The sequence below is a fragment of the Mauremys mutica genome, chromosome 10, assembly GCF_020497125.1.
Source record: "Mauremys mutica isolate MM-2020 ecotype Southern chromosome 10, ASM2049712v1, whole genome shotgun sequence".
NCBI classification, from domain to species: Eukaryota; Metazoa; Chordata; order Testudines; family Geoemydidae; genus Mauremys; species Mauremys mutica.
Window position 1 is genome coordinate 34,292,676 of NC_059081.1, and position 243,793 is coordinate 34,536,468.

The following is a 243,793-nucleotide window of genomic DNA, read 5'->3' on the forward strand; positions in this document are numbered from 1 at the left end:
ACATTCTTGCCATCACAGTTCTTGGAAAAAATAGTCCCTGGTCTCTTTGCCCATGGGAAAACATGACTGACCTGTTTAAAAGAGGGCTGTTAGCATGGGTTCAACGATAAAAGATGACTGAGGCACCACAGATATATATAAGACCACAAGATGAATAAACAATCCCTTTATTCACAGGTGTCTTGGCAGTCTCAAACTCCTAGAATAATTTAACGTTACCTGAGAAACTTTTAAGCAATAATGATGCCAAATAATGAACATTTGCTTATGACATAATATAAAACTGCAAACATAAGCAGGCAACCAATATGATACACAGTATCCCTTGGGGAGGAATTCCTACCTTCACTTCAATGGAGTGTTCTCTAATGGAATAAGTGTTTTTCCACAATTGATAGTACATTAGATGAAATATGCTTAACAGTGAACTTCTGAACTGAATTCATTGCTCCTAGTAAAAAGACAGATGGCTTGAGCCTCCTTTGCCTTGCAGTCACCCACAACTATTCAAAATGGGTGTAAAATTCTACTAAGTCAGAAGGGAACATAGCTGGCATATGTGTGTAATTGTTACTCTACTTAAGGATATGTTAGCGGGCCACACTGGTGTAACCTATTGGTCAGTGTGCGTTATACATCCCCCTCTGTGCCCAATCCACAGAGGAAATGAGTCTGTTACAGCTCCCAGCTACAGACCCTGGAGCATTAGCTCTATCTGTAAACAATGATGCTTTCAGCTCTGAAATTCCCCATTCATTCCTGGTGTGTTGCCCAAGATGGACACCATCACCCCGCATGCCTGAAGAGGGTCAGGTTAGCACATATGAAATCCATGCTCCGGAAGGGACAAAAGAGATCTCCAGTATTCTGAAGGAGAACCCCCAAATCATTTACTTTCCAGCAACACTTCTCTTCCTACTACCTAGCCTACTGGATTAATTTACAGCAGTACCCTGGTGCCAAATTCCACTGTTAGAGATACATATACAACTTGTGCGTATATTTCTTACGGCAGACTTTAGCTGATAGCACATAAATCCAGTTTGTTAAAGGAAAAAGTTGTAGGCTTGCCTCCGTTTCCTCTGCTGAGTTGCATGTTGGGTTTCCCACTCTCCGGTCCCCCTAGGCATAATGCCCTTTTTAAAGGATTAAGAAAAACCCTTCTTGTTCATTTGCTCAGAACAGAGGTGTCAGAACAAAATTCTCCTCCTTCTCATCTTGATCTTAGTATACACTTTATCCTACCCCTTCATAACAATGATACCAACATTAAAAGAGAATTTTAAAAGGAGCAACAGCAGCAAGCAGGCTGAAGAATTGAATAATGGTATAAAGATTGTTAAAACACACAACATAAAGAACACTTTTTTTCAGGCAATATAACAATTATTTCAACAAGCTGCAAATGTTAAACTTCAGATCATAGGATTTTTTAAAAATAGTGGAGTCTAAAAATATGATGATTTGAAAAGTGCAGACAAAATTTTGCTGCTGCTTCCATCATAATTACTGCCTTGAAAGTAGATTATTGTTTCATCTTTGTTCCTTGACAAAGATTGTAAGGTTGACAGAAAATGTGTCATAATTTCAAGGTCTAGAATAATCTGTAATCTTTTTTCATCCTTTAAAATGATCTACATTTTGATTGGTCACTGATGACACCTCCTTGTCATACTGTAAGTTGCTGAGGCTGTGAAAGAGCACAAGAGTAGCCAGCCAATCAAATTATAGAACAATGAGAAGGTCAAAGTAACATTGCATATTGCTGTCCTTTCGAAAATACATTGCACAAGGCATTGAAGATGGAAATTTAACCCCTTGCCGGTGTTCTGTAATCCTGACTTTTATTACCCAAGTAAAATGGAGCAGGCTGTCCCGCTAAGCCAAAGCAAGCAAAGAAGGATAAAACTCTCAGGAAAAGGAAGTTATAATTAAGGGTATCACTTGCCCCCTCATTCTGCCTTTTGTGGCAAAAAAAGTTGCTAGTGAGGAGAACATGGAGGTGTCTTTTGTTATCCAAAGAAATGAACTACAGTTTTCATCCCACTAGGGGTTTCCACAGTAAATGGAGCTTTTCTTTCTTTCAGCCCTATTTTAGCAGTTCTCAGACTGGCAAGCTGTTAGAGCATCAAGTTATCTTCTACTGGAGCCACACCAAGGAAAAGAGAGAGCCCTTTCTTCTTTTCAGAGAAAAACAATTAATTTTAAAGAAAAGAAGGCGCATAAAAGAAAATACTATCACACACAACACAGTTTAAATATATAATATATACAGACACACACACACATTATATATATATATATATATATATATATATACACACATATACATATACACATACACAAACACACACACACACACACACACACAATGTATACTTTATGCACATATATTTTACAGGTACAGACAAAAAAATGCTATAGTTTTAAACTTAAATACCAAGACATCCAACATTTGTTTTATTTCTGAAGCCTGCACCTTATCTCTCTGTCAATATTGTATAAATGTTTTGCATGATGCAGGCTGTGCATCATAATTGTATTGTGCTGGGTGTGCTAACACTACGTGGGCTATAATAAGACTGAACAAGCGTTGCTTTAGGAGCCTGAGATTTACAAAGAAAGTAAAGAAGGAAGAATCCCTTGATTTTCTGGCATCCTATGCCACATAGCTGGACAAAACTGAGCTTTCATTCTGTGAATTTTCACAAGAACAGATATGCTTAGCAGCATTGTAACCCCATCCTCATATTACAAGAAAACTACTTGAGACATGAGATTTATAAACCTGCTAGAAATGTTTTAATTTTTTTTGAGCTGATGAGAATTATATACCATACTAGATAATTCCATTTGAAGACGCTCACCAGCTGAAAGAACTAGCCTATCAGTGAAAGAGACAGTCATAAAATGAGAAAAAGAAGGAAATGAGAGATGTGAAATGCCACCCCTGGAGAAATTTCTTTTGTCAGTGCTCTCTAAGCTTGGTCCTTTCAGTTTTTTCACTGACAGGATAGGCAGAAAAATCAGTTTTCAGCCATGAAAATATCAGGCAGAGAGCTCAAGAAGAACTGGCCAAAGTGTTTGAACATCTACAATATGACACCTATCTCATTAATGTTAACAGAACTTATGCACCAAGAGACAATGCATTCTCATATCTCCTGCAATCTGGACCAAAATGGGACTCTCCAAAGGACTTTTAGGTCCTAGGTATTCGAATCAACTTATCTCTCCACTTCCTTCATGATTCCAATGTCGAGAAAAAGAATTCTAATTACTCTAATTTTCAAAATTCTACTTTTCCTCGGTGAGGTTTGTTTTATTTTGGAATAAGTAAACAAAATATTACTACTGTTGTATTATCATACATCATGACATAGGGTGAACAAATCAATTTTATGCATGGCCTGTTTAAAAAAAATTATGACAAATTGAACGTGTACTGGGTTAATCAATGGCTTTAACTAAAGCACAGAACCATTTGTGGACAATAATTATTGGAGTGGTTAACTATTCTGGTGCACACACAACAACCTGGGGGGAATCTTTCCAAAGATTTAGCTACCTAGCTAGCAACTACAAAAAATACACTCCAATGTGCCAGATACATAGTTGGATGTGTGCCATCACTTCTCCAACTGCAGAAAGAGCCAGCTGCTAGGTGATTTGCTAATGAGGTATTGGGAAGAGGATTCATTAGAAATAAAGGCAACAGAATAATCACAGAAAGAAAGAATATACTTGTTCTTGCTGTCCTAATTTTATTCCTTATTTATACATTCTTCATTGATTTTATGTAGGCAGAACTTGGAGAACACAAGCTTGTTAAGTTTTGTTGCTGAGAATGTAATTGGAACTGAGTGTATAAACTCTGCACCAGCAAGGAAGGGGTTAAGGAGCTGCTAGTAGCCCCACCACACTAGGGTTGCCAACCCTCCAGGATTGTCCTGGGGTCTCCAGGAATTAAAGATTAATTTTTCATTGAAAAGATTATGTCATGTGATGAAACGTCCAGGAATACATCCAACCAAAATTGGCAATCCTACACCACACCGTACCATGCCAGGAAGAGAGAAGTTTAAAAGGTGGAAGCTCCACTCAGAAGTGGGCAGCCCTGGGAAGGGAGCAAGCCATTGAGGTTCCCAGCTCCCAGGAAGAGGCCTAGAAACTAGCAGAGCCTCTGCCTGCACAGATCTCCTGTGCTACAAAGAGGGAAGAGACCCAGCAAACTTCAGAATGGACTGTGGCCCACCCAGAGCACCTCTGAAGAAAGAGGCCAAATTTCCTGGCTAGAATTCCCAACAGGATTCCTTCACCACCACCTTTACCCTTTAGTTTAATCTCTTTTGCTGACCTGGAATTGTTTGTTTCTTTCACTGAAAAAGGGAAGAAAGAGTCAGAAGGTCTCAGCTAGAGGTCTGAGAGTCAGTCATTGCTAGACTGACATTGAACACTTCCACTGGAAGGACTAGACTTGTGCTAGTGCACTTTGCACGTAGCAGCCAAAAGGAGTTCTCTGATGGGGGCAGATCCTTGATGGTAATCACCAAGGCCCTGAGCCAAAGCCCACTGATGTCAATGGGAGTCCTTCCACCGACTTCAGTGGGCTTTGGATCAGGCGCTACAAGTGGTATTTAGAGATTCTCACAAATGTAGATACTGTATGATAAATGAGGGAAAAGTGACAGGAGATGCTTGTTGCATTAAGTACCCCTCAGTGCCTGTGATTTCATAAGCAAGCTGACTGTCCCTGATGCACTAGAATTCTTGGACAGATGTGGAAAATACAGGTTGTTCCTTAATTGTTTCTTGGTTTTCTTCTAAACTTTTCAGAACTGGCATCCACATTCCCTGCTGATAGGTGCAATATAGGCAGAGTAGAGATACAGCAATCTACCTGGTCTAGATCAATTCTAGAGCTAGGTGTCATGACAAGAAGACAACAAAACAAATTACCAAGCCAACCCAGGGCAATTTTAGCGACTTTGTGGGGTCTTCAAGAGAGGTGTCCTGACAAATTAAATTGATGTTACTCCATTTTAATTTACTTTTTATCAAACATAGATGAATTCTTTGTACCATAAAAAGTAGTATACATCAATAGCCAACGAGCTTATCATGCATAGAAGACAACGATCACACTGCCGAAAGCCAGGGAAGCTTCATGCATACTTGTGTCAGACTCTTCAATCTTCAAAGGAGGTCATTCATATAAATTCAGTAAAGACAGCAGTGTGTGAATCTTATAGTACCTGACATCACTCCACCTTCAAAAGCAACTCTAAAAGCTTAAACAGTAAAATTCAAACAAAAAGGCACTTCCACTGCTGCCAAACAGATAGATAGCCTATGCCTGAACTCAATTTACAAAACAGAGACATTGCTGTACATTAGCTTCTTTAATAGATTCAAGTTTATGTTCAGAATATACATCTACCTTCAGCAAACTGCACAATGAGAACCAAAGCAAAAAAGTGCTGACTGAGAAAGTGTCCAATAAGCAGAAGAGACAATATAAAAGGTTAATTAACCCATTCTGATAACAATTTTCTTTACCATCTTATTCTTCAAAAATTGCACAATGGGACCAGTTATAACACTCCTAATTCCACTATTCCAAAAGTTTAAAATTGTTTTGAACCTGTTCATGCACAATATATTGTAGAAATCTGTCAGAAGTTCTGATATAGTCACCCCAAGGTCTAATCCCATTATACTGGATGAAAAACTACAAGCATGAATACAAGACCAGCCCTACCCAAGAAAGATCAAGGAAAACATAAAGTACTGTAGGTGTCTGGCCTTAAGTGTTGCTAGAACAGTAACAAGCTGCAAACAATCTATGAATCTAGAAATGGCAGTAAATAGGATTGCTTTCAGTTTATGAGCTGGTAAGCCTGTTTCATAGAGTAGTTCATGGTGACTGACAGTTAAAACATTGGGTCATCCACGAGTGCTTGTGCTACATGCCAAGTGGCACAACGCCATGAAGACTGATGGCATGAAGAGAAAAATCTCACAACAAATGCTCATCTGACGTAGCCACCTAGAGGGAAGATGAACAAAGGTGGAGAAATAGATCAAAGTTGTAACCATGTCTAGAAAGAAACATCTGAGACTATGAAAATAAAAGTAAACATTGTCTTTTTAAAATGTTCCAATGATTGACTGAACTATTGACACTATAGCAATAATTGTGTGCTAAAACTAAACCCCTCTATCCTCAGAAAGATTTAAAAAGCAACCCTCCTTCAAACTTTCCTCTTGAATGGGTTTTTTTAATTTCTTTCTCTGATTCTAGTCTTCAGAATTGGCAGCAAGTTAATTTTGAGAGAGAGAGAAGCCTTTTCTTAAAGCCATATTTCTATGGCCCACATCTATTTCAGGCCCACGTAAGAGCATGTTCAGCCACTGACAATGCTCTGATGTTCTTCTCTACTTATGCTTCATTTTTTTGAACGTGTAGCCACTCATGCCAAGGAAGTTTCAGTGGATGGAATTACACAACAGCCTCTTTAAGGATGAAAAAGGGAGTCTTGGGACATATAGGAGAATATATTTTTCAATTGGCCATGAGCCAGAATTAAAGAGGCACAAAATGGTGGAACGACAAGAAAGTCTCCGTTAAATGAGGAGATGAAAACGCAAGTATTCAAACTAAAGTAGTCACCAAAATTCATGATAATGTCTCAGAGAGAAGCAGGTACTTTGAACTGTTACGAATGGGCAAAAACAGTGGGTTTAAGGATGGGCCAAAGAATTAAGGTATATTACAGTTAAATTCTATCAAGACTGAGCACAGTCTGTAGCAAGTCTGTGGAAGGTTAGCAAAAATAATGTATGGGATTGTGGTGATAATAGGAAAGGTCAATATAAGAACTAAATATTACAATTATCATTATAGCCTATTCCCCCGAGCACCTGTGGAAGGATGAAGCTGAGTTGAGGTTCTGTCTTTTTCCACTTAGCTCTAGGTAGTGTCTCTGCAATTTGGCAAACTGTTTTTAAAATGACTAAAGCAAATATTTATGTAAAGGGAGAACATTGTCTGCTTTCATTTTATTCTTTTCCCCAAAGTTTTGGGATTAGAGAAGACACCTAAATACTGAAATACTGATCTTTCAATCTACCGTGGCCAGCATATTCTTACAGACTGATATTTAACCCTGGGCTAAGGGCCAATATCAGGCTTATTAAATCCTGAAGTCCCACTTCAGTCCTCAAAATGGGGCTTAATGGGGGCATAGGCCTTGTGCTGGTCCTCTGCACAAGGGTGAATTTCACTGATAGAATCCAGGCATATTTAGCCTTTAATTCAGACTCTCACTGCTTTCATTTTACTAACTGCTACAAAACAGTAAGAAACTGCATCTAGCAAAAGGCAATGGGAGACGTGTGTGTGTGTGTGTGTGTATATAAGTCTCCAGCCTGAAAGCATAGAAATCTTAGAGAACAAGTTGAGCTAAATTATAGAGGGCTCGAAGGGCTGAGAGGTGAAATGGTATATTCCGCTAAATCCAAGATGACAAGAAAAGAATCATGAGCAGAGATGAGATGAAAAGAATCATTTTTCTGGCTGAAGTGCAGTGTGCCTTCCGTGATTTTTAAGGGACATTTTTGAGCATTGCCTATGTTCAAACATACATTTCCAAACAAAAAGAGCGCTTTCAGCATCTAAAGTACAAGTCCTCGCCACGCTAAATCTTCTGACTGATGTCCCAGGCAGAAAAGGGCAGCTGGTGCAGTTTCTCAACACTATCATAAGTCCCAGCTTCTCTCCCTGCCTTCTCTTCCATTCACCCGACCCCTTCCCTGGCTCTCTCTACACACAGACACAGCTTGACAACCCATCAGGTCTCCTGGCTGCGTCAAGTCCACTTCTGCTAATCCACTTGCACTGTGAAGCTGTTCTCTTTACTTTCCAGATCTACAAGTGCTTCAAAAAAGCAACTGGGACAAGTGATTCTGGGGTTTATGAGCCCCAACGTCTGCTGCCCATATCAGATCGGAGACATCCAATGGGAGCAAGATGGATAAAAAGGGTGTCTCAACTGTCATGGGGCCCAGAAATATGAACCCTTTTGAACAGTGTGAGCAGGCAGATGAAGACAGGAGAGTGATTTGGAGCAAGTGTTTTGACTTTGGATCATGTCAACAGCCCAGGTACTATTCTAGCAGTGAGAGAGGAAGAGAGTATTATGCTCTGCTTTTGACAGCTTCCCCTTCAGTATGCCTCTTAGACGTGGTACCCTAGGTAGCTGTCTATTTCTAAGCACCCTCTGTTTCCATCACTGCTTTAAAGGATTGAAAGCTTCCTTTTCACCTGGAAATGTAAATTTGGAGACTGTCTGGAGCATTGCCTAATAAGTATTTTTAATAAAAAAACCTAAATTTTAGGGGATACATTTATAGCACACTCCCCTTAATGCAACCCAAAATTTGCAAGCGCATCAGTTTTGCTCATATAAAACCTGCATTTCTGTACATACAACAGCTAATTATGCAAATGATGGCTTGCCCAGTCAACTGTTGTGTGCGCACAAACATGCATAATGGTTTAGCTAGCAAATTTTCATCTAAAGACAGAGCTGCCCCCACTTTTATTCATTTAGATTTATACCTAAAAGGTAAAATACACCAGTACTGGGCTCTAGGCACCTTGGACATTAAACAAAATCAGGAGGAAAAAAAAACCCCACATAACCCCTTAGATTCCTCAAAAGAAGAAAAGAAAAGAAAAGAACTCAGAGGTAAGAATCAAACCCAAACAGTACCTGAACAATTCCCTGCCATTCTGTGGATTTTGAGTTGCAAAGATGGGAGCTTAGTATTGACAAGATGGTATTTTGTGACTGGGTTACAGAAGACGCATTTCTACCTATTGCTTTTAGATGAAGTTTATAACTTTGTTATCACACATGCCAACTCTTGCACATTTATACCGAGAGATGCGATATCTATGTAAAATTAAGTCTCAGGGCTTGGCTACACTTACGGTTTGCAGCGCTGGTAGTTTGCAGCGCTGGTCATCCAGCTGTGTAGGAGCAGCGCTGGTGTGTGGCCACACTCACAGCTACCAGCGCTGGTGTGTGGCCACATTTGCAGCATTTCCAGCGCTGTTGGGAGTGATGCATTATGGGCAGCTATCCCAGCATTCAAGTGGCCGCAACGTGCTTTTCAAAAGAGGGGGGTGGAGTGGGGTCTAGTGTGACAGGGAGCGGGGGGAGAGAGAGAGTGGATTTTTGGAGCCAACACTGTGTGTTAGCTTCCTGACTTGAAAAATCAGAACATTTTTCCGACCCCTTAGTCTTAACTCTTAATTGCAAACAGCCTGCAGGCAACAGGACTCCCCACTGTTTCCCTGCCTGCCTCTATTTGATTGTTTACAGCCAGGTACAGATGATCACAGCAAACAGGAGCTTTGTTTGTTTTTTAGATAGCAGCAGCGGCAACGGAGGAGCTCCACAGAGCTCGTTCACAACAGGGAGGAGGATCTCATTTGATTGTTCACAGATTGATCACAGCAAACAGGAGCTGATAAACAGCTCCGGTAGAAACGGAGCTCCGGAGGTTCACAACAAAACAAAGAGAGGCTGCATAACAAAACAAAGGGAGTAATTTAGTTAAAAGCATTCTGGGATATCTCCTTATTCCCTGGAGGCCAATAAAAGCGCTGGTGTGTGTCCACACTTGATGAGCAGCGCTGGATCACCAGCGCTGCAATCGCTACACCCCAACCCAGCCAGGTGTACAGCCAGCGCTGCAGCCAGGGAGTTGCAGCGCTGGATGTGCCTTGCAGGTGTGGACGGTTACTAATTGCAGCGCTGGAAAGCCTCTACCAGCGCTGCAACTTGCAAGTGTAGCCAAGCCCTCACTCATGATCTCGGGATAGAACTCTCAAATGTCAGGATTTTTTTTTTTAAGCTGTGGCTAAAAAAACAGATCCTGATATTTGTGAGTTCTGTCCCAAGATCACGACTGAGGCTTAATTTTACTTAGAAATCACTGCCAGCACTGGGCGGCCAGACTCCGGCTGCCAGCCTGGGAAGTGGGAGAAGGGACCCCACTGCAGCCCCTCCAGTCTTGGAGAGGGTGAAGAACCCAAAGAGGAACAGAGGTAAGGCTGGGAGGACTGAACTATGGCCAGGGGGCTAACCTGAGAAGGAAGGCGGGTTGTACTGATGGTGGGTTCTGAGCAGATGGGGTGAGTGCTGGGAGGGTGAACTAACAGTGGTGGGAGTCGATGGGGTAGAGGGACTGATGGAGTAGTAAAGATGGGCACTGGGGGCTGAACTGACAGGGGTTGGGTGGGGACAGAACTGGTGGGGGACTGAAGGACAGGATTAATTGCTGGGAAGGAGATGGGCGGATGTGGGGGGTGAGAGCTCCTGCAGCAGGGGGCAAAATCATCTTATCCAGAACATGTGGGACAGTGGGCAACACTGTCACATGCCTGCACCCTGCTGATGGGCAGGGAAAGCTCAAAAATCAAGAGGCGGATCTAAAAACACAATATAATTTTTTTTTAATCTCATGAGTTTGGGTGGTCCGACTCATGATTTCTGATCTCTTGAAGTTGATAATATGGTGTTATTGACTTCTTCAGGCCTGAATAGTATGTGACCATATTTTATATTACGGGGCTCCAGCTGAAGCACCTATATTGACAACTGTGGCAGTATGGTATCGGGAGAAAGGCAGTAGCCTAGGTAACCAGGGCCCAAACCATAGGCAGATGACATGTGGCAGGTCCATCGCTGAGACAAGTGGCCCACAAAGGATTGAACTAGCTTCAGCAGTACCATCACACGAGTGGCCCCAAGCCTCTAGACTGCACTTCCTTCAGAAACCGAGGCCACATTTTTGGGATTGTTCACAGTCAGACTGACAGACCAATTAATGGGCTGGGGAGAGGGTATCTGTCACACACACAGCTCCTTATATTTGTACATGCACTTGCATACATACAGAGAAAGAGAGAGACAGAATACACACAGAGAGAGTTAATGATGTGAGATTCCTGTTAGTATACAGTCATTCTCTAACACTCTACTCACATTGAGAAGTGTCTTCTGATCCTAATTGTCACAGTGGCTGTTAGGGATGCTACCCAGATAGTAAAAGCAGGGATTTCTCCTGGGTCATATGGCATCAGCTGGAGAAACAGGTTTTTCAGGAGAGCCACAGCTTGAAAAGCTGATAGAGCTTTTCATGTACACCCTGAGCATCAACCGTTCAAACTTCAGTGGATCATGTGCTCCTGAGCCTCCTGGCATTTGGCCAAAAGCAGCAGGATTCTAAACCAGCAACAATGAGAGTAAAGTAAACTTTTCTCCAGTTTGGGCACCAATGTCAAAATCTGGGCAGTCCTCTAGGATAAGGCAGATAATTTCAGTGGCATATGTCTCAGCTAATTCTGATCTCTCAAACACCAGCTACAGTTATGGGGAAATATCTGTAGAAATCTAACCTCTCAAGGACACATGCATAGGGAAACAGATGGCTTGCAACAGACTGTTTAATCCCAAATCAAATAACAGAATCAGCACTTCAGGATGCCTGCTTATATAGACACTTTTTGTCAGACAGTGTGGCCTGTAGCTAGGCTTTTTATGCTATAGAACCCCCTGAAAAAAGGCGTGTGAGGTGTGCTAGTTAACAAAAAGGTAAGAGACTAATATTTTAAAAGGCAATTTACCAAAACATTATATACAAGTCTGCTATACTTAGGAGCAGATTAGGACTTGGCTTAAAAACATTATCTCGTTTGAAATTAAATATAGTAATGTATAAAAATTTTGCTTATCCATAGTGATGTATAGTTAAACAGCTGTTTCAAGCCTGCAGCTTAGCTCCCATGTACACACCCACCCTTTTTTGGTTTGTTTTTCATTTGTGAAATGGGTCATTTTCATAATCTTGTAAAACTGGAAGAAGGGTGGAGCTCCTAAGGGTACCAAGCTAGCAAAAAATACCATTCTTTAAAAATCTTTTAAAATCATCTCACGTTGCATTGGTACATGAGGAAGCTGGGAAAACACATGGCAGACCAGAAAATGGCTAAAAGTCTAAAAGACTCATACGATCTTGTTCATCATGACAAAAACTGCTTTCATAAATTTTCTGACTACTAAACAAAATTTAAAAGGAGTCAAAAATTTGTGATTCTACCATTACCATGTGCATAGTTAAAAACAACCAAACAGGCTGCTTGGCCTCTAGCTATTGTATGAGCCTGTCCCATTTTTAATATTTTAAATATTCATTTTATTTATTAGTTCTCACAAATGAAAGTAACACTGACCTGATTTTGAGGTCCTGAATGGCCACCAAGTAAGCCAATGGGGTCTGTGGGTGCTTAGCATCTCACAAAATCAGGCCACATGTTTAGGGGTCCAAATATAGATTTACTTCAGGCACCCAAGTTTCTAACTTCTAGCCCTATTTTTGATCATTTTAGCCATTGTCTGCAGCTTCTCGTACTTTTAATGCTATCATTATTAGAATCTGTCATGGTCTTAAATAAAAATCAGTCAGGTACCCATGAGGAAACTTAGGTAACCAGTACAAACCAAGAAATCCATGGTTTCAGCTTTGATTGCAAAGAATTGGAATTAGCCATTTTTCATTAACCAGTAGTAGTTATATCATAATGTATTGTTTGTTGGATACCAACACTGTGCTTGGTTGCACAAGGAACAAAGATGGCATGGTCCATGTCCCCCAGGAACTTATAATCAGTCAAACATCCTGAATCTGTTAAAGGCCGGGAGATTAATGAGAATTGAGTGTTTAGTGCTTCTCAGTAAACAGGGGCCTAAGGACAATCAGCACCTCTCAGAATCAAGAACTTAGTTCATGTCATGAGAATTCTGTGAAGGTAAGTACAGGAGAGCATCAGTAAACATCTTCTCACATATCCAGAATTTGACACAAATACCTTAAAAAATATCAAATGTACAAGTAATCCTATGGTTTGTCACAGCTCCTAAGCAAGCTGAATCATTTGTCTCTGGCTAAATCAAAACTAACCAATGCCCAAGTATGGGGCTGGTTGCAGGGGAGATATGAGCTATGGTTGCTTTTAGATGAAATGTAAAAACAAGGTCCTGCTGATCATTTGTGTCATTGTAGATCCCCCAGCTGGAAGAGGCGCGTTAACCTGAGTCCTGGACAAATTTTAGCTTGGGCAATTACATTCTGCATTCTTAAAATTGCTCCTCTATTATTTTCATTTCCTTTTTTTCCCCCATTTCCTTCCTAAAAACCGTTGAGTGATGTAACTTCTCTGATTCACTTCAGGTACAGTTGCATTTCAGTGATGAACGAGCTATACCTAATCACTTTACAGACTGTCTACAGTATTTAGTGTTCCTTGTAGACTACACATGCTATACAAAGTTATTATTTTAACAGACTGGGAGCTGATGCAAAAGCCACTGTACAGTGACAATTTTTAGGATCTCAGCAGAATTCATATCACTTCCTAAAATTTGCAAAACAAAAATCCATTAGGTGATTTTGCCAAGATAATTTGAAGTGGAACCTAGCAGTTCTTCACCAGCTCCAGTCAATAGTGCTTTATGGCTTAGCACCCTTGAAATATTTATTGACAAACAGAGACAACAGAGCAGCAGATGGGTTTTAACATAGCTAAGAAAAGAGAGATAATCTTTGACGGAATCAGTAAAATTAAATCCTGACAGAATCCTGAGTGAATCAGTGTGTCAGTTAAATATAAATGACACTGACAAACAATATATATCTGCTTGAAGAGCCTATGGTTTGTGCCCCGCGTCCCCTTCTGTACTATTGAAATCATGTCCTTATATCAAGTACTTTTCACATATCAGAGAAGTGGCAAATTTCACAAAGCTTGCACTAATGTTACTCATTTCCATTCCAAGTGAAATGCTCTTCAGTAAGTAAACAAGAGTATTCAATAATGCTGTTTCTGGAGACAATGGAAAAGCTCCCTGTTTCAAAATATATTGATAAATAAATCATTTTAAAAGCATAGGATAATACTGTTGAACACTGAAGGGCTGAATCATTCAAGGCTGAGAATAGTACTGATGTGATTTTAAGTACCATGGTTTTTATTTTTTCATTTGCTCATTGTGTTTGACAATACACAATAAGATGTTTGTATTATTACATTTTATAATTCTGTAGGTACTTGACTAGATCATTTGAGAATAATCACATTTCTGTTAAAGGACTAGGAGCATGCTGAACACAGCCAAGTAAGTTGGATTTGGAATGTTTTGCATATTTATTTTTTCAGAACTGTTTTGCACAGCTTTGCAGGTCCTGAAATTAATATTGGATTGGGTTGGAACAACTCTTTTCTCATGGTTACATTTTATTGTGTGCAGAGGCAAAGTAACGATTATTCAGCCATCAGTAGAGCACAAAGGCCGCAGTCAGAATCAAGACCCTATTATCCTAGGTACTGGATTAACATAGGCCATGGTCCTGCAAAGGCACATCCACATGCTTAACTTTACATGCTTTGAACAGAGATGTACAAATAACTGATTTTTCTGTGTTTCATTTTTGAGGATTTTTTTTACCTTTTTAAAAATTAAACTGAAGTACATTTCAAAATTGAAAGTCATTTTCAATTGAAAAAATGAAACATTTCATTTAAAAAATGTCTAAACTCAGTGTTTAGATTCTTTTTCTAATTTTTGTTTTTTTGACCAAAACATTGTGTCAAATTCAACGCGAATTCACAAACTGTTACAATTGACCCAAATCTGCATTTTTCAGTGGAAAAAAAGTTTTGTCTCACCAAGCTCTAGTTGTGAACAGTTTCACTGAAATCAAAAGGCCTACTCACATTCATAGAAAACTTAAGCACACGCATAGGCCTATGAAGGTTTGGGGCCATAAAGGAATATATGGCCCCTTCTTCTAATAGCTTACAAAAAATATAAAAGAGATGAAGGCTGGGGAAGTGTGATAAAACAAAATGGCAAAGTGATCAGGATAATAGGAAGACAGTATTCCTTTTAACAAAAATGTAACTATTATACCATACCAAGGTATCTCCCTACCATCCAGGATCTTTTCAGCCAGCAACCCCTTGCCTCTCATTATGAGTTCCACATCAGTAATAATTCCACTCAGTTTATACAAATTAGCAGGTGGCTTGATATCTGAGGAAGAGGCCTCTGATGGCAGAAGACATTATCAGAGAGGGTTGGTCTGAACATGGTTAGACAGTATATATATGATGTTTTTGGTGCCCAAGAGTTTTATCTTTGACCTTTTTACTTGTAGAATCCCCATGGAACTATACATCGTGGATGAAGAGGCAGTCTCTGGCAGAGCTTGGTCTTAGTTCATGAAGGGCCTTGTAGATTAAGACTAGGGATTTAAATTAAATCTAGAAACAAACAGGTAATAACCAGTGAAGTTCACAGAGCACTAGTATGAAGTGTTCTTCCCCAGATCTTTTTGTTCAGCAATCGTGCTGCTGCATGCTGCACCAGGCAAAATAAGTTGAAGTGATCTATCCTAAAGTGGACTAAATGCTTATATCTCAGTGGCAATATTCTCAGCTACAGATTCCTGGCTAATCAAAAATGGTAAAACACACAAGATGCACTTTGTATCCAGGGGTAGTGAGCAGTCAAGCAGGATCCTAAGGTTTCATACTACCTTGACAACAGATGGTCAGATGCCCTTAAATCAAAAGGGAAGGTTTTTTACCTTTTTCAGCTCTTCTCAATTTTTCATTTCTTCTTTCTTCCTGAATTAAAGTTGGGGCCAGTTGCTTATCATCTTTTCACTTATATCTTCCAGACAACCTAGGTTTTTGATGTGCTAACTTATTGATTATACCTGGTTATATGTTTAACAAACAAATCCTTCTCAGTGGGTCACACAGTCCAGCCATTAATCCAGACAATGGCCTGCAAGTCAGACTCAGAGGCAAGAGTAAAAAAAAAATCTGCTTTTTCCATCTCTGTTCAGTGTTCACCTCAGATTCAATTTAAACTGATCCTACTAGTCACAAGCCTCAGAAAATTCCCACGTTCAAATGGGGGCGAGGAGGGGTGAGAAGCTTTGACAAAGTTTTCAGATGGAAAGAATATTTCGTTTTATGAGTACAGAGCAGACTCAAATCAAAGCTGATTTTTAAGTAGATCCAAGATGTGTGTTGAATGTCTCCCATACTTCCAAACAGTGAAGCCATATTTATGGGGAAAATCTTAAAACTTAAACAATGCTCAACACAAGAATATATTTGCCAGACTAGCTAAGAGACATCATAGGACCAGGCAATACCCTGTGTCAGCTGTAGTCACTCTGCATGCCACATCATATTTCTATCATTTCACATCCCAACAGTTGCAGGGGTTGGGCATATTAGTTGTATCGCAAAATTTTCAAACCTGGGTGTCTGAAGTTAGGCTTGCTAAATCAGTATTTAGTCTCCTAAATGGCAGTGGTCTGATTTTCAAGGGAGCTAAAGGAACGCCAATGAAAGCTGCAGGTTCTAAATGTTGCTAGTCTAAAGCTGGTGGAGGCAGTCCCGATGTACTGCCTCTTGTGCCAGAAATGCCTTCCTAACACTTCTGTAAGGAGAGGGAGAGGGTGTGTTTGGGGAAGGAATCAAGTGAGTCTTTGCTGCACCCGGGTCTTCACTGCAAAAGGTCACTGAAGCACCATACATCAGTAGTATAAGTTACAACTGCTCTCTGCAGCATTAACTTGCACTGGGGATGGTGGCTGAGAATCAGGGAACCACAACCAGTTTCCTAATGCTCCAACACCCCCACGCCCCCCCACACTTCTTTCACTGTGTCCAAACTCTGAGACTCAAGCTGTATTATAGTAGTGCTCAGAGATCCCAAACAGAATGAGGGTGCAGTTATACAAACATAGCTGTAGACTGGGTCCCTGCACCAAATACTTTAAAGTCTAATATCTGATTGCCTCACTGTTTGTCACTCCCGCTTTCATACTCCTGCAGTGAAAGACTTCCCCAGACACTCAAATTGAACTACCATGTATAATTCCCAGCTTTAAGAGACTTCTGAAGTGAATGTTACACTCACACACTCTGGCCCCTGCTCTTGAGCAAACAAAATTCACTTTGGCAATGTCCCTTCTTCAGCAACCAGACAACATCCGGTATATTCAGTCACTTTGTATACATTTTAAATATTAGCATCTGTTCTACAGACAAGTTCTAAAGCAAAGACATGCTTTAAAGCCACTGGGCTAGATCCCTAGCTAGTGAAAATCGACCCAACTCCAGTCCAGCAGCTGACAAGCTGTCTCCCCACCACCACCTTTTTAAAAATCTCTTGTGCAGTCAAATTAACAGAAGCTGGTCATCCACACATTCATTTGATTATTTATGGCCCAGGCCTATGATCATAAACAAAATATCACTTACCAAAAAAAGACACCTTCCCAAATTTTGAAAAGCTCATTTCTCCACCATGGTGCCTAATATGGGGGCTCCATCACTAAAACAGATATGGAGCCCCCATTTGATCACAATTGCAATGCTTCAGGTTCTTTAATAAGAATCTAATGGTGCTGCTGCTGTTTCTTTTTCTATTTTCTTATATATATTTTGAAGTTTGGTGGGTAGACGCTGATGCCATTGTCCCCTATTTTGCTGTATCATCACTCCATATCATTGTTCAATCCCTGCATATTATTTTAAAGATTTCCCTTTCTCCAAAACACACATCACATACCGCAAAAGCTCTGTCAACCTTGTCCCAATTTTTCTCACCTAGATACCGATCAGTTGCTCCCCTCATTCTGCTCCCCGCCCCAAACAAGCTGAACAGAAAAAAAGACTGCAAATTAAATGTTACAATTTTCACCATTCAATAGCTAGTTTTTTGCCATTTCTCAGGGTCTATACTTCCAAAATTGTCCCAATGTGATGAGTGGCCACCACCTACAATACACCAGAGTGCTGAGAGCGTGAGCACTGATGCCAAACCATGTTTGTAGTGTCATAGCATGCAAAATTTACATTCTAATCCTTCACTTCCCACTGTGGTGACATTTGTGTTTTATTTTAAAAACTGGAAACAAGCAAAAATGATTTTTTTTACCTTTTCACAAAACTGGCAAAAAGCCAAAATTGTGCACATAAATCTGGTTATTAGTGTAACCCAAGCTAGAGGAATAAGAAATGTTGTGTAGCTCTCTTCAGCCCTTTAAATAGTGATGTATTTTGTTGGGCAGGCAAGATAAGAATACTTGGCATTCAGGCTACATACTTTGCTAAAATTGTTTACTTAATGCCTTTCTTCCCCCTTGGGTATAGTTATTGCCAAGGCACATAGATTTATATTCACTTCTTTTTCAAGTACAACTTTTAGAAAGGTACCCTAATACCATATGTCTAAGAGCAACCTCCAAGCCGCAGGCAGAATAAAACAAATCCAAAAAGTAAATGTACCTTTTCAGAAAATTGTTGAGTGGATTTAAGTTACAATAATAAACAATAAATAATAAAGTCTCTCTGAAAGCTAGAGGAGCACGCGTGTCATCTTCATTGATTTTATCACTTCATCATGCACAACAAATCTGTGTCAACATGAGTGGCAAGTCTCTGAGGTAAAAAATGTATAAGTCAAGGCCAAGAAAGCAGACCACATGCTTAGGAATTTGTCTATTGTAACCATAATGAGCTGGCCTGTTGTCTCTGAGGAGACAATTCACGATACATAATGTGCTAAGAGAGGAGTTTGATAAAAATACTCTTTCACTATCTTACATACTAATCTGTAAATCAATGAAGATTGAAGTCCTTAAAAGAGACAGAGGAGTGAAGAATACCTGTTGATATTACAGTACTGAGGAATATATTTTAAAAACTATGAGCCAGATCCATACTTTAAACCAGCAGTCCCACTGATATCATTAGAACAATTCGCCTCAAAGACTAATCACATATAGGCTGCAGGATCAGGCCCTAATTACATATAATGATTCTCTGCATTTACAGCATATAGCATTTTGTGCATTCTACAGATATTTGTTAATTATTCTTTACAGCACTTCAGTAACATTGCCGAGTATTGCAACCCATTTTACTGGGACAAACTTGAGGAACAGAAAGGAAAAAAGGAAAAGTGTTTTCCACAAGTTCACACAGTGACTCTGTGGCATATGTGGAACAGAACTCAGTCTGTGTCCAGTCCTACGCTTTAACCACTACACAAACTTATTCCATTAGAGTTCAAATGTGTAAGAAAGTACAGTTCTCTAAATACTGAAAATTTGGGTCACCACCAGAGCTACTGAAAATACATGCTAAAGAATTAGAGTTGGAAAGCTGTGAAGTGTCTCCATTCAGCTCAAAGGAGGCTAAATTCTGAAACCTACTATCTCTTGCTTTATACAATGGGGCTGCATCTACATGAAAGGACACTCCAAGGATACAAGGCTTCAAGAAAAAATGAATATAATTTACTCTTCTATCAAATGTTTGATTTTGTTTCATCGTAATGCACTGGAATGGAGAGGAGAAGATGGTTTAGTGGACCTAGAGTAAATTTGGGGTCAGGGCATGAGAAGATCTGGAGAAAGTGAATGTTTCTAGATCTCAAAGGGGAAAAATAATATAGATGAGATGGGTGAAACTAAGTAAAGGTTAGTGAAAAATATATAGTAATGAAACATAGTAGACTGAAACCCTTATTGGTCTCTTCATATATTTGAGTTTTCTTTTAAAAAGTCTTGCAAACAAAGCTGTGGAGTAGGGATGTGTTATACAGACCTTGGTGAAAATTCCCACATATTTCCAGGAGCCTTAGTCACTGCTTATTTCATCTTTTTTCCCCCTTGGTAAAATGTGACATGAAGCACCTGACCAAATTCTTCCCCCAGTTGCACTCACACAAACACATTTTAATAGTCACAGTTTTATTTCCACATATATTCTCTTTTACTGGCATTTGAGTGAAGCAATAGTGACATCAGCTGACTGGTTGATTACAGATTTATATCCCATAAACATGAGGGCATATGGTGTGACTCTGAGATGGCTATCAAATGTTCACACAGTCTAACACAGATCATGAAGTGAAGTGTAAAATAGGACACAAGTGACTTGGAGTCAGTCATTTAGCATCTGCTCCAGTTGTGTTACTTCAGGCTGGCCATTACGTGATAGCAGGGACATAGCAGAAACAGCAAGAAACCCTTACACACAAGATAGTTTGATTGTTTATGTCGATGAAAATGTGCTGCCATGCAAGGGATCTGTGTTTGAACAACAGAGGGACAGTCCCTCCCCTTAGGCTGGAACTTTGGTAGAATGAAGATGTATCTTTTGGTCTTTGTCAGCAAAGAAGGCCACAGTGCTCCTGCACATACCCACGAGTCTGTATCATTGCAGCCTCACAAGCAGGAGACCAACTATTCTCCCAGGGATAAAATCAGCATAGTATGGCTACAACAGTATATATGGAAGATGGAAGGTAAATCATAGCCAAGAAAGAAGAGGTAGATTAAACCCCTGAAATCTCATTCAGATTATCTGGATGCGCCAAGAGTATCTTTGGGCAAGTAGGAGCCCCTCAATCATGATCTAATTGGCCAAATGAGCACATGCAAGAGGAGTTATGTTTGAATATCTGGAGCCCTGACCCTGCAAACAGTAATCAATTAATACAAATGAGAAAATGCCATATATTCAATTTACTAGGACTCACGTCACCCATTTTTAAAAAAGTGAAAACGGTAAGTATCTGTACTGTTCTTGGCAGATACTGGGCAGTAATTATTAATATATGAACTATCTGGGAGTATGTTAGAACTTCTGTAGCTTAAAAAAACTAGATGGCATACAATGTGCTAAACAGAAGTGCTAGTTCTTGTGTCTTAATACGCTGCATGTTTATTCAGATTTGTCTTCGTAGTCTAAGCAGATGTCTCTCTCTCTCACACACACACACACACACACACACACACCCCTCTCTCTGTCTACCAGGAAAAGAGATGGGGACTATTTTGATTTAGTGCTTGTGTAGTTAATTTGCTTTTGCCACCTCCTTTTACCACTCAGGAAACAATTTTTCCACATCACAGGTAGCAAGACACTTGGATATCATTGTGAATTACTATTATAACATTGTATATTGAAATGTTGGGGCTGCTGGTGCACTTTTCATGGTATGTTGAACACCAACAATGTGACAACTTAACGAGCAGCTAGGCCCTTAGGTCAGTGTAGCCCCCTCTCTGATGAACTGGTAAGGGGTGCCCACCTTTGTCATGCCATGGCATGATTGCTGTCCTCTTTTTTTGTATTTTCTCTCTCCTGTTCTTTTCTGTCTCTGCCCTCCCTGTTATTTTGCTATTTTAATTTTCCATATTAATTAGTTTTCTATTTTTTGTCCCTTTGCACTCTGATTCTGTGGCACCCCCCTGCCTCTTCCTTACCAGCATAAATAAGGGTAAATGATAGAGTGTTTCAGCATTCATTGGTGCTGACATGAGATATCACGAGAGACATTTGGTCCTGAAGACTGCTACATAAGCCTGAGCCCTATGCATGTGTGCTACTCTTGTGGCCGTGGCCATCTCCATCGGGTGTAGAGCAGAGAGGCTGTGGCCTTCAACGAGCTATTACTGTCAGCCAGCAAAGGGCAGATCTGGGATCATGTTACTTTCCCTACCTCTACTGTTTCTCTCATCTGCCCAGCAACTTTCCCGGACTAGTTGGGGAGACACAGTAAGTGGTAAAACACACTCCAAATAAGACAAATGGACAGACCCATGATTCCTTGGATTCCTCAGACACAGCTCAATGATAATCACCACCTTAAATTCAATCTCCTGTAAACACTGGATTCCTTTATAGGCACAGGAGCCTCCCAACCCTCACCTGATCTTCAGGTTTCAGGAGAGGCCTTAGGACAATCATGAGAATAGCACATACTGGGGTCTGCCTGAGTGGCAGATCTAAACTGGGGCTGGCTGAATGTTAATAAAAAGTTATTCATGAATATTTTTGGCAAGTAAAAATGGCAAGTTTTCTGTTATTTGTCCCATCCTGTTCATTTGTTCTTGAGGATTTGAATGGCTGCTGGTTGCTCCTAAAAAGGCTTTTGAATCACCAAAGTTTCATGAACATTAGCATGCATGAAAATCCATACTGTGAGTGAGTTATTTGTTTTTCACTACTCATCGTTCATTATTTGTTATTCCCATTTAAAAAGTTTCCGTAATCCAGGTAGGAAGCAGACAAAGCATCATATGACTTAAGTGAACAATCACACATCATGAATAATAGCAAATAGGTGAAGTGAACAATTACTCAACAAGCCACGGGTTGAAATTTGTTTGCATATATCATTTCATTTTTCATCTATATCCCATCCACAAACACTCTGATTTACTACATTTTTATAATGTTTAGGATACTTTTATTGTATTGCTGTCCAGCCTCCAGTCACTTTGGTTAAGGGCTTTCATAATCTCTATAACTGAAACTTCATTACATCCAAATTCATGATGAGCAACATCCACTGTCATGAAACTCCATCCTTTCGGTTCAGCTGCTTTTTTCTCATTGATATTAATCCGTTTGTATATTATAAGTAATCTTCTATTGGTTTTAGAAAGTTGATAGATGGCCTAATGAATTGGGGAAATAATTTGTGGTTCCAGGCTTCCCCTTCCCCTCCAAAGTGTGTCTCTAAAGAAAGTGAGCACTTTTCATACATCATCATCAGGTTTAGGGTGGCAATGCTGGTCAGTAAGAAATGTAAAGGCCCATTTGGCAATTGCAGATGGATGATGCTCTGCTAATTTCCATAGACCTTTTAACTATAGCCTTGAAAACTGATTTTTATTTACTCACCTTACAAAACCAAATAAAAGCTGTTGTTGGCTATGCTGATGGGGCCCTAGAGTCCCATTAGCAAAGCCTAAACCTCTGAAAACTAATTTGACCTTTCCTCTGAGAAAAACATGTCATCCTAGAGGGTTCAGAAGTTGGCTGGTGTTAGTGGCTGAGAATTAAAAGATTAAATTATTAATGATGCCAGGTTTCTTTAAAAAAAAAAAAAAACGAATACCATTTTCTTCATTTTCAGACAGCTAGCTTCTAAGAATCAGAACCCAAGAAGAATTGGGATCAGAAGAGGTTCCTCTCAGAATTTAGACTAGAAATTAGAGGGAGAACATATGCTCCCTGAAACTCAAATCACTAGAATGAAAGCAAAGGAAAGGAAGTTTAGACTGTGTAGGCTTAGGTAACCATTTTCTTTGTCTATATGTTTGAAATGGCTGCCCCAATCAATGACCCAGATGTGAATCCTACATAGATTAATTCTTCATCATTATTGGCTATAGTAAAGGATGTCTCCCTCTTCATGGTTTTCCTTTTCTACTCATCACAGTGTGGGAGGAAGAATTTAAAAGTAATTCATTACAACAGAATTTCCTATATTGGGCTATTATTAATTATTTTATTTGTGAAACATCAACAGCATGTAGGTACAGTAGGTTCTTTGCAGACAGCAATAAAGGCAATTCAATTCCCTTTTCTCTGACCCTCTTGTCATTTAACTGGGCACAATTAAACTATTAAGGTTTTATGCAAATAAAAATACCAACATTTGTTTAATTTAGCTATCAAATTATTTTTTAGTTTGCCAGAGATTTCAACTTTGGCATTTTTTCTGCCTTAAAGAAAATAAAATATTTCAAAAATGGAAACACAATAAAAGATTGCATGTTATGTTAGTTGCTATCAAAGAGGTCCTTCTCTCTGTTGTTTTTGGCATTCTCCATTCCCTTTTGTTTGCTAAAGTAGCTTACTGATTATAATAAAGGGAGCCCCAGTGTCAGCTCGAGACCTCATGAAAACCAACATTCGCATAAACCATTTTTTCCCACATTTGTTAAGCTTCTTATAAAAAAGAACTCTCTCTCTCACACACACACACACACACTCTCTCTCTCTCTCTCTCTCTCTCTCTGTGTTCTTTTTAGGATCTCTTTCTAATTTTGTTGAGACTCCTCTGCTAAGGTACAGCACTATAGTTCAGTAACTATAGGAAAGTGAACCCAAAAGAGCCAGCTTGAGACTACCACAAACCATTTTCACTTCTTATGTTAACATTTCATCTCAAAGGACTCTTTTCTCTGTCAGTTGCAAGGCATCTCTTTGTCTCTATTGTGCTTACTGTGCTAAGGTGCCTCATTGACTGTAGTGAAGTGAACTCAAGCATGCCAACTTGAGGCTGGCACACATTTTTTTTTAATTTGGTTGAAGTTGACACCTTAAGGGACTCTTGCTGTTCTAAGCAGTAACTCTCTTTCCCCCTCCTCCCCATGCCTTCTCTTCTGAGATAGCTCTGGAGTATATTAGATATACAAACTTTGTATATACACATTATACATTTAATTTGACAGAATTCAACTGATCATAATCCATGGGTGATTCAAGGGTATTTCTTTACCATCCTCTACAGTACCCTGGATACTGTAGCAAAGTGAATCCCCCTCACCCCCCAAAAAAACAAGCAGCGAGATACCCTTCGTGCCTGGAAAATTTCTTAGCAAAAGCAAAGCATAAAGATTGCTGTTAAAGATGAACCTCACAAATGTATTTCTGAAAGCAAAAGGGCCAGTCCTTCCTCCTCCTTGAATTCCAGTTCCTCTTTTGCTGAGGGAAAAAATAGCATATAAGATGATGACATTTTATGGTAGTATCAAGAATCTGCCAGTGTTTCTCAGACAGGTGGTACTGAACTTTTGAGTCTTGTTTCTCTATTGTAGCCACTCAAAAGGACTCACACTTGGAAATAATTTTAGGATTAAATATGAACTATGCAAAAGCAAGTATCTAATATACTTACCAATCTTTTTATACTCAGTGGAGAGGTGGCAGGAAGACTACAAGGAACAGGATTCATGGTCACCAGTGTGGCAGTGATATCAAATATCGCTTCAGTATTTGAATGACAACAGTGAGAGCAAGGTATATGTTTGCTCCCTGGTACAAGATTTGGAGAATAATCATTTTCTTCAAGTGATGCCCTTAAAGTACTGTATCAGTGTCACAAAGAATACCATCCCTAGATTAGTCCTATTTGAAATGTTTAGCACTTGCCTCTTCCTGTGTACACCCAAAAATAAGAACAGGAGTACTTGTGGCACCTTAAAGACTAACAAATTTATTTTAGCATGAGCTTTCATGAGCTGCAGCTCACTTGTTCGGATGCATAGAATGGAACACACAGACAGGGGATATTTATACATACAGAGAACATGAAAAGGTGGAAGTATGCATACCAACAGGCAGAGTCTAATCAATTGAGATGAGCTATCGTTAGCAGGAGGAAAAAAAACTTTTTGAAGTGATAATTAAGATGGCCCATAGAAGGTGTGAGGAGAACTTAACATAGGGAAATAGATTCAATTGGTGTAATGACCCAACCATTCCCAGTCTTTGTTTAGGCCACAGTTAATAGTATCTAGTTTGCATATTAATTCAAGTTCAGCAGTTTCTCTTTGGAGTCTGTTTTGAAGTTTTTTTGTTGCAAAATTGCCACCTTCAAGTCTGTCACTGAGTGGTTAGAGAGGTTGAAGTGTTCTCCCACTGGTTTTTGAATGTTATGATTCCTGATGTCAGATTTGTGTCCATTTATTCTTTTGCGTAGAGACTGTCCGGTTTGGCCAATGTACATGGCAGAGGGGCATTGCTGGCACATGATGGCATATATCACGTTGGTAGATGTGCAGGTGTATGAGCCCCTGATGGCGTGTCTGATGTGATTAGGTCCTATGATGGTGTCACTTGAATGGATATGTGGACAGAGCTGGCATCGGGCTTTGTTGCAAGGATAGGTTCCTGGGTTAGTGTTTATGTTGTATGGTGTGCGGTTGCTGGTGAGTATTTGCTTCAGGTTGGGAGGCTGTCTATAAGCGAGGACTGGCCTGTCTCCCAAGATCTGTGAGAGTGAGGGATCATCTTTAAGGATAGGTTGTAAATCTTTGATGATGCGCTGGAGAGGTTTTAGTTGGGGGTTGTTAATTTCTTTTTTAGGCCTGTCCTGTAGTAGGTGGCTATCAATCTGTTTTTTCACTTCAGCAGGTGGATATTGTAGGTTTAAGAATGCTTGATAGAGATCTTGTAGGTGTTTATCTCTGTCTGAGGGATTGGAGCAAATACGGTTGTATCTTAGAGCTTGGCTGTAGACAATGGATCAGACAGAGATAAACACCTACAAGATCTCTATCAAGCATTCTTAAACCTACAATACCCACCTGCTGAAGTGAAAAAACAGATTGACAGAGCCAGAAGAGTACCCAGAAGCCACCTACTACAGGACAGGCCTAAAAAAGAAAATAACAGAACACCACTAGCCATCACCTACAGCCCCCAACTAAAACCTCTCCAGCGCATCATCAAAGATTTACAACCTATCCTTAAAGATGATCCCTCACTCTCACAGATCTTACTCACCAGCAACCGCACACCATACAACATAAACACTAACCCAGGAACCTATCCTTGCAACAAAGCCCGATGCCAGCTCTGTCCACATATCCATTCAAGTGACACCATCATAGGACCTAATCACATCAGACACGCCATCAGGGGCTCATACACCTGCACATCTACCAACGTGATATATGCCATCATGTGCCAGCAATGCCCCTCTGCCATGTACATTGGCCAAATCGGACAGTCTCTACGCAAAAGAATAAATGGACACAAATCTGACATCAGGAATCATAACATTCAAAAACCAGTGGGAGAACACTTCAACCTCTCTAACCACTCAGTGACAGACTTGAAGGTGGCAATTTTGCAACAAAAAAACTTCAAAACAGACTCCAAAGAGAAACTGCTGAACTTGAATTAATATGCAAACTAGATACTATTAACTGTGGCCTAAACAAAGACTGGGAATGGTTGGGTCATTACACCAATTGAATCTATTTCCCTATGTTAAGTTCTCCTCACACCTTCTATGGGCCATCTTAATTATCACTTCAAAAAGTTTTTTTTCCTCCTGCTAACGATAGCTCATCTCAATTGATTAGACTCTGCCTGTTGGTATGCATACTTCCACCTTTTCATGTTCTCTGTATGTATAAATATCCCCTGTCTGTGTGTTCCATTCTAAGCATCCGAACAAGTGAGCTGCAGCTCACGAAAGCTCATGCTAAAATAAATTTGTTAGTCTTTAAGGTGCCACAAGTACTCCTGTTCTTTTTGCGGATACAGACTAACACGGCTGCTACTCTGAAACCAAAAATAAGACATGCTTTTTGAATTAGAAAACACAAGTCCAACATTGTGTGATAGCAATAGGTGAATCCTACAGTTTTACTGCATGAGTCTATGCATTGCTCACAAGGCAATTACAGTGGAAGAGGGACTAGGCTTTTCACCTGCATAACAAAGGCTCAAAAGCATTTAACTTAATTTCATACAATTTTATAATTTTAGAAAACACTGAGTCATGCCATGTATTATCAGACTCAGTTTGTGAATTGTATAGTATTTAAGGTTAGATAAAATTGAGGCATGCAAAAAACCACTAGTCTCTTTTAAAAATCTTGCCCACCCCAGTTGAAGTCAATAGGAATGTTGCTATCGATTTAAATGGCGTTAGGATGCCAGCCTTGGTCTTTAGAACAGTGAGCAAGTCCTAGAAGCAGAGTGATGGAGCCTCAGAATCAGAAAGACAAAGATGGGGTGGGCATGTCTCTGGAATAAGGAAAAGCCTAAGTCGAAGAGCAACATTATGAAAGCCAACCTTGAGAAATCGGCCCAGCCAGTGGGTCTGTGAATATAAGGTATTTAATTGATCAGCTCATTTATGTGATATAAATGAATATATTTAGCAAATGAAAATTTTGTGGTGCATTCTAAGTAGTTTCTCATGTAATGAATGTGTCATTTGGTAACTTTCTTTGTTCCTAAAACACTATGAGCTTTCTAAAAAACTTTTAGCAAGCCTAGAACTTAGAACATGTTACAGCTTTTCCTTCCCCAGTTAAAAATAATTTACTATTTACCTGCAGGAAATTGAGTAAAGCTCTAAAAAATGTCCAAACTCTCAAACCCATCTTTGGCAAACAGTAAAATGACTACAACTGGCCAATTTCAATCAGATTTCTTTGGCAAATTTTCAGAGACACAAAGAAGCGGTACATGAAAATTCTGCCAGGCCTCATGAGCCTCTGTGAATATTCTGTAACCAGCAGCACTTCAGAACATCCCCAGTCAAAATTATACCAGCTATTGTTCCAGCACTTATTCTCTGTAACAAAGTGAAGAAACATGATTTTGTTTTCTATGTAAAACTCCCTCCCGCCCAAAAAACCCAGCCTCATACACCAGGAAGCATGGGTTCTGGAACAATTTTTATAGTGGGGGTGCTGAAGGCAGAAATCATGGGTATTTGGGTTGTTATTGCTACTTCAAGCCAGGGAGTGTGGCAGCACCCCTAGTTCCAACACCTATTCCAGGAAGGAGCGATATTAATGGTGAAGCAGGGTGGTCCCCTGCTCCTGCCCTGAAGGGCTTAAAACAGCCTAGGAGAGGGCTGTGGCTAGGGCAAGAAGCCTGGGCTGATTGGGGAAAGTAGGTTCAGCTGTGGCCATGCCCCAGTCAGGCCCAGCTGGCCCCTATAAGAGGTTGGGAGCCAGAAACCTAGTCAGTCTCCCTCTGCCTGTAGAGGGAGATGGGCCTGGCTGCAGGAAGCTAGAGACAGGGTACCTGAGTGGAGCAGAGCTGGGGAGCTCCAGCCTGGAAAGCCCCAGGCTGGGCCTAGCACAAGGCCAATAGGTACTGGGGATTGCAGAGGGCAGCCCACGGGTAGGCCAAGGCAGCAGGTCCAAACCCAACCTTGCCAGTGATGAGTAGGCTGATACTGCAGTCTGCCCCAGGGCATGGAGGCTAGACAATGACTGGCAGTAGCCATACACTGAGGTGAGGTGGATAGTGGGTGGGGGGTTCCCCCAGGGGGCAGCACCCCAGGTAAATGGGGCACTGGGGTCCTGAGAGGGACACGGGGGCCAGAGGATAGGTGGAGGGCGCTCCAGGCTGGAACGAGTTAATTCCTGGAACAGACCAGCAGGAGGTGCCGCGGAGGTGAGTCCACTCCTCTACAAATGGTTATTTCAAATAAGAGAAATTTGATCCCTCTTTGTGGGTATTTTGTAACAGTCATAGAGACCAGCCATGATGATGATGATGCTGTTATAGAAAATAAAGCTGTACAGATGGGACTTTCATTCCCCTCCAGTCAGACCATTTTACCAGATTTGTGTAGAGTTCATAATGTTTCAGGGAAGAACAGAAAGACTAACTCTGCTGTAGTTCATGGAAACTTTCTATGAGATAGGAAATGTATTCATGTTGAAAATATTGAGTCACTAAGCCTTCAGACTGCATTCCAAAAGTCTACCCGAAACATTTCAATCAGGAGTGCGAATATGTGACAGCCAAGCCATTTGGGCTAAAAAGCATTGTGCAGAATTATGCTGGCGAATCTAGTGCCCTCTAAATGACCTCATATTGTGGCCATAGTATTAAGTCATGGAGAAACCTGTAAGTAAGATGAATAATTTTTTTCCTTTTTTAAAAAAAAGAGAAAAAGGCAAAACTCTTGAGTTCCTAGTAAGAATGCTAAATTACCCCATCTCCCAATGGAATGGTTCACTTTCATTTCCAAGTAGCAGTAAGCCTATTGACCCCCATGGTGTTATCCTTTTCACTGCTCATGCAGTACTTTCTTTAATCTCTCGGATCAAAGATTGGTCAATAAAAATCATCTCTGCTTTTGTGGGGAGCAAACAAACTGCACTCAGTCCTATGATAATTGTAAATCTTCACTAAAATCCTTGAAAAACAAAACCCCATATGTTAACATTAACTTTGCAACTGGAAATGTTTGTGTTCCCTTTTGCTCTAGACTAAACAGTCAAAATGCTCTTGTTCTGAATCACAGCTATTGTTGTTTTATGCAGCTTCGATCTCTTCTCACTTTTAATTATGTAATTTTAGGCCTTGAAATATTACAGCTAAATTATGTTTACACACTTTTTGCCAATTGATTAGAATTATAGTAGTCCTAATTACAGAGACATCCCAGGGCTCATTGCAAAGAATAGAAGACTGGGCAGTATTTTAATAACAGTACCTATATGTGCCAAAAGGGTGCTACTCTGTTTTTGACTATAAGCACTAATGGGGCTTGAGCCAAAGCTAATGGAAGCTAATGGAAGCTGACTTCAACAGGCTTTGGAGCAGGTTTTGATTGCCAGTTCTAGAAAATAATCCTACTAGAAACATTTAACACTGTAGAAAACAGAAACAATAGGCTGTGAAGTCTTTCCTGGAAGAAGTCATCCAAAGCTGATATCTTCAGCCCTGCAAATCTGTGGATAATCATTTTATATCCATGGACCATGTTTGCAGATTGCGGATCGGATGCAGATACAAATTTTGTATCCTCACAAGGCTCTACTGCTATCTTCCTGACAATCAGGCTCATAACCTGGCAGCCATCTTTAATTTCTTTCTTGCCTGTACCTATACATTCAGGCTGTGTCCAAAAAATACCACTTATTGTTCCACAACTTTTCTAACATTCAACAGTTTACTGCTGTCTAGATGGCAAAAACTCCTTGCCAGGCACTATTTCTAGTCTTCATTACTCTACCTTCTTCTATATCTACATCACGCACACCACCCCTGTTGTTTGGTTTCAGTATACCAGCTGCATAGCTGGGCTGTGGGCTCTAGAGTAAGTCCCGGGACCTTTGATCAGTGCCTTGCTATAGGTCTCAAGACTCTAGCCATTGGAACTTTGATCAGCCCAGCTGTTGGAAATCTATGAGTGTTTTCTCTCTCCCTGCTGGTGAGGGGTAGAGATGAGCTGAGCTAAGCAGGGAAGACGTTATATAAAAAGTAATTTGCTAAACAAACTCCAGAGATATGAACAGAGGCAGCTAACGGGAGATATCTGGAGAGGTTGTGAAAGGATTTCATTCCATGTTCAGTATTATGTGTGATATCAAGCTGGCCTGTGATGAAACAATGGTAGCATGACCTACAATGAATGTGTCATGTTTTTAGGGTTGCCAACTTTCTAATCTCACAAAACCAAACACCCTGCCCCTTTCCTGCCCCTTTGCCAAGGCCCCACCCCTTCTCTGAGGCTCCCCACCCCCACTCCTGGCCAATGGGAGCTGTGGAGCCAGCGCTCAGGGCAGGAGACAGCATGTGGAGTCCTCTGGCCACCCCTGCACCTAGGAATCAGACATGCTGACCGTTTCTGGGAGATGCATGGAGCCTGGAGGGGTAGAGAGCGTGCCTTAGCCCTGCTGTGCTGTCAATCGGATTTTTAGTGTCCTAGTCTCCTGGTAACCCTACATGTTCTCTTTCTTGTCTGAAGACAGAAGGGATTTCATGTGCATGAAGTGCAAGTTGATGGCTGTGCTGGAGGAAAAGATTCTTGGATTGGAGGGGCAAAGTGAGATACTACTAAGAATCAGAGAAGCTGAGGAGTTCCTAAACAATCAGATTTGGGAAACATCAGAATCCCTGGTTCAAGGAAGAATGGAGCTAGCAACAAAGGAAACTGTGAGAGAGGGAGTCAGAGAAGAGGTCTGGCAGTTTGTAACCACCAGAGACTAGATGTCACAGCAGCATCCTACATGACTGGAGACAGATGAGGATAGGCAGACAGTGGCCAGCAGTGAGAGGAATTCTACACAACTAGAAGTTTCAAATGGATGCCAGGCCCTCAATGTGGAAAATATGAAAGATACCGCCGAAGCAAGTCCAAGAGAACAGAGATATATGGGATAAGTATGGATGGCAGCGCAGCCCAACCTTATAAGAAAATCAAGTTCACCCTCAAAGAATTCTCCAACTGTCCAAGGAAGACAGAAGATCCTTGTTGGAGATTCGATACGCAGAAAAATCAAAAGTATATTCTACAAGGGACAGGTGGACAAAAGGATAGCGTGCAGCCAAGACAGGAAATATCTCTCTAAGACTGAATACACTTAGGAAATCGGCAGGCAAGGATCCATTGGTGATGGTTCATATCAGCACTAATGACACTGCATTGTGGGGTATCTCACAGATAGTAGAGGGCTTCAGAGAACTCAGAAGCATGCTGAAGAATGTCCAAGCAATCTTCTCTCCCATGAGCAAAGGAAGACAGAAGGCAGAAGATTCTGGAATTGAATCACTGACTAGGTAAGTGGTGTAGGGCTTTGGTTTTGCAGAACTTTGGTCCACCTTCTATGAGGAGAAGGGGCTGTATAATTTTGGATGGTCTCCATCTCAAGAACGGGGACCAATCTCCTTGGGGACAGACTGGCTAGAGTAGTTAGGGGTGGGGGGTAAAGTAATAGCAGAGGGGCAGTGGAGTAAAAAGATGGAAGATATGAGCACTCAGCACAAAAATGAGATGCTGAGAACAAAATTAATCAAGAAACCAAAAGGCATGAAGAAAAGAATTCTTCAACTGCCTATATACTAATTCTAAGGGTACATCTACACTACCCGCCGGATCGGCCGGTAGTGATTGATCTATCGAGGATCAATTTATCGCGTCAAGTGTAGAGGTGATAAAATTGATCCCTGATCGCTCTGCCATCAACTCCGGAACTCCACCGTGGTTAGAGGCAGAAGCAGAGTGGACGGGGGAGTGGCAGCAGTCGACTTGCCACCGTCCTCATGGCCAGGTAAATCGACCTAAGATACGCCGACTTCAGCTACGCTATTCGTTTAGCTGAAGTTGTGTATCTTAGGTTGAGTCTCCCACAGTGTAGACCTAGCCTAAGAGCCTGGGTACAAACAAAAGGAATTAGAATTGTCCATTTCTGAGCATAAATTCAGTCTAACTGGTATTACTGAAACCTTATGGGATGATTTGCATGATTGGAATGTTAACATCAACGGTTATGAGCTATTTAGGAAGGACTGTGTGGGCAAAAAGGGAGAGAGAATGGCATTCTAAACTCATAACCCATAAGCATTCAAGATCATTTTCTTTTGAATCAATCATTGTCCTAACAGATAAAACACAAGATGGGGCACAAGTTGGCGTCTCCTACAGACCACCAAAATTGCATTAGGCAACACTAGCATGACCGCCTCCTTTACACACATCTAGAGTGTGTGTGTGTGGGGAGGGGGGAATGTTGTGATCATGGGGGACTTCAATTTGAGTGACATGTTGAAAGTCTCATGTTGCAAGAACTAAACTTCCTTGGAATTTCTAAACATTATAGCTGACAATTTTCTAATTCAAAAAGTGTTGCAGCCAACACAGGGGAATCCTTTATTAAACCTTGTCTTAACAGACAGAGCGGAACTGATCAGAGAACTAAAAAAGTTAATGGCAGCTTAGGTACAAGTGATCATGACTTGATCACATTTATAATGTGCAAGCAATATAAAGTCCAGCTCAGTGCTTTAATGGGACCAATTTCACGAATCTGAAAACAATGAGCCAAATCACCTGGGAGGAAAATTGTGACTGATAGAGAATAATTTAACACCTTACTAGATGCCCCAAAAGCCACAATCCCACAACTGAGGAAGAAGGCTGGGCTGGTTAAAAAACCAACCTAGTTTAGAGGGGAAGTGAAGTAAATAGATTATGTAACAAATGGAATAAAGTGGAAGTTGATAGTAATTAATATAAATCAGAGGTTAGGAATTGTAGAAAATCAATAAGGGAAGCCAAGGGACGCAAGGAGAAACCTATGACCAACCGAGTTAAGGAAAATAAGGAGTTTTTAAAAATATATTAGGAACAAAAAGAATTCTGACAATGATATTGGTTCATTACTAGATGGAAATGGTAGAATTATCAATAATAATGCAGAAAAAGCAAAAGAATTCAATAAATATTTCTGTTCTGTATTTGGGGGAAAACAGATGACAGTCTCATCATATGGTGATAAAACTCTATCCAGTCCACATGTATCTTAGAAGGATGTTAAACAGAAACTATTAAAGTTAGACTATTTTAAATCAGCAGTCCCAGATAACTTGTAACCAAGAGTTTTAAAAGAGCTGACTGTGGAAATTGCTGGACCATTAATGTTGATTTTCAATAAGTCTTGGAGCACAGGGGAAGTTCCAGAAAACTGGAAGAAAGCTAATGTGGCACCAATTTTTTTTTTAAAGGGTAAACAGGATAGCCACAATTATAAGCTTGCTAGGCTGACATCTATTCCAGGCAAGATAATGGAGCAGCTGATGCGAGATAAAGAACTAAAGGAGGGTAATGTAATTAATGCAAATCAACATAGGTTTATGGAAGATAGGTCTTGTCTAACTTGATATCTTTTCTGATGACATTACAAGTTTGGTTGATAAAGGTAATAGTGTTGACATAATATACTTAGACTTTTGTAACGTTTTGACTTGGTACCACATGATATAAAATGAACGTGGCACACAGTAATTGGATTATAAGCTTGCTAACTGATAGGTCTCAAAATTTAATTATAAATGGGGAATTCTGATCAAGCAGGTCTATTTCCAGAGCAGTCCGACAGGGACTTTATTAATGACCTGGAAGAAAACAGTAATCACTTAAAGTTTGCAGATGATACAAAAATTAGAGGAGTAGTAAATAATGAAGAGGATGGGTCACTGATTCAGAGTGATCTAGAGCACTTGGTACACTGGTTGCCAGCAAACAATGTGCGTTTTAATACAGCTAAATGTAAAGGTATACATCTACGAACAAAGGCTGTAGAACATACTTACAGAATGGGGGATTCTATCCTGGACAGCAGTGACTCAAAAAAGATTTGGGGGTTGTGGTGGATAATCAACTGAACATGAGCTCTCAGTGTGATGCTGTGGCCAAAATAGCTAATGTGATCCTGAGATACATAAACAGGAATCCTGAATAAGCGTCGACGTTACTTTCCCTTTGTATTCAGCACTGGTGGGACTGGTCCTGGAATGCCAGTTCTGGTGCCCACAATTCAAGAAGGTTGTTGATAAATTGGAGAGGGTTCACAGAAGAGCCAGGAGAATGATTAAAGGATTAGAAAGCAGGCTTACAGTGATTGAGCTCCTTGAGTCTATCTATTTAGCTTAACAATGAGAAGGTTATAGTCTAAGTACCTACATGGAGAAAAAATATTTAATAATGGGCTTTCAATCTAGAGACAGGTATAACACAATCCAGTGACTGGAAGTTCATGCTAGATACATTCAGATGGGAAATAAGGCATAAAATGTTAATGGCCAGAGTTCTAAACCATTTACCAAAGTTCATGGTGGATTGTCCATCACTGGCAATTTTTAAAAATTTTGGGGAAGTGCTATGGCCTGCAGTATGCAAGAGATCAGACTAGAGGATCACAATGGTCCCTTCTGGCCTCAGAATCAATTAATATTCATATAAAATGCAGTCATTAAGATTATATTCCTGTCCTGCTGATCTGACCATGTCACACAGGACCCTGTGAATCCCTTCACTGGCTCCCACTTTTCCATCATATCAGGTTTAAACATCTTGTCCTCAAGAAGTTTTGTCCTTCAAGGCTTTATGTAATTTGGCCCCGGCCTACTTCTCCAATCTTTTCTCTTACATCAACCCCAAGCCCACTTTGGCAACCCATATTCATCCTATGCTTCCACAACCATCTCCACACTTTCTTCCATGCTACCAACAATGCATGTAATGCCCTGACCGATGGCAAAGCCACTACCTTCTTCTCATTCAACCCCCTCCTTAAAAATATATTGCATCACCTGTAAGAAATTATTAAAAATAAGATTTATATATTTCTGATTAGTAGAAGGAACATTTAGTGTGCTGTAAACTAACCTTTGCTGAGAAAGGGCACAGTCCAACTTCTACTGGCTTCAGTAGGAGTTGGATCAGTCCCTAACTGTGTAATCTTACTGCTTTAACCCCTGTCCTTCCTCACCAGCCTCTTTCTACTGTTTTGCTACAGCCCCCTCCTCATCCCATGTGTTGCATCATGTCTGAAATTAGACTGGAAGCTCTTCAGGACATGGTTTCTTATTTGTACTGTAAGATGCCTCGCACACACTTTTGGGTGCTATAAAATAAGAATAAGATATGATGTCCACACACTGCTCATAAATACTGAAGTATAATTATTTTCTTACACATTTATACTGCAAGGTTAATAGGTATTTTGCTAGTGTACTAATTTTAAAAACAGGTCTTTGCTTCAAAAGCCAGGTCACTTGCATCAAGATGCAGAGGTTAAGGGGACCTCTCGTTTCCATGGGTCACAACTCCATATTAAGGATTAGGGCAGATGCAATCTGCAAATTAGTTTCAGCCCTCAAGTTCCAGGGAAGATGGAAATGTGGTACTCAGCTGAGCAAAGCCTGGGAAGACCTAGCATAGCCACTCTCAAACACAGTTCAAATATAGGGATCAATTCTTATATTCTCTGCACCAACAGATCTCCTATGAAGACTTAAAATGTGAGGTATGCAAGGAAGGTACGATCAAGCCCCTACATTTGAAGCATTAGCTGGATTCTAACCATCTTTTTTCCTGTTAAATATATTATTTTAGCATTGAGGAAATAAATGAAAAAAACCATAGGGCTTTTTGTTCTTATATTCCTAAAAAAAAAAATACAAGTGTCTTAGCCAAATACCTTGTCTAATCCATACTTTTCCTATAGCTGACTTTATTTCTACTGATAGCATCAGTGATGCTAGTGCAGAAACAGAGAAGCTAACAAAAGGCATCCATGCTGTCTACAACAGCACTAGAAATGGAGAAAAATATAAAAGATGAGAAAATCAGAAGAGGAAAACAAATTAATTGCAACCATCAACTCCAAACAAAGAAGAGTTAAAGAAATTTAAACTGTAGCTGATATTTTTTATGAATGGCCATATAGAAGTTTATTTACAACTATGGTATGACTGGAGCCCCAGAAAAATATTTTTGTATGCACAAGGACTTTACTATGACATTACAGCTATAAAACTTGCCATATGTATTGTGTATGTATAAATTCATGTTTTTATTAATTCTGAATTTATCAAATACACACGCTACAGTATATATTAATACTTCCAATATCTTTTTAAAATGTTGCAACATTTAAAATATTTTTTCCATAAATGATAGCAGCAACTCATTTAAAGTATCATGGTTTATTTTTTTAAATAAAGCACTCAGACAGTAAAAAAAATGGCATACTTCATATAGAAAATAGGTTGCTATTCCCTAAAATTGCCTCTAATGTTAGCTGAATATTAATAAAATCCATAAACCATTAGTACATTATGGCTGCTTTGTTCTGAATTACATAGACCTTTTATGTTTATTCCTCAGTGAAAATGCATAAAAAAAAATGAAATCCTCTCTAATTGTGCTCTCTGAAGATAGCTGGTAAAATCATTTCTAGCAGCTATAAATCAATTGTAGTATTAAAATGACCTGCCAGGTGCATCTTCTGGGTATCAGACTAATTAAGGGAATGTATTAATTGCAACTATTCATCAACACCACCAATGTTGTTAGGTAACCCTTACAATGAATCTTTTTACTATATTATCCTGCAATAAAACTGCAGTTTTACCAAATGTGGCGGGGGGGCATGAGGGAAGGAATTTTAAAAAGAAAAATACGGCTTACTTCTGGTCTTGGTTTTACTTCATTACTTGTAAGACAATTAAACACAAGACCAGATTATTATTTGTGCATATATATTTACACTGCATATACATATATCATCAACCTCTCTCTAGACAAGTATCAGAGGGGTAGCCGTGTTAGTCTGGATCTGTAAAAGCAGCAAAGAGTCCTGTGGCACCTTATAGACTAAAAGACGTATTGGAGCATGAGCTTTCGTGGGTGAATACCCACTTCATCGGATGCAAGACGAAGTGGGTATTCACCCACGAAAGCTCATGCTCCAATATGTCTTTTAGTCTATAAAGTGCCACAGGACTCTTTGCTGCTTTTACTCTCTCTAGGCAGAAATTCACAATTTCAACACCAAACTTTAGAGGCTGATACTATTCTTTTATTCCTTTTTATCACTGATCAACTGCTATAGTAGTTGGTTCTACTTTTGCATTTTTTTCCAGCTGAGAGTCAATTGTAATAGTAATGTTAATTAGTAAGAGGAAGGTTTCTAATAGATTTGAATCCTTCCCCATAAAACGAGCATGCACTGCCATCTGGTCCCTAAAAGTTGCCATTATACCCACAATGCCCCAAAGAGAGAAGCTAAAAAATAAGGATTGCACCACCTGGCAGGATGCTGAGCGGGGCCGGAGGCTGGGACCCCAGACCAGCGGCAGGCGTGTCCCCCGGCTCCCCCCTCACCACGCTCAGGTTTTGCGGCTCCCGGGAGTGTGAGCCGCCGGGGAGTGGGGCCCTGAGCCTGCTGCGGGAGGGGCGGCAGCAGCGGCCCATGCTCCTGGGAGCTGCAGAGCCCGAGGGTGGAAGCCGGGGGGCACATGGGGACTGCTGCCCACATACATCCGCTGCAAGAGCCCCCCCCACCAAGGGAGGCACCGGGCCGCAGCCCGGGCAGGCACACCCCCGGGTCTCCCCTCACCATGATCGGGTTCTGCGGCTCCCGGAAGTGTGAACCGCCGTCGCTCCCGCAGCTCCCCCCTCCCGCTGCCTCAGCACTCCATGTGGAGTTTTGCCTCCACGTGGAGCCAGCATCTGACCAGCATGGGCCTGGTAAGGGGAGTCCTGGGGGGGGCAGTCAGGGAGGAGGAGGGTTGGATGGGTCGGGAGTTCTGGGGGTCCTGTCAGGGGGTGGGGAGTGGTTGGCTGGGGCGTGGCAGTTCCCAGGGGTCTGTCTGGGGCAGGAGTGTGAATAAGGGTTGGGGCAGTCAGGGGGTAGAGTCCTAGGGGGGTAGTTGGGGGGAGTCTCAGGAGGGGGCAGTCAGGGGACAAGGAGTAGGGAGGCTTAGGTAGGGGGTGTGGTTCTGGGGTGCAGTTAGGGGCAGGGGTCCCAGGAGGGGGCAGTCAGGGTGGGAAGTGGGAGGAAGTGGATGGGGGTGGGGCTAGGGCAGGGCTCTCCTCTCTTTTTGATTGTTGAAATATGGTAACCCTAGGCAAGGGGGGAGCCAGGGGGCGCATGGGGGGCTGGTGCCCGCATACATCCACTACAACCTGCAGGAGCCCCAGGGGGCGCCGCCTGGGCAGGAGGGGCGGGGGGGTCACGGATGCTCCCCACTAGCAGCACTGCCACCTTTGCAGGGCTGCTGCCCCTCTGCACTGTGCCAGCTCCTCCATGGCTGGGGCCCACTGCTGCCACAAGCGGGATGCTCTGACTCTCCTGTGCCTCCGGAAGGTGGCTCCTCCCTGCCAAGCTGCTTCAGTGTCCCAAGCCTGGCAAAGCCAGTGAGTGGACTCAGGTGGGGGCTGGTGGGGTGGGGTGGGGTGGGGAGGGCTCGCGGGGGGCTGTGCACACTTCCAGGGGAGTTCAGGGTGTGAAGAGGGGGGAACCTTGTCTGGGGAGCAGCCCCTGGGCATAGCTGGCCCCTGGGTCTATAAAGGGTCATTGGGATTTGCCCCTCAATGAACCAATGAAAGGTTGCCGACTCCTGGCGTAGTATCTTCAGAATTTTTTTCCAGGATGTCTATATTACTCTATATGTTCTTATAAATAACAGTAATATCATTATCATCATAGTAGTTAAGACTAGGTGCTGGTTTTCTCCACGATGTGATTCTCTGACATAAAAAATAGTATTTCTTGTATACTCGTTCATAGGCCAAATTTTTTTTTAGTACAAAAGGGAAACACCAGAGCTGGGGGTCGGCTTATGAACGGGTATAGAGAGGGAGAGGTGGGACACAGCCCCTCTCCACAACAGAGGGAGCAAGGAGAGGCAGCACAGCCAGCAGAGCCAGAAGGGAAGAGGCGGGACCAGAGTCTCTCCGCTTCTGGCCACGCTGCTCTTCCCCCAGCCTCCAAAGCAGCTGCAGCTCTGGGGCTGGCAGGCTGCAGCCGTGCCGCTCAGCCCTGCCCCCCAGAGCAGGCTGTGGCTGCGCTGCCTGGCCTGCCGGAGCAATCTGCAGCCATGCCGCCCAGCCCAACCTGCTGGAACATGCTGCAGCCGTGCCGCCTGGTCTGGCCTGCCTGAACAGGCTGTGGCCGCGCTGCTCAGCCTGTCGGAGCAGCTCCAGCCAGGCCAGAGACATCCTCCCCTGGCCCTCCCCAGATAAGGTGGGAAGGGCTGGGATGGGGACAGTGTGGGGGTCCCGGGCTAGGGGTGGGGTCATGGGGGGTGGTCACAGGGGTTTCTCCCCTGACTCCCAGCTTCCCCTCCCCAAAAAAATTTCCCACCAGTTGCTGTCCCGGCCCGTCAGGGTAAGCAGCTGGCGCGCCGGGACACTTTGTTTACTTAGGTTTACCTCCATGCCTGCGGACGCTCCATGTAAACAATCCATCTCGGCGTGCCAGCGGCTTATCCTGATGGCCCAGAGCCAAAGTTTGCTGACCCCGAATGATAGGGTTGGCTTATGAACGGGTTATAAAAATTTTCCATTTTTACTTATCCATCTTGGGGGGTCGGCTTATAAATGAACCAGCTTGTGATTGAGTATATACGGTATTAATCCATTTTTGGTCTACTGCACTGCTGCAACTGTAAGCACGCTATACGTTAACAACTTTATACACTGCATGTTTGTAGTTGTAGTAAAATTCCCACTACATTCCTACATAAATTTCCTAAGAGTTTGTGTTGATTTGAAAAGTGGGATTTAATATGCATATAAGCTGGAGAAGAGGACTTGCCAGTGTGAGTTAAACATAGAAAATGATATAGAGCACATTAAAAATAAAAAGAGACAGCCACGTTCTCCTCTCACTTTGTCAGTTGCACAGTTGAAACCACACTGACTACAAGAAATATGAGGACACAATTTGGCCCATTGCATTCCTCACATTCTTTTCTCTGAATGTGTTTAAAACATTTATACCTAACAGGCTGGTTTTTGTTGACCCACATCTCTTAGTTATTTCTAAGGCAACTGTCACAGTTAAATTTAACTCTCTCTCATTGCCATCCCCAGAATAATCACCATCATTGTCTCCCAGCTATTCTCCACCCCAACTGAACTTCAAGAAGATTCATACAGCAGATCATTCTTGTCCCTAGAGCTTAGCGATCTGGATAAAAATCCAAAAGATTCTCACACTTTTCTTTCACTGAAACCCAAGCACAAGGTTACAGTTAAGGTGGCATGGCTGAAAGCCTGAGATATAGAAACAGTGGCCTGTGCCTTACATTAGTTACCATCCATCACACTCATGTTTTAAGTCACTCAGCATATGTCAGCACTGCAAGTGAAGGTGTGATTTCAGCTTGGGTAGGCATTCCATGCTAACTTTAATCTAGCTGGCACAAGTAACAACAGCAGTGAAGACATGGTGAGTCACGCTTTGTACTCGGACCAACCACCCAAGTACAAGCCTGCCAGGGACCCTGGGTACACATTCAGGCTGCTGGCCTATGCTGAAGCCTGTACCAACATGTCTTCACTGCTACTGTTACCTGTGCTAGCACAGGTATGACTACCCTGTGCTACAATCATACCTTCGCTTGCAGCCTGCAAATTCTATTTCCCCCTCTGTGGTTCCATTTTTTTTTAGTCCCTGTCTTCATTCTGTTCTTCAATGGATCCTTCACATCATGCTGTAGCTCATCTAATTGACTAGTAAAGTCCTCAGTTTTGTTTTTCAGCCATGAAATGCAGCAGATTAAGGCCGGAAAGGCTTTATAATTCTCTCCGGAGTAGGGTTCTCATTATAGTTAAGGAGGCATGGATGAAAGCCTAAGAGGACGAAACAATGGCTTGACCTTAAATTATTATTTGTGTTTTGGCAATGCCTAGGAGCCTCAGTTGTGTACCAGGGCCCCACGGCGCTAGGCACTGTACAAATACAAAACAAAAAGATGGTCCCCATCCCAAAGACCTTGCAATCTAAGTAAAAAAGTTTAAAGAATGAAGCATCATTTTCCAGTTTACTTTTAGCCATATTTGTATCAAACTAAGGCCGCAAGTGTAAGTGCTGCATGTTATGACTTGTCCATACACCGCCTGGCACTGAAGTAACTCCATCGGTTGTACTTCACACCTTTGATGCCAGTAACTATGCGAGTACTTACTTTTGATTTAACTTCGGACAGCTAAAAATTCACTTCGCAGCCTCTAATGGCCTCCTACTGCTCCTCTCTCAGTCCCAGAGTGTCCTATTCCCCAGGAAGAGCCAGTGTATTTTGCAGTGTGTTATAATCATACCCAGGCTCCGGTAAACTATGCCAGGAAGCAAGTTCCAGAAAAATGAACCCTTCACTGAAAATGCCCTGCTACCCTGGAAAGCTTTTAACTTGAGCCCCTGGTATCAAATAGAGAGAGCTAGTTACTTAAGCAGACAGTACCCGAGCCATTCAGTGTCCAGAGTCATGTATAGTACAGACAGTTTTTCAAGTTCCCCTCACACAGAGTTCCACAAATATCTCCATTCTGAATTGCTGCTCAAGTTGTGAACAGATACCTTCAGAATTGTCTAAATGTGTAGATTTAAGTAAAGAAATGGGCATGCAGTGAGACTACCCAATACATTTTCATTTATGACTTAAAATAAGAATAAACCCCAGAGTTTCCAGTCTTTCAAATGTCTTCTTTAATATGATGTAGATTTGTTAAGTTCAGCCACAGCAATTTAAAGCCAACTACTGTCTTGAGTTTGCATTAATATATTTGAAGGGATATTCAATTATTTGTGGTATTCAAGCAGTTAGAAAAAAAAGTTCAAGTAAATTACTGTTCTTCTCTTTCTCCTCTCTACCCATACTGCTTTGCGTTCTTACCTTTGTCCTCAATCCTTCCCTTAACCTTTTCACCTTCTTTTTTTCACTCTCACTCCATTCCCTTGATCCATCAAACACAGCCAAGCCATCTGATACTCTGCCTTAAAGTGATTTTGGACAGAAGAAAAATGCCCTAGAATCCTTAGTAATCCTTCTCAGATCCATGTACTGAGCCCTGGTTAGGCTCTTATACAGCCAATAAACAGTCTTTCGACCAACAAGCCTGGAAATTGAAAACCTGTTTCCTTAACATTGGAAGGATGACAAGTCCTGAAACAAAATTGCAGGCAAGAAAGAGTAAAACACAAGGATAAATTAATGCAGACTGCCCCCCATAACCCAGCAGATAATTCTAAAGGCAAGGAGCTCAATACTTAAGCAGAGACTATAACAGCAACTAAAAAGGCTATTTGTACAGTCAACAGCTGCAGGAGTATTCTCCTGTGGGCCCAGTAGGTGCCCATAAATACTCTGCAGAATGGAGTTAGGTTCCATTAAGGGGCAGTGGCTCTGATTGGAAGGGACTTGGAAATGTAAGAATGGGAACCCAAAGGATCCTCCATGCCATTTTTACCCTACAAGGGCAAGGTATCTGAAACTTGTTCTCTGAGAAAAGAGAATGGAGTGCAGTACTGAGGTGAGCATTAATGATACCCAGTGCTTAAGTGGAGAGATACATAAATGAAAGAAAGTCAGGATGAGAGAGATGAAGGAGAGGACAGGTATGCTACAGAGCTCAGTGTGAGAGCTGGAAAATGAAGGTGGGAATCCAAAGACACTGGAATGTTAAGAATTGGAATAAACTATTTTTACTGGGTGTGGCTCAAGTTGTTATCCTTTGGACAGATTCAGCAGAACCAGATATGACAGGAGTTCAGGCTCCTGATGAACTGGGCCAAAATACATTCAAATAAATACATGCACACCAACAGGATAAATCATCCAAACCAACAAGTAGTCTTCTTTAGTTGAGAATGTCTAGCTACTTAGCTAAAATGTTAACAAAGGGACAAGGCTTTTCTCCTCTAAGGCCTGGTCCACACTGGGGGGCAGTGTTGAGGTAAGATACGCAACTTCAGCTACGGGAATACCGTAGCTGAAGTCGAAGTATCTTTTCCCAACTTACCTCCCGTCCTCACCGCTCGGGATCGACGTCCGCGGCTCCCCCGTCGACTCCGCTACCGCCACTCGCTCCGGTGGAGTTCCGGAGTCGACAGGAGCGCGTTCGGGGATCGATATATCGCATCTAGATGAGACGCAATATATCGATCCCCGCAAAATCGATCGCTACCCGCCGATTCGGCGGGTAGTCTGGACGTACCCTAAGTCTCCTTTATCCACGCTGAAGCTCAGTTAGATAGGGCTGTGGAAGATGATCAGGCCTTTGAAGGAAATCTCATCCTACTGCACCTATACACACAGCATTTTGAGCTGCCTCTCTAACTCCGTACCCTCTTGAGGCCCAATCATGCATTCCTTGTGCTGGAATTCTAGATGTGCTAAGAACACATCATCAGGTCCCTAGGTGTTGTGATGTCCTTTTCTGTGTTGACGCTTTTTTTCCATAAACACTTTCAAAAATTATATGCCAGAAACACTGGCAGCCTATGTTTTTTGTTGTTGTTTTTTGTACATCATTGCCATTCAGTACTCATTAAATACAACAGAAGTGTGGTGCATGGTAGTCTTATACTGGTAGGCAGTACAGCTAGGCATCGGATATTTCTTTACCTGTACATTTGATTTTGCTGGTCGGGGTTTGTTCAAAGACAGATTAGTCAATGAACTGTAATAATTTATAATAGCAACAGTGATACAGAAATTTCCTTTGAAATCTCTTGTATGCTTCCTTCAAAACTGAAGCAATGCACCAGACTTAGAAGAGACAGCAACTGATAAGAGACTCTGATTATATAGATTTCATAGTACAAAGTTTACAGTACTTTCAACAGACTTTTGGCCCTGGTAGAAGTGTAACAAATGTATTCACTGAGGGAAGAGACAGTCCCTCTTACATTACCAGCATCACCAGTATATTTAAGGGGAAAAACAGTTTTCCTATTGATGAAGATAAAGCATGCAAACTGGCACATAAAAAGAGTTGAGCTACTGTTTGGATTTACAAACTTCTCTTATGGGCTGAGAGTATCAATGGAATACTGCAGACCCTTAGAACCAAATTCTACCACTGCAAACCTAGAGCACATCTCAGGAGTCAACAAAAGAACTCCAGATTAGTCATTATAATTAAAGTTTGCTTCACTGGACCCAGCCAGATCTATTGCTTTGCTGTTGGCGGGGTCACAAATGTAGGCAGAAGAAGCCCATTCCCTTGTCTGCCATTGGCTGCATCATCCTGATCTAGACCTTCTAAATTGGACATCTGCACAGCACATTTAGAAAAAGTTTACAATAAGAGACAAACGTATTTTAAACCAGTGCAGGAAAACAGAATCTATTTATTTCTGAATAATGAGTACTACCTCAGGTGCCAATGACCCAGAATGCACAGTGCTCCTGAAAGGGACCAGCCAGTTGCCATGGCAACTGAGGTAGGGCATCAAGCACATCAAAAGCTGATCTTAGCTGCAACCATCAAGCAAGATGGGGTAAGAACTACATTCTTCACAAATCCACTTCTCTGCCTTGGCCGAGGAGGCTCTGAGACAGCCCAGTTGCTGATGTTGCCTTTCCACAAGTCCAGGATGTCAGCTGGCAACACTCTCTTGAAAAGTCCAGTCCAACTTTCTGTAGCCTTCCCCCTTCCCACCACCTCCATGACATGTTGCAGAGCAGCATGCATGCAGAAACTGGAATATTCAGTACTCTGATTTCCAGTGCTGCCAACCTCAGTCTCATGGCATTTACTGCTTTTCTTAAAGCCCAGCTCCTGGAGCTGAGAATCTCAGATTTCATTTTTAAAAACAGAATGGAAACTTGCTGAAAAGAGGAAAACAAAGGAAAAGCCTGAAAAGGTAAACTGAGTGAACCCCAAGAGCTCAGAAACCAAGAATTCAAATAAGAAAAACCCAACATTCATTCTTAAAATACACACACACACCTACCTCATTTTGGGGGGGCCTGGCTCAATATTTCTTACTGCTTGGGTTGGCAATACTGTGTCTGGCAGCACGTACCCATTCAGGCCTAACTCCTGAGACTGCCTGGAAATAAGAAGCAATCTGTCTTAGGCCTTTCCACATCCACGCCTCCTCAGAAAAATCACTAGAAAATGATTTTTTTTCAAGAACGTTTACCCTACTTTGCTAACAGAGGTACTGTAGGTCAGTCTCGCCTGCATATTTCACAGCTTGCTGGATTCAACATACATTTGATCAACCTTGTCTATAATTTCCCTTGGTTTCCTTCTCAGGTGTTACTATGGTGAGATGATGCTCTCCAGTGCAGTTGCCCCTGGGAGCAGGAGGAGTTGACTGCATTTCCAAAATACCAGTGCTGCGCATGAAGTAAAAATCTATAGATACCCAGATCTCACCAGCATAGTTCTAGCTAGAGCCATGTAGGAAATGGTTATCCCATCCTTCAAGAATTTATGAAATTTTAACAAAAACCCTATCCTGATTTGGGATGAAAATTCAAATTCAATTTTTTGTGAACCAACAATTTAAAAAAATTCTGATTGACCCAATCTAAACATTTTGTCTGGATAATTTTGAAACATTTCATTTTGATTACAGCCTTTTTTTTTTAATACAAGGTAACTAAAAGTGAAAATTCTTTTTGAACTGAAAACCAAAACTTTTCATTTGAAAATGTTGAAAAGGTATGTTTTGATGATATCTAGACTTGAACTCAACATTATTTTAGATCAGGAGATTAATCAGAACCAACTCCTTCTAATGAACACTTTCAGTTTCAACAAATCAGACTTTTCCCATGAAAAAAATTGTCAGAAAATTCCCAAACAGCTTTAGTTCTAGCCTAATTTTCAGCCTGTCAAGGCACACACAAATTTAAATACACTTTTCTATGCTCACCTCTACATATTCCCCTACATTCACAGACTGATGAATATTTTGATTATATGTAGTTTGCCAATGTCATGCAGCAAGTCTATGGTAGAGTCAGGAATAAAACCCAGATCTCCTAACTCCCACTTCTGTGCTTTAGTCACCAGATCATCTTCCTTCCTCATCTCTTATCCTATTTTCTTACATTGATTCACCCCTTTCTAATGTTAGCTGTAACCTTAGGCGTAAGATCCTCCCCCACCCCCCTTTTTTTTCATTTCAGTGGGTTTTTCTGTCAAACCTATTTATGGATTCTAAAATAAGCCCTTTATTCCTTATTACAATTGTTCCAACACACCTCTCTCCCTTTTATTTTATAATCATCATCCTAGCAACTGTTTTAATCTTAATGTATATGGATTTGGGCTTTTAGTTATTTTTGTTGACTAATTTTCTATTTATCTGCAGAGTCTAGCTGCATTTTCCCTCATTTTCACACTTTCCTTTCTGGCTGTTCTGTAATATTTTTTCTGGATATATTTTATAGGAATTGTTTCAAATATGCACTGCACTGCAATTTAATAAAGCAGTTTTAACATATTAACTAATGTAAATTGACAAAACAGAGTATATATCATAAATGACATGCTGGACGTTTGTTAATCTTCAAAAATATGTTGCTAATAATGAACTGCTATTTAATATTCAGTTCCTATTTCAAGAAACCTAAATAAAATCTTTAGTTAAGGTTAGGACCTTATTTAGCAAAACAGTCACCAGTCTTCCGTGGCGCACACAGCTATGGCAAACAAGTGTTCAGGGTTTTTGTGACCTTGCCCAGCTCAGAAGCCAGGGTCTTAGTTTAAAATACCTCCCTTTTTCCTTTTCACACCTTAGATTTTTTTTCTTTTATAAATACAAACAAAAAGAAGACATTCTTTGTTTATTGATGCAGAAACCAATGAAATAGTGGAATCATTGTCAGTACATAAAATAGGGTGGACATCAACTTTTTTTCAGAAATCTCCAATGGAATTACTTGGGCAAGGTCTTTTGTCTCTGTCGGAAGTGCTATTGGTAAGCTGGCTTCAACCAAAATTAAAAATATAAATGCATGATTTCTATACATATAATGGAGAATGATATGCTAAATATTTATCAGATTAATGGTAGTGCTTCACTATTATACTAGAAAATATTTACTGCATTGCACTGTGCTATTCAGTTCTTGCTGATACAAAACAGAAAACCATTTGCAAAAGACATAGTACAAATCCATTCATGTATTTTTAAAGAAAAATGATATCATAATAATCATGTCAGACAACTAAGACTTTCTATGTTAATAAAACAAATGTAGGAGATCATTTTCAAGACTTCCAACTATGAAAGCTGAGAAAATGTGGTTATAAATGGCCTTTATCCTCTTATGAAGTTCTATTCCACTATTTGGGTTTGTACTTCTAAATTCTTACAATCAAATACATTTGTACCATAAATTACATAATTAATATTTTGCTAAAGGAAGTGTTAATAAAGAATTATATTGATTGAAACTGTTCATACATTCTCATTTTTACCAAGTATTTTTATTACTAAAATGAGATATCACATATTATAAGCTGATTTAAATTAATATTACTGAAACCATGATTTGAAGCTCCGCTAATATTAGAAACCTGCCAGTCTATTTCCTGTAACTATATCAATAAAGATAGAGCTGTATCTTTATGTAAATCTTATATAAATACACATATCCATATAGTGCTAAACAGATATTAATATTTCATCCTTATGCCCTTTTCACCTTATATATCTGAATAGACCTAGTGCTCAAGAACCTCACATTTTATGTGTTACTGGTGTCTCAATAATTATGATGGAACTAGGAAGGAAATGATACATTCCTTGGATGATTAAATCAGCCTAAACATTCTACTCTCATGATTCACAGTGGCATGAATGAAGGCACCATATTCTTAGCCTTATATCTGTCCTGCTAATTTTCCTTAGCTTCATTATTATTATTTTTTTTGCCTAGTATCTTTGACCCCTCTTTTTCTTCCCCTCATCATCTGTCTCTCTCTTTTTTCTTCTAATTAGGCCACTTCTTTTTTTCTGTCCTCCTTGCTCCAGGTATACTTGCTACTTTCTGTCCCTGCTCTCACCTCTTTTCCACATTATCTCTTTCTAAGCACAACAACAATGCTTTTTTTTTTTTAAACTTCTGATTTGTGATAGTCTTTCTTTCCTATGTCCCAGCCCAGGCTTCCTACCCCATGCCTAAGCTTTTCCTTTCTCCCGTTATCAGGTATGGTCTCTCTTCTGTTTCTAGCCCTTAAAGTTCACAGAGCTTGTGGGAAATTAAAACCACAAATTATTACTGAATTATTGCTAGTAATTCTGATATAGTTTACTACTTTGTTCTCAAATAATTGCAAAAATTGCCTTAATTACATTAAATGCAAAAAAAAAATCAAGAAAAATTCCTTGTGGAAACACACTTGTAGAAACCTTTTTGCCAGCAGTTTCGGAAACCAAACATAAAAACGAACAGCACATATTATGGTTGCTTCTTATATGATAATAGTATTAATAAAGCTAAATAGAAAGGGCCAGGTTCTCCTGGTGCAAATCAATGTAAGTTCATTGATATAAATGGAGCTACACTGATTTAAACCAGCTGAGGATCTGATGTTCTTTCATACATTTGTAATGAACCCTCTACGTCAATATGACTTGACACATGCCACCTTAATTTGCAAATCTTTCAATACAAAGAAACATTTCATTTTACTCTGTTGCTTGCAGTGCTATGGGGAGGGAGAGAGGTGGGGAGAGTGCTGGTACGCTGACCAACACATGCAGAGAAACCATTGGTTTTAGAAGTTTCCTACAAAAAAAAACCCAGAAATATATCTAGTTTGCGGCTTCCCCTCTCTAGCTCTGTTACAAAGTTAAACAACTTTAAGGCTATTAACATGACTGACATTTATTGTTATCGCCCTGATCTTTCATAAGCAAAGGCTTGTGCACAACTTTCCTTGCACAAATAGTCCCAGTTTTTCAATGGTGCCACTTACATAAGTAAAATCGTGCACTTGTGTAAGTCTTTGCAGGATTGAAGCCTATTGTCTTTTTTTGGGTTGGGGGGGGGAGTGGAAGCATCCTTCTTAATGATGAAGACCTTTTCTACTTCTTCTGCTGTATTCTTTCTATCCATCTATCCACCCAGGCTCTTATGACAGCACCTATTCTCATAATATCCAAGTGCCATCTGCATCATCTTTTGTCACTATTGTCTTAATTTCACTACAATTTTTTTAAAGATTTTTAGGAAACACTAAATATGTGAATATTATTGAATCCACTGATCATTATAATGTAACCTTTAGTTTTCCTCTCTGTTTCGCACTGGGCTAAATCCTGCCTTTTGTCCCCAGGCAAAGTGCTTACTGAAGTCAAAAGGAGTTTTGTTAGAGTAGCAGCTGCAAGGTTTGGCTTCTCTCTTTAAAGCCACAGCACAGACATCTAGGGACAGAATTTGCACATCTGGATTCTGATGCCCAGATTAGGTTCCTGAATCCATAATTGTGCATTTAAATACAAGTGTCCTGATTTTCAGAAATACTAAGCATGCACAAATCCTACTGACCTCACTGGGAGCTCCAAGTCCTTAGTGATCAGGCAACTTTTATTGAGGTGCCTATATAAGAGCCTGAAAGCCTATGTTTAGGCACCCAGGTTTGGAGATTTTGGCCTGATTCAATATATTTCAACTATCTACAGAAATGGGAAATAACCATAGCCAACTTGATTTCAACACACAGAAACATTAACTTTGCTTAAGTTATAATGAATTTAGGACCAAACTCTGCCACTCTTCATCACATTCAGCACCATCTTATTTGACATGCAGTTCCATTGACTTCAAAGGAACTAATCATAGAATAAGATACTGCTCAAGGTGAGGCAATATGACAGAATCCAGCCCTTATTAAATAAGAAGCATGTGTCATTATTACAGGGCTAAGGCAAAAAAACAATATCTTCCTAGCACACGAGGCATTGGAAACTCTGTATCAAGGACAAAGAGACAGACAAAGGCTGACACTACTATTGAAATAAATTACACTGGACCAAATTCTGCATTGACTTTTATTCCATGCAACTCTGTAAATTAGGGCAGAATTTGAATGATTATATATTCATAGTATATTTAATAGACTACTGGCTCCAACTTTGTAGGAACTATGAGCATAAGCTGGGAATAAAAAATTGTATTCCATTCTCTCTATATATATTTTATAAAATCACTTTAAGATAAATATTGCTGTGATAAGAGAAAAAAAAGCATTAGCACTAGCATTTTAGTAGAAGTATTTTGTCCTACAAAGTACTGTAGGAATTACATTGTGCCAGTGATATTTAATTGTAACATAAAAATTAAACACCATTTACTTGATATAAAATTGGGATAGTATGTAAATTAAGTAAGTTTCAATTCATGTCTTCTTACTCACATCTGTTGGCAGTTTAAATAGTTTTAGTGTCATTAATTGTTATAAAAGTGCAAGATTTGCTGTATGCTTGCCACTAAGGACCAAAGGCACAAAAGTCTAATTGAACTAAGTAATTAGTAATTTGTCATTTCCTATTGTCAGCAATTACTTTCCATTAGAAATCCTCACTGAAAATTCTAATTTGAAGTGAGGTTTGCATTTTATTGCTGTCCATCCAAATTAGTTTAAAATTGACAGCTACATTTTCATTTAAAATTTTAAGATGTTAAATATGCTTGAAGAGGCTGAAGCATATTCTGCCTCACGTGTGCTTGTGATTATGCATCCACACTCAAGAGTGAAAAAATGAAATCCAAAACACTTCTCTTCTTTATTCCATTTACAAGGTAGCTACAAGAATCACATGGTGGGTCAAATCCTACTCATCTTGCTCTTGTGCAGTTTCACTAAATGGGACTACTCAAATGAGTTAGATGAGCCGGTTTTTTACCCACCAAATTACATTATGAATCAGTGGTTTTCTTATTTTGCATTTTATCCAGGAAAATGGCAGTAGCGATTGCCAGTACAGAATGAGAAGGGAACCTTGCATTTTCATACTTTCATACTTTGTCCTATAGGTTTTCCCATGTGGCTTAGCTGCAAGAGTGATTTTTCATTTGTTATTTTTCAGACTCCATTAAGGCAATCAGTACTGCCCATTTCCAAATGTTCTGAGTGCAGCATGAGACAACACTTACGGCAGCGTAAGAGTGCTTCAGAATGCTTGAAATGCACAGAGCTGATTAGCTGGTGAGGAGGTAATGATTTACAATTAAGATGTGCCAAATGGATATGCATCATCCTTTAAGAGCTCACAACATGGAACAACTATCCAAGTGCCAGCTTGCTATTTGGCCAGATGATTCTCTTGCCCAGACTGGTGCCATCCTGAAATTGGGATATAATGATTGTATGCCCAAAGTTATACATTCCAACTTTTCTCAACTTTAACTTATCTCAACTTTTGTTTCCTAGAAAACAACTGGAAGCACTTGTAAAGTATGACTGATATGTATGCTACCTAAAAAAAAGCTTCTAACAAAATGCATATTTGTTTGTTTTTTTAAAATCAAAGAGACTAGCAGCAACAAATACTATCAGGCTGGAAGTTTGTTGTCTAACTTTTCAAAACACCAGTATTTAATGGTAAAGCTGACATCGTGACCAGGATGTTCATGCTAAATTCAAATAGAAGATACCACTTACCAGAAGATTTATAATACAAATGCTTTCGTTAACAAAGACAGCTATCAAAGGTACAAGATCTGTGATGATCCTTTACTGTCATAAAACACTGTGGGAAAACAACTCTGATATAAGAGTTGGCCAAGTATATATGGAGAGATTTATTAACCCACAGAATTAGTAATGTATTAGGGATAGAAGAAAATGGAATTGAACAATTATGTGTCTAATAATTCAATAATGATTAAGGTAGCGTTGATCACATCTATACATTAATTCAGTAATATTGTATACATAGGAACATTTTTCTTGTTCCTAATTTACACAAAACCATAATTAACTTTTAAAGCTAGGAATGGTGATAAATGTATCTTGATTTTAAATATTTTACATTCATATATATTGAAAGCACACATTTTCCACTGAAAGTCTCTCTAAAAAAAAACAAGCTAACATCACAGATCACTAACACTTAATATTAAGTGGACATTAATGCTAATTTACAATGAATTCTTATGAAGTAACATACCGTATTATATCCACATGAATACCAAAACAGATCATGCTTATTTGACAAAGAAAAGTGAAGAATCTTATTGACTTATCACTAATTAACAACAGATGTCTACAATTCTTTCTAAAATTCACCATACCAGGGATCTTTCAAAAAGACAATATCATATGCATCAGTTTTTTAATCCTGAATTATGTTTAATTATAATATTTAGTCAGTGCAAGAAATGACTTGTTTCACTTTTCAGTCTCAAAAAAGAAGAGGGAAACTGAAAACATAAGGGGGAAAGGGTCAACTGGACTTATACTGCAAGTCAACTGGACTAGAGGCAATTTTTCCATGGTGCAATCAGTTTTACTTCTTACTATATTAATAGGAGACTGATTATAATTAGATGCTTGATATGTATTAAAAAATCTGAACTTCAAATGTGTAGATTGCTTCTGCACTATGTGTGTCCTAATTCTATGGGGGTTTCATAGCGAGGTCTGGAGATCTCTCTCAGAATAATAAATATGCAAAATATATTTGAAAGCCCTTATTCTGCCATTTCTGCAATTGTGTTTAATTGCCAAATGAACAGAATTAAATTAAAAGTTCAATAAATACTGATCAATAGTCCTGTAAATACCAAGTCTATAAAATGATCTTCTCTTTAAATATAGTTATAGTACAGGAACCGTGCAGAGTATCTGCATTTGAATTTAATGAATTGTTTTAAAATCTAGTTAGATTTCTTTGTAATGAAAACATGTTAGAAATCCAGGAACACAGACAGAAAAGATTATAAACTAGTCTTTATTCCTACACTGTTGCTGTCCTCTGGTTTAGCATTAGCTCACAATCAGCTGAATAAAGAAGTCATCTTCTGTCTAACATGTAAATAAATTATCAGGCTTCAGTTACTTTACCACTAGCTGTTTGTCATTCAGGAAAATAATGGTTAATCAATGACTAATCAATGAAGATGTGTAACGTATTAGTTTGCAGTCCTTCATCATCCTATTTTCTTCAATTGCCTGCGGGTTTGTGTTCAGTACTTACAGAATCGATTACAATTGAGAGTGATCATTCAGCTCATGTTGAGAGCTGTCAGCTGTGCTTTCTGCTATGAGTTTTACCCTCCTGTTTAATATGAGATGCTAATATTTAGCTGCATCTGATAAGCAAGGTACCACAGTGGATATTTGTATGAGAAGTGCTTAAGTGACTAATTGTAACACTACATGTTACTTGATGAAACTAAACTTTTCCTGACTTCACAATAATCATAACCATTACTGGCTTGCTGTAGAAAATTAAAGGAAAATAGCTGTCTGCTTGAGTCTGATCATGCCTGCAGGGAAGGTCTAAGAAAGGCAACTGACAATGGTGCCTTTGTGCAAAACTGCAGGGGAAAAACAGATAATTCTTCAATTTTCATATAAACTGACATTCTTTACCATATGTGACATTCATGTGTGTGTTCAATTTCCTACCAGAGCCACTAGAAAACTTAGACCTGAAGACTTTTGACACAAGGCCGCATTTATGAGTAACAAAGGGTTGTTTTTTTTATATATAACAAAAGTAATGTTTCACTGCTTGACATGTCTGTTTTCTTTGAAGCAGATATAAGCTTGTCACCAACATAAAGCTAAGAGAAGATTGGCTGTTATCCCTCCTGGACTGACTCCCTTCCTCTACCCCCACACATTGCTATCAGTGTCTAGGGTTATTCACTTTAATTATTGTTTTTATCGTTCTCTTACCAAATACTTGTTACAGATAGTCATAGTGTGTGACTGTGGAAACTAATAATCATTAATATATTTCATTAAATATTTAGAGCTCAGCAGTATTGATGAAAAGGTGTGTGTAGGGTTTCATTTTAATGGTTTTAGTTCCAACAGCACCCTCTTGTGGCTAAAATGTTGCAGCTAGTCTTGTCTGAACTGAACTACATTTGTATGCAATACTAAGCATATTACCACTGTCTTTATGGCCAATATAAAGACCCCTCCCCCCCCCCAAAAAAGGAGGGGGGAGAATATCTATCATCAAAAAGTGACCTTAATGTCCTTTGTTAGCTTAAAGTGTTTTAATATCATTTCATGATCAAGTGTAATGTGGATATTTAAAAATGATCTAAGAAATAGTTTTAAATAGGCCCAATGGGGCATTCACTCTGCAAAAGTCTCATTTCTCAACTGCTTTGTGCAATTTATTGATTCATCTTAGAATTTTATGGATATTTTAGGATATAGCTCAATTTTTTTTTAATTGCTGCTGTAGTGAGGGGGAAATACTGTACTAATTGTGCGAGCTTCCAGAAAACAGACAGACGTTCTGGTACCAGGGAATACAAGGCAAAGACTAAAAGATACACTATTATATGTGTTATTGAAAATGATCACATGCCGCTATTCTTACATTGTGCATTTGATCTGAAATAGAAATGAACAGCACAATACTTGCTATAATTTAAAGCACCAAATCAGCTATTTTAAATATCAATAACATTATCATCTTGTTTGTATGAAGAGTTTTAGTTCCAGTAGCATGTCATATTTTTGCACCTTCTTTATTGGAAATAAAATTGATATTTTGAAAAGGACCAGATTCTCAAAACTTTTTCTTTTTAACAGAGAGAGAAAGAAAGAGAGAGAGATGAGCCACCAGGTATTTAAGTTCTATTTTATAATGAAAATATAGAATATCTTTGGACCATATATGCTAGAAGAAATTACACAGCAGCTTTAGGACTAGCATACACAGAATTACTGCACAAAGAAAACATAAGGATGAACAACAATTAGTTACAGGACTAAAAACAGATTAATAAAAAATAAAGTCTACAGATTTATGAGCTGGAGTAGATTGTTCACATTCAGATATGAGAAATTTGAACACAGAAACCCATCAAAACAGTTACCAATATAGTTAAATCGTGTTTCATATAAGTCCATGATTATAATAGCTTTAGAACTTTTCCAATGTGTACCCTGAGTCCTGTTCAAATTTCTTCCCACTGATTTTGGAGTTAACTTTTTTTTTCCTTAAATTCTCATAATAAGGAGAAAACTTTAGAAAAATGGCCCAATCCACCTCCACAAAAGTTATGCAAGGGGGATAATTGTCCAACAGAAAGATAAAGCAAATTACTGCTCTGAAAGGACGAAATAATGACATCCACACACTGACAACCAGACGTTTACTTTTTAATGCAAACTTCCATTTTTCTTCACTTACACTGTTCAACCCAAATACACCTAGAACAAGAAATATGTAAAATGCCCCCATCCATTCCTAGCTATCATGTGAAGTTTGCTTTACTACAAGGTATCTGCACTTCATGATGCTAGCCAAGTTGAAGTTGAAAATAGTTGCCCATCTAGATCAAGTTGATGATCACAGTTCCTACATCTTGTCTTTACAGTTTCTATTTTTTGTCTGTGAAGCACCTACTGCACTCGTGGTGCTATACATATAAAAAAAATAAATATTAATAAGTGGTTGGTGGTCAAGGTCTTCTATTTCATATTTTATAAGTCAAAGTATATTCCTGAAATATCCTTTTCTAAAACATCTCTCTTTGGGTGAAGTTACTAACTCCAGATACTTTAAAATAACCTTCATTGTAAGATGTCTGATCAATCCTAGATGAACATAAAAATGACTTAACTAATATTACTAAGATAATTGAGAAAAGAAAAGTCCTGTGAACTATGATAAATGTTTTCTGATACAGGTAATTTAAAAAAAAAAAAGCTATAATCATCAAAAACAATGACAAATGAAAGACTCAGAAAAGGTTACATCTTCACAAAGTAACATTTTTAAAATCGGGACACCAATCAAATTGATGTAAGTATCAGTGATGCAACACTTTCTGACACTAAAGTCTTTACCACTGTCTAAAATATATAGAATAGCCTATTGTGATTGCTTAATGTCAGCTTTTGTTTATAAGCTCTTTCATAAAACAGAATTGGGGAAAATGATTTAAAGCAGTTCAATTTGTCTATTTACCTTAATCTTTAACTATTCCCATATGTCTCAGCTACATGATGTATGACTCTTCATAAACCAATTTTTCAAAGATATACAAGGCAGAAAAAAAAAGTCAGGTTCCTAACCTTTTATGCACTGAACTTTCATAGACAGCTGGCAAAAACAAAACTCTTTTAGGTTTCAGGAAAAACTGAAAAGGTTATTTTGCTCTCTCTTGCTTTTAGCAAATATTTGAATCTGTTAAACAGTAGACGTCTGAAATATTTCCCTATGTCAAGCATCTCAAAAGAAAATTGGAATGTAACTGAAAAGTTGATGATCACCATTGTAATAAAGACAATAAGACCCCTATCTAGAAAGTGGATTGTACAGTTGTGAAGTCTTGTTTGGAAAGTGGATTATAACTCAGTACAGCTGCTGCTGTGAAAGTTGCACTAGGTGCATTCTCACTTTATAATGGTATGTAGAACATAGAATGCATGGTCCTAACTATGGGCATTGTTTTTCTAACTATTTAATAAAGGGACTTGCTTTAATATATAGGCAGCAACCCTAAGATGCAATACAGCCTGTATTGCCATTTTTTAAAAATGTATTGTATTAAGACCTTTATTTGAGTATTCAAAAATGAAGCAAACACTGTGCTGCGCAATGAAAAAATGACTCACTCATCACATTGGAACTCTTTGTGGTCTGTAAAAAGGTGAGTGTCTACAGTCAATGGAAAGCTTCCATTATGTTCAAGTGTAAATTGTGGTGCAGGGTTCCATTTGTGCTTCTGTTTGCACTGCAGCTTGCAGAACAGGAATACTCAGAACTATATTCCCCTCCCTAGAAACAAAAAAAATTCTAAATTTAAAAGAAATGTTATATGTATATTATATAGATATATACACACTCAGAGAGAATATAATTTTGTAGTTGTGTTTCCTAGTTCAGGAAAGATATGGCAATAATAGCCAGGTAAATCAGTGGAAAGTATTAAATACAATTGATTTCAAAAGGTGTGTGTATATATATATTTAGAATATGAAAACCAAATCTTGATGTCAAAAGAGTAAACCAAATCCTGAACTTGACATCAACGGAGTTTTACCTGAGCAGTGAGGGACATAAGAACGTGCACTTTTTTTTTTAAAACACATCGTATTTTACGATAGCCTCACTTCCATAAAGCCTGTTTATAGTCCTAGACAGAATTATTGCATAACTTTGTTACATAATTACTAAACATCCCATTTGACAGGGTGACCAACACATTTTAAAAGGACTAGAACTTTCAGAAAGAGATACAATTTAGTATGGAATATATTAAGTTGTGATTCCTAGAATTAAAATGGCTGTTTTTAAAACTTCAAGTAAGCTTGAGAAACTGACTGTGGATCATGCATACAATGTAAGGTCAATGCCATATTGAATTTCTAGACCATTTTCAGACTACCTTCTGGCAATGGAAGCATTTTGACCACTGACACTCCCTATGGGTATTTCTGACTATCCTGGTACAATGCACCATTCCCCATTATTGAATCTACAACTAACTGCTCTAGGTTATTCATTGATTGGGTGTTTAAGTGTATTCTTTGGGAGCAAATGGAGAACGAATTCTGTAAACAATCACAGAAAAAAATCAGCAGAATTCCTTGCTCAGAGATGTATTTCAGCTGCAGCACTTAATTATTTGTATTCTTTGATTATGCTGTGTCACTTTAAATAAAGATGCACTGGAATTTTGCTTTTCCTTTCACAACCAATACAAAGATAAAATGTGCAGCTCAACATTTTATTTCAAGGAAAAATTAAGCCATCACTAGCCACTATGACTGCATAGGGACATAAGGTTTAAGCACATGTGCCATCTTTTATGCTAACATCTTTATCTAGATCAATTACAGTATGCGCTATCACTGTTAAATAACCAATATAGATGCAGACTGCAGCTCTATAACATTCCTAATGGAGGTTAGACCAGACATTAAGGGCTACATTTTCATAAGCTCAAGCAATAATTGTGTGTATGTGTTTGTGTGTCTGTCGACATCTTCAATCATACAGAATTTTCATTCTATATACAAATGTTCCTTTTTCCATTGTAACCAATGAAAAAAACCACAAAAACTTCAGAGAGAACGGGGGGGCAGCGCTGACTGCATTCATGCGGTTCATCTGCTGGTATGTATTTACAGCTACTCCCTCGCTCGCAGCACTTCGTACACTAGCAGGAGCAAGCTATAAACCAAACACAACATTAAAACATTTCAGACTCCTTTTGCCATTTTCATCTCCTATTTATAAAAAAGGTTTTATTTTTGTATATCCTGAAAATAAAATGTGTAAGCAATATGGTACCAGCGTGTGAAAAAATGTATTGGCATATACTTCAATCTATTGCTGTAGCTTAATAGAAAACTTGTCATTTAAGTTTGTTTCATTTAGAGAGAATTAAATCATTCTAATGAACTTTACAATACATCTAGAAAATATATTAATTACTGACTTTATTATTTTATGTAGCACCCAATTTATATTGAAGTAGCACGTAGGACCATCCACATTGGGCCCCATTATGCTAAGCATCCCTGTCCCAGAGAGCTTACAGTCTAAAACAGCTGAGCAGTGCAGAAAAATATGCTGCAAATATCTTTTGAAGCTAATCCAGGGTTGTTCAGGGGATCAAGCCTTGTGGTTCTGTTATGAAAAGAGACAGCACCATAGAGCTACACAAGGAGAACCCACACACCCTTCCCCAAGTACCTAAATGGAGTCAATGGGAGAGGGAGTAGCTGGTGAGTCTATGCATTACATAGATCCACAGTTCAAAACCCAGTGAAATCACAGTGGAACAGGACACAGCTGACACTGGAATTCAGGGATGGTAGTAGGAACTGCAGTGTGGATGCAGAGTCTCTGCTGATTGGGAGAGGGGGTTTCCACCACTTTTTGCTTTGTGAAGGTAATAATTAAATACAAATTACTGTTCCCAATTCTGCAATTAAGAGCTTAACCATACATTTACTTCGGGTGCCCAAATACATATTTGAAGAGTTTACATACTTCTTAAGGTGGCCATCCTACAGCAAAAAAACTTTAGGACCAGACTTCAAAGAGAAACTGCTGAGCTCCAGTTCATCTGCAAATTTAACACCATCAGCTCAGGACTAAACAAAGACTGTGAATGGCTTGCCAATTACAGAACCAGTTTCTCCTCCCTTGGTTTTCACACTTCAACTGCTAGAACAGGGCCTCATCCTCCCTGATTGAGCTAACCTCGTTATCTCTAGCTTGCTTCTTGCTTGCTTATTTATACCTGCCCCAGGAAATTTCCACCACTTGCATCCGAAGAAGTGGGTATTCACCCACGAAAGCTCATGCTGCAAAACGTCTGTTAGTCTATAAGGTGCCACAGGATTCTTTGCTGCTTTTACAGAACCAGACTAACACGGCTACCCCTCTGATACATACTTCTGACTGTCTCCAGGTACAGAACTAGCTACCTAGGGTGCACAGAGCACTTAGAATGCACATATAACCCTGCCACATATAATCCCATAGGTGCCTAACTTCAGCCCAGTCCTACGTGCCTTTGGAAATTGGAGCCTAAAATATCATTTGTTTTGCAGGAGAGCCTAATGGGCCAATAGTTATCAAAGCGTTATTAGTGTGCTTTACTGCTTACTATGAAAACAAACAGTGATAAGTGCAAAATACTTCACTTAGGAAAGAAAAAAAATCAAATGCACAACTATAAAATGGGAAATAACTGGCTAAGTGGTTGCATCTGAAGAAGTGGGTATTCACCCACGAAAGCTCATGCTGCAAAACGTCTGTTAGTCTATAAGGTGCCACAGGATTCTTTGCTGCTTCTGGCTAAGTGGTAGTATTGATGAAAAAGATCTGGGGTTTGTAGCTGATCACGAATGAAGTACAAGTCAACAATGTGATAAATTTGTGAAAAAGGCTAACATCATTCTGGGAGGTATTAACAGGAGGTAATTGCCCCACTCTACTCAACACTGATGAGGTCGCAGCTGGAGTACCATGTCCAGTACTGGACACAACACTTTAGGAAAGATGTGGACAAACTGGAGAATCCAGAGGAGAGCAACATTAATGATGAAAGGTTGAGGAGAGACCTGGTAGTCTTCAAATATGTTAAGGGCTGTTACAAAAAGGATGGGATCAATTGTTCTCCATGTCCATTGAAGATAGGACAAGAAGTCCCTACAGCAAGAGAGATTTAGGACAGGTATTAGGAAAAACTTAACAACAATAAAGGGAATTTAATCTCTTGAATAGGCCTCTAAAGGAGGTTGTGGAAACTCCATTTTAAGAATAGGTTGGATAGCTAGCATCCTGTCGTGGATGGTCTATTCCAGGGGTCGGCAACCTTTCAGAAGTGGTGTGCCGAGTCTTCATTTATTCACTCTAATTTAAGGTTTCGAGTGCCAGTAATACATTTTAACGTTTTAGAAGGTCTCTATCAGTCTATAATATATAACAAAACTACTGTTGTATGTAAAGTAAATAAGGATTTTAAAATGTGTAAGAAACTTCATTTAAAATTAAATTAAAATGCAGAGCCCCCCGGACCAGTGGCCAGGACCCGGGCAGTGTGAGTGCCACTGAAAATTGGCATGCATGCCATAGGTTGCCTACCCCTGGTCTACTTTGTCCTCAAGTAGCACAGGGGGCTGGACTTGATCACTTCAAGCTTCCTTCCAGACATACATTTCTATGAGTCTGTGAAACTTAATGGCAAAGAATTAAAAACATTTTCACGTTTTACTATATCTTAGCACTGAGTTAATTATAAAGTTACTGTAAAATTGACAAAAGCAGTCTTTAAAAAAATAAAAAAAAATCAGACAGGAATGTTCTATGGTAAGTTTCAGCCAGGAATATATTTGACTCTCACACTATTTTCTTTTCCTTTGTCTACAAAACTGCATTAGTCTTGGATTTTCCCCCTTGAAGCACTACAGAAACATGAAAAACAGATTCAAAACTAAACTTTCTGCTGGGGTGGTTGCTTTTTAAGTGCCATATAACTGTCCTTTATGTTGTATTAATGTGGGGAAACCGTGACATTCAAATGACTAACTAGGTAAAACTCCACCATAAGAAATTTCCTTTCCTGAGGGAGATTTTGGGACTCCATTATATCACATTCACACTATTCCACCTTAAGTTTTTTCAGTACTAGTATTATAAACCCCTAGTTTTAGAAGTTTACGACCTGGCCATGAGAGAGTCTTTACTCCCAAATGAAATGTGCTGGAAAAGAATCAGCTCTGCAGCAATATTCATTTTATACCATTTATTGTGTTTGGATAATTTTAAGTGCCATTGCATCAAGAGGATTATATTAAAAGAAGGCTGAACCTGCCAAGGAGACAAAGTTGAAATCTGGATGACAGAGTACTAATCATTAAGGCTGCTGCACTGGTAAGAATTTACAAGTTAGGAAATGACAAAGCTAATTGTGTGTGTGCAACCTTAATCATACACTGATGTGTATGCATTGCAATACAAATATATGACTGCGTTCTATTTCTCAAAGAACACAATATAGTTAGTCAATATAGTCCTACCAAATTTCCAGTCCATTTTCATCAATTTCATGGTCATAGGATTTTAAAAATTGTAAATTTCATGATCTCAGCTATTTAAATCTGAAATGTCATGGTGTCGTAACTGTACAGGTCCTGACCCAAAAAGGAGTTGGGGGGTTGCAAGACTAATGTAGACGATAGTACTGCTACCCTTACTTCTGTGCTGCTGCTGGCAGCTGCGTTGCCTTCAGAGCTGGGCACCCGCCCAACAGCCGCCGCTCTCTGGCCGCCCAGTTTTGAAGGCAGCGCAGAAGTAAGGGTAGCAATACCGTGACCCCCACTAAAATAAGCTTGCAACCCCCCTGCAACTCCCTCTTGGGTCAGAACCCCCAGTTTGAGAAACGCTGGTCTCCCTGTGAAATCGGTATAGTATAGGGTAAGGCACACAAAAGACCAGATTTCACAGGGGGAGACCAGACTTCACAGTCCATGAATTTGGTCAGGCCCTAAATATAATAAACATTTTTTCCTGCAACTTTAGATACACATGTAACATTTTGTACTGTCTATGCCAGACAAAAAAAGTCCATTAAAGCTATTATTTACATATACTACAGAGGATTAAGTATAAGAACACTGAATATGTAGTATCTAAATTTGCAACTAATTTAGTTTCGCTGTTAGCTGCCTCAGTCCCTTTGTTGCACCTAGGGAAAGCTGCACCGCTGGTTGAAAAGAATTGTGACATGGCTGCTCACTAAGGCCACAATCTGCTCCATACAAGCAGACATACCTGCATAGAGCATCACTGCTTCTATTAGAGCCAAGCAACCAACTCCTCCGTCTGCAGCAACCTCCAGAACACCTTGGGGGTGGGCTACATGGAAAAGGAATAGAGCCTGCAAATATATGACCTTTTCCAAGTAAGGTCATCAGGGCTCTAGGGGGATGATTTTTGTTTCACCCACCATGGCTTATTCAATCTCCATCTTCTCCCTCCTCCCTGTGCAACCTCTGGGTTACACAGCCATGCTTCTGGAGAGCTGTGTATGGAGATCTAGTCAGGGACACAATTTGTCAAAAAGATCTAAAGACTTCTGACATTTTGATGAATACATATTTGCAAATAATCTGGCAAACCTCCAAAAAGGGGGGAGGGGAGTATTATGGTCTGTTAAGAAGAATAATGTGTTAGAAACAATTACAAATTTGTACACACCTACTAGACTTCACATACACTCCATCCAAGTGGGAGAAGAATACTTAAAAAAAAAAAAAACAAACGACAAGACCATACACTGCATCAAAAACAGCTTTAAAACTCTCTAAGTCAAGAGAGTGGAGCAGCTCCAAAACAGATCCCATGATTAATGTGAATAGGAGTTGAAAGAAGAGAATGTCAAGAATGTTGCTAAAATCATTTTACGGTTTGCATAGAAATAACCTCAGCTAGAAAATGGAGAGCATAAAGCAGGTACTCTAAGCCACAGAATATCTTTGCTCTTCACACCAAGGGGCAAATGTCATCCTCTCTAAAATAAATTGGGGTTTGGTGCCTCTGACTTCGACGAGAGCAGGATTTGGCCATAGGCAATAGGAATTGTATGTGTGGACTGAAGACAAGCAGTGTAACTGAGGAAGTACTTTCAGCGCAGAGATAAGGAGAATAGCAATAATGACCTCTTGTAGAGATGGAGCCAATGATTATTTCTCATATTTAAAGGGCAATGATTATATAGTTTAGGGTCTCTGAGAGGGGCAGTATTTTTAAGAAGGATGGTGGGATTTTACTCCTTTTCCCTTTCTCATCAAGAAAAGGCCCTATGGTCTGAGAATCCTGATTCCTAATTACATCCCTAGCTCCTAATTATATCAGTTCATTAAACCTTACATTGACTCTTCTAGTCAGCAAGGCTCTGCTCCTTACCTAGAAAGGGAACCATTTAAATAAAGCTGTATTATTGCTCCTACTAATACAGTTTAGATAATTTTTTGGTACTAGATATGAAGACTGCTGAAACCTACCCTGAAGGGAATGTAGGAATAGACTGATTCTCTGACTAGCCAACTTCTCTCTTTTGTTTCTAGGGTCTTTTCTTTCAACTACTATGGGGGGAAGAATAAAAAAAAAGCCAACACTCTTTTATGCTATAACTGAAGGACCAAAATAAATATTGTGTTAGGTGAGGTGAGGAATATTTTCCCACTGAGAGAATTATTTCCTACTTAGTAGATGACTATTTAAAAAGGAAGAAATTAAATGTCATGAGGGGAGTTAACTGTAATTTTGAAATAAAAATTCAGTGTTTCACCTAAGATTGCTCTGTTCTGACAGAAACCTAGAAAGCGCTTAGGAAAGAAAATAACCCAGAGAACCAAAAGAAGGAAAACATTTAGGTTAAGATTAAACCAGAAAGATGCAATGGAAATATCAAGCACACCATTTGTTGGCTACCAGCACCTAACATCCTAAAACCCTTTGCTTTTAAACTTTACAGACTGCAAGCAGCTTGAAATTCTCTCCTAAAATAGAGGCAATATGTGCATATGCCTAACAGGTGCAATTGCTACATTGTGCAAGAGACAACAATTTTAAAGGTGTACTGTGGCTCCTAAGGACGCTATTTCCTCTTTGTACAGAACATAAACGATGGGAGTGTGAATTTTTTTTATGTTCCATCTTAGAAATTAACTGTTTATTTAGAACCTTTGGTATTTGGGGGAAATTAGTTATTGCTCCACCAAGTTAAGGAAGGGTAAACAAGAGTAGGGCAAGAAAAGGGAGCTGTAGTTGGGTGTTGCACAGCTGCAAAGAGGGACAATGCAAATTTAATTATCTGATTTGCATGTTAAAAAAGGATCTGCATAGAATCATACACTTCTACTTATGGTCAATGCATACTACCCCAAGACAAGGCAAAGGGCATGGAGCAAAACTTACTATCCTATGGCTAGGGTATTCAGGGTGGAGGAAGGGCAAGGATTCTATTGGTGTTCAGTTATGTGGATGGGTGCTAGGGTGAGTGATTGCTAGGATTTCTGGAGCACTGGGAGGGGAGGGATTGGGGCTGTCTGCCAGGATTACTGAGGAAGGCTAGGGCTAGTATGGAACCTCCCACCTTCTGTCCCTGTTGCTGCTGTCTCCATCCAGCTGCTCCTTTCCTACAGAAAAGAAGAGAAGAAAGAGGAGAGAGAGAGAGAGGGAGAGACCACCTGGCTGCCATCTGCAAAAGGGACACCACAGCATCCCCTGGGTACCCAGGGAGAGCAACTATAGGCCTTGCCCACAGGCCGGCTGGACGCATGAAGGTTCAGTAGAGGTACAGGAATGAGTAACCGAGCTGCCTGATGTGTAGGGATGTATGACTCCCGGTAGCCTTGTTTGCAGTGAATTATGTAAGCAGCAGGAAATTTGAGGCCCCATTGACCATTGCCTCTGCAGGGAAGACAAATACAGTGGGTCCTGGCCAGCAAACCAGAAGCTTCCTCATTCCCTTCTCCATGTAGAAACTCCTCCATGGTAGCTCTTCGGCATGTGAGATTCAGAGAGGGTTGGGGGTGAAGGGGGGGCATTCTTGGAAATGGCATTGTATTTTAGAAATGCATGGGACTTTTGGAGGTGATTTAGTGCTGATCCTGTCAACATTAGCTCACTCATTTATTTCCAAACTTGGATTCTTCCCTTGTCCCCAGTCACACCACACCACCACCACCAGTGTTCTGGGGTCCCTTCATTCAGGAAGCTCTGTCAGCATGGCTAAGTCAGAATAGAAAGGCATGGATCCTTTCTGTATGAAAGTAGACTGTGCCTCTATGACCCCAGGGGAGATCGGTAAGTCTTCGGGCTTGAACCTCTAGCTAGTTGTTAATGCCATAGAGATGATTTAGTTGGGTTTGGTCCTGCTTTGAGCAGGGGGTTGGACTAGATGACCTCCTGAGGTCCCTTCCAACCCTGAGATTCTATGATTCTATGAAGGGGGGGGGAAATTACAATGAAAGGAGAATTTTGGGAAAATGGTGGAAGTCCAAACTCCTGGAATTCTCTGCTGACAGCTGGCCCTTGGTCTTTAGAGTGTACAGTTCCTCAAGAGAAATAATTGAGCTGAAAATAGCCCCATGATTTGTGTGGTGTGTATAGAGGGCACAAGAGTGATAGCAAGGGGTTAGAGCAGGGGCTAAGAATCACCCACATGAGGTTTTTCCAACATGCAGGGTCTCTCTAACTTTGCAGTTCCTGCTTTGTCACAACCTTGACTTAACTTAAACACAGAGCACTTTCCATTTCATTTATTAAAGCAGACATTAGCTATACATGGATTTTTCAGTATACATCTGATTATTGCAGGTATATATATCACAAAAGATGAGCAGCAGAAATTAAGGTAATTGAAAGGCTGCTGTTTGGTGCAAATAGTGGCTCCAGTCTAAGTCCAGGCTGTCTTTTCATAAAGCAATAGAGAAATACACAAATTAAAGTCCAGATGCTGAAGCCACTACCCACATGAGAACAGGAGTACTTGCGGCACCTTTTTGCAGATACAGACTAACACGGCTGCTACTCTGATACCCACATGAGGAGTCTTGTTAGAATGAACAGAATGGAATCTTGTAAGGAGTGCATGAGATTGCAAGCTAAGGACTATCTCCAGTATGTTTTTTCCCAAGCACACTGCATTTAATGTAACGAGGATCCGATTCTTTGCCCTGGTTTTAGCCCCTCTGGGTCAGCTTTGTGGCATAAGAGACAAGAATCTCATTATTGCTGCCTGCTTAAAAGTTTCCCTTAATTCCCTGGTGAGAGGAATTTCTCCAGTGGCATAAACCTACAGGAGTGAGTTCCTATCCCAACCATCTCCCCACCACAGCATGAGGGGTGTATTGGAGGGATGCAGAATATGCTCTACTCTGAATTCACAGATGGTGCATGGTTATTTAAAGTTACGTTGGGCTGGGGGCCCCTAGAGGAAACCCTAGCGGCTTTACCTCACAGCAGGGCTGCGGTCAGGGCAGTTTGATAATCAAGGTGCTGTACCCCGCTCCCTTACCAACCCCATGTAAAGTGGATCTCAGTGCAGAAGAGCAGCTGCCCCTTCATGTTTCTTTCTTATAAAAATTGAACTACTTTTCTTTACACAAAAAACAGTGGGCGGCGGGGAGATCAGGGAGAACAGCCAACATTTCCACACCGCCTTGCTGGCTCCTCTAAACAGCTTAGCCCTATACCCTTTTCTATTCTTTTTCCTAAATATTAGCAGAAGGCAATGAGGGGGTTTGTTTGAATTGCATCTCCCCAGTGTAGGTTTTAATGTGTTTGTTACATTCACTGTTCAGTCTGCAGCCAGTGAAATAAAGCTCTGAGAATTTAAGATTAATACAGGCGGAAATTACCTTGCATAGTCATGCCTCATTTTATTAGTATCCTGCAGTTGTGTTTCATTTAGGAAGTGGTGAAAGTATGATTTGAAAACCAAGAAGGCAACTGGTAGTATTGGTCTCTATTCAGTAATTAAAGCTGCATTTCCAAAGATTATGTTACTGTGTAGTGCAGCAAGTGACATGACAAAACTGTATTGATGTGTGTGAGAAACTGATACCACTATGTTTCTCTTCCATTATTGTATTTGTACAGCATGTTAGCTCAGAAGTTATATTTCTGTGAGTTTTTAAAACTGAAACATTCGATAATCGCTAGATCTGGATTTGTACCTAGATACAAACAGTTGGGTTCCATATAGTGTATCTTTTGATCTTCAAAGATTTCAATGGCTTTATTGATTAGACTGTACAGTACAAACTTTCAGAGTACATTTTTCTGTTGTGTAGCTTATTTTTATTTAGTGTAGTAAGATATGGGTTTACACAGAGCATGATACACGTTTCAGATTAAGGTGAAGTTAGTTTTAATTATAAGGCTATGGTGCACATGAATTCATTAGCAAAAAGGCAAAACAAGCTAGACCAACCAGGTTAGAAAAGTCCAAAAACATTTATTGAAGTTCTTTATATGAACCCTGCTCCCAGTGGAATTCGCCAATGTACAGCATTGACTTTCTCAGCATTCTGCTCATGGCAACTATATAGTTACACTCCCATGCAGCGGTTACAACACCTTCCCATTAGTTCTACAGGTGGTTTCATTTTCTTTAGCTGAAAATTAAACTGACTTTGATCTTTTCAGCTTCCTGGCTAACCTATAAATGCAAAGCTGAATTGGGTGAAGCAAAACTATTACCACACCCCTGAAAAAGGCCCTTTCAAAATGTGGGCACACCAGACAGTGATTACTGGCGAACAGGAAAATGTTGCTGCTGAGTAAAAGCAGACAAATGAGAGTCCTTTGTTGGTGCTTTGTGATTGTTGGCCAATGTTCATGCAACCTAGAAGACGGTGTAGGATTTGACTGAGTAGCAGCAGTTTCTAGAAAACCATGACCAAAGCTAGGATATTAAGCTTGCCCCCCCTTTCATATAGCTGTGGCCTCTTGATACTCATGCCTGTTAAAACCAACGGCAACACAATAATCTTGTATCAGATCAAAGTTAGAGAGCAGTTACCGGTAGCATGACAGCAAAACAGTGTACTTTGTAAATGTGATAAAAATAAAAGCATGCAGCAAATAAATGTCAAAGAAGAAATCGCAGAGTTAGTTATCAAATTGGGATCAACTGGGCAAAGGAAAAAAAGCCTGTTTATTTCCCCAGCCCTCAGGAGGAATTGAAGAAGGCGGTAGAAGGCCTGCATTAAAATGTGTAGTGGGGAAGCCAGACATAATTGCCCAGCCAAATCAGAAAGGAATCAAAATAGGTGGATGACTACGTATCTCAGATGAGAGCATTTGGCACATGTATGTGTGGCAGTAGACTTCGCAAATGGTTTTTTTTGTTTGTTTTTTTTAAAATCAGGACAGATTGAAAGTTTCCAATCAGAACAGTTTTACAATTGAAAATTGGATTTTTGAATGCATGAAAAGTTTTATGAAGAGTGTGTCTTCTGTGGAAAATGTCAATTTTGTTGAAAGACCAACCATCTGAAAACCAAAGTGTTCAGTTCAGAAATGCTTGCACAGTGCCTCATGTGAGTTGAAGTTTGGCACCCTTGTGCCCGCTTTCTTCTCTAAGGGCAGGATTCCCAGGGGACTACATTGCCCATGTCTCAGTAACAGGGAAGACAGTGGTGCATCATCAGAAATGTAGTCTGACCAGAAAGCCCAGCTGACAGCAGAGAAAGGGACCATGAGGCACCTGAACTCCTCCTTCCTGGCACTTTCAAATCAAAGTTCCCCAGGTTTGGGGCTAAAAGCTTCTAGTTTTCAACCAAAAATTTTGATTTTCAATTTTCACCAGAGAGCTGAAACTTTCCCCACACACACCACAAAAATTCCAAATCACCTGAAATTAAAAATGAAAATAAATAGTAGACATAGTGACCAAAACATAATACTGAGAGTCATGCCTCACATACCAGTGGCTAAGGCAAGAAGCCTGTAACAGTAGTCCCGAAAGGATAGTGTTGTATGTGAATTTATACTATGTAGGTATAATGTAAAAAATAGTTATACAAGTCATTAATCAGATCCCACCTCTGTTTTGACTGTAAAATACAAACTGTTTCTCATTCTCTAGTCATTTCCTGAATGAATCACATTCAGAATGCTGACCCAGAATGCTAACTGTCATGATTGCATGAAATGCTCAGCCAAAGTACAAGAACCAAAACACATGTCTGAGCCCAATCCAGTATGACATTAAAAATTGACAGATGCATTTTCCACATTATGCAGTCATCCTCATAGCAAAAGGGATGGTGGGGTGGGAGAAAGCTGTCCGAAACTTTCACATACATTTTCAAAAAAAATGTTTGCAATAAAGCCTACATTTTTTGAATTTTGAGAAACAAGAGATCAGAAACATGGTAGTCAAAAAACCAAAACCCCAAACACCTAACACCAAATCATGTATATTAAATACTTTCCTCACCTTAAGTCATAAACACATGGTGATAAATCCTTCAGTTTAGCTGAGAACCTATCTTCCTTGAAAAGCAGAAAGACTGAACAACTTAGTAATTCACTGTGAAGCATTAAGTCTTGGTCATTCTCTGCATGGATGTGCTTTTTAATTACTATCTTTATTTGGCCACAATTTTAAGCTTGGTTATATACCAAGATTTGAAACTTTTCTTTTTTAACCTTTCCAAGGCAAGTAAAAGCCCAAAGCAGGGAAAAGGAGAAACAATTGTACCAAAAATCTAGCAGGGTTAATGCTGAGCCCTCCTTAAAGTCTGTTTCTGACAAACTGTTACTTATTCTTCTCACGTCAAGCCACTGCAAAATAATGTATAAGAAGGTAAACATGAAATGTAAAAAATGGTTTGCTGGCCTAGTAAAGGACCTAGCAAACACTGAAATAGATGCCAAGAAGAACTTGCCTTTAATTTTATCTGTTGGATTGACTAGAAGCAGTATGTGAATGTCCCTCTCACCACTAGAGAGCATTTCTCCTGTTCAAAGGATGAGAGAAACTATCAGGAATATGTAGGTATGGAAGCTGGAACCTCTCCTGTCTAATTTGGAGAAACAAAGGACATCGATTTCTATAAATCTTTAGTGACATGCAAATTAAATTTTAAAAAAAGAGTGTTTGTAGGAGGGACAGAGTCCTAGAAGTCCTAGGAATGAGAGAGAAGAAATGTAGGGGAAGGGGGTGGGAAAAACGGGGCTAAAAGGGTGGGTGGGGAGGCCATACTGTAACAATCTCCTTAGAATTACAGAGTCCCTTTCATTGTAAAAGAGCCGAGAATCAAACTGAAGTTCTTGCTCTAGACTGTAAGCTATTTGGGGCAGGGTCCATCCATCTTTTTGTTGTGTTTGTATATTGCCTAGCAGAATGTGGTACTGGTCCCTGACTGGGGCTTCTAGGCACTACCATGATACATACATACATACATACATGATATTGAAATGCAGCATCTTCCAGGGCAGAACACAAAAGTAGTATCTTAGTAGTGAACAGCTACACCACATATAGTGTTTTAATATAGGGAGTGAATAATGTCTTTTACAGCTGAAGCTGCAGACATTTTTTTGCTAAAAGAATGTAATTGCTAGAGTTGGAATTTGGCCAGGTCATTGGTGTTAACATTCCCATTCTTGCAAAAAAGTGCCATGAAGTCTTTAATGACCACAAGTGGTCAGGACCTTGAATTTACATCTCATCTAAAAGACCTCAAGAGAGTGTTGCACTATTATGCACAGAATAAGAAAGCCTTGAGGTGTCAAAGGGGTAATTCTTCTAGTTAATTTAATGTCAAGAAGCTAATACGAGATGATCTATGAACCAGCCAGAGATACAAAAAGTAGCCCTCAAATTGAATTTACAAGTCCCAGGCAGTGGTCATTCTGGCTTTGGGACACTCAAAAATTAGTAAATAAAACCAAATTAAAATAATTTTACCTCTGGGCTACAGTAGTTTTACACATCATTCATGGATGATCACTTCCTTCATTCAAATTAAGACATACCAGTTCCAGGAACCCAAGTAATTTTTCCATCCCAGATATCTGGGGTCGAGGTTGGGGAGAAACTGTGTCGAACACATGAGTGGTGCAGCATTATGAGAAGGGAAGAGGAAGAGAGGAGATCATACTGATGGTGATTGATTTTCATATATTCAGAGACACTCTGAGGAGGGAGGGTGCCACACAGGAGGAGGAGAAGCTGAGATTTTCAGTTGCTTTACTCAATCACAAGAATGTTTAACTGAGCATGACACATCATTGCAGTGCCCAGTCACCTACAAACAATAAAAAGATCCCAGCCCGCTGGCCAAGGTGCACAGAACTCAGAAGAAAAATCACCTAAAAAAAACCCTGAACATCAGATTTCAGCAGTGAAACCAGGATTGATCCCAGGACTGTATTTTGCCATTGTATTGCATTTCCTATTCTAGGAGGAATTTATTTAATGGTAGGAGTTCTAGTACACCAGCTCAGGCATCACTCGTTCCATAAGGACCTTCCCCAGCAGCAAGTAGCTTGCATTTCCATGAATTATAGAGCCCTCAATGAGCTGCCTAACAAACAGTCAGGTGTTCAGAAGCACTTTTAAGGACACCTGTAACTAGGGTACACACACAGCTTTGTAGTAGGATTAGGTTGTAATGTGATCCACTTTATGCCCCATGGTGGAAGAGTAAAGAATCTTTGGGACCCATTACCCACTACTCATGCAAGAGAAGTTGCAATGTCTTCTGCTGCCTCATTAGAGCACTGCAAATAGTAGCACCACATCCAAAACTTTCTGCTTCTTGCACAATGTTACAGCAGGTACCTGAATGGCTTTAAGGGCAAACTGGAAGACCAGGGAAGAGACTGATCATATGAATACTGCCAATCAGAATCCCAAGTAGGGGAAAATCCAACAGCAAGGAAACAGCAGCGGCAAGGAGAGTGATTGGTTTAAGAGAACACCTCATAGGGCAGGGAAGGATGAGTGGGTTGCAGCCTGGTGGGACCTCTGTTGAAGTGCAGTGTCTCTGGATTATTAGGTGAGTTGAGAGAGAGAGACACACACAGACACTCAACATGTCAAGTTAGAGGTGGAGGAACGGAGTGGGAGGACCAAGCCAAAAAAGCCACATGGACTCTCCACCATGTATGTGTGTACACAGTGTGTGTGAATTTAAACATGAAGAATGCATTTACAGGCATTGTTAACATTAGAGCCGCATCAGGAGAAGCAGTTCTATTTCACACATTCTTCCTGTGGCCTATAGATTTTAGCTATGCTAGCCAAAAGAGTAGTCTTGAAGCCATTTTAAAGTCAGGCAAGATGCTCCTCTGCAATTGCCATCTCTCTTCCCCTTGAGATTCTAGCCGGGGTATAAAATCAGATGTTAGTGATGGAATAGATGTATTAGGTAGGTTACCCAGTCCAGCATCCTGTTGACTCAGGACTGTTCCCTAAAGTACATACTCTAGTGTTTACTAGTTTGGTTTTAAATGCTCCAGATAGAGCTTTGTAAGTGGGCGCAGACTCACCTGGTGGCGCCGCCTTCTGGTCTCTTCTGGGAATTAGTTCTCCAGCCTTGGAAGCGCCCTCTGCAGGCCTGTATCTCACTGCTGCTTGGGCCCCTGTGTCCCTCCCTGGACGCATGCCCCTTTATCTGGGGTGCTGCCCCCTGGCAGTACACCCCTCAGTCTCAGGGTCTCCCCTCTCCAGGGAACCCCCACCCCCTATCCCCACCTCACCTCAGTCATAGGCTACTGCCTGTCACCAACTTGCCCCCGCGCCTTGGGGCAGACTGCAGTGTTAGCCACTCATCATAGGCAAGGTTGGGTCTGGATCTGCTGCCTCTCTCTGCAACCCAGTGCCTCTATGGGGCCTTGGACAAGGCCCTGTAGCCTGGGGAGTTGCCAGACTGGAGCTCCCCAGCCCCTCTGGCCTTTCCCCAGCCCTGTCTCACTCTAGGCACCCTGAGCTTCCCAGCAGCCAGGCCCCTCTCTCTCTCTCTCTGAAGGCAGAAAGAGACTGACTGCTCCCTGGTCCACTGCCTCTTATAAGGGCCAGCTGCAGCCTGGTCCAGGCATGACCCAGCTGTGGCTACTTCCCCAATCAGCCCAGGTTTTAAGCCCTTCCAAGCAGGAGGTGGTGAGCACACTGCTACAGGCTTTCACCACTTCTCTTGGCACAACTAATCCACAGTAGAATAGTTGCCACTGCCAGCAAGTGTTTCTGACAGTCAGCCTAAATTTTCCATTTCTTAATTTCAATCGTTTGGTCTAGAGAATTCTTTCCTGGCTGGTGGATCTTGCCCACACGGTAAGTGAACACCATATTTGAGATCGGGAAGGAATTTTCCCTCAGCTCACATTGGCAGAGACCCTGGGGAAGTTTCATCTTCCTCTGGCTCACGGGTCACTTGCAGGTTTAAACTAGTGTAAATGGTGTATTCTCTGTAACTTGAAGTCTTTCATTCATCATTTGAGGACTTCAAGAACTCAGCAAGAGGTTAGGGGTCTATTACAGGAGTGGGTGGGTGAGGTCAGACTAGATGATCACGATGGTCCCTTCTGACCTTAAAGCCTGAGTCCCACCCTAAAGAATTCCTCTTACTCATTGGTGTTCAATCTCTTCCACTCTTTGTAGACTCTTGCTATATGTTCTCTTAGTTGACACATAGTCAAGCTCTACATGTTTACAATAGATCTTTAAAATTTGCCATTACAAGTCAGTTCCTTCAGCCTTCCATATGACAGTTGTTGCTTTTTCCTGAGTTCCTTCCAGAATGTATCTGGACTGGATGGCAGCAAATACTAATTTATCCTTTTGGCCAGAGGAGTTAACCCTTAAGCACCTTAAAATCTTTTTCTACTAGTGAGAGAAATTGAGGATGGAGTTAAATATTTGTGTGCAATTCTGTTTATTTACAAAGAATGTGGATAAAGTCCCATTTCCCCCACACACAGGGGGAGGCAAACATTGACAATTTTTTGCTCACAACTCCAAGCCTCTTTTCAGGCAGCACTCTACCTCACAGATCTCTCTTCAGATCACAGTACAAGTTCTTCTCTGTTTCTCAGGCTTCCTTGATGCCTTTTCTGTGTACTGCTTCCCTCTCACATAGTGGTAACCAGGTAAGTTCCCCTTGCCCCATCTGCCATCCAATCCCTCAGAAATCTGTAAGGTTCATACACTATTTTGGCATGCAGTTTAGTCAGTGGGTGGTAATTTCTTATTGTTTTAGTGATACCTAAAACAAAGGCTAAATGAGGAAACAATTACATTGCCCTGATTGGAAGGTGGCAATCACACCCAACAAGGTGGTGTCATTGAGAAATCCTATTATGCTGGGGAATGGACAATGCCCAGATGGACAACACTCACTGTGCTGCTCTTCTATTACAGTATGGCTATCTGTCATACCAGATAACATCATGGCATCTCAGATGTTCCCTTAGAACTCATTAGCCTGCTAAACCCAGGGTTGTGAGTTCAATCCTGGAGGGGGGCATTTAGGGATTTGGGGGATTTAGTTGGTCCTGCTTTGAGCAGGGGGTTGGACTAGATGACCTCCTGAGGTCCCTTCCAACCCTAATCTATGATTATTGCTAACTGTATAGTCAAATCTGGAGGTGCAAGATCATCAAACAGATGTCACAAAGGATGTGCAGGCTCCCACTGAATCCTTGGCATGATGCCTGGCCCTTTTTATAATCAGTTTTCATGTCTCTCGAAGTGTTTACAACCTTCTTTAAATAGTTGCTCTCCATTCAGGTCTGTTCTTAACAGCGTCTTCGAAGTTAATATTCATATGGCATGAGTTGAGATTCTGCATCAGGGCGTCTGAAGTATTTACATTTACCATCTTTCCTGTGCTTTGAGTTTCAGCTCATTATAGAGAACTTTTTTCAGGAGTCTGTCATCACCCATTCTGATAACATGAGCTGTCCATCTAAGCGGAGTTTTGATAATCATTGCCGCAATGCTGGTGGTTTTTTGCTCAAGGACCCAATGGAGAAAGTGTGAAACATTAAGACCTACAGAATAAAGCATGTGTAATCTTTTAAATTGCTTGATACATCTGTGATAAACAATCCATGTTTCACACCCATAAAAATGGATGCTTACTGCTGCGTTGTAGATCAGCAGTTTTGCTGACAGTTGGATGGTATGCTGCGGAGAAGCCTGTGGCACAGTATTCTGAAAGTCTGGCTTTCCTTTTATATTCTATTTGATATTTCTTGATCCAGAGAACCATCACTTGAGGTGGTACTGCCATGTAAAATGTTGGTAAAATGATTGATGTTCTTCAGGTTTGTACTTCCAATGGTCATGTTTGACTCAGTGATACTGGTTAATGGGGGAAGTGGTTGAAAGGAGAATTCATTTTTCCCCCACCCCACATCAGACCAATGGTGAACCCAAACTCTTCAGTTGCTTCTGACAAGGAGAAGCTGTAAGTCACTTTCCACTGTGACTAAATAGAGCACAATCTGCAAAAAGCTTCACATAGGAGTTCCACAATGTCGGTCTTTGCAGTAAGCCTTCAGAGACTGAAGAGTTTTCCCACCAGTCCTGTGCCTTATGCAGATGCCCAACTGAAGGTTGTCAGTTGCATAATTCAGAATGGCTGCAAAGAAACTAAAGAGGACCAGTACCAGCACACAGCCTTGTTTCACCCCATTAGACCTGGGGAATTGTTTAGAGAGGCCACCATCTGAGGTTACTTGGCCATGTCTTCATGGAATTGACAGATGTTAAAATGTTGGTGGGACAGCCAAACTTCTCTAGAAGTTTCCAGGAGACCATTTATGCTCAGTGTCAAACAGTCCTCCCTCTGATTCTCTACAGTCACATGGGAAAGAAAGACTGATTTCTTCCCTCTTCCTTGGCATCAGCTACATAGCTGTAAGTTCCTTCCTCATAACTCTGCCCCACGTCTGGAAGCAGCCTGAGCATATTGGGCCTCCTCAGGAGCTGCCAGCGCAGAAGGCATGTCATGGGTAGATGAAGGAAAGTACAGGCTAGGGAAGGGAAAAGACATGGCCAGGGTGTTTCTATACCGTGTTGCAATACACACTAGCTCACAGCAGCTGTTACAGCAGTGATGAAAGTTAGATGAGTCTTCAGGCATATTCACTGTGATGGCAATACAATGCCTCCATTCTCAGGCTAACTCCCTCAATCCCTATGCCAAGGGGAAGGGAAGAAGTGGGACCAGAGAATCTAGCCCAGGTTTTACACTGTGCTCAGAGCATGCTAGCCCAGAACTTTGTGAATTTAGTCATGGCTGTGTGAATGCCCATACAGCATAAACAGGAGGTGGGGGAAATTTTCAAACATACCTGCCTTTCAATGAGATTTAAGCACTTAGGTAGCTATGTCTTTTGAAAATGGGATTTCAGCTCCTGTGTCACTTTAGCACTTTTCAAAAGGTATATAAAGTTTAGGTCACTGCTAGGTCTCCTTAATTAAAGGAGTGTCAAGTAAACAGCAATATAGCAACTGCATCCCTGCTGGAAACAGATGAAAATAAATGAACTTGAAATTGTGCTGAGTTTCATTAGATATTGAAACCTGCATGTTAAGACAATGAATTATGAACCCTTGAACTCTAGCTCCAGCTTTTCTACTAATAGAGTCCAGTATGTTACATTTGTATGACATGGTCTTCTGTAATTTGCCGACTCAAATCAAGTCCCGTAGCACCAGCATAATCTAGCCTGACCTAATGTTACCTGGAAACAGGGCCACCCGGGGGGGAGCGGGGGGGGGAGAAGGGCGGCAAGTGGGGCAATTTGCCCCAGGCCCCTGCGAGTCGTCTTCTGCAGCGAGGGGCCCTTCAGTGCTGCCAAAGACACAGAGCAACTACAGGCCCCCGGCCGCTGAAATGCCGAAGACCTGGACCGTCACCAGGTGAGTACAAGTGCTGCAGCTCCCCCGCTTTGCCCCAGGTCCCCTGAATCTTCTGGGTGGCCCTGCCTGGAAATGGGACGCCTGACCTAATCTAGCCTGACTTGGAAATGTGAAGGGGACTCAAACACCAGTGATTTCTCTAGCATGAAAACAACAAGGAGCTTCATTTGAGAACAATCACTGCATTAGTTTTGGAAAAGAAAAATCTCAAATAATATTAGCGCTTGTGCTAGGAGTCCCTTCCACTTATACATTGGCTGAGATTATACATTTCTATTTTTAGAACAGTAAAACTTTTACAGAGTACTACAGCTCTTTAAGAGTCAAATGCTGTGTATAGTTACTGTGAAATGGAATATTTGGATTCAAAATGATAAATGTAACTAATTTAATACTGTGTTCTAGCTGTGTTCTCTTCTGGGTTCATATTTCACTCACACACACACCCGATGGCACTGGCTAGAACCAAATGTAACGAGGCTACACATGTGCAAGTATCCTGACAACTATGCTACTATCAATCCATCTCAGTCCCAGCCTATGGTATCCTTGCTACCTAGCCCTACCCTGCTCAAAACAGAAGCTATCAGTTGTACTGGATTCTGTGGTGGTTCTCAAAAGGTAGAGAGATCTTTACAATACAACAGACAAGACAGACCACAGGATTCAGTTCACTGCCTTGATGTCAAAATTTGAAAAAGTCCTCCTGAAGTGAAAGTGGAGCATATGAAATCCACCATACCACCTAGCTCTCCTCATACTACAACATTAGTCACTTTCCTTATTATCCAGTCAAAATATGCTATATTGAAACAAATTAGATTCTTAGCACATATTTCATACACTGGATCAAGTCTTGCAAGGGTTTTCTTTTATTATTTATAAGATCATGTGCTGTCTTCCTACTGAAAATGAGATGGTCTGCATGAGGAAAAGATGTACAAGAAATGCAGAGAAATGAAAATCAGATATTCCCTAATGATATTTAAAAATAGAAATTTTGCTGCTGTTACATACAGCATGTTCCATCTTTTGAGATTTAATAGCTCTCTTGTGGTTTAATGGAGAATTACTTTCAGTAATTGATTATTAAAATTTAAAATTGCTAACCATCTTCATTATTAGAAGAGTGAAGATGTTATCCTTGTAATTAAAAGAGCTTGAGATTTGCTTTCATCCTGTTGACAGAATGGGTAGACAGGCTCAGCACTCCAGCTTGATGGTTTCAGGCTTCTTCTTCGACAAAAAAATAGCCAGCAAGTTATTTGATGATGAAAATACAGAACATCCAAAGATAAAATAAAAGCCCTACACGCTAATTAAAGTTTTCAGGCCCAACTACTGTATGCAGCATTTATTGGCTTTTCAATGTACTTCACAGGTTAAAACCCACACACATAATTCTTATTCCAAAATATACCCTGAATTGCATCAAAAACTGGTTCCACTGGATGTAGTGACATTCACCCTTCAGAACTCAAAAAGTTCGGATTTGCCAAATGCTGCAGAAGCAGTTGAGGGGCTGAGAAGGATCGGATGACCACATTTCTCTCTCTTTAAGCAAGTGGATTGTTGGTGTAAAGGGTGCAGATTGACAGACCTGGTGCCCTTTAGTCATCCCCTCTATGGTACAAAAACGAGGAAAGGCCTTTGAAGATTCCCTGCCAATAGAATTCTCAGCTGTGATCTGAACCACCAAGTAGTGGAGAAGTTTAGGATGTAAACTCCATATTCCCCAAAATGACAAGTGGTAAATTCAGTTAGCCTTCAACATTACTGCAACTGAGATATTTGTAGAGGTGAAAGAATAGTTTACGCTGTATGCCCATTCAATGGGCTTTTTGCTGAGACTACCCACAAGATTTGAAATCTCTAGGACAGCCAAATAGAGCACTAATTAAAACCATGGGTTAGGTTACAAAACAGTTGACTAAAATGGCGAGCAGGCTAAATTCTTCTAAGCTTGATCCTAAAATGTTGTGCAAGTCTGAAAGGCACAATATGACCCTAAAACATGAAATTGTATATGCAACCAATGTCACCACTTTCCATGCATAATTATTCAAAATGCTATTGAAAAATGTGAAAAATTTTATATATGTTTTACACATCCACAACTGCTCAGCTTATTAGTAGGTCCATAAAGAAATCAGAATAGAGAGTGTGAGGGAAAGTCAACCAGGAAGCTTCCCACTTATGTAAGACAAACTTTACTCATCTGTCAAGACCCGAGTCTGAAGTAGTGTGTTCCTTCTGCTACAATTGATAATATGAAGCCAAAGTCTGTTTTAGTCAACATGGGCCAAAAAGCCTATTGATTTCAACATGAACAGACCCTAAAAGTGATCACATTTTGGTGTCATGTACAGCACTGCAGTCTTGCATGATCTGCCAGTTCTTGTTAGTACTTTTTCCTCTCCAATATAGGAAACAATATCTTTTTGTGGCTGGAAGAGAGCATCACAGCTGTCATTCAGGAGAATCAGGAAAGAAGTTACCTGAGCTTTAGATATCTGTGAAGTTATCAACTCTACCAAGAGGACCAGATTGAATGAAAGCTGCAGTGAGGTGGCTGATCACCTATGATATGGCCAACTGTGCTGGCACCACATCAGTTTCCAAAAGAGCTGGCCATGTGACTAACGGCTCAAAAGAGCACAGCAATTCTGTTCATGTCAGGTTAAAACCATACACATACACACACAATATTTGAAACAAAATATCCCTCATGTCACTACACTTGCTCATTAAAATTAGAAAGGTTTTTTTAAAAAGTTTTATTTTCCCCACTTTGTTTCCTTTGACTTTCTGCATTTTTTTTTCCAACTTGAAGGACCAAAAAAGGTTCTCGTCAGTGTCATTTTTTGCTCAGTCAGTTTCTAATAAGTTTCACTTTGATCTCAAGCACTACCTTAATGCTGCAAAAGTATGTGAATCTCTTGTAGAAAAAACCCTATGCCTCGTGTATTATTTTGAAAACATCTATTGGGATTTAGGCTTCCAGGAAGTTAATATAATGTTGCCATTTGACCCCAGGGTTCCCATTTAAGACTTAGCACAAGGACATTGATTACAAAGGACAACTGATAAAATCATAAGATATCATCTTGTCCTTTTCCAAGTAATATCTTGAAACAAAAGAAATTTAGCAGATTAATATTTAAGCCATGGGCCCTATACCCATCTTATTATCTGGGCTTATATTTCAAAATTATTCTTAAATAAAAGACTACTCCCTACTTTAAAAAAAAACCACACACCACTACTATCTATTCCATTGAAGTTGCGTCAATCTGCTTTTTCTGGGATTGCTTCAATTTTAAACAGACAAAAATGTGAAATCTTATTGACTGACTATTTTTAAATGGACCTCTTCTCACTAAAACAAGTCACTTTTAAAGACTAGACTGTTAAGGATTAAGTAGTATGATTAGTATGTGATTTTGCTAGAATAAGTGTTCTGTCATTCAGGAATAGTGATGAGTTGCCATCAGCTCACTGAACAGTTTCAGCTAGAAAATGCTTATCCTTCCATCAATGCACATGCCTTCTGCAAAATGAGACAAAACTTCTGTGATTTTTCAGTGATTGATCTGCCAATCGAGACAATGGGCTCAACTAACTCTCCAGTGTTCTCTTTGATCACAGCCCTAACATTAACATTGGTGAACCATTTTGTCTTCAGTACAGGAACTTCAGTTCAGACACCATTATTTCAAATTCTTCTGGAGGCACATGTTCTTCAGGTTCTTAATTCTAACCAGGAAGAGCACTACTTACAGTGCTCACCATTAAAAACCCAGAATTTGTCAACAGTTACCTCCTACATACATCTGAAGCACAATGTAGCTAGAATAGGAAATGATCGTGCAGTATCTTTAAGTGTTGACACTTAAAGAACAGTGTTTGATATTAATGTGACTATGAACCCTCCAAGAATAAAGCATGCATTCCCCAACACTTAGCAAAGTGTATTTGTAACCATTCTTGCCAATATGTATCCTCAAGTTTTCCTCTAGCACAAGCTGATTCTTTTCACTTTCCTCTAGAGTCTGGTAATGCTGTTTGCTGTATTTTATGTGTCAGCATAGATAGAAGCCATCTCAGTGCAGTGGAAATGGCAGATTGTGAATAATCAACAGCAGGCATCAAGGCACTGACATGTCATTCACTGGTAACACCATGGGATGGAATGCCAATACTACTTTTAAAATATTCCATTGAGGGAATTCCCAGATTCTTAACAGTGTGCACTTTAATACATTATGTATAAGGTAGCATCCAGTTTCTCCATATAACTAGTGCTAAAAAGCAAAGGTGGTCATGGAGGAGGCAGGGGTGGGGGGCGAAACAGCATGTGCATTAAACCTTAAAATACGTAGGACATTGGTTTCCAGTCCCCACTATTAAAAAACTTGTTTTTATTACTGTAAAGGATCTATATAGATGAGCTACATAGAAAAAAGAAATCCTACTGCTGAATTCACTATAGTTTTATAAAAACAGACTGATTATCTTAACATTAGCAGGATATTACAAAGCAAGGCCACAATTCTGCAATGTGAGCCACATATGGCTCCGTGCCTGTGCGGAGCTGCATTAACTTAAGTGGTTGCCTGCATAGCTTGCAACGCATAAGAATAGTGCGTCACATTCTGCACTATCGAATGTGCCTTGGTGCAGTCAAAAATTGCCAGGAACTGGAGACAAATAGCAGTACAGAGTCAGTCACGTACATTGAGGTTTGGGGGTTTTTTTAATTTAATTTTATAACTCTAGGTACAGTAAGTCTTCCCCCTCTCCCCCCAATTCATGATCATAGAAGACCAAAAATGCACCATGAGTCAATCCTGTGGTTATGCTCCCACAAATAGACCTACTGAAGCCAAATGAGTATCTTTCTACCTTAAAGGAAAACTGCACCGAATTTTGCCTTCTCCAGGGGTCTGTGCAAAATATGTAATCATGAATAAACTTTGACCTGCCTAATAGTTTAATAGCTAACCTATAAAAACAGATTTTTAACTCAAACTGGTGTTTGTGCCCAGCAAGGTAAGGTAGGTTTGTTTTAGAAAAGGCTACACAGTATTTTAAACATGGGTTCTCTTTACATCTATGCCTCTCAAATGTTTTTCCATTTTCAAAATTATTTAAACTTCACACACATTTGGCCTTCATTTGCTTTTTGTTGAATGTTATTTCCATCAGAAGTACAGAATCATGAAACAGAGGTTGCAGAAGATATTTATGCTAAAGGAAGAAATCCCACAGAATTTTATTTTGGGCCTGTGTCACTCATTGCAGCCTCTATTATGGCCTTTGTAGGTATGTTTATACCTGTGCATACTGAAAGACAATTGTAAAGCTTTGACATCAGTTAGACTGTTCATACTCGTACGAATAGTCTGATTGGCCCCACAACCTGTATATATTTCCAGGAAATTGAGGGGTGGGCCCTATGGAGCTTCCTCATATGAGTAAAGGATGTAGGATCAGGCCCCTATTTAGTACCATTAAAACCTCAAGCCCTCTGATTTTGAAGCCATGTAAGTCATCTGCACCCTACATATGGTACATAAAGGGAGTATATTTTCAACACATCTTTTTCTAAAGCAGATTTGCCAAGCCCTGCTGCCCAATAAATTCAAGTTTCCTGAATTCAGCAGCATAGTTTGTTTCAATTATTAAAATTTATTATTGTATTTTATGTGGCTACATTTAGAAGAAGGCTTGATGTTTTGGCTGAATTACAGACCCACTGTCACCTCTTCAGGTGATGCACTGTATATTAGTTGGATGTTGGCTCTGTGCCTGGCTGCAAAGTGGGAGACTCAAACCTTCAAAGCTAGCTTTGAGTCTGCCCACCTGAGGGCTTCTTATAGCAACAAAATGCCTTAAAACTAATCTGGGGCAAAGAAATCTATTGGGAAGTGACAAAGCAGACCTGGACCAGTGAGGCAGGCAGTGTATATTCTCTGGTCTGACTGAGCTGTACACAGCACAAGTCCAGGAAGGCAAGAGCAGGGGATAGTCACATTTGCATTTTGCCCAATACTGCACCCAGCTGGTGATAGACCAGAACTTGGAGCAGGACAGAGTAGCCTTCAGACTCAGACTGCTGTCTTCTACAAGATTACCAGTGGCCCACAGGAGCCCTTGTAGCTGCTGGGGATGAGACAAGTGCAAAGGTGGCCCTGCCACCTGTACTGAAATGGGCAGATTCATAATTTAAGGCCAGAAGGGCTCATTGGGATCATCTTGACTGGCCTTCTGTATGATACATGCCTTACAACTTCTTCAAAATAATTCCTAGAGCACATCTTTTAAGGATAAAATCAAGACTGGATGTTATCAGTGATGGAGACTCCCCCACAACCCTTGGCAAATTGTTTCAGCAGTTAATTACTCACTGCTTAAAAGAAAAGAAAAAGAAGAACACCTTGATTCCAATCTGAATTTGTCTAGCTTCATCTTCCAGCCATTGGATCATGTTACACCTTTCTCTGCTAGACTGAAGATCCCCATTATTAAATATTTGTTCCCCATGTAGATACTTACAGGCTATGTCAGCCCTGAACCATTTCTTTGTTGATCTAAATAGACAGAGTTCAGCTCCTTGTCTATCAACCCAGCAGTCATGTACAGGATGAGGGGATAGAAGCCCTAAACACAAGGGGAATTCTTTAGGGGCAACTGAGTTTGTTTTCAGTCTGGTGGGTCAGCACAATGCACATTTAGCTGTCCACCTCTGTAATTAGGAAGTTCCTGCTCCAAACAGGGGCTTCTGCTTGGCTTCTGACTTAACATCTACATGTTCTCTCTACCCAATTGGCTGGTGAAAATACCATTGGTGCCCACAGATGAGGTAGACAGACCTAAAATGTCTGTCATTTGCACCCATGATTGTTACAAATGCTTGCACCTGTAGTTGATTGCAGGGGCAAAATTAGAGGCTTTTTTGGAAGTCTAGCCATTAGAATCCTAACATATTACCACCACAAAGAGCCCAATTCTCCACTATCTTGCCCATTGTGTAGTTTTTATCTGTGAATGCAAAATAAGTGTAAAATTTTACTGTTCCAATTTGGGGACATTTTACACTGTAGAAGTCTTCATATGGTGCAATGTAGAGGAGAATCAGACCCACAATTTCCAATTGATCATCAGAAAAAAGTGTGTTGAGTTTAGCCAACATGTTTCTGCAACAAGTGCATAGGGGAAGATGTACAGGTCCTTAAACACACACTATATAGTATGAAGGATCTAGTATTCTGTAGATTTATGTATCACCAGAAAAGCGTTTGAGTATTTACAATGGAAGAATGGCTACATTTAAAGTTTAATACATGAAAAGCAACATCCCAAAACAAGGGTTGTTTTTTTTACTATGCAGGAGCTCCATAGTTGTTCCCGGAAATCTAAGGGTATCCCATTTCCCTTACACTCAGTCTTCTTACAAAAGACCCTCAACCAAGCAATCATCCTTTTCATAGATATTGTTTTCTGTGGCACTAGCATGAGACTAGTAATATGGACATTTACTTTTAACTATTAAACATTACCATGTTGATTTGGTCTTGCACACAATGGGAGTTTTTCCCCCCAACATTTACCTGAATTAATTTCAGGAACTGGAAATCCAATGTTTAATTTTCCAAGCATTACCACCCATTGATGTCTGGGTGGTTTAGAATGGCTGAAGTAATGAAGGAGAGATTATGTCAAGCTATTAATAGTTTTTAGATTCCATAGCAATACAGGGGAAAGTGATAGTTTTAACTCCCCCCAAAAAGTAAAATGGTTCACTTTCTTCCAAATCCTTTTCTTCTTTTTCTAATGGGGGTAGGGGCATCTGTGGGCACAACACAGCTTCCTGCAATCCTCCCTTGAAGTTTTGTTCTAAAGAAGCCTGAGCTATTCTTCTTCCAAAAAGATAGTCCCTTGTTTTAAGAGCACATTGCAACTGGCCAATAGATAAAATGTCAAAAATCAGCTAGAGAGTGAATGTTTTACAAGCTAGAATCAATATTTATTATATAGATTTAGATGCACTTATGGACTATGAAGTGTCCTGAGCAAGTAAAATTTTTGCCTACAAGTATAACAAAGACTTCATTAAATGCTTTCCCCAAAAAGGTCTGTTTTGCTATAATAGAATATTAAGTGATTTGAATTTTGTCTAATTATCTTTACCTAGAAAATTTACTATTAGGCTTTTCCTTCTGTTCTTGTAACCATGATAATGGTCATCTTTTAATATAGCTATCAGTTTAAAAATATCTTCATTAGCATAAAATCACCAGTCAGTTTTGATGTTGTTCAAAGGGCTGAGACACATTGACTGATAACCATCTCAGCTAGTCCATTTCCATGCTATGGTAAACTGAGTGATTAGCCACTAATGTGTTTAATAGAGAGGATTTGCTCAATTCCTCTGAGTTTCCCCCTGGTTTTAAATCCATACCTACATGGCTTACCTGAGGAAACTGATTGCATAGCACTATGTGAGGTAGAGTCTTACATATTCCAGTTCCATTGCAGTGGATAGGGATTTATATGGAGGTTTTGCTTTTCTGAAGCATGAATGAAGTACAGATGCTAGATAGGTCATTTCCTCATCAGCATCAACGCTAATACAGCCTACAGACTGCTGTGAATCAGATGTGGGCAGATTTACTGGCAGACATCCAATGTAGACATGGGAACTCCCCTGGTATTTGCTCAGTGAGGTCCAAAATCTCCTGAAGAAAAACCTGTAAAAAAACTCCACATTAGACATTCACAATTTTGGCTGCATGCTCCCTTTGGGGGTGGGGAGAAGGGGAAAGGGATTTGAAGCAGGCCCCACAGAGCAGGGTAGGGCTTCTCCACAAGTTGCTAGGCCAGCCTCTCTGCAGTATTCCCCTCCCAACCACCAGCAAGACTACGCTCTTCTCCCTCAAGCTCTTTTCCACACCCACATCTGTACAAAGTCCCCTGCTCTGATAGGAGAAGCAGACTCAGCATCATTTACCCCACACAGATCTCCCAAGTCTTCATGAGTACTGCAGCCTTTTGTTCCCCTACATTCAGTCTTCCAACCCACAGGCTTCCCTCTGTGCAGAGTAGCCATGCAAAGGCAATTTTAGATTTTGGAAAAGGACAGCATACCACAGAGCCATTGATGCCTAATCAACTGACAGTTATCCATGTTGTTTAGGAGTGTGAAACAGCCGCTGTTTGTGCCACTGAGTTTTGTAAAGGGACTAAAAAACAGCACTGACGCAAAGTCGATTTTAAATCTTTTTTTATAAAAAGCCTAACAAAACATTAAGAACAGAAGGGCAATAATAGAAAAGTAGGCTATGTAGATCCAGACAGAAAAGTCTGGGAACATACAGAGCCAAGTGATGATCTTAGTAACACTTAAGTCAATGGCATTATCCCAGATTTACACAAGTACAAGTCAGAGCAATGTTTGTCTCAGTATCATTTATATATGTTCTTCTCTTAAAGTCTCACGTACAGTCACAACACGTGTGTACAGTTCCTTAAACAATTGCTTTAGCGGTCTCTGAAGGGTCATACCATGAAAATCAGGACATACAATGGGGAAGATGTCTGCATCAGCTAAGCATTACAAAGGGCCATATCCTATCCTACCCTATTGGTACAGCCAGTACATTCCCACTGCTTTCAATGTGGTTGAGAGAGTGGAAGTCAGTGCTGAATCTGACTCATGGAGTTTAGGTATCCAAGGTCTGATTTATGGCAGACCTATTAAAGCAACAGATTTTCTACACACTGCTTCTTCTAGCAACATTTTTTGCTTCTTTGTTGCATTAGCCTTGTCACTATCACTTCAGGTGTCCTTCATTGCTCATAGGGTCAAGAAATACATATTTTAACTGATTCATCACCCTTAAAACGCTGCACACCTCAGTACATCCACCTCCACCCTAACAGCTGGTCACATGGCAACCCTCAGCCTGGAACCAGAGAGAACTTCATTCAGAAATCAATATTGAAAATAATCCATTTTCTAGCCCTTAAATAATTCACATAGTATTATGGCAGTGCCCCAAATATGCAAGGTTCTGTACAAGTAGAGCCAGACCCTCGGACCCAAGAAGCTTACAATTTACAGATGAGAGACAAACCACACCTAAACAACCAATGTAATATTCAGGGTGGAGTTTCTATGCCTATTCCTAAACATATACCTGCCAATACTTCGTTATGTCTATATGTGACAATATCCACATGGAATTTACAGTAAATTCCATCTCTAATGGGTGCACATGTACAGCACTTAAAAGGTCTGAAAGCTTGAGATCTTCTTGTTAAGTTCACAGCTTAGCATTTGGAAGCGTTATAGGAAATCTTTCCTCCTCCCTACTCTTGACCCTTTGAAAAAAATTTACACACTTAGTATCATATGTAGAGTGATAGATGGAAGTGCTTGTCCCCCCTGTTTGCCTGCCATTCCTAAAACCAATGACATTATTAACCTCTGTTTTCCAGCATCTAATAAAACTGTTTTGCTTGTGACATCCCAGAATAAATGCATCCTGGAATATTCTGTTTGGAGTTAAGGTATGCAAGAAGGGAAAATAATGATATGAATGATAAATGGAATAAAGATTTTAGGGAAATTTTATTGTATTTAATTAATCTACCATTTTTACTAAGTTGCTTTCAAGTGAAATGGCTTTTTACCAACTCCTTTTGAAAAGGTTAGAAGGGTATTCCCTGAGCTACAATCATTAGCATATAGATGTCTCTAAGTGTTAATTTCTGTTTTCATTGAATGACTGTAATTTAAAATGAGGCCCTTGCAAATCAGTTAACTTTGGCCATTTGAAAAAAGATAAGAAAAATGGACTCAAGCATGAACCCCAGCAAAACCTGCTTCTTAAGGATAAATATGTCACTATTTAAGAGTCTTCATTGCTACATGCTGCATGTGATAGATTTCAGGAATATTATGGAGAAGGGTGGGTACTAGGATTAGAGTCCTATTGCTAGGTGATGAAATCCATTAATAGGGTTAACAATAACAAAAAAGAGGGGTTATTTTTTCAGTTCATTTTTTAAAAGAAAGTTGAAAACCAGCTTAGAAATTAGAGCTATGGCAATTAGTTTTATACCTACAGCAAAACCCATTGAAATTTTTCCTTTTCAGTTTCATGTAATAAAAGGGAGAATAATATAGAGCCTGATCCAGCTCCTAGTGAAATTAATGGCACAGCAGCCATTGACTTCAGAGGGATCAGGACAAGGCATATTTTTAGGTTTTAGTTTTAAACTATTTAATATATGTGTGGTGTGAAATGCCGTAGGCCCTTTCAAACACTTGTGCAACAAAGCATGAACCACATCATGCTCCTTAACAGCAGAAAGATTCTATTCAGCCTGTGTCCCCATTGGACATACACATGCATATATAAATAGTAAATATTTATACAAACTGTATATATTTATTAGATGCAACATGCATACCCTGCCTATAGTTAAGGTCACCTGACACTTCCTATTTTAAAAAACGACAGAGTCCTGCATCCGATGAAGTGGGTATTCACCCATGAAAGCTTATGCTCCAATATGTCTGTTAGTCTATAAGGTGCCACAGGACTCTGTCGCTTTTTACAGATTCAGACTAACACGGCTACCCCTCTGATACTTCCTATTTTAAGTTGCTTATATCTTTGACAAAGTTCAACCATTTGGGCTAATGCTTTCCATGCTGAATTATTTGGAAAATGATTTGGCTGTTGCAGAGAGTAAGATTAGGGAAAAGATATGTTGTTTTGCCCATGATAAATAGTCTTACCACTGTTTTAGAAGTTTAGTGTCTACGTGCTTTCGAGTGGAAACTTGAAATTTAGCAGATGTGCACCTGAATCTAACACGATAGCTGCTTATTCAGATCAGACTAGTACAGCAAGTTGATACTGCTATGCATGGTTGCTATTAACAGCTGGATTTGATCCAGCAATTTAGAGGTTAACGCGCTGTAGACATTACAAGCCTCCAGAGCCATCCAGACTCTGTGTCTGCTGAAGAAAACAGAGGTACATGAATTTCTCTCATCAGTGAGGATACATACTTGTATTGTAGGCAAAACCTTACTTATGAGCTGATTTGCATTAATGGACTATTTGTATGAGTAAGAACTGGTTACCTCTAAAAGGGGTATAGGATCAGCCCCTTTGATCCTCATGCAAGTAGCAAGTTTATCCAGTTCCACGCTGATTGAACAACTTTATATCTGCAACACTTCAATAATTGCATGAAAGTGGCAGATTTACCCATTAAGGTGCTTTTATTTGCTGATGACCAAGCACTAGTTGCTCTCTCAATTGATGACATTCAATTTAGAATGGATCACTTCAGTCATGCAGTTAATCATTTTGGTTTCACAGTCAGCCTAAATAAAACTGAAGTACTGTACCAACCTGTACCAGGAATTGCACAGGTCTACCCAATTATGATCAACAGTGCTCTTCTCAAGTCCATACAGAAGTTTTTCCACCTATGAAGTGGCATTCTAGGACTGCCTACAACCGATGAGGAGATTACCCATCCCATAGCCAAGGCCAGCTGTGCATTTGGAATACTGTCACACTGCCTAGGGAACAGGGCAGTCAAAATAAGCACTAAGCTAAATGTATATTGGGCAATGCTCCTATATGACTGAGACATGGACAACATGCCACCACCACATTAGGAAACGATCAGCACCTTATGCAGTCTTGGGTTTGTTTGCAGGGACAAGATTCCCTATATTGAAGTCCTTAATCCTTGGCAGAAGTCTGGCATTCAAAGCCTGCTTACAAAAGCTCAGATGCTTTGTCTGGACATCTCATCCATATGGCCAACTTGAAAATATGCAAGGCCATATTTTATGGCTAGCTAAAGCAAGGCACCTGTTCTCACGGTGGCCAGTACAAACAAAAAAGTCAAATTTGAAAGCATGTCAGGTTGACTCCAGGAAGTGGGACACAGCCTACAAACAGAGCAAGATGGTGGCAGATCTGTCATGTTGCCATTAACTGCTTTGAATCAAGACAATCTTTTATGTGAAAACAAACTGCACAAAGTAAGTATACAACAGCCTGGAATAGCCATGGACAATCTTATCTGTCCTATATGTAATTGTTTGAGATTCTCATTAGGTGAACATATATATGCAAGATCAGACCATAGTGTTTTGCTGAATCCTAGTATGTTGACATCAGCTTGAGACTACAGCATCATCATGTAGTAAGCTTACAAAATAGTGCATATCTACAGATCATTCCCCACCCCCATCCATCCTAGTTTAAAATTAAAAACTTTGAGGAAAGAGTTTAGTGTGCACTTCTTATTCCAACCTCAAATCAGACTTCACCAATCCAAATAAAAAATTAAAAGCAGAGGGAAGCAATAAGTTTTGTAGAAATTTGTATTTAAAAATGTCAGATGAAATTTCTGGAGAAAATTGCAACAACAAAATTTGTGTTTTTTTTTTTAAAACACACACATACACACACACAGAGCCTGGCACTCCCCTTCCCTCCAACAAACAGCACATGCAGACTTCTTGTGCTCTGCTCCCAATGTGTATATTCTTTAGAAACGCAGATAATCAAAAAAGAGTCACAAGGGACATAAAGTAATAACATTAACTAATGCCACACAGTAATGTTTATTTAACAAATCTGTGTTGCACGCCTGACATTTCCCCTGGTATCAATTTATTTTGTTTTGCTTTTCTCTGATAGCAGCACAAATGCATTTAAAATGTAAACTTATTTTACACATACCAAAGTGTATACACAAACATATACATCTTTTTAATGTCTTGTGGGAATACACACTAGAGATGTGCAGAAAGCCCAGTGGCCAAAGTAAACAATCTAGATTATGGAAAATGTTCATTTTTAGCTGTTCTAATAGCTACTACAACTGCATCTATCATTGCACAGTATATCACTGCATTGTGTTAGAAATAAGTGTTGCAAAGTGACAAAATGATGCTGTACATCAGAGTCCAATCGGAAATGAAATTTGCAAAGGGAAGAGGAGGGGATGGGAGAAGTCTACCCAGTCCATTCACACTGGCAGTTTGGAGAGTTTACACTTGGCAATTTTTAGAAGTAATTAAAAGTATCCAGCGATTCTCTGAACAAAAACAGGACACTCTTCTCCTGCCAAACCTTTTATTGCATAACTTCCATTGTCATCATTATAACCCTTAGTTTTCAGTCCCCTCTTCTCATCTGCCTTAGTTTTCAGCATCAATTCATTTCTTCATTTAGAAAGCCAGCCCAGCCAACTGGCCTCCATTTAAATAAAAGAATAAATCATTTTTTCTCTCTTATTTTGCTCTCTTTGGTGTCCACTGACAAAGACATCCTACTCTCTTGGCCTTCCCCAGTTCACTAAATCATTAATAAATTATAAAATCTGTGCTTTCATATCTAAGAAGTATATGGTTTAGAGTCTTATGGACAATGACCAGAGTAATCATCCCCTCTCATTCAGCTGCTAACTGCCCTAAGGTATCTCCCATAAGTCCTTTGCTCACAGTATGAAGAGGCACAACCTCACCCCCACATTAACAGGAAAGATTATCCTTTCCAGCTCAGCAATACCCCTGGCACTAACGGCAGTTTCACTTACTGTCACCAAACTAGCTGCTGCCAACCTAATGCAATGTCCGACTACCTATATCACCCTCATTTATAATTTAGATCTGTTTGTTTCCATGGAAGGGGAGGGAAAACACACACACACACACACACACACAGCTTTTCCACTTCTAACAGGGATTAGGAACCTTCTGGTGTACGAAATTCTGGTCAGAGGTTCTGTAGTAGCTAAAAATGCACATTTACTGTAACCTAGATGGTTTACTTTGGTCATTGGCCTTTTGGAACATCTCCAGTGTGTATTTCCACAAGATATTAAAAATAATATCTATGTTTATTATATTGAGTATACACCTTGGGAGGTGTAAAGTAAGAGAAAGGTGTCAAACATACAGACCTGGGCTTTGAATCTAGTGAGGACACCTCCCTGATGAATTGCATGCAGTTCCATATGAACCCTGTGATGCTGCAGGATTGAAGATTACTATTTGCATGATTGTTGCTACCACTGTTATACAATTGCAACACATTTTATGCAAAGTGTATCATGTAAGGTCTCAATGGAAAAATTACAATCTGTCCAGTATAAAGTATCCTGTTACTATGCATGTATCATCTTTGTAGCTGAAGTTTTGAATATTGTGTTTCTTGGCAAGTACATAACCAAACACTTGTTTGAGAGAACACCCCAGATAGATTTACCTCAGGAATAGACAGCTGTGTGTTGATAGCCCATTGAGACCACTCATCCCACCCAGTAGGCTTTTCCTGTGGATGCCTCAGAAAGCCAGGAGTCACTGGCAACTCCTGTGATTCAGAAACATACTACTGTTGCTGCCATAGAAGGATTCAGAATGGGCTGCTACCATATGACATGTTGTACTTTGCCCAGCTGACTACTAAAGAGGGGGAAAACTGTTCCCCCATGGTTTTTGTCCTTGAGAACATACTGTACATCATTCAAAGATGATATATGCTACCATATACAATGGATCATTTAAAATCTCATTTCAATTTGGGTCAACGAAGTTAACAGTTATGCATGTTTAGTGTATCTGGTATCAGATACACATGTTAAAAATGTTGTGCACACTAATTCCATAACTTTAAACTAAAATTTCAAGGAAGACTTTCAGCAAGTATAGAAAATTCATCATTTTACATAGTGCAAGAGTTGTCTAGTAACAAGTTTCTGCTAGCACATGGTCAAATGCCACAATCTCTGCTCCTATTATGTAGTATGTTCATATTCTAGGTCATTTTGCACTTGCCAATTTAAAAAGATTACACTGTGATCTGATGCCCTCACCCAATCCCATGGCATTGCCTCAGTAGGATTCTCTTCCCTCCAATAAGCCATTAGTAGGGCTCTGTGTCTTTCACAGAGGTTTCAGAAGTCATGGATTCTGTGACTTTCTGTGACTTCTGCAGGGGCCAGTGTGGCTGATCCCAGGGCCAGCTGCTCAGGTAGCCCCTGAGACAGCCACACCAGCCGCTGCTCTGTCAGTCCCAGGACAGATGGAGCAGCTGCAGTCCATGGCCCCTGGCAGCTGGTGACACTGCCCCGCACCGACAGCAGAGCCAGTCCCCCTCCCCAAGATTTAATCGCAGATGTTTATAGTATAAGTTATGGACAGGTCACAGGCTGTGAATTTTTGTTTTTTGCCCATGACCTGTCCATGACTTCTACTAAAAATTCCCCATGACTAAATCGTAACCTTAGCTGTTAGCTACTAAAGATGAACCCATGCATTGAAATGATGCCTCATCTTAGAAATGATAAAAAACCACAAACTTTCCAAGTCAACTACTACATACCTCCACCAGTGTAGCATGATTTATTTGGTTCATCATGCTGTAGTCGTCAATTCTGCTCTTTTTGCTTCCCCCACAACAGAGCCCTCTGATGTAAAATTGCTGGAGTTGCTGCTTCCAGGGATGAAAAGAACTTTCCAGTCTTACATATGCTTATTTCTATTGCCAGCTATCTAGGTTGTTATACCACCATTGTGATGAGAGTATCTGAGGTCTTTATCATTTCCCTCCTCCCCCCATCCAAAACCTCTCACCCAGACCTCTCAATTGCTGGAATGAGATTGGATTTACTGAGCCAATTACAAACATACTTGTTTACTTTTCCCTCCATAGTAGTGTTAGCACTAGACTAAAATCCATTATTAAAGTCACTCCATTCCCCTCTCTGCTACAGACATTATGCTAGTTTGCCCATGCAAAGACCATCAGCCCATATTCCTAGATCAGCCGAGGTGGCATCTTACTGCTAGGGATATACTCTAAGGACTGACTGCACTGATTCCACAGTACATTCAGCTGTTCATCTGTGACAAAATACTTATTAGGCTGTTCACTGCCTTCTCCTGGGTTGCCTGTTGGATCAGTTCAAATGCGTGATGTCACCCTCTAGTAGATAAAGCCTCTAGAACATACCAAAACCAGATTTTGCCCTTTGAGGGAGTAATACGTTCCCTGGTTTCTATTAACTGTAGATGCACCCCCTGGCTACATATACATTTTTTGGCTTGGATACATAAATCTTTTTTAAAATTCATTTAACCCACTTCAATTTGTTATTCTTTGTTTTATAACTCTTATGTAGGCCGTTAGGACAGTAGAGTAGAGGGCATTACAGGATGCAAGCTTAAAGGAAAAGTCTAAATATACAGAAAAATATAAATGCCTTAGGACTAGATCTAGTCTGGAATTGTTCAACACAACATGGCTTTGATAAATCAGCATTTTCCAGAGAAACCAAGAGTTTCCACAGGAATGCATCAGTTTCAACAAAACCTTCTAAAGGGCAGGAAGGAGTTTGAGCAAAGCAGGGAGGGGAGCAGGGAGAGATGACATGGAAACATGTTTATTCACATAACATCCCATATAAAATAAAAAGAGTGTCAAATATTAAGATTACAGTACACACACAGAAGGTAAAGAGTCAGACCCTAAGCAACCCTTACACATGGATCACCAAGGCATCACCACCAAGTTAAATTTTGACACCTTTCAGTTTTAGGATAAGTCAGTTAATAAAAAGTATAGTCAATCTGCAGCACACAAAACAGACCCCGCCCATCACACCCCTCATCCCCTGCTACTCTGTCCTTGTCAGATTTCAAAACAAGGAGTTTGGCCTAACCCAGTAAGAGACGGGCCAAGCAGGAACCAGGCTGTATGTGGGCACTGTATCTCACACCCAAAACAAATTGGGGCTTGAAGAAAACTAGTCTCAAACAGCTGCTGCTTAAAAATAAAAAAAACAAAACAGGGGCAATGGAGGGGAAAAAATGAAACTTCTTATCTAAGGCCAAACAGAATGCCACACATACCACAGAGCTGCTTCTTTCTCATGGCTAGCAAAGGAACAGCTACCTGACCCTTCCAAGACAACCACCTCCCCAGCTGCACACAACTCCTGTCCACCGGAGGGGAGGTAACTAGTGAAAGGAGCACAGAATTCCCCAGGGAAGAAGAGTCTCTGCAGATCCTCAGCATGCTGCTGAGGGACCACTGCCTGAAAATCAGAAAGGACCATATTCTGCCCCCCGTCCTCCAACCATGAGCAATCCATCCAGCTTCCATCCCCACCAACCATGAGCAATGGGACTGCTTGATCAACCCAGCCTGGTTAAACAGCAGAAAACAAATTTATGAGAGCCTCAAAGTAGCTCTTCCAAGAGCCAGGGACTAGAAAACACTTGGTCAGACTAAATAATTTGCAGGAGTCCCCAGGCATTGAAAATGCCATTGTAGAACAGTGGTAGAATCTTTTATAGAAAACCCCATTGTAGAACTCTTCTGCCAGATGTAGTCAGCAACAATAAGGGCCAAGTTCAATATCTAGGAGTTCCTCCTAAAAGGACTGGCTTGAACCCCCAGTAATCTGGGAAAACTCATCACCCCCGGGGTGTCCCTAAGGATGTGTCTACACTGTAATTAGATACCCACAGCTGGCCTGTACCAGATGACTCGGGCTCACAGGGCTTGGGCTAAGGAGCTGTTTAATTGCAGTGTAGACATTAGGGCTTGGACTGAAGCTTGGGGTCTAGTACCCTGCAAGGTGGGAGGGTTCCAGAGCTCGGGCTGCAACCTGAGCCCACATGTCTACACTGCAGATAAATAGCCCCCTTAGCCCAAGTCAACTGGCACAGGCCAGCTGTGGGTGTCTAATTACAATGTAGACATACCCTGAGAGGCAATACCTCTCCACCCACAAGCACGGAGTCTGCATGTAATAAAAGAAAAAAAATCTTATTGGAAAGGGAACCCAGAATTAATTTGGGAAAACACCACTACATGTACCATATTCAAAAGCATGAAACCATAAGCCAAAAACCACCCCACAGTATTTTGGGCAACATCCTTTGCCCAAGTTTCCCCATTTTGGGGTGGGAAAGTCCAAACAGTGTCTCTCTAACACACCAATCCCATCTCCCTCCATTGCACCCACTCTCAATTGGTTGTCCTTAGTGAGCAAAGTCCCAGAGTTGCATTCACGTAAGTCCACCTCCAACCCTAAAAAGAAAGAAGATAAAAGGGGGGGGTTAAACAATGCTGCTTTCTCTGCCTCTGCTGTCCTCTTGCTGCCACTTCTGCAGTGCTGCATTCAGAGGTTCCCACACTTAGCCCAGCTCTTACTAATTCCACCTTTTAGTGATTTCACTGTGTAGTGGGGGGAAGCTCTGTGTTGCTGCCTCTTAGTTATCTTGCACTGCAATACTGCCCCATACAAGGTCCAAGCCTTAGCCCCTAGACCTCCTCATCAGTGATTTCAGCTCTAGTAATCACTGAACAAAAGCAAGGATGCTCAACTGAGTAAAAACAAAAATGATTGAAAGTACTGATGTGCAGAGGGTCAAATTGTGTCTAGTACTCTTCAGAGTCCACACCATCAGTTAGGCATATCTGGGCCCAGCCCCTCTCAGCTTCAATGGGATTTGGCATTCCTACTGCCTTCTTAACAAGGGAGAGTCAATTTAGGGTGACACTTTTAATCAGGCCAGCTAAGTATAGCTCTGCTTCCCTCAACTCATACAATAAAGATAACAGTTCATTACCTGTGTATTCAATATTAAAGTGAATTGTAACCCCAAAACCAGCAACAAAAAAAAAGTAGTGGTCGATGGGCCTCTCGTCCAGGAGCCCCCAGGGAGATCCAGACACACTAACTAGTGCAACAATATTGAGGCAAGGTTGTTTGCAATCCAAATCCAGCCCCAAAAAGTCAGTCAAGGAAGAAGCCAATGCCATTTCTGCAGCAGGCCCTGCACCCTCTCCTCATCCCACTCCCAGTTCTTTAACATCTATTGTTCAGATATTCCCCACCCCTCAAAAACCCAACATTAATCCCAGAGATTCCTGGGATGAGGCACACTCACCCTTGGAGCACCCTCTTCCATCTGTGTGTAACATTGCTGGTATCCTCTGCGCCAGCACCGCCTCACCAGGTCTTCCACAGCTCAGCCCTCTGCCCAAGACATATAAAATTCAAACCCCTTCCAGGGTAACTAAAAAGTCCAAATGAAAATCCAGGCAAATCCAAATAATTTTTCTGCTTCAGTCTCTGCAATCTCTTTAACAGTCTCTGCTTCCACTTAGAAACCCTATCTCAAGGATTCCTCCCACAGGAACCTATGCTACTGCCTGTAGGTTTCTCTCCATAGGAGAGTCCTGACTCCTCTGCAGAATCTCCCTGTATCTTGCCCCCTTTCCCCAGGGCTTGCCACAGGGTTCAATTCTGCCCATGTGATCTTCTTCCTCAGTCTGCCTACCCCCCAGATCCTTCCCAGAGAGGAAAAAATCTCTGCCCTCTCTCTCATGGATCTCCCTCAGCTGAGCTCAGCTCTGTTTGTGTAGTCTTCTGCAGCTGAGATCAGTCACTAACTCTACTTCATCCAGATGGGATTACTAATTGCCCCAGCCTGGCTAGATCAGGAGCTAGTCTGAGGGGTTACTGCTAGGTCATGGGCCAGACTGAGCCCAGTTTGCCTTAAAGGGCCAGCCAGCCTGTAACAGTGCCCCATTGCAATTGCTGGGGCAACAGTAGGGGACTACTGCACAAGAAGCCAATTGATTTGGGAAGAGAATGCCTGTTTGTATACTCACAAACAGAGGCAAAGTGCCCGCACATCACCCTCAGACGTGATAAAAGTGGAGATGTCATCTGCATAGGTCAACAGACTGGGAAAGCATCCAGCACCCGTGGCACAGAGAGGCTGGTCACTTGGCTCCAGGCTCAGGGCATAGAACACCCCAGGCAGAGGGCATTCCTGATAAATGCCTTTGCATACTGGGAAGTAGTGGCTAAGACCCCCATTAATCTTTAAAACACTAAAAATGGTCTGATACAATAAAAAAAATATGATGTAAACACTGGCCAAATCCCAAGTGCTTTTACATTTTTAAAAAGATAGCTTTTGACAGAGTTCACCATGGCTTTTGCCTGGTCCACTGAAATAAACTCCACATGCAGATTAAGAAGTTTGCTTATAGTAAAAATACCACAAATTAAAAACAAGTTATCAAAAATACAGCAGTTTAGGGATACAATATGTTTGATCAAGGCATGGAGCCATCACCCAGAGCCATGTTATCTTGTTCCACAAGGCTCCACCCGCAGCCAGAGCTGACAGCTCAGAGGCCTCCAGATGTTTGGCCTTTTTAATAACAGCCCCTGGCAGATCTGTTTCACTAGTCTGCTTCTCACCCCCATCTCCAGCAACTGTCTCCACTTGCTCTATGAGGAGGTGCTCCTCAGACTCTAGGACTCATTTCTGTTTGAGCACAGGTGATGGGGTCACAGTAGAGGGCTCCTCTATGGGGACTGTCCCCTGAACAGCAGCAGACCATCTAGGGAGAGGAGCGGGAGCAGATCCAAGTTGTGCAGACAGAAGCTTTGTCTTCTGCTGGCCCTATGATGTCCCTTCCCCCTTACTCCAGCCAGCGGTACATGGACATGATCCCCTCAGGTGACCAGGTTCACCACACAAGAAACATTTCATACTCTCAGTGGTGGCAAACACTGTATAATCTGTCCCATCTCCAGGGCTGCTTAGGGTCATTTAAAACCACATAAACCTGGTGTTGGGAATAACATGTCATACCTTATGTCTGGACTCTTACATGCTAGCAGGATCATCCAAACAGGAGAAACTACTTTCCCATAGCAGGAGAGATCAGACACAAGGGTCTCATTGCAAAGGAAAGGAGGGACTGGGAAAAACTGTTTTAATTACAGGGGTAAACAAAGGGAAAACGGGACAAAAGACTACTGACCCAGAGCCATGCCAGGACCAAACAATTCACAAACTGCTTCTGGGTCAAGAAGATCACTATAGATTTGCTTGAGAGGCAGATTTTATGTTGGCACAGCCAATAACCTCACCTAAACTCAGCAATAGGTCCTCCACAGAACAGGATATGCAGGCACACATCAAACCCCAGGGTAAGAGTGCTAAACCCATCTGAAAAGGACCTCTGAATGAGTCCCCTGTGTCCCGCATAGGTAAAAAGCAGGGGGAAGGGAAACACCACCACCCCCAAAAGAAACAAACCAGTAACAAAGGAAACCCAAACTAACAGAAAGACAGCTTATGCGCACAGCACATACCAAACACAGCCTCACTCTGAGAAACTGCCACAATCCCCAGAATAGCCAATAGCCCAGTGGTTAGGGCACTCACCTGGGATAAGAGAAACCAAGTTCAAGTCCTTGATCCAAAGCAGGTAGAACAGGGACTCAAACCTGGGTTTCCTACATCTGAGGTGACTATCCTGAGGTAATCACAGAGGCAGGAGTGCAACTTGACAGCTACAACTGTGACTGAGGAGCCCTTTTTAGGATCCATTTTGCTCACCCTGCACAGGGAGGGGGCTAGAAAAGGTACCCTAAATGTAGTCTGCTTTGCCTCCCCCGAACTGGATAACCACATCCACAACCACATGACTTACTGCAGTCAAAACTGAACAATGAAATTTGGAACCTGGATCATTCAAACCCTGATGGACCACCTGAAAAGCAACCAGCACATGAAGTCATGGGAAACCCAAGCCCTCGATGACCAAAATGGGAAAGGACCTTGTGGCTAGGATCCCAGTATTTCCAAATCCAATGTAGACAACAGGAAAAGGAGAAACAGAAAAGAAGGAAAGAACACACTGCAGCCCGACTCAACAATCCAGATCCTCCCTTTCCATTGAGAAATGACTATCTCAATTGTGACAAGAACTGTGGATCCTGGATCAGTCTCATTAGACACCTGCAGATCCACCAGTGATAACTGGCTATCATTTTATGGAAGACAATCATCCTCAAACTCCGAGGGATTGCCTACAACTTAGGAAATCAGGATAACTACCGTTGAATCACTTATTTTATATATGAAAAATACTTCCATTATTTTTCCACTGCTCATAAATCACATTCACAATATATTATGAGGGAAATGAAAATCTGTTTGAAGCCCCTAATTGAAAATAAAGAAGTATTTTGCACAAACAGCTTCTCCTTAACCAGATGGTTCCATTGGTATTCACTAATAAAAAGCCTGGTTAAGGAGCTTATGTTCAGTTACTTTGAAAGATGCCAGGAACAGTACAATTATGCCAGCAATTAATCTCATTCGGATGAGTCTCTCTGTCAATTTCCTCCTGGTATTCAACAGCTATTACAGCATATTTGGTTTCATGCTGATTTGATGTCCACCTCACAGAACAGAAGATCTTTCATCAGCAAAACTGTATTTTTTAGCTTGATGGGACAAGTTTTTAATGCAAATTTAGCAACATTTGGGGATATTATCATTATTTTAGCATAAAATCCTATAGTATTTGTGCTACAGTTTTACTTCAGTTCTTGATCGATAAATATCACAGCACTAGTAGAGTATATACTGTATTGTTCATCAGAATTTTTTTGGCCCTTAATTTCTTAAACTATAACTATGTTTGCTACTGAATTTTGTTGACATGTTAGTCTGTACAAAGGCACTTTTCCATTGGCATGTTATTGACCCATTTTATCAGCAAGGGATCATCATGTGAATTTCACCAGTACCTGCTGGACGCTGCTTGCTCTTTGGCATAATACAACCTTTCAGATATATCCACTCAACCAAATACATTTTATACAAAAATAATTTAAATTCAACTTGAACCCAAGTTGCCACATAATATCAAACTCATGTATTAGCCCCATAGATTTTCATGTTATATTTTTCATAGCATGGAAGAAATGTGTGTATGCGGGTTAGAGGTTTTTCAGATTTACAAACCCCCAACATTTTAATGCTGAAAAAACACCCAATCACCATCATGCATGAGTTAAAAGAAAACTGCTGCATAAGATTTTTTTTTTTAATTTGGGGGTACAAAATGTGGATACTCATCATATGAATGGCAGCCAGTTGTAAAAGCTTTCCTACTTCATAACAAAAGTGATATCCCTCATCCACAAAAGGATATTTCATTGCCAGGCCTCTGTTCACTACTCAGATCCAATAAGGAATCTGAAATCTTCCAGTTGCCTTCAAAACAGTGACAGTTTCTGGTTTGGTTGGAAGAACCAATCCTTAATATTTTGTTGTAGTTCTTGTTTTAACCTCACATAGTGGTAACTGGTGCCGGTGGTGGAGGACCTTATCACCTCCAGGGGAAGCTCTAGCCTGAGGTCATTAAGGGTGGTGGTAGCCTTGTTCTTTACCTAGACTTTTCACCACTTCAGAATACAGCTGCAATAATCTCCCTTTTCACCTATTGCAGGCCAGACAGCTACACAATGCTAGAATGCAGACTTGCGCATCATGACAATGCATTAGTGACCTCAAAGCTCAATTACCATAGCAGACAATTTTTAAAATGCTCCAGCTGATAAATCTCAGCAGCCCTCTAAGCCACCCAGGTCGCAGGGCACAGACCACCTCTGTATTATGCTGTCTTCACCGGCTTGCTGTTGAATTCCACATCAAATTCAAGGTTTTGGTGTTCGCCTTCAGGGCACAGACCCCAACTTACTTGAGAGATCAGGTCACTGATTCAGAGTGATCTGGATCACTTGGTAAACAAGATGCAAGCAAACAATTTGTGTTTTAATGTGGCTAATTGTAAATGTATACATCTAGGAACAAAGAATGTAGGTCATACGGACAGGACACGGGATGCTATCACATGATTGGGCGTTGGGGTGGATAATCACTACCCCTGAATGTGACCTCCCAATGTGACACAGTCACCAAAAGAGCTAATGTAATCCTTGGCTGCATAAGCAGGTGTAATCTAAGTAAACAGGTTATTTTGCCCCTACATTTGGCACTGGTGTGACCGCTGCTGAAATACTGTGTCCAGTTGTGGTGCCCACAGTTCAAGAAAAATGTTGACAAATTGAAGAGCCTTCAGAGAAGAGCCATAAGAATGATTAAAGAATTAGAAAACATGCCTTATAGTGATAAATAGATTGAGCTTCTTGAATTTATCTTAACAAAGAGAAGGTTAATGGATGACTTGATTACAGGCTATAGGTACCTACATGGGGAACAAATATTCAATAATAGGCTCTTCAGTCTAGTAGAGAAAGGTATAACATGGAAGTTAAACACAAGTTCAAACTGGAAATAAATGGTAAAATTTTAACAGTAACCACCGAAACAATTTATCAAGGGTCATGGCAACATTGACAATTTTTAAATCAAGATGGGGTGTTTTTCTAAAAGATACGCTGTAGGAATTATTTTGGGGAAGTTCTGTGGTCTGTGCTATACAAGAGGTCAGCCTAGATGATCACAATGGTCTTTTCTGGCCTTGGAATCTATAAATCTCATCCTATAAGAGCATAGTCTCCCATGGCTAGAGCAGTTGAATTGTCAGCCTCAAGAGTGAAGCTGGAGACAGAGCTTACTCAGCAACTAACCCACAGACCTGGAACTCTCTTCCAAAAGAGATTGGAATGACTACAAACCTCAGTGCCTTCAGAAAGAAAAGTTTGACCCATTTATCCTTCAATACCCCAGAAGTCACATTTTTCAAACAAAGGGTCTATAAAAATTAGTCCCTAACAAAGAAAGTCTTGTGGTTAAGTTACAGAACTGAGATTTGGCTTCTGTTCCTGCTTCTTTTGCAAACACAGTATAGCATTAGGCAGGACCCTTAAATCTCTCTGCATCTGTTGCAGAACTCAACTGCAAAGTGGGAATACTACTACCTTGCTACTTCACTGGGAGGGGGTTGTGAAGTCCATGTATGCCTGTACAGTGCTCAAGTGATAGCGACAGGAGTACTTGGAGACACAAAATGGTGGAGAGGAAGAAGAGACACCTTGTGTTCACTACAATAATTTAGTCGCATACTCTGTAGTCAGATACCAAAGTGGTGCTCATGTTACAAGACAGATACATTCTCTTCTTTCTCCTACAGGTGACATGCTTAGTGGTATTCCTTGATTCTGGAATTTCCTCTCTATTGTTCCAACAGAGCTGGCGTTTGCTAAGTTTAAGGACATGCTGCATGTCCTATTGCAGAGACCTTTGCCCAAGGACACAATAAAGGGGACTGTACGTTTTGTTTCTTTGGGGAGGGGAGGATTTCATTGAGCCTACTTGTCACTGAGTTCAAAATGCTATGTATGAATACTTGCACTTGCAGTGTGTGACAGGAGTGGCATTATGAAAAATAATCAGAACATTTTTAAAAATCAATGTTCCATATAGAGATTACATGTGAAAAGAAAGCTATAACAGGAAAGAAGAGTGCTTCCTAAAATAGTACAAGGGCAGAATAAGAGCTTTTTAAAAGAACTTTCATTACTTTACACTGAACATATTTGCAGTTTCCAAATTTATGGGTGTAGCTGTTAACATGTGTATTTGCTTTTATAATAGCATTCTGGCTTATTGAGGTCACCTGGAATTATTGTTCTTTTACATTAAATTACCTTTTGTACAAGTTCATGCTGATTAGGGTTCCACCTGCTCAGTTCCTTACACCATCTTGATAGGTGGCAGGTTCATCATCAGGAAGGGGCAGTTAACTTACCTTTACATTTTAAATATCTGATGAAACTTTGAAGAGTATGAGGACTTCATTCAAGAGGCCACAACTCTAGAACAACTGGCTTATTTATTAAAGTGTCTCTTCATAGAATGTAAAATATTAAAAATACCTGTTGGAACCATTAGTCTGGAAGGGCTGGAGAGCCACAAGTTCAGTGTAAAAAACTTGAGTTAGAGAAGGCCACAAAACAAATCAATCGCATTGCCATGCTGCCTCATTGCAACTAACTGTTATCACACATTGGTGCAACATCACAAAGCAATGTTAGAATGCTCCACTGATTAGTTTGTCTTTCTCATACTCCATTTTTCTCCCAAGCTTCTTGGCTACTGAATTGAAGGTGGCATTTCTTTCTCTCATTTCTTCATGACCTCTCTTTATTTGTTCTGCATTCCTCCACACAGTCTGAACAGGAGAGCGATCTTGTGAGGGCTGTTTCTTTCCAGCACTATTGTACCAGCCAGAGCATCAGAATCTCTGATCAGAGATTCCAAAATAAATCCTTGCAAGGACCCTTCCAGCAACATGAGGCTCTTGAGTTATAAGTTCAGGATTGCTGAAGAATAAGTCTGTCCAGTGTGCCACCAATTAGTGTACAATTGTTTCCTATACGACTTTCTTCACAACCTTGAATACCTCCATCACTTCCCTTGGAAATTTGTTCCCTAATTCATTTGACCTATTGCTCAGACTTCTTTTGGTTTCTTAATATTCTCAGTTATTCTTCCCCTTGTTAATGTTCATGCCTTTCCTCTATTTATTTGTCGACTTGTAATACCCACTCCCATAGTCTATGTTTGGCCAAGTTGCAGTAGTTTATTAACCTTTGCTTGAAGGTCAGGCCTTCCAAGTTCTTTATCATTTTTGTAGCTTTTCTTTGGATCAATTCCAATGTGTTGATTTCTTCCCTGAACTGGGGGCAAGCAAACTGTCTAGCATACTCCAAATGTAGGCAAACCACTTCTCTGTGAAGAGGTCAATTAGCCCCTGCTCCAAGATGCTATTTCTCTGCCTGAACAACGTAGTATTGCACTGGCTTTTTTGCCACCCACATCACATTGTAAGTTAATATGCAGTTTATCATTATACCAATTTTTTCACCATTACTGCTTTGAAAGCATCTCTTTCCCAACATCACAATAAGTACATGTGCTTTAACCCTTCATTGCCACATTTCCCCAGAAGCAGATTCGTCATATTAATGAAACATGTGGGTGTAGCACTCACATTACTTTCAGTTGCACTTTTATTGTTATAGAACGTTTATATCACTCTGCAAATTTACAGAAAATAGACAAGGCACATTCCCTGTCCCTGAAGAGCGTAAAATATATCCAGCAATCAAATGCTCCTCCATGATAGGTCATTCACCAGTAGTAGTAGTTCAAAGTAGTTCAAAGTTTAAAATGAAAGGTGAGATGAAATTGTGCAAAGAGAAAAGAATAAAGGAAAAGAAGTTGTGCAGGGAGAGAAAAGACTAAAAAACCCAGAAAGAATACCATCAGCTAGTTCTTTCTGATCTTTAGAACTAATACGATGGCAACAGTAGGTTCATTCTTCTGACTCTGAATTCACACAAGATGTTTAGCCTTAGTTCAAAATGAAAGAAGCAGTAGGAGTGGAACAGATGTTTCTGATGGCCAAATTAGTAATTTTATTCATTATATTATTTATTTAATAGAACTAACAATAACAATCAATAATCCTTTTGTAGTAAATGGCACTATCCTAAGCAAAGAGCAAGCTATTGGCTTATTACAAGTATTTTCTTCTACAGCTTTGCTTCTTTCTTTGAGTCATTTTGTGAGGAACCCCTTTTTAGCACCTCAGCACCACTGAATATGCTGTGAATTGGTGTGGCAATTTATTTATAGCTACCTATAGATTCATAGAATCATAGGACTGAAAGGGACCTCGAGAGGTCATCTAGTCCAGTCCCCTGCACTCGTGGCAGGACTAAGTATTATCTAGACCATCCCTGACTGGTGTTTGTCTAACCTGCTCTTAAAAATCTCCAATGATGGAGATTCCACAACCTCCCTGGGCAATTTATTCCAGTGTTTAACCACTCTGACAGTTAGAAAGTTTTTCCTAATGTCCAATCTAAACCACGCTTGCTTCAATTTAATCCCATTGCTTCTTGTCCTAGCCTCAGAGGTTAAGAAAAACAATTTTTCTCCCTCCTCCTTGAAACAACCTTTACATACTTGAAAACTGTTATCATGTCCCCTCAGTTTGCTCTTTTCCAAACTAAACAAACCCAATTTTTTCAATCTTTCCTCAGAAGTCATGTTTTTCAGACCTTTAATCATTTTTGTTGCTCTTCTCTGGACTCTCTCCAATTTGTCCACATCCTTCCTGAAATGTGGTGTCCACAAGGGGACACAATACTTCAGTTGAGGCCTAATCAGCATGGAGTAGAGCAGATGAATTACTTCTTGTGTCTTGCTTACAAGACTCCTGCTAACACATCCCAGAACGATGTTTGCTTTTTTTTGCAACAGCGGCTTTTTTTGCAACAGCGCTACACTATTGACTCATATTTAGCTTGTGGTCCACTATGACCCCCAGAGCCCTTTCCATAGTACTCCTTCCTAGGCAACCATTTCCCATTTTGTATGTGTGCAACTGATTGTTCCTTCCTAAATGGAGCACTTTGCATTTGTCCTTATTGAATTTCATCCCATTTACTTCAGATTATTTCTCCAGTTTGTCCAGATCATTTTGAATTTTAATCCTATCCTCCAAAGCAGTTGCAACCCCTCCTATCTTGATATCATCTGCAAACTTTATAAATGTACTCTCTATGCCATTATCTAAATCAGTGATGAAGATATAGAACAGAACCAGACCCAGAACTGATGCCTGTGGGACCCCACTCATTATGCCCTTCCAGCATGACTGTGAACCACTAATAACTACTCTCTGGGAATGGGTGAAACAACAGTTTATTCCTGTTGTGTTTGTTAGCTTCTAATATAGTTTTCATTGATGTGGATTCCTTATGTTTTTTTTATTTACTGACCACCAGCGGCATAAAAGGTCCTGTACAAAACAGAGAACAATATCATTTCAAGTGTAAGCATCCTATTACCAGCTGTTTATTGTAGGTAAGATCACTCCCATTTTTGCAACAAATAGCATTAACTGCCAATAGTGTTATCAATTTACAGAGCACAGAAAGAGGAAATAAGGCAATACATTATTTTTTAATTTCTCTTCATATGCTTCTCTTAATTTATCTCAAAGAAAAGACAGGCATGGGTCAGTTAGTGTAAACCTAGAACATTTTCATAGAGAGAGAGAGCGAGAGTATATGAGCTATTATTCCCATTGCAACTACAATGAAAGCATCATTTTATTTCACCAGTGGTTTTCAACCTGTCGTCTGCAAACCCCTGGGGGATCCACAGACTATGTTTAAGATTTCCAAAGAGGTCCATACCTCCATTCAAAATTTTGTAGGAGTCCACAAATGAAAAAAGTTTGAAAACCACTGGGTTACACCTTTGCTGATAATGCATTGAAGATTTCCAATTTTGAAGTCTTAGGTCTCAATCCAGCATAGATTTGCATATCTGCTTAATTTTATGTGCTGTGAGTAACACCAGTGAAGTCAATAAGCCTATTCAAGGTACATAAAGTTAAGCTCCTGCATAAGTCTTTGTAGGACTGGGGCCTTAGGTTTTCTTTCCTACTACAGAAGCATAAACTGGGCCTTTTTGGGTACATATGTGAAGGAGTACTGCACTGGGGTAATAATATCAACAGTGTGGAAAATGAGTCCAATGACACATCCTCAAAATTATTGCTCCAGGGGCCTTCTTCAGGTGTAACTAAAAGCAGAATCTGGCCCTGGCACATCACGTGAAAGACAAGAAGTGTTTGAGTATAAGGTGTTTAAATAAAATCATTTTAAGATGTTTTACTATAATATTCTAACAACTACTGTTTTCAAAAGTGGGGAAAGGGTCAGTAGTTTGAAATAAGTATTGGAAAACAAAATCACCTTAACCTATATCCATGATGAAAAAAGTACAATTTGTATGGAATTAAAACATTAAGCAAACATCCTATTTGCAATATTTAAAATGCTGCTAAGTTAGGATAAGGTAAACAGTAGGAAAAAATGAATATTTTAATTATCCTCAGATAGTCTACATGTTCTCAAATCACACCCTAAAAATCAAACTTCAGAAGAATATAGAAGCCAACACACATGTGAAAATGGATATTACAAGTGAAATGACCTCAAATATATTTATATATTGGAAAAACATGTTAAGTCAAAGGACATAAAAGCTGCAGCTTCAAACACTATTCACAAGTTAGGAGTGAGAAAAGTGAAAATAAAAATTAAGCTTTTACTTTGTGTAGCTCACTATTTATCCAAGGGCACCTTCAATGTGTAATTTACCCATCCTGACAGGTGAAGCCAGAATATCAACATTTAGGCTATGTCTACACTACAGCTTATGTCGGCATAACTTGTCACTCAAGGGTGTGAATAAGCACATATCTCTGAGCGACATAAATTACACCAACACAAGCACCAGTGTAGACAGCCCTATACCACCACTCATTGGTTTTATTATGCTGACAGGAGAGCGCTTCATCAGATGCAGCACAGTGCTGTGTGTGTAGACAAGCCCTTATTGTAGGGACAAGGTGGGTGAGACAATATTTTTCATTGGACCAACTTCTGTTGGTGAAACAAACAAGCTTTCGAGTTGCACAGAGCTCTTCAGGTCTGGGAAAGGTACTCAGGGTGGAACAGATTGTTTAGCATAAGAAATTAACACATTCCAAGGGATTATTTAAGGTGAAGTGGCTCATTAACACCTCAGCAGTCACAGGACAAAAGTGGGGGTTTAGTGGGTTACAGATTATTGTAATAAGCCATAAATCGTGTCTTTATTAAGACCATGATTTTTAGTGTCTAGCAAAATTATGAATTTAAACTCTATTGAAGATAAGAGCAGCAAAGAGTCTTGTGGCACCTTATAGACTAACAGACGTTTTGGAGCATGAGCTTTTGTGGATGCATCCAACGAAGTGGGTATTCACCCACGAAAGCTCATGCTCCAAAACGTCTGTTAGTCTATAAAGTGCCACAAGACTCTTTGCTGCTCTTACAGATCCAGACTAACATGGCTACCCCTCTGATCATTCTGTGAAAAGTGTTTGCCCAGGGGCGATATGGTGTTTGTGTCTTTTATCATTTTTCTGTGTGAGTTCATTCATGAGCATAGTGATGGTCTCATTTTACACACATAGTTGTTATTGGGGGCATTTAGTGCACTAGATAAGGTATACCATGTGTGATAGGCATGTGTTGGCCCCATAGATCTTGAAAGGTGTGCTATGGGAGGAATAGATCATTGTAGCAGTGGAGATATGGCTGCAGATTTTGCATCTGTTGTTATAGCAAGGTCTGGTGCAGCTTTGAGTTGATAGGCCCTAGTCTGTGGGGAGCTTGAAACCATTAATGACATAATTATTTTAAAGGGGAAAAAAAAGCAAAAATTTTCTGTCAGCAAATAACTTTACTACCATCTCATGTGATAGGTTCACTGCCGCCTCTGAATTTAATCCTCTCTCATGTCCTTCTCTGCTTTTAAAAAAAATCTTTCAGGCCTTTTTTTAATTAATTATACAAATCATTAGTATTAAAAAGGTAATGTAATGGTTTCAAGAACAAGCTTCACAGACTATCTGCATATTTAATCATCTCTACTAATAAATTTTTAATCATTCATTGAGTTCAGGTTCTTGTCTTGAAGCTTAACTTGATAACAAACCTAGCAACTGGTAGAACTAATTGGTACAGAACAAGTGAATAATTTATAAGAGGAAAAAGCACTGGGTGTTCTGAAGGTGCGCAGAGACCGCCAGTCACAGATATTTCCGGGAGGCAATAGGCAAACAGCAGCAGATGGGAGGAATTCCATGATACACTGCTGACATCCAGAGGCCAACTTTCAATATTGTTCACATTTCTTTCGGTTGGACTATAAAGCCAACTATAAAGTCAGATTCATTACATTTTAAATATTCATACATTTCATTAAAGTTAACATTAATTGGGCTACCATACACATTGATTATGCATAGACCATCAAGTGTTTAACCTCCGAAAGCTTGCAAGCTTCAAATAACACAGTGTGTCCCATCTAGGATGACTTCAGTGAAATCTTCAGCTATGGCCTGAATTAGGAAAAATTGCATTCCAATGCTAAAGGATAACAATTTAAAATATCAGAGAAATAATAAAAAAATTAATTGCGTTAACTGAATGGGAGAATTGGTGCAAGTTATGTCTTGCTACCATATGTTTGCAAAGAAAATAACTAATAAAAAGGTAGTAAAATCTCATTGACTGATAGACTATTTAAAGTATAGTGTGGAAGCTTCCAATTACATATTTATAAAAATGTTTAACATTCAAAATATAAATTAGAGTCAGCTGCTCTTCTTTTAGGGAAAATGATCATTTCAAATTGTACATTATATTAAAAACAAGATGATTGATCTCTTGAACCAGGAAAGGTAAAGTCAGTCATAATAAAAAAAAAGAAATCTACAAAATAGATTTTTCTTCCCTCAGAGAAAACAGAATACTACAAATCCCACAAATAGAATGCCTATGCCACTGGCAACTTTTGACAGAAGACTGAATTCTTCCCGAAAGAACCAAATTTTAGCCAGTGATATATCTAATGCTGTAGTATTTATTAGGTTAGCCATGACTCAAAGCACTTCAGATCATACTTAACTTTAAGCATGTGCTTTAAGTCAATTTGACTTGAGCACATAAAATGCTTTGTTGAATTGAAGACTTGCCTGTTACATACAAAAAATTTACAATCTTAATAAAACCTTGGAGTTTTTTACTTTACATTAAGAGAGTTAGGAAATGGCAGATATGTCACGTAAACTGAATTCTGCTCTTTGAACATATGTATTGGATAGTCTTTAATTATATAATCAATTTTCTTTCCCCACAGATCCCCCTCCCTCAGGGCACAGGATAAAATATGCTCAAAGAATGAGGTAGCTGTTTAATACTTCTTTTTATTCTCATAATTCAGTGTGTGTCACTATGCCTTATTTACTGTTCACCATCCAAATTCTGCACTGAATACTGAATTCTCTTTTCAGGAGGTTTTCTGTAACAGTCAATGCTGTAGTATCAAAGTGTCTCTCAAACTTTAATGAGTTCATTTACCTGTGAGATAGGAATGTTTATCATCCCCATTTTACAGAGTGCCAACTGAGGCACAGAGACTACAGCCAAAATTTGCAGTGTGCGCACTAATTATGGTTCCTCAACAATTGGGCACCCAACTTGAGACATCTTGGAACAATTTTTCAAAGTATTTAATATTTTTAATGTCCAGTAGTTTTGCCATTGACTTCAAAGTGTCCCAAATTTCACCCTTTATACATTCCATGCACTGTGCAGACACTAACTAATCCTTACAACATGAGGTAGGTGAGAAAGTATCACCCCTATTTTGCAGATGAGGAAGCTGATAGAGAGTCCCAAAGTCACATAGAAATTAGATGGTGGAGTCAGCATTGAAACTCATGGATTGCCTTCTCAACTTGGGCACCAAGAAAATGAGAAATATATAATTAGGGGCCACCTGGCAAATTTTTGGTTTAAGTGACAGCATCACATTGAAAGTTTTGGTAGAAGCAAGAATAGAAGTAAATTTATCCTAGGTGAGATTCATCTGTCTTATTCACTAGGTGGCTTCCAACTTTTACTGCAAATGAGGCACAGTCCACCTCATGTAACCTTAATGAGTGGCTAACAGAAAGCTTGATAAACAAGTCTGTACAATTTTGCCTGTTTAAAACTTTTTTTTAGAATGCCAATAGTTTTTACATATTAACCTCTCATTCAAGTTGCTTTTTCAGGTACTTCTACCACTATAATTTGATCAAAACCATTTTTTTAAAGTGTTGTCGTTTAAATACCAACTTCGATTTTTACGACTTATAATGTTTGGGTTTGATCAATGCTCTCAAAACACTACACAAATAAAAGAAAACGTGTATATTTGAAAATAAGATTTTATATTCTCAGACAAATTTCAGCATAATTTTCTGCTTTAGACTATTTTGTCACAAGGGTTGTTAAAGTAAAAAAAGACAACATTTTTGTCTTGAATACTTCCCAGGTGAAAAGCATCAAAAATGTTCAGACAGTATGCCAGCTGACTGTGCAATCTTTTTCCATTAATTTAGCATTTGTGAAAAGTTCTGGATTGGAGAGCCATGGAGTCCTCTGTCCATAAGACAAATAAAGCAAAGTTGGTAGTTCAAACTACTGAATTTACATTTCTCATCCCTGACCTAGAGCAACCCAAGGTGAAAGGATTCGGTCTCCACTTTCATTCAGTGGTTAACTTCTCCACGGAGAAAGCTGATGACTTGAGTGCCAAAATGGCAATTATGGTATTTTTTAAAATGACGCTTTCCTGCTATGAAATGAACCAAAGTAAACAACTTGTTTTAGGTGTCAGATGACAACCTGTGGTCATTTGCCTCAGACAGTGATGTGGAAGATGTTTCTCTCTTTCTCACATTTGCAATCCCTGGAGCTGTGCAATGCCCGCAAGTAAACCTATATACATGGTTAAATTGGGGTTCAACATATTTCATTAAATAATGCAATAGCAACTTGGGAGCATTTTTAATTAAAATTATTCTTAGAATATAATTTGAGTTTATTTTCAGGTTTAAAAGTTGAATGTATTTGGGATGCAAAAACCTTAAAATTCCGTATTAATTTGAATGAGCAACACAAGTTGCATCTTCAATGCACGTTCTGGAATGTTGCTCCTCTAAGGCCTGGTCTCTAGTAGAAAATTATGCCACCTTAACTACATGACTCAGGGATGTAAAAATCAATTCCCCTGAGCGCTGTAGTTAGCTGAACTAACCCCCACTGTAGACAACATTAGGTTGATGGAAGAGTTCTTCCTTTGATGGGACTACTTGCCTCAATGGGGAACCTCTCCTGTTGGTGTTATGTCTGGTAGTGTCTACACTGAAGTGCTACAGTGGTGCAGCTGTGGTACTATACTGTTGTATTTCAAGTGTAGACAAGCCCTCGGGCTCTACTGTCATTTTGAAAAACATTTTTACATTCAAGAGGGAAGGGGCTCTGGTGTGTGGCACACATTGGGTAGGGTTTTTTTTTTTTTGTTTTTTTTAGTTTTTATGGAAGTACTAGAAGCCATGTAGCTATTTAAAGCACTTTTGGAAATGGGCTGGTAGCTAATATTGCAAATTTGAACTAGTTGCTTTCCAATTGGTCAATAGTGCAATCTTATCAGCAGACTGTTAATATTGTAGGCAATCGTTTGGAGGAGGGTTTTGGGGTTTTTTTTGAACCACACACACAGACAACCATAATCCAGTTTAACTCTTATCTTAGGAGGAGATAGCATTCCACATACCCTTACTTCAAAAATATAACACTAAAATCAGGGCCCTCTTACATGCCTATGGATAAATAAAAGATTGTGCATGTACACATGCACATTATGTGCACTGCAAAATACATATATGCATGCTCATATGCACAACAGCTCCAAATCTGTACAATAAAATGTGGCTCAAGTCACTACTTAAAAGAGAAAACCTATAAAGGATACTATCACAGCAGCAATAGTACAATTCATAACACAACTGATCCAGAATTAGTCAAGATATTAGAAGTAATTTTAATGGGTTAATTCAGAATATTTTCACTTTTGAATGCAATAAGCCACAAAATAGCATTTAAAAATATAGTGCAAAATAATTTTGATTTACAAATTAAGTACGATCCAGCTTCTAGAGTTTTTCCACCCAAAGTTGATGTTATACTCCACACACACAATTTCTATTCAACAGTGTAGAGTACTTCTGAATACAATTAACTCATTTATTAGTCATCTATTACTAACAAGGAGGCACCCTCCAATTTTATTTTGGTAAATAAAGTTGCATAATATTAAAAATATCTGTTTGCATTTGAAAAAGATTCCAGTGCTGCAACATTACATAATTTCACATGAAATATTTTTTTCTGAAGTTCATTTGACTGTAAAGTTATTTTGCAGTGACAATTACAATGCAAAGTACTTTCTGTACAGAGCATATAAACTTTTCTTTGCATCTGAAAATCACAACCATTTCAAAATATTGACTTTTCCCCCTAGGAAATTGCCTTGGAAAAGTGTTCTAGGATCTCCTTTTTTCTATTTGGTGAACCAACTTGGTTTTGGTTAAAGAGCAATTCGGGCACAATAGTGTTTTAACTTGCAAGGTAATACTCCTTTATTGAGCTGGTAGAACTCCACAAGCTGGATGAGATCAGTAAATCTGGTGTGACCATCATCCAGTGTACAGAATAGCTTTCCATCATCTTCCAGCTGTAAAAGGGAAAAAACACAAAAAATAACAAAACACTATTGAGCTACAGTGTTTGTCAGACATTCAAAATATGTACATTGTTGATCTTTAATGAAATCAGGCCTTGTGACATCTTTGTGTAGATTCATTGTCCTGAGTTATTTATAGTCTGTGGGGAAGGGGAGAAGCTTAGTGTTCATTCATAGCAAATTCAGAAGTGACCAGTAGAAAAGTAGTACATTCTCTAACTTCTTGTCAATTTTAGGCAAATGCATAAGGTAAAAGGAAGCAAGACTGAATATGTATTAGAACATTAGGCCATGAAAATTGCTAACATCAGCCTATTATGCCTTTGCTTTTATTCAGAAAGAACATCTGATGATATCACATGCAAAGATTTAATTGGAACCATAAAAACCTTGAACCTTCATAAAACAAGAAATCTGAATTTAGGCATTCTCTCTCTCCAAACAAAGAGGTGTCATATTAGAACTACTTTTTATCCTATGCTCGTTATACTAGGTACACAGAAAATTGAGTATATTTTGTGTAGCAGTAGGTGGCTGTATATTCATAGTTACTTTCGTGCATTGACATAGCCTTTTGCTGCAGAAGGTGCTTCCAAGCAGCAGCCTTCTACTGTTGATTACCATGATGGTGGCAGTACAGTAATATGTTCATTGCTACCGGAGGGAGCAACAGGGGAGCAGGAGGAGAGGAAAAAGAGAGAAAGACTCCTGCTGCTCCAGACAGCCATGTTTATACTAGCATGCTAACCACAGGAAAAGAGGAGGAGGAGGAGGAGGAGAATACCCACTGTAAGGTTATCTTGGCTAACTTTAAAATACACACACACACACACACAAAGATTTACAGGGAATATTTCCAATTTTAAACTATTACAAATGAATAGCCCCATAATTTGCATCACCTAATTAATTCTTAAACTAATTCTTTGGCTAACAGAATATCCTCAATCAGCAGAAAAGGGAATCTGAAGCCCTGGTACTAAAACATTTGATACTTAACAGTAATATTGATCAATTAATGAAAGATGGCAATTTTTCAACAGTGGATAGTAGTGTACAAAAGAAGACCCTAAAATGGTGATCACATTGCAGCATCAGTTACTGCAGCATAGAGGAAAGATGGATAAAATTAGTTCTCTTACCTGTAATTAAGGTTTCTCAGTGTAAGCAGCAGTTGCACTGGCCACAACTACTGGGTTATCCTACCCATTCTAAGTCTGGAGGCAGCTTCTAAGTTCCTTTTTTTCAGATTTCACCAGTCCAGGACAAACACTACTAGGTAAGGAAGTGTTAACATATGTCACACTATGGGTCTGATAATGCCTATTTTCCAGCAAGAAATATGAAGATACACTGTCATCCATGGGACTGCATGCATACAACTATCATGCCAACATGATAGACATTGCAGAGCTGAGGCATTTGTTAATCAGGAATTAAAATTTAACAGTATTTTTTGTTATTCCCAAACTGATGTTTGCCTTGAACTGAATTGCATGAATATTTCCTCAAGGGAAACACAGCTTTTCAGCAGATTAATGAAGAAAACAGTGTCCAAGAATCTGACATGTTCAGCATGTTTGCAAGGTTGTTATTCCGAATGATCAAGTTTTTATTAGAAGATGATTGTCCAAGAACTAGTGTAATTGTATCCCTTTCCTCTCTCAACTTGAACAGCTGAATAGCCATTAGCTTTCTAGACATTAGAAGAGCAGAATATATGGAGATTAATTGATAGTGGCGGCCCAGAGTCATAAAGCATAAATTGGGAATGGAACATACAGCAGTGAAGGATTTAGTTTTTTTTAAAGGAACATTCAAACATTTTCATAGATGGTGCATCTCAAAGAGAAACTGTCTCCTACCATTTCCCCTTTCAGCTTTCCAATCACACATCCATTTGTGATCGTGCAACATTCCTGCATGAATTGCTAAATAAATTGCTAATATTGGAGAAGCTGGAGAAATGCTGCTCTAAATACAGGAACTCGTTTGATGTGTTCTCTCAGATCTGGCAGGCTGGAGGCTTTGTGCAAAAGCAGACATTATTAACAGATCAGTTTAAGTTTCACTCATCTAAAACTTGGCAAAAGCCTCCAATCCTTTGGGGATCTGAAGAACCTGAAGCAGAATTCCTGACTTTAGTGATCTGTGGGAACTGGGCTGATTGTTTCATTTGTGTAAAAAATGACCGTGTTGTTTTTTTCCCTGATCCCTGGAAAAAGCTGAGGTGAGGAATTAGACAAGGGCAATTTGTCCCTCCAAACCAGGATTACTAGGCCATACATTTGCCCATGCATGTCATCCTTCTTTCTAAGCAATTAATTAATGGAGATGCTGGAGCCATCAGAATTTGATGAGGAAAATAATTGTTTAAAAAAAAATAGATGACAACTTCTTTCCAAATCTGTTTTACAAAAGTGAAGCATGCCATCCTTGAGACAGGTGTAGGATTAAAATAATCATGTTTTAGGGAAATGTCTTTAAAAAAATCAAAGTCTCAGGCCCCTGCTCCATCCACTGAGATGAATATCTTCCTACACAGAGAGCACTCTTGGTGCAGGTATAAGAAGGAGGAATCAATATTTGGAATGGATGAGAATTTTAGAACATTGCCCTTTTGGACCTATTATTTTCATGAGGCTCGGTTTCTTGTGCGCTCTCTTTCTGGCTTGAATTGTTCTGATTTACACTATTTTTTCTAGTGACTGTGGAATAGGATAAACGGCTTTGCCTTTTTAACTTTTCGTTTTGAGAGAATCTTGTTTGGATTGAAGAGATGTAGACAAAGGTTCCTCGGTTTCCAAAATGGTATGAATAAATGTGGAGAGATCTTCCAGATCATCCCATGGAAAAGTTGGCCTGACTCTTGACTGTGAGTGCTACCAAGCAGATATTTCCTCTTCCTCCACCAGGGATCCTATTGCAGAGCAACCTGAAGGGGTGTATGAGAACTGACTGGTTTTTGAGAAGGGAAGAGGAGGCATGTCTGGGTCAGAGGGAAGGGGAACTTTCTAAAGAGGAACTGAAGTTTCCTGCACAGGAGAAGTTAAAGAACTAGGGGCCTATTTCCTGGTAGGGGAAAGAGAAGGTGGTCTCTGAAGTTGGTAAGTCAAAGGGGTGCCATCCTGATGGGACTGAATCATTCAGTTTTTGCATGGAATCTAAGAAGCTGTTTCAACTATAGTCCATCTGATCTAAGGACAGATAGAAACAACTAGATAACGGAGGTACATCATTGGTGGCCCTGACTATAGGGAACACAAGGTGGGTCCAAAGAGGAAAGACACTGGTGCCAAGAGTCATCTCCTTAAACTATTTAGGCGAGAGATACCACCACCCCAGCTGTCTAGGCAGTGCAAAACTGTGGACGTTTTTCTCCTGGCACTGACTTTGCTTAATGGTTCACAATGCTTAAGGGGTTACAGGCTGGTTTTCAAGTACTAGATCAGATTTACTGAATCCCCTGAAGTGTTTCAGCTCCATTGTGCAGCAAAGAGGGGGGTTTCTAGGATGCTGGCTACAGAAGCAGGTGGTGAAGCACTGGAATGGGTTACCTAGGGAGGTGGTGGAATCTCCTTCTTTAGAGGTTTTTAAGGTCAGGCTTGACAAAGCCCTGGCTTGGATGATTTAGTTGGGTTTGGTCCTGCTTTGAGCAGGGGGTTGGACTAGATGACCTCCTGAGGTCCCCTTCCAACCCTGAGATTCTATGATTCTAAGCACGGAAATACCAAATGATGGCCCTCTGATATCTCTCACTGGAGCCACTGAGCTCCAGTGAGTCAAGGGAAAGAGCATTTGGGGAAGTGCCCAGTCCTGCAGAATAGAAGAATCCCCTGAAAAAACCAACAGGGGAAGCTAATTATCAAGAGGCCTGGAGATTGTGGATAGAAGACAGTCTGGGAGGGACGTTCTTGTGGAAAGAGAAATAGTAGCTGTGGCTCCTAGGTAAAGGCAAAGCACTGGGGCTAAAGCAGGCAGTGAAAATATATTTCAACAAAGCAGGATGGAAAGAAAGTGGAAGAACTTTAATACTGCCTCCAGAGTCAGTGCAATGGATGGGATTACCCCACTGTCATGTTAAGAGCATCACATGCTATGTAATTGCTTTCACTGAGAAAGTAATGGAAATATGGCTGTACTTCAGTAAACCCACAAGGGATTTCAAGATTAACCCCAGGTAATTGATCTGTAAAAACGTTATATAAATTTTAACCAAAAACTGAATGTACTCTGAGGAAGAGTGAGAATACCTATCCACCCTACTGGCCCTTGTACATAGATACACCAAGGCAACATGAGACAGGAAATGGAGCCTGTGAGGCTGTATGGAATCTGGGGAACACTTTAGGATATTAAAAATACCAATATTGTAAAATTGCAATGGGTTATGCCAGATGTGCCATGTAAGGAATCTGCAAAAATGTTATAATTTGCCACATATGATAATCTCTTTAATGTATTTGTACCACCTTTGTATTGTAACTTATATCTATGGTATGTCTGTAGTTCCAAACTTGTGCTGTGCATCTGGGTGACATCCCCAGACAAGTTGGCATTAGCACTGCCTACCCTGCTTGACAATCCATTCAGGGACATCAGCTGTACAACTGACCCATTGAGAGAAGGCAAGAGATACACCTTATGACTCAGCAAGGCAGGCAGGGGCCTGGTTATGGACAGAACTCTAAGGCTTCCAGGCCACATGGTAGGCAGCTTGTGTGTGAAACAAAGGAGATCAAGCTGCATGGCAAAAGATAAAAGGAAACAGCACCTTCTGCTTTTTGTCTTCATTCCTGCTTCTTACGTCTGGAAGAATTATGCAACAAACAAAGCTCTGAACAAAGGACTCAATAACCCATCATTTCATGTGTTACAGAGGGACTTTCAAGCCAGCAAACTCACCAATACTGCTAGGAACCTGATGGACTGAAGTCTTTGTATGTATGTGACTGCTTTACCATCTCTCTTTTTGTTCTCTTTTTTTTTCTTTATAATAGACCTTTAGTTTTAGACACTAAAAGATTGGCTGGCAGCATGGTATTTTGGGTAAGATCCAAACCTATACTGACCTGGTACCATGGCTGACCCTTTGGGATCAGGAGAACATTTTATATATTTGGGTAGAGTTTTTTAAATAACTACTCATTGTACTGGACCTAGGTGCTGACTGGGAGCTTCTTGATAACCAGTGTGGGGGATCAGAAGGGTCACAGGGCATTGAATCAAAAAGACTGGGCCTGAGACATGAAAGAAGCTGCTCTGAACAGAGGGAGTGCCTGTGCATGTGGCTAAGATTTCTAACCTAGGCGGGTCCATCTAACCGAAATTTAAGAAAAAAAGGTGTGGGGTCAGGAAGCTGAGAGACATTCGAAAATAAAACATTTTCATCTCATAAGAGGTGTTGTCTATTTAGTTTGAAAAATAGACTTGCCCTCATCATAGGACAGCTCACACAAAACCCAAACAATATTGCCAAATCTTATAACAAATCAAACAGCAAGATCCATAAAATCTTTAATTCTATCTCTGCAGGGTTGTTGTAACTGTGTTGGTCTCAGGATATTAGAGACACAAGGTGGGTGAGATAGTAGCTTTTGTTGGACCAAACTTCTGCTGGTGAGAGAGACAAGCTTTTCTAGTGTCTAATACTGTAGTATCAATATCTACCATCTTCCATATACCAGAAAAAATATCTTCAAAAGTATGGCACACTATTACGCCTTTTCAATTATATACAAATTAAGGAGTGTTACTTACTGGTACAATTTGAAAGTGCTTTATTTTTAGTCCATGGCTCATTGACAATACAAACATTTTGGGATTACTTTGGCTATCCCGTACCAAGAAAACCCTAGGGAGAGAGATTAGAAATTTTCAAAGTAAGCTCATGTTGAATTGTCAGAAATTTTTTGTAGCTTTCCAATGAACATTGTAATGAATTGCAAACACAGTATTAATGAACATCAAAAATAATTCAACCAATGTTGTACCCAAGTTTAATTTCAAGAGTTCTGCTTTAAATTTTTATATATGTTTTGAGAAAGTACCAGAATTGGAAATACAAGCTTTAAAATAGTCTATTTCATCAAACACTGTGTCTCATGTGAAAAAAAATATACATCTACACAATGATAGATACAAAGTATTTAAAGTTAACAGCTGCTGTATGTCAATGTCAAGGTGTAGCTCTTTATCCCAGACATAAAAACCATGTTTAAGAGTTTGCACTTTTAGCAAAGTTTTGACCAAGATCTTGACAGCTACCAAAACCACAAATTATACAGGGATAGAATGCTAAGAATTGGCAGCCTGTGGTTTTTCACATTGGAATTGTAAAAACTTATTTATTTTCATCAGAAGAAGCCACAGGCACCAATCACCAGTAGATTGACATATGGAATTTTTACCTTAGAAAATACTTCAGAGTGAAGGAGAACATTTCGGTCTCCATATTCAATAGTCCACTTGGTACATTGCTACTTGTTTCTTTAAATCTTCAAATAGTATCTTCAAAGGAGGCTAAGGGAATTAAGCACCTTACTCCCATTAAAATCAATGGAATTTGGGCATCTAATTCCCTTAAGGGCTTTTGAAAAATCCTTTTGAAAGTGTATGTGAGCCTTTTTGAAAGTCTATGTGAGTGTTGCTCATATGGCATAAGAGCAAATGCTAACTTTGCAAGCTGTTGGTTCAATGGAAAGTTTATAGGAGATACAGTACAAGACTTTATGCTGGACAGATTGTTACAACTGGCAAATATATGCATACAACAAACATTAACATCTGTAGAGCAGGAAAATTCCCCATTCAGGATCAAACTCTGAAGCTTACAAGTTACTGGTTGTTTTATTGCAGAGCTCAAGTAAAATATTATTCTTAACTATCAACAGACCTAGTCTTAGCTGAGCTGTTCTAAGACTTGAAAAGCTATTCCAGACCAGTTTTTCTGACAGCCATTGTCCTGGGCAACATTGCAGCTGGAGGGATTTTGGAGCAGTACTGGCACTAGGAACTGCTATGCAGAAAGGATGGAATAGCACCTGGCATAGCCGTGTCCTCTGCTGCTTCAATTAATCTTTAGGTTCGGGGCTGGAATACGTGCAGAGGAGAATAGCTTAAAGATATAGAATAAAGCAGCTGCTACAGTTAGAGTGGAGACAATCTGGACTGGATGAATAATACAGAACTGAGAGAGGCGTAACCACTCCAAAATAAAAATAAAAATAAAAAAAGGAGGGAAATGAAGAAAGAATCCATTGAAGGAGAAATCCACATGGGCAGAGAAAATGAGTGGCTGCCTCTTATAGTCACCAATAGAATGAGAACTAGTCTTCTATCCTCCGCATGCACATGCTGGTGGGGTGTAAGGGTAGTGAGCAACTCCCCTCCCCGCCCCCCCCACACTTCTCTATCAGACAATTACATGCAAAGGACAGGGTGTTAGGGGAAGGAAAGTTGTGTGGGAAAAAGAGGATAAGAATCTTATAGGGTCCTCCATTGCCTCATATAGGCCCCCAAACTGCTAGACGTTAATGTAAATCCCCAAAGTTTTGAGGTTCTCCCATCACCAATGTATAGGTATTGTTATAATAACCATTAAGGAGGATTTATCTAGGGTTAGCAATTCTGAAGTCCCTGATCATTTTATATTAAAATAAACTAAAATTCACCAGGATGACCTCAGAACCCTGATGCTCAGCTCATTTGAAGACATGTCCGGGGGAGAAAAAATACATATATTGGCAACTATGCATACCGTATATTATACCAGTAAAAGTAGCTAATTGGATTTAAGTGAGTTATAGAGTGATGAATATACTTAGACTTTTCTAAAAAGCTCTGGCACACCATCTAGTGGCCTAAAAATCATCTCTTTGCCCTTTCCAGGTCTGTGCAAAAAAGTTTTCAGGCTACGGTTAGATCCTATGAATAAATCATATGGTATTTTATAATTCAAACATTAAGGACGGGCAAACTGGTCTGGAAAACATACAAACAATTTCATTATTTGAGCATGGCACTTTACAGACATTCAAAATAAGGCCCCCATCCTAAGCAGCTTACTGTCCAAATTAAACATTATGGGTAATTACATCAGACCACAAGAGAAGAGGCTGGAAAGGAGGATCAGGACTCAGCCAACACATTCATATTCATAATTTCATTTTAGGGCACATCATAAGGCCCACTCATTTCAGCAGCCTTGTCTCTGTTATTGGGCCTCATCCTTTGTTTTGTTAGTTATTGGGTTATTTCCTTTTAGATGATGAAGTCCCTCAACCCTAAGCTATCCTTGTGCCTATTTTAGGAGCTTTTAAAGCTCACATAATGAACGAACAAACAAAAGTATCCAGGGATATAGTTTTTGACACACATCTAAAACCCATCATCCTCCCCCATTAAGACCACCCTATATCTAAAATCATCAACCCCCCACCCCGACCTACACACACAAACATGTACCTTGGGTGCCAAAGTCCAAATAACCCTAATTTGTAAGAAGTTCCCCGCTTGACCAGATGCATACTGAACTGGGCTCTTTGATGATGATGATGACGATGACATTATCCTTTCCATGCATCAGAAGCCTAGTAGTTTTAAATCCTGGCTGTCAACAATTTATTGACTAAAAAGCCTTCAAATAGCCACTAAGAATCAAATATAACCATAATCCCGCTGCAGCTTCTGCCATGCTTTAAAGCAAATATCAATGCTTAAAATTTAGTAGATCCAAAATGAAAACATCCCAGAGTATTTTCTCTCTCTCTCTCTCTCTCTATATATATATATATACACACACACACACACACACACACACACACAGAGTTGTGTATCAGTCATAAATGTATTTTATTTATTTGTTGCATTTCCTAAGCTCCACAGAGAAACTAACAAACATGTAAACTTGGATTAAAAGTAAAATAGCCCCAAATGCTTTCAAAATTATTATTGTACTACTTCACCTAAATTTGGCATGTAGTAAAACTTGGGAAGAAAAACGGCCTAGACACATGCAATGTGCACAGACAAACTTTCCAGAAAATAGACAAGTTTGTAAAATTACTGGAGATTAGATCTGTGACTCATTAGTATTCCCTTCATCCCCTGAGAAAGCAGTTGTACCATGATGAGTCTCAAAAAAATGCTTTAAAATTGTTGCTATCTGTAATTAGGTTCAGCACTCTCTTCACGTGATGGCACCATTATCAGCTTGCTGCAGTTCCTTTACATAATAGCCCTTGTTAAACTATTAAATTTCCTCTTTTATAAGCCAGTATGAACACTATTTATCAGGACACACATTAGAACAGCAGCCTATAATCTGTTTGCATCTACATAGTGGGTTTCATTGCCTGGAACACTTATCTTTGTGACACCCACCAAGGCTCTGCGCAAGGAATGCAGAATTTTGCCTGATACATGCCTATACAGAAAGAACATCTTATTACTCTCATGCAAAGCCTCTACATTAAAGGTGGTAGTTCATTTTTTCAGACAACTAAGCAAGTGAAACATTTGTCACATACTGTATTATCGGTTACCACTAATGTCTAGTCTACAGTTTGGGCAGATATATCTGTGTTCAATACAAGCTGCCAGTCCATGATTACAGGCACTACCAGTTTCAAATAATTCTAGACAGTCTATTCAACAAGATCCCTCCCACCAAACTGCAATGCACATCTCTCTATAGACACCAGGGTATTATCACACACTAACATTGTATGGAGGTAACTTTGGGTCACTTTCTAGGCTCAAATGCTCTTTGCTTCCCAATTCAGTTTCTTTTATTTTTTTCATTTAAAAAGCAGGTTTTGCAGCTTTAAACCTGCATACCTCAGAAACATTACTTGCTGGGTACATTACTAGAAATCTTACTTCCCTTTATTAGGCCAGTTGCTAATATAATTGCAGTGAACAGAATTCAAGGAGGATGGAGCTCTTGGTTTTGCAGTGGAGATTCAGAGCTCCGCAATGGAAAATGTTTTCAGCACTGTGAGCCACTTTTTGTGCAGCCCTTTCTGACAGATATAGGAAACTCTTAAATCAGTGATCTAAAGGGGTTCCCAACAGCATTGCTATGAGCTCCAGAAAGATTTGAAGTGGTGGCCCAATCTAATAGGTTAGATGGATGATAAGAGTTCATATCTGGAAGGCCAGCAGGGAGGCCAAAATAAGAGGGGAACTTATACAGATGAGTTATAGGGCTATATTACAGCAAGGCAGGAGAAGAGATTTGGAAGCAATCAAATAAATATGAAATATACATTATCTTTGTACTTTTTTTCAGAGAAAGAATATTTAAAGTATATCATTAGAAGACTAAATGACTCATCCTGAAGTTCAACATTTACTCTCTCTCAATTACTTTCAAATCCGAGGTTGAGTTTCTAGCGCTGGCAGTTGGAAGAATCCATTTAATTTGTAAACTGAGCAGAGATGGTATGAAAGCCAAGCAATGTTTCTGAGTCATCACTAGTAAGAGATGCTGGAATCCAATTTTAGACCCTGATCTTACAGTTGACAGTGTAGATGACAGATTGTTGTGCCAATCCAGAGCCCATTGCTTTCAACATGGCTCTGTGCAAATGCAGCAGTCCATCCACTCAACTGCAGGATCAGAGCTTCAGAGCACTATTTTATTGTTCAAGAAAGATCCCTAATACAATCCAACTCATTCTCCCATAGCTCTAATAATATGAATGTTTTTATTTTATTTCCATTAAGAAGATATCACAACACAAACCCTTCACTAAGCAAATAATGTTTCTATGTAGTTATTTTTCTGACCATAACTACAACCTAAAAAAGTTAAGAAAAGAAATCAGCTTACCCATCTACAAGTCCTTGCTGTAAAATAAGTCGTTGAGCTTCATCCCTAGAGATTTTATGGTGAAACCACAGTTGTGTTCTATGTATAGCTGGAAAAATTATAAAGATCGTTATAAACATTATTGCATCTCTTCTGGGGGCTGTAAATTAATTCACACATACCTACACTGGATGTGGCACTTTGAGAAGTGGTAGGACTTCCATGTGTGTTGAGTCGTAAACACCCTTTTCTCTGAGTGGGAGAGAAAAAAAATTCATGTGTCGAAGCTTTTTGTGTGAAAATAAAATTAGAAAAAATATTTTGAAAAAGTAAAGGTGTTTATACCCGCCATGCTAACCCTTCTTCAACTGCAACTGAAAGGGCTTCTGTTGGATTTTCAATAACTCTGCTTCTATGTCCTGAGAAGTCCATTGCTACCAAGGAATTTTCTGAAATGCTTCTCTGGGGGTGGGGGAAAAAAAAGAGGGGAATTCAGATTTGGAAAAAAAAACCACCTTATTTTGAAAGAACATTACATTTTGCCAGTTGTGTTTCAAATTTTTGCAAGGTTTTCTCCTCTCAACCAAGATTTGTTTCACTTTGGACAACATTTGTAGTTCTAATTCTCTTCAAGGGAGACTATCCAGCTGAACTTTAAGGTTTGGCCAGTTGGCAAGATAAATGTGGGAGGAAGGAGAAGGTAATGGCTACTTAGTATCGTAAGACTTATAATGTGTCTTGTTTTTGCATCACTGCAGCCAATAGTACCTGGTCTGAAGATGCTTAAGCTACTGAAGACTGGTTCTCACCAGCTGTAGCTAAGGTTGTGGATTTAAACTCTCTCAGCTTACTATTTATGGTTAGTTAAGATAGTTGTCATGATACTGGACACAAAAAACGTTTGCTCTGCTTACATCAAATGATAGCCTCCATCTACCAAAAAAGCCACAGGTATGAACTGGAGTATGTGGTCTCACCAATGCTATAAAACTAGATCTTTACAAAATAACTGTACTCACACATGCTGAGAAGTAATTTCAACTTCCCTGAAACTCAAATACTGTTACCCAAAAAACCACACCCATTGAACCATTTCCAAAGGACTAAAGATTTCCAAGACGATTCTGTAATATTCCATCACTGATCTGTGACTCTGATACATTAAGAGAGAGGGGAAGGCCATCAAGCATGCAATTTCCTTTTCAATGGCCACACTGAATAGAGTTATTAAAGAAAACTGCAAATCATGAAAAAACAACGCAACCTTTTTGATAGCTAAATCATACATTGATGTGACTACTACAGTATAGTTGTGAAAATACAGCTTTTCCAAGGTCCCATCTAAATTTAAGAGTGGGTATATGATGGGCGTACCTACTATTACAGCTTTTGAAAACTGCTAAACATGCACTGCTTGATATAATTTGGTATTCACAATGCAGACCTCTTTCAAACATAACAGTGCTCCTCAACTCAATGAGCTCAGTTCCATGTGAATGGGCAGGCTGAGATGGGGTGGGGGAGGAAGCGCACATTACTACACAAGTAGGAAAGCCTATTAAACTCCACACTTCAGCATGGACTCATCTGCGTCCAATGCTGTGGACATAGTATGGCCAGCCTGAAGTTAACCATGTTTAGGTAACAATTTTTATGCTAGTGCTCAAAGAGCCTTATTTTTCTGAGACATCAGGCTGTTCTGGAATAGAGGATACCAACAACAATCTTATTTTGTCTTGTGTGGCTTTGGCACTTTCCTTTCTGTTCAAAAGCCCTTTACAACACCCCTAAAACCAGGGCGGGGGGGGGGAATTGAGATCCCCTTCAGACCCTTGGAGAAAGATTCTTATTCTCTACTTTGTTTCTCCCCCATCTCTTTCCCCTCCCCCCTGCACTGTACCAGGGTGGCCCGGCTTCCCCAGGGGGCAATTTAAAGGGTCTGGGGCTCCCAGCAGGGGCTGGAGCCCAGGCCTTTTAAATTGCCACCGGAGCCCCACTGCTGGAGCCCTGGGGTAGAGCTGCAGGACTCTGGGGGCTATTTAAAAAGTCCGGGGCTCCCGTTGCTTCTACCACCCCAGCCCTTTAAATAGCTTCTGGAGCCCCACCGCTTCCCTAGGGCTCCTGCAGCTATTTAAAGGGCTGGGGCGGTAGAAGCAGGGGAGCCCCGGGCCCTTTAAATGGCCCCCAGAGCCCCGGGGTAGCGGGGGAGGCTCCAGCTGCCTCTGCCACCCCAGTCCTTTAAATAGCCATGGGAGCCCCATTGCTTCCCCCAGGGCTCCCTCGGCTAATTAGAGGGCCGGGGCAGTGGAAGCAGGGGAGCCCTAGGCTGCTGCTGCTACCCTGGTGGGGGAGGGAGGAGGAGGGGGCACTCACCATACAGGGTGGGCTGCACCCCCAGCCCGCAGCCAGCCCGTCTGCAGCCAGCCCCGCACCCCCTGCCCGCAGCCAGCCCGTCTGCAGCCAGCCCCGCACTCCCTGCCCGCAGCCAGCCCATCTGCAGCCAGCCCCTGATGCACCCCCTGCCCTTCCCGCACCAGCCCCGCACCCCCTGTCCTGTCTCCAGCCAACCCCTGCTGTACCCCCCCTGCCTGAAGCCAGCCAGTCCCGCACTCCTGTCTCCAGCCCTGCCAACCCCTGCTGCACCCCCCTGCGGCCCTGCCTGAAGCCAGCCAGCCCACCCCACACACCCCTGTCTCCAGCCAGCCCTGCGCCCCTTGCCCTGCCTGCAGCCAGATCCTGCCTCCAGCCTGCCCCATGTCCACTGGTGTCCTGCAGTTCCCAGGGCAGTAACCCTGCACACCTGCTTCAATGAGGGGGGCAGGGAGCAGCTGGGACCCACACATGTGCACACCCTAGGGTGACCAGACAGCAAGTGTGAAAAATCGGGACGGGGGGGGTAATAGGATCCTATATAAGAAAAAGACCCCCCCCAAAAAAAAATTATCGGGATTTTCCCTATAAATGGAGACATCTGGTCACCTTAGCACCACCCAGGGAGTGGCAGGGACCCACACATCTGAAACAGAGCTCATTTCTAGTTCAGGCCCATCTTTTTAAAAAAGAACTTTAGGTAGGGTTAACATACATCCGTATTTTCCCCGGACATGTCAGGCTAAATTTTAAAAATTCCTCCTGGGAAAATACGGATGTATGGTAACTCTATTGGTACAAAAAACACATACTGTGGCACATCCCTTAAATCAGAACTTTTTATAGGGAACCGGTTGCTAAGAAATGAAAGGCTTTTTTTTTTTTAAGTCATCCCTGCCGGGGCCCCACCGAAAATGTTCGAATTGGGCCCCGCACTTCCTAAAGCTGGCCCTGCCCCCCCATGCCATTTAAATTCAACCAAAATTGCTAAATACTTGGGGTATGTGTGACTGTACACTAGGCTTCACAGTCTAAACTTCCAGTAGAAGTTTTTGTGGGACTGCTAAGAGGAATTGAGTAATGTTAGTTTGTACGCCTTCCCTGATTGTAAGATCTACTTCAGTGCTTTCTGTTAAACTCCCGGCTGTTATGAAAGAGCATAAAAACAGTAAATGCAAGTTCTTGTATAAAATATTCGGAGGGTCAGGTTTGCAAGGGGAAAGTAATTTAATGTTTCATGTAACTGAGTAAACATGGATTCATGGACAAGGAAGACGCAAAGTTAGCACAAGCACTTGTATCTTAGGCACTTAGTACCAAGCTCAATTTATAAACCTAAGTACAGTAGCTCCACAGCAACCATTGGTGGGCACTGGGATATAAATAAATAGAAAAACCCCTATCCTTCTCTAATCTGAAGCAATGTGTAGAGCACAAAAGACATGCCTGTGCAGTTAAAGCTTCCTAACCAAAAATATGTAGCCTTAAAATAGTCCTATTTGGTTACAACCCTAGAAAGATTACTTTAGAACTCAGAGCAGAAGAGATTTCAATAATAGGTATTAGGAAAGCCTACTCCTATCAAAAACATTTAATTACAATTACTTCATCAGAGATCACACCTGAATAACTTCAAATCCTGGGGCCACATCCTGAGCAGAAGATCGGGCCAATGAATTACAATCTGCTTAAACGTTTACAAAAGGTGCAAACAAGGACCGGATAAAAGGCGATATTTGGATAAAAGGGGAGTTTAGAGAATGGGATCTGCATTGCTGTAACTGCTGTGAATTATGATTCAGGGATGTGAGAAATTAACTGCTTTCTGTGAGAATATTCTGCATATTCAATCTCCATTTAATCATATATATTAGTCCTTTTTCAAGAGTGCTGCTGGACTGATTGGTTTCTCTATACAAAAGTGGTGAATTGCTTAATATTCCTTAGCTCAAGCATGGTGCAAATACAGGGCTAAATTCTCTCCTGCACCAAGAGCACTTGGCACAGAAAGAGACACAGTGGAAGTGCATGGAATCAGTAAGCGCTTCCTGACTGGCTCAACCTCCAGCTCCAATGCCAATAAGGGCAGCTGACCATTGTTCCGAAAGGTTTTGGTAAGTGCTCACACGCTTAAAGTTAAGCACACGCATAAACATTTCTAGGATCACAGACACAGATTACATTGCTTCTGCCATAGGTTCCATTTTAAGTAGTTTACTTGCTCATTAAGTTATTACAGTACATACCATAGGTGATATAGAAAGAGAACTGCAGCCACCTCTACCTTGATATGGTTGCATGTAATTCTGATACAGCTGCATTCCATACTAAAACCAAAAAAATAATATACCTTATCACTATAAGTTTGTTACGGGGATTTTAGTAGTACCACCTTGAAGTATTAAATAAAAATTATACAGGAGCTCCTGAATACTATACAATGAATTTCATTTAGAAAGATTTGGACTTTTATTAGCTTAATTACATTAATTTAAAAATAGAACCGCCTGCACAGACAATAGGAATATATTTGTCATTATGGTTTTCTGACACTATATTTAAAGAGAATTCTCTAAGTACAAAACTGTAATGTGTAAATTTTGCTCCCTCAAAAACACAAAAAGTTGGCCAGAATGAGTAAATGGCTACAGTTTTCATTTTCTTAAGAAATAACTTACATGTATGTTCAATTCTAGCCATTTATAGGCACCATATGACCCATTCTGCCTACTTTGCCACTAAAAGCAGCCTCTTCTACCACTCAAATAAGTTCTTGCATGATAATCAGGGACAGCACCAGTAGCAGCAGTGCCAGCTTTTTCTATTGTACTGGAAATTCAGTGTCTATCTTCTTTATTGGGAGAAGTCAAAAAGAGCCCACAGTGTACAAAATTAAGGATTTTTATTACACTGAAACCTACAAGTAACCCTTGCTTCTCAATTTCAGAATGTAAAAGCATTTAACATAGTGAATTACTAGCAAGAAATTAACTTCACAGAAGATTTTACCTTAAGTAATCTAATTGCTGTCATCCAGCAAGTCCTACTCTGCTCATCATCTGCACAAAGCTGCTTCAGGTCTTTGGCTCCTCCTGCTTTGTTAGGCTAGAAGGCCACAGCACATTGTTTAGCATTAATGCATATCTTGCAGATAATACCTGTTGAAATAAAAGCCACTAATTCTCCTATTTTATAATAGACAGCTGAATCTTTTTTTAAAATCTTATCGAAACTTAAGTTTACCTAAGAACTGTGGCTTGCTTTAGCATATATTTATCAAAATATTAAGCCTGTACCTTAAAGCAGAATCCATAGTTTGCTGGTGTTCCAGACATCTTTTTGCCTGCCAAAGACATATACATATCACTACTGCTGAATTCACAGAAAAACTGCAGATGCCTTGGTTCCTGAAAGGAAAAGCAATATAAAACAATTAGCCCTTTTTACTTTATTATAAACCAATGAAGGAAATAATAACTAACTATATGAAAAACAGAAAAATATAAATATTTATACAGTAAATTATTTAAATGCATGATAAATCTCTCTCCTGGAAATACACTACAATCCATATTTCAAAAAAATAGATATACCTATGCTAAAAATACATCCCTATCAACCACTCAGGGTTGCATGTGCCTAGGCCCTTACCATCAATCAAGTTATGTGCTTTCCATCTATGAGTCTTATATACATCTGATCCAATCAGATTTGCATGCACCCAACCCTATTAATCAGGTTAGTTTGCACCTAGCCTCCATCAATAAGGTTTGTGCACAATGCATAAATTTTCATATATAATGTGAACAATGGCCAAAAAATGGCCCTCAATCAAAAATTTAAAATTGTTGCATAGTATCGCCTCAAGTCCTAACTTCCTAACAATCTTTGTGTTGATAGATAGTAGTTTTTGAGATATCACTCAACAGTGAAAAGCAAACCTTGCAAGAAAAAAAACAAACATTCAGGTGGAGCCTAAATCCTAACTATTAAAAATGCATGAGGAGAAACCAAAACCACACTACATAGAAAATTAAAAGGGTATAAAAACTAACCTGGTGTGAAATGTCACACCAACTTGACACGTACTTTTAGAGAAATAGGAATTTTTACTCCATTTTAAAAACACAAACTTGACTGCATAATGTGATGATTATCTTGTCATCCAGGATTTCCTTGTGAAGAGGCTGGGTGGAGGAATTGTTTGTTTTGAAGGGAGCTGCTTGTTCCTTTTGTGGGGGGGGAGGGAAGGAGGGATGGACTGTATAGCCGTCTTAAATTGCATTCTGCGCATGTGCCCCAAGACACAATAATAGCATTCCACTTGTAAATAAAAATACCACACACATTGCTTGAGGAAGTTTACAAAAATTAAACTTGCAATTTACCTTTAAAAGGAAATTAACAGTAAGTTAGGAAAAGTATAATAAAAAGAGTAAGTTACACAGAACATCTTCAGGGAGAGAAACACTGAGCGCTTCCCCTTTTAGCCAGACAGCCTCTTTAAATACTAATAACTACACTCATCTGAAGCTCTTATCTTGTTCCAAATGGCAGCCTTTCTGATACTGTGACAGGAGAAGTTGAACTGACTGAAGATATCCAGAAAAAGGCCACTGAACATTCTACCTGCTGAAGCAGAGGAAAATGCCCAAAACTAGACAAAGCCAAAAAGCAAACTTTCAGTTTTCTGTGAGAAAAATATGTAGCACCAATTAACTGATTTCTGGAAAAACATACATGAGCTATAAGCCATAATGCTTAATGATTCATTACATCTTAAAATGTAACTTTTGAAGTCACTTTGCAGTTTATTTTTAATTCCCTTGTTTAAAACACATCATCAGAAGCAAGAAAACATATTTTAGCAATTACTGTCCAGTCCCATTCTAAATATTAATTCCTTTCCCCAAGTTGAAACCAGTCAAGTTTCTTTTGTTTGCTTCTTTGTGTCCTCAGTTAAATGAGGACAGCTGTGGAAATACTTTGACAGCTAACACAAATCTGTGTTGTTCAGACTAACAAAATCTTTATTCTAAGTGGGTTACATAAAAGTTCTCATCTCCAAAGCACCCTGTTTAACAGAGGTGTCAATAGTTATGCTTCCATTATAGACAAAAAAAATGAACAAGTAAAGCGGGGAGGAGGTATGGATACAGAGGGTCATGATAAAAATTGAGGTGCTCTAAAAATTTTCTCCTTTCATTTGCTTAAAAATAAATAAATGCTCTGAAAGACAGGTCCAAATGGTACATTCAGGAACAACAGTTAACATTTGCTTATGTTCTCACCCTTCAGAATTCTTAACCAGTAGATCTGAAATGCAGAATTTATTTTTAAAGAGCTCTGGTGTTGCCTGACTGAAAAATGAATTTAAATTAATATATTTGGAATGAACCAGACTTGTTAGGCCAGAGTACTTAGGTTTATACAAGAAATTCTAATTTATTCTGAAGCCTTGTTCTTACATATCTTTACTCCCACCAATCACGTTTTATCCTTAGAATGAACATTTGAACAGGAAATTGGGGAGCAAGGTTTTTTCCTTTAATTACCATGGATTGAAATAAAAATAGGTTAAAACTACTGCAAATGAAAATACACGCTTGCCCTATGCTTATTGTTCTCCGTCATATTTTAGTCTTACCTTTGATGCCCCTTTAGTGGAAAAATATAGGCCAGATCTTCTCAAAAGAAAGTATAATTTTTTCCATGATGATTTCTTCCCTTGCTCCTTTGCATGCAAATAACCATGAATTTCAGGATATGTGCTGGAACTTAGGAACATCTGAAACAAAATATTGCATATGTATTTCCCACCTGAAGCCAGCTTTCTCTTCTATTGACATACTATTCAACAGTTTTGCCAACATTATAGTAAAATTTTAAATGTTTAAATGGTGAAAATACACACTTCAAAAATGGAAAATTATACACGTGCCTCAAAACAGTGGGACGATCTTCTTACAACAGCATAAAAGACACTGAACAACTTTCTGGTAACTAAAGGAGGAGGTTAATCCTTCAAAGATCCATCAGAAATTTAGAGAAGGCAATAAATAACACTATATAAAATATAAAACCTAAGTTCTTGCATCCTGAAAGAAAGAACAGCCTTCTACAAAACTTAAAGAGTTCAGATAGATATTCATGGCAGTAGTTTGTAAGTTTAAATTAAAAATAATGCTCTAGAGTATTTTGTTTATTTTTGTTCTGTTTTTAGAACTGGTGGGTTAATGCCATATCTCCCAATTCTAACTCCTGCCAGCTAAAAAACCACTGGAAAGGAAACAAGTTTATAAGAGGTAGGCACATGCCATCATTTGGGGGTGAGGGAGCATATCACCACTTATATACACAATCCCTCTCTCTCTCTACCACACAAAAATCCAAACATGCACACTTTGAGCAATGACTGAAAATTAAAGTACACATAAAGTGACCCTTAAAGTTAAATTTCAAACCCTCAGGAGAAAAGCCTTCCTCCTAGAGAAAAAAAAATTAGCTGTATTATTTTGCAAATACGTTAGACAGAAATATTCCAAGTCCTTGACAAGGTAAAAATTTGTTATTCCCTAGGATAGTTCGCAGATATCTACACAGTATGTTACCACAACGTTCTGTGCCAATGTGACACTATAGTTATACAAACATTGAAGCCACAGAGAAGCAAACACCATTTATTATGAGGGAATTGGCCTTTAATAGACAGATAAATGTACATATATTCCATAAAGAGCATTCCTTGTTAGTTCAATGCATTGCCTTTGCTGTTTGTATTGAATTTTCTAAAGGAATATATCATGCCTTTTGAAAATTTGACAGAATGCCCAAGAAATTGTATCAGATACTGGAACACTTCCTAATTCAACCCAAGAAACAGATTCAGCTCCAGGCCAGGGGTTCTCAGTCCATTTCCCCTCATATAAATCTCTCATCTTGGAGTCCTTTGGGGTTACTACTGTGACCCCCAGCTTCTCCTCCCACCCCAAATTTCCCCACCAGTTGCTATCCTGGCCCATCAGGGTAAGCCACTGGCAGGCCGGGACACTTTGTTTACTTAGGTTTACCTCCATGCCTGCAGACAGTCGAGGTAGACAAACTGTCTCGGCCCACCAGCGGCTTATCCTGATGGCCCAGGAGCCAAAGTTTGCTGACCCCGAATTATAGGGTCGGCTTCTGAATGGGTCATAAAAAATTTCCATTTTTACTTATCCATCTTGGGTGGGTCAGCTTATAAACAAACCGGCTTATGATCGAGTATATATGGTATGTTCTCCTACTAACATAGTAATTTGTCTGATACACAATAACCATGATCCTGCAAAGTCTTAAGCAGACGTAACTTTATGCACTCTGCAGCAAATTGTGCATCAGAAACTCATGTTCTGAAGCAATATTACATTTATTCTGTCATGCAATACCCTTCATTCCCACATCTTTACACCCTCACAAACACACACAACAATAAATATTGAAATAAAATTATTGTTTTCTATGATGGTTATTTCAGGATGTGGTTTTTTTGTGGCAATCTCCACACCATGGGCCTGGACTATGCACAATGTTTTCTAGGCAGTCAGGTCAGAACCACCTTCCCCTCCTGTGTGGAAAGGAAGGGAGGGCTGGGGCAGCATTTAAAGGGTTCCTCCGGGCTTCCCGCCATGGTGGGGAGCCCAGAGGAGCCCTTTAAATCCCACCTGCAGCTTTGGCAGCCGGGCTGGGGCTGGCATTTAAAGGGCCCGGAGCTCCACGGTGGCTGGAGCATCGGGCCCTTTAGTTCGCCACAGGGGCTACCAGCCACATCTGCAGCTGGGAGCCCCCTGAGTGATTTAAAGGCCCTGGGACCTTTAAATCTTGAGGCCACGCCTCTTCCGCTTGAGGCCACGCCCCCCGGACTCCAGCCCTAAAGCATAAAGCGTAAAGCTGAAATCGCACATGTTAAATGCGCATAAGTTGCGACAGACCTGTATGTGCACATTTAGCATATAAGTTGTGGGGATATTTTGGAAATGTCTTTGAAAATTACTAATTGAAAAAAAACATTTTGGGCTTAGGCAGAGCTGGTAGCACAGTAAACAGGTGACGTTGCCTAATGTTCAGTTGCTTCAAACTTTGCCAAACTTTACCTATCCATGCTGAAATTTTCCATGCTGGGCATCTGCCTCAGGGGGAATATTTTTGGAACATTTCTGCAAAAGTAGTTCATCAATTTCGCCGTACAAGGTTATGGAAAAATATATTGGTTTGCCCATCTTAAAACCATTTCACCATGTTTGTTGCAAAGTTATAATGCCTTCATTCTTTGGAGCAAGGAAGTGAAATTTGGCAGGAAGTCACCGTTGCTGTTGCCATGGAAAACCAGCCCAGATTTGGCCAGGTTATAACAGAGTTGGGTGGAAAGAAGTTTTCCCATTCTGCATTGAGGCAAAACCAAACCCTGTCAAAAACATTTATGAAAAACCAGAAAGACACCCCAAAAAGCTAACATTCTGGTGAACAGTGACATGGGATGTGAAAGTTGCTGCTCTGGCTGATTCAGACTTGAACCTGGGTCTCCTACATTCCAGGTGAGTGTCCTATCCACTTGGCTTTTAGCTAATCATCTCTCTCCCCATCCCCTGAGAAACTTTTCCACAAAAAGTTTAGGTTCTGACAAAGCAGAATTTTCTGAAAACAAATGTTTTGTCAAATAACTCCCAGCTACCTCCGTTTATAAACCTTCGAGAGGGGCCGGGGGGAAACAGCTCACACATGCTCAGTAGAGACTTGACAAGTGAACTTTCCAGATTCCATCTGAACTGGGCATGCTCCAGCCCCAAGTTGCAGAGGGGTAAGCAGGATTGTCCCTGTAATTGCCACTCCTGGATGCTGCAGCACCAAGCATCAGAACTGAGACCAGGGAGACTGACACTCAATGCTCCCCCTGCTGGTGCCCAGGCAGTATGGAAGCCTGTCTGGAGTGCAGAGAGGACAGAAGGCAGTGGGGAGGGCAGTGAAGAAAGTAGATTGGGACAAGGAAGTGAGGTGGGTTGAGAAGAGACTGGGAGTGGAAGGTCTGTGGAAGTTTGGGCCTGGATGTGCAAGGAGACTGGATGTAGGAGCCAGGGCGGGGGAGACTAAGATCAAATGAGGAGCAAGAGGTAGTGGGGACAGACTGGGGCAAAGAGCCTAGGAGGGAGACTGGGAATGAAAGCCAAGATGGGGGATAAAGGAGACTAAGACTCTGTTGAGGAACCCAGAGCAGGAGATGGGGACTGGAGTGAGGAGCACAGAGGAGTGAGAAATAGGAATGAGACAAGGAGCTGGGGTGATAAGGGGGGGAAAAAGAGGACAGGGCAAAAGGAGTCAGGTTTGAGGGGAGAGTCCTCAAGATTCCTGAGTCTCAACATTTCTCTATTGTCAGCAAATAGCTGTGAAACCCTCTGGCAAAGTGTATGTTTCATCCTGCTCTAGTGGCTAGCCCACAAAGGATGACTGCTTACTGTTGGAATCAGTAACTTCATTAGCTCTACTAGCGAAGGCCTGTGAAGTGGATCTAAAGGCTCAAACCCTGCTGATGTCCCATGTGGCTATTCCCATAGGATTAATTTTCTGTTTTTCAGTTTGTTTTTTAGAACCTCAGAAATTACACACACAAAACTACATTAAAGAGAACATTAAGGTTGAAAAGTCAAGTACTCAAAAGTTAAGACATGCCAGAATTGAGTGCTTTGCAGCCTTCATGCTCTTTTAACATCATTTTTGTGTATATACTTCACACAAAAACTATTTTAATTGTCTAGAAAGGAAACGTGCCCTGTTCTTTAACATATATTCTACATTTAGATAAAAATACTTTGTTTCATTGCTTGTAAAAATGACTTGTACATATGCTGTCTACACGTGTTTTCTAATGTATTTGCATTCTGCTGAAAAGGCAATAAGAAAGAAGCAGCTAAATTAGTCAATAGAAGATTTGCACTCTGAACTCAAAGTACACCTACTTGAACCTGAATATCAATTGCATCTATTGAAGAATTGGACTTGGGGAGAATAGAGCTACCCTTAAAGAAAAAGTTGAAAAGCATAATCATCAGGATAATTTTACAGACTAAGAATTGTGAAATTGTTACTCTCAAAGTACAAAAATAATTAATATTCTTCAGAGTGAAAAAAATTAATCCTGGTCCCAAAAAAAACACTGCAGCCAAAAGTTTTGAATAGTACAAGAACAGAGAAGTGTTATTCATATAAGTAAAAGATGAACTCTTAGCCCCTATCAAAGTCAATAGCAAAACTACCATTTACTTCAATGGGATTAGGATTTCACCCATTATCCAAATTAGCTCAAATGGGGCCTAATCCTATTCACATGATTAACTCAACGGGAGTATTTGTAAGAACTAACAACATGAGATTTTATCCATATATTGTTACTGAAAAGGTTGGGGGGGTGTTACCATAGTAAACTATGGTGCAAGCTACTGAATAGGTTTTACAAGTGAAAAAAAATCTGATTTTAAATTACATTTGAAGTCATCAGCTTCACATTTAATTACCAGAAATAGGTGAACTATAAATGAATCCATTCATACTATGAGATCTATAATTTCTCAAAGAAACAGATAAAAATGAAATATCAGAATATTCTATTAATATTAACGTGAAGGCCTCAGGTTTAAAATCCATTTGCTCCATTAATTTTTTATGTTTAAAATTGATCACATTCATGAAAACCCAGAACGTGAGCTATGCTCACTGATTCCACACTCAATGCCCAAGAAACGTATGCACAAATACTGTGCCTCCCTAAAGTAGACTATGACACATCCATGTACCATCTATGCATCACACTCCCTTCACCGCCTTCTTTAGGCTTAACTCTTGTTGGCGGCAGGGATTAAACCTCTCACTCTTTGAGAAGCACTACCAGAAACAATTTTTACAAATCAATGCACATCTGATAGCTAAGCACCAGAATATGCCTCCAAGGGAGGCTCTGGAACTCCAGTCACTGGAGGTTTTTAAGAACAGACTGGAAAAACACCTGTCAGAGATAGTCTAGTATACTTGGTCCTGCCTTTGTGCAGGGGGTGGGATTAGATGACCTCTTGAGGTCCCCTTCACCCCTACATTTCTATGACTAATAGAGAATAACTAAGGAAAACAAATCAGTACATTTTTAGGTATTTTAGCTCTGAGTTAAAAGGAAGGAGCCAAAATTCTTGCCTTCTCTTACTCTTGCCTTATAAACAAAAGGCAAGAAAAATGTTTATCACATAGCTGGAGAATATTTTACTTGCACATAGCTCAACCCACAGAAAACTATAAGAGAATTTCAAAACTGGGTTGTTAAAACTAACATCTCTCTTGATACTTGACCAAGCATGTCACAGATAATAATGCAAGCCCATTAACTTGTCTTAATGAAAGTTTCCAAGGAAAGAGTGGCATAGTGTAAATGATCTACTGAATGGCTTTTGCTGAAATGTGCATGATGGCTTTGTAATTCACAAAGGTGTTCTGTACTTAATGTCTAGCAAGTCCTATTGAACCAAACATAAATAATCAGACAATACAATGTAAAAAAAAATAGTAACATGAAATACAGGTTTATCCAGTTTTGACTGATTTACAAATTAACCTGTAATCTCATATTTGGAATAAAACTGACCCCTATGCAGAAGGCCAGCATACAAACTATTCACTGTCTAAACACTATTTTTGAGGACTTAAGTGACTTAATGGTACATAGGCCTTAAACTTACTCTGCACACAGGTATTTAGTAGATATCATTTAGTTTACAAAAATAAGTCAAATATTTCTTTCAAACTATCAGATCACTTTTGAGATAAAGAGATGCTAAATTCTATTAGCACAGAGGCAAACATTTTGAAACATAGGTGCCTAAAGTTAGACTCTGAAATCCATATTTAGGCAGCAAAAGAAAAATGGCCTGATTTTTAAAGGTTGTAACATTTATAATTTGTTAACAAACTCCTTGTTTTCTTTTGCATATACCACTTTCAAACAGTTCAGGACTGTTGAATTCCCATCCTTTTAGACAGGCTACACTACTTTAATCTTTCAACCATTTCTTGTAAGTTAGTCCACCCAACTGATCCTAACCATTTTTTGCTGCATTTTGTTCTTTTCTGAACTCCCTTCAACTGGTCAATATCTTTATGGCAATGAATTCCCCAAAACTGAATCATTCCAGGTGCAGTTATATCAGTGGGGGAATATTATCTTTATGTTTCACGACAAGCCATCTCTCTAGTCCAATAGGTCACTACAATTCTGTCAGTGACAAAATACTATGTACACACAAACTAGACACCTGAAATTGAGATATTCTGCTGTGAATTGGTTTATCTTAATGCAAATACTGCATACCTGTAATATCTGCGTGTGGCCTATCACTCCACTGGTCTCGCTTGACAACGACACCATATGCTCTGGAAAATAATTCTGTTACAATAGAACGTATTATTAAAACTTCTGTAAATGTGAATACAAAAACCTTCCGTTTTCTCTTAGACATATAAACAGATCCACCACCCAACTGCACAGAGCAAAAAGACAGTGAGATTTCCCCACTCTCAAATCATTTAGGAAAGGGGGGGCATTAAAATAGCCTAAAAATTGTGGTATCTTGTAGATTCACCTGCTGAGTTTGTGAGAGCAAACTTCAAAGTTTTTTTTATTTGTTTGTTTTTAAGATTTCAATGCAGGGACAAGGGTCTGCTAAGTCAAGTCAGACTGCAGGAAGGCCCATACTTAGGGTATGTCTATACTACAAAAACCTGTGCCAGTGGGTCTCAGAGCCTGGGTCAACTGACTCGGCTCACACTAGGGGGCTAAAGCAGCAGTATAGATGTTCCTATTTGTGCGGGTTTCAAACCCTGGACTCCAGCCCAAGTCCCATGAGCCGAGTCTGTTGACTCAGGCTCATACTCGCTGCCAGGTTGTGGTTTGTTATTTTTGTTTTTTGTTTATTTTTGTTTGTTTTTTTTCCAGCGTAGATGTAACCTCAGATTATCAAGTAATCATTCTCCCTGTCCTTCATGCTGCATAGGCCGGCCCTAGGCATCAATATATTACTATCTAGGAAGAGGGAAAATGCATTTTAAAAGGGACATTTTGTTGAATTTGATATGGTATCCCAGTAGAAGGAGGAAATAAAGTGGGATACACTGTCAAAAAAATTTACTTAAATCATATTGAAACAAAATGTTGGGTAATATATTTTATGCTATCTTTTACTAATGCAGAAAAAATCCTCTCTGATTTACTGTGAATGCTATCTTTATTCTGTATGATATTAATATGGATCAAATGGTGGAAACTTTCAAAAATAAAATAAAAGCTATTATAGGCCAGAGCTGGTGTAAGTCAGCATAGCTCCGCCGACTGAACTGTAGCTATGCAGGTTTACATCAGTTGAGGATTTGGCCCCAGATATAAAATTATAGTCTTTTATAATAGCTGGACAATTCCCAAATTAAACCCTTCAAAGCATGTAAAGTAGCTGGTCACCAGAGACTTTCATTCCAAATGATCGCGTGTATTATTTTTAGGATTAATTAAGAGTTAAGTGTTTTTGATACAGTGTTCTAAATTCCACCTCCTCTTGGGATCATACCTTTCTTGTTGGGCCCTGATTGGTTAGCTAGTTGGGCCCTGATTGGTTAGTCTATATTGCCCACCAAGGCTGGTTGACTATGGTCATGCAATATAAAGTAATTTCCATGGACCACTATAATATCTGACCCCCCCCAATTAATTAATTTAGCAACATCTCTGAGATGTAGTTATCCCCATTCAGAAATAAGGAACTGAGGGAGAGAGTGATTAAGTGATTTGCTCAAGATAATACATGCAGAGCAAGGAACAGAACCCAAACTCTTGGGTCCCTAAAGGTATGTCTGCACCACAGCTGGAAGGTGTAAATTCCAGCTTGAGGAGACATACCCACATTATCTCTGATCAAGCTAGTGTGGTAAACTAGAGTGTAGTCACAGTGGGGAACAGGGTGATGAGGCGTAGCGGGGGAGCTGCCATAAGTACGACCTTGTTGGAGACCATAGATTTGTACTCTGGCAGCTAGCCCTTCCTAGAGCTCACGCTGTGGTGACTACACTGCTATTTTTAGCACACTAGTGCAATTGGAGCTAATGCAGGCATGTCTCCTCAAGTTGGAATTTACACCTTCCAGCTCTGGCATAGACATACCTATAGTGATTTAAGATCATTCTTCCTTTCCTTTTAACAGGTCACAGGTAGATTTCATTTTACGGCTCACTCTAAGTCCTCCTGCATTTCTGGCATTCCCCCGCATCACTATGCCACATGGCTTCAGATGTCAGGGCAGCAGTAGCAGCTGCCCAAACAGTGCTTTTAAGAAGACAGACTTACCACTGGGTGTTTAAAAAACTCATATTTGGCATAGTTTTTTCTAAAATACAGTCTATTTTCTTCTTCGATTCCCCAGTTTGACTGAACTTCAATTACCAATTCGTGGTCTTCTATAATTCTTTCTGTAAAACAAAGAAAAATACTTAGCCTTGCACACAAGCCCACCATCGTGGTAAACCCATGAGAATTTAGGCTCAGACACAAATGAAGAGTTATGTTCAACCCAACATGAACACCTTCAATTCATCAAGTCTGTTTCACATTTTGTCACCAAAGTCAGTATTCTATACAGTGCTCTTTTATACGCCAACTCTGCTCATGAAACATGAATGTCTGCAGTAGGTGAGGAAGCAAATTTCCTCCTCATCTTCCTCAAACACCAATAAGGTTTTAAAATCTCTCACATAAATGCAAAATGAGGTATTGCCTCTTCCAAAGCTAACTTATTACATACTTTAACGTTTTTACAAAGCTTGGAATAGAGAGATGGTGATTTTGGCAGCTAGACTTCTTAGTTGTATAACTTCCTTCTTTGAGAAATTAGAAACTTGGAGCCAAAATTAATTAAGGGGAATGGTTAATTACAAAAACACCCAACATTCATTCATAAAGCGTTTTTTCACATTGGAAGAGTTCATCCTGAATTACTCAAGAGCTGGCAAAGATATTAGAAGTGATCCCATTTGTATAGAGGTGAGCTCATTAGCTAGGTTGGATGCCAGACATTTAGATCTGCAAAGCCATGTGGGGAATTTGAACCTTTTGAAAACCAGTTCTGATTGCTAATTAACTTTACAGTAATTGGGGATTTAGAAAAATCTAAACAAAATGGCAAAGGACTTATGTAAATGGATAATAAATAACCAATCAATCCGCCTATGTCTGCTCCAGAGTTTTCTAAAGATTTTCAGAATACTGTTGCATCTCCTCTGCAAGCTGTTTTTATCTTTTTTGACAGTTTCCTGCAATGTAAAAAAATACTAAACTACATTTGTATGAAATGAAATATGGTTTTGAATTTAAGGCCCCAATCCTTCAAAGAGTTATGCATGTGCTTAACTACAAACTCTCTAGGAGCACTATCATTGATTTCAATGAGACTACTTAGAGTGTGTAAAGGTAAGCCCATGCATAACCCTTTGCAGGATTGTGACTAAATTTATTTCTGTACATTGGATATCACATTTAAAAAAACCAAACAACTCATGTAACATTCATGCTACAAAGAAAAAGTGCACAGGAAAAAGTTTGGTGGACAAATTTCATTTTGCTGACAGCATGAACCAATGAGGAAACAAGTTATTTTAAATGTAAGTGGGGAATATTTTTTCTGGGACTTTACTGAATTGTACTTAAAGGGTCACTGTCAATTTCAAATCTAATTAGTTCCAACAAATCAACAATTTAAAATAGTTTCAACTACTGTTCATGGGTCCCCCTGCCAATTATACAATTTTACACAACAATCTTATTTTTATTTCTCCCCCCCCCCACCTCCAAGTATTGCCAAAATGCAAGAGCACAAAAAAAATCATAATCAAGCTCTAAAAATACATGAGAGAGACACACACACACAGAAACGGGGTTCTATGTATTTTCCTTCTAGTTTTTCAGCCTTTAAAGGTACAGCCAGTTCATGTTCTCATGCTTTATTCCATAATCACGAGGGCTTTAAGCTTAATTTTAAATTACTGAAACTCTTACATAGTCACTTTAGTCCAGGAGCTGGGGCTTTAAGAAACACCACATATCTCAAGACTTGTGATAAAATTGTGAGCTCACAACACTACTTTCCAGGACTGTGTGAACAGAATGATTGTAATGCAGCAAAACACAAAATGTCCATTAAATTCTTGAAATACATTGGGGACAAATGTTTGTTTCAGAAGGTGGAGGAAGTAACTGGGGAAAACTGCCATTTTAGACATTATTCTGACTAATAGCATTGTGAATCTGAAGTTGAAGGTAATCTGGGTGAAAGTGATCATGAAATGATGATTATGTGACCCTAAGAAAAAGGAGCAAGAGCAGCAAAATAAGGACAATGGCCTTCAAAAAAGCAGACTTTACCAAACTCAAAGAAGTGGTTGGTAATGGTCCATGGGAATAAAATCGAAAGGAAAAAGGAGTTCAGGAGAGTTCTCAATTTCTCAGAGAGATAATGTTAAAGGTACAACAGCAAACTGTTGATAGGACGAATACTAAAAGTAGAGCTCTGCACGGATACAAAATTTGTACCTGAGGATGTGAATATCCATGGATATAAGGCTGCAGGGCTCTACCAGGAACCACAGCAGCCTGTTAGGCCACCACTCGCCAGAGCCCAGTCCAGGCAGCTCCTCCAGTGCAGCTGTACTGCCCCCAGCTCTGTCCACCAGGGTTGGCACCAAGCTTAGCGACAGCTGTCCCTCCTCATGCTAGTGTATGCAGGCAGCTCGCATGCTGCTGGACAGAAGTAGCAATCTTAAAGAGCAAAAACAGTACACTTCTATCCCTTTAAAAAAAAATTATTTTTTTTTTTTGCTGCAACACAAAGGCCAAGATTTTAAAAGGGGTTAAGTGATTTTGAGGGCCCAAATAGAAAATGTGGAGCATCTGTCCTCTGCAAATCAGACCCTAATTAAGGTATCTCAAGTTGGGCACACAAAATCTTTTAAAAATTACTTTGGAATATCCTGTCCCAGAAAGAATTAAAAGAGTAGGAGTACAATTGCAGCCTCTTTCCATCAATGGTCTTCACTTCTTGTGGCAACACCCACCTTCACTAAACAAAAAAATACTATCCACAGCCCAAATACTGTCACGTCTGCAAACCTAGATTAATTACTGTGCCAAGAAGTCTCCAAATCTCCACTGAGTGAGATATTATATTCACACAGCTAAATTCTACAAGTAGGAAAAAAAAAGGTGGACTCATTGTAGGCCACATATACTGATAGTGCTCATGCAATGATTAGACCAATTGTTCATCTTAAACAGTTATCTTTTTAGTTAATAATACCAAAATTGGTTAACTCCTTGATTGACTAATTTTATTTATATTATAATCCCAATGTATTTTTCATATTGTTTAGCACTTGAAGGAAGTATGAGAAATTAGTTAACCATATAGTTGTTTATGCTCTTAAATAAATGTTATAAATAAATCCACCAAACTGGCTTCCTCTGATGAAATGGTGAGAAGGTAAAAACTACCTTAATTAAAGGGACTTTAATTAAACATTTGACATTAGTCCTGAAAACCCGCTATTATTATTACATCATGCCTAATCCAAAGGAAAAATGCAGCAGCCCACCATAATCTACTAAATACCATAGGATTTGGGAAATAAATGACCTTCACTGACTTTTTTTTTTTTTTAAACAACAACTCTGGAAGCTAACACCAGGGTGTCCACATATCTATTCAATGGACACCATCCTAGGACCTAACCACATCCAGGGCCGCCCAGAGGGGGGGGGGAAAGAGGGGCAATTTGCCCCGGGCCCCACAGGGGCCCCCACGAGAGTTTTTCGGGGCCCCTGGAGCTGGGTCCTTCACTCGCTCCGGGGGGCCCGGAAAACTCTTGCAGGGCCGGGCCCAGGAGCTTCTTCCGCTCCCGGTCTTCACTGGCGGGGGGTCCTTCTGCCCAGGACCCCCTTCCCCGCCACTGAATTACCGTCAAAGCGGGACCTGCCACCGGAGTGCAGCCGGTTCTTTGGTGGTAATTCGGCGGCGGGGGGGTCCTTCCGTTCTGGGACCCACCGCCGAAGTACCCCGAAGACCCGCGGTGGGGGCCCCCCGCCGCCGAATTACTGCCGAAGACCGGGCTGCACTTTGGCGACGGGTCCCACTTCGGCAGTAATTCGGCGGCGGGGGGGTCCCTGCCATGGGTCTTCGGGGCACTTCAGCAGCGGGGGGCCCTTCCGTTCCGGGACCCGCCGCCGAAGACCCCAGGCCCCCGGAAATCTCTGGGCGGCCCTGACCACATCAGCCACACCATCAGGGGCTCGTTCACCTGCACATCTACCAATGCGATATATGCCATCATGTGTCAGCAATGCCCCTCTGCCATGTACATTGGCCAAACCGGACAGTCTCTACACCAAAAAATAAATGGACACAAATCTGACATCAGGAATTATAACATTCAAAAACCAGTAGGAGAACACTTCAGTCTCCCTGGTCACTCAATAACAGACCTCAAAGTGGCAATTCTTCAAGAAAAAAAAACTAAGAACAGACTAACGTGAAACTGCAGAACTTGAATTAATTTGCAAACTGGACACATCACATTAGGCCTGAATAAAGACTGGGAGTGGTTGGGTCATTACAAAACCTAAACCTAATTTCCCCCATACTAAATTTCCCCCTACTGTTACTCACACCTTCTTGTCAACTCTTTGAAATGGGCCACTCTCATTACCACTACAAAAGTTATTTTTCCTCCCTTGGTATCCTGCTGTTAACTGAATTGTCTCGTTAGACTGACCTCACACTTGGTAAGGCAACTCCCATCTTTTCATGTGTTTATACCTGCTCCTGTATTTTCCACTACATGCATCTGATGAAGTGGGTTCTAGCTTGTGCCAGTGCTCACTGTTCTACAGCTCTGACAGATGCGGCTATTTCCTACAATGTTCTGGACAAACCTTACTGAATTAAGTTAACAGTATTAAAAATGCAAATAGTTATGTATTATTGTGGGACTGTATGTAACATCTCTAGGGAGGCAAATGTCTCCTGGGAAATGTTATGAGCTTCAAAGGCCTATTTTAAAACAACAGGCCAGATAAGTAGTATATTTTGGAGGAAAACAAAATTAAGTAGATTTCCTAGGAAAATACCCTGGGGAGGGAATGCAAATTCCCCACCTCCGGACCAAACCTTTGAAAGATTCGCCTTGTGGAGAAACCCATTGTCTATCTGATCACCTAGTTCCTGGTCTCTAAGAAAAAAAGACCTAAATCGTATAAAAGGAGCAAAACAAAACAAAAAATCACAGATTCATGGGTGTGCTAGTTCTGGGCCAAGGCAGTTATGAACTTGTAACCACTGGAAAACCCCTTGGTGGTGTCTGCAGGACTGTTTGCCTGCCAGAGCCCTTGTTGAGTCAGGGTAATCTCTGGTAAGATAATTTGCATACGTATTCTTTTTAATGGTTTCTCCATAATTCTTTTACTTTAAGAATAAATGTGATTATTTTAGAAAGAACTATGTCGTCACTTAACTGTGGGCAATTACATTGTTTATAGCCTCTGAAGAAGAAAGGCAAACAGGCCTGCTGAGGCAGTCTGCTTTGCTGGAGAATTCACAGTGGGCAGAATGGAAATCCCCGGATAGGAGAGAGGGAGCGAGAGATGTACGACTCTCCTCAAGACAGGTGAATGCAGGGGAGCTGGAAGCCTCAGAACAGACCACAGAGGGATTGTAGAGTTGCATTAGCCCAGAACCATGAAAACTGCAGTTCTACTACTATTTTTAGCATGTTAGCTTGATGTCTATTGGAACTGAGAATCACACTCCCCTCTCCAACTGTAGACATAGCCTAAGGGCTTGTCTCCAGAGCTCCTCAGTTTGGACTATGGAAGGGTGAATTGTAGCACATACTAGTGCACTCCACTGTATGGACACAGCTGTTGCAAACTACAAGGTACCTAGTTTGCATTAACATGGCCCTCTTTAAACAAGACTATTTAACTGCAAACTAAGTAGTTGTTAGTTTATGCCCTCAGCATCCACTTAGGGGAATTACTGTGAGGCAATCCAATGTGCACTGCAATTTGTACACCCTATAGTCTGAATTATGGGACTGTGTAAATACAGCCTAAGAGTCAAGTGCTACCCTTTATTCTGCTCAAATAAATCTAGTACAGTACCTGTATATGAGGAACAATAGTGACATCCAGTGGATATTAAAAAAAAATTCCTACACACCTGTGATAAGCGTAATTGTTAAAGAAGGAATTGTAGGTTAAACATTTGAGAAAAGCATAACGATTCTCTAAAATGTACTATGGAGAACCAAATATATTTTAGTATTTGCTGTCCATGACAAAAGTAAAAAAACACTGTTTAAAAATTGTTTAAAAATATATGAGGTCTACCGGATTCTGAAATAATTTCTGGTAAACACATCCCCTTTCAGGGTACATACCCATCTGAATGTGCAAGTAGCTACTCAAATATATGTACACAGATGAGAGCATATTCCAATGACTTTGTGATAATTAATGTCATGTTTATATAAATAACAGCTGACTCGTGGCTTTATTTGCAAATAAAAAGCACCATGTTCAGTTTACTGTGATTCATGGGTTCAAAAAAATCACAAGTATTTGGATAGCTGTTGGATATTAGCGAAAATGTTTGTATCCATGACAGATTCAGGAATTTTAAAATTAATTATTATTCATACAAAAAATGTTTTACTGGAAATGAGTTTTTCGCTATTTCCTGTTTCAAGTGCTTCAGTCATTCAACCAGGCAGTTGAAAAAAAAAATGTGGTGTGTGTCTTAGTGGATAAATCACACAACAGTACAATACATAGCAACCAGTCAACCAAACTGTTCACAAACCACAGTCTGAAAGTTATTCATCTAGTACAGTACTTACAAATAGTGAATTTGTTTGCTTACAAGAAAGAAGATCAGTTTGTGAATATATCACACGCTGAAAAGGGGTCTACATTTGTGTCATAATAAATAAACAACAACAACAAACATTAAAGGTGGTTTAACTATTAAGTATTACAGGAGGAGGCGGCATCCTGAAAGAGAACTAATCTCCATACCTACTGGTACCTCATTAGTCTCTAACATCAGCCTGAAGAAGGCAGACTGACTAAAAAAGGGAAAAATAGTCTCTTACTAAAATTACACCGGAAGGAGAACCAGACATCTCAGAGGATTGGTTAGGGAATGCAGTGCCTTAGTGCTGGTTCACATTCAGCAGAGCTCAGCAGTGAGCTCAGTAGTTACTACTGGAAGAGTTTGTATGCTTAAGTGAAACAACTTGATGGTCTCAATCTCGTTCTCTAGAAGGAATGGACATGTGTCAACATAGTACTTCATAGATGTTGAAAAATTTCTCTTGTTCGAATATCTTAAGAAAAGTGACAACTAAAAGATTGATATTTCAGCAACTAACTAATATCATTAGGATTGAAGTGGTCCAATTACATGACAAAATATGCATTGTATCAATAACTGTGACAGACTGGGCCAGGAACCATTCCAGAATCACTTCTTTAGGGTTATAATTCAGTTTTGTTTTCCTTAATGCTTTTGACTAACTTTCTTCTCTATGTTAAAATCCAGTCTTATTGATAAAGAGAGAAAATACTTCTGTTATTTATACAATAGCTTTAGGCAATAGTATCCCTAGCTTTCTCCCAATAGCACATTTAGTCAATGTACAGTCCTGACCCAGTTTTAACTCTGACCTTATTCTCTGAGCTGGAAGTATCTTACAACTGATGCACTCAGGGTAAAAAGTTAGAAATATCTTTGAAATGTTACAAAGGAGAAATAACTTTTTTTCAAAAATATTTGTGGCTGTCTTTATACACCATAAAAGAGCAGTAAAGGGCAAAAACAATTTTAGCTTTGTGGCTCATCTTTAAAATACTGCTGTTAAACATAGTACAGTATGTTCTGGCTCGGTCTGTGTGTGGAGCATATGCACAGGCAGCCTATACAGGGTGTGGATCCTCCCAGAAGGGAAGGACCCCTGACAGCACAATGAGAGAGTATGCTTCCTGACGGGAAAGAAAAAGGGCTTGAAGTCAGTAGCACCAGAAGCCGGAAGGGAGCTGCTTTTGTTCGCTCTTCCAATACTAAACACACATTTTATTGTTACTGAGTTTGTGACTGTGTCATCATTCCAGGGATTCTGCCTGCTTATGCTAACCCACAAGGGGACCAAAACGTCGGGTAACAATACACTCTAAGCTGCACAGTTGGGTATCATTTTACATAAACACATTGTTCGCGGATGACACTAAGCTGGGGGGAGAGGTAGATACGCTGGAGGGTAGGGATAGGGTCTAGAGTGACCTAGACAAATTGGAGGATTGCGCCAAAACGAAACTGATGAGATTCAACAAGTGCACAGTCCTGCCTTAGGACGGAAGAATCCCATGCACTGCTACAGGCTGAGGACTGACTGGCTCAGCAGCAGTTCTACAGAAAAGGACCTGGGGATTACAGTAGATGAGAAACAGGATATGAATCAGCAGTGTGCCCTTGTTGCCAAGAAGGCTAACGACATATTGGGCTGCATTAGTAGGAGCGTTGCCAGCAGATCGAGGGAAGTGATTATTCCCCTCTATTCGGCACTGGTGAGGCCACATCTGGAATATTGTGTCCAGTTTTGGTCCCCCCACTACAGAAAGGATGTGGACAAATTGGAGAGAGTCCAACAGAGGGCAATGAAAATGATCAAGGGGCTGGGGCACATGACTTACGAGGAGAGGCTGAGGGAACTGGGCTTGTTTAGTCTGTAGAAGAGAAGAGTGAGGGGGGATTTGATAGCAGCCTTCAGCTACCTGAAGGGGGATTCCAAAGAGGATGGAGCTCAGCTGTTCTCACTGGTGGCAGATGACAGGAAAAAGACCAATGGTCTCAAGTTGCAGTGGGGGAGGTCTAGGTTGGATATTAGGAAACACTATTTTACTAGGAGGGTGGTGAAGCACTGGAATGGGTTACCAGTGGGAGGTAGTGGAATCTCCATCCTTAGAGGTTTTTAAGGCCCGGCTTGACAAAGCCCTGGCTGGGATGATTTAGTTGGTGTTGGTCCTGCTTTGAGCCGGGGGTTGGACTACATGACCTCCTGAGGGCTCTTCCAACCCTAATCTTCTGTGATTGGGCCAGACTCTCTGGTGCAACAAGGAACAATCAGCACAAAACACAGAGATGGCAAAGGTGGCCCCAGTCCTGGAGCTGCTAGGTATCAGTATAGTTCCCTCCATGTGGTAGAACAGTCTGCAGACGGTTTTAAATTTACCTCACATCACAAGAATCTTCTAGAAGCTGTAGATGCAAAAACATTCCAGCAATTCCTCCTGCCCCCCGTTCTCTAACCATACTCCTACACTGGAAGTTGTTATGGTGTTTCCATGCCACATAGGGAGAAGAAAATTTCATTATGCTGGGCAAATACTCTAGCATTATTGACTATTCTTTTAGTTACAAATTGAATCCAGGTGATTTCATATCTGCTGATGGGGGGGGGCGCATAACTGAGTTGTTTTATGACTTGATTTATAGATTTCTCCACTATAGCTCTCCAAAAAATATATTTAAAAAAATCACAAGATCTAATATGGGAAGATATTGTCCTTTTTATACTGAAAATGGTATTTAGACTATCTGAGTAAAGTAACATTTAAGATGATGTCTTCTGGGAGAAGACATCTACACTAATTCTTTGGCAAATCTTTGCTGTGTTACATATTTTTAACATGTCTGATACTTGATACGTCTTACTTTACTTTTTTATTGCAGAGTTTTGAAACTATGTATACACTGACAACAGGAAGTGAGACCACTACAACAACACAACATTACAGTAGTTATCTGAAACACAGAAAAGTTGGTGTTCATCACATTACACATAAATAAGGCAGAAACATTTACACTTTATATGACAACACATAATACCAACAAGGCAAATATAGTTGTTGAAGCAGAAGTATGAATATCTTGATTTTTGTGGGCTTAAAATCTTTAGCTTACTTGTTTTTATGTAGGCTTTTTTTGTATTTAATATATAAATTGGGGGGAAGTTTAAAAAAAATGTAGGTCAATTTCTCTGGAGTTTAAATCAAAACCTCACAAAGCTAATTGACTGTATTGCAGTAGGATGTTGACAAGTCTACTTCAATAGAAAGATGTAATTTAGAGGGATAGACACCTACTGTCCACATAAAAGTATGAAATACGACAGCTCTTCTGTCCTTTGTATGAGAGATATTCATCGACTGCGCCCTCTCAAAAATTTCAGCTGGTTGTGTTGGAGTGGCACAGCTACTATTTGCACCGGAATACGGGCCCAGCTCTTTTGCTAGAGGGAAACAGGAGCAAGTCAAGAAAGTAAAAGGAGGAAAACTGTCCAAAAAAAGCAGGAAAGAACTAAAAGCATTTAAGTGTTAAGAATCTATGTCCTCAAGACCCCAGCTTCAGATTCAGATTCAGATCAAGGTAATTTGGGATCAGTGAAAGAGCATCCCTTATGTCTCTGCATCAGAAAAAAAAATGGGAAAAACAGAAGAATGAGTTTGAATAGCTTCCTAGAATTTTCCTACATAAAAAAAACAAAAAACAAAAACCACAAAAAACCACAAGCAGCTATGATACCTTTTTTATGCCGTGAACAAGGCAATCTTACCTAGACCTATGCGAGGAAGGTGTTCAAACAGTGTCCAGCTGTGGTCATCTATGTAATGATTCTTCAGTATTAATAGCTGGCATACATCTCTGGCTGTTACATCACTTGGCACTTCCAAAGCTCTGCTAGTGTCATCCTCACTGTATACTTTAATTACCTGCAAAAACAATGAGTATAAACTGGAAAAGCTAAAGTGCCCATACATTTAAAATTGCACGGGATTGGTTAAATCAGCCCAGACAATTTACTCATCTCCAAAGCTTATGACTGAGACAAGAACCTAAAAGCGTAACATAACATTCAACAAAAGCAGAAAGCTTCCATGTTCCCTTCTAGTAACTGGATCTCCACATTAATATGAGACAAGGTTGGTGCTGCAGATGATGAATGGTACAGTTCAAGGATCCTGAGAATGAGCTATACAGAAAGGTTAGTGAAACCAGGTCTGAATTTGTTGGAAGAAATTAGACAAAAGAGAGGTGAGCTAATTTGAGTGTATGTAATTCTGTAGGGAATAGAAAGGATAGATGCCACAAGACTGTTTGAATTTTGATAAGCAAGAATCAGGGCATTAAAAAAGGATTGAGACACATGGGAATGGAAGTGGAATTAAAAACATGCACCTGAACAAAAATGATACATGTGAAAGATTGCCAGGGTCTATGAGCAACTAGAGAGTAGTTCAAAATATTGTAGGAGGGAACACAGCACAAGTGGACACATTGATTTGCTCATCTTCTATCCTTACAACTTCCAAGTTTCTTCCTATTGTATTACATTCTTTATATAAAATTTGTAATTTTCTGGTGATCTTCAGCAACGAGGAGTTGACTTGAAAATTTCAGTAAAGATCCACACTTCTGAAAAATAGGGAAATGTGTATTATTTAAATACCATATAGCTTTTTGGAAGAAGTGAAGGTTTGAGTTTAAATTGCTCATGCTTGCACCCAGCCAAAAGATGAATTCCAAATGCATACAGAAGTCAATTCAGATGCAATTTGTTTTGTTTCCATTTCTTTGAAGGACCAAACTACAGCCAATCAGATGGAATTGATGAAACTTGCTATTGGTTTATTTTCTGAAGTGCTGTGCACCTACTGCTCCAATTAAAATCAACATGGAAGAGTTTCTGGTATTCAGGAAACATTTTTGAATTTCTTGATTTGCATGCAATTATAACAGAACCTTGAAACTGAATTAATACAGCACCATATTTTGAATTTGCCCTTTATTTTTATTTTTCCATTTTTAAAGAGATAACAAAAATAAGCAATGAAAAATATAGAAGACACTGGCAAAAGCCTGGGCTGTCATTTACTTCATTGTGGTATTAGAACTCAACGTTATCATTAAATTAACATAAGTGTTTTGAGTTTAATTATAAAAATGATAGACTGGTCAACATATCATGTAGGTGCAGGAGTAATATGCATACTAAAAAAAGGTCTTTTAGATCTTCTGAAGTCCAGTAAAATGGCACAATCTGAAACTGTGCACTTTATTATTAGCTTGAGTTTTATTTGTTCTGGGCAGAGTATTTTAATCCTAAAGCTATTTTAAAATCATTGAAAGGTAGAGAACAAATAAATTGTAGATTATTTCATTAATATCTCCCACCAGTACAGAGCTTTTTCCCTAGTGTATATATTTTCTAGTAGCTTGAGACAACTCTGAAGTAGACAAATTGCTGTCTTACTAAGTGTCTCACTTCCCTTGGAAGTCCATGACACAGAGACCTCAGCATTATAAAGTTGTTCTTGATATTCAACTTAAAATTCTTTTATTACACTAGGAGAAAGTGCATCTAGAGACCCTTTTATCATGCTAGTGTGCATAACTCATCTGGCCCTCTGAGGTTGACACATCATGTTATCGTGTCTTTGTCCTCCCTTATGTTGTAATTTAAATGAGCTACATGTATTTGGCTCCTTTTAAAGCTTTCCTTCATGAGGCAATCCTGCATCCCTTAAACATTTGCTTCACTCTTCCCTGAATCTCATCTCACTTAACCAGTGAAAGGCTTATTGGTGAGCACCTGATCCATGCATCAGCAGCAGTGCACTGAAGGCCAACTCCACCCTGGAACTCCATTCCTCCACTTAAGTATTAGCTAGACAGCCAGCAGGAAATCCCACCTCTAACTCATGCAGTCAGTGTCTCAAGAAGAGACAACATTGCTGCAGCAGTGGCAACATGTGCCCAGGCTAAGAGATAGCAAATCCAAATGGAGCCTTCCAGGGGATAGAGGCCAGGAGAGCAGCCTGAATGCAAGGTCACTTTAGGGTGACCAAGTGTCCTGATGTTATAGGGACAGTCCTGATATATAGGACTGTGTCTTATATAGGCGCCTATTACCCCCCACCCCCATCCCAATTTTTCACACTTGCTATCTGGTCACCTTAGGTCACTGTATGGCAGATTAAATGGCAATTCTTACAATACAATGGGAAAGAGGTGCCTTAACATAAGGGAATGATGCCTGAGGGGTAGTTGAGATTGTTAGCGATGGAGTTAGTTCCTTAAAATGTCTTGGATTTGTGTCAGATTCTCATTAACTGTTTTTTTCCCCCAATATCATCCCAGCTTCTGTCCCTGTTGGGACTAGATCTATGCACTGGAATGATTCCAGTCTCTGCAAAGGTCATAGGAGATTGGAACAATTTAGCAAAGAAGCACCTACCAGTCCTAGAAAAAAAAATTACTATGCTCAACTGTTCAAGATACACCGGTATTATTCATCATATACATTAATATAGCACCCAGAAGCTCCAGCTAAGTTTGGTGTCCCATTGCAGTGGGCTCTATCCTAAAGCGCTTACTGTCTAAGCAGATAAGACAAACTGTGGAAGAGAAACAGAGCAAAGTGACTTTCCCACAGTAACACAACATTTTGGTTGCAGAGCTAGATGTGACTCCCATTCCAGAAACTTGTCTCCTGCCAGTATGTACCTTGCATATAGAGATTCCTTTAGATATACATCAAGTCAGGAGTCATGTAATGTCACTTTATAGCAAGAATATGCACGCAGTGTATGCTGAGGCCTTTGTTAGCCATTTTAAAAGAAAAATGTGGGTAAGAGTTGCAGTGCAGATCACTAATCTCTGTATTACTGCTGAACATATAGAAATTGGCTTTTTAAAATACTGAAGACTGCAACACACATCCTGATAATGAACTGACTGAGGCCATATGGCTTGGGGACAGGGAAGCCTTGGAGGTCGCCTTGGACCATAACATTACAGCTGAAGCAAAACCATAAAAAGGTTTTTAAAGTATTTTAAGTCTCCTCACTTTCTTAGTACAGGTGAATACATCCTGCCTAAGTCTAAGACATCCAATTACCCTCTACTCTCAGCTATATGTGATACCTTGTAAAAGCATAGCTACACTGTGCCATTTAGTTCTGTTCCTTGCAAAAGATCCAAATTTTGCTGGGAGACAACTGACTGCTTGTAGCATAAGAATCTTTCTGAACTTTTGTTACAGTTTGATGAAGTAAGTGTGACAGGGTAAGTCTCATCAAGTTAGAGTGACCTTTTGTTTTCTTTTTAATTAAGAAAAAATGTACCATATGCATTGTCTGGGTACATGCATTTGAGAGAAGTCCAAGGCAAATTTCTTAAGAATTTATTTGTTTCAAAGGTCTCCAAGAATAGAGCCACCTGAAAGCTGAAGTACAGAGACGCTGGCTTTCCTTAAAATGTAGAGCTATACATTTCTTTCTTGCCAAAAGCAGGGAGAAGAGAAATGCTCTCTAGAAGTAAAATGAGGATAAAGTCATGGCCAAGAATGTGACCACACTGACCTCCCCTGATCTACAGCCTATGAGGTACCTGCCTAAGTGAATGTCTGTCTCTATTTTTGCTATACCTTTCCTGAACCTAGCCAGCCATCTTCATTCTCTATCCATTTCCTGTCTCCTGACACTACCAAGACAGTGACCGGAAACAGGAAGATAAGGAAGACAAAGGCTGCTTCTTTTACTTATTTTAAGCACCTGGCAGGTATAAAGCTATAAGTCAGTACAGTAGGACATTTTAAAAGTGGGCCCCAGACCCTGGTACTTGTACATCTACATGCAATAGAAGGTTCACAGCATGGCTGCGGCTAGCCCAGGTCAGTTGACTCAGGCTTGAGGGCCTCAGGCTGTGTGGCTAATAATCGCAGTGTAAACATTTGGGCTGGAGCCCAGGCCCTGAAACTCCGTGAGGGTAGAGCTCTCATAGCCCAGGCTCCAGCCTGAGCCCAAACATCTACATTGTACATTTTAGCCACGCAGCTCAAGCCCTGCAAGTCTGAAATTGACCTAGGCTCTGAGACTTGGTGCCACAGGTTTTTCATTTCAGCGTAGACAGACATAGGGTCTTAAAATGGAAGAGTTTCTACTTCAGCTCAGATAAGTGTTTGTGCATAAAGGGAAGGCACCACCTCTAGTGCAACAGGCATTATTAAGTGATTATATTGCTTGAAGGGTGGGATGGGGGATTGATCAATTTAGTTATCATTTATTTATTATCACTACATTTTGAACATTGAAATAGACTTGTGAAAGCATTTGTGCCAAAAGATAAACCCAGAAGTGTCACAGTATAAATTTTATTTGGATTATATTCAGGGCCACCAAGAGCGGGTTTGGGCCCTGGTGAAGAAAAAATTTTGGGCCCCCCAGCAAGGGCAGACTGGCTAAACAGGGCCGACGAAGCTGGGGAAGCTGGGCCCCCTTATGGACCTGCCGGGCCCTGGTAATTTGTACTGGCTCCCCCCCGCCACCGTCGGCCCTGATTATATTTGTTTCCTTAGTCATCTTATTCAGATTGTCAAATGACAGTTGACTTCTATTTAAGGTAGAAATGAATACTGTGTGAATTATTTTGAAATATCATTAACACAGGAGAGCAGTAACTGCTTGAAATGAAGAGGGAGCAGCAGAGGGGAAGGAAGCATAAAAGGTAACCAGAGCAGGGGATTTTTTTGTCCCCTGCTTCTCCCAATCTATCATGCTGAGAAGTCTCCTACCAGACCAAGGGCTGCAATTGTGAATTTGTTGAAGGAGTCTTGCAAATCCTACAGAATCAGGTTTGAAAACTAATTCCTCTTGGTATTCTCTTCAGACTGCATTATTTGTATTACAATACAGTAGGAGGGCCTCAGTATGCAGAGGCTATACAAACATACAGAAAGACATACTCTCAGTCCTAAAAAGTTTAAAATCTAATTCATTTAATGTGTGGTCCAGAAAATGCAATAAGATGTATAAACTACCATACAAGTAAAGAGCGAACTAGAGCTAACAGACAAAACTACTGAGCTTGAGTGCCAAAACCTAGGCACTTAAATCAAAATGACCTGATTTTCAGAAGACACTGAGCATCTCTGAACACCCATTGACAACCATAGATGAGCAACACCTCTGAAAACCAGTTCACATTTATATAGATTTAGGTGCTTAACTTTAGGTCATCACTACCACAATTATTTTTTTGCCCTATGAATAGAACTTTGCACATTTTGTACTTATTTTACAGTTTCAGTCATGTATTAAATAGATAATTATTGTATGTCAGAACCAGGTATTATGCATGATCATCAATAACCCACTATCTTAGGGTATGTCTACACTACAAGACTATTTCGAATCTACTTAATTCGAATTTGTGGAATTGACCTTATGAAGTCGAATTTGTGTATCCACACTAAATACACTAATTCGACTGTCTGAGTCCACAGTAACGGGGCCAGCGTCGACTTTGGAAGCGGTGCACTGTGGGAAGCTATCCCACAGTTCCCGCAGTCCCCGCTGCCCAGTGGAATGCTGGGTAGAGCCCCCAATGCCTGCTGGGGGAAAAAATGTGTCGAGGGTGGTTTTGGGTAACTGTCATCATTGAACCGTCACTCCCGCCCTCTCTCCTTGAAAGCGCCGGCGGGAAATCTGTTCGCGCCCTTCTCTGGTCGGTTACAGCTCGGACGCCACAGCACTGCGAGCATGGAGCCCGCTGCGATCATCGCTGCACTTATGGCCGTTGTCAACTCCTCGCACCTTATCGTCCACCTCTTCCACAGTCAGCTGCTGAGAAATTGGGCGAGGAGGCTCCGGCAGCGCGGTGAGGACAGGAAGTCACAGAGTGGCGCAGACCTCTCACAAAGCAGGGTACGCCGCGCAGTGGAGATCATGGTGGCAATGGGTCAAGTTCATGGTGTGGAACGGCAATTCTGGGCCTGGGAAACCAGCACGGACTGGTGGGACCGCATAGTGCTGCAGGTCTGGGATGAATCACAGTGGCTGCGAAACTTCAGGATGCGTAAGGGCACTTTCCTTGAACTCTGTGACTTGCTGTCCCCTGCCCTTAAGCGCCAGGACACCCGGATGCGAGCAGCCCTGACTGTGCAGAAGCGAGTGGCCATAGCCCTCTGGAAACTTGCAATGCCAGACAGCTGCCGGTCAGTAGCGAACCACTTTGGCGTGGGCAAATCTACCGTAGGGCTTGCTGTGATTCAAGTAGCCCACGCAATCGTTGAGCAACTGTTCTCAAAGGTAGTGACCCTGGGAAACGTCCGGGTCGTCATAGATGGCTTCGGCGCGATGGGATTCCCAAACTGCGGTGGGGCTATAGATGGCACTCACATCCCTATCCTGGGACCGGCCCACCAGGCCAGCGAGTACATTAACCGAAAGGGCTACTTTTCTATGGTGCTGCAAGCACTGGTGGACCATAGGGGACGTTTTACCAACATCTACGTTGGGTGGCCGGGCAAGGTTCATGACGCGCGTGTGTTCAGGAACTCTGGTCTGTTTAAACGCCTCCAGGCAGGTAGTTTCTTCCCGGACCACAAAATAACGGTTGGGGATGTGCAGATGCCTACAGTGATCCTCGGGGACCCAGCCTACCCGCTAATGCCCTGGCTCATGAAGCCCTATACAGGCGCCTTGGACAGTGAGAAGGAACTCTTCAACTACTGGCTGAGCAAGTGCAGAATGGTGGTGGAGTGTGCTTTCGGACGTCTCAAGGGGAGATGGCGGAGCTTACTGACTCGCTCGGACATCAGCGAAAAGAATATCCCCGTTGTTATTGCTGCTTGCTGTGTGCTCCACAATCTCTGTGAGAGCAAGGGGGAGACCTTTATGGCTGGATGGGAGGTTGAGGCCAATCGCCTGGCTGCTGATTACGCTCAGCCAGACAGCCGTGCCGATAGAAGATCCCAGCGGGAAGCGCTGTGCATCCGGGAGGCTTTGAAAGATAGGTTACCCTGCTCTCCGAGGAACCTATGACTCTCCAGTTGATTTACAGAGAAGCTGAACCTGAGCCTGTTTCAGTGACTGTTGACTTCGATCTGCGGTTACATACCCCGTTCTCCAGGTTCCCCCCTTCCAACACACGTTTTAAAATAACTTTAATGGAACACTGATTATTAATAAAGTTTTCTTTAATTATGAATTCCTGTTCAAGGGTTGAAACATGGACGCAGACTGTGGTGGCTACGGTGTGCACTGATGTCCAGACCGCTTCTACACTAGAGGAATGACAGGCTCCTGCTCCTACAGCGGTCTCTGGGGGGAGGACGGTTGCAGGTGGGTGTGCAGGAAGGGGTGGGTTTGCAGGAAGGGGTGAGGGGTGCCGTCTTTGGGACGGAGTTTGGATGCAGGCTCTGGGCTGGAGGTTGGGGCGTAGGAAGGGGTGAGGGGTGTGTGGGAAGGGTGAGTATGTGTCCGTGGATGAGGGCTCTTGCTGGGGCTCAGGGCATCGGAGAGGCTCGTGGCTAGGGTGGAAGGGCATGGTAAGGGCAGCCTGCCTTGCCATTTGTGGATGTCAGGCGCTAGGACCCTGGGGCAGCATACACCTCACAGACTGACCCGGGGCAGCATTCACCTCCCAGAATGACCCTAGTGCCTAGTGACTGCAGTCTGTGTGTGTCCTGCTGTTGATCCTGCCCCCAAGTCTGTACCCTGGTAATGGAGGCTGTCCTATGCAATTAAAAAACCCCTCCCCCCCCTTCACACAAAGTCTTCTGACAAGGAAAACGTGATGGAAACAGTGAATAACAACAAACTACTTTTAATACTCAACTACACAGTGGGGGGATGAAACTTGGATTTGGGACTGGGTGATCCAGGAAGGGAAACACTTCTCATACTTTAGGGAATGAGAGCTGTTTGGTACATGAGCGCTCTGCTGGGGTGGAGTGACAGTTTTCACGGCCCCTAGCGCCCCTCCTTCTTGTGATTTTGGGTGAGGGGGGGACAGGACTTTGTGGCGGGGGAAGGCGGTTGCAGATACAGTTCAGGGGGGCTCTCTGCTCCTGCGTGCGGTCCTGCAGAACATCTACAAGGCGCCGGAGCGTGTCCGTTTGCTCCCTCATTAGCCCAAGCAGCGTTTGAGTCGCCTGCTGGTCTTCCTGCCGCCACCTGTCCGCCCGTTCGCTGTGTGAGCGCTAGTGCTGACATAGGGTCTCCCTCCACTGTCTCTGCTCGGCCGCCTCGGCTCTGGAGCAAGCCATCAGTTCAGAGAACATGTCGTCCCTAGTCTTTTTCTTTCGCCGCCTAATCTGCACCAGCCTCTGTGAGGGGGATGCCGGGGCAGTTCGTGAAAGAGCCGCAGCTATGTGATGGGAAAAAGGAAGTGATTTCCTTGAAAAGATACATGTTTGCGAACACTGAACACAGTCTAGTCAGTTTCTGTGAACAAGACCATACAGGGCACCTAGTCTCACGAGCTCTCAGGACAAGTTCGAGATTTCGGAATACGCTTTCATTGGCTGCGGTCTTGCACAGGAGATCGGACAAGCGGGGCGGTACAGCTGAATCCGTGTAGCAGCCAGGCCTGGTAAGCACTACACTATAGGCTACTTAACAGTTAATGGATAGCTGTGCCCTCCCGCTGAAGGCAATCTGTAAAGCATAAAGTCTGACCCTGTTCCAGCCCCTCGCAGCTGTGCCCGGGAAAGATCACTGTATGCTTTTCCTCTGCGGCCTCCAACACGTGGGTGTTAAACGAAGGTCATTGCTATGCAAAGTAAAAGTCAAGCATTCACAATAGTAACAGTACACTAATTGCCCTAATTAGATGCAGCAGTCGCCGAACGAGATTACCCTGAGGCGGGTCACTCGGAGAGAGAGAGAGAGGATGCTGCTCGAATCCCTGCACAGACCAGGACCGTACGCTGCAATGCTGGTGGAGGCAATGATTCCGCTGTACATTAGGATGGCCTGGCGCGGAAGAGTGTGCTTCCACGGAGCACCAAATAAGGCACCTCTCCCCAGGAACCTCCTGCGGAGACTTTTCGAGCTGCTCTCCGAGAGCTTCGTGGAAGTGTCCCAGGAGGATTTCTGTTCCATCCCTATATGTGTGGACCTTCTCTTTATATAGTTTTTTATGGAAAAGTTTTTATATAGTTTTTACATATTTTTTATTCCTGTTTTTTAAAAAAATAAATGTTTCCATGTTTATAGCACTTACCGACTGATCCTTCCCCTGATTCTGAGTCCGGGTTAACGGCCGGGGAGGGTTGGTAGGGGATCTCTGTGAGGGTGATGAAGAGATCCTGGCTGTCGGGGAAAGCGGTATTGTAAGCGCTGTCGCCTGCGTCGTCCTCCACAAACCCTTCCTCATCTTCCCCATCGGCGAACATCGCCGAGGAACTGCCCCTCGACGCTATCCCATACTCAGAGTCCACGGTCACTGGTGGGGCAGTGGTGGCAGACCCACCTAGAATGGCATGCAGTGCCTCGTAGAAGTGGCATGTCTGGGGCTGTGCTCCGGAGCGTCCGTTTGCCGCTCTGACTTTTTGGTAGCCTTGTCTCTGGTCCTTGATTTTCACGCGGCACTGCGTTGTATCCCAGCTGTATCCTCTGAGTGCCATGGCTTTGGAGACCTTCTCGTAGGCCTTTGCATTCCGTTTGTTGGAGCGCAGCTCCGAAAGCGCAGACTCATCGCCCCACACAGCGATCAGATCCAGGACTTCACGGTCTGTCCATGCTGGGGACCTCTTTCTATTCTGGGATTGCATGAACTCCTCTGCTGGAGAGCTCTGCATCGTTGCAGGTGCTGCTGAGCTCGCCCCGATGTCCAACCAGGACATCAGATTCAAAGTGCCCAGACAGGAAAAGGAATTCAAATTTTCCCGGGTCGTTTCCTGTGTGGCTGGTCAGAGAATCCAAGCTTGGACTGCTGTCCAGAGCGTCAACAGAGTGGTGCACTGTGGGATAGCTCCCGGAGCTAGTAAGTTCGATTTGCATCCACACCTAGCCTAATTTGAGCTAGCCATGTCGAATTTAGCGCTACTCCCCTCGTCGGGGTGGAGTACCGAATTCGAACTAAAGAGCCCTCTAGGTCGAATTAAACGGCTTCCTGGTGTGGACGGTTGAGCGGTTAATTCGAATTAACGCTGCTAAATTCGATTTAAAGTCCTAGTGTAGACCAGGCCTTAGAGTTAACTAACAGGCTGTTTGCCTGGAGCATGTGATCTCTAGCTCCCAACTGTCTCCTCTTCTAGTCTGAAAGCTTTGCTTATTAAGGCTGGCAGAGTAGGGCAATGTGAGTTGTAGCATACTGCACTACAATGGAGGCATTCTGAAACATTTTACAACTCCCAACAATATTCCCATCACTATCACAGAGAATTCCACTAGAAATGGGAAAATTTTGCAACACAGTTAAGAACACGTGGATATTTTTAAAAAGCTAGTGTTAGCCTATCAGTCAAGAGGCAGGATTCTATCTGCCCATCATGTAGCGTCTCCATCACCAGGTAGGTTTCCTGGGTGTGGTGGAATGCCAATCTAGAGAGTTTAAGGACCTTACCAAGATTTTTTTTTTAATTTTTCATTCTCTAGCATTTACCCACAAAGAGCAGGTATATAGAGAGAAAAGACTATCACAACTCTCAGAAACCACCTTATGCAGTCATGTAAAAAAGAAGGAAAATGTGAGCATAAACAGATTTCTCTCTCCCTATTCTAAGCTAATTAGGTGGCATTAATTATTTGTATTACCATAGCACCAATATGGCCTCCTTTACCCTAGTATCTGAGTACATCACGAGCACATGTGAATTTGTGCTCATCACACTCGTGCTAGGGAATTATTATTGCCATGTTGCAGATGGGGGAAACTGAGGCATCAAGACACTGAGTGACTTGCGCAAAGTCATACAGCAAGTCTGTGCCAGAGCAGGGACTGTCTCCTGAGTCCCAGGCTATGGGAGGCAGGGGAAGATGGAGGGGTGGGGGGGCTTGCACTGCACTCACAGTTCTCCTCCTAAACTAGGAATATACACCCACATACAGGTACACTTACAAAAAATAAAAAAGTCACCTATGAAAATTAGAGAAAGAAAGGAGTTCCAAAATCAAGCTAACACCACATACTTCTCATTTTTGTTTGCTGTGGTCAGTGAAGTTAAGGGCAGGTGGTCATCAGTCATACATTTGAATTCCTTGTTCTTGTTTGTGTCAAGTGTCACCAATATTTAAATGGTGCTTTGTATTTAACTGTCCAACATATTCTTTCCTTGTCAGAGAGCAATAGAATTCGGTGTTCTTACATAAAGTAAATCCATTACTGACACATTCGGGGCTGGATTAAAGAATTTGGGAGACCTATGCACTAGGGGAATTAGGGGACTCCCACCTTTCCTGCCCCAAGGAGGTAGGAGGCTCAGGGAGGGGGCTGTTGGAGAGCAAGACTGCCCTGCACTCATCCTGCAGCAGCTCCTGCTATTCAATAAGAGGAGCAGATTATGTTCTTTCTGGGCAGCAATTTTTTACAGGAAATCTAGGCTGAACTATAACATACAGGCTTCAAGGTAAAAATGCCAATATTAATATCAGTTTATCCTCCTGGAGCTCATTAGAGAAAGAACATAGATGGGGGAACAAAGCTGAGAAGTCTTTAAATTTCAGCTTTAAATTTAAAGGTTGTTATAGCATTATTCTCTGATAGTAGCCTACATTGTCCAGGCAATTTTTTCCCTTGACCTGGCACAAATATATGCCACATCTCCCATTGATTATTATTTGTACTGTGGTCAAGCCTAAAGGACCCTTTGTTTTTTTCTAAAGTATCTAGCTCAAACAGGAAGATTGAAATATCTCTGGGGCAACGTCTATTTAACTTGAAACAAGACGAGTGAACGTAACAAAAAAATGGGAGGTAGGGAATAAAGATACTGTCTTATGGTTACAGAAGGAATTCCATGCCTAAAGGACAACAAGTGTGACAATGTCTGTGGCAGTAGACAAATAGGATATTCAAGGTTGGGGGATGGGGATATGAAATAAGTGACAAACGTGGATACATATCAAATGGCTGAGTTGTGGAAGGCCTTGAAAGCAAGGATAAGAAGTTTGAATGTTATGTAGTGAAGAAAGAGGAAAGTGCAGATGAACAGACAAAAAAGATAATTTAGTACAGAATGGAGGAGTGGGGCAAGGTTGGTGTCAGGAAAGCCAGATAGGAGGTGGTTAACATTGTCAACACTTGAGATGAAGGCTGGAATAAGAGTTTTACTAACATGGAAACAAAAAGATTGGATTTCAGGGATTTTACAGAGGAAGCAGGAAGTTTTGGACACAGCATGGCTGTGCATAGCAAGAGAAAAGAAGAACTCAAAAAAGACATCCAAGTTACAGGCTTAAATGACAAAAGGATATGAGAGTTGTTAAAGCTGACAAAATGGGGTGGGGTGGGAAGAGCCAGTCTAGAAGAATAGAATAGGTAAGGAGTTCAGTTTTGACCATAATATGTTTAAGTCTGTACTATGTAGACTCTTCTGGCATAGCTATGCAGGCATAGGCCTGTAGTGCAGATGCAGCTTACACCCATCAGAAGTGGTTTTTCTGTGGTGTAGGACCACCACCAACTTAAATAAAGTTGCTATGTTAATGGAAGCCCTAAGCACTATCAACATAGCTCTGTCTACACTGGAATTATGTTGTTATAATTACATCAGTCAGACATAGCTGATCTCACAGGAAACGGGAGGATGACTCACTAGGGTTGGCAACTTCATAATAATTTTTAAAAAATGGACACTCCAGCAGGAGTGCCAGAACCTCTTCTACCCCACCCACATCTCCCCCAAGGACCCAACCATGCTCCCCTCTTCCCCAGAGTCCTCCTCCCACCCTCTTCCCCCCCTCTCCTATCACTGTCTGCTTTTCCCCTCCCACTCCCCAGCCCGGGTCAAAAGGGACTCGCCGCCTGAGCTAGGGCTGGGAGCTGCTGCCACTAGACACAGGTAGGAGGTGGCCCCAGCTGAGTAGGGCTGATGCAGGCGATGACCTGGCACCTCTCTGCCTTCTCCACCCACAGTAACCAGACATTGGTTGTCCGGTCAGCAGATCTGTCAGTAGGTAGGAGGGACAAACATGAAAGCCAAAGAAAGGCAAGATTTCAAGGACAGTATGATCAATAATGTCAAGAACAGCACAAAGGTCAAAGAAGGCAAGGATAGAGTAGAGTAGAGGCCCTGAGATCTTTAGAGACTTGGCGAGAGCAGTTTCAGTGAAGAGGAGAAGGCGGATGCCAGATCAGAGGGAATTCAGAATGGAGTTGGAAGGCAACGGTTGTAGAAAGCACAGAATGTGCTTAGAGGTGAAAGAAATAAGTGAAATGGGTTGATATTTGGACAGGCACGTGCGGGAGACCAGAGCATGCTTGTGTAAAGAGAGCGAGACAAAGAAGGTCTGGAGGCTTATAAGTAGGAAAAAGCAAGAGAGATACATTAGTGTCAATACTGAAGAAGGAGAATAATTGGGGATGGAAAGAGGGAAGACCAGTCTAAATCTGATGAATGATTCAGTACATTGTGTTGAATTCTTCCAGGCAAGTTAGTGTGTGTAGATTTTATAAAAAGCTCAAATACCTCAATAAGTAACTGGATATTTATAATCTCAAAGCTGCACATAAAGTTTTAGTTATGGGTATGGGAAATACTTCAGTTTTAGCATAAAAAGCCTAAGCAATTCCTTTTGTGCTGTATGTATGCTACATTTATTCCTTTATATACGGCTATGCAGAATCATGTCTACTAAGTAAGAGATTTACTCCTAGCAGAAATAACTATTGAGCAAAGCCTCTTGATACACTTCAAGGCTAGATAACAGAGTCTGAAGGTTAAGTTCTGACTTACTGGAAGCCTAATTTTTTCATAGGAGACTCAAGTAGTATGGCTAGGAAATGGCCAAGTACTTTCCCCAATTGATGAGAAATCTGTTTTCTTCCAAGGGATGTCTGCCAAAAGGAAAGGATTATGAGCAGAGAAGAGCACTAAACATTGCCAATTTCCTTGGTTACTATATGAAGAATGTTAGATGTTCAAAGTAGTCAAGAAGAAACTGAAAAACATATCAAAAGAACTGAAGAGGGAGAGGGGGTGGAGTGCAACATTAATTGTGCCACTAAAGCTTGTCAAATCACCCCAGTGAAGAAGTAATGAAAGAATGCATTACACCACTGAGATTTAAAGACTTGGAAAAAACCCACATATTTATGACTTCTCTCTCACACACACACACACACACTTCAGATGAGCTGTGCTACATTTTGCCATACAATTCACATTAGATCATTGTGAATTCTGTAACTAAAAATGATCTGAAAAAGCCACAGCAAGTTTAGAGCCCAGAATGTCATTGAGTGACTAGCATACAGCAACTGAATCTAATACACAGTATTTTGTCACATGGTAAAAATATTTAGAACGCACATGTTAGAAAAAGCAAAAGGCCGGAACGGGATTTTTACAAAGACTGTGGAAAAACCAAAATGCTGGTCTTTCTTGCTAGGTTTTATTTTAAGATTATTCCTTTGAAATGGCTAACAATTAAAAAAAATACCTTATTGCATATTTGTAAACAAATACGGCTATTTGCTGAAATAATTTTTAAATAATCTGTATGTGCATGTTAAAGTAGTTAACTATTTCTCTCCCCTGCTCAAAAGGGTAGCCATTTCAATACATAGAGAAGGCAAGGCCACAAACTTGTCTCCCTCCATTCAATGTGAATCATCTCTGGTCTCTGTCATCTCCTTTAGGGTTGTCTCTCAATCAACTTAAAATTTAAACATCACCAAAATAAACCTTTATCTTCCTTCCCAAACAGCTCTTCACTCCTCCTGTTCTCTGTCACTCAGGCTCATAACCTGAAGGTCAACTTTGACTATTTTGATCCTCTCCCCACCCTTCACATCAAAGCCATCTGAAAATCCGATGCTTGTCCTAGTGGTCATGTCTAGGATCTGTCCATTACAGCTTAAAATCCCATTTAGGCCTTCATGATCTCCTCTTATGATTATTTCTACCACCTTCTCTCTGGTCCAACTGATATACCATGCTCCTCTCCCATTTCCAGTCAACACACACACACACACACACACACACCAAAAACCCATAGCCATTAAGATAATCTGCCTCAAGCATTGTTCTGACCATATCATCACTATCTTTGAACTCTTCCATTCCCCGGGGCTGTCTCCTCCCCCTATCAAATTGAAGTTTCTTGTCTATGTCTTCAAGCCCTTCCATACTTCTGCTCATTCCCTTTTCAAGCCTTTTCTTCAGGGTATGCTCAGATTAGCCTAAACTTATCACTCGCTGGACACTTGAATATGCAATGGAAAATGGAAAAAGTTCATTTACATTTCAGAAACATGTATACAGTTAAATATCTGCAGACCTAGAGAAATTAATAAGCCTAAAAATCACACTAATTTAAAATTCAGTCACAGGTGTCTTTCAGCTAAGATCAGCCTTTCAGCTGCATCTTCTCTTCAAACAGCTATGTCAGGCAAAACAGCCAGGATTTACAGGGGAGACAAGCGTAGCAGTGTGTTCACAACAATCTAAATGCCCAATATTAAAATAAATGCACTTGGAATACATGTCCAAACTCCCAGTTTTTTTAACCACATTTCTCCCCATGCCTTATTATTTGTATGATAGCAGCAGACAGAGGTCACAACTGAGACTGGGGCCCCATTGTGCTAAATGCTATACATACATACATACAGTAGAAGACAGGTCCTGCCCTGAAAAGCTGGCAGTCTAACTTAGTCAGACACCCAAAGAATGGAAGGGGAAACTGAGGCACAGAGCGGTGAAGTGATTTACCAAAGGTTACACATAAAGTTAGTGGTCGAACCAAGAACAGAACCCAGGTCTCCTGATGGCCAAAGCAGTGCCTTACCTATTAGGCTATGCCACCTGACCTCATTTTCATCTTAGTCCCCCTCTGGGTAGAGGAACACAAGCAAACAGTTTCATTTCCCCCAGTTTTATTACAGAGCAGCCCAGGACAACAGACATGGCTGCTCCCCACCATTAGCTGCCTTCCATAGCATTAGGCTAATAAGATCATAAACATTCAAATTGCAGATGTTCAGCTATGTAGGTGGTTTGTGCATTATACCCCTTTCCCCCCACCCTATGTCTGTCTTATGTATTTAGATAAGCTCTTTGAGGCAGGGACAGTCTACTACTCTGTTTGTACAGGGCCTAGCACAATAGGTCCCATTCTTGGTTGGCCCTTAAATGACTCCATAATAAACTATATTAATAGTGGTTTTCATCCTTCATTTAAGGTATGTCTACACTACAGCTGGGAGCATAATTACCAGCTCAGGAAGACAATCACGCACTAGCTCTGCTTGAGCCAGTGCTCAATAAATCAATCAGTCACAATATAGCCAGCGATAGCACAGGCAAGCAGCTCAGGCTAGCCACTTGATACATTTCCCAGACACCCCCCTCAGGGTATATCCTCAGGCAGCTAGCCTGAGCTACCACCTGCACTACCACTGGTTTGCTATCACTTATCTGTCTTTCTGAGCTGGGATGTATGCTCCCAGTTGCAGTGTAGATGTACCCTTAAAGTGCTTGCACTTTTCTGCATGCAGCACAGTGGTCAGTAATAATCACCTGGGCCAAAAATAAAAAACACCAACAATATTTATCCTCATCTCTATTTCAGCCGCAATTCTCATATGGTGTCAAAATTCCTAGTAGCATTAGCTGTATTATCCCATAGAAAGTGCTAGGAAGGTACTTTATCAACCATCCAATAGTGCTATTGAATAGTTTTTATTCTGATTCTTCTCCACGCAAGCCAGCTCCCAATAGACACCTATGGGAAGTTATGGAAAGACTTAGCAGTTATGGAAAAGTTATGGGAAAACTTCACACTCACATAAAACCCCCTCTACATGTGGAGTAGGTTTAGCAGTACTTCAATAACCAGAGCAGTAAGCTGAGCACTTCAATAATCAGACATTACAGTAGCTCTGTAACCAGCATGGATGTGTTATTTGGGCTGCTGTAATACTTCATACTTTTAACAACAAAGAACTAGAAGACAATATTAGATTAGGACAAAAACACACTAATCTCCATTTCATCCTGGTTGGAATTACCTCGTTTCCTGCCTCCAGTCTTAGTGGTCACAGTTTGTGAGCTATTCTTGCTGTAGATTTCTGGGTTGAACTCCCCAGGCCCAGCAGAAGGCAGATCTGAATATAGTTAGTGCCCACAACAAACTCATTCCTTCTGGCAAGATACCAGAGCCTGGATTTTGTGAGCTTCAAGAAGCAGAACAAGACTTCCCTGTTCAGTCAGGCCTTTAGACAAAGTAGTTTCATACTGAAATAAAAAAAGGTGCTCAGATGTTTATGCATCTTTAATTAACTCCATTTTTCCAATCGTCCTTATGGATAGGAAGACAAAATATTCCAAGAAGAAACTACTGCCTCCAGATGTATCCATGTACAGACACCATTGGTATGTCAATTTGAGTGCTTTTATGTAAAGTTCCCAAATTAATGCACTAGCCTTTCACCTCTGGGGACCAGAATGCAAATGGAAAAATGGCTTTCAGCCTAACAGATATATGTTCTCATTACTAACTCTGAATAAGAGTTAGCTTAAGTAGCAATTTTTGCTGAGAAAAGGCCCAAGTATAATGGCGGTTGCAGGCCAGAAGTTAGATACACTACGTGTGTGTGGGGAAACTTTCAAATTGGTTCTTTACACCCATCTTGACTTTAACTAATCTAATCAGACCCTCAGTTCTTAAAACACTACAATTTGTCATTTATAAGTTATCTTACGTAATATTTTTAAAACAATGGGCATGACACAGTTACGGTCATGCTATATATGCACTTGGATTTTATACACAGAATGACTTATGAAACCTTATGAAAGTAGATCCTAGTTAGCATGAAATGTCACAGAATGCTTTTATCATGCCTTAGTCCTCATTCCATGTACATGATAGTGTCTATGTTTACCTACTACCTCAACCAATCCTGTGGATGCATCAGCATTTATTTTTAATGACTAACTAGTTCTCAGACAAATATAAATAAATGCTTTTAATGCAGGTTGATACTTTTAGTCAGATTCATTAAAAAAAGTTTATAGAAGAGTAAAAAGTTACCAAGACTAGAGAGAGAGAGAAAACAATATTAATTCTGACTATTAGAATGATCTTGGGGCCAAAATGTACAGATCTGATTTGAACAATGCTTAGAGATATGCATATTTTCATGCATATTCAATAAATCACCTTTCCGGCTGACTTTTAGGGTTTCCCTTTTGGAGAAAAAGTCAGACCCTTTTAGAATAACATCTGTAGCAAGCAGTCTCCATGTATGGTCTGTAGAAAAGGAATTGCATGAATCATGGAAGTACATTCTAGAGGTAATAAAGCTTGTACTGCATTTTATTCTTATGAGATGTAGTTGAGTGGCAATGGTATGAATAGCATTTGTCTATATTAGGGTACAACAGATATATATTTGGAGTATGTATTCCTTTCAGCTTTTCAAAAAGAAAATGAAGGTGACTAGTGCATCCATCAGAATAGCCAAAGATCAGCTAAGTAATGCAACTAATTTTTCTTCTCATGAAAAAAATGCCATTGCAATATTTTTTATAATTGGAAAACCTTCACTTTTGCACTACTATATTGGATACATATTAGGTCAAATTCTTATGGAATAGATGACCATCAATTGAGAATACTTTGTGAACTAATGCTCAGTTTTCATTTGAAAAGAAGTAGAGCTACTATTTCTAAAATTGTCTGACAATATATTCCTAATAACCATTGAATACCAACATAACATTTCATACTACTTTTTTTCCATTTTTAACATTGTATATAAACCTATTACTCAAAAAATAGGACAAAAATTGTATATTTGTGACATTTTAAAAGCACATTTTTGGAAAAAAGAAAACAGTGAGGAGACTGCTTTTAAAATGTGCATTCATTCTTCTAAGGAAAAATCTACTATTTCAAATAGTATGTAACATAAGAAAAGCCTAAAGACGATGTATATACAGTACATGAGAAAATATTTGTACCTGAGAAAGCAGAATGGGTTTGAAAAGTATAAACAAAGACTAGCTTCCTCATACAGCTGTTATTTATGACAATGTCAGAACATTTTTTTTCAGCTATATTGGCCTACCTAATAGTCATAACCAGATAGTTAAGGGTTAATGTCTCTTTTACCTGTAAAGGGTTAAGAAGATCAGTAAACCTGGCTGACACCTGACCAGAGGACCAATAAGGGGACAAGATACTTTCAAATCTTGGTGGAGGGAAGTCTTTGTTTTGTGTTCTTTGTTTGGGGGTTGTTCATTCTCCGGACGGAGAGGGACCAGATGTCAATCCAGGCTCTCCAAATCTTTCTGAATCAGTCTCATGTTTTAAATCTGTAAGTACCCAGCCAGGAAGGCGTGTTAGTCTTAGGTTTGTTTTCTCAACCTGTAAATGTTTCTTTTGCTGGAAGGATTTTTACCTCTGTTTTCTGTGACTTTGAACCTGAGGCTAGAGGGTTTTTTTTTTCTGGCTATATTAATTTAAGTGCCCTGTAATACATTTTCCATCCTGATTTTACAGAGATAATTTTTACCTTTTCTTTTTCTTTAATTAAAAGCTTTCTTTTTAAGAACCTGATTGATTTTTCTTTGTTTTAAGAGCCAGGAAATTGGGTCTGGACTCACCAGGGATTGGGGGGGGGGGGAAAAAGGAGGAGGGATAGTGAATTCCTCTTTGTTTTTTTGATCCAAGGAGTTGAGATCAGTGTAGCTTCTCAGGGTAACCAAGGGAGGGGAAAGGTAGGGGAATGGTTTATTTCCCCTTGTGTTAAGACCCAAGGGGTTTGTGTCTTGGGTTCCCCAGGGAAGGTTTGGGGGGAATGGAAAGTGTACCAAAACACTATATTTTTGGTTGGTGGCAGCGCTATCAGATCTAAGCTAGGAATTAAGCTTAGAAGGGTACATGCAGGTCCCCACATTTGTACTCTAAAGTTCAGAGTGGGGAGGAAACCTTGACATAATGATTTCAAATTATGATTTGTAAGCAAGGTCTGAATGAGCTCTCCCCTGACAGCTAGTGATGAGCCAAGGGTGGGTGGAAAGGCTTCAGGACCAGACTGTATTTACATGAACACACCTTCTCTGCCTAGATATCTAGCAGCCAGAGTTGTGCTGTCCAACTGATCAATTTTAGCTGGTGTTGGGCTACAAATCACTTTAGTATTGAATTTGGGGGTCATGAAATGTTATACTTATTGTATGAGTAAAGGGCAGCGGAACTGTACGTAGCCTGCCTAAATGAGGGTGTCTCCCTCAGTGATTAATTTGTGCTAGGGCTTGCCAGGGCTGAGTCCCGGCACCCCTAGGCTTGGCAGTTCATAGCAGGGGCAGCTCTAGCAATTTCGCCACCCCAAGCACGGCGGCACGCCGCGGGAGGCGCTCTGCCGGTCGCCGGTCCCGCGGCTCCGGTGGACCTCCTGCAGGCGTGCCCTGCGGATGCTCCACCGAAGCCGCGGGACCAGCAGACCCTCCGCAGGCACGCCTGCGGGAGATCCACCAGAGCCACCTGCCGCCCTCCCGGCGACCGGCAGAGCGCCCCCCACGGCATGCCGCCCCAAGCACGTGCTTGGCATGCTGGGGCCTGGAGCCGCCCCTGGTTCATAGCCCTGGGACCTCTGGGCTTGTCACATCAGTTATGAAAGTAACAAACTTGCTTTAGCCCCAGCACTCCTCTTATTACAAATTAAGCACTGGTCACCCTCAACTGAACTGCACTCCCTACGCATGAAGTTTGGATGGCATATACTAGTGAAGAGGGAGGGAGGGTTGGGCACAGGTGTTTTGCTTGGTGGTGTGGGCTCTGCCTAAAAGTCACAAGCACTATTTGACCTGCCCCTCTCTCCTGTTTAGAGATAAAGCTGATTAGGCTCCATAGAGAGCCTTTTGGTTTGTTAAGTGACCACTAGAGCTGAAATCAGAGATAATCAGGTCTAAGTGCTTAGACCTGCTGCAGGACAGTGTTTCTGGAGACAGCCCAGCCTGCACTAGCAGCGAGGTTCCCCCACTGAGAGCTGGGTGGAACCTTGAGAGACCAACTCGCAGAGGTCACAATGTCAGGTGGCAGCAGAAGGGCCATTGGGGACAGAGCAGTGGAGTGAAGAGTGGCACAATGAACAACAGCGGCCGCAGCATTTATTTGTTGGACTATGTTTTAGTGACTTCACTCCAGAATGCTAAATTTGTGACAGGGAAATGTACATAAATATGTGTTTCCTAATAGGCCAAGATTTTTAAAATGCATTATTTGTCAAGGTATCTCACATCATCGCTATCTCAAGAGGTCATTATCTTCGGGAGATTCTGTACTAAACTTTTTTATTATTATAATTAATTTTTATGTAAGAATGGCCATAATGAGTCAAACCAATGGGTCCATCTACCCCAGTATCCTGTCTTCCAACAGTGGCCAATGCCAGTTGCTTTAGAGGGAATGAACAGAACAGGGAATCATGGAGTGATCCATCCCATCGTCCACTCCCAGCTTCTGGCGAACAGAGGTTAGGGACACTCAGAGCATGGTGTTGAATCCCTGCCCATGCTAGCTAACAGCCATTGATGGACCTATCCTCCAGGAACTTATCCAGTTCTTTTTTGAACCTTGTTATAATTTTGGCCTTCACAACATTCCTATCAAAAAGTTCCACAGTGCATTGTGTGAAGAAATACTTCATTTTGTTAGTTTTAAACTTCCTGCCTATTAAATTTCATTGGGTGACCCCTGGTTCTTGTGCTAAATGATGGGGTAAACAACATTTCCCTATTCATTTTCTCCACATCCAGTCAAAATTTTATAAGCCTCTATCATATCCACTCTTAGTCATCTCTTTTCCAAGCTGAAAAGTCCCAGTCTTTAATTTGTCCTCATATGGAATCTGTTCCACATCCCTAATAATTTTTGTTGCCCTTCTCTGTACCTTTTCCAATTCCAATATATCTTTGGAATACAGTATTCAAGATGTGGGCATATCATCGATTTATAAAGTAAAAGTGGAGGAACTTGGTTTGCCAGACTGATCAGCCAAGCCAATACTGACAACCTACATGAAATGCCTATGGACTGCCTCAACATGCAGAAAGCCTTATAAGCCGGTCACTATCAAAGCCAATTTTAGAAGTACTTAATAAGGCTGTTAATAATGTTGGAGACAACTCAGTTTATGTGAACCAACATGGCTGTTGCATGATACTTTCTATTTAAGCAAGAGATACCACACACTAAAAACTGGAGGCCAATGTTAAGTGCATTGTCATTTGTTGATCCTGAAGTTGTACACTGGTTTCGAACAAGACCAGCAAATGCTCACTATCTTTCTGCAAGAAAGAAAACTGACTGGTTAGAAGCATGCAGTGCAACAGTGAAAGACTCAGTAATTGAAAAAGTAAAGAACTCTCTCACCAAATTCAGAAAATTTGCATACATGGCTGATGAATGCACCGCTGCGAATGGGTGTCAAGTATTAAGTTCTTGCATATGTTATTTTGATAGCTGTGGTAGGCCAGCAGATGCATTCTAGATGTTCAGGTTATAGAAGAGACATCAGCTGCATCCGTGATATCTTAGAGTTAAATGCTTGTAAATTGAACCCCAAAGAGATGGCTGCTTGTGCATTTGATGGAGCTGCAAGCTTCTCTGTAAGACATAGTGGAGTGCAAGCTTTGCTCAGAGAAAAGTGTAATTCTAAACTCTCCTATACACACTGCAGAGGCCATCCACTCCAGTTAGCTCTAGTATGAGCTGCAGAATCTTCAAAAGACATTAACAAAGCCATAAATGTAATGGCTGTGTTATATTCTTTTTTCAGCAAGAGTCCAGAAGGACTAAATATCTTGGAAACAAACAGAAGATACACTGGGACTGAATTTCAAATTAATCCAACCTGGGAAAACCTGCTGGCTTTCTCATGAGTGATTCTTGGCTGTTGTCTTAAAATTACTGCAACCATTATTACTGGCTTTGGAAAGTATCTACTGAGATGGGACAGATCTAAGTAGTGAGGCTGCTGGACTACTTTTGTTACTAAGTTCAGAGAAGACGGTCGCCATTCTCTCTCTGGTAAATCTACTGTTGAAACCACCTGGGTCATTAAACGAGGTCATCCCAGCATCTGCTACAACAATAATAGATCTTTGTCCAGCAATAGAAGCTACCCTTGGATCAGAGATATCCACTGAAAACATACTGGAAGAAACAAACAAAGACTTCAGTCCAGAAGTTGACTAATGAAGGTGCTTATATTGACTCTTTATGGGATGTCAAGCCAGCTGAAAAAGTACACAGACTTGATTCTTACAAATCTACAATAGTGATTTCTGGACTCTACTCAACTTCTACATAGCTTTTACAGATGTCTGTCTTATAAAACACCTACAGTTGAGTGGAGTGAGGCTGCTATGTGACCAGGACAGAAAAGAGAATTTTGAACACAGAGTGGCATATCATACAACAAACAAATGAAGATTTAACTTCAACTTCTTCTTCATCATCACTACTAGTGGTTTGACCCAATCTTTGTGTTATGTTTCCTGGGATTAAAGAAGTAGGAATTCATCTCTTACTACTCCCAGTCACAACAGCTACAGTTGAGCATTCTTTTCCCTCATTGAATAGAATTGTGTGTTCTGAAAGAAGTTGCCTTCTGCATGATCATATCATGAAGGACTGGAAGTAATGGACATACAAGATGACACCAAAGACTTGTGCAAAATTACAGGAAGCCAAGAAGGATGTAGATGTAGTGCTTCATAGTAGGCTTGAGTAGCATTTTTACTATGGCACTATACAGCCCATCTTCACCCTCACAATCTCAACCCTCATCGACCCTCTTCCCCCTCCCCATCCCCCATATATTCAAACACTCCCCCGAATTTCAATTCCTGGGGAAAAACACTGAGGAAAATGGTGCTACAGAATTGGCTAAGTCATCCTTCGGGGGGTGGGTGGGGGAGCGGGGAGAAAAGAGATCCGTACAGAAGGTATGCCACATACACAGACACAAAGAGCACAACCTGTATCAGGAAGTTTAGATTTAGCATTGAATTAGCCCTAATCAAGGACATGTACCTTTGAGTATTCCAGTGTAAAAGTTGTTTGGATCAGATATCCATTGACTATCGGACTCTGGGTGCACATAGTACATTTTGCAGTTTCTCACTGAGCTTATAAAATGTGGAAGGCTGAACTAAGCATGCATGCATAGCTAACTTAGCCGCATGTTGAAAGACTTAGTGAAGTTGTGCGGAGCTTGGGTAAGGGCTGACTGGCACACTTGTCCCATTCACTGTCTATCTGTAAAGTACGTAAGGAACACTTAAACACTTTCCAAGGTTCATGGAAGAATGGGGTCTTTCAGGCATACCTTATAAAGTTTCAGAGGATTGGGCACTGGTGGTATCTAACTACACAGCAAAATATAAACTCCCAAATGTGGAATTAAATTTTTCCTTCCTTAGTGCACACCCAAAATTCTGACAAAAACTTTAAGGCTGCCAGTAAAGTATTCAAAAACCAGGGAACTCCAAAGTTACAGGTACATCTTTACCTATGTCAGTGTGTACAGCACAAGTGTAATGGGTAATATTGTGTATTACTCTGTCTATACTACACAAAGTCCATTAAAACAAATGCCCAATAAACAAAAATAGAGCAATAATGAAAGGTTGTGGCACATGTAGAACACCCAAGTTTACAACTGAATTATCTTGGAAGCTAACTGCCTCATTTCCTAAAATACATGAAAGGATCGTTGAAAATAAAATGCATAATACGAGAGTATTGATTAACTTAACATTCAAATGTTTTAGAAGCCAGAGAAGAAAATTTTCTTCTCTAGCAAGTCAGTTAAGATATATTGGACTATTAGGACAAACAAAATGCCAGGAGACAAGGACACAGACATTTACAACATGCTATTTGCATATCTAAGATGGCGGGGGGATATTATACCCTAGATATAGTATGCAATCATCTAATTAGGACAGTATCATAATGCATATTGCATAAGATAGAAAAATTAAGTTATATGTAAAACCTTAATTGTGGCATTTCCTAAATTTTGAATGCTGAACTGGGTAATCTTACCATTCTCCTAATGTACTTTTTTTGATAGAAAATTTGAGCCAAAACTGTTTTCTGAGTAAGAAGAGCTACAAAAGCTGTATGATCAAATAGTGTACACACCATGGGCCAAACAGGTCATAACAACCATGCACTATGTCTTATTTCTGTAAAGACGGCCTTGAAACCCTCTTAGGACTACAATGATGTTTCACTGAAATTCCATCTTTCATAGCTGTGACAGTGTCTCAAGAGGAACTGAGTAACAAAAGACCCTATTTACCAGAATTTCATTTATTTCAGGGAAATAAAACTATAGCACATGGCAATGAAACCTACCTTTGCAAATCTATTTAAAATCCTGTGGGTTTATTAAAAACCGATAGAGATTCCTGAATTTAATATAAATTAATACCACTGTATTAGAAAAGAAGAACATCTCCCTCACTCAACTTGTTGTTTTTAAGTGTCTATACAGCCAGATGATGTTGACTGGCTAGTTTCTAACTCTGGTTATTATTCGCAAGCTGTAATATCAAAATTGTATGATTTTGTATCAAGTACATTTTTAAAAGTTAAATCCTTATACTAAGAACTGGAACAAAAAAGTTTAAAATAGTTTCTAACTTTTTTTTTTAAACTAAACATTAATGCTTACATTCAACTTTTAAACTGAAACTTGCCAAAAGAGTCAGTAAGAGAGTATAAGAACATAGACGCTGATCCAAACTTCAGTGGGATTTGGATCGAGCCCTTAAAAATCCTATAAAAAGTTATTATTTTAACATTAATAAATGGAATTATATTTAGCTTTTTTGGCCCAACTAAGATATTCTATACATACAATTTTCTCTGTAAGGTATAGTACTATAACAAAAATTATAAGAGAGAAAAAGGTATGTGTGACAAGTAGTCTAATAAGCATTAAATCAACTAGATGAAATAAAGACATTTCACTATTTTCTTAAAATATTATTGGATTTTAAAAAAATCATATCTGCTTATATATGGCTACATTATATGTATTTAAAGCATTGTTTGTTTAAACTGTGCAACCACTTATTCCCCCCACACACACACACACTACAGTGAATGTTACACACTTATTTAAAATGCCCTACCCTTTTTTGAAGAACTATTGGAGTAATCGCTGGCAAAGTTACCCTTCTTGCATACAAGCTCATGTCTGCTCTTCACAGAATTAGACTAACAGCCTCCATTCAGGTCATATATGAAATAAAGTCAGTCCCTGGCAATTTTCCTTGAAGCCTCAGTTCTCAGAACCCAATACCTTAGAGTCAGTGCAAAGAAACAAGTAAGAATGCAATAAATGTCACCCTGCTTATGTGAATCCAACCCTACCCAAAGCCAATTAAGGATGACTCTGGGACAGGACTAACTAGCAACCAACCAATCACAGGGCTTGCAAACTCCTCCTTTGTCCTTGGAAATATGTTCTGATACTTTTGTTTAATGATATTTAAAGAAGCAGATTAACAAGTATTTAAATCACACAGGAGCTTCCTCCGCCTCGACCCCCCCCTCAAAAAACTAGAGCAATTGTATGCCTTCTTTGCTGGTTGGAGAGAAAAAAAATTATGCCTTTTTTGTTTAAGTATTTAATTTATAGACAGAATATCATACTTTTAAATTTTAAAAAGTAGGCATATTTAGATTACATTTAAAATATGCTGTTCTTAAAATGACTTAAATTAAAGCAGATTATGCAGTAGATATGATTAGATCTATGAGATTAAAATATGTTTTAAACACAATCCTCTTTTGATCAAGTATGAAGCATCTAAAATGTCGCTCACACTACATTAACAAGGTAAACAATCTACAACAGTTCATGTCAAAAGTTCAAAACATTTCAAATAATGATGTGTAAGATATACAGCTATTGCGGTCTTTAAAAAAAAACACTGAGTAAATTATTTAGTGCATGTCTGAGTACTGTACATATCCTTGAAATGTTCAGAGCTGACTTGGCAAATACTATAATAATCCATGCCAAAACCACCTTATCCTTGTGATGGGGGGGAGGGTGGGAAGAGGGAGAATAATTGGAAGATGATGGCAGCCATTTATGCTCAGAATGTGTTGAGGAAGGAAAAACTGATTACAAGCCACATTAGTCAGTGATTTTAAAGAATTAAATGCTGATGCGTTAAAGAGAAACAATACCATCATCTATAATTAACAAAAATATAATCATAGCTAACATGCCACTGGTACTGATAGGACATAATTAGAGCTCATAAATTCAGTGTGCCCATTCATGATTTTAAAGTTAGATATGTGCTTGATGACCTTGGTAAGCCTTGTTGGCTTCAGGGCCTCCCGCACATTCTTAAGTACTCTGCAGAATGAGGTCCTGAATCAGAGCCTTAATGCTCTTTGGCACAGAGCAACATGCAGATTAAATATTATATATATAACAATTTCACCTGTAGTATGTTGATGCTGTTACCCACAGCTGTTAAAGAATGACAAAATATTGTCAGATAATAAGAAGTACAGGCAAACATTTTCCTGCAGTTTCAAAATCTATTGGCCTTGATTATGACAGGCGGGGCGGGGCAGGGATGAATAGCTGCTGTAAACTGATGCAAAGTCATAAAAGGATCTAGATTGGAGGCTGGAATTTGATCCTTGTCTAGTTAACTTTAATCATATAGTTTTAATAAGTCATAAAACCAATTAAAATGTGGCAAAAATCTTTTTGTTAGCTCAGTAAAAGATGCTCAGTTTTCACTTTGGTTCATTTCACAGTCAGGCTACGAAAAACCAAAATCATGGTAACTATGTAATCTCCCAAATATTAGACATGGTACTAATTTACTTTATACTATGCTTATCTCGAGGTTTGGGTAAAGAATTCATTATACCTATGTGTTGGAAATTTCTAGGATATAGTTACTTTTGAAGGTCAAATTTTAATCTCCTTTCTATAGCATCTGGAAAGAGCATCTCGTCCTACCACCATTCTCAGATTGGCTACTATAAATGTCAAAATGTTTGATTATATATTTTTTCACCATTTATCCCATAATGTGAGTTTAACAAGTTTGCAGTCAAACTTGAGACACAAACATTGGTGTTAGGCCCTAATTCTGCAAACATTTTACTCTCAGGAATACAGTTACACATGCACAAGTTGGCAGCATTGGGGCTTTAAGATCCCATGATGATTTTTTTTTAAAAATTTCTACAAAAAAAGTGAGATTTAAAAAAACACCCCAATAATAGTAATCCCAATATATTGCATCAACCACTTTATTGCAAAGGGAATAAAAATAACCAAAATCAGTTTAATCTTACCCTCAGATTTTGAAGTTCCTTGTTGGCTGCCAAGAATTTCAATGCTTTTCTTTGAATGAATAATATTTTCCTATTTGTCTACAAGGTGAAGCAGAGGATTATTTTCCCCAGAGAGACTGTGTGTGTTTGTTCTGCTCCAGTTTTTTAATTATATCCATATCAAATCAGCACTGTTTTGAAAATACAACTTTTAAATTGGCATACAGATAAAGCCAGAAGAGACCATTAAACTGCCTGTATATCATGGGCCATTAGTTTTCACCTATATTAAATCCAAAATATTTTAGTGACACCAAAGCATTTTGGTCCTTGGGAGACTAAACTGTGTGACACAGGCAGAAAACAGCAGAGACTAAGGTGCCACTAATGCCTGAGGTTCCTGCAGTGGCAGAGAATTGATTAGGTAACATATGTCCAGATGATCCCAGCAGCCAAACCATGCTCCATTTTGGAGGGGAGAGTGAGAAACCCCCATGGTTCCAGCCAATCTGACCTGGGGGGAAATTCCTTCCTGATACCAAATACGGCAGTTAGTATGACCCTGAATATGTGAGCTATCTCAAGGGAAATTAGTTTAGGCTATTTTCAATTACAAGCTGTGTGCATGAAAAATAAATAAAAGAAAAAAAATTCTCAGGCAAAAAAAATATTTCAATAAGATGGTGGAATAGGCCTGACAGTGGTTTTCCTGGAAAGGAAAAGGAAACTAGCATTTGTCTAGGCCTTGTTTGGCAGTCTCCCTGTGTCTCTGGCAGCATGCAAGTGCCAATTTCCACCTCCCCCATGCCATTAACTATTTACCTTTAGCTATTTCATCTAGAAAGAAGATTCTCTTGACCACTGCACAGCATTGGCCCACTCCTTCTGGTACCCCATCTCCAGCTGTGGCCAATCTCTGATGTTTCAGAGGAAGGCAAAAAAAATCCAGACTACAGCTGGACAAATGTGCATTCAGAAAAAATAAAATCCTTCCTGACTCTTACAAGTGACCATCTGAAGCCCTGAAGCATGAGATTTGATTATAGTCATTGTCTTATAGTGCAGAGCTGCAAGTGTTAGGAACATACTGAAAGCAATTCAGGTAATCCCATTCTTACTGTGCCTCCTAAAGGAAAGGGATGAACAGGTGAACTTTCAACTGCCAGCTCTGCAAAGTTAAGTTGATGAATGAGATAAGCAGACCTCAGCTTCAGAAAGAGATTTTTCAGGCTAATATCTTTAGTACATGTATTCAACTCCTTTGCCTTCTGTAGGTTGAAGTTATTACTGATCTAGCTCTAGAGCAGCAGCTTAGTAAACATCCATGTTGATGATGCACAAGAAATAGAATCCAGCCCACTCTGTGCTTGTACCACTTTGAACTGTTTTCATCACTAAAACAGCAGATATTACGCTGAATACATACAGGGAGCAGATCAGCTGAGTAAAAAGGTGGCAGTTTTTCCATAGTACTTTTGAGAGTAACTACACTTAAATGTATGTTACATTGGATAATAAATTCTAGAGAAGCAAGTACATTTGTTGCCACATTTTTTTCTTCAAATAAGAGTACTTAACTGAAGGGGGGGCATATCTAAAACCTGTCCAAAGCTCATGAAAATCAGTAGCTACAATCAAGTGTTTTTTCAATAGCACATGAAGTAGGGATACACTTCTAGTGATGGAAGGCTGGTCTTATGAAGGCTCTGGCCCAGGAATAATGAGAGCTAAGTTCTGTTGCTGCCTCCTCTACAAATACAGCATGTGAACTTGGACAAGTCACAATCTTTGTGCCTCAGTTTCTACATTTTTAGAATAATGATAATACCATTGAGAAGCTAAATTCATTAGTGTTTGTAAAGAGCTTTGAGACCCTTACATGGAAGATGCTACAGAACTATTATTTTAACCTAATACATTAGTATTAGATGACCATAAAAGACCAACATATAGTCAGAGAAGTCTGTTAGTCATACCATCTGCATTTCTTTACCAGAGCCACTAAATGGGTCAGACAGTCATCATCCTTCTGGGTTTCTGTCTCTTTACCAGAAGAATAAGAGTTATACTATCAAGGTTACTGAGGAAACATGTTATATGGTAGAGTTGCGTTTTTCTGAAAAAGTATTCTCTTTATAAGTGAAACTGAAGCACACAAGACAAAAAAATTCAGACTTTAAAGTCATTTGGCTTCCTCGCATAAAATGGAATGAGGTCCTATTTCCAAACTGAACATGAAATGTGATTTCAGATATGCCTGAAGTAGGGCTGGAGTAAATATTTATTAATTCCCACATAGAGACAGCTGCATTAAACTGTTACCCTATAAAACAACATTCACAGTATATATATACACACAAATATTTAAACTTGAATTCTAGATACCTAGGAAGTTTACAATTAAGGTTGAATAATCATTGTTAACTATGTACCTCTATTCCTCCACATTGATCTTCCACCTACTTAACTTGCACTTCTTAAAACTAGCATGGTACAGTATAGAATTCCAACAGCACACTCTTCAGTTGTAGGAGGATACCACCACATCGACCTCTCCAGCCTATATTGTGTACAAGCCATGTATAACATCACCCATTTCAGGGCAAGTTTAAGAGCACAGCATGATAGCCTTGAGATTCTGAGTCCTGTGCTGAAAACTGAACCCAGATTAGTCAATTGGTGGTGCTCAGTTGACAGCCAGCTGCTGGTGCAGCAACCAGGATCAAGAGGAGGCAAAGAAACAAGTATACCGTGTACATTTTGAAACCCCTCTACTTCTTCCCTCAGGTGGGACGTGAGCAGGATTCATCACCAAATTTGGTCAGCTGGTTGTATCATTAACTTCCCCAGCTTGTGCCAGATACCCACAGGAATTGAGACATAGCCACTGATCCATGCCCCCTGCCCCATCCCCTGGCATCATGTTATCATGACAGACCCAGTAAATAGCTAATGGAGTAGGGGAGATAGAAATTGGCACTTGCATGCTGCCAGAGACACAGAGACTGACAAATAAGGCCTAGACACATGCTGGTTCACTTTTCTATTCCAAGAACAGTTGCTCTCAGATGACCTTACAAGCTCTGTAGGCTGTGCTAAGGGACAAACTTCTGTCTAGTTTCAATATTTATTTCCTCAATAGGAGTAAGTAGTAACATGCATGGAACTTGACAGAAGGAGCACAGGCTGCAAGAGAGAAGAGTTTGGAGGAGATACCAAAACAGCCTCTCTACATGCATGTGGATGGAATGCTACATGCAGATGCAGCACCACTGTGAATAGTTCTCTTAATAAAGAGTCAGTTTAGTTTTAGAAACATGGAGTCCTGTCACATAATTACCTAGCAGAGGGTACATGAAACAGAGTGTAGATATGAATATCATCCTGAGTAGAATCATATTCAAGGCCTCAGAAGCTAAGCAAGATTAACTTTCACCAGCAATAATTACCAGGAGCCACACATTTTAGGCCTCACTTAGTCATATGTTCCACTAGCATGCAGTTCACCGTGGTTTAAAAAACCACTGACATGGAACTCACACAGCTTATAACCTCTGGCAAAGCTCAGGGTTTAAATAAGTATGTAAGGTTAACACTACACAAAATCCAGGACTCCTGGCTATATTCATTTTGTTTTCAGACATGCAGATATGAAGGAACAGCTACTTCCCTGCTCCATCCTGCAGGCAGGGCAGGGCACGTGCCCCCTTCTTCTCAGCCCTCAGAGCACCAGCAATAGATTTCACTCCCAGCCTCGCTCAAAAGGCCTTCCCCCGCCCAAGACAGAAATAGTGAGAAGTGGTTCTGGGACTTGGGTAAAATGCTGCCAGTTTCTTTAGGTGTAGGTTAGAGGTAGGCAGGAACTGGTTTTCCTATCCTGCAAAGATTTTTAAGATTTCAGAAATTTTTCCCATTACACATTAGGATGAATCTGAGACCTTTCAAAAAATATTGCAAAAAGAGACAGACCAACCCACCCCACAATAGCCTGGTGTTAGTGCACTCACCTTGGAGGCGAGAGAGACAGCTTCAAATCTCTGCTCTGCCCAATTTGGAACAAGGATTTGAACCCCGGTCTCACACATCCCAGGTGAGCACCATAACCACCAGGCTATTGTTGGTCACAAGAGGTTCTTGTGGTTGTTTTTTTTTCTCTCTCTCTCCCCCCCGCAGAACATCCGTCATGGACCTGAGAAAAATTTCCTGATTAAAGTTGTGTTAAAACCAAATCATTCCCACAAAAAGTTTAGTTTTCCATCAAAAAAGGTTTAATTGAAAAATTCCCAATCAGTTCTAGTGTTGGGGCTGGAGGAGCTCTGTAAGCAGACACAAGGGACCCGAGATGGGCTTGTTGACTATATACATGTTAGATGGCTATAAAAGAGTCTATTACTGTTTGTTTTCTTTCCTCCTTTCCCCACACCTCCTCGTTTCTATCTTTATCAGAAGCCTAGCCCGAGTGACTCATTTCCTCTCCCCAGTAAGGCCCTGTCATATCCCCCATCCCACAATCTACTGTATTTACAGATATACCACCAACTCCTCACTGGGGGCTCAAGAAGCTGAATAGCTTTTACTTGTTAAGCTGTTCAGGACTCAGGCCTCTCTCTAATTCATAGCACCCCAGAAGATGAAGACAAAAGTAACCAACTGAGTTGAGTTAGTCTGTCTCAGCTGATAAATCTATCATATTCTGAGTATTTTTCTTCTCTTATATGGCATAATTACCATGCCAATTTTAGTCTTCAAACTAATATCCATTGTTGCCATAGAGTCTCCATGCATTACTTCAGCTTTTGTCACCTTGTCCTTTAATATGCTCAATGTATTACAGGACTTCAAAGGTCACCATTCACATATACAAATCCTCCACCTGTTAGCCCCCTGCTTCATGTGTTAAAAATATGGCAGTCAATTAATCGCAGTTAACTCATGCAATTAACACAAAAATTAATCGCAATTAATCGAACCTATAACAATAGAATACTAATTGAAATATACTAAATATTTTGGATGTTTTTCTACATTTCTATATTTATTTCAATTACAACACAGAATACAAAGTGCACAGTGCTCACTTTATATTATTTATTACAAATATAGGCACTATAAAAATGAAGAAAAATACTATTCCTTTTATTTAATTCACATCATGCAAGCACTGAAGTGCAATCTCTATTGTGAAAGCACAACTTACAAACAAATATTTGTTACATAACTGCACTGAAAAACAAAACAGTGTAAAACTTTAGAGCCTACAAGTCCACTCAGTCCTACTTCTTGGTCAGCCAATCACTCAGACAAACAAGGTTGGTTACAATTTGCAGGAGATAATGCTGCCTGCTTCTTATTTACAATGTCATCTGAAAGTGAGAACAGGCGTTCACATGGCACTGTTGTAGATGGCATAGCAAGGTATTTACATGCCAGATGTGCTAAAGATTCATATGTCCCTTCATGCTTCAGCCACCATTCCAGAGGACATGCTTCCATGCTGGTGATGGGTTCTGCTTGATAACGATCCAAAGCAGTGTGGACTGACATGTTCATTTTCATCATCTGAGTCAGATACCACCAGCAGAAGGCTGATTTTCTTTTTTGGTGGTTTGGGTTCTGTATTTTCCGCATCAGAGTGTTGCTCTTTTAAGACTTCTGAAAGCATGCTCCACACCTCATCCCTCTCAGATTTTGGATGGCACTTCAGATTCCTAAATCTTGGGTCGAGTGCTATAGCTACTTCTAGAAATCTCACATCGTTACCTTCATTGCATTTTGTCAAATCTTCCATGAAAGTGTTCTTAAAACAAATATGTGCTGGGTCATCATCCGAGACTGCTATAGCGTGAACTATATGCAGAATGTGAGTGAAACATAGCATGAGACATACGATTCTCCCACAAAGGAGTAGAGTCACAAATTTAATTAATGCATTATTTTTTAACAATCAACATCAGCATGGAAGCATGTCCTCTGGAATGGTGGCTGAAGCATGAAGGGGCATACAAATGTTTAGCATATCTGTCATGGAAATACCTTGCAATGCCAGCTACAAAAGTGTCATGTGAATGCCTGTTCTCACTTTCAGATGACATTGTAAACGAGAAGTAGGCAGCATTATCTCCTGCAAATTGTAACCAACCTTGTTTGTCTGAGTGATTGGCTGACCAAGAAGTAGGACTGAGTAGACTTGTAGCCTCTAAAGTTTTACACTGTTTTATTTTTGAATGCAGGGTTTTTTTGTACATAATTCTACATTTGTAAGTGCAACTTTCATGGTTAAGAGATCGCACTACAGTACTTGTATGAGGTGAGTTGAAAAATACATTTTTTACAGTGCAAATATTTCTAATAAAAAATAAATATAAAGTGAGCACTGTATACTTTGTATTCTGTGTTGTAATTTAAATAATATATTCTAAAATGTGGTAAACATCCAAAAATATTTAAAATAAATAGTATTCTATTGTTTAACATCGCAAGTTTTTTTTAAAATCGCTTGACAGCCCTAGATAAAATGAGTAAAAAGTGAGTTACAGAACTCCTGCCAGATCTTACTTCAAGTCCCTATTAACATTTAATTTTCAATGCTGTGTGCCTATTTTATCCCTATGCCTGTCTATTCTAAAGAGTAATTTCAAGGATGCAGTCTATTTTCTATTTGTTAAAAAAAATACAGTGGTACAATGTTCTAATTCATTCTAATGGAACCTAGTAGCCACAAAAAATCCCCAAAGTACCACAAATTATTCAACCCATTAATTTAAATTTAAAAAAAAAAGTGGTAGATGGCACACTGGTTAGTTATCACACTACTTATCTTCAGATCCCCACCCAAATGTACCATGTTCCAAAGACGGCTGAATATCATCAGCTTTGTATGGTTTATCTCCAGTTAATAAGGCAAACACAAAACTAGAGTTGGTCAGAACATTGACTAAATGACAACTCACCAAAAAAATTTTCAGAGGCATATCAGTTTCACTGGGAAAGATGGTCAGAGTCTGCGTGACTTAGAGCAGAGTTTTTCATCCCAGATCACTCTGAGTCTGGCAGAGCAGGAACTTGAGACTGGATCTCCAACATTCCATGCCAATACTCTAAGCACCAGGGTACAAAGTGAGAATCAGTTCTCATCAGAAGGGACCAGAGAGCACCCGGGACCCAAAAAGACCTTCCTGAACTAAAAAGCTAAGGTTTTGATCCAAAAAGAAACATTTCAATACAAATGTATTTCTGCAAAATGTTCAAAAGGTTTTGTTGACATTCCAGCATGGGACAAGAACAAATTTGATACCTTGAAAGTTGCTGTGAAATCAATCTCCATATAACTCTACACAAAAACACAATTTACAACTACATTTAATTTAATATTAAAATAGGTTTTTGAAACAATGTTTCAATGGGGACAAACAGTTGTCAGAGGAGACCGAAGAGACATTCAGATAGTAAGTACAAAAAAGAAGCACTTTCATGCTAGAAAGTCTAACCAGATGACCATACCTGTAATGCACTAACAGGGCCTCAGGAAGTTTGGATTTTACCTACAGTTTTGCTACAGATTATGTGTATGAGCAGGGGCGGCTCTAGGAATTGTGCCGCCCCAAGCAGGGCGGCGCGCTGCGGGGGGCGCTCTGGTGGTCGCCGGTCCCGCGGCTCCAGTGGACCTCCTGCAGACGTGCCTGCAGAGGGTCTGCTGGTCCCGTGGCTCTGGTGGACCTCCCGCAGGCACGCCTGCGGATGCTCCACCGAAGCCGCGGAAGGAGGAGGTCTGCAGGAGGTCCACCAGAGCCGCGGGACCAGCGGACCATCCGCAGGCATGCCTGCAGGAGGTCCACCGGAGCCGCCTGCCGCCCTCCCGCGGCACGCCGCCCCAAGCGTGCGCTTGACGCGCTGGGGTCTGGAGCCGGCCCTGTGTATGAGCTAAGGACAGGGGCACAATGGGGGGGACAGCCCCTCCCCATTGGCCACAGAGCAGGAAGCATGGGGGGAAGTATTAGTCCTGGCCAGTCCCAGCAGGTCTCTCTTACCAGGATGCCCCAGACCCGGGTCCCCGCTTCCGTGAACCCTGGGCTGCCATAGGCAGCAAGTGGCTAGGGCTAGAGGGGGCTCAGCTCCCCAAAATCCATTTTCTGAGCCACCCTCACATATGCCCAGTTTGGCAAGCAAAGCCCCATGCCTAGCAGTGTCAGGACAAGGCCCTACTTGTGTGCTGGATTCTCAGCAGGTGGAGCTAGATTCCTCAGTCCTGGCAGGGAGTGCTGGCTCCTGAGCAGTGCTTCCCAGCAAGGTTCACTGGGACAGGGAAAGAGATCGGAGAGTCCTTGGGCAACCCCTGAGGTTATGAGGCGGGAAAGAGATGCTGAGGTAATGACCACAGTCGGGGAGGAGAGAGTGGGAGGTAACCTGGAAAATTCTGGTTGTGCCCCTGGCTGGGAACTGAGACAAAGATTCAGTGACTTGCTCAAACTGTAAAATAGGGAGAATACTTCCCTATGTCAGAGGCTAAATTAAATATCTATGAGATGTTCAGATTTTATGGTGATGAACATGGAAAAACCTATAAATAAAAATAAAATCAATCCCGGAATGTTCTGTGGCCTTATTAGATTATTCATCTGCACAGCTGCTGTGGGGATATTAGTCCCCACCTTGCATGTCAACTGTTCCCAAGTTTAGATACACAGTGGAGACAGCTGAAGATTGCTTTCTTCTAGGTCGTTGTCTACAAAAATTGTGAGAGAAGTCACATTAGATAGCATAATGCAGGATTCTCCCCCTCCTCCACCCATTCCCCCACCCCTCCTGTTCTGGTCAGTTATTTGTAGATTGTTAAACTCCTCATAACAAGCAATTCCTGGAAATCTGTGTACTTTTCAATGCTTTGCTACTCATGTAATAATTGATACACTCACGTTAAATCAAAGAACATTAACTCCAAAGCTCTGCCAACTCAGTCATAACAAAACCATTGTATTTCATGTTTTCTTTTCCCCTTAATATATCAATAACTATTAGTAATGAAGAAAAGAGCTGGAAGTTTTTAAGAATGTTTTCTCAACATTTGAAAGCATTTCTATGTCATTATCAAGTGCTTGCAGCTGCTCACAAACTCAAGGTCTTAATGCAATCAGTAATAGGAGTTCTCATAACAGAACTAATATAAAAAGCCTATTTATAGCCTAAGTGCAGGCACTAGCTGAAAATTTCAGTTTTGGTCACAAGAAAATTTATACTATCTTGTTTTGCTGCACATCATGAATATTGTAGCAAGTTCTGAAGTGTATATGCATATAAACCAGTATTTAGCACATATACTTGCCACACAGTGTACATGTATGTACCTGAAATAGGAATGTTACAGTGTATCTGCGTACTGGTTTAAAATACACACACACACACAGCAACTTCTCAAAGTTAAGCAATATCATGTAATCTCTATCTGGAGCTGATTGAGTCAGTAATTTCATATATTAACAAAGCTGTCATTAAAATGGCTGGGCCAAACTGGCAGCTTATTAGCAACAGAATGCCTTCCCATGACAAGCATCAGAGTTAGGGACTGAGAAGAGGAGGGAGTTTCCTTTGTGGTTGGCCATCTCATTTCTCCCATCTTGTCAATACTTCCTCCCCCCACAATTATCTTTTTTGGGTGAAAGGAGGTTGCCTCTTTTAGATCTCCTTCGCGAAGAGGCTCTCATTTTAGAGCTGTATGACAGGATGAGTCCCTTTGCAAAAGCACGGTCTTTAAGAACTCCCTTCTCCCCATGCAAGCCTGCATGGGAAGAATACACTCCTCAGTATCTTGTGATAAGAGCTTTAGACATAACTAAGGTCTGGTCTACACTGGAATTTAAATTAGCAGAGATACATCCACACCTGAGAGATGAGACCTATACCAACTTAACCTCCCCGTGTAGACAGTGCTAGGTCAATGGAAGAAATCTTCCATCAATCTTGCCACTGCCTCTTGGAGAGGTGGATTAACTACAGGAAGGGTTATCAAACTGGGAGTTGAGACCCCTCAGGGGTTCGTGAGGTTATTACAGTGGGGGTCACGAGCTGTCAGTCTCCACACCAAACCCTGCTTTTCCTCCAGCGTTTATAATGGTATTAAATATATTAAAAAGTGTTTTAAATGTATGGGGGGGTTCGCACTCAGAGGCTTGCTGTGTGAAAAGGGTCATCAGTACAAAAGTCTGAAAACCACTGAACTACAGCAATGGGAGAACCCCTCCCACCACTGTAGTGTCTACACCACTGTAGCTCTTCATTGTAGACACTCACAAAGAGAAACAACTAGACACACTGAATATGCTCAGTGATCCAATGTAATCTCTTAAAGCCCAATCATCTATGATAATTGGGCTAGAGATTCTACCAGCTCCTTATGGCAGAACCCTGCTTTGTGGCTTTTTCTGGAGCAAGAGTGCTCTCCTGAGGATAGTGGTTTCTCCAAACTAGATTTGACATCCTTTAGGAAATAAAGGAGCACTCTTGCTTCTTGACACATACAATAAGAAAAAGTTCCCCCAAATCTAGGTGCTTGAAGAAATTTTCCCCAGCTGTAATTGACCTAATTTCCTCTCTGCAGCAAGGACACACATAGGGGGAGCCTATCTTGCCTAAGGAAGGTCAGATAATTAACCCCTTCACTCCCTAATAAGTCTACACTACAAAATTATGTTGACCTAACTTATGTTGGCATACAGCCATCGCAGTTAAGTCAATTGTGTGCAGGCACACTTGGCTTCTTGTGTCAGCAGTGCACGTCCTCACCAGGGGTTCTTGTATCGATTGTATTGTCAGCCTGGAGCATTGTGGGATGGCTCTTGAATGCTAGTAACAGGTGACATAAGCAACGGAGCATCTACACTGATGTTGCATTTACCTAACTACATCAACTGTGACCCTACAGCACTCGAGGAGGTGGTGTTACTAAAGTGGCGTATTGAGGCATTTGTGTCAGCAGGAACTAAATTTAAGTGAAGACACTTCCACAGCTAGGTTGACACAAGACAGCTTATGTCAACCTAATCGTGTAGTATAGACCAGGCTTAAGACTGAAATGTCATAGTAGAAAGTTGAAGTCCTGGTGCTCTGAAACCCAATATGCTGTATCAGTCTTTGGCCCTGCAGGAAAAAAGTGTGCACCAAATTAACAATTATTTGTAGTCGTAGCAGCAGCATTTCAGGAATGCCTAGGAGAAGTAGCCATGGATCAGGACCCCATTGTGCTAAGTGTTGTAGAAACATTGTACACAAAGATGGTCCCCCTGCCCCAAACCCCTTACACTAAGTAATTGATAGATGGCCAAACGCGCTACCATAAAACTGATCTTAGTGGCTCCCCATCCTTTTTCTTACAGAAAGCAGGCTTTCCTTACCATCTGGGTTGTCCTGACTCAAAGTTTTTAGCGCTGAGGGGAGTGGACAGGCTGAGGAACAGAAAGACAACAAGATAAGTAGCAAAGTGTCAGTTTACCATGGGCTACGTGAGTGAAAACCAGTCTCTTGTCCAGATGAACTGATCTCATCGGGAAGCTAGAAATAATCTTAAATGCACTGACATTGCAGTGGTAAACTTAGTTACGTAGGTGACAACTAGGATCCAAGTGTGATTAGAAATGTCTTGCATTCTAATAGCCTTCAAATGACAGTCCTGTTTAGAATGGTCAAGTGTCATCACAGATATCCCTGAATAGTGTATAACTGGAAAGTAAATACATGCACACAAAGCAATTTTCATTAACAACTACTTAAAATTACTTTATATATTTTATCAAACGTTAATGTCACTGACCAGGTTTAGCTGTTGGTATCTGCTTGGCAGTATGTTCTGTTTATTTAAATATAAATTCTTCCTGTTGCAGCTATATTTTTATTTTGTGAGTGTTTCTCCCTGAATTCAGGTCACTTTCTCTTTTCAGAGACCTCTGAGTACATATCTTCACAATTTAATGGTTTCCTATTTTTAGTTTGGATAGAAATATAATAAAATTAAATTACATACATACACACCCTTAAGAGCTTCCCAACCATTTAAAATGCAACAGTCCAAAGATGCACTGGGATCACACCATTCTTCTGCAACAAAAAAAGCTGCACAGTAACTAAGAATAGAAACCATATTGAATTTGATTTACATTGATGTAAAAAATTTAAAAAGCCAAAAAGGCACAAGGTAGAGATAGTCATAATAAAAGCTTTTATCCCAAAACATCTTAGTTTCTCAGAAATTCGCACAATACAGCTTATGGAGAAAGCTACCAACTAGTTAATATCTCATCCCATAGTGAATAGTGTCTAAGTTGTCCACTTTACAAACCTACAGTATATGAGGTAATGTAGATGTTTATACAAAATTGTTCTGAGGTCAAAAAGCCACACCCCCTCTCAATCACCTATTATGACCAAGTTAGTTTACAAATATACAGTACAATGCCCTGATCCTACAACTGGAACATTGCACCTGTATGGAACACCTCTGAAGTCGGTGGGACTTTTCACAGGAGCAAAGGTTTGCTTTTATTGTTTGAGACGGAGGCATACTCTTAGCAAAACAATAAAGAGGTCCATATGTCTAAAACCTATAAACTGGATGAGATTGTTGCAACCCTGGTTCTTCTTCCCTATTTGGTTGGTTATCCTTACTTGGCATGTCTAACATTCTAGCTCTTTGGGGAAAGAAAGTTGGTTGAGATTTTGAAATCAGTAAAAAGGGAATGAACGACACATCTTCCATTAACTTAAATGGAAGGTATATGGCACTAGGTCTCCGGTATAACAGTGATGCTTTCTCAGCATCCAGAACTGAAAGCCACCCTCCTAACTTAGCAAAGGAGAGATATGCTGATGCCATAATGTGTGGCAGCTCCCCGCCATCCCAGTCTGTTAGCAAGCCAAACAAACTCTTTGGGACTCTGCCACTCCTAACTTTGCCTTGCAAGATAACCCATGGTGTACTTCAGTTCGCAAACTCTTCAGAAGGATCTCTCTGCAGCATCCAGCCTGTCACTGGATGCCTACAGAAATACAGATCTGCTGTTTCCAAAGAGACAGAATATACACTAGCCTGTATATCTCACTTAAATACAACAGCACTGAGATGAATTATAATAAAACAAGAATAAGTTTATTACTAAAGAACAGATATTTAAGTGATACTAAGCTGAGATAATAAAAACAGAAATAGATCATGTTTCTAGGAGACTACATATAACCTTAGCAGGCTCCAAGTTTTGGCTAAAGCAGTTTTCTCATCTATCCTCGCACCACCAACCCACTTAGCTGGGAATCCACTGTTCAAAGATGCCAAGAGCACTAAGCAAAAGCAAGGTAGTACCAGTGGACTGGGAGGACAATAAGTAGGCTTCCCAAGACTGCGTGATAGGTGTGGAAGCAAATATGGTGAGTCCATGAATGTCCTTCCCAGAAGGCAAGTCAATGAAGCTTCAAAGAGAAGGGAGGATTCTAAGGAAGCACTCATCAAAAGGCTCTGTAAAATGTGTTGCCTTGGGGAGTAAATAAAAAGATAAGGGGGAGCTCTCCAGACACCTCAGAGTGGTGGGAAGAAATTTCTATATCTTGCAAGCTGGCCTTTCTGGAGATATGGATAACGATGACACTTCTATGTGTGTCTGCATCTAGAGGCTAAGGTGCAAAAGGAAATCAATGCAGGGAAACACATATAGACACACCTGGTCAGTTTCTCCTAGGAAAAAAAGGGTCTACAGTAGGGCTAGTCAGAAATTTTCCATCAATACAGTTTTGACCAAAAAAAAAATCATAAAACAAATATTTCAATTTGTATATGCCACCACAGTGCTTCATATCCCTGGTCTCCTGTATGGGCCAGGCTACCCGAACAGACTTTGTATCCCATGATGCACCACATGCCCTTACCAAGAGAAAAGGCTGTGGTGTATCATAAGCCCGGCCTATAGAAGAGAATGGGTGCATGGGACACCTGAACTACAACTCCCATGGAGTGCATTTCTGAATCAAGTTATTTTGGTTCCAAAGATTAGAGGCAACAGGCTGATCTCTGCTTTCCAGCCAAGTTGGGGCAGAAGGGAAGGACAGGTCCCCATTGTATTGTAGAAGAGGGCAATCATTTCCAAATTCCCTTCATCAGCAGCACCTGGCAGCTGCCCTCATGAGGACGAGAAACAAAACTGGGCTTTGAGGGCTGGGACAGAGACTGCATTTATCGTACAGACACTGAAGTCAGGAGCCTATGAAAATAAAGACAAGAGGGTCTCTAAACACTTGGATGTACCTTTCAAACTGATTAACTCCTAGAGTAGCTGGTGAGCAGCTCTCAGACAGTCTGTGCAATGAAGAAGCCAGAGCTGATGCTTTGTCCCTGCAAGAAGGGGCTGATTCTGAGCACATTTCAAGTCAGACCCATGACTTGGAAGCTCAGACTCTCCCATCTGATTCCCCATAGGATGCTCTCTTGACAGTTTCCATTTATCTGTCAACTGACTGGGAAGTCTCTGCAGCCAAGGAATTTTCCTCGCTGTCCTTCCTCTCTCTCTCACCTTTTCACCAATCTTAAACCCCTTATGCTTCTGTTACTAGACTCCTTTCCCCTGCCTCCTTTTCTTCTCTCTGGAAGAGAAAGAGGGAGGTTAGGGAAAAGATAGAGAGAACTAACAACTGAGGCAGGAGGCTACATGCCATGTTACCAGGAGATAAAGTGAACTGGAAAGGAAGTCGACTGGCAATGAAACTAGCTTTCATTGACACTTTTTTTTGCCTCCTTGCTTTCAGGACTGGATTAATTCATAGGTATTATACAATAGAGACAATGGTCCCAGTTCTCATGTGATTAAATGAAATCTAAGATAAACAAAAGATTCTAGCCCTCGTGATTGCAACAGGAACTAACTGGAAACAGGAACCAAACGTAACCTTTGCATGGTGTGCCTGGGACAGTCTGAGACAATAGCTCAGAGACGTGAACTACACCATGTAGATCAGTGGGATGTTAACTCCAAGACCAACTGCTCTGGGAGATCCTGCCAGCACCTTTTTATACAATAGAAAAGTCTGAGAGTGGTTGACTCTCTGGGATTGGGGGACAGTATGTTTGTAAAAACTGCAGATGACACCAAACTGGGAGGGGTTGCAAGCACTTTGGAGGACAGTATTAGAATTCAGAATGACCTTGACAAACTGATCTGAATTCAACAAGATTAAATTCAATAAAAACCACATACAAAGTACTTCACTTAGGAAGGAAATAAATCATGGGTAAAGCAAAATGGCCAAAAAACAGTTTTTAGCTCACTGGATCATTTTCAGTCTGTGCATTATGCTTTTCCAGGATAATGGGTAAACATCCTCTCCATAAAAAGACAAAAAGCAGAGGAATGTAGTAGGCACAAAGTACTCAAGCAACACATCCCAATATGGTACAAAACATTCCCCAAGGATAACAGGAACACACTGACCCCTCCTAAAAGATAAGGTCAGGATAACAGTATGTAATAAAAGGTTTTAAATAAAATCAACATGTACAAGGTGAGGGTAGTAACTAGCCATGTCAGGGATCAGTAACTAACTATGTCAAAGGGGCAGTACGTAACTTGTTTGTATTGGGGTATAAAAATGTAGCTCAGAGGAAGTGTCTTTGTCTAGCCTAGGGAGGAATGGAAAGTCCAACAAGTTCACTGAGCTGGTCCACTGTTACAGACATCCATGCATTACTGATCCGGAAGAGTCTGCGGCAAACTAGTACCATACTTTGTTGACAAACCTGGGTGGGTGCCTTCATCCCTTAATGAATCTTGCAGTCTTGGGCAGACCACTCGAGGTCTGCTGTGCAAGCTGTCTGCACATGGCTCGGGCAGCATATAGAGGGAAAGAACACACACACACACACACACAGCCAAGTATCTATCAGCATCTAACCACAGTATTCATCAATTGATGCATCAGCTAAATTTATCCTGACAATAGATTGGAAACATCTTAAAACACATCTTTCCAATTATCAAAGAATGGAAATGTAGACAATACATAGCAGCTTATTAGGCCTAGTCTACACACAAAAGTTGTACTGTTTTAACTACAGAGATATAGTTAAAGTGGCACAATTCCCCTAGTGTCAACAGTTTACCAGTATGAAAGTGTGGAGATTAGATAGATAGATAGATATCTTAGTGTACAGAAAGGGAAAAACTACGCCAATATAAGGCACCTTTATACCAGTAGAGTTGCATTCATATTAAAGGCTGTACTGATATAACTATTTCGTTTAACACACACGTGCATACACACACACACCCACACACAAAGTTGTTCTAGCAGTACGAAAATCTGTACGTAGAACAAGACTTTGTTTAGCAGACTACTTTTTCAGGTTAGCTGAAACATGGCATTTATCCTTAAGTTTCTACCTACTTACCACCAAAACTTTTTGCTGTCATTGTTTTATATAGTTTGCATTCATTTTTTAAGCAAAAAATCTAATCCTCATTAATGCATTCAATTCCCTGCTGTACTCCCAGCCTTAAAAAAAAAAAATCTTAGCATAATAACAAAATTTGAAAGAAATGAAACTTTAAGGTTCATGTATCAGAGGGATAACCACGTTAGTCTGGATCTGTAAAAGCAGCAAAGAGTCCTGTGGCACCTTATAGACTAACAGTCGTATTGGAGCATGAGCTTTTGTGGGTGAATACCCACTTCGTTCCACTACATGCATCTGACAAAGTCGGTATTCACCCACGAAAGCTCATGCTCCAATACATCTGTTAGTCTATAAGGTGCCACAGGACTCTTTGCTGCTTTTAAGGTTCATGAGTCCTAAAAGCATTTATATCTTGTGCAAAAAATGAATCTAAAAAGAAGATAGTTCATAGGCCTACATGACTTCTAATATTCACAAGTACAACCACCACCACTTAACTGGAAATTCATGAACCATTCAAGTGGGAGCACAGGTGTCTCCCCTTTCTATTTCAGTTAATCAACTCTAAGCCTGAGGGAGTTTTCAAGTCAAGAGATAATGTTTGTTTTTATCTAGTTTTGTCACTGGGACTTAGCAAATTTGTCAGATATTTAGCAATGCACAATTACTAACAGCTCTATTTGTAACTGTGGAAAATGAGGTTTCAAATGGAAATACTGAAAAACTTTGAACTATAGCGGCAGTAAAGGAGAAGGGTTATGAGAGTGTCAAATGCTTACTGTTAATTTTAACCTTTGATTAGTAAATATTTAAAGAAAGGCCATGTTCTATGCCATAAAGTTGTTCTTTGCCATGAAATTTTAAACCAAGTTACTAATGCAAGGCAGGAAATTCTGAAAGCAAGCAAACAATCATACTGGAACTTAAAATGTGTATTACAGCATTGTTTCTCTAAAATGAAAATTATGGTATTATTTAAAGCGTATTTGGTCTCAATGATAAAAATATCCATTTGTTGAGAACACCAAGAAAGAGAAACACACAAAGATAACATTTCAAGGAATAAACTGTTCTTTTCACCTTGAGATTCACTGTAGTTTTATTTTTACACTTCAAATTGGATTCAAGGAAATTCAAAGCACTAATTACCTTGAATGACTTGTGGTAAAATAGTTTTTGTCTTATCCTTGAGCAAAGCAAGAACTGTCACTCCAGGGCAAATTACTCTTGTTTTGTCATCACAGACCACTGAAAACTGAAACTTAACTGACTCAAGGCTTTAATAATTTCAATAACCCTTTAAATACTGGTCTTTACTTAACATGAATGGGGGAAAATGAAAAAGTATAAAAAGAGATTGGGTAATCTGCTAATGACCAGAAAAACAAACATCCATTTTTCTGTTGGATTTTGTTTGATATAAATTACAGAAGAAAGTACTGACATTTATATATCTAATGGTCACACTTTAAAGCACAAAACAAAGATCAGAGCTATAATCTATTTTCCTCTTTAAATTAAGAAACTACAAGGAATGTAAAAATATATGTAGTATAGCATGCATAGAATCCAATAAAATATACCAAAGATAGAAATGTGATTTGCCATTCCTGATCATACCATAGATTCAACTCTTATATACTTCTTCTGACAATAACAAATGGTTGACCCTTAAGAGAAAGACAAAATTCCCCACCAACACACTTGGCCAATTCTGCAAAGCTGTACTTTAGGGCTAAATTTTCTTCCTGATCCCTGCAGAGGAACATATTATGCCCTGAAGCAAGATATTTTATGACTCTTTGCTGAGCATGCATATATACACACACGAGTTATTTATGGCCAAAACTATCCAGCCGTCTTATATTACATCTACAGTATTTGACAGTGATTTCCTACAGAAGTGAATTCCACAGACTGATTACATATGTACTGTTACTGTATGAAGTGTTTCCTTTTATTTGTTCTAAATTTGACAGACACTGATTTTGTCTCTGTTCTTGTATTACTCGTGCACTAAGGAAAAAATAAGAGAGAGCAGGGAACAGATTGGTTTTCTCTAAGCAGAGCAATACAACTCAGCATTTTGTATTCTCAGACCAAGGCCTGATCTTGCAATCAACCCCACCCAGGTGCACTCTCACACCCACACAGCTCCTTGCGGAAATCAAGTCTTACAAATACCTAAAATAGATTGATAGGTATTAGTTCAAGAAGTACCAGTGTGCCTCAAAGTGTACAGCTCACTCCTTGGGATACCCATCTCAGTCCCTCTTTCCCCACTTGAAAAGAACTCAAGACTTGTGACCCTACTGGCCCTATAGTACACAGTCTTTTTTTTTATTTGTTTTATTAAATCAAAGCTCTTGTGTAGTTTTATATGTTCAAATTTTAAGAGAGTGTTAAGTTTCTTCAGCAAAAGCTATTCTGTTTATATGGTGTTGGCTCATTAGACCATCCATGAATTATAACATTAGAATATCCAAAAATTATAACATTCAAAAAAACAGTCAGAGAACACTTCAACCTCCCTGGTCACTCAATTATCGACCTAAAAGTCGCAATTCTTAAAAAAAAAAAAAAAAAAAAAAAAACCAGACTCCAATGAGAAACCTCAGAACTGGAATTAATTTGCAACTGGACACCAATAAATTAGGCTTGAATAAATACTGGGAGTGGATGGGTCATTACACAAAGTAAAAACTATTTCCCCATGCTAATTTCCCCCTACTGTTACTCACACCTTCTTGTCAACTGTGTGAAATTGGCCATCCTGATGATCACTACAAAAGTTATTTTTCTCCTGCTGATAATAGCCCACCTTAATTGATTAGTCTCATTAGAGTTGGTATGGCAATGCCCATTTTTTCATGTTCTCTATGTGTATATACACACACACACACCTTCCTACTGTATTTTCCACTGACAAAGTGGGTTTTAGCCTACAAAAGCTTATGCCCAAATAAATTTGTTAGTCTCTAAGGTGCCACAAGTACTCCTCGTTCTTTTTACTGATACAGACTACACAGCTACCACTCTGAAACCTGTTTTAACAGTAAGTTTCAGGCACCTGTGGTACAAAATTCTGTTCTAATAAATGTTGCCATAATATCAGGACTGCAATCAATGATGACATAATGCAAAACTTTCCCAAACTGTATGAGGAAATGGGAGACTGACAGCTGTGTTGATAGTGCAGAACTGAATAACATTTAAACACAGATGTCCCACTTCCCAAGCATGTAGGCAATTGATCATTCTGCTATAAAAGCAAGTTAGTAGCCCACGTAAACTCAATTCTGGCAAGTCAGTCCCATTAAACAGGTGTCCTAGTCAGTCAGCATTCACTGTGGTGTGTTTGACAATGCTTTAAACAAAGACAAAAAGGTCAACAGAAGAGTAAACTTCAGCTTGGGAAAGTAAAAGTTCACACTTAGTCAAAAATGAAAGATTGCTTAAAAATATTAACACTAAGTGGTAACTCCATCTCTGGGTGTGTCCTAAAGATTACAAATAAAATAGAACTGACAATTTCAACTAGGCTGGGTGATGGATATTTGAGAGCTAAAAGAGTGTATAAAATAAATAAATAAAAAGATATGCAAATTAGAAGGACACCATTGTTCAATCTAGGTTATACACGTCTATTCCAATCAAGTGTCTGAAACATCTGAGATAATATTCCAATAAATAATCCAAACCTCTTTCAAATTAGGGAAATACTGTAGTTCATTTTAAAACTGGAAGCCACATGAGGATGGTGTTCGATTACTTTGACTTGTAGTGTGGTGGGAGAAATGAATAGAGGAAAACCACAGATATCTTGAACAGACCAGGAGTCAAATTAAACCTCTCCTTCCTGAGACCAAAGATTATAGGGAAAATGTTGGGAAACCCCTCCCAAAAATCTATTAAACGGACCACTCTGGAGATGTCTTTGGGTAAGTACCTATAAAACAGTTGGTAAGACTTCACATAGAAAAAGGGTTTGATACAATATAAAATAACTTTTCGTTTTATTTTCTGAATATAAGAAATGGTTCTGTTGTATACCTCTAGTTTGTCTTATTTTTATAATGTTTTTAGGCATTTTTCTTTTAGAAGCATACTTGGTTGACAATGATACGTTAGGCTTATATAGAAGGTAACTTTGTAAAATTTTCCTTTACTAGTCTCTATTGCTTAAATTCATCAGGAAAATAAATTAAAGTGAGAAGGAAGCGTCTAATATGACAGTCTGTGAAAACATATCAGAGGTATGAAGGAGAAAAGCTTTTATTATAAATAGTGCTCATGGCTAAAGTATTTGACAGTAACATAAATTACATTTTTCTTTTTAGAGAGATGATTAATTCCTTTATTGCAGGTGGCTTTGAGGTTTCCAGTAGAGTATAACATTCAAGTACTTCTGCATAGTTATAATATAGTCACAGTAGCATTTGTGTATGTATTAAATATACAGCAGCTCTGTTACAATGGAATAAAAATAAGTGGCTAAAGCAACCACTGGGAACTGGGACTCATGAATTTTAGCACACAGAATCTTACACTTATTCTGTGAAACCTTTTGACAAGTACTTCAGCTCTCTGCACATCTGTTTACCCATGTGCAAGGAAGATAATACTTTACTGTAAAAAAAAGTATTAGAAGGTTTAAATCGGAATTGCAAAGCCAAACAGAAATGAGAGTCAATATTTGGTTAATAAGCATATTTCTGGACTTAAAGCATTTTTAATTTAACTCTAAGCTATAGGTTCATTGCAATTTACATCGGTAAAGTGCTGGCATTCTCAGCAGACAGATATGGGCTTGATCAAATTTCTATTGCTTTCACTGCGCAAGACCCCTTTGACTTTACTGAGCATCGGATCAGGCCCTATATAATACAGTTATTTTAACTCCATCTTTGAAGAAGTCCCAAGATTTTTAATCCACTGATACTGCTTTTACCACACACAATATTTTTCTCCTTAAATGGGAGACAAAAAGATAGTACAAAGAGTAGGAATGGGACCAAAAAGATTTGGGTCCCAGGGCAAGAGCCTTTAACTGAACTAGACTGCAATAAAAGCAGTAAATATATGAAACTTACATTTATACTCATACACCCGGGGTGGGCAAACTACACTCTAGGGGCTGCATCCGGCTCTTCAGATGTTTTAATCTGGCCCTCAAGCTCCCGACGGAGAGTGGGGTCCAGGGTTTTCTCTGCTCCCCATGTGCCGTGGCTCCATGCAGCTCCGGGAAGCAGCGGCATGTTTCCCCTCTAGCGCCTATGCGTAGGGGCAGCCAGAGGGCTCCACACGCTGCCTTGCCCCTAAGCGCCGCCCTGGCAGCTCCCATTGGCTGGGAACCATGAGCATTCATGGCCTGCCATACAATTTCCATACCCAGATGTGGCCCTTGGACCAAAAAGTTTACCCACCCATCATACACCAACCTCAGTATCGAGTTAACTAATGAAGATGAGTATTTTTCAACTGGATGGGCTAAAACATCATGCACTTGGGCTCTTGCATGTTAAAGCAAGACTTGAAAAATCTGTTTACTAGCTTCAAATAGGAAGATTGCCATGTTGAGTGGAGGCAGAGACAGGTCTAAGCCTTCAATAGGAGGTGTTTAAACTTACTTTAAAAAAAAATTTCTAGTCCTTATGATGGCAAAGAATTTTCCAAACATGAGCTGATTCAATGTATTCTTCCTGGCTCTTCTGCTGTTTAGAGCTTCCCCAGGCATTAAAATTACAAGTGTGCACTCAGTTTCACTGTTGGCATTCAAAATCCTGTGGGCAGTTGTGACACTGACAAGAATTACGTCAATTTTGCTCCTTTATTGCAAAACAGAGCAATAATAGTATAAGCAAACACCACTGTTATTCCTAGGTGAAGACGAGAAGGACCCAAAACAGAATTAGGTGGTGAAGGTTGAAGTAGTGGTGCTCTCTAGCTCCAGTCCCCCACCACAAACCCCCAACCTTCAGGGCGGGAGATTACAGAAAAGTTAAAATAATGGACAATCTTGCATAACTTGTCATAGGGAAAAAGGGGTCCTTTGCATCAGCCTCAAGACAAATTTAAAAAAGGAGCTAACTAAGACTGGGAAGAAGTTGAGACATCGTGACTCAGCAGTTGGAACAGTGGGCCAGATTTTCTCCATGACAGGGGTTCTCATGTTAGGACAACAAGAGGGGCCTGAAAATGCCATCCAGATGGACTTCTTTCAGAACACAGTCCCCTGTAATGGGACAGGTTTAAAGGGTTTGGTAGGGATTATCAAAGAGATCCTCCCCCCTCAGATTTTTGACACCTCACATACCACAGGAGGACATTTTCCAGTAGAAGCTATGCTGCCACTGACAGTCCCCATGCCGTTGAACAGCAGCAGCCATGGAGGGGGTCAGCTCCAGATAAATGAATGCTGCTGGTAGCCATGTTATCTTCGACAGTTTCTTAGTGAAAATCTGAAGGTTGCACAAGGAACAGTACTACAGTGTGTAGGTACTCACCAGCTCTACCTCCTCTTGCACTTGTCCTGCCTATCAAGACACCTCACAGGAAAGATCCCATAGAGAACCAGAGAATGAGCGTGCAGAGACAATGCCCCGGAGGTAGCACCACTGGGAGTGTTCTACCCAGATAAAGTTTCTTCCACCCACAAAAATAAGAGAAACTGAAGAGTTGAGATGGACCAATTTTTGAGAGACAAACTGAAAGTTTGAACTGAAGAAAGCAGCAGTATTCAATGCTGAAATGAAAGCTTAACTGCTTTTGCTCTCTAGTATCCATCCATGCTCAAGCATGTTATAAGTGAACATGGACTACAAAAGAATAGTTTCTGGCAACTTATTTTTTTTCCTCCCCAGAAAAGATGACCCACTATTGGAGTGCAAATCCTACCTGAACTCTTGAAAGCTGTGATAATGCTTCCTCTGACTCGCATTTAAGAGATTCACTTAATTAATATTGTATATGTATACCACAGAATTTGGACATAAACCCACTATCCACCTACCATGGTGAAAAGCTTGGTATCCAAGCTCTTTAATTATCAATATGTTTTGTTTTTACAGCTATACTAACAACATTAGACTCTTTAGATGAAAAGCTGTTCAGTTACTGTGGACACTCAGCTGCTATGGTCTAATTATAATGATGGGCAAGGTATAAATTTAATTTTTTACTTAAGGATGACAAAGCATTACCTGCTTGCAATTTCTCTTTACTTGTCACAGATTAGTCAGTCACATCTCAATTATAAAAAATATTCAAGTCTCTTAGATGTATTGGACTATGGATTCCAAAAAGTCATTATCACCACTATTAATAGTCTGTTTATTAGACTGTATATCTTAATTTCTTGGGAATATTTATTATTTACAATTGGATCAGTTAAGTAGATAATTGTATATTTCATTGAAGATTGGAGAAAAAACCCACTAAGTGTTTTAACAAAAAATAACTCATAAATCTTACCTGCTTTTTTCTTGAAGTTGCCTTGGGCAACAGGCTGGCTGACAAAACCGATGAAAGCGGAGAGCAACATAGCTCAGGAAAAGGGTTTGGAATTGATGGGATTTCCAACGCACCAAGCTCTTTCTTTTTGATCCTACATCAACAAAATATACAACAGCATTTATATAAATACAATATACATTAGGACATTAATATTAGGGGATTTGCCACATTAGTTATTGGTCACATTACTAGCACTTTTTTATCAAAAGACTGTACTGATTAAAATGCACATGATTAATTTTGCACATGCAGGATTTCCTTATACTCCCCAAACTCTCCCATCTCCCCCAGTGTTGCCAATTTAATCATTTTCCAACCCTTCCCAGCCCCTGTAAATTTAACACGCCCTCTAATTTCAATTCCTGGGGTAGACTAAATTAAATCCCAGTAACAACCCATGGATGTAAAGTTAATTGCTAGTGTAAATCTTTACAGCACGAGGGCTTCAGTGTGTCCATACTGTTTTCAGATATTGCAAATATTTTCAGGCCCCTGATTCTTACGCATGCGCTTAACTTTACTATAACGAGTAGTTCTATCTGTTTGAAGAGAGCTACCCATGATAAAGTTAAGTACCTGCATGAGTTCAGGGCTGCGGGGGGGAGGGGGTGCAAGTGGGGCAATTTTCCCCAGGACCCGCAGGGGCCCCTGCGAGAATATAGTATTCTATAATATTGCAACTTTTTTTAATGGAAGGGGCCCCCGAAATTGCTTTTCCCCAGGCCCCCTGAATCCTCTGGGTGGCCCTGCATGAGTTTTTTCAGGGTCAGGTCCCAAGGTGATTCATAGCATGGAATTTCACATAGGAAAAATATTCCTTTCTGCCTGTAAGTTTGTCTTCTTTCCTTTAATGACTCCTTAATTAGCTATAAGACTCAGTATAGGGTCATGTTTTTAAACTCTAAATTTGTATTTATTTCAAATACCACCAGCCAGTACCTGTGAGAGTTTGAGCAGATTACCACTTCCATAATCATTTTTGCAAGATCACTTTTGCATTAATTTAAAAAATAAATAATTGTAACCAGCAAGACCTAAGCTTTTAGGATGCTGTGCACGCTATATTACACAATTTTCTGACATGTAAAATATAAGTTAGCACCTATTCTTCTAGGCAATAGAAATCAAAACACCATAAATCTTGATTTGATTTTGCAAGCATTCCTTCCACCGCCCCCAATTGGTGGGAGTTGAAGACAGGGGTTAATATTTAACCTCTTCATTACTGTATTAGTGTCATTCTATGGGTCAATTGTTAATTGGTATGATAAGAATATTTAGCCTCTTCCACATCATTAAATTACTTTTGAGGCTGCTTTTGTTTCTTGGAGTATTTAGAGAACATTAATTTACAGGGAATATATAGTGTTTAGCAGGAGTGGAAAGTATTGAGCTCACACTGTTTTGAGGTGTGGGAGAAGTTAATGTAGACAAACTATCAGACACTTCCTAAAAGCCTAACAGCTACTTTTCTTTTAATACAAGTTGAAATATCTTCCTTTTGAAACATGAGTTTAACGACTGGTGAAAGTACCTGGTACAAAAATCACTTCGAGTGGTTATAACTCTTACAGAAGCTGCTTTAATAGTAGATGTTCCTGGCAAAAGGAGTTCTCTTATCTTACAAGCTGATTGATTTCACTTTTAAAAAGTGTGGTGTATAATGTTGCCCAGAGCCTTGCCAGATCAAGTTCTGAAACTACAAAACAGCAATATTCATTATGTCCCAAAAAAATCAGTGGAATTTGATGGCTTGTGTGAAATATTTTGTTGCTGATAAGACTCAACTTTAAAACCTTTAAAAAAGTAAAATGTGGGTTAAAAGATCTTAAAGAAGAAATTAAAGAAGTGAAGACCTAAAACATTGCTACATAAAGGATAAAGGTCCCTATCCTGAAAAGACTTGTGCGTGTACTTTTTACTACTGTAAGTAGCTCCATTGATTTCAAAGAGACTACTCACAGCAGGAGTATGCTTAAGCGTTTGCAGGAGTGGGGACTAACATTATCTGTTCAGAGCCAATAAAAAAGGAGGTTTATTTTAATTGAAGAAAAAGATGCTTCCGCTACAGCACACCTCATATCTCTTTCCATTTCTAGCTACAGCTTCCTTATTCTGCCTTTGATGTGGCAAACCTTTGATAGTATTTTCCGAAAATTGTGCAAATAGTTTTTCTTCTGTTCCTGTCCGACCTCACCAGACATCAGACGTTTGCGATGGCTTCCTCTGGTTGGTTTTGATCAGGGTGTGTGGGGCGAGCCACACACACCACCTGGGTGTAAGTAGCATCAGAACAGGAGCGTCGCCTCGTGTAACCAACACACGTTCACCTCCGAGCCTTGTTTTCGCTTGGGAGCCTGCCCGCAAGACGCCGGTGAGGCTCTGGAGGGGAGACGGCGCGTTTCTGGGGCGGGATAACGCTTCTGCTCGATCCCGGGAACTTGGAGCCACCTGTAGCCACCCACGGAGCAGAGGGCCAGCCGGCATCCGTCCTGCAGAGCCGCTGCCCCCCACCCGTTCAGCCTTACCTGTCTGGCCCGGGCCGGGGCCCCGCAGGGGGGATGAGAGGAGCGCGCTGGGCTAGCCAGGGGGAAGGAGCCACGTCCCCGCTGCTCTCCTGGGAGGGAGCCGGCGTCCCGGCAGCCCTCCGTGCGCTCCTCGGCAAATCTGGCAGCGGGGCAGCCATCGCGGCGGCGCCTCTAAGGTGCCATCCTCCGGCTCAGCCCGAACGAGAGGCGCTGGCAGCAGCTGATCAGTCAGGCAGCAGCGTGAGTGCCGGCGGGCCGGACTTGTAGGGTGGGGACTGCGGGGGGGAGCGCGAGCGCCGCCCGGGCTGCAGCAGCCCCCCAAGCCCCTTCCCCAGCGATACGGGGAGCGCCCTGCGCTGCCGAGGCTCCCGCGCTAGGGGCCCCTGGGCGAGGCGGGCTCCCTAAACTCATTGCCCGCCCGCCCTACGCCAGCACAGCCGCACCCCCGGGGACCCCGTCAGCCGGGCAGCAGCCGAGCCCGGGAGGTGCCTGGGGACAAGGGCGGGCTGGAGAGCCCGGGCTTCAGGCTCCCTCCACTCCAGAGGGGGGACCCGCCGGGCGGGCAGCGGCTTATTGGGGTCACTCTCCAGCCGCGCCCCGCTACAGAAACAGAGACATTCACCCTTAACGCACCGGGGAGGGGGGCAGGTTTGTTCCCTCCCGGCACCTGACACGGGCGGTTCCTTGTGAGAGTCGCTGGCTCCCTGGCCAGCTGCAGCCCCTTGGGACAGTTAGCAATGGTTTGACTCCACCGCGGGTTGGGGCGCCAGGGGGCTAAGGGCCTGACCTAGCCTCAGGAAGCCTTTGAGTCAATTCCCACCTCTACTACCTACCTCCTATGGGATCTCCCTCCCTGGCCCCGTTCCCATCTGGAAAAAGAAAGTTAAAATATCTCCCCCCCCCCCCCAAGTTTAGTTTGTAAACTCCTGAGGCAGGGATCGTCTTTTCTATGCGCATAAACAGCCCCAGCCCAATAGGGGGCCAGGCATCCTTGGGACCTGTGAGTGCCCAGAGCCACAGTGGGGCTTAGTCTGGGATTTAGGCATCTGAGGCACTACTGTGAGCCAAAAAACCTCCACTCAGCTAAGTAGGGGCCCCAAATCACTAAGTGCTTGCTAACATTTCAGCTATAAAAGTTCCCTAGCCACCGACATTTCTGCCTCGGAGCATGCATATCTCAGGCACGCAACCAGCTGCTCATGTCATGCCTTCAGCCCAGCAGGAGCCTCAAACAATAGGAAGATAAGTGTTGTTCCACCTTTCTTTCATGCAGGGCCTGATCGAGTAACTCCACACAGGACTCACCCAGTAGTGGGGAGAAAGACATGATTCCTTGTCACTTTTAGCCCAGTGATTAGGGTATTAAACTAAGATATATGACATGCATCCGATGAAGTGGGTATTCACCCACTAAAGCTCATGCTCCAATATGTCTGTTAGTCTATAAGGTGCCACAAGACTCTGCTGCTTTTACAGATCCAGACTAACACGGCTACCCCTCTGATACTTAAGATATATGAGCGATCCTGGGTCCCCTGCCTGATGATGTGAAGGAATTTGAATAGGAGTTTCCCTCCTTTCGGGGGAGCACCCTAACCACAGAACTACCCGCTCCTGTTGAAACCAGTCTACTCTGTACAAATAATTAAATATGCATTGAGCCAGAAACACTGCAAATGACTTTATAGCCTAGTGGTTAGGACACCCACCTGAGTGGTGAATAACCCTTGTTCAAATTCCTTCTCATCAATCTCTTTATGGATCTGGACCATTAGTAATACACATCTTAAATGTTCCAAGTGCTTTACAAATCATTAACTAAACTTCCCAATATCTCTGTGAGATAGGAACATATTTTTACACATTGGAGAAGAAAGAAATGAGCAGATCTGGAAAAGGCAACACCCATGGGCCAAAACAATGAACTGATCCCAAGATGGGGTTTGGCCCTTACAGGAATGCAGAGACATGCAAAAAGAGATTATACATCCCAGCTGGAGGCTTGAGCGTGCTGGATGCATGTTCACACACATTCCTTGGGGCACATCTACTCAAAGATCTACACTACCCTGCCAGCTAACTCAGGCTTGTGGGGCTCAGAGTGAGGTGCTATTTAATTACAGTGTAGACACTCTGGCTTGGTCTACTGCTGGAATTCTGGGACCCTCCCTTCTCACAGGGTCCTGGAGCCCAGGCCGAAATGTCTACACAGCAATTAAATAGCCCATTAGCCTGATCCCAAGTCAGCAAGCATGGGCTAGCTGTGGGTTTTAATTGCAGTGTAGACATCCTCAAAGAGCATAAAGTCAAATTGTGAGTTGCACTTTTGGGGCAATATCCTCAGATTAGGAAGCCTAATTTAGACTCAGTTTTATATGCACAAAACTCAGATTAAAAACATGACAGTTTCCAAATTGTTTTTGGTCAACACTCAACTGACTACAACACAAAACATCCAAATCTCAGTTTAAGGAGAAAACTTTAACTGCACAGAACTGACTGGGTAAGATGCACTCATGCTAGTGAATATGAGAGAAAGTGTTTGTGAAAAGATTAGGGCCCACTCTAACTCCCAATGAAGTATGTAGAAGTACATAGAACTCTTCTGATGGTATTTCACTTAAAGAAAGTAAATGTTTTGAGACTAATGAGAAAACAAAAATAAAATGTTTCAGGATAATATGTGTTTTGCTGTTTCTAAGCTCACTGAAGAAATCCAGATATGGAGAATAACATTTTAATTATTAAGTGAGGATGTTCTAAAATAGGAACACCACCAGCAGTTTTCATTCTGTCTTAGTTACAGGTGATTTTGCATGAGGTTGATAAAACTAGGAATTCCTTGTGCTTGTCCTCTAGCAGTTCATTCTCTGTCACTCATACTATGGCAGTTGAAAAATTTGGGCTGATTAAGAATTCTTATATACTGACTTTTGCAAATGTATTCTGAATGTTATAACATCTAATGACTCATCATAATTGGCAGGTTGATGTAATGGTGTAAAAGGCTGGCAGGATTCTCCTCTGAGGAGAGACAGGGAAGAGCAGATTTATTTTTGCTGACTCACTGAGGCAGGTGTGACTCGTTAAACTCCACCCTGAATGTAAGGGGGAGGGAGAGAATATGGGGGGTATCAAAAGAAATAGCCTGTAGGTAGAAAAGTAGGATCTGGAGTAGATAGGAATCAAAAGTAGTAAATTTAGTCTGATGTTTATTACATAGATAAAGTTAAACTATAGAAAGAAGGTAACATCTAAACTTTCACAAAATCTGTAAAAAAAAATGTGTTGGAGCAGGAAAAGAACTAACACTATACACATGGTAAAGCTTTGATTTTATATATAGTAGTGCTATTAGCTAGATAATTTGTTTATATTCATCTTTTGTTAAAACAACTTTGAAAATTAAAGTATTGAAAATACATTAATAGTTTAAGCTTGTTCCAACACGCCAAACTTCAATTGAGTATTAATAGCTCACAGCAGCGCAAAAATCAGTTGTAGGAAAACCATAAACAAAGGGTTAATGCTATTGATATTCTGGTTCTAATTTAAAGGGCTTTAACAAGGAACTAGAAGAAATACATCTGACTTGCATTTTATGTAAAGCCTTCCCCCCCGCACTCCTTCTCATAGCCTTTGATACTACTTTGTACTTCTATTACCTTCCAGAGGACAATCTATTATGGAAATTTTGCAGATGAGGAAACTGCACAGGTAATATAAAATCAAACTCTCTTATTCTTCAAAACATACAACTACCTTTCCTGTCTCTTTTTATGTTCTTTGCATTCCACAAGAATGGAAAATGCTGCCTAAGCATCATTAAGGATAACCTGAACTATGAGTACTTCAATCAGAGGAATACACTAACATTCAAGAGTAACCTTCTTAAACCTACTTCACTGAACAAGTGCATTTAAAAAAAATGCTGAAAGTAGAATAAAAAGCAACTTGCTGCTTGAACTTCAAATCAAAATACAATTTCATCAGTTGCAAGGTCCTTACTGATACCTCATCCATTGCCCTCACATGACTTTACCATAAATGCTCCTATAAATTGCTCTGCTACATGTCTATCACTGAATTGGCCATTAGTATGTCTGCATCACTCCACTTCTTGTCTCTTCTTGGTTCTTGTTCTGCTAAGCAGATGTTTTGCCAAAACTAGGTCTGCAGACAACCTTCAATCCCCATCTCAGTAGCATTATAGCTTCCCCTTTCCTCTTTCATTTTCCATGATTCCATCACCAGAGTAGCAATAAGATGAACGCCTGAAAGCAATCAAAAACGAGGCTGCCCAAAAAACAACATGGTGAAGAGCTGTGGAAGCAGAGCTGAAAAACCTGGGGCACAGATGGGGAACCATTGAAAGACTTGCCAGAAACAGACGGAGTGGAGGAGTGTAGTCACTGCCCTAAACTCCAGAGGCGTAATAGGAACATGATGATGATTTCCTCTTTCATAACCGCCTATTGAGATCTGAGAGCAGGTGGGCACAAGCCCACCCATGTCTGAAGATCCCTCCCCCACCCTAAGGGGAGGAGCCACTGAACCCAGGCCTCAAATGATTCTGGTGGACAACTAATAAGAAACAGGGACAGGAGTGAGGTCATAGGGCCATAACCAGAGGGGGCCACTGAACGGAGAACCCCGGACAGGGTCCACTGTTCCTCAAAGGTGTCTAGGGAATCAGTGGACACAATCCAAAGGAACTCTGCCTGGATGCGTGATTGAATGGAGAAACAGAAATAGGCCCCACAGTCGCAGAGCACCTCCCTGTCCGCCATTCTCCTCCTGGTTTCCTCTTTCATAACCTGTAGCCTGTTTGTGGATACAAAATGTCAGTTGTAGATGTTGTGAAAAATCAAATTATTTTTTTTTAAATGTAACAGATTGAAGCTATTCAGAGTATGCAACTCACAATCAGAAGACTCCAAACTCTACAGCTCTCAGAAGTTTGTGTGCTATTCATGGCCAAACCAAATTGAATAATAGAACAAAGAAGTTGTATCTCTAATTAGCAGAGAGAAAACCTTCACAATTAGCATCAAAGGGAAGATTTAAAAACCAAGCATACCACCTAATGAGCTTGCAGGTAGAATAATTTCTTTTTTCTCTTATACTCCATGTAGCTGAGAACAAACTATACAGAATGAAATGGATTTTTTAATATAAAAGTTTCCAGCTGCAGGAGTGGAATTTATTACAGAATTAGGCCCTATCTTTCATCTGGATCTACTAGTGTGGTCTCCGGTGCCTGTGATTCTCCACAGATATCTCAGCGCAAGATTGAAACGTTAGGTAGACTATAGATACAGGAAAACAAAAGATACTGGCATGGATCATGCTGACAATGCTTCGTTCTTGGCTCTTTTACATAGACTATTGATTACATAAACCAGTGATTCATGCCTTCATCATCTCCCTGATGTATTGCAGCAATGAGATATACCTGGGCATAACTTTCTCCAGGGGTGGTCCTCAAGAACCATCACAAACCTCCTCTCTTTATGCTCCAAATGTAAGGCACATTTTTGTCCTGAACTTCTCCTACATTTAAAAAAACAAAAAAAAACACCTCACACCATACCAAAATGAGGCACTTTCTGAACACTCTTGTCCCTCTGGGGAGAGGGGGAGAGAACAAACAATACATGACAAATGTGTAGTCACTTTACTTAATGTACTACCAGAAGGTGCTCTGATATTGCTGTGATGAGTGCAGTATAAAAACTTAGGTTATTTAATCCCTACAGTGCCATAGTTATCCTTGTGGGGTGGTGGTGGTGGGGAGGTAACTAAAATGCCTAGGCCAATCAGAGCTGGCCTGCTTTGAATTTTTAATTTTTAAAAACGCTGTTACAATGAACATGTACAATATATTACTCAGTAAAAAGTTTCTTCTTCCTTCATGGGCACATGTGTAGTGATGGCCAAAATGTTGTTAGTAAGCCAGTGAATCTCAAGAAAATGTGCTGTGATACATCTGTGTTTTGTTTTAGTCAAGCATTTCACCATTTGGTTTGTACAGGTATGGGGTATGCCCTTAAAGCTTCAGTACAACATTTAAGAAGTATGGAAACAATATTCTCTACTTTTACTCTTCCATCTGAGGATCTCAAAGCACCATACAAAAATCTTAATTAAATTAAGCCTCACAATAACCCTGTGATGTATACAGTATCACTTCCGCTTTACAGATGGATAAATTGAAGCACAAGAAAGGTAAGTGTCTTGCCATGGTCACAGAGCCCAGATCTCCTGTCTTCCAATCCTGTGCTTTAACCACTAGTCCTCCTGAATTCAATTAAAATATTTAAAGGAGTGATCCAAATGCTCACTTAAAGGAAACAGATATCAGAATACCAGTAAAGCAAGCACAGTTAAAAGTCAAAGTCCACATTTTTAAACTTTCAGTTCATTAAAATACTTTGAATACAGATTAACTTTGCTCAGCTAACAATGCTTATCCTTGACTCTGACAGCCACGTATGATGTGTTGCACAGCATTGTTCTTTCCTTGTATTTACTTCTAGAAAGGCCATTACACAGCTTTGAAAATTATGTCCCATCTGCTTGGACAGTACTTCAACAGAGACAAAGTTGTTATATAAACATTGCCATAGCTACAAAAAGGCAGCTTCTTGGCAAATGGTACATAAATCTTTAAAAAGATATTTCTCTGTGTATTTGTGAAGAGTTTTGAGTAGTGTAGAATCACTGAGAATCCTGCACTACGCACAAAGTTAGAGCCCCATAACAAAATGCATAACTTTTTATTAAACACAGAAGCAACATTCCAAGGAATGGGATCAATACAGCCACTTTCATGTTTTCAGAAGCAGCTTCTAAGTAATGCCTACATTGCCCACATCATTGTAGTATTGCAGTGCTTCCCCTGGTTTAAAAATGCTCTCTCACTGGTCTGCTTCCAAGAGGCAAACTTAGAGGTCTCGTGGATGTATTTTAGTTCTTTTTAAAGAAATCAATAAGAATGAAGGGAAAGCTTGAGCAGAGGTGGCATTTGCATCCATCTCAAGCAGTGAGGTTAGCATTCATTCTTATTCCAGTAGCAAGTTCCATAGTTGTAGTCTTCCCATAGAATTTTGAACAACAGGCCAGGAACCTCCTCCTATTGCCTGAAAGTTTAATGGAACTTAGCTTTTATAGGAGGCTATAGTTCAATTCCATGCAGAACTTTGAATATTAGGACAGTGACCTTGGAGTCCATTAAATCAAATCAAGACTGGATGCCTTTCTGAAAGATATGCCTTAGTCAAACACAAGTTATTGGGCTCAACACAGGGTTACTGGGTAACATTTAATGGCTTGTATTACACAGAAGATCACAAAGATAATGTAATGGTCCCTTCTGTCCTTAAACTCTATGAATCTGTGAGGTAGACCTTGTGTTCAATGGAAACTTTATGCAGGGGGCAGCAGAGTGGGATGATGCATTCCTGGTTATCTGCATTGCTCAATAGGCAGCTTGCTATGATCTCATTAAACTACAATTTCCTCAGGATATGGAAGTTCCTTCCTAGTTACAGAGTTGCAATAGTCCAATCAAGTTTTACAAAATGCATAAATCATCCTAGCCAGGTCTGGGTTCAATAGGAACAGGTGCAATCTTCAGCCAGTCACAGATGGATTAAAAGTTTTTTGCTGCTGTAGCCACGTGCATGCAAAGTCTAAACAGATCTGTCCTGGCAGGCACTCACCACCAGATCTCCCTCTCATGACAAGATGCACCATTGCAAGGGCGTGCATGCGCCAATTTGGTTCTGTCACTGTCTTCTGGGTGACTTGACCCTCTGGCCAGGTCACACTTAAGTTCAAGCCCATTCTGGAGTAACAAAAGTCCAACTAAAAGTCCAAAGGTCCCAACACATGATCCTCCTGCCCTCTCTTGGGCTTTTCCTCAGCCATCCTCTGGGCTGAGTCTTCAGTCCCACTCTGAACTCACTAGACCACGTGTAGGGCTTTTGTGCCCCTTCCTTTGGGGCTGGTAGAGGAACCCAGTTGCACCCTTTGCTCTGGGTTCTGGTCCGGGACCCTGTGTTAAGGAGCTAGATCTGCTTCTTCAGATGTGCTGCTGTTTCCCTGGACCGCTTCCTACCTCTAAGCCCCTTGCACCATTTCCCATGAACTGGTGGTACACCCCATCACAGGACCCCAAGGCTTAGAATCTATTTGACCATGTGATGGCAGATGCCTTTGATGGAAGTGATTGTAATGGAGAGGAGGAGTTCTAGGCACTTTCCTTTTCTCACTAATATGACCTCACTCTTGTTTAGATTCAGCTGAATCCATTCACCCTTCACCTGGTGTGGATCTCACAAAAGCATTCAGAAAGCTTAGAGATGGTACTTGGAATAGGATGATGTGACACTTGGCAAGAAAGGGTTAAGCATCCTGTAGGATAACTGACCCAAATTCAACCCTTAGAGATATTTTGGTAGATAATGTTTGTGTTTTTTACATATATATTGTTAAAGGTTAACAGTGTAATCAAACAGTCCCTGTCTACGCTGTATTCTGTTAATTCAGAGATCAAAGACATCTTAACATTTAGATGAACTGTAAACATAGGATATCACTGTATCTCTTTGAAATGTATAGCAAATCACTTGAGAATGATGAAAAACAGGAAATTACCTTATGTTAATCTGTGTAATTACCAACAATTCTTAGGAAATTGATCTACTTCAAAAGTCCCCATGATTGCCTATTGTTTGCCAAAAGACTCTGACCTGTCAAGAGAAGGCCTGAATCTGTATAAAACCCCCTTTGGTCCTGATCCTTTTAATCTCAGATCTGCTTGATGCTTCATACAGGGGAAGCTTAAAACAAAGACTGAGGTCTCCAGCCCTAATCTGGAATCACCCTGAAAATGGACATTGGACTATAAACTATGAACTGATTCTGAAAGAACTCTTTGCAGCTACAAAGCTTACCACCTCTACTATGAATCTATATTCATGTCTGTATGTATACTGATCTTTTAACTAATACTCTTCTTTTTAAATAACTTTTAGTTTAGTTAATAAAAATTGAGTGTAAACGTGTATTTGGGTAAAATGTGCAATATTCATTAACCTGGGAGGTAATGTGTCTGATCCTTTGGGATTGGTAGAACTCTTTTATATGATGAATAATATTTTCAGTAATCCTCATCATATTTGACTTGGGTGTCTGAGTGGAGGCCTAGGGCTGGGTTACTTTAAGGGACTGTGTTGTTGGCTTCTGGGTAACCAGTGAGGTATTATAGAAGCTGTTTTGTGCTGGCTTGGTAAATCCAAGTATTGGAATATCCACCAGCTTTGGGGATTGTCTGCCCCATTCTTTGAAGTTCACCCTAATTGAGTATCTCATTTGGCTCCCCTGGGACTCCGGTCACAGATATCCAAACTAATTATACACAATAGAATATTAGGTGCAACAATATTACTCTTATCTGTTCCCCAGCATTCCTAGACAATCAAGATGATAGTTTACATGGACTCAAGCTTAAGCCCAGGTGAATACACTATGATGATTAATGCTTTAGTTATGGGACTAAAATAAAACTGTGCAAAGCATATGTCTACCAGTGGACAACAGCAAACAACAATATGTAACTTATAAATTAACTAGTGCAGTTGGACAAGTGCTATTTATAACAGCAATGTACTGCTGGTATCCTTTTAGCCTGTTTTTGGAACTCAATCTCTTCACAGAAAAACATCACTGCTGACATATACACCTTATGCATATCATACAAAAACATCATTAATGTGGAGGTCATATTGCAGGTGCTTAGCACTGCCCTATGCTCTTCATGCCCTTCCAGAACATTAGTTTAATTCCCAAACTCAAACATGGGCAAACCAGAGTTAAGGTCCCCTTCAAGAAGGTTAGTGGTACAGGAACAAAGATTGGAAAATGGAAATATAGAGCTAAGGTGACTCTTCCCACACAACAATCTTAACTCTGCCCTAAGTAGTCTGTTCCTCAGGGATATCAGAATACCTCACCCCTCCCTCAGGCTCTGCCAATCAGCAGAAAGTACACTCTGGATCAGTGGTGCCACACAAAACACAATCATAGTCTGTTGGACTGTGGGAATAGGGACATTCATTAGGAGCTGTTTTGGGCACCAAGAAAATGATAAGCTTGTTTAGGGCAGGGCAAGATACTGTTATATTCCCATTCCTTATTGGTATGTCCGCAGGGGCAGAGCCATGGTTGATATGGTGAATTTCAAGCCAATCTGAATGTAGCACTTTGAAAAACTGAGAAGCTGTGTTTCTATCCGGCTTCTGCATCAGAGAGTGCTTGCAGCAGACCACTTTATATAACCAGAATGAAAGTCTAAGAACTTTTTTAAAACCTTTCATCATAGGTCAGGTTTTCTAAGCCTATCATCATTTTTGTTGCTGTTCTCTGGATTCTTTCCAATTTGTCCACATCTTTCCTGAAGTGTGGTGCCCAGAATTGGACAGAGTACTCCTGTTGAGACCTCACCAGTGCTGAGTAGAGTGGGACAATTACCTCCTGTATCCTACATACAATACTCCTGTTAATACAACCCAGAATATTAACTTTTTTCACAACTGCATCACACTGTTGATTCATAGTCAATCTGTGATCTACTATAATCCCTAAATCCTTTTCAGCAGTATTACCACCAAACCAGCTACTCCTCATTTTGTATTTGTGCATTTGATTTTTTTCTTACTAAGTGAATACTGTCACGTCTTTTATTGAATTTCATCTTGCTGATTTCAAACTAATTTTTCCTATGTCTCAAGGTAATTTTGAATTCTAATCCTGCCATCTAAAGTGCTTTCAACCCCTCCCAGCTTGGTGTCATCTGCAAATATTATAAGCATATTTCCACTCCATTATCCAAGTCATTAATGAAAATATTGAATACTATTGGAACCAAGACTGACTGCTGGAAGACCCCATTAGATATGGTCTCCCAGTCTGACAGCAAACCATTGATGACTACTCTTTGAGTACAGTCTTTCAACCAGGTGTGCACACACCTTATAGTAATTTCATGGAGACCACATTTCCCAGGTTTGCTTATGAGAATATCATGTGGGATTGTATCAAAAGCCTTATTAAAATCAAGATACGACATCTACTGCTTCCCCCCCTATCCACTACGCCAGTGGATCAAAGAAGGAAATTAGGCTGGTTTGGCACGATTTGTCCTTGACAAATCCACACTGGCTGTTCCTTATAACCCTATTATCCTCTAGGTGCTTACAAATTGATTGTTTAATAAGTTGTTCTAGTTTCTTTTCAGATATTGAAACTAGGCTGATTGGTCTATAATTTCCCAGGTCGTCTTTGTTCTCCTTTTTAAAAATAGATACTATGTTTGCTGTTCTCCAGTCCTCTGTGACTTCAGTCACCCTCCATGAGTTCTCAAAGATCATTTCTAATGGTTCTGAGACTATCTCAGATAGCTCCTTAGATCCTCAGATACTCCCAAGGATGAATTTCAACAGGCTCTGCCAACTTGAATATATCAAATTTATCAAAATATTCTTTAACCTGTTCTTTCCCTATTTTGGCTTGCTTTCTTCCCCCTTGTTGTTAATATTAATTCGGTTGAGTGTCTTATGCCTATATTTTTCCCCCCAGCTCTGGGCTCAAAAAAACATTACAAGGATGAGAAACATTTAAAAGCTGGTCATTATCGGGGCGATGGATCTCCTGGCCCCTGGGATCCACCAAATCTATACTGGCCCTTGGTAGCACAGCATTTTTCAAATCAATATGCCTATGCATGTGCATCTTAGAGTACTTTCAAAAATTGGGTCTTAAACAGACAGCTCCACTGAATCTTAAAAATAGAGACGCCACTATTCCTCAAAAATAATAGAGCAAAACCAAACAAATACTTATCCAGATAGATAGTATTCCTAGAATACTGCCCCTTCTTTGCAATTTGTGATAACATATCTACCACCATCTTTAAAACATCATCTATTATTATCAAAGATACTTAGCGCACTCTGGTACAAGCTAATCCCCTGAGTTTGCCCAAGGGAGGTCATATAAGGTTGTCAACTCTTGCTCCCTCTCAATGGTTCTACCAGAGGGCAGATTTCAGGTGAATGTTGTATTCAAGAACCTTTGTTAAAGCATCTATTGCACATGTTGTTTTAAAATAAGAATGCTGACCCGGAGGGAAGGCAGCAGCACTGAGTTATTAATACAAGAATCTGTGTTTAGGAGCCACTTCTAACCCAACAAACTACCTAAGGTACTTTTATGACCCTCTACTACCACAGGATCTGTGCACCTCACACTCTTAAATGCATTTATCCTCACAACACACCTGTGAGGTCAGGAAATGCTATTATCCTCATTTTACATAAAGGGAACTTAGGCACAGAGAAACTAAAGGCCTGATTTTCAAAGGTATTTGGATGCCTACAAACATAGATAGGCACCTAGTGGGATATTCAAGTGTCTAGGCATGAGTTAGGCATTTTGAAAAATTTCACTAGGTGCCTGTTTACACCTTTAGGCACCCAAATATCTTTGAAAATCTGACCCTAAGTATGTGACCTTCCCAGAATCACAAAAATCAGAGAGAGAGAGTACAGAACTGAACCTTTGTCTGCTAAGTTCAAAACTAGTATCCTAACCACTGGACCTCCTCTCAACCATAATATACCTTATATACTTAAGTTTCTAAAGAAACAGAATCATAGATTCCTAGAAATGTAGGATGGGAAGGGGTCTGGATAGGTCATCTCATCCAGTCGCCTGCACTGAGGCAGGACTAAATATTATCTAGACCATCCCTGACAGGTGTTTGTCTAACCTGTTCTTAAAAATCTCCAGTGACTGAGATCCCACAATCTCCCTAGGTAATTGGTTCCATTGCTTAACTACCCTTACAGTTAGGAAGTTTTTCCTAATGTCCAGCCTAAATCTCCCTCGCTGAAATTTCAGCTCATTACTTCTTGTCCTGTCCTGAGAGGTTAAGGAGAACAATTTATTACCCTCCTCTTTATAACAACCTTGTACATACTTGAAGACTAATATGTCCATCCTCAATCTTCTTTTTCTCCAGACTGAACAAACACAATTTTTTCAATCTTTTCTCACAGGTCATGTTTTCTAGACCTTTTATCATTTTTGTTGGTGTCCTCTGCACTTCCTCCAGTTTGTCCATATCTTTCCTGAAGGTGCCCTAATCTGGACACAAAACTCCACTTGAAGCTCTTTCAGTGCTGACACTTCTCGTGTCTTGCTTACCACAAGCCTGATAATACATCCCAGAAGGAGTGCCTGCCTGGCCTCTTGGACTGGGTAGTTCCATGCTCTGAGCAAGGGTGAAGGTGGTACAGGTACTGTGGGGAAGTAGCCCAGGAAACATAGCAGCATAGTGAGAAGTTAGAGTCGCAGTATGAGGTTGCTATCTACAAGGTCCCTAGGTCAGGTCCCAGAGTAGTGGGTGGGCTGGGGTCCCCCCCCCACTTACCTCTAGGGAAATGGTAGGATTTGGACTGCAGTATTAATCCCCGGAATGGGGAAACATGGTCAGTGACACGGAAGGCGGGCTGAGTCACGAGGAGGAGGAGGAGGTTCCTGAGGCTGCGAGAGAGGCTGCAGGCAGACAACAGGACAGAGTGACAGTGTGAAAACCATGGACGGGAGGGTATAGGCCTGAAGATAATTCCCAGAGCAATCAGGAGTAGGCACCAGACCAGCAGCAGATGATGTGCTCCATGACAGGCCTATGAAAGGATCCTGAAGAGACCTCCTTCATAGTGCTCTTGTTTCAAATATTGCATAGGAAACCTGAATAGGATTCCTTATGTAATCTGCAAACTGTGCCTTTCCTTGTACTTTAATATAATGATCATTCACACAAATCTAGTTTTGTGATTTTTCTGAGGGTTATCTCAATATGGGTATCATATTGCTGTTTCTAATTTAAAACTATATAAAAACACCAAGTATAACAACAAAAATAAATAATTTAAAATCACTGTGTACAGGTTTCTAAGGCTGTGTCTACACTAGGGATTTTTTTCCTAAAATTCCCAGCTGTGGTGGGAGATTGACTCCCATCTGGTGCTATGTGGCTTTTGGCATTTTTACCTGCTCCTTAGGTCAGTGAAGATCCCTTAAATACAAACATCTAATTCATTACTGATCATTTTATCAGAAACATCAAGCTACCAAAATTCCACAGAGCTGTTGGATGATGCAGTAACAGATGCTGGAAAGGGGACAGTAAAGTGCAAGTTCTGCTGAGGTGAGGAATAAGAAATGCAGCCCCTCCCGCTAAGATTTTCACCTTAGCAACTTGTACCCTGGAATTGTGGGCTTCTGATGCCAAACGCTGCCACCCATTGAAAATAGGGAAGCAGTGGAGTAAAAATATATATACACAAGGAATACTAGTCTTGGCAGGCAGTGGTGCATAATTCTAGGGTTCTTGCGGTAGTGTTTAGTCTACCCTGCTACATAGTTTAAGCCTTGAATATAGCTAATTTTGAATTACTTAGATTTCCAATCTGGAAAGCAAAAAGGCAAATACAAAACTGGGATATCATCATATATGTGACTAGAACCACCACAGAAATGTTAGATCTTATCCATTAAGTTTCATTATTTGCTCTGCATCCTTTCCAGGCTGTTTAGGAATTGTTGGCCCCCAGTTTAGACAATGAAATCTTTGTTTCTAATTGTCTTGATTTTTACAGTGACAAATTTGTAAGTAAATTTATAGTCCAGGGTTTTTTTGGTGTTGTGTGAGTGATTACACAATAAATTGATGCTTATAGTTGGAGATATACCATCTCATAGAGCTGGATGGGACCCTGAAAAGTCATCAAGTCCAGCCCCCTGCCTTCACTGGCAGGACCAAGGGCTGATTTTGCCCCAGATCCCTAAGTGGCCCCCTCAAGGATTGAACTTACAACCCTAGCTTTAGCAGGCCAATGCTCAAACCACTGAGCTATCCATCCTCTTCCCCCTCCCCCCCCCCAATAATGTACAAGATATTTCTAAACAATTGTCTTTTACGTGGTGGCACTCCAACCTCTCCTGAAAAGTCCTACAAAGTTCCTCTCAGCAGAAAAAGAAGGGAAAACTGCTGCTGATTTTACAAATCCATAAACAATTTGTAAACACTTGAAATAAATAGAACTCAGGTGTTTGATGAATCTGACACATTTTGAAGCAGAAGGGTATTTTGACATCTGAGAGTTGGCAGGTTACTTTGTTTCTCTACTTTGTGAAACTCAATCTGCAGAGCCCTATTAACAAATTAATTGATATAGCCATATGCCATTGTACTTACAGGCACTCAATTATAACAAAAATCAACCCATTCATTTTTAAAAATTGTTTGACCTTGGTAAAATTATAGCAAATGCATCTCACATGCCCTTCTAATCAGCAGTCACGGTCTTGAGCTTTCATCTCATTAGTCAATAAGGGCCAACCCAAGTTGATCCTTGAACTGATACCTATAACTGATTCCCTCAGGAGCTGCACAAAGTGGTGTTTGAAACTCAGAAGTTGTCCCACTTCCCTCTGAGTCAGAGGGCAATTGGCAAAAACAAGGATTTAGCCTAAAGCTATGGGTCGTCATAGGTGCTGGAATGAGGGGTGCTGCAGCACCCTCTAACTTGAAGTGGTTTCCATCATATACAAGGTTTACAGTTTGGTTCAATGGCTCAGAGCACCCTCACTATACAAATTGTTCCAGCACCCTGAGGGTCACTGTATTGTTAAAGGTCCTAACCACTAAAGATTCTATGGTGTTTTTTGTTACCCAGAGCCTTGGCTAAATGCCAGTTCACATTTGACCACTCATAATGGTTTAAATTGGATATAGTGTAGCTGGAAGCATCAAGTCATTCACTACATTATATTACAAAGATAATACCTGTTCAGCAGTGGGCATGGGCCCAATTCTGCTATCAGTTACATCTTCAGATGATTTAATGGGGTTGCATGAGTATAAATGGGGGTGGGGGCAGAAACTGGCTCACTGTTTTATAATATCTTGGTGTCCCATTTTGAATAAAAAGCACCATTTAAATGTGAGACTTTCAACCCCTTTGTTTTCCAAAATGACATTAGAAGATAAGTATGTTCAGTCCATTTCATTAGCACAATTTCTTAAATTGGAGAAAACAATTAGTTAATAGGGAAATCTACTGAACAGTAGAATGTTTAAGATTGTTGCAACATGCCTGTTGTGTTTCAAGATGTACAGCACTGCTGTTTATAAGCATCACTTCAGGAATAATATGTATTCTACTTTCATAAATGCCAAGTTAGATATTAATATTTTACTTTATGCAAATTGAGGCTGAATTGAATTAACACAGTACAGTGTTTGAGAATCATATAAATGGAATAATTAAAATGATCAAAACAAAGCAGGAAAAGGATATTTTTAACAAAATTAATAGAAAGTTCTCCAAAAGTATATTCTTTTCTGTTCATTCTTTTTAATAAATGAATTAAGTCAACTGTAATAAGAAAAAGCGTCAATAGTATCTTTTACAGCTTCACAGCAAGGTAAGAATTTCTCTCTCATGTTTTGCTGTGAAAAATGAAAGCTCGAGTTGCAATTACTAAAGGTCTGAATTTGCATTTGTTTCAGCAATCCAGGCAAATAAGAGCTGCTATGGTTATGATTAGCATTATGCTAGAAGTCTCTGTTTACAGATCTTCTGACAAAGCTGTTGGTCAACTGCTTCTCTAGTTATCAAATTATCAGAGTGGATCAAAAGGAGCAGCAAATTACTATGGTAATGTGGTATATTCAATGAGGTGAAATTCCCCCCCACAATACGTTTAATAGATATCAACATGCACAAAGCAATCAGATTTTGTGCATGTCACCAAGTCTGGAAAAAGTGGAAGCAGAATGGAATTCAACCCCCTAGCCCACGGGTGGGCTACAACACAGCCCTCTGCAACTGGTTTGTATATTGACAGCTTCCAAGCTGCACTAAATGGGCCAGATCCTGGCCTACATTAGGGTAGCTTTGCACTACTCCATTATTGCACTTTGTATTGCTTCAAGTTGGCTCAGCTTGCTATGGGAGGAATTCTATCTGTGTAGAAGAATTCTTGGGTGATGTACAGTGGCTATAGCACCTCCTGCCCCAACATATAGACACAGCATCTGTTGCCAACTCAAGGTATGTAATCGGGCCAGCAGAGGTAACCAGAGTGTCCCTGCATCTCGGGAATTCCCAGCTACTCGAATGTCCCCTTGACATTGCACCAACACTTTTCTTTGCATAAACTATATTTTAACATATGAAGAATAGTTGTGTCTAGAGTTCAGAAAATTTTAGGTTATTCTTCCATTGTTTAGGATGCTGCGCATCTAAGGAAACAGAAATAGTTTCATAGATGCTGTAATATGATTTCATACTAGGATTCCATTATTCAGGGAGAAACAGAAAATAGATCAAATTGTTGATCCTTTGCAAACAGGCTTTCACCTACATTAACAGTTGGGTAAAACCAGAATGTAATGTTTGCTGTGCAATTTGTCACAGAAATGGAGGTTCAATTAGTCCCAATGACTTACTAAAGACATTTTAAACATAATGTCCAAATTTTGCTACATAAATTAAACATGATGTAATTGAGTGTAACATTAAGTGTCTTGTCACTGTTGATTCATGTGGAAATCACAGAAATTTCACTGATGATTATGCATTCATTTGATATTAATGTGGATGCCATATGTGCCTCCAGAAGGATTCTAGTTATTCAGCATGCAATAAGTTTTAAATTACCATTAAAAAAGACATCAAAAGGCAATCTCAAAATACTACCACAAAGGTAATTTCATTTAAAGAGTGCTAACGAAACATGTTCTGCATTAAAAATTTGAAATACAAAATAGGTTAATCATGAATCAGTAGAAATAATTCAGGAGAAAATACTGTTGAATTGCAAATCAGAATTAAAAAATATTTGAACAAAAGGTTTTTGTCCGTCTGTGCTAGACTTTTGGACATATATATTTTCAGGTGAAATGTACTTGCATGACAAGTACAATTTTCCATTCAACTGGTATGTAGCATTAAGGCAATACAGCATTTTGCTACTGGGAAAACATTCATTACTGAAACAAGTATAGTTGTCCAGATTCTCACTGCATCCATTTTCCATTGAAGGGGAGCAGATGGCCACAAGGAATCTGGCTGTGGCTCCCTATTTCTGAGATTGGCTCTTTGCCAGCCCCGATGTATGACAGTTGGTAACGGCTCCTAAGGGTTGAGTGACAGCTGAAAATAGCCGGAACACTGTTTTGCTCTGGCTACTCCATTTCCTGCCCCAGCGCACACTCTGTGCCATAGTCGGGTGGAGTGCTGTCATAGCCAGCTCTACACTAGCTGAGGATTTCCCCATGCTCCAAGAATGTTCATCTGGTTCGACACTGTCAGTTTCTATCCCCCTTGTATCTCCAGCGCAACACAAAGGATCTAGAGTACAGCAGCTCCCACTGCTGAAAATCTATTTAAATGTATTCTAGTCATGAAAGCTAAGTGGGAAAAATTCTAATGCACAGCTGATAAATCACAGTAGCAATGCCGTGGGAAAAAATAGATTAGATTTTATACTGAGAGTCCAGGCATAGTCTTTGCCTCTAAGGAAGGTGAGGGTTATGTATCAATGCATGAAGTAGGGTTAGGAAAATCTTCCTATCAGATTGGATTGGAAATTTGTGGGTAAAGCTGAAGAATTCTGGCTTTCTGACAGGATAATTTTTAGGTTTGTGTCCCAAGCAAATGGAAGTTTGTGCCATTGAAATGACTGCAAAAATCCATGACAAAACACAAAAGTTACAAGATGTGCTGTTGTAAAAAAATAATCGTGAAAAGAGGTGTGACTTGTTACTGTTGTTGTAAAATAACATTTTGGCCTGTCTAAAGTAAATGTTCTGTCACAGATACACACTTTTCCAATAACAGTGAAGGATTAGCCCAAATGATTTGCCTTGAGAAAATTTGTCCTCATCTCTGAATAAAGAGAAATGTTTCTTTGTGTGGTTAATTGCAAGCCCCCAATCATTTCACACATTAACCTCATTGCAACCTGCCTCTAATACAAGGGTGCTGATTTGTCTCTCCTCTTCTTTGCTCAGCTAAAAGTCCATTGTCATATTATTAGCATATTATTTTACACCAGGTATTCAAGAGATAGCCTTGCACCAATATGACAGGTGGTTGATAAGAAAAGAAGTGTGACCATCATTAGCCAGATCTTAAATTAAATCAGTATATAATACTTAGTGGAGCCCTAAGCCCAAAACTCTGCATAATCCTTTTCATCAGATCACACTTCCGTGCCAACATGACTCATGCCTGTTTTTGATGTACTTTGTCCAATGGTGTCAGGTATCAGAGGGGTAGCCGTATTTGTTGCTTTTTACGGATCCAGACTAAGAGTCCTGTGGCACCTTTTAGACTAACAGATGTATTGGTGCATAAGCTTTCCACAAAAGTTTATGCGCCAATATATCTGTTAGTCTATAAGGTGCCACAGGACTCTTTGTTGCTTTGTCCAATGGGTGAATTCAATATCTATGCCCATTAAAACTCTTGGACTCTTTGCTGAAACTGCCAATATGCATGATAAATGTGCCAAATGAAAATGTAGTTTAGACATGTTTCCACTAGGTACTGGACTGAGACCATTACCTCCTTTCATATAAACCACCAAGTAATCGTCAGCTTGTACTGATCATCAGGTATGAACTAGTGATCTAAAAGTGAAAGGATCTGTATCCCATCTCAATAAGCAACCCAAGGATCTGTATCATGTTCCCTGTTTGTTTTCCTCTTAAGTAAGGGAAAAGAAAATGGGTTTTCTGCTACTATAGATTTTATACACTGTAGACCATCACACCTTACAATTCAAACACAGAAGGGTGGTATCTCCCTACTTCTCAGCAAAGACAATGTCAGGCTGCTGCAGCCTCCTATTACTAAGACTTTAGTCTTTTTACACTATATCTAACAGTGTATGTCCTAGTATATGTATATGATGAAAAATTAAAACTAAAAGACAACTGTCAAAATAAATGAACAGAGTATAGCGTGTTGTGATATATTATCCTGGAGTTTTTAAATTTGCTAATTCACACATTATCAAGGTGCTAGTGGGCTGGATATGTAGGAATTTATAAAAACAAAAACTTTTAAAGCAATGTTTTCTATCCTTCACTGTTTTTGAAGTTATGCTGTGCAGCCTGAAAAGTCAGCTACATATTTTCATATACATCCCAATTGTATTTCATAAAATGCAGCCATAAATATAATCTAGTTCCCATGCAAATTAAGTAAATTCTGCACAAAAACTGAATTCTAATACAGCACTAAAAATCTTGTTTTGCTGCCAGGCAGAAAACAATTAGTTACAAGTAAAATGTACCTTATCCAGTATTTCTAGAACACCAACCACACCAAAAACTTCAGTTTCTATGGCACAGGATATCTCAAATGTATTATTTTATTTACACAGAAAAAATACTTGCACTTTTGCTAGAAAATTTGCAAGTATGATAAGACTAGTCACCAAATCTCTATAGATTGCTTTAACAGGGTTATTTTAGCAGCCTTATGCATTGTCTTATGGGAACATTAGCACAGCTCAGTATGTGTGTAAGCGTCTCATTTTAGGAAACAAAGCAAAACAGGACACGTAGCTACAGTATGAGTTTCAGAAGATAAAAACTCCAAAGACTGTTTGCAAACTTGAATGACAGTAAATATGGAGCAATGGGAAATTTCCATTTCCAGTTATTATTTTGCTTCACTTTGTTGAAATGCTCAAGGATTTGATATACATGGGAAAGCAAAAGTTTCCCACACTCCACCACCCACGCGAAAAACTCACTGAATAATAAGCACCAGAATAAATACAGTCACTGAAATTAATCTAAATCAGCAGGCTAAACAGACATTTTAAATTATGATACACACCTAAAAAAAAAATCTGCCCAGGAAGACACACAACTATGTGGTTCATGTCTTTCCCAGTTAAAGAGCTGAGGTCAGTTTAAAAATCTTTTAAAAATAATTTTCTTTCCCTGGGTTAGTTAACCCTTGAGATAGTTAAACTAATCTTGGAAGATTTAATTGTTTACTTGTCTACTTTTAGTACTTTAGTTTAGTTCTGATAATTATAGCTGTGATGAAATATTTAAGTCGTGCACATTATAAGGGCATGTTTACAACCAACCAACGTTTTCACTGACATTTTAAACCAATTGTGAAAGTTTCTATTTTAAACATTTTATATGTTTATTTTTAAATGAGACCTGATTTTGAGTCTAAATTCCCGGCCAAAGAACTTTAACGTGGAAGTTACAGAAAGCTTTTTTATCTGAGAAGCAACAAAACAGAAGGAAAGGGTGTTATAAGAGAGTGGGAAGAATTAATGTTAATGCAAGTCCCATCTACTCAATCATCCAGTCCTTGCATTTTTAAATAATTTAATTTTTAAAATTGCCTTTATTTGTAAAATGAATCCTTTAGCAGACACACAGACTCCATTCTCTGTTCCACTGGTAGTTTAAATATTCCCTTTCCAATACATATTAGTTCTAACACATTTCTTGACTCCTAAGAATGTTCCATATCACATATACACAACCCCCACTGAAGAAATTCATAATAAAACAGATGTAGACTGGGAGGCACAATGCTGAGAAGCATATCAAATCTCTGCTTGGGTGTTTATTGTGTAATACTTAAAGAAAGTGACTTCCAAGGGTGCATACTGAAACATTGGCAGAGGTGACTGCATTGTTACAAAGCACATAGAATCAATTGCATACTTTCACGCTGGTTTCAGCAGGGGCAAGTAAAATGACTGAGAAATAGTGAGAGAATCTGGAAGGATTCATCAGCATGAGAGTGCAAAGGATTCACAAAAGGGCTGTCAATCAATTAAATTAATTGTGATTAATCATGTGATTAAAAAAATTAATCATGATTAATAGTGCTCTTAAACAATAATAGAATATAATTTATTTAAATATTTTTTGATGTTTTCTACATTTTCCAATATATTGATTTCTATTACAACACAGAATACAAAGTGTACAGTGCTCACTTTTTTTTATTACAAATATTTTCACAGTAAAAAAGTAAAGAAATAGTATTTTTCAATTAATCTAGAACACGTACTGTAGTGCAATCTCTTTATCATGAAAGTTGAACTTACAAATGTAGAATTATGTACAAAAAAACCTGCATTCAAAAACAAAACAATGTAAAACTTTAGCACCTGCAAGTCCACTCAGTCCTACTTCAAGCCAATCGCTCTGACAAACAAGTTTGGTTACAATTTGCAGGCGATAATGTTGCCTGCTTCTTGTTTACAGTGTCACCTGAAAGTGAGAACAGGAGTTTGCATGGCACTGATGTAGACGGTGTCACAAGATATTTACGTGCCATACGCAGTAAAGATTCATATGTCCCCTCATGCTTCAACCACCTTTCCAGAGGACATGCATCCATGCTGATGATGGGTTTTGCTTGATAACGATCCAAAGCAGAGCGGACCAATGTATGTTCATTTTCATCATGTGAGTCAAATGCCACCAGCAGGTTGGTTTTTTTTTTAATGGTTCAGGTTCTGCAGTTTCCCCATCAGAGTGTTGCTCTTTTAAGACTTCTGAAAGCATGCTCCACATCCTGTTCCTCTCAGATTTTGGAAGGCACTTTAGATTCTTAAACCTTGGGTTGAGTGCTGTAGCTATCTTTAGAAATCTCACATTGGTACCTTTGCGTTTTGTCAAATCTGCAGTGAAAGTGTTCTTAAAATGAACAACACGTTGGGTCATCATTCGAGACTGGTATAACATGAAATATATGGCAGAATGCGGGCAAAACACAGAGTAGGAGACACACAATTCTCCCCCAAGGAGTTCAGTCACAAATTTAATTAACGCATTATTTTTTTAATGAGCGTCAACAGCATGGAAGCATGCCTTCTGGAATGGTGGCCAAAGCACGAAGGGGCATATGAATGTTTAGCACACCTGGCAGGTAAACACCTTGCAATGCCAGCTACAAAAGTGCCATGCTGTCATAAATAAACAGATCAGGGTTAAGGTCCCTTTTTACCTGTAAAGGGTTAACATATAGTACCTGGTGACCACCTGACCAGAGAACCAATCAGAGACGAGATAATTTCAAATCTCTGTGGAGGGAAGCCTTTGTCTGTGTTCCTTGTTTGCTCAGAACTCTTTTTGGCTCTAAGAGAGGACAGTCATGTCTCCAAGTTCTCCTGGAGTAGTTTCTACTAATTAATAGTGAGTATTAATTAGAAAGGCGAATTAGTCTTATGATTTGATTTCTATATTTGCAATTGTGTGTTTGCTAAAGGAAATGCTTTATTCCTGTTTGCTGATATTGCTTTTACTGAGAAAGGGGGAGGGGGAATTCTCTCCAGAGATTGATAAGGTTATCCCCTATGAGTGTCCAGCTTAGGCTCATAGAGATTCTGTATTTTCTTTTTGTTCTCTTAATAAATTCTTTTCTTTTCTTTGGACTTGGTTAATTCCTTCTCTTGTGGAAATTCAGGGGAAGGGGAGGGGGGAAGAGACAGTTCCTCCTGGGTTTGATTCAAGCAGTTTGAATCAGGTATCTCTTTCCAGGACTAGGGAAGGGGAGGGGGAAGTGAGTCCCTCTTTGTGTTGAGTCAAGGATTTGACTCGGTGTATATCTCTCCAAAGTGGCTAGGAGAGAGAGAGGGGGGAAGTGGGCTGCTTCCCTGTGTGTAGAGATTCAAGGGGTTTGAATCTGGGTTCCCCAGGGGAAGCTTGGGGGACAGGCAGTGTGTCAGACACTTTAACCTGACTGGTGGCAGCGAAGGAGACCTACCCTAGGATTTTAGGGTGGGGGAATACATGCTGGTCCTCAACTTGAAACCCCCTAGTTTCAAGTGAGGGTGCAGACCATGACACATGCGAACTCCTGTTCTCACTTTCAGGTGACATTGTAAATAAGAAGATGGCAGCATTATCTCCCAAAAAAGTAAACAAACTTGTTTCTCTTGGCGATTGGCTGAACAAGAAGTAGGACTGAGTAGACATGTAGGTGCTAAAGCTTTAAATTGTTTTGTTTTTGAGTGCAGTTATGTAACAAAAAAGTACATTTGTAAGTTGCACTTTCAAGATAAAAGAGATTGTACTACAGTACTTTTATGAAGTGAATTAAAAAATTTTGTTTATCATTTTTACAGTGCAAATATTTGTGATAAAAGTGAGCACTGTACACTATTTATTCTATGTTGTAACTGAAATCAATATATATGAAAATGTAGAAAAACATCCAAAATATTTAATACATTTCAATTGGTATTCTATTGTTTAACAGTGCAATTAAAACTGTGATTAATTGCAATTAATTTTTTGAATTAATCACGTGAGTTAACTGATTAATCGACTGCCCTAATAATTATATATTGTAAAGCATTTGGGCATCCTTCACACTTAAAGGTGTCATGACACCTTATCCATGTGTGACTGTTCAACATTTAATTCAATGTGAGATTCAAAAGTGAAAAATAACTAAATATAGGCGTTAGAACTTTAAAAGCGCTGGTCCCTACAGTGTCTCATTCTCTGATTATAGCAAAATGTAGAAGTAGAATCCTGCACTGACAATCATTTTACTATTTTTGTAGTTTAGCTCAATTTCTCTCTTTTCTCCCCCCCCTCCTCCCCAAGACTGAGGAAGATTTTAATGTGCACTGCTTGGTACATGACACATTCCTGTCTCCACAGTAAAATACTATTCCACAGATTTATAATGTGCATAATCCAATGCTGCTGGTTATTCAGCTGAAATGTGGGTGGAAGACTACTGCTTATAGGTAAGGAGAACAGACTATTAGATCAAGATCTAGATACACAGGACCAGATTTTCAAAGATATCTAGGTGCCTGAAGATGCAGCTAAGCACACATATTGGATTCTTTAGTCCCCTTGAAATCAGTAGAAGTTAGATTAGGTGCTTTTGAATAACTCAGAAGGTGCCTGTTTGCCTATTTAGACACCTAACTGCTTTTTGAAAATCTGCCCCTTAGTTCATATTTAGCACTTAAATATAAGACCTGATTTTCAGAGATGCTCAGCCTGCAGCAGCTGCCATTAACTCTAATAGGAACTGTTGGGTGCACTTGAGAATTAGGTAGCTTATTGAGGTGCCTAAATAAGAATTTAGGAGCCCAAATTTAGACACTCACTTTTGAAATCTTGGTCTTCCCTCTTCTCTAATGATTAGAGGAGGTAAGTGGTCTGCCACTGCGTTGGTTTCTCTGGTTGACCTCAGTTATTTTGGCTGTAAAAGCTTGTGATCATGCTCCCTGTGGTCCTCTGATATATTTCTAAGTGAGATCCTGGAGTCACTATTAAAACTCATGAACAAAGAGGAATGGCTCACATTCCCACAAGACAAGAAAAAATTCTGGTTTTAGGCTAGTCACTGCTTTACTTCAATCTCCTGCTGAACCCATAGTGCCTGCTGTCACGGTGATCATTCAAAGACTATAGGTAAGAATCCCAAGTAGTCTTCCTCACCAATCCCCTCAGAACACCTTTTGCGAATGACCAGAGACAAATGCTTCTGAAAGAAGCATGAAGATCATTCGTTGAAAGAATGGTAAATTAACATCTGTTTCACATGACAAATATTGACAGAACAGTTATTAAAACTACACACATATGACAAAGTCATTTATGTGATCAGTCTAGCAGTAAATGTCACTGGCCATATCTGTATAGTCACATTGGCTGTTGTCTTGTGTTACTACCAAGACAACAGCCAATAAAACAATTCTAATGATCTGTGGTGGGGCGTCTGTCCCACACTGGCAGAAGAGGGGTTAAAGCAGCCCAGGAGAGGCTGCACAGGAAGCCAATTAGGAAAGGGCTTGTAGAGACAGCCAGTCGGGAAAAGGCAGAGAGACAGCCAATCAGGGCCAGGCTGGGCCATATAAGAAAAGCTGATGAACAGAGCAGCTTCAGTCACTCCCTGGAGCTTGAGGGAGGGAGCACTGATTGCCCTGAAGGAGGGAGAAGAGAGCACCATGGTCAGAGCAGTGCTGGGTGGGATCAGGGGAGCATGAGTGAGGTTCTGGCTGACCATTGCCAGACTGAAGCCCTGATACAAGGGCAGAGAAGGTGCTAGGGCTGTGGGGAAGTGGCCATGGGAAACAGATGGCGCGGGGTTGGAAGTGATGCAGTGTGTGGCTGCTGGCTAGAGGGTCCCTGGACAGAGGACTGCCGGCCCCCCAGAAGGGGGGGCAGAGAACCGTGTGGGGTACAGCCAGAGGGCTGTGTCCAGAAGAGGACACCCCGATCCTGAGAGCAAGACAGATACTGACAACAGATGGCGGTGATATGCCACTAGATGAAGGTGCACTGGCAAACCAGAGCTAATTCCCAGGACAGCCAGCAGGAGGTGCTGTGGTGGTGAGTTGAGCCCTGTGACATTATCTCAGAAGTTCCGAGTGCTAAGAAAGAAATTTGAGTAAAAATTCAACTATGATGTAAGCAGGAGGAATTCCTTTGTTGTCTATGGAGCTCTTAGGGCTCATAGAATCATAGGACTAGAAGCCTGCTCTGGGGGGTGGGGCCGAGCAGCATGGCTGCAGCCTGCCAGCCCCGGAGCTGCAGCTGCTTCAGAGGCTAGGGGGAGAGCAGCGTGGCCAGAAGTGGAGAGACTCTGGCCCCGCCTCTTCCCTTCTGGCTGTGCTGCCTCTCCTTGCTCCCTCTGTTGGGGAGCAAGATCATTTCTCCAGTTTGTCCAGATCATTTTGAATTATAATCCTATCCTCCACAGCACTTGCAACCCCTCCCAGCTTGGTATCGTCCACAAATTTTAATAAGTGTACACTCTATGCTATTATCTAAATCATTGAAGATATTGAACAGAACCAGACCCAGAACTGATCCCTGTGGGATCCCACTTGTTATGCCCTTCCAGCATGACTGTGAACCACTGATGATTACTATCTGGGAATGGTTTTCCAACCAGTTTTGCACCCACCTTTTAGTAGCTCCATCTAGGATGCATTTCCCCAGTTTGTTTATGAGAAGGTCATGTGAGACAGCATCAAAAGCTTTACTAAAGTCAAGATATACCATGTCTACCGCTTTCCCATCCACAAGGCTTGTTACCCTATCAAAGAAAGCTATCAGATTGGTTTGACACAATTCATTCTTGACAAATCCATGCGGACTGTTATTTATCTTATTATCTTCCAGATGTTTGCAAATTGATTGCTTTATTATTTGCTCCATTATCTTTCCAGGTACAGAAATTAAGCTGACTGGTCTGTACTTCCCCAGGTTGTCCTTATTTCCCATTTTATAGATTGGCACTATATTTGCCCTTTTCCAGTCTTGTAGAATGTCTCCCGTCTTCCATGACTTTTCAAAGATAATCGCTAATGGCTCAGATATCTCCCCAGTCAGCTCCTTGAGTATTCTAGGAAGCATTTCATCAGGCCCTGGTGGCTTGAAGACATCTAACTTGTCTTAATAATTTTTAACTTGCTCTTTCCCTATTTTAGCCTCTGATCCTACCTCATTTTCACTGGCATTCACTATGTTAGACATCCAATCACCACCAACCTTCTTGGTGAAAACTGAAACAATGAAGTCATTAAGCACCTCTGCCATTTCCATATTTTCTGTTATTGTTTCCCCTCCCCCATTAAACAACAGGCCTACCCTGTCCTGGGTCTTCCCGTTACTTCTAATGTATTTATACAATGTTTCTTGTTACCCTTTATGTTTCTAGCTAGTTTGATCTCATTTTGTGCCTTGGCCTTTCTAATTTTGTTCCTACATACTTGTGTTATTTGTTTATAGTCATCCTTTGTATTTTGACCTAGTTTCCACTTTTTGTAGGACTCTTGAGTTTCAGATCATTTAAGATCTCCTGGTTAAGGGTGGTCTCTTGCCATACTCCACACATCTTTCCTATGCAGTGGGATAATTTGCTCTTGCACCCTTAATAATGTCTCTTTGAAAAACTGCCAACCTGTCTTCAGTTGTTTTTCCCCTTAGACTTGCTTTCCCATGGGATCTTACCTACCAGCTCCCTGAGTTTGCTAAAGTCTGCCTTCTTGAAATCCATTTTCTTTATTTTGCTGTTCTCCCTCCTACCATTCCTTAAAATCATAAACTCTACCATTTCATGATCACTTTCACCCAAGCTGCCTTCCACTTTCAAAATCTCAACCAGTTCCTTCCTATTTGTTAAAATCAAATCTAGAACAGCCTCTCCCCTAGTAACTTTCTCCACCTTCTGAAATAAATAGTCTCCAATACATTCCAAGAACTTGATGGATAATCTGTACCCTGCTGTGCTTTCCCCCCACCCCCCACAGATGTCTGGGTAGTTGAAGTCCCCCATTACCACCTAGACCTGTACTTTGGATGATTTTGTTAGTTGTTTAAAAAAAGCCTCATCCACCTCTTCTTCCTGGCTAGGGGGTCTGTCATAGACCCCTACCATGACATCACCCTTGTTTTTTACCCCTTTTATCCTAACCCAGAGACTTTCAACAAGGCTGTCTTATTTCCATCTCAAACGCAGTCCAAGTGTATACATCTTTAATATCTAAGGCAACTCCTCTTCCCTTTTTTCCCTGCCTGTCCTTTCTGAGCAAGCTGTACCCTCCTATACCAATAATCTGTGATGTGAACTGTAACCAGGGGAAAATTAAAACTAAATAAGCCCCCCCGTTTCCCTTTTACAGGTACAGATTCTTGGACTTGTTATCAGGATCTATCACCTGAGGAAGTAGCTCCTGTGTCCCGCCCTCCCTCAGAAGTGTGGTGCAGGAAAGGAGAGGAGAGACAAAAATTATGTTGAAACAGGTAAGTATTGTATTAAGGGTTGGTTACATGAAAGGTGCATATGGAGAACACCACAAAAACACATATAACACAGCTAACAGTGGACTGCAATGAAGGAGCTTGAAGCTCAGACCCAAAATACCCCTTCCTTGGCAACAGAACAAAACAAATCCCCAGTATAGCCTACTGATAATCGGATGTCATCTATGTACAGGTCAGATGGTAGTGAGCGGTGGGTCCAGGACCTTCTACCCTCGGGCCAAACGCTGGCCTTTGGGGAGGAACGCTGGATCTCGGCTGCTGGATGCTGACGCTGCTGATGGACCAAAGAACCCTGGATGGCAGGTAAGTTGTTGGTTTCACAGATCCTTCACAGCTCTTGATCCGGAGACCCACACAAAAGCCCAACTGCACACAGCTGCCTCCTGAACGGACAGCACCGTGATGACATGGCACAGTTCCTTATAAAGAGTGAGTGGCAGGAAAGTTCTGAGGGGATGGCAGTTACAAGCCAGTCCCAACTGGTATGAACCAGCTCTCAAGTCACAGCTCTGGCATCTTAATTTTCCCGCCTCTGGGGACAAAATGGAGATTTGACTCCATTTTGAAAAGTACCAAAGTCCATATTGATGAGGGGAAACCTTATAAAAATCTTATCCTAACCATTAAAAACCACTTATATAAAAATCACATAAAATCACCGCCACAACTGTGTCATAGCTGTGTTTGTTTACTAGCATTTCGAGTTCTTCCTGCTTATTCCCCATTCTTCTCACATTAGTATATAAACATCTAAGATACTGATTTGATTCTTCCCTCCTCCCCCCGGTTCTGTCGTCTCTCCCTTATCCCTGCTATAACAGCCAATGTACTCCCCAAATTCTGACCCTTCTCTCAGGTCTCCATGTTTTTTACTTTACTTGTGGACTTTGGTCACCCCTTCGAACCTAGTTTAAAGCCCTCCTCACAAGGTTAGCCATTTTGTAGCCAAATATGCTCTTCCCCTTCCTTAATAGGTGGACCCCATCTCTTCTCAGCAGTCCTTCTTCCTGGAACAGCATCCCATAGTCAAGGAAGCCGAAGCCTTCCTGGCGACACCATTCTTGCAACCAGGCATACACTGGTTTGTGTAGTTTATGATCACAATAGCTGAATGAGAATGTGTTGTTAGTTGTGTTACCATAGCACCTACACCTAGGAACCCTAGTCATGAACCAGGACCTCACAATGCTAGATGCTGAACAAACACGGAATAAAACGATGATTCCCTACCCCAAGAGTGTTGGGGAGTATTTTAATGGTGTGATGTTTAGGTGTATGGGGATAACAAATAAATCAGACTGTGGCTTTCAGTTCCTGGACTAATGGCTTATGTTCACTTCAGCAAAGCACTTAAGCATATGCATAATTTAAGCACAAGTAGTCCCATTGACTTCAGTGCTCTAAAGATCCTTCAGATCTCAAAGCAGAGAGAAAGTGCAAAGGAGAGAAAAGAAAGTGGTATTTCCTTCCATAATAATTTCTTTGTCAGGGTGAAGATAAAGAGCACAAAACAAAACTCCAGGTGAAGTGTGCCCTTAAATAGAGAGGAAGAAAAACCAAATTCCTCAACAGATTTTTCACTTTCAGGCTTGATTTCCTCCAGTTTGTATCTTAAATGACAAAGGAGTGGGGAAGAAACCTACTACCCACGGGGTATCCACATAGACACCACACTTTCTAGCAGCGAAAAATCTCTCTTTTCACCTTCTTCTCTGGTATCTAGCTTTTTATAAAATGATTAATAAATGGTTTTGAGATTCTGAGAACATTTTGAAAAACAAATTGTGTACTCCAGATCTGTTGTTATACCTCTCTTAGCTCAATCCTGCTTCAACTAGTCCCATTCGTTTTTCAATTTATTTTTCTCACATTCCGTGCAAGATCACAGCGCCCCTGGCTATTGAGCTGAACACTCTAAATTTAACCTTGTGTGTCCAAAATTTTTAAGAGTTTAAAATGAGGCTATTCAAGTCTTGATTACACCATCAAACCCATTATATTTTCTTTAAATGTGTACACTGTTTTAAGACTGTTCCCTCCTGAACAATCTTTCTATTCCAGTTCAGGTTCTAGGTGATCTTAATAGTAGTCAGTCAGAGATTGTTATCTGGGAGCTCAGTGTGGTATTGGAAGGATCACCAGACTGTAAATACTACCATCCCTAGAGTGACTTAGCAGGAGATAGATTCTGGGGAACAGGAGCAGATCACCAAAACAAATGCAAGCAAAAAAGCCAGGCACCAAGGAAATTCAGCCTTGAGTAAATGTGCAGGAACCAGGAAAAACCTTTATCTCCCTATGATGGCAGGAACAGGTGGAGAGAAAGTGCCTTTAAGGAACTGGAGAAAACGACTCTCTTGGTATATTTAAAACATTAAATATATAAGAGAAGTGTGTAGGCACAGTCCGGTGTGGGTGACTCAGGCATCCAGCATAACACACAAGCCTTAAAGACAGAGTAGAAAAAATGTTTTAAAGAAATATTTCATGAGAACTTCCATTATTGAAGAATCCCATATAATTTAACAGGGATTCTAAAATATTCTATTCTAAAAGCCTATAGAATTTAAAAGAAAACCTTGCTTTAGATTTCTTTGAGATGGCTTCAAACAACATATAGCAAAAGTTATTATTTTCTTTTAAAGTCTAACTTTTCCACAAGGATTGTAACAATTTTCTTCAGTCATTTCATAAGAACAAGGGAGAAAGTCACAGATTCAAGGAGGATATCTGAAAGAATATTTGTTAACTCGGTTGATTTCATAGAATACTCAATGAAATATTATGGCTTCAAGGCCTACTTCTCCCTCTACCGATAGAGTTTTTATATAGATATATACAATAGCTCTATAATGGCTCATATATTGTTTATTCTATTACTTATATAGTTAATTCATACCCAACTCCTGAGCCTTACTCTCTTTACCATTGTTGTCATAGCCAAACACAGAGTGCATTAAAAAATTCACAAAAGCTTTACAAAAAATTCTTTAAGTGCAGCTATATCCCATTCCAATAACATATTTTCAGCCATATTTCCCCATGGATCTCTCCATGGAAAAAAATAGCATTGCCCAGGATACTCTCAAGAATAAACATCTCTAACTAATGAATTTTTTCAGAATGGCAGTAACTTTTAACAACAATCAAATCTACGCGTTTTTCCTAACATTTACAGGAAAGGGTGGCCACAGCCAACTGCTCTGACCTTGAGCCATCCCTTTGACCTATTTCTTCATCTTCAGATAAAAAAAAGTTCCTCCCCTTTTCCAGGCCAATTGAGATTGTCCTGACCACCAAAACCGGGATGCTAGTCTCGAATGAAAAGCTATAAGGTATGTCTACACTGCAATTAAAAACCGGTGGCTGACCCCTGCAAGGTGGGAGGGTTCCAGAGTTCAGGCTGCAGTCTGAGCCCAAACGTCTACACTACAATTAAACAGCCAGTTAGCCTGAGCCTTGCAAGCCCAAGTCAGCTGGCATGGACCAGCCGCGGTTGCCTCATTGGGACGTGGCTGTTCAAGTTAAAAAATATCACCACCAATAGGTGACAGATGCTCTCTCTGATCAGGTAATATGCTCTGGTACGTCCTTCGCCTTCAACTGAATCCTTCCTTACTTTTGGTTCACATTTATGCTGCACCTTTGATCATAATGGCCAAAGAACCCTCCACCAAATACCACGTTTGACAACACTATGAGAAAATATGAGCATAAAAAAAGCTCACTCCATCAACTAAATCACTCCTGCCTAAAAAGACAAGATATCACACTGGCTAGTAGCAAGCAACTCTAAAACCCCAAAACTGAAAGCGTGCACTGGCCTACCTCACACCCCTTTGTCCTTCCATTTACTGTGTTCATACTGAAACTGAGCCATGTCCGTGTCTGACAGCTGCCAAGTCCTCCTGGTATGTATTCTATGAGCTACAAACCACATCTGCTTGGCAGAGTCAGAATCATAACTTGTGCTGGGAGCTGAAAGAAAATAAACACAAATGGTTCAACCTGTCTTCTAAAACAGCCTGTAACACAGTTTAAGCTCTCTCACAGATTTGCCATTCTTCTGACCTCATCCTCAATCCTGCCTTTCCCACAACTGCTATTCTCATGATGCCCTCTGCACTTGGAACATACACGTTAAAACCTGCAATATTATTTTGAGTAGGTGTCTGATGGGCCCAACATAACTGCTTTCCTTCTCCAAAGTTTTCAGAAGTCCCTGGTGCTGGGAGGGTGGTGTCTGCTGGGGACGTCCCAAAATTTCACAGGAATTACTGTTATTTGCATTGCAGTACTGTATCACCTAGGGACACCAAGCATAGGCCAGGACCCCATTGTGCTGTGCAAATGCATAACTGCTGGCTTTCTATGAAAATGGTCATTGTAGGCATGCTTTCTGTCTGTATTTCTGTCTTATATATTCCTGCACTTCAAGGTCGTGTCCTGGCTTTCTTTCACAAAAACCACTGACTTGTACTCAAAAAGCCGCAAGGTGACCACAAATGGTATAAGACACTTGACTAGTGGCTAATTTCTGTTGTGTGACATCTGCAGAGCAGCACTTTCGACCGTACTTCAACTATAAGCTCTCTGAGGGCAAGAACTGTTTTGTGTGTGTTTACACAAGAGGGTCCTGGCACATGATTGGCTCCTAGGTGCTACCACAATACAAATAATTAATACTTGAGCCATTTTCATGTGCAAAAATTAATCAACACTACAAATTCTCCAGTGGGGTGTCACGTCAAGTGCTATCACCAAGAGTATAATTGGACACACTGGACAGCTACTACCAGAGTAAAAAAAGGCTGGACAGAGAATTTTGCTAAGCCAATACAAACAAGTAGGAACAGCATACCTCATCACAATGCAATTTCATGAGCTATGCCTGTGTGTTCACAGGCAAGATTCAGGATCAGTAAGTGTTCATCTGTGTCCTAGCTTTTATCAATGTGTGTAGAAAACAGACTTTTTAGTTGGTCAGGAATAGCATGATTAGCTTTTGGTATAGTAGGAACTTCTAGGGATTTCAGTTAGTTATCATACAGTATTTGTTACACAGACCATAAGATTTTTCAAAGCAAGCAAAAAGCTTGGCTTAACAAAGCATATGTTTTCTTTTTAGTTTTAATGTACCTTCCCTATTACATATGACACAAAAAAAAGATAATGTCTTACCAATAATTTCCTTTCTGCTAGCAGTGTCTCTCATAGTACTGGGCATCTGGGCTGATCCCCTCCTCTCTTCAGCTCACAGAGAGGGATCAAAGTCTTGGCACCTATGGCTACCCCCCCCCCCCGCCCCTCTACTTCCACTCACCACCAAATGAGTTATTCCAAAGCTGTAGAAACTTGTATAACAATATGAGTTACAAATATTCCAGAGGTAACTAGACCAACTACGTACAGAGCCCACTCAGCATCTGACTTTTTGGCTCATAAGCCTTTCAGGGTGGGTAGAATTGTGGGAGATGCTGCTAGCAGAAAGGAAATTATTCGTAAGAAATTTTCCATTGTGCAGCCCAGCATCTCCCACAATTCTGGTTGCCTGGGAAGTAATTAGCAGCGAATAAACATACTGAAGGTTATAGAAAAAGGTCAGAAAGAAAGGAGAAAAATGGAATCCCTCTCCATTTATAAGATTTGCTCAAAGGGCAATATTATTTCTGGGCCACCACTTGCAGCACCTTCCTGCCAAAGGAAGCCTCTACAGATAGGAAATCCACCTTATAGTGCTTGATAAAGGTAATACCAGTTGGCCACATGGCTACCTCACAAATTTCTGATGTGGATGCATTTGCTCTTTCTGCCCACAAGGTTGTCAGGACTGCATGAAGGGTGCCCCGTCCCCTTTCAGAACTAGAATTTCAAGCCTTGTATGCCTTCACAATGCATAGCCTAAGGCATTTAACAATGGAAGTCTTGAAAGTTCTGAGTACTTGACATTATGTGTGGGAGGATATTAATAGGGCACCTGACCTCTTTATGAATTCTGTATGTTGAAGGTAGATTTTCAGAGTTCTTCTGACATTTAACGTGTACTACCTCTGTTCAGTGGCATACTGTAGCTTCAGACAGAATGAAGGGAGTATCTGTTGGGGACCATGGAAGGAAGAGTTTGCTTTAGGAATAAATTATTCTGAGTTCTAAGCACCATCTTGTCCTTGTGGAACATACAGTAAGGCTCTTGCAAAGATAGGGCCACCAACTCTGACAGTTGCCTGGCAAACATGATGGCTATCAGAAAGCAAGTTTTGATGGACAAGTAGAATGCTGATACTGATGTCAGTGGTTCAAAGGGAAGACTTCTTAGAATTCTGAACACAAGGGGTAGGTTCCATTTTGGAACGTGTTCTGACTGCTGGCTTGGCTAATGAGACTGCTCTAAGAAATCTGGCTACCTGAGGGCTCTCTGCCATGGAATCCAGAGATCATGCAAACATCACACTAATAACAGTGAACACCTGACACGGTGCTGGGTTGGAGACCTTTGTTGAAGCCTTCTTGGAGAAAGT

The 243,793-nt window shown here is 40.4% G+C and overlaps 1 protein-coding gene across 7 annotated transcripts; it reads right to left on the reverse strand.

Annotated features, from left to right (window-relative positions):
* Window positions 1–114,452: 114,452 nt before the first annotated feature.
* Window positions 114,453–243,220, reverse strand: GRB14 (growth factor receptor bound protein 14). 7 transcript variants are annotated; one of them, XM_045032933.1, is made up of 15 exons: window positions 243,050–243,220; window positions 241,104–241,253; window positions 205,770–205,902; window positions 153,136–153,292; window positions 142,766–142,887; window positions 140,744–140,818; window positions 134,012–134,152; window positions 131,661–131,771; window positions 131,374–131,469; window positions 130,611–130,691; window positions 126,340–126,456; window positions 126,177–126,246; window positions 126,016–126,103; window positions 120,939–121,032; window positions 114,453–115,169 (listed from the first exon to the last, which is right to left on the reverse strand). In XM_045032933.1, exons 2-15 carry the CDS (start codon window positions 241,124–241,126, stop codon window positions 115,023–115,025), a joined length of 1,455 nt encoding a protein of 484 aa, XP_044888868.1. In that variant the 5' UTR covers window positions 241,127–241,253; window positions 243,050–243,220; the 3' UTR covers window positions 114,453–115,022. The 7 variants fall into 7 exon arrangements, 6 of the variants coding, with proteins under 6 accessions (XP_044888868.1, XP_044888869.1, XP_044888872.1 ...); XM_045032934.1 differs by having other exon boundaries at window positions 243,005–243,220; XM_045032937.1 differs by lacking the exon at window positions 243,050–243,220 and adding an exon at window positions 242,457–242,498.
* Window positions 243,221–243,793: the final 573 nt, after the last annotated feature.

Bases quoted from the DNA above. Each gene is read 5' to 3' on its own strand.
- GRB14 (XM_045032931.1), bottom strand. From the start codon at position 208,497: ATGGCTGCCCCGCTGCCAGATTTGCCGAGGAGCGCACGGAGGGCTGCC. The intron at 153,293-205,769 runs GTAAGATTTATG...TTGTTTTTGCAG, and splicing joins CAACTTCAAGAAAAAAGCAG to GTAATTAAAGTATACAGTGA. The intron at 126,247-126,339 runs GTATAAACACCT...TCTCCCACTCAG, and splicing joins AAGAAGGGTTAGCATGGCGG to AGAAAAGGGTGTTTACGACT.